We start from the raw sequence: 288,358 nt of genomic DNA, 5'->3' as shown, positions 1-288,358 counted from the left end.
GAAATGTAACTATGGAGCTGAAATATTCAAGTCTAATCAAAATGACCAGGTGAGAAAAAAGAGTCCTCAGATGGCATAGAGTAAAAGCCAAGACCAAATCAAAATAATCCCAAAGAGGCAAATCTGAAAGAAGAAGTAATTTAGTACAAAGATCATAGTCTACACGGAGCTGAAAAAAGTGGGAGGGCTGGATGGGGCAGTGAAACTGTGAATGTCACTGTCATCGCTCAGAAGACAGAGTGCTAATCATTTGACAAGAATATCTTGATGTGCTTGACAAGTATGATTTTGCCTGGGTGAAATCTATAAGATGGGGTCATAATAATTTAGATCTCTCGGAGTGTTCGTTAACTGAAATAATTGTGATGTGCTTAACACAGTGTCTGGTCCATATTATGTGCTCATTAAATGCTAACTTCTAGAGACAGATAGAGACAGAGATACAAACATAGATTTAGATGTAGATATAGATACATTTTCCCCAGGATCTGAGATCTGGACCCCATAAGACTGAGCCTCAGTCCTGACCTGACCCTGGTGATGCCTTCTGTCACAACACAGCTTGGCCTGGAGGCCTGAAAATCTATATTGTGCCTTGACATTTGCAAAGATCATTCTTATCCATTTTTTCCCCATTTAATCCTTACAAGTGCAAGAAGTACCAGGTCCCATGGCTTGTAAGTGGCAAAGCCAAACTCCAATGCTAACTTCATCTGAGGTCTTTGGGCTCCAAATTCCATTCTCTTTCTCCAAGGAATTCCTGCCTGAAGCAGAGTTCTTGCCACATCCTTTGATCTCTCCCTCTCTCTTCATCTCTCTCCCTTCTCACCCTCTCTCTCTGCCATAGTTACTCCAAAGGGACAATATTTGAAAAATAATGATACTCAGCCACCCTATTTTTCATTCAGTGTGTGAATCTCCCTCTCAACTCTCCAGTGCATCTGACCAAAGATGTGACTGACTTTGGGTGGTGTGGGTCCCTGTTCTGGGCTCCATATGCCCTGGCACAGAAGGCCGGGCCTTCTTCTCATTGTAACAAAGTTGCACTAATTAGCTGCATTTGATTTTGCATATGGAGAGCGGATGCAAATGAATGCAAAGCAGTATGCAAATCAGCAGCATCCTGGCTCCTCAAGAGAAAGAGCCGGCAATGCTGATGTCATGAGGATGCTTATTAATAGTCTGTCCCAGCAAGGCATGCTATTTTTTCAAAACAGGCAGGCATTTGGGTTTTTATTCTTGGGCTGGGGAACGGGGGAATTAGTAGTGACTTTATATGGAATTCTAAGTTTCTGATCCCTGATAAGAAGTCTGTTGGCCACAATGCTATGTTCTCTATAGAAGATTCTCGTAGGTAATGGGGTTGGCTGCAAAGAGGCACAGGCTGGGGATCTGAGCCACCTGGACTGGGATTCAGAGTCCTGTCCTTTGCCTGGGCTGAGACCTGAGACTTAACGTTCCCAGCTGTCAATGGGGTTAACCATCCTCCCGCCTACGGAGCTGTTGGTGAGGACAGAATGAGGCAACAGGTGCCTGACACACAGAAGGTGCTCAGTAATGCTCACCCCATCCTCCACACTCACTCTTTCCTCCCTGGGGAGTCCAAATAGGCAGACAGAGGAGGCAGTTCTTGCTAATCCTTGCTGGCCCTGCCCTGCTCACCACCCCACTTCATCATCTTTCGGGCACAAAGCTGGATCACAGCCCAGTCATTTTTTTTAAATAATTTTATTTATTTATTTTTTGGCCGTGCTGGGTCTTTGTTGCTATGTGGGCATTTCTCTAGCTGCAGTGAAAAGGGGCTACTCTCTAGCCGCAGTGTGTGGGCTTCTCATTGCGGTGGCTTCTCTTGTTGCAAAGCACAAGCTCTAGGGGTCGTTGGCTTCGGCAATAGCGGCTCACAGGCTCTAGAGCACAGGCTCGGCACTTGTGGTGCATGAGCTCAGATGGTCTGCAGCATGTGGGATCTTCCCAGATCAGTGATCAAACCGTGTCTCCTACATCAGCAGACAGACTCTTTACCACTGAGCCACCGGGGAAGCCTCAGACCAGTCACTTTTAATAAAGATCCTATGACCTCTTAGAATCCTCCAAACATGAGTAGATGACTATCCTATGCCCCAAAATACCATCTCCTAAAAAAAGAAAAAGGCAGCCACTATCCTGACAAAGCTGGTGAATTTCTCGACTTTTAAGACTCAGTTCAAGCATCACTATATCCTGGAAGGCTTTCATGGGGCCCCTGAGACTAGGGGCTCCCCTCTTTGCCCCCAGAATGTGCTGTGTCGCCTCCACCACTGTGTTCAGTTACTGCAGCTTGCTTTATCTTTTCCCCAAAATACACTGGCTGTTTCTCACTGATGGGGACTATTTCTGAATCATCCTTGCATCCTTAGCCCATGGCACAGGGCCTGGCAAAGAGAAGATGCACAGTGTGTGTGAGAGGGATGGAGGGAAGGAGGGGAGGAGGAGGGATAAAAGGAAAGAAGCATCAGCACAAACTTACCGGGAGCCAAGCGCACACACACAGTTACCCACAGTGAAATCCTGGTTAAAATCAGACAAATTCTGGAAATGCATGATCACTTGAGTTTGAATTTCCGGCCACCAGGTCCCATCTCAGAGCAGAAGGAGGCCACAGGGACACAAAGCTGCTCGCAGGCAAAGACCTCACTGTCACACTGGCAGTAAGTGGATAGAGGGGCTTCTGTTCAAGGCACCAAGCTGCCGAGACCAGCCTCATCCACTCAGCTGAACATCTGAACATTCTGACCATATGCTAAGGATTCACATTCTGTAACTGGACCCTCTAGCTGGATGCAAAATAAGTGGTGGCTGTTGTTCAAACTGCCTACCGCCCACCCAGGGGGAAGGTGCACATGTACACACTCATACACACACACGATTGCCATGTGCACATGCAGGCGTGCTTATGTGCACACAGACCTACCTACCATATACATGTACGTGCACACAGACGCTCATGTGTATACACAGACTCATCTTCATACTATCCAGTCACAGACACAGAGACACATGAGTGTGTACGTGTGCACAGACCCACCTTCACATTATACAAACACACTCAGAGGCACCCATTCAGAGCTCCTCACAGGCAACAGACACACACCGGAGACTAGCTTTAGCTTCCCCTTTGGTTTAAGCACCCAGGCACCGCTCTCGACGGGTATTGGCATTTCTGAAAACTCCCCAGCCAGAAATGGTAAAGACAGCGCCGCAGGGCCCCGCCCGCTCCACCTGCCCGAGCCCACGGCTCTCGGCGGGCCTTAGGGCTCCACTTCGATGGCTGTTAATGCACTTCAGGGCCGAATGGCAGAGGTGTCAGCTGAGAGACCTGGATGACCAGCGGGAAGGAATCTCTCTACCACCCTCACCAGCGTCTTTTCATCACGGCTCTGGGGAGACTGATTCTCACTCTGCAAGTGAAGAAACTGAGATGAAGTGAGATGCCCAGGGACCATGCAGCTACAAGGCCCAGAACCGGAACCGAGCCCAAGACCGGCAACAACCGGGCCCTGGGGCTGGCCTTGCTCCCCTGCTCTGAGCTCCTTGCCAGATAAGCTGGTAGGAAGACAACAGTCCAAAGACCTAGGGTGAAACTTCTCAGCAGCACCCCGCCCCGCCCCGCAGAGGCTTCTGAGGACCCCGCCCCAGGGGCGGACACTCACTGCCCTTCCCCTGGGAGAGCAGACTCTGGTTCTGCTCGCTGCTGGCAGGAAGCTGGGTGGAAGGAGGAGAAGGCAGAGGAATCTGAGGAGTCGATGAAGGAAAAAGAGAAGGAGAGAGAGAAAGAGATAGGAGAGAGGAAAGGCAGGCAATTTACCTTTGCGAAGAGTGTGTTCTCCATGGAAACAAAAGTGCCTGTTTGTCTTAAGATGCCACTAAAGAGGAAAATTGTAAATCACTTTCCACCCAGGAGACAGAGATGATTGGCTGGCTTTGACAGCTGAATTTGGAAAACATTCCTATCCATCACCCCAGTGCTGGCTCCCACCTCGGCCAGGTGCTATGGGGCCTATTTTTAAAATGGCAGGCCTCTCACACCCTATTTTATCTTAAACCTTTCTTTTAGACAAATAATATTCTGGGATCATTTGATCACTTCTTCCATCTTCAACTGCAAAGAAAAAGAAGGGAGAAACAGAGGGAAGGACCTAATAGAGAGATGTGGGCAAAATGCATGTACTTGCCATGTCACTGGGAAGTCTTTCATCCAGACAAAGGTGAAGAGGTTGGACAGACTTGAATCCGAAACTCAACAGCCCCTGTGCCAAGCAACAGGGCCTGAGGCCGCTCCTCAACCTCTGACTCTCTTATCTGGGAAGAAGAGGTAATTGACTCCTAAGCTCTGGTGGGAGGGACTCTCCACTTAGTTTATACATGGCTGGGGCTTCCCTGGTGGCTCAGATGGTAAAGAAATCCACTTGCAATGCAGGAGACCTGCATTTGATCCATGGGTTGGGAAAAATCCCCTGGAGGAGGGAATGGCAACCCATTCCAGTATCCTTGCCTGGAGAATCCTGTGGACAGAGGAGCCTGGCAGGCCACAATCCATGGGGTCGCAAAGGGTCAGACACAAGTAGGCGACTAACATTTTCACTTTTTCTTTCTGTGAAAGAATGTGGTGGAGGGTCAGGAGCAGTGAGACTGCCCCAAAATGCCTTTCCTTTCTTCCCACATGCAGGATATATGGAAACATGCTTGTGAAATGTGTTCCACCTTCTTTAAGCTAGAAACCCTCTTCTCTAGAGAATCTATGCTGATGAGCAGGTTCTCTTTCCCTTCAATGTTCTTACAGTCTGCTGTTCAGAAACAATGCGTGTCCTAGTTATTCTCCGTTTGCCTCAGACCCACCCAGATTCTCTGTGCCCAAGGAGGCTGACCTCCACCCCCGGCTCCAAAATAACATCTCCTGGTCTCCCTTGCTTCCTGGTTTCTGGCTAGGCTCAGCCAAAAAGAAGGCCTGGAAGGAAACTGGAGGGAAGAAGAGAGAGAGATTGGAGGACTTCCTTCTCCCCACTATTCGGTCTCAGCTGCAGTTCTGTGGTTTGGGGGTTCTGGGGCAGCCCCCTCTGAGGCCCCAGCCCCCACGGGGTTCCTGTAACAACACTGCCGCTCTGCTTCGGGAACTCCCACCTTGCTAGTTCCTGGAGGTCTCGGTACTTCTTGGTTCTTCAACTCCTTTAGGTTAATTGTATACTCATAAGAAACCACACTAGGGGCTTCCCTGGTGGTCCAGTGGTGAAGAATCCTCCTGCCAATGCAGGACACAGGGGTTCAGTCCCTGGTCCAGGAGGATCCCATGGGGCAGCTGAGCCTGTGTGCCACTACTACTGTGCCCATGCTCTAGAGCCTGTGCTCCGCCGCAAGAGAATCCACCGCAATGAGAAGCCTGCACACCGCAACGAAGAGTAGCCCCTGCTCGCCACAACTAGAGAAAAGCCTGCATCGCAGCAGTGAAGACCCAGCGCAGCCAAAAATAAATAAATAAGTAATTTTTCCATAAAAAAGGTTTAAAAAAGAAACTACTCTAAAGTTTAATGGCTTGAAACCATTTTTTTGGTTTTGGCTTGAAACCATTAACCAGTTTTTATAAAATTCATAATTCTGTGGGTTGGTAATTTGAGCAGGGCTCAGCTAGGAAGTTCTTCTGCTCAAAGTGGTCATGGCTAGACTCACTCACTATACATTTATAACCAACTGGTGGTCAGTTAGAGGCCAGCTGGTCCCAGATGGCCTCACCCATGTGTCTGGTGGTGGGTGTTGGCTGGTGGTCGGGCCTTTCTTTCCATGAGGCCTCCAGCAGCCTTCTGTACGTGATATCAGAAGCATTCCAAAAGGGTGAAGGCAGAAATTTCAAGGCCTCTGGAAATTACTCCAAGTCACTTTCACCACAATCTACTCATTCAAACAAGTCACAAAATCAGCCCCGATGAAAAGGGAAGGAAAAATAATTCCACCTCTGGAAGAAAGGAGCAACAAAGGGAGAATACCTAATGGAATGGGAGGAATCTGTGGCCACGAAACAATCTATCACACCTGCCACCCCTGTGAACAGCACGTTCCTTTCCTGCTCTTTAGAATTCCAAGCGTGCCTTTTGTTTCCTGCTGGAACCCTGACTGGCACAACATATTATTTATGACATCATACTCTACCCTACCCTTCTTCAAAGGGCTTTTTCTGCTGAGCATTATGTTTTTGAGCTTCATCTGTATTTGCTACACGGAGCTCTAGTTCATTTATTTTCACTCCTCCATCATACTGTTTGTATGAGTTTATTTTGTCCATCCTCCTGTGGATGGACATTTAGCTTAGCAGTTCTTTTTTTTTTTTTTTTGCATTACAAATAGTTCATTTCTCTTTCGCACATGAGAGTTCTCCGGGGAGTATAATTAGGAGTAAAGTTGCTCTAGTGTAAGACTGCCAAATTACTCTCCAAAGTCAATATGGTCTTTAATAGAACAAATAGAATCTGAGAGCTGAACGTAGTTGAAAAACTGGGTTCATTTTACATTATGCAATTAGCTGTATTTTGAAGAACCATAGCAATGGCTGGTTGGAATGAGCTTCCCACCCAATATAAGAATCCTTTCAACCGTGTTCCTGGGAGATGGTCAAACAATCCTTGCTTGAACTCTTGAGAATACACAGGGGAAGCTTGTTACTTTCACTGTGATTCTCTCTGCAAAGCAAGAATAATTTTGGGTAAAGAATAATCCCTTTCCTCTTGCAGTGTGGCTGAAGCTCAGGGAACATGGCCTAAAGGTGAAAGAGCAAGAGAGGATGAAGGAAGGAGAGGAAGCTGGGGGAGGCCACAGGGGGACAGTTCTGCCCTGGCATGGAGGGTGTACATATCCTGGGGGCAGTGGGGAGTCAGGGGAGGAGGCTGGGCAGGAAAGAAGCAGGTTCAGATTTGGTTTTTCAAAAGTCAGCCTATCTGCAGTGTCCAGAATGGAAAGAATGGAGGCAGAGGGCCAAAGAGAGAATAGTAACGGTGACCCCAAGAGGAAATGATGATGCTCAAGTGAAGAGGTATTAAGGATGGGGAGAGGAACTGGTTCCCAGTGGTTGAAACTGAAATCTGGCATGAAACTCCCTATGGTATTTACATACATTGCTTACTTCCTTGGACATTTGCTTCTTTATCTGTAAAACAAGGATAATAATAGTACCTATTTCATAGGGCTGGTGTGATGATAAAACAGGATCTTACATTTAAAAAGCTTAGTGTCTGCCTCATAGTGTATGCTCAATAAATGTTGGCTGTTCTTATCATTGAAGAGCCATCGACAAGACCACAGTAAGGGTAGACTAAATGGCTATCACTGAGGGACCCAGAAATGCATAGGATTATGGGAGGGAGGCTCAAGAGGGAGGGGACATATGTATATACCTATGGCTAATTCATGTTGATGTGCGGCAGAAACCAACACAACATTGTGAAGTAATAATCCTCCAATTAAGGAACAAATAAAATTTTTAAAAACTACAGTTCATTTCTTATTCCCATGACAGTCTAAGGAGAGCATCTCTGATGGGGAGACAGCTCTCCCCGGGTGTGATTTAGGGCCCCAGGTGGTTCTGCTGTCACCTGGGGCCTTGTTCTCTTCCTTCAACGTACAGAAGCAGAAAGAGGTGTATGCACTTATTAAAAGCCCTGCACCTGGGTGTGGGCACTGCACTCCTGTTCACACTCCATTGGCAAGAACCAGTCACATGACCACAGCCAGCTGCACAGAAAGCTGGGACACACAGTCACTGGCTGAGAAGTCCCTTCTGTGTCCACCTCAGCACGGTTGGCATTGGAGGCTGGGTGAGTCCTTGAGGTGGGGCTGCCCTGTGCCCAGTAGGATGTCACGTAACATCCTTGGCTTCTACCTCCTACATGCTAGTAACACACACACACCCAGCTCATGGCAAACAAAGCTATCTCCAGACATTGTCAAACGTTTTCTGAGAGCAAAATCACCCCCTAGTTGAGAACTGCTACTCTATCACAGAAGAGGAAAATTCTGGGGTGCTGCTGGCCAACTCTGTAAGTGAGAGAAAATTCAAACTAATGGCTCAGTTCCTAGTCCCCACTAGGCGGTGAGCTCCCTCGAGGCAGGAGTCTCCTGGATTTTGTTTGCTGCAGAACTCTCACCCTCATCCTCTGCACCCAGAGCAACACCTGACCCCTAGAAGGCACTTAGTACATAACTATTAACTAACCAGATGTGCTCTATCAACTAACCAGACTGGACCAACATTCACCATTCAAACATTTTCTGGGTGCTTTCCATGAAGCAAGCCCTGTGCTCATAAAGGATGGCCACTCTCCTTGCATCAGGAAATGTTATAAATAATAATATTAATCACCACTTTAAAAGCTCAGACCCACTGGAAGCAGAATATCACATGGGACCTGCCCACTCCCACCCCACCTCTGCAGATATTGAGCCCCTGGTACTCAAGGTAGAGAGATCCCAGCTCAGGCTGCTCCTCCATGGTGGCTGATTTCATCTCTTTGAAGGACCTCCTGGTGCAAATCCCCCTGCCACGCCTAATGTCAAGCTATTGCCTTCTCTGAAGGAGGACCTGATTATGCCGGAGGCAGCCACCTGCAATTTCCCGTCTGCTAAGTGAGGCTCCATGGGGTTTTAATTCTCTTGTTCACTTCAGAGGCCCTCATTCCTTCTTTTAAGTACCACCCCTCCTCCCAGCTCTGAATCTCTGTCAACATCAGCAGACAGGGGCAGGAGAGGCACGACAACAGTGTGGTTGCCAAGATTTAACTGAATGGCTATATTAATTTCTTGGTTACATCTGCTCCAAAAGAGCCATAGAGAATCAGCCCTTCAGGGTCTGGAAAGATTTTAAAAAAAAAAACCTAAGTGTACATTTTCCTTTCCTTCTGGGATATAATAACTACAAACAAATTAGTGTTCGAGCCCAGTGTTTGGAAGCATTTACTACAGCGGACCATGAAACAAAAGCTCTGCAGTCTAGGCACATCATGTGTGATATCAAAGAAACCAAAGGCCCAAATAGCCTGAAAAGGAACCTGCAAGTAGATACAAGGCAGGATGATAAAGGGGCAGACAGATGATATGTGTAATGAAAACACACTTACCGGCTCCGTGAAATTAAAATCTCTGAGCCACAATTCCCTCACCTGTAACCTGGAGATAATATCTACCTTGCAGGATTATCATGAAGAATAAATGAGGCAACAGGTGTGAAAATAGCAAAAAAAAAAATTCTGACACATACTAAAATCTTAATATTATGTTTGCTTCATAGAGGGGAAGAAAAGTGAATATCCAGAAAATATCCCTGGCTTTAGGAAGGACAATTGTTAGGAAGAAGTAAAAGTTGTGTCATCAAAACAACCTTCCATAAATAGTATTAGAGACAAAAGAAAACTGTCCATAAAATGATATACAATTCCTCCACAACATAAACAGGCAGCAGCTCATGCGTCCCTGTGAAGGGACCACATGGGATGGAAGCCAGACTCGGTCCATTCAGTCCCCAAGCCCCACCACCAGCACAAGAAGTTCTATCCTGGACCACCCTGGGGGAGTCAACCTCCCATCCTGCTACCCCAAGAGGCCAACGAACCAAGCAATTACAGAGGGTAAGATAGAAAGAAGGCAGACTGAGGTCTAGAGCAGCCTTGCAAAGCGAGACTGGACCTCAGCTGCCAAGAAAATACAATTCATGAAAGAAAGGCCTGAAGGACTGTTTGGGCAGAATATCGCTACCCACACCATTAGACTAGAAACACTATCATTTTGCCTCCAAACCTTATCTCTCATATGTAGCCAGTGGCGAAGGCACTCCGCCTTCCTCCCATCCTTCCTTCCCTCCTTCCTCTTTCTCTCTCTCCCTCCCTCCTTGATTTCCAGGCCCTGGGTTCTAGAAGACCTTGAGATAAATGCTCTGATGTGGGTCAGCAAGCATGGTAGTTGAGAAGTGTCTCATGAGTCTGGCGATGGTCCAAGAAACACAAGTGCAAATGACATCCTCTTGCACTTTTCAGAAGAGAGCCCAACCGATCATTTTAAACTTGGTCAAGCAGTACCAGGGAAAGCTTTCTGGATCGGAAAAAAAGTGAAAATTCCAGATATGCTGATTAAAAGTGACTCTCCTCCACTGGGAATTTTTGGTGATATGAATACAGAGTGATTTGGTTTCCTGCGAGAGAAAGCGAACCTGGATGAGTACCTACAACATCCTAGGCACTGAGGCCAGATTTGGAGATGAGTAACATTTGTGCATTTGTTCAACAAATATTTCTTAAGCTCCTACTACATGTCATGTATGATATTAGTTTAGTCACTAAGTCATGTCTGACTCTTTGTGACCCCATGGGCTGTAGCCTGCCAGGCAAAGATACTGGAGTGAGTTGCTATTTCCTTCTCCAGGTGATCTTCCCCATTAGGAACTGGATTCAGAGCAGTTAAATCCAGTGGGGGAAAGTCATGTTTTTCTGCTCTCAAGTTGGTCACAGAGATACAGAGAAAGAAAATGGACTGCAAAACAGGAATGGTGAATCCAGTGGGGCTGGCCAGGAAGGGCTGACTGAGATGAGTCTCCGGTGTGAGTAGTTGGGAGCTCAGCAGAAACTTTGTTAAGCGAACAAATGAAAGGGTGAGAATAGGGACCTACACCACCAAGTGCAAAAGCAAGCACGGGGACATGCAAAATCACCAAGACTGTCAGCAAGGAAGTCAGTTGGTGTGGTCAGTGTGTGCCAAGGTTGAGAGGTAGTAACAAGAGTAGTGATGATAACAGAAAGATGCTTGGCATTTCTTGACTGTTTTCCATGCCCCTGGAACTGTTCAGAGGGCTTTAGATACATTATTTCATTGAATTCATATAACATGAATAGCCCATCTGTACAGATGGGAAAACTGCAGTCTAGCAAAGCTAAGAATTTGCCCAGACTTGCACAAGTAGCAGAGCTGGGACTCTAACCCATGCCGGAGTCTTCACTCTTCACCTCTGGGGAGGGTTTTGTATTTCACAGGAATGTTCTGTGAAACACTCACAAGTCTTCTGACCTTAGTGCTGCAGGTAATGAAGAAGACAGTAAAGGAGGCCATGTGGTCCTTGCTCTTAAGCATCTCTTGTTCTTCAAGAAGAAACAGGCATGGGCAGGAGCCTTTAGAGTCTACACAGGCCCTGACAAACACCAGACCACAGGCAGAGACCCATCTCTGCCTCTGCTCCAAAGTGTGAGCAAGTTGAATGTTCATTTGACTAAGTGAAGAAGGCTTCAGGGAGCTGGTGTCACTTGAATCTGGAGGGAAGAGAGGGCATTCAGGCAGATACCACAGTGTATACAAAGGCTATGACTGCAGCCATGAAATTAAAAGATGCTTGCTCCTTGGAAGAAAAGTTATGACCAATATAGACAGCATATTAAGAAGCAGAGACATTACTTGAACAACAAAGGTCTGTCTAGTCAAGACTATGATTTTTCCAATAGTCATGTACGGATGTGACAGTTGGACTCTAAAGAAAGCTGAGTGCTGAAGAATTGATGCTTTAGCACTGTGGTATTGGAGAAGACTCTTGAGAGTCCCTTGGACTACAAGGAGATCCAACCAGTCAATCCTAAAGGAAATCAGTCCTGAATATACATTGGAAGGACTGATGCTGAAGCTGAAACTCCAATTCTTTGGCCACCTGATGTGAATAACTGACTTGTTGAAAAAGACCCTGATGCTGGGAAAGATTGAAGGCAGGAGGAGAAGGGGATGACAGAGGATGAAATGGTTGGATGGCATCACCAATTCAATGGACATGAGTTTGAGTAAACTCCAGGAGTTGGTGATGGACAGGGAGGCCTGGTATTCTGCAGTCCATGGGGTCGCAAAGAGTTGGACATGACTGAGCGACTGAACAGAACTGAACTGAACAAAGGCTTGAGAGCTAGAAACAGCAGATCCTGGAGGCAGCTGCCTTTGGAAAGTCTGGAGAGGGGGTTGAAGTGAAGCAGAAGCAGTAGGCTTTCCACCTGGAGCTTGTCTATGGACCCCGAGTCCAGGCTTTAGGCCATGAAGAAGCATAGCCAGGGATCTCCTCCAACATTGGAGGGGCCGGCCCTGTGTTGCTTAAGATGGTGGAAATGAAATTCGTGCAAGAAACCCCTACAGGCTTTCAATGTGCTTGGCAGCTGTTAAGCTGAGCACCTGGGCCCCTCAGAAAATGCTGTTGGCAAGAGAATGCTCTGAAAGACCCAAGAAATTGTTCTTTCCTCTTCTCTTTTTTCAATTTTTACAGGAAAAAAAGCCCCTTGACTCTGGCTGATGTGAGAAAGCCCACTGAAAGCACTTGAACCAGGGAAAAAGCAATAGATAAAAGGGGAAACCACCTGAGGTCAAGCCCTAGCCTGGCTCTGATCAGCTGTGTGCTCATCACAGCATAGCCTCTTCCTGAGGAAGACTACATTTCCCAGCCTCCCTTGCAGTTGCTTGGTGCCACGTGACTGAGTGTTGGCCAATGGAGTGTGAGCAAAAGGCAGGAAATCCACTTCCAGACCTTGCCCTTTACTCCACAAGACCCTCTTGAGCTCTTTTTTCTTCCATGGTGACTTTGGGGAACCATGCGCTCCAAATAGAGTCAACTAAAACCAACAAGACTGAGACTTGGGCGTAAAATACATTTGATCTGTTAATCCCCAGGGCTTCCCAAGTGGCTCAGATGGTAAAGAATCTGCCTGCAATGCAGGAGACCTGGGTTCAATCCCTGGATTGAGATGATCCCCTGGAGAAGGGCATAGCAACCCACTCCAGTATTCTTGCCTGGAAAATCCTATGGACAATGGAACTGGACTGGCTACAGTCCATAGGGTCACAAAGTGTCAGACATGACTGAAGTGACTTAGCATGCACACACGCTGTTAATCCAGTAACATTTCAGGCTTCTACTGTCCCTGCAACATTGGTTCTCCAGTGGTTCTAAAAGCAAGGTCCACAGACCTGGAGCATCAACTTCACCTGAGAACTTCTTGGAAATGCAAATTCTCCAGCCCCACACTAGACCTATTGAATCAAAAAAATTCTGTGCATGGGGCCTAGAAACTCTCTTTGGGGAATTTTTGATGCAACCAAAGTCAAGAACCACTGGTTTATTCTAATATGCTACCGTGTGGCCTTCATCTTTTAAGGCTCAGTAACCCCCTCTGTCAAATGAGGGTGAGAACACCTCCCCTTACTGAGTTCAGGTGAGGGGTAAATGTTACAACATGGTGTGATGTGTATAAAGAGTCTGGCTCAGGAGCCCACATGTCCTACCTGCAATCCAGAGCCAGATGACTTGGGAGAGTCAGAGAAATAGCAGCTGGGAGTCCTGCCATCAGGCACAGTAGGGGGCAGCCTCTACCATGGCCCCCGTGATCTCACCTCTCAGTATCCAAGCCCTTGAGTAATCCCCTCCAGGGTCTGGGCTGGACCTGGTGAGTCAGATCTGATGAACAGAATGCACAAGAGCAATGCTCCTTTCAAGGCTCAAGAGGAGAACTCTTTGCCTCTTGCAGTGTCTGAGAGCTCCAAGCATCCCTTGGCCTGTGGCTATACAACTCATATCTGCCTCTATCCTCACATGGCCTTCTTCTATTCTGTCTTCCCTTATGTTTCTTGTAAGGACAGTTCATGGATTTAGGGCCACCCAGGTTACCCAGGAGCTTCCCTGTTGGCTCAAGTGGTAAAGAATCCACCTGCAATGTAGGAGACTCAGTAGACACAAGTTTGATCCCTGATTGGGAGGATCTCCTGGAGAAGGAAACGGAAACCCACTCCAGTTTTCTTGCCTGGAGAATCCCATGGACAAGGGACCCTGGTCGGCCACAGTCCACAGGGTCGTAAAGAGCCAGACATGACTGAGCACGCATGCACAAGTAACCCGAGATGATCTCAAGAGCCTTAACTACATTACAAAAGCCCTCTTGTCAAACGAGCTCATGTTCCTAAGTTCTGGGATGTGGATATATCTTTCAGTGGGGAGGTTACCATTCACCCCACCACGTGGCCCAAAGACAGGGATGAGTCTTGTTCAACATTATATTCCCCTAGTCTAGGCACTTCATGCAGTGCTTGACACAAGTGAGAATTTGACACAAGTTTGTGAACAGAAAGGCATCAGAGCATTTAAGTGACTGGGCTTTAGAATCAGCTAAACCTCTATTCAAACCTCAGCCACTTACAAATGATGTGACGTTAGGCAAATTACTTAACCTCTCTGAACCTCAGTTTCCTCCTGTGGGCATTTTACTAGTATTGATCTCATGGAGTTACTATGAGCATTAAGTTAGTAAGTACAAGCCACACCCACACCATATGTAGCATCTAATAGGGATGCCAAATGCAGGCACAGTGCCTGGCACACAGGGATCCTCAATTAAGGCTTCTTATTCTGACTAGCATATTGATGGTTGGTGTGGCTGTGGTTCCCACTCTCACAAACCTCCCAGCCTTTCACTCTGACTACCTTGGAGGCCCCTTCTGCTCAGAGTCCCTCAGGGCACCCAGCAGCCCTTCTTGGAGGCAGCTGTGGATGAATATCTGAGCCCCAACCTTCTACTCCCAGGCTGCCTTCCCTTCCCACTGCCTGGCGGGCCTCCTCCAGAGATGCCTCCCAGAGCAGGGCTGGCAGCAAGCTTGCCTGGGCCCCTCATTGTTATTTCTGGCAGGAGGTAATCCTGCCAGCACCCTCAGAGGCCTGTAAAAATACCCGCAGTTTGTCTTGCATGGGAGCAGCTCAAAGCCTCGTGGCATTCTCCCGAAAAGACGGTGCTCCCGACTGGGTTCTAGGAGCCGGCTACTTCCCAGGATGGTCTGGTATTTGCAAGGCAGAGGGAGCAAGTATGAACTGAAATAACCCAGTCCGGGCACTGATGTAGCCAGGCTGCCAGGGAGATACAAGTCTTTGTGTATGGAGAGATTCTCCCTGGAATTTTCTGGATGTCAAAGCTCTGAGTCACACACCAGTGGGTCTGCATTCCCACTCTGCTATTGAGTAGCTGTGTGACGTTGGGCATTTTCTCAGCCTCTCTGTGCTTCAGTTTCTGCCTCTCTGAAGCAAAGTGGAGATGATATCCACTTCCTAGGATTCCTGTAAGTATTAAAGGGGATAGCATAGACACAGATAGAAGAGATTTGCAGCACGTATATCTGACAAAGGGCTTGTATCTAGAATCTGTTAACAACTTTTGTAACATAATAAGACAAACAAGCCCCTTCCTCCAATGTGGGTAAGATTTAAACAGAAGATATTTGTGATATATACATGAAAAGATGTGAAGGTCTCTATAATCATCAGTGAAATGCAAATCACAGTGACAAGACACCATTTCACACCCACTAGAGTGGCCAAAATGAAAAAGAATGTCAATATCAAGTGCTGGTGAAGATGTGAAGCAATTGGGACTCTTACACACTCATGGTGGGAGTGAAAAACTAATATGACCACTTGGAAAAACAGTTTGGTGGTTGCTTCTAAAGTTAAAAATACACTTAACATATGACCCAACGATTCCACTCCTAGGTATTTCCCCAAGACACACGTCTATAAAAAGGCTTGTATGTGAAAACACACAGGAGACATTCATAATGACCAAAAAACTGAAATGAATGCCCGACAGTGGATCAAAGGATAAACAGAATATTAGATAGCAATAGAAAGAAACAATCACCAGTATACACGATGAACACCGTAAACACTACGTGGAGTCAAAGAAGGGAGACATGGGGGACTTGGGCAAACCTATGACTGATTCATGTTGGTGTTTGGTAGAAACCAACACAGCACTGTAAAGCAGTTATCCTTCATTTAAAAATAAATAAATGTAAGAAAATAATAATTAAAAAAGAAGAGAGACACGGAAGAGCACAACTTCCGTCGAAAGTTCCAGAAGAGAGAAACAATCTGTGGAGGCAGAAGTCAGAGCAGTGGTTGCCTTTGTGTGTGGGTGGGGAGGGAGGACGAATGGAAACAGGGACAGAAAGCGTTCTGGGGTAGTAGAAACGCCCTGCATTCCTGTACTGGGGTGATGGGCACATGGGTGTACGCATCCAGCAAAACTCACCAAAATCTGTACTTCATGTTACTTGCACTTGGCTGTATGTAAATTAAATCTCAATACAAAAGGTTAGAAAGGGACCATGCATGTTGAAAGCTCAGCAAGGGGGCCAAGGTGGTAGACAGAACTCAGTAAAGGTCAATGACTATTAGAAAACAGTAAAAAAATAAATAAATAAATAAAGTAAGAAGCATTTCAATTATTCAACTGTAGGCTCGGAGTTCAACATGCTAATCTGGATTCTGACCTTAGAACCCTGTCTGAGATGTGGCAAAGCCCACCTAAAAGCACTAAGTCTTTTGTGCCCACCTCCCCACTCTTCCTAGCCTTCCTGCTGTGGATGGAGAAGCAGGAGAGGAGTGCTTTGCTGCCTGAAGATGCCGTTCTTACGAGCAGTGGGGCGGAGGGAAAGGATACCTTTGGGGGAGGGCTGGAAACAGGCTGACTAACAACAAAGCTGCGCAGAGGCCTCCGTGGGCCCAGGGCGCCCCCCTCCGCACTGCTACATCCGGGGTTTCAAGATGCCAGCTCGGAAAGGAGACCGACCCAGCTGCTTAGGCATCAGGCTCCTGAAGACAGGATGGAGTCCAAAGTCAGGCAACTGGTTGAGGCCCGGCTGTCCCCCAAACTCCCGTGCAATCCCAGGCCAACTGTCCCCGTGACTGGTCTCCCCTGGCAGGATCCTCTGTGTCCCTCACTCTCTCTGGACTCTCCATCCTCATGATGTCATGGATGTGGCGGCCTGCACCCAGGCAAGGAGACACCGCTCCCACGCGAGCGCATCGGCCGTCGTACTCTTATCTGAGGCCTCTCACTGGCCACCTGTCTCCAGTGGCCCTGCAATCTCCGGCAGTTGCTTTTGGCTAGGCCCCAGTGGTCTTCATCTCTTAGACGTGAGACTGACCAGGAGCCACCCCTCCCCATCGCTCTGAGATCCCTCCCTCTTCTGGCACTGTGGCCTGAGTCATCTCCCAGGCGCCCTGAGGGCGGCATCGAGAGCTGCGAGCCCAACAGCAGGGCCTCCCTGCCCAGCCCACACAGTCCACCTTCCAGACCTCGGAGGCCTGACTCCAGCCTGGCGAGATACAGAGAGGCCCATATTTGCATAAAGTAGTCACCCACAGCATCTTTTAAAGAGAACACTCTTCACTGGGGATTACAGCCACAGAAGGAGGGAAAAAAAAAAAACAACAACAAGATTTCTCCATCTTCCCACTACCAAACAGGGCTCCTGGCTGGGAAACAGCACATACTGAAGATGCAAATCATATAAGGACTTAGGAAGCTTCGGGGAAGCCATCATCATGGGAAGTGGCAAGCAGGCCCCACTCTCGAGGCCTTTATCAAAAGACTTTGTCTCTCCCTGCGGATCAGAAGTTAAGAACAGACTGCCCTGAATGACTGAACCTGGCATGTGCATTTGCTGTTGTTGTTGTTTTTAAGGAAAAATGAGCTACCATTTCATTTCCGCCCATGACTTGCTATGTGCCCAGGACCACCTGCATAACTAGCAAGGCCCATCCAGTGCAAAATGAAAATGTAAAGCGTCTTGTTCAAAGAGAAAAAGAAAAGCTCTTTACTTTACTCTGCGCCCTCTGTCTTAATCGCCAGTGGGGTTTTAATTTGCTAGTTCATGTCGTGTGCCCTCCAGCTCGGGATACTTGAAGGCTGGGCGAAGCTGCTCACAGATGCCCTCGGCTTTGCCTCTCCCTGCTCCCGGGTCCCCACCAGAAGCAGAGGGCAGCTGCTGGGTGTGGCGAAGTCAGGGGATGAGACAGCCAGGAACCCATCTGGGGTGGTGAGAAGGTAACCAGGAGAGGAAGCATAAATTCAAAGATAAAATTATTAAGAATTTCAAGATGGCTATGTGCTGCTCAGATGCTCAGCCGTGTCTGACTCTCTGTGACCTCATGGACTATAGCCCGCCAGACTCCTCTGTCCATAGTATTCTCCAGGCTAGAATACTGGAGTAGGTTGCCATGCCCTCCTTCAGAGGATCTCCCCAACCCAGGGATCGAACCCACCTCTCTTATGTATCCTGCATTGGCAAGCGGGTTCTTTACCACTAGCACCTCTTGGGAAGTCCCAGATGGCTATGGCAGACCTTTAAACCCCAAGAGTGGACCTCCCCCATCTCTGCCAGTCATTATAGCTTAAGATTAAGACCCTGACAGCCAGCATGAAGGGAGATGTGTGCTCTTCCCCCTTTAAAAAATAAGGATCATAACAGGACCCCCTACATTCAGCTGATTTGAGAATTAGACGACCTAATAAGAATTTTTGGCTCTTATATAGCACACTATTTTATGTGCTCTATAGATAGGAACTTTCTTAACCCTCATAAAAAGCTGATGGGTAGGTTGGTACCATTTACACTTTACAAAAGATGAAACTGGGACACAGAGAAGTAAAGCAACTTGCCCAAACCCACTCGGCTGGTAAGCAGGTAAATCTTGGCTGTAAGAGTTGCAGCCAAGATTTGAACACATCTGCAGAGCTCCAGAGTCTGGGTCAAGACTGCATAGTTCAAGGCCCCTGGAAAGTAACAATGGTTACTGTTCCATTTCATGTAATCCTCACAATGAGCCAATGAGGTGGGGTTTTATACTCATTAGAGATCATTTCAGAGTGGACACAGAACCTCAGAGAGGTAAAGACACTTACCCTAGGGCCCCAACAGGATTAACTCCAGGAGAGGAGAGGGGTGAGCTAAAGGAATGAGGAGAGATGGTGAGAGCAGGGCGTCTGGCAGAAGGGACTTGCCCAGGTGCCTTGAAAGTTTTGGTGTGGGGTACTCTTTCTACCCCTTTCTGATGTCTATGTCAGAAGCTTTCTCTATCTCCTTTATACTTCAATGAAACTTTATTGCACAAAAGCTCTGAGTGATCCAGCCTCATCTCTGGCCCCGGATTGAATTCTTCTCCTCTGGAGGCCAAGAACCCCAGTGTCTTTGCGTGATTCAGAAACAACCTTTCATCCTGGGGGCTCATCCAGAATCCTTCAGGATAAGACTTTGTACTTTTCAGATGGGCCTGATAATCTATGTGAGCCTACTTATGCTGACTCCAAAAATCCTGAGTCTGCCATTTGATCCTCAAGACAATGCCTTCCTGTCCTGGGCTCACTCCTACACTGCATTCCACAATTGGTCTAACTGCTGGGTCTGTGGACCACTCCCTTCTTCGTCCGTGGAAGACTTCCCATGGTGAACATCTCCACTTCAAGGAAAGGACTTTCTCCAAGTCTGCAAATACCTTCAACAATCGCATGTGATGCCTCTTCTTAAACTGATGACATCTAACAACCCTAAAATGGACTGATGTAACTATGGACATAATGTGACTTTTCATTTTGATGACTATTTTGCCTTACATTTGTAACTGTATAATGGGGTTTTCTAACTGTCTAAAAGCTTTTAATTTACAAAAAAAAGAAAGAGAGAGAGAGAAAGTTTTGTTGTGAACTGTGGGCTCTAGATATAATTGAAAGGTTTGAGCTTGAGAGGTATGGAACAACAGGGTATTGTAGCCTCAGAATGCTAAAACCCTAGATCATCAGGGCAGGAGAACAGTGTAAAGATCATTGAATCTGCATCCTGATTTTGTGACTGGGGACAGTGAGGCTGGAAAACAGATGTAGCTCACCTGATGTCCCAGAGTCAGAAATCACAGTCCCAGGAGCAGATGACTTCCAGCCAGTGTTTGCCAGGTCTGTAGAGTGGCCTGAGCTCATACCAAGTGTCCTGAGTTCATAAACCCGAGAGTCAAAACTGCCCCCAAGAGGCTACTGCTTGATAACCACTGACACAGTGAAATTCTTATAGAATAAAGCCCCTTGCTACTAAATAGGCAATTTCTAGTTAGGGTTGCTTTGATCAGTTGTAAAATTTAGCTTAAAAGCCCCACTACTTGTGAAGTCAGACAGACTAGATTTGAAAGGGCTCTGCCACATGTAGCTGTGTGACCTCAGGCAAATTGCTTACCCTCTCTGAGTTTCAGTGCTCTCATCAGTAATATGTCTCCAAAAGGAGATCATTTTGTACTGAACATGAATTTCTGGAACAGATTCAATGAAAAAAATACCTACAGAGTGTAAACTTGCCTAGTGTGAAAGCTGGCACATATTAGGTACTCAATAAAGGCCATCCTGAATCCATCAAAGGCCAAAGCTACATACCACGTGACAGACAAGTCTCAGGGGAGATGTCAATTCTAAAAGGACTAAAAAGTCTATGGGTGCCACTTTTTTTCCCAACAGCATTTGCTCACTTCTTGCCCCTGTGTCACGTTTTGGTACTCATACTTCTTGCAATATTTCAAACTTCATTATTATTGTATTTGGTATGGTGATCGGTGATCAATGATCTTTGATGCTTTTATTGTAGTTGTTTGGGAATTTCAATTTTTTTGGCAGTGAGGTTGTTTTAAGATTTATTTATTTATTTGTTTGTTTATTGGCTCTGATGGGTCTTCGCTGCGACAAGCGGGTTTTTTCTAGTCGCGGGGAGCAGGGGCTACTCCTCACTGCGGTGGCCTCTCTTATTGTGGAGCATGGGCTCTAGGCACACAGGCTTCAGCAGCTGCAGCTCAAGGGCTCTCGAGCATGGGCTCAGTAGTTCTGGCACATGGGCTTACCTGCTCCACAGCATGTGGGATCATCCCAGACCCATTTCCCCTGCATTGGCAGGTGGATTCTTAACCACTAGACCACCAGGGAAGCCCAGTGAGATGTTTTTGAATTAAGATCTATGCATTTTGGAGGCAAAGAATACTTTTGCACACTTGGTAGACTACAGTACACTGTGAGAAAAACTTTTACAAACCCTCGGGAAAAACGAATGAATAAATAAAAGGACTTAAAAGCATCTACCAGACATCCCCATCTGCACACCCCAGGAGGGAAAACAGGCGAATTTGGAGAAGTCCACCATTCATCATGACCCAGGAGCCAAGCCCGGGAGGTCCTGGTGGATGGGAGGTGGGGAGGGGAAGTTTGAGGGGGGAGGGCAGTGTGAGAGAACCGACAGTTTTGGAGTTTCTTTTCTATTTAAGGTTTGGCTAACCCTTTGGTAAAACTCATTTCTGGTTCATGCTCTTAGCAGGAAAATACATTCACGCTAAACAGTAAGAATGGACCCTGGCTTGGAAAGTTCTCAAAGGTTTTCACATCTCTCTTGTGTTTCCTGCAACTGAGGGGTGACATGAGTTATGACTCGATTTGAATAATTGTACGCTGACGATTTACAGGGGAAACACCCAGGGCAACTTTCTGACCGGGGGTCTTATGACAGGATGGATTTAAATAAAGAAAATCTGTGTCTGTAAGTGAGGAAGACTCTCCCTGGATGCAAAGACTGGGAACACACAGTGAACAACAGGGGTGCCCCAGAGCATGGACATTATCAGAAGGAGCATCTAAAAGAGAATGGCACAGGGTCATAAGCACCAGGTAGAGAAAAAGTAAAATGTGTGGCATGTATGTAACTAGAGCTGGGGCTGGGAGTTCAGGCGAAGTCTTCCAAAAGGTAACATTTCAGGCAAGAAGCAAAGGCTGTGGATGAGCTTCCCAGGGCTGTTGTCACAAAGTATCATGCACTGGGTGGCTTAAAACAACAGAAATAAACTCTCACAGTTTTGGAGGGGAGAAGTCTAAAATTAAGGGTACACCAGGGCCACACTCACTCTAAAACCTGTAGGGTAAGATCCTTCCTAGGACTTCCCTGGTGGCTCAGCGGTAAAGAATCCACCTGCAATGCAGAAGATGCAGGTTCGATCCCTGGGTCAGGAAGATACCCTGGGGGATAAAATGGCAACCCACTGCAGTATTCTTGCCTGGAGAATTCCATGGACAGAGGAGCCTGGTGGGCTACAGTCCATGGGGTTGCGAAGAGTCAGACACTACTTAGGGACTAAATCACAACAAGAAGATCCTTCCGTGCCTCTTCCAGCCTCTAGTGGTCCTGCCGGCAATCCTTGGCATTCTGTGGCTTGTAGCAGCATCACTCCAATCTCCGCCTCCATCTTCAAGTGGCCTTCTTCCCTCTGCATCTGTGCCTTTCTTATAAGGACTCACAGTCATTGGTTAGGGGCCACCCCAACCCCTGTCCAACCTCATCTGAACTGGATCACATCTGCAAAGATTCTGTTTCCAAATAAGGTGGCATTTACAGATGCCGCGGGCTAGGACCTGAATCTGGTGTGTGTGTGTGTGTGTGTGTGTGTGTATGTGTGTGTGTGTGGACAGGGGAGACCCATTCTATGGAGTTCAGGGAGCAACACAGTTGCATGAGCAGCTGCCCAAACCCTGAACTAGAGCTGGAAGGGTGGGAGATGGCGCCTCTGGGGACGTGAAGAAGCCAGCGTGCCTGGAGCACAGTGAGTGGAGGGAAAGCCAGCTTCCACGGTCCTGGGGGACAGGGAGGATCTAGGTGGATTCAGCACTCTCTGAGAAAGGCACGCCTTTTCCAGCTCATGCCAAAGCGGACTGAAAGAGGCTGACGCAGGCAGCAGTGGGGGGGAGGCAGGCAGGGAGTCACGGCCACTGGTGCTTTCATAGTCGGATGCACCGCACCTGCGCCCAGCCTGCCGCTCTGGAGAAGTGGACGTGAGGCAGAAGCCTCCTGGCAGGGGTGTGTTCTCTGCTCTGGAAAACCAGAGGCTAAAATTGTCCCCTTTACCACACAGTTGCTGCCTGAGTGCATCCTGACAGGCAGCCGGGGAAACCAGAAAATGTTTTCCTGTGCAAAAATTATGGTCCCTTGGCTATATATAACAAATGTATTTTGGTCTTTGAGATATATATATAATGTATATCTTGATAGATATGCTATATATATACATATAGCAATATTGAAAGTTTCAAGCATATATTAATATATAAAACACATGTATCTTATCACTTTATATATGTATCATGTAGACCAAAAAGTTTATGCTTAAAATAAAAGTTTATGTTCTGTGCAGGCTGTCTTTGGTATTTATTCCACAAGCATTTACTGAGTGCCTACCACATCATACATGCTGTTCCAGGCAGGGGCTGAGATGAAAACTCCTGCCCTCTTGGAGCTGACTTTCTAGTGGGATTGCGGAAACTAATGGATCACCCAAAACAATAGTAAAGCACGTTAAAAGGCACCAAGGGCCACAGAGGAACATCCAGACAGGAAAGGAAAGAATGGGCAGCCTGGAGTGTGGTTGAGTTTGCGTGTTAAATACACTGGCCATGCTGGCCTTGCTGATGGAGATGTCAGAGCAAAGATGTGAAGGAGGTAAGGAAGTGGGAGGTGAGGGCCAGGAGGAGACCGCGGGTGCAGAATCCCAAGGCAGAGCTCACAGGGAGTCTGCAGTATAACCCGGCAGGAGGGCAGGGTGGGATGTGTTCAATGGAAAGAACTAGAACATGATGGGGGCAGCAGAGTCCTGTCCTGTCCCTTCCCTGAACAGGATGGGAACCTGTGGGGGTGGGGGGTTGAAGCAGAGAGGTTTGATGCTCTGGCTTCCATTTCAAAGAGTCACCCAGGCTGTCTTGAGAGGAGATTGTAGAGGGGCAAGGGCAGAGGCAGGAAGGATAAAGAGCTGTCATAATAATGCAGGCAAGAAATACAACGCTGGCACCAAGGCAGGCGCAATGGGGAGTGGGAGGAGTTAATAATCCGGGTATACGTTACCGACCACCTGGAAGTGATGGGTGAGTGAAAGGAGTCGAAGGTTGACTGACACCAAGGCTGCATATAGCCTGAGCAGCTGAAAGATGGCGTTGCCATTACTGGTGATGGAGAGGACCACACATGAGGAGCTGGGAGGAAGATAGGAAGTTTGCGATGACGGTTAGACACCCAGGTGGAGACGTGAGGGAGGCAGCTGAAAGCCCCCAGGCTGGAGGGGGACGGAGCATTTGGAAGATGTCTGAGTAAGGAGGACAAGATATCCCTGAGACCAACGGAGCTCTCCAAGGACTTGTGCATAGATATTGGTTAGCCAAAAATTTGTTTGGATTTTTCCATAGGATGTTATGGAATAGAAAGTAGAATATATTTTAGAAAACAGAGATAAATTAGAAAAGAAAGGCAACCAAGAATCAAGGCCTCAAGGCAACAGTTGTGATTCTCTAAGACATAGGTTCAGGAAAAGAAGGAAAAATGGGCTAAGGGACCTGGGAGGAGCACCTGGGGGCGAGGAGGCAATCCAGGAAGGCAGACGAGGGAGCTGCTTCAAGGAGGGTTTACTGACTGCGTCAAAGACAGTTGACTGTCAAGTAAAACAAGACTGGGAACAAACACTGGCGAGTACACTTAGATTTTGGAAATGAGGACAAGACGCCTCCTGGCACACGTGGATTTTCTGTTCTTACTTCTTGCTCCAGACACAATAATAACTAGGTTATCTTAAGTCTGAGTACAATCTTAGTTTCTGTCAATCCTTCCTGCCAGAAGTCCATTCACTTCTAGCATTATAACACTCCTGGTGTTATAGGCTGCATTGTGTTCCTCCGTATTCACATGCTGAAGTCCTCACTTCCAGTATTTCTGGATGTGACTTTATTTGGAAGTTGCGTATGTGCTCAGTCGCTAAGCCATACCCAACTCTTTGCGACCTCATGGACTGCAGCCTCCTCTGTCCCTGGGACTTCCCAGGCAAGAATACTGGAGTGCATTGCCTTTTCTTCTCCAGGGACTCTTCCAGACCCAGGGATCAAACCCAAGTCTCCTGCATTGGCAGGTGGGTTCTTTACCACCGAGTCACCAGGGAAGCCCCTTTCTTTGTAAACAAGATCTTTAAAGAGGTGAGTAAGTTAAAATGAAGCCATTTAGGGTGAGATCATAATCCATAAGAGAGACACTGGAGATTCACACAGAGAAAAGGCCATGTGAGGACACAGAGAATGGCTGCCTGCAAGCCAAGGAGAGAGGCCTCAGAAGAAACCAAGTCCTCTGACACCTCTCTTGGACTTCTAGGCTCCAGAACTGTGAGAAAATAAATTTCTCTTTAAGCCTCTCAGTCTGCGACATTTTGTTACAGCATCTCTAGCAAACAAATCCAACTGAAAAATAGGAAATTATTCTTCATCTTTGCATCTCTTACACCTAACAAAATCATGGCTCCTATGATCATAAAGCAGATGATTATTGAATAAAAGGGCAAGAGGGCTTTTGATTTCCAACATACAGCAATGTGATTGGCTGTATTCCTTAAAATAAGGTTTGACTATCAAACAAGATGAAATGTACTTTCTCTTAATATACATGAAGTCAAGAGGGAGGGAGCTCAGGACTAGCAAAGGACTTCCTAGTTTTGGAGACTCTTTAATACTGTTATATTACATTCTACCTCATGGTTCAATATAGCTGCTTAAGTGCCAACAATTACTGCTACATTCTAATGAGCTGGAAAAAAGAAGGGGTGCTCCCTCTTTCTTTCCCATTAGGAAATCTTCAAAAGACACATTCAAGAAGGATACTTGTGTTTCTATCCTAGTGATGAGAAACTAGTCATGTGACCACACCTTGCAGCAAGGGAGGCTGGGAAGTTTAGCCTTTATTCTGGGCAACCAAGTGCACAGCTGAAAGACAGAGATTCTATTATTAATATGAGAGGAAAGTGTGACCCTTCTGGGCACTACTCTTCCATGAGTTCTCCCAGTAGAATTCTGCAACCAGCGCAGCAGCCCAACCAACCTTCCCAGCGGGGCCTCTCTGCATAGCATCCTAGGGAGCAGGCTGGAAACCAAGTCTAGATCAACAGAGAGAGAATCTCCTCTGCAAACAGGACGTGCCACCTCTAGAGGTCCTCACTGGGATCCAGTGGTGGAAAAGAGGAAATGGCAGAATACAAATGATATGTGCAAGACTTAGAAAATGAACTTATGGTTGTCAGGGAGAGAGAAGGATGGGGATGGAATAGTTTGGGACTTTGGGAAGGTCATGGACATACTGGTATATTTAAAAATGGATAACCAACAAAGGCCTACTGTATAGCACATGGAACTCTACCCAATGTTATGTGCCAGCCTGGATGGGAAGGGGTTTGTGGGAAAATGGATACATGCGTATGTAAGACTGAGCCCCTTTGCTGCTCACCTGAAACTATCACAACATTATCAATCATCTTTATTCCAATACAAAATAAAAAGTTAGAAGAATGATCTGTGCAGACTCCCTGAGGGGCTATCTGGGGCAGGGAGTACAAAAGAGTGTGTGTTGGGGGTTGAGGGGACATGGATAACCAGCCTCCCCTGTCCCAGAGATGAGATGTGATGGAACCTGTCCTGGAGTCAATGAGCCACGTCACCAACCTGGATGCAGAAGCAGGAAGAGATGATGAGGGAGGCAGAGGGAAGCCCCCTCCAGTTCTGGACATGTCCCCCGAGAGATCTGCCTGCCTCCTTAAGTGTGTCTAGGTGCCAACCATCAGAAGGCAGCACTGCTGTACCTCTGCAGGTCCAATGAGGGGTCAGCTGGCACATCAGCCATGGAGGGCCTGGAAGTCATGCCTCCTTGAACTTGGACAGGAGTCTGTCAGGGCCACCGGAGAATCGCTATGAAAGTACTCCTGGGGCAGCTGACAGCTCCTCGCAGAAACTACAGAGCACACTCTTAACAGGTGAGGTTAAACACAGCATCCTACTAGGAGAGCCCAGGGTGGGAACAGGCTGGAAAGAAGACTCAAGGAGCTCTGATGCAGGGGACCTGCCTCCTTTCAAATTCTGGTCCGCCACTTGCCAGCGAGGTGACCTTGGGCAGGACACCTCCCTTTGTTGAGGCTCAGTCTCTGAAGCTAAAAGTGACAAGACTGAATCAAATCATGCCTGGGCTTCCAGTCAGCTCTGGAATTTCAACTTTGGCTCTGTGTGATTCTGCGTTACAACCACGGCAGTTGTTGTTCAATGGCTAAGTCATGTCCAACTCTGTGATCCCATTGACTGCAGCACGCCAGGCTCCTCTGTCCTCCACAGAAGGTGGGAACAAGAGGAACACACCTGTGAGTTCTTCCTGGAATCCCTAGCCCTCCATATTATTTTTCGCTGCCCCATTTTCCAGGGTCTTTGGCTTGTAGCTCCTTCAATGATCCAAAATAAAATTTGTCTTCTTATATTTTCCAAGTCCCAGAGGCTTCATTTATTCCCTCCCCAATCAAAGATCAATTTCCACACGGCAGCTAGAGTGACCCTAAAATGCAAATTACCCACAGAAAATCCCTTGCTGACTGTCCACTGCTCTTAGTGTAAAGCCAGTCTCCATACTAGGACCTACAAGCCCAGCATCGCTTGGCTCCTGCCCACCCCCCAGCCTCCCAACAGACATCTTGCTCCCACCTTGTTACCCAAGGCCACACCGTCTCTTCAGTTTCTCAGCGCTGCCAAAGTGTCTCCCATCTCAGGACCTTCGCCTGAACATCTTCCCCATTCCCTGTAGCTGATCCTTCAGGTTTTGGCTTCAAGCTCACCTCTGCAGAGAGGGCTTCACTGGGCCCCCATCTCATCTCGTGTGTTCCCTGTTTCATCTTTCTCAGCCCAGTGTTTACTCCTGGTGTATTTAAACTGCTTTAGTGATCTATTTACTTTTCCTTTATTGATTTAATTTGGGTTGGCACACCCAGGGGAGCAGGGATCTGGTCTATAAATATGTATAATACTATATGCTAAGGGCTAAGTGATGGAGGCAGTCACAGGATATTGAAATAAATGTGTGTTTGCATAAATATCTAAAACATTTAACAATGCATATGTTGAAGAAAGGACAGAGAGAGGAAGAGAGGATGGGAGGGAAGGGGAAAGAGAGGAAGGAAGGATGCAAAATCTGGGATTTTTCGAAACTGAAATCTAGGTCTGTCTACCTCAAATCCCACTTACTTCCCATGCCCTGCTTTGTCATCAATCAATGAACAAACCATCCTGAGGCTGGCACCAAGCTGGGGAATATGGATAATTAAGGTGCTTACAATGTAATTGAGGAAGCAAAACTACCACACATATAACAGGACAGTGGACGTGAAAAACAAAAAGAAGCCATTAGCAAAGTTTTTTGTAGAAGCATATTAATTATGGAGAATGATACTTAGGACACATTTTTAACTAAAAGCAAATTAGAAAGCAGCATGTTTTCTATGTGTGTATATACACATATAGACAAAGAAAAACGTTCTGGATGATTACACACCAAATTGTCAACCGACTGTATTCAAATGAGGTGATTACTTGTATTAATTTGTTTATTGCTGTTGATTTAAATTTTATGTAGCTATTATCATTTTTTTCTTGGAACAAGCAAATTGTAGTCAAAGTTACTTTTTATATAACAAGTTACTTTTAAACACACATGTAAGTCCATAGGAAGCTGCAATGGTCCACTGTGATTCCCATAGGAAGGGTAGGCCAATGGTCAAGAGTGGCTTCTAGAAGGAGGGGACGCCATGAACTGAAGTGGTTCAGGCAGGAAGGGAGGACATTTCCTGCTGTCATTTGTTCACAATGACCCTGGCAGCGGTGCCTGACCCCTCACCAGGGCTCTGCTTCTTCAGGCCTTAAAGCAGAAGTGTGGCATGTTGGCTGGGCCCTTGAGAGGCCTCTCTGGTCTGACCTTGACCTAGAATCCTTCTACACACCCTCAAATCCAAAGTGTCTTGATAGCATCCTTTCCTGGAAAAGCTCATGATTTTGTATTACCCAGGAAGAAGGAGCGAGTGAACCAGGTGGCGCCCTACGCAATGACGTGGAGAGAGGGAATTGAGTGAAGTGGCCTTGGTGGGTGACCAGCTCCCCATCGGTCAGCTGGCTGACCCTGGGCAAGTCACTTAATCTTGGAGCTTCCGGTAACTCATCTGTAAAATGGCACAATGGCTCTCTCACGGGGCTCTTACAGGGGCCAAGTGGGACAAGTTCTGTGAAATGAATGAGAAAAGGGTAGAAACAGTTGCTTTCTAAGCAATAACTGTTCACACATGCTGCTGCTGCTGCTACTGCTAAGTCACTTCAGTCGTGTCTGACTCTGTGCGACCCCATCCCTGGGATTCTCCAGGCAAGAACACTGGAGTAGGTTGCCATTTCCTTCTCCAATGCATAAAAGTGAAAAGTGAAAGTGAAGTCACTCAGTCATGTCCGACTCTTTGCGACCCCATGGACTGCAGCCTACCAGGCTCCTCCGTCGGTGGGATTTTCCAGGCAAGAGTACTGGAGTGGGGTGCCATTGCCTTCTCCAGTCCACACATGCTAGCAAGTAATTATCCTACGGAAATTCACCAGGAGGAGCAGCAGCACACCTCTGTTGAATAACCAAGAAGGTACATTCAACGGAAGGTACATCACAGTCCCTGCCCGTTCTGACCTCTGACCTCTGGAGATTGAGATGTCTGGGCAGATGGCCATAGAGGGAATACCCATAGAATGTGCCCAGGAGGAAATTAGGTGCTGCCGGTTTGCTGGTCAGAAAGGAAACCTCTCCAAAGAAGGGGTTGGTGGATGAAGAGGAGCCTTGCAGAAAACATTTTCCTACTGAGCACCTACTGTGTGCCAGGAACTGGATTCTCTCTAATATAAGACCCTACCAGGAGTTGGCTTCCCAGGCGGTGCTAGTGGTGAAGAATCTGCCTGCCAGTGCTGGAGACATAAGAGATGCGGGTTCAATCCCTGGGTCAGGAAGATCCTCTGGAGGAGGGCATGGCAACCCACTCCAGTACTCTTGCCTGGAGAATCCCATGGACAGAGGAGTCTGGTGGGCTACAGTCCATAGGGTCACAAAGAGTCGGGCCAGACTGAAGCGACTTAGTATGCACCAGGTAGTTATCATCACCACCATTTGAAAAAAGAGGAAAGCGAGGTGCAGAGCATGCGGATCACGCAGCCAGAAAACGGCCTCTCTGCTTTCACTCTGCTCACAGCGATCAGTCTCCACCGGAGCGGAGGGGCCACCACCGGAAGTGCGGGTGTTGTCGAAAGACTGATGGTGCGGTGAAGAGGGGACAGGGGTGACTTGAGAAGCTCTCTGTTTCCCTCGGCAGCTGTTTTTCCATTCTCACCTGTGCCCTGCATTGACCCTGTTGATTGCAGAGTCACCATCCCACCATCAGCTTTGAAAGTGCACAGTTCCCCTGGTGTTCAAAGCTTCCTGCGCTCTTCTTTGTGAGGTTCTAAACCCTGGGGCTTTTCTCTCTCTCCCCAGAATGTGAGGGTCTCAGCCACAGCCCTGGGGCTACAGAAGGGCCAAGGCTCAGGAGCAGGAGTCAGCCACACCTCACCATCTTCACCTTTGTCCTCTCTTTGGGGTTAAGAGTGTCTGTTGTCCTGACCTTCTGGAGGAAAAAGGAAGAAAAAGATCTGCTGAGTATGAAGTGGTAGCAAAACAAGGACGTAGCCCGCATCTCTCAGCTGGCACAATGGGCAGGAATCCTTTCAAGTAAAGACTGCAGAGTGCTCGATAAATGCCACGCAACCTAGAAAGATCCCCATCACCACATCACAAAATCAAGATCCTGAGAGGTTTCTAACTGTGGGTCTTGACTCTCAAGAGGAAAGACAACATATAACACAGATCTTTGACGATCTCTCTCCCAAACCAGCAAATATATGACTTACTGTGTTATAAAAATAGCTGGCTAGTTACAATGTTTTGGGCACCTGATACACTAGCTGATTTAATATCCACAGCCACCCAACTTGGTAAGTATCACTGTTACCACTTTACAGACTGGAATATTGAGGCTAAGCAAGGCTAACTACAGTGTCCTAGGTCATTCCAGTGATAACAATGGGAGAGTGAATCAGAAACCTGAGTACTTTGTGCCCTGGACAGAGTGGATCCCTTCTGCTCCCTGTCAACATCCTATCCATGGGTACCATGTAGTCAGCTGTATCTAGTGGGTCATCCCTTTTTATCTTGACTCATCTCCTGTGTGGTTCCTTAAGCCTGGACTTGGTGCAGGACACAAGACCAATCCCTAATGAGTCTGTGAACAACTCACTAGTGGCTTGAGTTTCTTTTCACACAGAAATGAAAGTAACACCGTCTTAAAAGGAGAGTAGGAAAGCACAGAAAAGTCAGTTCTGCCCATGCCGGAATAATGTGGTAGAATTAGAGCGTCAAAGGAAAAATTAATCGTCTTAGAGAGGGCAGTGAGAATACGTGCTAGCTGCTTGTTTTCAGTTGGTAACTGCCCACACACCTGCAATCAGGGGAAAATGAAATCTGTGGTCACCTACAGACAGGGTGCCCTTGACATTCAGAGTCAGAGCCACAAAGATTTGCTATTGAGTCTGATAGTATATATTTGAGGCTTTGTAGGTCATACGTTTCTCTCAAAACTACTCAACTCCATCCCTGTGGCAGAAAAGCAGCCCTAGACAATATATAAACGAATGGGCAAAGCTGTGTTCCAATAAAGCTTTATTAACAAGATCAAGCAATGGGCCATTCTTGGTGTGTGAGCCATAGTTTGCTGATTCCTGGCTTAGAACAGACACAACAATAGACTATTTAATGAGAATTGGTAGTATGGTAGGCACTCCGCATATTTGATAGGTGCACTTCACACAAAGTGTGAATAGACAGGTGCACTTCACACAAAGACATTGTGGGTTCAGTGCCAGACCACTGCAAAACGGCAAATATCACAATAAAGTGAGTCACATGCAGTTTTTATTTTCTCAGTTCACATAAAAGTTGCATTTGCACTATGCTGTATGTAGTATGTTAACTGTGCAACAGCAGTATGTTTAAAACACAAGGCTCAGGACTTCCTTGGTAGCACAATGGATAAGAATCCACCTGCTAACGCAGGGGACTGCGTTCAATCCCTGGTCCAGGAAGACTCCACGTGACTCGGAACAACTAAGTCCAAGAACCGCAACTGCTGAGGCCTGCGCACCTAGTGCCTATGCTCGGCAACCAGAGAAGCCGCTGCAATGAGAAGCCCACACACCTCAACAAAGAGTAGCCCTGCTCTCTGCAACTAGAGGAAGCTTACGCAGCAATGAAGATCCAGTGCAGCCAAAAATAAAGAAATAAAATTATTTTTTAAAAAGTGTATATGACTTGATTAAAACATACTTTACTGCTATGGATGATGAGGGTTGTACGACAATGTGACTGTACTTAGTACTCTGAACTGCACTGTTAAATATGGTTAAAATAGCATGTTTTATATTATGAGACTTTTACCACAATTTTAAAAAAAAATTTAAACTTTATTGCTAAAAAATTGCCAAACCTGAAAATGCAAAGCTGCCACAAATCTTTAATTTGTAAAAAAATGCAGTATCTGCAAAGCATAATAAAACCAGGCACGCCTGTATCTCCTTCCACTAATAGGTGTTTGCTGTGTGCTTACCACAGGCCAGGCACTATTCTAGGCACAGGACTTCAGTTCGGTAAAAGACAAAACCCAGCTCCCCAAGCTTACCTGACACGGAAGCCTGTCTCCACCCCTCCCCAGGAGAAACCATCACCCCCGCTTTCCAGATGCAGGAAAGAGGTTCAGAGAGGAAACATCTCAGAGCCCATGAGGAGCAGAGCTAGGATGCCAGGCTAGATCCCATATCTCAGTTCTTGGTACCACTTCATGCCATCCTTCACGTTAGAATCAAGACCCTCGACTCACCCTCCATGCCAGCCCCGGGTCTCACTCTTCCAAGCTGTCAACCCTGCACTGAGCTAACCTGCAGCTGTGGGAAACTTCAGTACAGTGTAAGCCTCCATTTCAAAACCTAAGGCAAGAGAGGATGCAGTGGAAACCACCGACCTCTAAGAAATCCAGAGCCGCAGCCTCATCCATGTCTGGGATGCAGACATTTCCACCACCGCCCCAGCCTCTCCCACAGGGTCCCACAGACCTCGGCCTCAGGGAGGGCCCGGAGCAGGAGGAGGAGCTAAGAGACACAGCCCTGCTGTCTGAAGGCCACTGTGCGGGGCCCTGTTCCCCATCGGGTCGGCCATCCTCTTCTGGTTTAGTGTGTGTGTGTGTGTGGCTTGGATCTCCAAATAAAAGAGCTCTCTGTGGGAGGGAATTAAGACAGGAAGGGAAAGAGAGGGGAAGAATGGACTTTTCTTGAGCTTCTACTTGATGCTCATTCTTTAAGAGCCATTCCATCCCCAGACAAGGGGCTGGGTACATGCCGCTGCTCTCATTTCATAGACCAGGGATTGGTAGACTTTTTTTGTAAAAGGCCAGGTAGTAAATATTTTTGATTTTGTGAGCCACGCAGCCTCTCTCAAAGCTACTCAACTACGCCTTTATTGTGTGAAAGCTCTTCACACATTGTTACTGTGTAGACAGTACATACATGAAGAAGCATGGCTGTTTATCAATAAAACTTTATTTATAGACACCAAAGTCTGATTTTCCTCTAATTTCCAAGTATTATGAAATAGTCTTCTTTTTTTTTTCAATTCAAAAGATGTAAAGATGTTTACGTTTCCATTTAACTTAATTCGCTTTTAAAATGTACATTCAGAGACATAACATTTTAAAGGTAAAAATCATTTAAAATGCAGCGCCCATTCTTAGTTCATGGGCTTCCTACAAAGGTGTAATGGGTTGGATGTCGTCCAGAGGTCACAGTTTGCTGACCTCTGTCCTAGATGATGTCACTGCTATGCAGGAATGTTGGGCTTATGCCTTAATCACGTGGTATAAAAGTCTAACCCAGAACCTAAGCTTGCAAGTTATTGTTTTTGTTCAGTCCCTAAGTCGTGTCCAACTCTTTTGCGACCCCATGGACTGTAGCCTGCCAGGCTGCTCTGTCCATGGGATTTCCCAAGCAAGAATACTGGAGTGGGTTGCCATTTCCTTCTCCAGGGGATCTTCCTGACCCAAGGATGGAATTCGAGTCTCCTGCCTGGCAGGCGATTCTTTACCACTGAGTCACCAGGGAAGCCCTAAGTTTGCAGATTACTGGTGTAGAATTCCTAGGGTTTTAGCAAAAGCTTATCTGTCTTTGACAATTGCGGGTAAAACAGTAAAGGCTTTCACTCATTCATTCATTCATTGATCCTTTAAAATGTGCAGATCTAAGAGGTGGAAAGTATTCATGTCAAGAGCCCCTTTTAAGCCTTAAAACAATTCTTGAGACAGTTGGTTATTTACCACATTTATCTCCATTTTTCCAGATGAGAGCACAGAGGTATAGAGAAAAGCCGTGTTCTTTCCATTTTCTCAGCTGCTTAGTCATTGTGGGGGTGAGATGTTTTCCTTAAGGTGCTAAAGCATAACTGAAATACGCAAAATCAGAAGAACAGAAAAGAGAGAGAGATTTGAAAGTTTAAAAATACATACAGCTGGAGCCAATGGGAAGATTTCAGGGGAGGATGGATTTGGACTGAGCGATATTTCAACCATCAGAGATGGAGTACCCTGGGCAACAAGGAGCAGAAACAACAAGGTCCCAGAGAGGGGATGGAAGGCTGTATGGAGAGCAAGGGATTTACTAGGCTGTGCAAAAGTTACGAAAGACCCTGGGGAGGTGGGCTGGGCTGGCCTGAGGAAGACCTGAGACTCCTGCCTGGGGGAGGGGATGAGCTTCAGGGAGCTGGAAATTCCTGGGGGCCAAGTGCCTTAGTTTAGGAGTGTGACTGATTTCAGAAGGTGCTAGAAGAGGGTGTTGAAAGGGGGTAGGGGAGAAAATTCCACACAGGAGAGGGGCTGACCACCAGCTGGACATTCTCGGCCAGAGAGTTTGCAGCCCTCGTGGCGCTGGGAGGGTTTGCTGAGCCCACCTTCTTACCTTAACAGGTGAGCTGGTGAAAATGGAGGTAGCTGGCTCTTCCAGGTTGAAGCTCAGGCACCTGGCACACAGACAGGAGCAGAGCTCCGTCCAATTCTTGATCCTGGGAAAGCCCAGCTTCTTCACCCCCTTTTATATCCTGATATTCACACTAGGGCGGCCATCAGCAGTCCGGCTTGAGGTTGTGAAACTGAGACCCTGAGGTCACAAAGTCTTGATTGAAGATACATCCTAAGTTTTCCCTATGACTGCAAATAATGATCGCATTTGGAGATCAAACCAGTCAATCCTAAAGGAAATCAACCCTGGATATTACCAGAAAGACTGATGCTGAAGCTCCAATACTTTGGCCACCTGATACAAAGAGCCGACTCATTGGAAAAGACCCTGATGCTGGGAAAGATTGAAGGCAACAGGAGAAGGGGGCTACAGAGGATGAGATGGCCGGATGGCATCACCGACTCAACACATACGAGTTTGAGCAAGCTCCGGAGATAGTTAAGGACAGGGAAGCCTGATGTGCTGCCATTCATGGGGTCGCAAAGAATCATACAAGAGTGAACAACAAATAACAAATAATGGTTAGCATCGAGTGCTGGTGGCATGTTTTCACAGGCTATCCTATTTAACTATTTAATCTTTATAACCTGATGAGAAGTTATTATATATATATATTATATATATGTCATATTACATGATATGCCACCAAAGAATCTTAAGTGTAAGCAGTCGCTCCGTACCATGCTGAGTCCACAGCTAGTATTAAACCCAGGCTGTTGGATGCTACAACCTTTGTCTTTCAAAACCTTTTCACATCTTTATGATCCCCATCTAGTGTACGAGACACACCCCAGGGGATATTCAGTAGAAGAGAGAAAGAGATGAAGGAAGAATCTGAGTCTGGGGGACACCGGAGTCCCTGCTGTCTCCCCGGATGACAAGAGCACGTGCGTGCAGGGGAGGAGCGGGTAAACAAGCTGACGTGGGCATTGGAAGGCGATTCTGAGTAAAGGTCAAGCTTTCCAAAGCGAGAGAGCAGGCAGAAGGGTAGTGACTCTATCCAAGCGGCACTGGCTTAGCAGGCTGCCAAGGAGAGTACTGAACGTGGCCTGGCACCTATCGTTGTATAATCATCTCAGCCTTGCCAGGTCACTCCAGAACACCAGGGCAAACTTCGTACCAGAAAAACAAGCTCACGAATGCCTGCCAGTTAGGACAGTCAGAGGAGTAAACACAGGAGGAGTCACACACCTGGGACCCCCGAGCTGCCCCCCTGCCCCACTGGGCTGATAATAATCACATTCCAGCATTTACGGAGCACGTGCATGACCAGCTTGGGAGGTCTCAGAAGCTGCATATGCACTGTCTCTGAGACATCGAGAGAAGTCTTTGGCACTTCCCTGGCAGTCTAGTGGTTAGGACTCTGCACTTCTATAGCAGCGCGGGGCGGGGACTGGGTAATAGGTTGGGAAACTAAAATCCCACATGCACCGCAACATGGCAAAGAAAAAAAAAAAAGAGTATAAAAATAAAAGTCCATAAAGAAAGTACTAAAATCATCCCATTTTACAGATGAGGGTCAAGAATTTGCCATGGATCCTTGAGCTATTCAACAGTGGAGCTGGAATTTGACCCCAGGCAACCTGATCCCAGCAGGTACACCCAAGGCCTCTGTGCTAAAAAGGGGCAACTGGGCACAGGGTCATGGAAACAAAGATCCCAGATTCTGGGACTGTGTGGAATCTGATCTCAGCTCTACTGCTTCTAGCTAGAGTTGGGTGACCTTGGATTAACTATGCTCAGTGTCTGTTAGTTAATGGATAAAACACAGATACCTGGGTTCTAGGGTAGTGGTGAGAATGAGATATATAAGCAAAGTAGCTGCCAATAGTTCCTTCCTAACTGGTGTCTGGTTCTCACGAGGCACACTGCCTCTGCCACCTACCAGAGTACAGCATGGGTCTTCTCTGAACCTCAGGTTTCTTTTCAGCTCCCATCAGGAGTCACCTCCCCCAAATGAAATAAAATGAATAATAAAGAGTCATTCCACTCTCCTGGGCTGCACTTTCTGTTTAGTGAACACCCAGCTAGAGTGGCATCAGGTGACCCCAAAGGCTACCCCCAAAACATGTTCTCTGATCATCCAGCCCCAGGTCTTCCTCCATCCCAGCACAGTCAGCCTTTAACCCCACCCATTCATTCTGTTCTGAAAGAGATGGGAATACCAGACCACCTGACCTGCCTCTTGACAAACCTATATGCAGGTCAGGAAACAACAGTTAGAACTGGACATGGAACAACACACTGGTTCCAAATAGGAAAAGGAGTGCGTCAAGGCTGTATATTGTCACCCTGCTTATTTAACTTATATGCAGAGTACATCATGAGAAACGCTGGGCTGGAAGAAGCATAAGCTGTAATCAAGATTGCCGGGAGAAATATCAATAACCTCAGATATACAGATGGCACCACCCTTATGGCAGAAAGTGAAGAGGAACTAAAAAGCCTCTTGATGAAAGTGAAAGAGGAGAGTGAAAAAGTTGGCTTAAAGCTCAACATTCAGAAAACTAAGATCATGGCATCTGGTCCAATCACCTCATGGCAAATAGATGGGGAGACAGTGGAAGCAGTGTCAGACTTTTTTGGGGGGAGCTCCAAAATCACTGCAAATGGTGATTGCAGCCATGAAATTAAAAGACGCTTACTCCTTGGAAGGAAAGTTATGACCAACCTAGATAGCATATTAAAAAGCAGAAACATTACTTTGCCAACAAAGGTCCATCTAGTCAAGGCTATGGTTTTTCCAGTGGTCATCTGTGGATGTGAAAGTTGGACTGTGAGGAAAGCTGAGCGCCAAAAAATTGATGCTTTTGAACTATGTATGGTGTTGGAGAAGACTCTTGAGAGTCCCTTGGACTGCAAGGAGAGCCAACCAGTCCATCCTGAAGGAGATCAGTCTTGGGTGTTCATTGGAAGGACTGATGTTGAAGCTGAAACTCCAGTACTTTGGCCACTTCATTAGAAGAATTGACTCATTGGAAAAGACCCTGATGCTGGGAGGGGTTGGGGGCAGGAGGCGAAGGGGACGACAGAGGATGAGATGGTTGGATGGCATCACCGACTTGATGGACATGGGTTTGAGTAGACTCCGGGAGTTGGTGATGAACAGGGAGGCCTGGCGTGCTGCGATTCATGGGGTCGCAAAGAGTCAGACACGACTGAGCGACTGAACTGAACTGATTCATTCTCTTGCCAGTTCATTACCCTCCCTCCACTCAGGGAATAACCAAGGAAATTTAAAAGGTAGCAAATTCAGCTGAGGCAATCTGGCTTATTTCTAGAAGTTAAGACACTCAGTCTAGAGTGCAAAAATTAGAAATCTTGAACTCACCAAAGGCAGGTGAAGACAGTCTTCTGTAAGGCTTCCCTGATAGCTCAGTCAGTAACGAATCCACCTGCAATACAAGAAACCCTGGTTCTATTCCTGGGTCGGGAAGATCCACTGGAGAAGGGATAGGCTGCCCACTCCAGTATTCTTGGGCTTCCCTGGTGGCTCAGCTGGTAAAGAATCTGCCTGCAATGCAGGAGACCCGGGTTTGATCCCTGGAGAAGGGAAAGGCTACCCCCGCCAGTATTTCCCAAACCTATTTGGAAGCAAAACCTCCCATCCTGCCTGCCTCAGAGGTAATCAGTTCCATAAACATAGAATTACCAACCTCGGGAGACATTATATTTCCTCATCAACCAAGAATCCTGCCACCCCTTCCTAAAAGCCAGGGCCCCCTCTCCTGGGGAGGGGCAGGGAGGTCCATGCATTGAACTGTGTTTTGACATAATTGCTGTCCTTTGTAATCCTGAGTGTTCTATAATATGCATTTTAATATACATTTTAAAAGCATTATTCTGAAAAGGCAAAAGGGTCCAAGGCACCAAAAAAAAAAAAAAAAAAATCCAAAACTCTCTGAACCTGGAAGGACCAGACCTTAGGAATGCATGAGTCCCTTGTGCTTCAAGAGATAATTCCCTGAAGGTTTCTAATAGGTTTCCAGATAGCAGCACGTTGCCCCACCTTTCAGCTTCCTGGTGGAAACCCTCCTCCTTTGCCTGTGGATGTGCACAACCAAGAGGAGAGACCAACAAAGCAAGAATGACTCTATTCCGATATGCACATCCTTTCTCATGATGCCTCTTGCCCTGCTAGGCATCACTGCACGTATTCCTCACAGCCTGCAAATGCGGAGAGGGTGGGGGCCAGGCTGAATCTTACAGATCAGTACCGGTATCTGCACCTAGGAAGAGCAAGTCTCTGATAAGTGTTTGCTGAATACACAGGAGAGCAGGCGGGGAGAGTGAGAGTCCATGGGGAGATTGCCCTTCCCTCCAGCAAATTCCTGAGATGTTTTCTCTAGGCCTCAGAGGTCTGTTAAGAATTGTGGCCTTTTCTTCTCAATTAGGCTACGCGTATGACGGGTTGGCGTATGACGCGTATGACGGAATGGCATAAGGTCTGCCTCCTGGGGTCAGGGGCTGAGCGTGTCCCCTCACCCACATAGACAGCCGGTCCCTCATCCCCCCCCCCCCCCCCGAGGACCATGCAGTGTGATGACATTTGTCCATCAGTCAGACAACGGGGCCTTGCACAGTTACCATCCTAGGAACACCCCCACCCCAAACCTGGAGGGTATGCCTTCAAGTGCATGGGCAACATTCCTTAAGGCCAACCATATGCTGAGCCATAAAATATGTCTCAATGCATTTCAAAGGACTAAAATTATGCAGAACACCTCTGAGCACAATGGGAAAAAAATAAAAGTTAGCAAGAGTAGATATGGAGAAAATCTCCAACTGTTTGGAAGAACGTTCTTAATGCTGGACACAGAGTAGGTCCTCAAGCATTTCCCCCCAGTGTCTTTCTCCATTATGTCTATGATCCTTCCATGGCTGCTAGAGTGAAGGTTGACTGCCAGCTAAGCACACAGCTGCACCCTAACACGGCACTCGCTGCCCTGTCTGTGCAGTGAGCTGGGGCAATGTGCTTATTTGGGGCCCCCTCTGAGCCCCTCAACTTTCACCAGGTGCACAATGAGACAGGAGGCCACCATGCTGCCAAAAAGGGGTCCCTCCCCACTCTCCACTCTTAGGGCCCCCAAGCTTCTCTAGGGGGTGCCCAGGTGTGGGGCAAGAGTTTCACTTGGCAATGCCTTTTACTCTATTTACTCAGAATGTTCTCTGGCAAATAGAATCTAATTCATTTTGTTGAGGGAGTTTAATTAACATTTCTTGAGGAAGAAGTATGCAGGTCAAGAGACATATGCAGGAAGAAGTATGCAGGTCTGAGAAATCTGTATGCAAGTCAAGAAGCAATAGTTAGAAATGGACATGGAACAACACACTGTTTCCAAGTCAGGAAAGGAGTACATCAAGGCTGTATATTGTCACCCTGCTTATTTAATTTATATGCAGAGTATGTCATGAGAAATGCTGGGCTGGATGAAGCACAAGCTGGAATCAAGATTGCTGGGAGAAATATCAATAACCTCAGATACGCAGATGATTCCAGTCTTACGGCAGAAAGTGAAGAACTATAGAGCCTCTTGATAAAATTGAAGGAGGAGAGTGAAAAAGTTGGCTTAAAACTAAACTTTCAGAAAACTAAGATCATGGTATCCAGTCCCATCATTCACGGCAAATAGGTGGGGAACAGTGGAAACAGTGACAGACTTTATTTCGGGGGCTCCAAAATCACTGCAGATGGTGACTGCAGCCATGAAATTAAAAGACGCTTGCTCCTTGGAAGAAAAGTTATGACCAACCTAGACAGCATATTAAAAAGCAGAGACATTACTTTGACAACAGAAGTCTGTCTAATCAAGGCTGCAGTTTTTCCAGTAGCCATGTATGGATGTGAGAGTTGGACTATAAAGAAAGCTGAGCGCCGAAGAATTGATGCTTTAGAACTGTGGTGTTGGAGAAGACTCTTGAGAGTCCCTTGGACTGCAAGGAGATCTCACCAGTCCATTCTAAAGGAAATCAGTCCTGAATATTCATTAGAAGGACTGATGCTGAAGCTGAAATTCCAATACTTTGGCCACCTGATAAGAAGAGCTGACTCATAGGAAAAGATCCTGATGCTGGGAAAGATTGAAGGCAGGAGGAGAAGGGGACAACAGAGGATGAATTGGTTGGATGGCATCACCGACTGGATGGACATGAGTTTGAGTAAGTTCCAGGAGTTGGTGATGAACAGGGAGGCCTGGCGTGCTGCAGTCCATGGGGTCGCAAAGAGTTGGTCATGACCGAGTGACTGAACTGAACTGAACTGCAGAGGTTGGTACATGATAAAACCTCCTCAGAATTCATTCCATGGAAGATTTCTAGTGGGATTCCATTGACAGAGGAGTTCACAAAGATAAGAATAATGTTCTGTCTTATTCTAGCTGTGAGGCTGTGAGCAAATGACTTCATCCCAGTTTCTTCATCTGTAAAATGGGGTTGGTGGTAAAAGCACCTGCTAGGCTGGTTATGAGAACTAAATAAGTGGATCCATAAAGATAATTCCCAAGTTTCTCTGTATAATAACAAGCAATACCAAGCCCTTACCATCAACCTAACCAAACACACTTCATCTTCAGGACAGTCCTGGAAAGTAGATACTCAGGTTATTCCCATTTCAAAGATTTAACAACATTAAAGCCCAGGAAGGCTAAGAAACACGCCCAAAGACACACGTTATAAATCACAGAGGTAGGATTCAAATTCAGTCTAAGCGCAGAGCCTCAAGAAACTTCCAGTCTAATAAAAGCCACCGACACCTGGAGGACTGCCAAGCTTGTCCCAAGAACAATTAACTCGGATCCAAGGGCAGCCAGGAATCTCCCTGTGGGAACAAGAGTTCAGTTGCCCTATTAAAGCTGGGCCTTGAAAGATGCTTTATTTTCATAGGAAGAGGGGGAGTCAAGAAAAGCCTCATAGGTGGAAAACTCACATTGGCAAAGGCAAGGTGGGTGTTAAAATGAATTCCCTGTTTAGGCAAGGCTGTAGAGACAGCTGGGCCAACAGACCTGGGCTTCCTGGAGTCTCCTTTGAATTCATTTCCATGTCTTTGCATTCTGACCAGCACAGCACTGTGGGTGAGAGCACAGGCTCTGTGTCTGATGGACGAAGAGGACGTCATGAAGCTGTGTCACTCTGAGCAAGAGACTTAACCCATCTTGTCCTGAAGGGGGCTCACCTTTCAAATGAGGGCCAACCACTAACTCTGGGCAGCTTACTGACTTCCTCCTGGTGCCTGCTAGCACTCATGATTCTTTGCATCTCTGCTCTAGTTGACACGGCTTGAGTCTCCTCTGTCTTTCTGTTCAGACCGCTTCTACTCCTTGGCTGACATCTCTTAGGAAACAACTACATCAAGTCCTAAAAAAGAAGAGACTCCCAAATGAAAGAGAAATGGGGCTTGGTCTAGTACCATTACTAGAGAAGAGTTTCCACTGAAAAGAACTTGTCTACTCACAGCCAGATTTGGGGATCTGACTTCATCCCTCTTGCAAAATACACTTCTGCTAAATAACTGTGATGCAATGTTACCTGAATTGTAACCATCTGACAGCTGCCCAAGGAAGGCACTTTCTGCCTGGACCACAGGTTGTCTCCACTAATCTTTGTTTATAGTGCATAGAATGGAATGGCTAATTAGAGACTTTCATACAAAGATGCATTTGCTTTAATATCTCCTCTTGGTCCTCAAACCTCAAATTTGGTGGGGTGGGTCTTGTTCTGTGTCCAGGCTTAACTAGGTGTTTATGTTATTCACTCCTTAAATCAAAGGTCCTAAGATATACATCTTTTCAAATTTCAACATCTCCAGAAATGGTATGTGCCCTACAATCAATGGCATTTAGAAGTCTATTTGGGCTTCCCTGGTGGCTGAGCGATAAAAGAATCCACCTGCCAATGCAGCAGATGCAGATTCAATCTCTGGGTTGGGTAGATCCCCTGGAGAAGGGAAGGGCAACCCACTCCAGCGTTCTTGTCTAGAGAATCCCAGGGACGGGAGAGCCTGGTGGGCTGCCGTCTATGGGGTCGCACAGGGTCGGAGATGACTGAAGTGACTTAGCAGCAGCAGCAGCCAGTGTTCTTGCCTGGGAAATCCCATGAACCAAGGAGCCTGGTTGGCTATAGTCCATAGGGTCGCAAAGAGTTGGACATGACTGAGCATGCACACACATCTCTTGTAGTTCACAAATTAATCATGAGGTGTATAACTGATAGCATCTTAAGTTTGAGGCAATAGAGTATATGCTGGGAACCATGCGAGGTTTAAAACAAACCTTGCTTTTCCTCTAAGCAACCACCACATAAACATACTGTCACTCCTCACTTACATATGAGATCTGATGTCCAGAATATTTAAGAAAATCTTACTTATGACTGCCTTGTATGAGGGAGAAAGAGGGTGGACTTCTAGTTCCTATTGCTGAGTGCAAATGACTGCGAAACTTAGCCTTGTAAAACAACAATCACTTTATGTTACTCATGCACTTTTGATGGAGAATCTGGGAAGGGCTAGGCTGGGTGGTTCTCACTGGGGTTTCCCATGCCCTTGTAGTCAGATATCAGGCTGTGGTCATTTGAAAGTACAGATGGTCTAAACATCCAAAATGACAGTTTGCATGGCTATCAGCCAACCCTGGGGTGCTGGCTGGGAGCTCAGCTGAGAGCACAGACCAGAGCACCTCCATGCAGCTTCTTCAGCAAGGCAGTCTCTGTGACTCCCCAGACTGAGTGCCTAAGGAAGCCTGAAGATGCTGCATGACCATCGCCACTTGAACAATCACTGAGACTCAAGTAAATGATATAAATCCCATCTTTCAATAGGGAGAATATCAAGGAATGGGGCTGTTTTGTTTTTAAACCATCACAGATGAGAGCCCTAATCTCAGTTATGCAAAGACACCATGTGTGGGACTGCTTGTCTGGTACCCAGGTTCAAAGGAAGGGAACAAAAGAATTAAATGTGATGTAGATGATTATAAAACAAATGCAGGAGGAAGCATTCAGTCACCTATATGTTCACTTCCAAAGTATTCACTTTGGATTTTTTAAAACCTTGGTCCGGTGTTGCTTTTGTTGTTCAGAATGTATCCTGAGTTTTCTGGGAAGTAGAATCAGGGCCAACTTAACAGGATCACAAGAGACATCAGGCTTAAAACTTTGTCAGACACCGTTTATCACTAACCAGACACACATTATGTTATCTAACTTAGTATTTACTGAGCATCAGTTACACAATGTTCTGGGTTCTGTGGACACCTGAATGGACAAAACCATGCCTCCTTCCTTTCAGGGCTGATATTCTTATGGGCAATATAAAAAGTCACCAAGGGACTTCCCCAGTGGTCCAGTGGTTAAGATTTCGTGCTTCTATTTCAGGGGTGCTGGGTTTGATCCCTGGTCAGGGAACTAAGATCCCACACGCCACTTGGTGTGGCCAAAAATAGTTAATTAAAAATAAATAAATAAAAAGTCACCAAATCTGTAATAATATCAGCGAGTCCTAAGAATTATGGCTAATAACAGAAAATGAGAAGTGAAGGAAGCTAAGTTCCAGGGGATGGTCAGAGAAGGCCTCTGTGAGAGCTGACATCTTAGCAGACACCTGAATGAAATGAGGAAATGAGCCGGGCAGGAAATACAAGGAACAGAGTCCCAGAGAAGGGAACCATAATGTGCAAACCTGAGGCCTACCTGCACTCAGGTATGTCTGGCCTATGGCACGAAGGCCAGTGTGGACAGTAGGGTCAGCAATGGGGAAAGTTCCAGAGAGGGTGTTGTGAGTCATACTAAGAACCTCGGATTTCATTCCAAGTGAGATAGGATTCCACTGGAAAGTTTGAGCAGGTGAGTGCCATGATTTGGTTTACCTTTTTATTTTTTTATAGTTTTTTTTTCGTGTGTGTGTGTGTGCCTGCATGCCTGTGGCATGTGGGATTTTAGTTCCTCTACTAGGGATTGAACCCATAGCCCCTGGAAGGTGAAATCCTAACCATTGGACCACCAGGGAAATCTGGTTTACCCTTTTAAAAGAATCCCCCTGGCTGTTGAGAGAAAAGGTGGGGTAGGTAGGGTAGAAACAGAAAGGCTAGGTAGGACACAGGCTTCTGCATGAATCCAGGCAGAAGGTAGTGGTGGCTTGGTCTGGACTGTCATCGGTAGAAAGTAGAGGCCTGGGATGAGTATGGAGTCTGAAGATTCCACAGGATTTGATAACGGACACACCTCCCGATTGATTCTTAACCCTCATGAACAAGCTAGGTTTCCAAAAGCGCTTAGTCATTGCCCAAATTCAAATCTGATCTCTATGGAGGGTCACCATGTGGGTCGTAGAAAGTGGGAAAGACCCGGGTGAAACCTGCCCCCTTCCATGCTGGCCAGGGGGTCGTCCCTCCTGGCACAGAAGGGTCTGGACCTCTGGCATCACCCCTCCCTCTCTATCCTCAGCCTCCCAACCACTGGCAAGAAAGATGCAAGGAGATGCAAAAGAACAAGCCACTGGCTGGAAAGACCCTTTCAAAAACAAGTTCAAAAATGTCTAGAGTCTTCTAAAAGGGCCGCCAGGGGAGACCCACACCCATTTGCATGGTCGAGTCTGGGTATTTTGGTCTTTCACTTCATGACACGACTTGGTAGTCACAGCCCCTCCTTCTTTACAAGTCAGTGTTCTCCCAGGAGCATTTTCTGTCAAAAAGAAACCACTACTGTTGCTGGTTTGAGACTGACTTTAGGGGCATTTTCATGCTCCATGAATTTCAGTGGCAACATGGTCAATGTTCTGCTTAAATACCGCAAGAGCCCTGATGGTCAGATCAAGACTTTGATAGTGGCTAATTTTTCTCTCAATTTTTCTTTCTTGACAAACATGTGTATAGCCACTTACTATGTGTCAGGCAATGTTTTAACCACTTTATAAAACATTTAGTCATTTAATGCTCCTAACAACAATACAAGGCATGCACTGGTATTGTCCTTCATACAAAACTCAACACACTTTTAGTGAGGATTTTATCGACAAGGCCAGCAAGCCACAGAGAAGCTGGGTGACTTGCCAGGCCATGCAGCTTGTTAGTGGCAGAGCTTAGATCAAAACCCAGAAACTCTGGCTCTACTACTTGGGTTTTTGAGCACCATATGAAACTCCCTAACCCTGTGCTCTGGTGGAAATCTGTATATCCATTAGAAGAGCTTTCAGATGCAGATAAAAGAAACTCTGCTTAGAGTGACCTGTGTGTGTGTATGTGTGCGCGTGCTTAGTTACTTAGTTGGGTCTAACTCTTTGCGACCCCTAGACTGTAGCTTGCCGGGCTCCTTTGTTCATGTGATTCTCTAGGCAAGAGTACCGGAATGGGTAGCCATTCCTTTCTCCAGGGGATCATCTTGACCCAGGGATCAAACCTGGGTGTCTTGCATTGCAGGAGGATTCTTCACTGTCTGAGCCACCAGGGAAGCCCTTAGAGTGGCATAAACCAGTAAGAACTGTTTTAATAAGTCTAAATGTAGTCTTCTGTCTCAGGCTGATGGAACGACTCAACAAGGCAATAAAAGATCCAGACTCTTTCTTTCTTTTCTGCTCCCCTGTCTCTGTCTGTTGGCTTGTCACCTCATGGTTGCAATATGGCTGCTGCACCTCCAGGTATTGCATCCAAGATCCATGCAGAAAAAAAGATAAGAATGACCCCTCCCAGTGTGTGTGTGTGTATGTGTGCTTCGTCTCCCTAGCATGCTTCCCCTAACAAAACTAGATAACATACCTGCCATTACCATTTTTATCTGGTTTAAACCAATCTTGATTCATCTCATGAGTCTGGGATTGGGGCTTTTCTTCCTTGAGATCCAGGACCTCCTTCTGAGGAGACCTGAGCCTATAAAGTTTCTGTGCAGTGCAGAGGCAATGGTTACTGAGGAGAAAGCAGAAAGCATTTGCCACAGGTAATTATTACTATCCCCATTTTATAGATGGAGATTCATTGCAATTAGAAACCACAAGGTCAAGGTCACATGGCTGGCAAAATGTTTAGCCTGAGAATATTAATCCAGGTCCGTCTGACTCCTCATCTCATGTTCTTATTGTGCGGTAGTAGATTGTTGAGTGTACTCAAGACTGGTTGGTCATTTGGCTTTCCACTAAGAGTTGTGGAGCCTTGAGCAAGCTATTCAACTTCCTTGAGGCTCACACTTCTTACCTCTAAATTGTTGTTCATTAGGGAACTCCCCAGTGGCTCAGCAGAAAGAATCCACCTGCAATGCAGGAGCTGCAGGAGATGTGGGTTTGATCCTTGGATCGGGAAGATCCCCTGGAGGAGGGCATGTGACAATCCACTGTAGTGTTTTATTAATCACATTTCAATAGTTCAGTTCAGTTCAGTCTCTAAGTCATATCCGACTCTTTGCGACCCCATGGACCTTTCAATAAATTGTCGCTAATTTAGTTGTGCCTAACCAGAGAGTAGCTGTGATGTTGAAATGAAATAATACATGTAAAGAGCCTGACAACACTTAAGTAACCAGTAATTCTTGACTTTTTTTATTGTTGTCACTATTATCGCTGTTGTTACCTTTGCTTGCTATGAGACTTTGTAGCCACAATGTACTCTATCCACTTGAACACACCTCTTCCGGCTCTCAGGGAGACATGGTAGTGGGTGGGATTGCAAGTGAGGAGAGGGTGTTTGTTACAACAGTAAGTACGCATTCCTGAGTCCTGAAGCTTGATTTGCTTGAATTTAGTGATCCAGAGGGGCTTCCCAGGTGGTGCTAGTGGTAAAGAACCTGCCTGCCAATGCAGGAGACATTAGAGATGTGTGCTCCATCCCTATTTCAAGAAGATCCCCTGGAGGAGGGCATGGCAATCCACTCCAGTATTCTTGTCTGGAGAATCCCACGGACAGAGGAGCCTGGTGGGCAGTTAGACATGACTGAAGTGACTTAGCATGCACAGTGATCAAGAGTCTGGTCACTCAAAATGTTGGTCCAAAAATTGACAAAGTGTGAGTTATCTCCTAGCATTGCTTCTGCCTTGAGTAAAATGATGTTTGGCCAGAAGCACTTTGCTTTCCTTTTTTGGATCTCTATGTTTTTATTTGTGCAGTGAGGTGGTGCTTCGGTGTGTAATGAACATTAATCGAACACCTATTGCATGCACTATGCCATGGAGGCCTTGGAGGTGACCCCAGAGGCAGATTTTGCTCTCAGGAAGCTAAGAGGTTTAAAGATCTTTTCAGCAATAAATCCTGAAAACATTAATCAGAAGGTGAAATTAATAACTTCCAACCCAGAGGTTATTTTGACGATTAACCATGTTAGTGGTATTATAACTAAAATTGCTTAATAAATGTTCAAAATATAAAGCTTTGATAACTGCTTACAAAGCAAAAGTAGTCTTACCACGTGATGAGATTTACCCAAATGGGTTAAAATTTTATGTCCACTCAAAAACTTGCACACAAATGCTTATAGCAGCTTTATTTAAAATTGCCAAACTTGGAAACAACAAAGATGTCCTTCAGTAGGTGAACTGATAATTAAACTACACTACAGCCAGACAATAGGAATTATTCAGTACTAAAAAGAAATGAGCTATCAAGCCACGAAAAGACATGAAGGAATCTTAAACACATATTACTAAGTGAAAGAAGTCAAACAAAAGAGGCTGCATGCTGTATAATTCTAACTACGTGATGTTCTGGATAAAGCAAAACTATGAAAAAGTAAAAGCTCAGCGGTAGTCATGGGTTTGGGAGGATGGGGAGAGAGATTAATAGGTGAAGTCCAGAGCATTTTTAGAGCAGTGAAAATTGCATATGCATTACAAATACAAAGAGTGATATGCAATACATATGCAATACAAAGAGTGAACCCTATATGTAAACCAGTCTTTAGTCCATCATAATATATCAATATTGGTAAGTAAATTACAACAAATGTGCCACACTAATACAAAATGTTAAAAATATGCAGAATTGCGGGGGACTAGCATCTGGTTCCATCACTTCATGGGAAATAGATGGGGAGACAGTGGAAGCAGTGTCAGACTTTATTTTGGGGGGCTCCAAAATCACTGCAGATGGTGACTGCAGCCATGAAATTAAAAGACACTTACTCCTTGGAAGGAAAGTTATGACCAACCTAGATAGTATATTAAAAAGCAGAGACATTGCTTTGCCAACAAAGGTCCGTCTAGTCAAGGCTACGGTTTTTCCAGTGGTCATGTATGGGTGTGAGAGTTGGACTATGAAGAAAGCTGAGCATTGAAAAATTGATGCTTTTGAACTGTGGTGTTGGAGAAGACTCTTGAGAGTCCCTTGGATTGCAAGGAAATCCTACCAGTCCATCCTAAAGGAGATCAATCCTGGGTGTTCATTGGAAGGACTGATGCTGGAGCTGAAACTCCAATAATTTGGCCACCTGATGCGAAGAGTTGACTCATTGGAAAAGACCCTGATGCTGGGAGGGATTGGGGGCAGGAGGAGAAGGGGACAAAAGAGGATGAGATGGCTGGATGGCATCACCAACTTGATGGACATGAGTTTGAGTAAACTCCGGGAGTTGGTGATGGACAGCGGGGCCTGGTGTGCTGTAATTCATGGGGTCGCAAAGAGTCAGACATGACTGAGCAACTGAACTGAACTGAATTGAGTAAATGGGAGCTCTCTGTAGCTTCTTGTAAACCTAAAACTTCTCTAACAGTCTATTTTTTAAAATACAGATATAGATAGATTTTGACAACATTTGTATCTTTTAATTCAGCGATTTTACTTCTGAGAATCTCTTGAAATGTAGGGCATAGCAGAAGGAAAATTTCATTCACAGAAAGGAAAATGGAAGCAATATATAGTTACCAATAACCACGTGGACAAAAGCAAATTAGAAAGTTGTAGCAGAAAAGATTGTGAAATAACATGAACAATGCTTGCAGAAAAAGGCAAATGGAAACAACAACAACAAATGGAATGCTCCTAAAGATAACCACTATGGAAAAACTTGGCGTAAAACACCACTGACGGCTTATAGTACATTGATAACGATAACTGCTACTGTGCTACCAAAGATCATGATGGTACAGTTAGCTTTTTTAGTCTTTGCCCAATTTCTTATGAGATTTTGATATTATTTTCTTTAAAAAAAAAAAAAAAGGTCTATGAATCTTCTAACTAGGAAAAGATAAGACAGAAACAGGTGGCAATGCTAGTCACATAATAACTATAGCACCATCTCCGCCTTCCTGCCATTTCCTAGGAGCTTACTGCCTCCGCAAGCCACTGTTCTTGGTACTCTGATACGCTGTAACTCATCTGGATAACTCACTGAAAGTCACAGAGCTGCATGGGCAAGTTGTGTACATGGAACCAAATCAATTACCATCTGAAGCTCAGGCTTAGTCAAAAGATACTATTGAGAACAAGAATCAGTAGTTACCCTAGGCATACAAAGATAGATGAGAAACAAATTCAGAGACCAAGAGAGGCGGTGAAGAATTTACTCATGCACCCAACTCAGCAAGCCTGTATTTACTGGGGATGTACTTATGAATAAAATGAAACCTCTGACTTTCAGAATTCCTAATCTAGTCTCCCCAGAATCCTATATTCTGGTGTGTAGAAAGACAGGTTATCTGAGCAAAAAAAAGGTTGCACTAGGAGGCATAAACTGGAACTCTTCTAGCAGCCCTGGGCATGTGGTCACCTTGAGTTTCCCCCACTGTCCAATGCATTGCAGATCCTGGAAGGCAGGAAGAAACCCCACAAACCACAAGATGATAACTGCCCCCCACCACACCCCCATGCAACTTCACTGAAGCTGAATTTGGTTTCTGGTTCTACTTCCCACCCTGGCCCCACACAACATCAAGCATTTCAGATCGAGGATATGTGAATCATATGTCAGACTGACTCATGTCCTCAAGTTTCCAGGTTGGGAACTTACAACACTATCGATAGGTTAAAGGAGGGTCAAATTAAGGAGAGACACTATAACTTGCTCTGCATTTCTCTGCAACGATGTAAAATAGATTCACTCCTATTTCATCCGAACACAGTGGCAGGGCATGGAGGCAGTTTGGGAAAACGGCGTGGTGGGCAGCTGTTGAAAAATTTGCAGTGTGCTATGGTAAATGGAAATGATTCATTATTCTTTTTTTTTTTAACTGGTTTAAGATATGTACCATATTAATGATGTTCTTTCCATTCATTGTGCTCTTCCTTTTATTTTGGTTCATGTGGAAGATGTTTATGGTAGGCTTTTGGAAGCTCGGTGACAAATTCAGAGCCTATAAAGTCCACGCTCTTCCATTTAAGAAAGGGAAAAGGGAAGGAAGGTAACGAGGGTTGAGCACCTGAGTGAAGTCTTCTCAGAGAAAACCCAAGAGGGCAGGAAGCAGAGGTGTACAGGTGAAGTCGCCGACCCCAGGGGCTCTCAGAAGAGCATCAGACTGGCCTCTCTCGCACAGAGACCTGCTCAATCAGGGAGCACTTAGCCCGAGGGGTGTTCATAAACAGAAGCTCACAGAAGGGGTGCAAAAGCATTCTGGGAACAGGAAAACCAACCCTCTCGAGAACTTGTGGGCTCAGCTCCCATTCAGCTTTCACACCCATTCACCTGACCTTTCACCTGCAGAAGCCCTGTTCTCTCCAGACCAACATGTAATGCCAACACAAGAGGCCAGACCTCTGGCCCCACATGAGAAACCTTACTGAGACCCCCAGGGAAGTATGCCCGAGGGTGATTCAGCCCCTGTGACCACTGTGGCATCTCCAAGTAGGGTAACACACACTATCAATCTAGCCTTGGGTTTCAGGGGGAAACTCTACCAATGAATCATGGCAGCTCAGAACCTTCTGGGGGCCCCCCTGGGAACCCACTGAAAGATGATGCGTCACCAGGAGCCAGGGCAGTTGCACGATTCTCATGTGAAGTGAGCCCACTGCATGAGTTTTGGTGGTCTCTTAGGATGTCTCATCAGTTCGCGAGATGACCTATCTGCAGGTGATAGGGCTCAGAAATGTCAGGTCAAACATTCTCAAGTCGGTGTGGTTTTCAACTTTTTGTCAAGTGGATACCTGGCTAACTTGGACTCATACTATCAACAGATGGAAACTCAGAGAAGGTGAGGGACTTGTCCAAGGACACACAGCTGTAACTTAGACAAACCTGGAGGTGGAATTCTGGGGTCCATAGTCCCCTTGCCCAACACCAACCTGGCTTGTTTAGAATGAAAAGACCACACAAAGCAAAGGAAACAAACATATACACTTTAATTGGATAATAAAGTAACAAGAAAGAAGAGTAAGACCCAAAGGCGATACATTCTTGGACAATCACAGACTGTTTGTGACATTTAAGGGCTCTGGAACAGATCTCTATTTTAAAATTTTATACTATCTTTAAATTAAAATATAATAAAATCTAGTTAATTAAAACGAGCATTTAAATATAGTTTTAAATATCCCCTTTCCCACTCTGACACAAAACAGCATGTAAGCTAATATATTCTTTATGTCCATCTGGTGGCACCACTATCTGGTGCCCTGTTATTCAGACTCTAAGAGCTGAAAGACACTCACTGAGCCCACTATACAGATGAGAAAAGTAAGGTACAGTGAGAGGAAATGACCTGCCCAAGGGAACTCAAGCAGCTCAGGGCAGAGGCGACACTGGCTCTAACATCACCTCCTATCCAGTCCTGTGGAATTCTGAGGGCCAAATGCACATCCCGAGCTTCTACGGACACAGACGTTCAGTTTCCTCTGGCAATCCTTAGCATCTCATGTGATTCTGTCCACAGGTCTGGCATAATCTCAGAGGCAGGTGGCTGATTCTCTTGAAATGTGTTGTAGCTACCAAGAGACAGGAGTGAACATGGTTAGTCTGTCAATGTGTATGGGAGAAGGGACTCTGAACAGCAATGAGCATGAAAGCAGATAATGAGCGTATTCTCTTGGTCCAAATAAAAGGTATTATATCCACACAAATGTAATAAAACTATGGAGCAAGTGCCAAGAATAAGGTAGTTGACATGGACAGCACTCTTTGATACATGGCTGAGTAGGAGAAAGCAAGCTGAAAAAAAAATCTGTTTATCAAAAACAGTACTCGTGTGTGTGTGTGTGTGTGTGCCTGTGTGTGTGTATGCGTGTGTAAATGCACTGGAAAGCTCTGCAAGGATGTGTTCCAAACTGATAACCTAAGCAGAGAGGAGGCAGAAACAAGAATTAGGGCTGTGATCAAGAAAAAACATTAGCCTTATCTGGACAGCCTTTTTGTCCCAAGCTAAAAAACATTCAGTTACTATTTATGTAATAAGTGATTGATTTGAAAAAAAAAAGAGAGAGAGAGAAATGGAAATAGAATAGTATTCATTCATCTACCATCTGTTCGGGCTTCCCCAGTGGCTCAGCAGTAAAGAATCTGCCTGCCAATGTAGAAGCTGCAGGAGACCTGGGTTCCATTCCTGGGTTGGGAAGATCCCCTGGAGGAGGGCATGGCAACCCACTCCAGTATTCTTGCCTGGAGAATGCCATGGACAGAGGAGCCTGGCAGTCTACAGTCCACAGGGTCAAAAAGAGTCGGACATGACTGAAGCGAATCAGCACGTCATCTGTTCACTCAATTCTCTGAACGGTAACCCTGTGCCAGGAACAGAACAAAATGAAAAACACAGCCCCTGCCCACGAGGCGCTTACACTGTAGCAGGTGAAGGGGGAGGTCTGCCTGCTTGGTGTACATATTCAGGGATGCTCTTTGTACTCTGGTGAAAGAAGGAAACAGAGCAGAGTGGGGAAATAAAGTGATTTCCATGTTTCAAGGCAGATCCAGCAGCTGAAGCAAAGTCCTCAAGTAAATTTTGCCAAGACCCGCCATCTTAGAGCTAAACAATCAGGACAACACATTGCAAATGGACAAAGTTTTGATAACGGTAAAGGAATCTCAGCTGTCTTTTTCACTTCTTGGCCACACCCCATGGGATGCAGGATCTGAGTGCCTAACCAGGGATGGAACCTTCATCCTCTGCACTGGAAGGCAGAGTCTTAATCATTGGGTCACTGGGGAAGTCCCTCAACTGAATTCACAAAGGAATATGACAGCACCAAGGACAGTTTGCAGTTACCGCCAAATTTAACCTTCACGGAGGAAGATGGCTCAGAAGCCTTTTAAAGGCACTGAGTCTTTGGCTGTCTTTATCAGTACATATGGTCTACTCTGCTCGACTAAAGCATCGCTTCGCTCTCCCATTCGCCAGAATTGCTGTTTTGATTTGAACCTCCAAAAATAACTCATGAGAAGCCTGCTGTGTGAGAGGAAGATGGTTGCACATAGCTCCAGGGAGGAAAGGAGAAAGCATTTGATCTGAATCACCTAAGAGCTGAAATTGAATGCAAACATCTCCTGTAGCAACTGCTATATAATTAGCCATCCTTATGGAATCCTTTCAAAACCAAGGCAGTTCAACAAGGAAGTTTAATTGGAAAGAAAACCAGACCAACTATTCTGTCAAAACCACATTAAATGAGGATAGTTCAGCAGTGACCATGGGCTTCCCAAGTGGTTCAGATGATAAAGAATACATCTGCCAATGCAGGAGACAGGGGTTCAATCCCTGGGTCGGGAAGATCCCCTGGAGAAGGAAATGGCAACCTACTCCAGTATTCTTGCCTGGAGAATCCCATGGACTGAGCTTGGTGGGCTACAGTCCATGGGGTCACAAAGAGTCAGACACGACTGAGCGACTAAGCACGCATGCACAGCAATGACCGTATGACCACTAAAGGCTATTAGGTGCTTTGGAAGAGAGGATGAAAGGGAAGGTGTGTTCTCCTATGTGAGTTAAATGTAATATTCTAGGTTCCTTTTTCCAGTTTCATATGTCTTCTAGTCACCAGGCAAAAGGATTCACTTCTCTCTGGGTCAGTGTTGCTGTGGGGACCACCCACCATGTGAAGTGTCTCCTAGTCTCCTGGAAAGAAGAAGCCAGAATCAAAATCTCGGAGATAAAGAAGGGGAGAGAAAAGAAACTGACAGTCACCATCCAAACCTGTTCATTAAGTACAGACTGTCCCATTCTAGGAGGACCACATTCATATCTATGGGCTCATGAGGGACTGCAGTGACTGGGAACGACCTTCACCCTCAAGTGTCTTTGTCACTTACTAGCTGTGTGACCTCTGCCAAGTTGTTTAACATCTCTGAGGAGCAGTTTTCTCATCTAAAAACTGAAAAAAAAAAAAAAAAGGATTATGCTCGTGCACCTCACTGGATGGTGAGGAAGACAGACTGCTGTCAACGTACATTTAACTGCTGATGGGTGATGGAGCCGGAATCCGTGAGTAGGTGACCTAGCGCTCCATAGACGGGGAGTGTGCAGTGTGGAGAAAGGTGGGAAGGAGCATCCGGTGTTTCCTTGCTACTTAGAATGGGTCAGCCGTGGTCCAGCAGCATCACTATTACCTGGGAGTTCATCACTGGTGCAGAATATCAGCTCCACTTGGCTTAAGTGCATAGCACCTGCATTTAACAAGGAATCCTGGAAGTTTATGCATGGCTCACATTCGAGAAACAATGCCCTCAGCCTCCTCTCAGGTGTGTGATTCTGCACTCAGTGACCTGAGTCAAGACAAAGTGCCCTTTCATGGGGAGGAGTGGATTCCCCAGAGGATCACCTGCAGTGGGAACCGTTTCCAGATCCTGTCCTGGATTGCCGTCCAGTCTTCCTGCTTCCTGTCTGCAGGGGGGAAATCGGGGCAGATCCCAGGCCCTCCTGAAACCAAGGCATTCTCCATCAGCCTGTCTGGGCCACTCCGGGGTCCAGAGCCGTGTCATCACAAATGTCCCCGTGTCATCACACACACCTGGAAATAGACCTTGAGCATGGAAAGGAAGATGAAAACAGTTGGTAATAAGCAAATGGGAGTGGAGGCCTTGAGAGGGCGGAATGAACCACAGATCATGGGGCCTCTGTTATAAGACACAGCCACATCCAGTCAGGAAGGAAGCCCTATACACGCTCAGATCGTGCCTGTATGTGCACAGACCATCTCCAGAATGACAGGCGAGAATCTTCTGGGAGTGACTGCCTCCCAGGAGGAAGACTTGTTATCTGGAGAAGTGGAACCTGCAGTGGACACTTTACTTTCACCGCATGTCTTTCTAGACCATCTGGATTTTCACTGGTGTGAATGTATTCCAAGAAAGGGATGGAGAGAGGGAGGGAAGGGAAGAGAGAAGGAAAAAAAGGAAAGGGAGGAGGGACATTCAATTTAAAAAAAAAAGAGATAACTGAGTCACTTGTTATACAGGGTTAAGTTTAAAAGTCCTCCCAGGAAAATTCAGGCCACTAAGCCATTTTTTTTTTTTTTTGCTTAAAGTCATATCACTTAGCCTGTGATCCTTCATTTAGGCTGAGCACTTGGTCCCAGCATACCGTATGTCTGAAAATGCTCAGAAATCTGGAGAAATTCAATCAGGGAACGTCCCATGTGGCAGAGCACTACCTTGTTTATTTGTCCCCAGGCTCACAGATACTAGAGACACCCTCCTCTCTAAAAATGCCAGAGGGTCCTGACTCTAGCCCACTTAGCTCAGTGAGGCAAGGTAAGATCTCTCCCAGAAGATGCATAAGTCCTGGTTTCCAGAGATTTCCAGGGACTCAAATGGAATCAGGGGATGCAGTGCTTATACTTTGTGTGAATGTGTAAGTGTGAACTGAGATAAGAAACAAAATGTAAGGTAACATGGAAAATCCTAGTTGCAGAATAAGCAGTACTGGCCGTGCTCAACTTATAAGGTGCTTCCTAAGTCCTTACTGGGAGGAACAATTGAAACCTGAAGCTAAAGATGAGGACTGAGGCCCCAGTGAGGTCAGTGGCAAGATCGGGAATTAAATGCTGTACCTTTGCCGTCCCCGGGCACACGCTTTCTTTCATGTCCCAGGGTCCCAGCCACCTTCAGAAAAGATCCACACATCTCCTGGTGCTGAACACGTGACACTATGTCTTTATGGTTGGTGGCTGGAAACTATTTCTTCATAAAAAGTATTACTGAGTCTTCAACTGAGCATTTATTCTACTGATAAGGACAGCAAGGATGGTGTTGTTCCCTTGAGGCACGTGGCTACTACTGATGATGTCTAGCTGATTGGATGAGAGGCTGGCTCTCGCATCACGAACTCTTGGGTTGCGTCCCTGTTACTTGCAGCTGTCGACGTTTGGTAAGTGGATCTCTTGAGCCTCTGGTTTCTTCATTTTTTAAAAATGGCAACAACAACAACTAGTATTTATCAAGTGTGAACTATATGTGTACTCTGAGCCAGCGTTATTCTACTCACTGAACACTCGTAACATACCATTATGGTTCTTGGCGTACACAGGAGAAAGCTGAGGCCCAGAAACGTTAAGTAATCTCCCCAAGTTCACACAGCTATTAAACGTCAGTCCTGGGATTCCATGGGCGGTCTGACGGGAGCCTGTGCTTCAACCATCACACACAAATGCTGTCACGAGGCTGTCAGATGTTATGAGATTATAAAAAATAACATGCTTACTGGGCTGCCTGGCACAGAGTAAGGGCTGAGTAGGTTACAGAAGTTAATGATTAGAAGTTAATTTCTTTGGTTAGGCAAAAACACAGGATTACTATAGCAGGCACGTGGTTGATGGCGGCAGGGGGTGGGGCGCTGCTGCCTGCTATGGTGCTATTCCCACCTGTCCCCAGCTGGCATTCTGCCTGGAAGTCTCAGCACAGGCAGGAACAGGGGCACTGTGCCCTTGAATCTCTGCACTGACCTCTCCCGTGGGGAGCTCACATGGAGATCTACGTAGGGGCAGCCTGGGGCGGGGGCCGGGGGGAACAGGTCTGAGGTTCACCTGGTGGGAAGAACCATCAGATTCCAGAACCAACAGTTCTAACCTCAAGGCAACAGACATGTGCTTCTGAGGTTCTCCACAAACGGTTCATCACACAGATTTGGGGGGATGGGGCGGGAAGATCTCTCATACGGAAGAGGCAGAGTGATCTCAAAACACTGCTACAATTAGAGCCCAGGCGTGGCAGCCTCTATGGGCAGCGGGTGACTGTCCGCTGCTCTCTCCATCCTCGGGCGGACACGCTCTGTTCTGTTCGGGTCCCGGGCAGGCAGCAACACCCACAGAAGGGGCCATCCTCTGTGGCCCATCCAGAAGGCTGGCTTCGGAGGACAAAGTGGCCCCAGCTGGCCAATAAGACACAAGGGGAAGTAGACTGGGGATTTCTGGGGAATTTTTTTCCCCTAACAGAAAACAGATAGTTGCTCCAAGAAGATCCCCCTCTTCCTGCCTGCCTGGTTCCTGCTCTGGATGCTGTCATGACCAGGTGCTGACTGCAGCAGAAAAGGGCGGCTCAGAGAAGCGAATCCGGTGCCCTGATGAGCCCGAGCTATCAAATGCCTCCTTTTTGACACACCTGACCACACCAGGTGCTGGGGGCAGGCGGGAGTGGGACTGGGGGCGGGGGGGACGTGGGGAAACAGAAACCTCTGTGCACCGGCAGTGGGAGCACAAACAGGTAGTCATTCTGGAAAACAATCTGGCGGTACTTATGAAATGAAGCTTGAGTGGCACAGTGACTCACCCCCACCCCTCCCAGCCCTGGATCCGTATCAGAGAGATTCTCCCACAGGCCACGCGGGGACAGAACTTGGCAGGGCCTCTCCCTGAAGTATGTCAGCGGGGATGAAGGAGTAAACAAGACACGGCCTGCAGTCAGGGGAGGTGGACACTGCCCCTCACACGAGCTCAGCACGCGCAGGCCAGCAGGATGGAGCTAAAAAAAGAAGACGGCTCTGAGTAAAAAGGAAAACAGAGGGAGATCTCTAACAGAATCCTGTTTCTCAAAATGAGAAACAGATACCTATCAGAACAGAACAGGAGGCACCACATGGGGCCTGTGGCAAACACACTACGGGGAGTGGGAGTCTGAGAATCTCCTAGTGAAGAGCTCCTCTCTTCCGTAACTTCCCCAATCCCAGGAAAGACACGATGCTGTGACTGTCACATCTCAGACTGCCGTTGCTGTCCTTAAGGTGGTCCCCTCTTCTCCATGGTGATCCCTCAGACCTCTGGGAAAGATCTGGTGGCCCAGAAATATCATGTGCCCCCCCCCAGCACCATTTTGTTTCCAGTTTTGCCCCTAAGTGCGTCTGGCTGTAAAAAATCCCGTCCTGCACATCACCGCCTTCTCTCCTTCTGGAACATGTCTTTGAAATACATTCCCCAAATTGGGAGACAAGGTTGAAGTGATGCTTTGATAACTCCTGGCAACTGGTTTTCCCCAAAGAACAATATAAGCTGCTGTAAGCCACGGAAGCGCATGCCAGGCTCCCCCAAAATTCTTAGAATAAATTTCAAATCCTGTTAGTCTAACTCTTGGTGACTTACTTTTGAACTGTGGTGTTGGAGAAGACTCTTGAGAGTCCCTTGGACTGTAAGGAGATCCAACCAGCCAATCCTAAAGGAAATCAGTCCTGAATGTTCATTGGAAGGACTGATGCTGAAGCTGAAACTCTAATACTTTGGCCACCTGATGTGAAGAACTGACCCATTTGAAAAGACCCTGATGCTGGGAAAGATTGAAGGCGGGAGGAGAAGGGGATGACAGAGGATGAGATGGTTGGATGGCATCACCGACTCAATGGACATGGGTTTGAGTAAGCTCCAGGAGTTGGTGATGGATAGGGAGGCCTGGTATTCTGCAGTCCATGGGGTCGCAAAGAGTCGGACACGACTGGGCAACTGAACTAACTGACTGACTGGTGACTTACAGGTGGTGGGTCACCACGGTCACACTGTTCTGGTGAGCCTTACTTTCCCTCCCAGCTTCACTGATGCTCTGTATTTCCTTTTATGAGATCTGTCTGCCTTAGGAGATCTGTCTCCACATAAAGGGACTACCCTCACTCGGGTGGGCTGAGGGTATGGTGTGAAAGTTGGGGCGGAGGAGCGGCAGCCTGAGGTCCCCCAGGAAAGAAGGAAAAACAGAGGGATACAAATGGAAACGTTTGCATGAAAAACTGCACTTTAAAGAGTCCTACATCTGGGATTTCCACGGTGGTCCAATGGCTGACACTTCACCCTCCAAGGCAGTGGAGGGGGTGTGCGTTTGATCCCTGGTCGGGGAGTTAAGATCCCACATGCATCCTGGCTAAAAAAACCCAAAAAAATTAAAAATTAAAAAGTAAGCAATACTGTGGCAAATTCAATAAAGATTTTAAAAACGGTCCACATTTTTAAAAACCTTAAAAAATAAAAGTCCTACATCACTGAGAATGTGCCTCCATCATAAAATGTCTGCACACACTGGAGGGATGGAGGGAACTTGCAGGAATGACCGTAGGAGCTGGAGTGCTGTGGATTCTGGCTCTGGGGTTCTGGGCATTCTTTAGAATTTTTTTAGCCTCCGTGGTGGCTCCTGCTCACCCCTGACTCCATCTCCCCAGCCAGCACGCAGGCTTCTCTGCAGACTGGGAAGTCCATGGAGCGCTCCTCTGCCCTCGGATCAGGCTAATTCCCACACTTCCTTCCTGGCCCAGCTTCATCATCAGTTCCCCTGGGAAGAATCCCCCTGCCTCTGAGAGCTGATTTGATGCCTGTTCCCACCCTGCCCAGACATCCTGTGCTTCTCTGGTCCCAGAGTCTATAACAGCGATGGCTTGAGCTGGACTGCTTTGAAAATGACCTTTCAGTTAAAAGCTTAGCATTTCAGGGAGTGGACAGAAACACATGGACTGTGCCAGCCACAGCAGGAGAGTCTGGTCTGGGAGAGGTGAGAGCGAGGACAGAGGGAGAGGTCCTTAGCTGGTCTTGCTCTGGCTTCCCCCCTTCTACTCCCGACCCCTGCACCACCAATCCAACCAATTCTTCAAGCACTTATTTCTCAGGTGCTTGTTATTGCCAAGACACTGGATGAGGAGCTGCAACACCAAGGCCATTCTTTGAGTGTTGAACGTAGGTAGGGAGTCAAAGCTCTGACATGAGGAATGTCAGATAACCATGGAGGAAGGGCGTGAGAGATAACAAGACGAGACAGAGGAAGATGGATGATGTGTGGGTACTGTATGGCCTGGGTGCAAGAAGGCAGGTCCCTGTGGGCTGCAAGGGGAAGTCCTCTGGGAACCCAGATGGGAAGGAGGGTCACAGGGCAGGGAGTGGGGGAGGGGCTGGATGGGGGAGGGGCGCTGCATATTAGGGGCCTGTGAGGAGCCCATGGAGGCTGGAACAGAAAGAAAAGGTCAGGGAGTCCTGGGAGGGTGTGTTGGGGCCAGAATTTTTGCAGACCTTGAAAGCCAGGCAGAGGAATCAGTGCTGGGAAGGAGCGGGTGAGGACCATGTATCACCATGTAGCTGATGAGAAAAGTTTCTGGGAAGACGGGTCTGGGGTAGCCCTCAGGGAGGACAAGGGAAAGAACCCAGTTATTTAGAGTAACTCCCGCAGAAGTCACAGCAGGGACTGAGACACAAGGGACCCGACCTTCCCTTCCCATCTGCCAGCACGGCTGCCGTCACCACCCGTCACAGCACACTGTCGCCGTGACCCCAGGTGGGATCGCAGAATTTTCTGCCAATTGAGGCTCCTGGCAGCCCCCTACTGATCCATCCAGGGCGACAGGAGCTGTGAGGCAGAGATCTGACCTGTCACCCCCTTCTCATTAGCTTCTTTTATTAGTTTTCTAAAGGAAAATGTCTTGCTGAAATGTTTGGCGTGTATATGGATCCACCACCTGGCTAACTGCCTGTCTCTCCAACTAGGATGGAAGCTCCACATCCGCCTTGTTCAGACTGCCAGGCACCGAGCAGCGTGCTCAGCAGGGTATCTGGGGAATGAATGGATGAAGGAATAAACGGAAGTCCCCTGAGGGCTGGGTCAGGTTTATACAGCTGCCCCCATTGCATAGGATACCCAGCACAGAGTCACTTATGCAGGTTCAGGGAAGTCTGCAGCTCTTCCTCATGCCTCAGCTTCAGGGAGTGATAAAGCCCTTCTTCCTCTGTGGGGATTATGCTGAAGACTGGCTTGCCATGTGCAATGTCTGTTGTTAGCAGCTACAGCCTTGAGACCCTCACTCCCTTCCTCTCCTCCCTCAGGGCTTGGGACTGGGCATCAGACTGGTCTGAGGACAAGAATGAAGGGAAGAGAGGCCACAGTGAGAGAGACAGGAGGAAGAGACCCCTGGGAGATGTCACAAGTTCATGCACACTTGTGCACACGCACGTGAGTTGTGAAGGCTGGCTCTGGTTTGGATAATTCAAGAAACTTGCTACGTGACCATGGCTGAGTCATTCTTCCTCTAGGCTTCAGTCTCCCTGGTGATAAAACCTGACCAGTGAACACAAACATTTCTAAGGGTCCTTCAAGAAAGAAAATGCTAGGAATAAGAAATCACCTAGGGTTACACTTCGGAGGGCGAGGTCAATGGGACTGGAGCTTTTTCATGGCTTTTGAGGGCCTAGCATACAGGATGCCAAATATATTAAACCTACCCAGATCCCCCTGAAAAAAAAACTCCTATGTAACTGCAAAAGCTGAGTGGAACTTGATAAGCTGCTATAAAGCTACATATAAACACATAATGTTATTTCCATTTTGCAGTTTTCATTTTCATATTTTGAGACTAGTCATTGTATCAACATATAAGTTTTCTAACGTGCTTGTGGGGCCCCAGAATACTGAGATGTCCCAGGCGCTCTGCTGGTAGAGCTTTACTAGTCAAAAGGACCTCTCTGGGGTGTTTGGTGAAAACGCCCGTTTCCGGGCATTACCTCCCTCTTCCCCCTACCAGCCACTGAACCAGAAACTAGGGTGGAGGAGCCTAGGAATCTGCATTTTTAGCAAGATTCTCAGGTGATCATTTGCAAACTAAAGTTTGAAAACCACTGCCATAAAAAGCAGCTGAGGAAAGAACCTAGGGTAGGCAATTCTTGAGGACGAAGCAGGGTTAAAAAGGGGACCGAAGAAAGAGAGGTGAAACAGAGATGACAGCGTAGAGGGTCCTGCTTTGCATGTGTACACACTGCTTCTGCCCACGTGCGTCCTGCGTGTAAACACTCTGCAAGACCCTGACTCACCCGGTGCCGAGCCCCTCCCCAACGGGGCTACTCACACTCACACGGCCTGGGTCTACATCCGCTTTCGTGATTTGCGGGAAGAGAACATTTCCAACATATGGAGTGCAAGGCTTGAAGACCGAAACCACCGCTACCAGGGCCTGGAACTGCAGAAGGATATATAAATAGTGCTGTCACCCAGATGTTTGCCGCAATCGGTGCTGCCTGTGATCGGTGACAGATACTAGCTCCAGCAGCGAGCAGTCTTAGCTCATCCATGGAGAGGGAGGTTTTGTTTAATGTCAAGCCATGCGCACCGGTTTTTACATATGTGCTTGCATGTGTGCATGAACATGTTGTTGTTGTTTAGTTGCTAAGTCATGTCTGACTCTTTTGTGACCCCGTGGACTATGCAGCCCGCCAGGCTCCTCTGTCCATGGGATTTTCCAGGCAAGAATACTAGAATGGGTTGCCATGTCCTTCTCCAGGGTCGATCTTTCTGACCCAAGGATCGAACCTGTGTATCCTGCATTGAACCACCAGGGAAGCCCATCCATGAACATATACACACCCCAAATGTTATTTGCAGGTGTCTGCCAAGTTTCTGCAGTAATTAGAGATGTAGCCCAGTTGTCAGAGGTCATCTGGATCATAATGCTGAATGATAGTTTCCAAGGTATCAGGAAGATGCTAGGCTATCAAGGGTTGGCAAAGGAGTGAACAGATAGGAAGGACCAAGTACCATGATGGCATTTTCCCATGTATGTTTCACATCAATTAACCGGGGAGAGTATTATCAGTTCCATTCTCGTGATGAGCAAAACCAAGACACAGAAAAGATCTGTGACTTAGCCACCATCCTGTAAGACTGAACTCTGACCTGGCTCACCCCAGAGTTCACGTTCAATGCTTTATGCAGTGCTGCCTTAAAATTCTTAAGTTGTAAACATGGTGGAGAGGGAAAAAGAGGATCTATTCCAGAGAGAGGAAACTGATCTCTCTAGTCAGTGAGAAAACTAAAAGTAATTCCATAACAATTTAATTCACAAACAATACGTGGTCACTGGGAAAAATAATTAACAGATAAGCAATTAAAAAAAAAGCAAAAAGCACGTAATCACATCTCTTCCCCCAAATAACAGTGGTGTTTGTTTATACTTCTAGTTTTTTCTTTCCATCAAATACATATTTTTTTCTAGCCTACAAATAAAATGATACGATTTTTGCAATTTTATCGGCAGTGTTATAATGCTGATTTTTTCCATGGGTAATTAGTGATGCCTATCCAATCCTAATCTTCTGTGCTTTTAAGTCAATCCATATTTCTTTGCAGATTCTAAGAGGGAGAGATAAAACCTTTCACTTCTCTGTTGTTTGCTTCCTGTTGTCTGTTCATCAGCCACGAATGCATTTAGGAAGGATTAAAGAGTGTTCTGTATAAATCCTTTGTTCCTCTGAATGATGCAGCCTTAGAAAACATACTAAAAAGAAACAAACAAAAACAACAACAAAACAAACCCAGCAGATTAGGTTGACTTCTTCTGCCCTGTGGATGGAAATGGAGCATAGGTTTTTGCAGCAACCAAGAAAATGATCCAAAAAACTAAAAGTATCTTAACGCCAAAGGGGAATTGCAGCTGTATTACCCAGAAGAGCTTGAGTCAGGCTCTCTTGCTGCCCCCTTCACCTACTGCAGGGAACAGCCCTCCAAATGCCACTCCCCCACTCACTTCCTGCCGTCCCCTAGTTGGGAGAGTGAAAAATAACCTCCCATCACCCACCCTGGCCGATGTTAACGAGGCTCCCTATTGAGACATAGTTAATCACATCAATTAGGAGTCCTTTACACTTGGCCTTGCCTGCCAGGCATAGACCCTCTGTCCAGGAAAAGGTGGGTAAGATAAGTCAGGTCATGAGATAATTTGTGTATTTTTTTCTTTTTCCCCCTCCACCTAGTTGGGTTCCCCCCTCCGACGCCATTTTTAGGGTTGTTTTTTTTTTTTTTTCCTTCAGTTTAGGGATAATTAACACTCAGTGAAATGTCCAGATCTAAAAGGAACAGTTTGATGAGTTCTGACAAATGCACATACCAAACACACTAAACCACCAAGACACAAAACATTTCCCTCACCCAGAAAACACCCTCTGCCCTGTTCCCAGAGGCAACTATGGCACTGATTTCTAGCACTACTGATTAACTTTGTGTGCTCCAAAAATTCATATGAAAGAAATCATACTTTGTTTAAAGATGAGCATGAATGATGAGCAAGAACAGGCAGGTCTAGTGGGAAAGAAAAACAGTTGTATACAGGTGCTTCAGAAAACAATCTGGCAGTTCCTCAAAAGGTTACCCAGACACCATATGACCCAGCAACTCCCCTCATAGGTGTACAAACTCAAGAAAGATGAACACCTACATCCACACCAAACCTTGTACATCTGAGCAGCATTATTCATAATAACTCCAAAATGGACAAACTCAGTGTCCATCAACTGACCAATGAACAAAATGTTTATATATATCCACACAATGGAACACTGTCTGGGCATCACAAGGAATTACGTACAGATACAAGAGATGAGACGACGTGGATGAACCTTGAGACCATCATGCCAAGTGAAAGAACCGGTCACAAAAGACCCCATACTAAGCTACACACCGTATCTCATTTAAACCTCACCATCTTTGTGCGAGGTGGGTCACGTGGTAACTCAGCTGAGACTGAAGATTTTGCTGAGCAAAACAGCAGGGTCACAGTAAAACCAGGTCTTTCTGGCTCGAGCCCTTGCTTCTGACCATAATAAAACATCGTGCCGGCTGCCAGGACACAACAGGGAACCAGATCCACGCAGGCTCAGCTCCAAACGCCACAAATCATGATTTCATTGATTGGAGACGTGTGCTGCAGAAACCACTGGCTGGAGGGAGGAAGAGCATGGTGCAGTCCACGGGGAGGGCAGGCCTCTGAGAAAGGGGCACGTGGGCTGGGCCAGGTGAATGGTGCTGTGCCAAATGCCGAGAGAAGGTCCTGCTGTGGACGGCTCAGCATACGGCGGCATCACGCATGGGGGCCGAAGGATAAATGCCCAAACTTCCTGAAGGAGAACGTGGCGAGTTAAACAACCTCAAGAGTCCTTGTTTCAGATTTTCTATCTTATGGGAATAAATCTTAATAAAATAGGAAAATGTAGTTGCAAAGATTTAACAACGAGAATATTCAGTGAAGCACCGTTTGTGTGTGCGTGCTAAGTCATATCAGTCACGTCCGACTCTGCGACGCTATGGATTGTAGCCGGCCAGACTCTTCTGTCCATGAGATTCTCCAGTCAAAAATATCGGAGTGGGTTGCCATGCTCTCCTCCAGGGGATCTTCCCAACCCAGGGGTCGAACTCACGTCTGCTGTGGTTCCCGCATTGCAGGTGAATTCTTTACCGCTGAGCCTCCGGGGAAGCCCAAAGCACTGTTCACAGCAGGGCAAAAGTTGAATTCGTGTGTCTGTCCCAGATGCTTAAGAAACACTGGAGGGGCTTTGCCACTTATGTCTGAATAACACGTGAAGCTGGGTGTCCCAAGAGTCAGTGATGAAGTGGAAGTGCACGTGTGGGAAGATATTTATCATGTATTTAGTAAAACAGCTATTTATGAGCTGATGTGTAGACTGCCGTACTATTACAAGTTTCTGTGTATATATATATAGACATACATATATACATGTATATATATATACACACACACACACACATATGCATGTGTTTTAATTCATTTAATTAGTCACCTTTGAGTGACAACAAGTATTCTTAGCTTCTCCCCTATGTTTGTCTGGGTTTGTGGATTTTTCTGGAGAAGATATTTTGTGCTTTGTAATAAGAAATGAAGGACAGCTGGTGCCAGACAGGAGTGCAATTCTCCCAAAGTGGTTTGATTGGTAAGAATCACTCTTCATTTATCTGGTGCATCCTCAGGAAGAGTCCACCATGAGCCTGGGTTATGCACTGGGAGATGGAGGGAGATGAGGCAGACAGAGCTCCTGTTTCATGAGGAAGCTAGTTAGGTAAACACATCAGTGCAGTCTATGATATTTGCAGAGAGGCCTCCAGCTTATGAAAACGGGAATGATCTTTTCCCATACTTTGAATGCAGACTCAATTACACCTCACAAACTCAGCCCTAAAGATCTAGTAAACTGAAAAAGTCCCAATAGCTGTGATAAGACTAGCATTTTGACTTTAAACTACCCTGATGTCTCTACCATGTGGGCCTCTGTTTTCCTCATCTGCAAAGTGGGTGACCTCTCCAGGTGGCCACAAAGATCAGCTAAGGGCTCCACAATAACACAGCCCTGTACACAGGCTGGACGGGGCTTAATGCCAAGATCTGAACCTCTCCCTACAAGGACTGACAACCTAGAATTTAAATCGTGATGGATGCCAATGTGTGGGGAAGAAAACAAGTTTACGACTGAAAGACTGAACAGAGCAAGGCAGTGAGCAGCCTGATTCCAAGTCAGCGGCCCCAGCCAGCTCACGCCTAATGTGCCTTCCAACTCGGGCAGCGCCTGACTTTTGGAATGTGTTTGGAATCCCAAGGACAGTCTGTGCATGTTAAATTAGGAGAAAAAAAAAATTATCTGCGAGGTTTTGTTCACATGTTAAAGGGAAGTATTTAGGACCTATTGCCTTGAAAATAAATCTTCTGTAACTCACCTCTGGGATAGTGAAAAAAAGGCCTTTCCAGTTAGGTGAACAGGGTTTTGAACGTGGGCTCTGTGCCCTTTTGTAGATTATTTATCTTCTAGCTTCAGGATAATACTATCTTTCCCGCAGGGTAATTATTTAGAGCAATGCATTTAGATAGCATAGATGCTCAATAAATAGCAGTTGTTTTTTAATTTGGGGGGAGACTCAGAAAGCAAGGGGGTCTCATCACCCAGAAGGAAATCAGCTCATCATGAAAGGGAAGGAGGCCCGGGGTGGTCTGGCCACCCAGAGCTAAGGCTGACCTCAGCTCAGCCTGGGAAAGGTGAGGCCAGGATAGCGTGTCTCTGTCAGTGATGTGGGAAAGCTAAATTAGACTGCAAATCCAAATTTGAGGCTGGCCCTGTGCTCTGCGTCCCTCTGAGAGCCTTGTTGTGCATGAGCAGAATGCACTAGGTGTTTCTCAGGGGAGGGGAAGGGACACGTCTTCACTGGAGAGTGAAGATGGCTACATCAGAGGTGGCACGGGGCAGCTGGGAGTCCAGCCAGGAGCAGAGTGCATATGGTGGGGTTCCATCAAAGTCACCAAGTGCTACTGGTTAAATATTCCCAGTCTGGGTCTACTTCCTGGTCTCCAAGGCCTGGGCTGGAGTCTGTGAATAATCTGTATTTTACCAGGCCCCATGGATACTTCTGACACTTTCCAAGGGCAGGCTTGGGAATCGCTCCCACAGTAGAGAAGAGCCAGGTGTTGGCCTCAAAAGGCCTTGGTTCAAGACCCAGCTGGGCACCAGCTTTCAGGACCAGTTTTAAAATTCTGGGACTGGACCCAGGGCAAGGCAGGCTGGGACGTCTCTGCAGGCTACAAACATAAACAGGGAAATAGTCATATTAACTCTGCACTGTTATATGTATATGTGTGTGTATGTATATATGTATATTTATATATATATGTATATGTGCATATATGGTTTCATATATATACATACACACATAACCATATATACACACATACCTACACACAATATGTTTTCATATATACATATACATGTATACATGCATAAAACCACATTATCTGTGTACATATACATGTATATGAGTTTCCCAGGTGGCACTGGTGGAAAGAACCTTCCTGCCAACGCAGGAGACATGAGAGATGTGACTTCAATCCCTAGGTCGGGAAGATCCACTGGAGGAGGGCATGACAACCCACTCCAGTACTCTTGCCTGGAGAATCCCATGGAGAGAGGAGCTTGGTGGGCTACAGTCCATGGGGTCACAAACAGCTGGACAGGCCTGAAGCAACTTAGCACAGTACATGCATGTATACATGCATAAAAGCACATATGTGTCTTCACATATGTGTATGTATATACATAAAGTCATGTGTGTATACACACACTCACACTTACATGTGCAAGTGGATACACACATGTGTATACATACATGCATGCATACACAGGTACAGGCACACACACATTATGTGTTTGTGTTTGAGGATTAGTATTTCAGTTGATCCTCAAACATCTCTACTCGAGCACTAATAGCCCGTTTTCCTGATGAAGAGTCTGAGGCATGGAGAGAATATGAAACCTGCCTAAGATTACAGGACCAGTCAGTGGTAGAGGCAGGACTTGAAACAAAGCAGACTGACTCCAGAGCTCCCGTGTGCCCTCAGTGCAGCAGGACAGAAAACTAAGAGGCTAAGCAGAGGGGAGACTGAAACAGGCAGCCTGCTCCCAGGTGGAGACTGTGACCACTGACGTCTGCCCCGAATTCCTCTCATTTCTGTACTTGTGTGTTGCTTCTCCATTGAGAGCTGGAGTCAATGTCTCCTGCCTGTGTACACACACACACACACACACACACACACACACCAAAGCCTAGCCAAGCTGACACAGAAAGGAACGCTCAAATTGCATCTTTCCCACTCCGTATCAGTTCGTCCTGCAAACACGAACCCAACTTTCCTAGCCCACAGTCATGATTTATCATCATGAATCTCACAGTCAGCAGAAAGAATGACACTAGCAGTTAGAGCCCATCAAATTAAACCATGGGGTGCCTAAAGCAAGAAGGTACCAGCCCCACCAAAGCCACTGGCTGGCAAATAAGACTAGAGTATAAGGTCAGCAGGCATGGCTGAAATGGACCATCTGCTTCACTCAACAAGTAACAGGAACAAAGATGGCAGCATGAACGTCCACTCACAAGGAGGGAGGAAACCATGGTTGGTTCCAGGGCCTGGCTTTGCTCGCTACTGACTGTGTGATCTCAGGCCACTCTTCACCTCTCTAGCCTCATTTCCCCAGGTAAGCTTGGTGATGTCCAAAGAACTATCAAGCTCTTCTCATGATTCTCTTTAGCTTCATCTTAAGCACTGGTCATTGCCATAGCATTTACTTTCGACTTGGGGGGAGACCCTAAAGCTGGGAAAGATTGAGGGCAGGAGGAGAAGGAGACAACAGAGGATGAGATGGTTGGATGGCATCACTGACTTGATGGACATGGGTTTGGGTAGACTCCGGGAGTTGGTGATGGACAGGGAGGCCTGGCGTGCTGCGGTTCATGGGGGTCACAAAGAGTCGGACACGACTGAGCAACTGAACTGAACTGAACTGAACTGGGGGTAGAAATCCAGCAAACTCCACTCTACCACTGTAAACAAACGAGGGGACAGAGGGTGTCGCTGACCTTATAGTAACACAGAAAGTCACTGATGAAACCTCCAAACCCCAGGAATTCCCAAACCCAGGCTCTTTCCCTCCTACTTGTTAATACCGCTCTGCTCCCATGCTGGATTCTAACTCACCTTTGCAGGAATTCACACCCTCCCACATTACTGGGCATGTCTTACAGTCACTCAGCAGTTCCTCAGTTAACGCAGAACTGGTGAGAAGTTATCAATGTCACTGGAATTTGTTTCCCTGCCCCCACCAAAGGCAGCTGCTTCCTTCACATCGGTATCAATCGGGCCAGGAAGTTTCTTTTTCCCTGCAATCTATTGTATGCAGCAAGATCAGAGGGATCTGTCAAATGAAGGATGGAACAAGCCGGTCACATGGAGATACCGGCTGGCCCCTCTGGATTGGCCCATCCCAGCCCTGTTGGCCGGTTGGTCAGTCCCCTGTGCTAGGGGGTTCCTCTGTCTGATAGTAAGAACAAAAGGAGAGTCATTACGATAATTAATCAGAAGCACTGTCATCATGCTAAAGAACTTTTGGTCTGTTCCAAAGCCAGCTAGGAAACTGACCTCACCCCCTTCCTATAAACTCATGGCCTCCAGTCCATCCAAGACTGAGGGATGAAATGCGTCTCCTGGAGGCAATGTGTCCAGGAAAACAAAGATTTTCTGAGGATCTGTGTAGACATCAGATGGGATGTCTACTCATCTCACAGCTGAGAAAGCTAAGGCTGATCAATACCAATGTGTATACAAGTATACAGTGTGTGCAAGACTCTATTCTCTATTCTCAGATGTGCTCTGATAGGCAGAATAGCAGTCCTCCAAAGATGCCCATGCCCGAATCCCTGAAATTTGTGACTATATTGGGTCACATGGCAAAGGGGAATTCAGGATGCAGAGGGAAATGAATGGCTAAAGTGCTCACCTTAAGACAGTGAGATCATCCTGGATTGTTTCTGTGGGCCCAATATAATTGGCAGTGTCCTTAAAAATGGAAGAGAGAGGCAGAAGGGAAAGATGAGAGAAAGGAAGAAAGGCATGGAAAGAGGACATGAAGCTGGCTTCATAGATGGATGAAGGGGCCACAAGCCTAGGGATGCAGGCAACCTTTAGAAACTGGAGGAGCCCACAAGAGGAACCAGCACTGTGTTCCCTGATTTTAGCGAGACCCGCCTTGGATTCTAACCTATAGAGCTGTCAGATAATTAAATGTGTTGCTTTAAGCCACTAAATTAAAAGGCAGACACATCACTTTCTCCACAAAGGGCTGTAGAGTCAAAACTGTGGTTTTCCAAAAGTCATGTACGGATATGAGAGTTGGACCATAAAGAAGGCTGAACATCAAAGAATTGATGCTTTTGAACTGTGGTGCTGGAGAAGACTCCTGAGAGTCCCTTGGACTACAAGGAGAGCAAACCAGTCAATCCTAAAGGAAATCAACCCTGAATATTCATTGGAAGGATTGGTGCTGAAGCTGAAGCTCCAATACTTTGGCCACCTGATACAAAAAACTAACTTATTGGAAAAGATATTGATGCTGGGAAAGATTGAGGGCAGGAGGAGAAGAGGGCAAAAGGATGAAATGGTTGGATGGTATCATAGACTCAATGGATATGAATTTGAGCAAACTCCACAAAATAGTGAAGGACAGGGAAGCTTGGCATACTGCAGTCCATGGGGTCGCAAAGAGTAGGACACAACTGAGTGACTGAACACCACCACCATACCATAAACCATATACCAACCGAACTACATTCAATGAGAGAACAGATGACTCTCTTCCATTCCCTTGGTGCCAACTTCTCAATCACTAAATCACTGATTCCCATGGCCAAGCCAAAACCATAACCACCAGTCAATGCCCTAAAGGAGTCCACATCATGCCAGGAAGTCAGACATGGGTAGAAAGAGAAGAGGTCTGTTCCTGTTCTCCAGACAAGAGGAGGTCAGAGACCTTCCAACAGAGGAAGATGACTCCCAGGTGGAAGAGCCCAGAGTGAAGGCTAAAGATGGGATGGAACTTGAGCTCAGGTGTATCAGGATAGAGTAGGACAGGCCGTTAGAGAGCAGGACAGGCCATTAGAGAGTGGGGAGTCCCCACTTACTGAGGACCTGCCATGAGCCAGACCCCAGCAGACACCTTCAGACAGGTTCTTCTCACGAGAGCCCTGGCACAGGAATGAGATGCCCATGTCATAGCTGAGGACGCTGAGGCTCAGGGTGGTGAAGTGACTTGCTCACAGCCCCAGAGCCAGCCTCTGGTAAAGCTAGGGTTGAACCCAGCCCTCTCGCTGGCCAGATCCCACGAACCCCTCAGGCTTCCAAAGAAGAAAGGCCACAAACAAGTCATAAAAGTCAAAGAAAGGCATTGGCAAGTTCGAAAGACAAGGATGAGGCCTTGCTTATTGTGACTGACGCCCCACACAAGGGTGACCGTGATCAAAGCACAGGGGTGGAGTGACAATCAGTTGGGCCTTAAATATCACGCTGAGAGGTCAGGCTATTTTTACAAGTGGAGAGGGACAGGGTCGGAACTGTGCTTTCAGAATTTGGACTTGGCCATGGGGAGGAGCATGGAAAACAGCACAGATGACATGAGACCCGGGGCAGGAGGCGGGGCGGGGGTGCGAGGCGACGGAAGGAAATAGGAAGCAAGCAGAGGCAGGACTGCTGGCTGGAGAGGGGGCCAGGGAGAGGGAGAAACCACTTCTCCTTCCCTTTCTGATGAGGATAAGATTATGCCTTGAGAACAGGGCTTCCCAAAAAAACAGGAGAGGAAGAACCCTGGGCACATGTCCCCTACATAGGCTGCAGTACTCAAATCATGTGGTCGCCCGGACTGCCTGCATCCACGCAGGAGCTCCGTCCATTGGGCGCTCTGGCCTCAGGCCCTGGGTGACCCTGCGGTGCCCCTGCCCCTGGTACCTCAGAGCCAAACCCAGGCACAGAGATCAACGGAACCCAAAGGCAAGTGATGAAAGAGGGCAAGAAAATGATGAAGAGACCGAGGCGCAGCGAAGTAAACAACTCGCCCAATATACAGCAAATGCGTCCCAGAGTCAGGATGCTAACGCAGGCCCTTCTGTGCAGACCCTGCCTGTACTACTCAGGGACCCAGCAGGGGAGAAGCGAAGGAACAAACACTCTGATCTCGCTCCCTTCCTACCGTCGGGCCTGCCAGTTTCTCTGCAACAGAAGCCCGAGGGCACAGGAGCCCCATGCAGCACCCCACCTATTGCATCCACACAGGTCAGCCTTCAGGTGGGGACACGGAGGTTACCCAGGACCTCATCACTCCCACAGCCAAGATCCACAGCAGGAGGCCACCTGCCTCTCTGTACAAGGGCAGGATGGCACATATGCCTCCACCCCAAGCTGGTCCAGCAGCAGCATGCCTCTCCTTCCTTCCTTCCTCATTCCCACTCCGGGCCCTGCCCTGCTCCTATCACATGCAGAAATCTCATGTGGCCTTCTTTAGTCAAGGCAGGCCATTGGGAGTGGCTGTCTCGAGAGAACAGGGGCAGCTGATGCCACTTCCGGCCAAGCTGCCCACCTCCCGGGCCCTTGCCCGCCCCGGGACCCTCCCTGCCAGCCCTGCACACGAAGGCCTGGCTGCCAGTAAAAAGAAAGGGCTCCTATCTCTGATTCAACAGGGCTCCTGATAAGAAATGTCATCCCTTGCTGTGTAATATTACCCGGCCGGATAAGAATCTCTATCAAGCTCAAACACATGGCTGGCCACAGAACACAGAGCCCTCTGGAGCAGGATCATTTATTTGCTTAAGCTGAAAGCCCTGGGCAGCCGAGAGGAGCGCAGTGAATAAGAGACTAAGAGCCAAATTAGAATCCATCTGACTGGGGGAGTAGGGATTCTTTTCCTCCGGAAGGATGAGGCCCCAGAGGACACCAGCAGGCCCGCCTCACTTCTCTCCTGACTCAGTAGGCGCCTTCACCTTCTTCTTTCCTCAAAGGGCACTTTCACTTATGTGATCGCATTTAATCCTCATGACAACCCCAAGGGAAGAGTTTTCAGCCTCCACTTACAGGTCAGGAAATTGAGATTCAGCAAGGTTAAGCAAAATGGCCAAGGTCACACAGGCAGCCATGCCAGCTCACGGAATCAGACCCATCCAGTCTGACTCACCAACCTGCTGTCAGATCAGCTGCTGGGTCACTCGGCTGTTACAGCTAAATTAATCAATTAAGTCACATCAGCCCGATGGACAGAGTCAGCTACACAGTATCCTCTGGAAGGTCCATTTCAAGCTGCTCTCCCATCTCCTTCGAGTCTCTGTAACCTGGGGAATAAAGAAGCCTGGCAGAGCATCGAAACTCGAGGCAGGGAAAGGGAGGCCAGGGATGGTACCCAGGAGAGGGAGGAGGGACACCCAGCGCTTCCACTTCTGCCGGTGTATTTGAGGAGTAGGAGACAGAGAGCATTGTGGAAAGAAAACTTCCCCTGCATTCATCATTCAGGTGTTCACAGATACTAAGGGAAAGGCTACTGTATGCTGGGATCTGGGCTTGGTCCAGGCAATAATTATCATTGCAAATGAACAGATCCTGCCCTCAAGGAGGGGTCTGTCTTCTGGGACTCACAGATCAGCAGAGTTGGGAACCACAGATTGTAAATGCAGACGCAGGAAGTCTAGGCAGCTGATTTGGGAGTGGTGGATGTGGACCATCGGAGCCATCAGCACAGTCTGCACGCTGTGCCATGTCCTCCTTTTTCCATTTTTTTAAGTCAACTTTGTTAACTGGATGTGAGGGGAGTCTGGGGGAGAGAGAACGGTTGCATATCTATGTGTGACTAAGTCTGCTTTGCTGTGCATCTGAAACTAACAGAACATTGTTAATTGGCTATACTCCAATATAAAAACAAAACAGTAAAAAACAAAATAAAAAATAAATTTAAAAAATCCACATGGTTAAGGCCAACAGCAGTTAGTACAACCTCAAGACTGTTCCATTTCACTACATAAAGCCACCCTTCCTTTTAAGAGCTGTATGAAAGCGACAGTGAAGTCGCTCAGTCCCGTTGGACTCTGGGCCAGGCTCCTCCATCCATGGGATTTCCCAGGCAAGAAGACTGGAGCAGTATTCCATTCTATGGAGGCACTGTGATTCAGTCAAGCAATACCCAACTAAGGAACAGGTAAATTGTGTCTCACTGTGGGAGATGAATAGGTGAAGCACAGGCGACTGTTAGGGAAGTGAAAATATGCCATATGATACCACCATGGTGGATACATGGCATTACACAGTTGTTAAAAAATGCTCAACCCCAGAGTGAATCCTAATACAAACTATGAACTTGGGTGATAATGATGTCAGTGAAGAATCCTAACACAAACTATGAACTTGGGTGATAACAATGTCAGTGAATGTCAGATTTGTCAACTGTAATAAATATACCATTCTGGTGCAGGATGTTGCTGGTAAGGAGGTTGTACGTGGGGACAGAGGATATACGGGAACTCTGTACTTTCTACTCAACTTTTCTGTAAACCTAATAATAATGATAATGATAATAATAAAATAAATTGATCAGGCAAGTGTAAGTTTAGCTCAAAATTCTCAGTTCCATTTGCTTTCTATTGACAATTTTTTTCCCCCTAAATTTGGGTCATAGTCTTCTGTTTCTTCACATAGCCAGTAATCTGATTAAAAACCAGGCATTGAAGATAGGGTTAGGAGATTAAGAGGTATAAACTACTAAGTATAAAATAATTGATGCGCCTATAGGGAACAGAGCTAACATTTTATAATTACTGTAAATGGAGCATAATCTATAAAAATTTTGAATCACTATGCTGTAAACCTGAAACTAATAGTAGTATAATCAACTATACTTTTATTTTAAAAATAAAATAAAAACTAAGCATTGCATGTCAGTAAATAAATAAGTAAATAAAAACAGCTTCACTGTTGGCTATTTCAAGCAACGTTGAGATGAAGACCCTATTCACATCACCCGCACCTATGAATGTGTTTGTGCAGAATAAGTTCCAAGAACTCAGCCAGCATCTCTAAGCCTGACTTTTCCTGCCCCCGTCACAGTAGGCATAAGAAAGCCTCACTCTTTGCCTTGGCAGCTGATGGCTCCTGGTGCACCTGCCCTGTTCAGACACTGGCAGGGACTCCCTGAAAAGCGCTTTCCTACTCCGTGTTGAGCAACTGCTGACTTTCTCACAACAGCACATGAGCAAACAAATATGCACCTCTTGGGTCGCCAAGACACTATTTCTTCTGCCTCTGCCTTAACTGGCTCACGGTGATTGAATTCAGGAATCAAACTGAACACAAAACAAGACACCTACCTCTCTTCATCCAAACTGCTCCTAGAACTGGTAGGCTTTCTTCTTTTTCTTCTGGACCCTGAGGTGCTCAAGAAGGCAGAGAACCCAAGGCTGGAGAGAGGCAGACCTTCCACGGGACCTCAGAACTCTTCCGAAATCACTGCTCAGCCTAAGAAAACACAGTAAATCAGTGTCAGTTATGCAACGTGGAACCCGAGGCACCCTGGAGGAAAGCATCTGTTACAAACAGAAAAATCTTCTAATATCCAGAAGGCAAAGAGAATACGTCTTCATGGCTGAAATAAAGTGGAGGCTAAGGTAAAGGAGATCATCCTACATGTGGGAGGCTGGCCACCCACTGGTAGATGCTGAGGGAAGAACAACCATGAGCAGAGCCCAAGACAGAGCCGCATTCCTCTGGGAGCTCTGAGGGCACTGAGGAAAACGCTGCGGGCCACGTGGTCCTGGATGGAGGGACCAAGAGCTCTGGGAGCAGAGGAAGGCATCACTGACTCGTCCTGCATAGATGAGAGAAGAGGATATTTGAGCGAGGTATTGAAGAGCAGAAATTCACCAGGCAGGGGAAAGTGGGGAAACTTGCAGATGGTATTAACAGCACATGTGACATGAAGTCTGAAAGAACAGTCTGCCAGTACTCAGGCTGTAAAGGGGATCCCTCGCAGGCTGTGCTAAGAGTTTGCTGCTGCCCACCACCTGCCCCCTCACCCCCGTGACAGATGACCAGATACTATGGAGACTCATGGAGGCTCCTGAGCAACAGAGTGACAGATCAGATCTAGGTCTCAGCATCACCATGAAGGATGAGCTGCTGCTGCTGCTGCTAAGTCCCTTTAGTCGTGTCCAACTCTGTGCGATCCCATAGACAGCAGCCCACCAGGCTCCCCCGTCCCTGAGATTCTCCAGGCAAGAACACTGGAGTGGGTTGCCATTTCCTTCTCCAATGCATGAAAGTGAAAAGTGAAATTGAAGTCACTCAGTCATGTCCGACTCTTAGCAACTTCATGGACTGCAGCCCACCAGGCTCCTCCATCCATAGGATTTTCCAGGTAAGAGTACTGGAGTGGGATGCCATTGCCTTCTCTGGAAGGATGAGCTGGTGAGTGCCAATTCTCAGCCACGTGGGAACCAGTAAGCCATCCTGCAGAACAACGGACAAAGTGGCTACCACAGTGGCCTCTGGAGCCAGCTCTCTGTCTTCAAATCTCAGCTCTGCCCCTACCAGCTTGAGCAAGTTACTTACCTACTCCATGTGCAGCCTTCTCACCCGTGAAATGAGGCAACATCAGCAGTGCCCTCTTAGTGCTAGTACCTGGGTTGCGAGTTAGATGAGTTCATATACATAAGGTGCTTAGCACAGGGCTCAGGACACAATAAGGGCCCAAGACATGACAACTTTGGGACAACTCTATCTCCCGGGTTCCCCTACAATCTTCTTTCAGCACTGACAGTTCATTTGAAACACAAGTGGTCATGAATCTGAGCAAAACAACATGGTTTGCTTTAGGAGGGCTGGAACCCTGGTCTGAAATAGAGTTTGGGAATTTGCCAGCATCTTTTCAGATTTCCCTACATTGCTGTAAGAGGATGACCTGAGACAGTGGTTCTCGATGCTGCTGCACCATAGAATCACAGGGGAGATGTCAGAACGCTGCTTCCCTGGGCTCTGTGCCTAAGTCAGGATCTTTGGGGGTTGGGTCCTGGCAGCAAGATTTTAAATCTTGCAGTTAATTCCAAAGGAAACCCTGTTTGAGAACAACTGACCTATGAGCTTCCCTCATGGCTCAAACAATAAAGAATCTGCCTGCAACGCAGAAGACCCAGGTTCAGTCCCTGGGTAGGGAAGATCCCCTGGAGAAAGGAATGGAAACCCACTCCAGTGTTCTTGCCTGGAGAATCCCATGGACAGAGGATCCTGGAGGGCTACAGTCCATGGGGTCACAAGGAGTCGGACACGACTGAGTGACTAACACACACCCATGACCTATGAGTCAAATTTAGCAGGAAAGGGAAACTGGGCAAAAGGGAAAGTGCACCCTTGGAGCTGTGTCACCCCCAGAAGGCACTCAGCCCTCCGGGCTTCTGTTTTCTCCCCCAAAGGGCAGGTGCGATGATGCCTGGACCCAATACACCTCACAGGGCAGTGGGAGGCGACCTTGGGCTAACAGACTGAGAGAGCCTGGGTCACTAACACTGTGACACACCCCTCAAAGCTCTTCTGGGAACAGAGGAGGGTACCGCACCCCGGTGATGAAACCAGGAAGGCAACTAGTGGCGAAAGCACTGGTGAAATGCAGAGAGCTAGTAATGGTCCTAAGCCCTCTCACTAACCAGCTGGGTTACCAGCAGTCCCACCTTTTTGAGGTTCAGTTTCTTCAGCAGTTGACTAGGGATAGCTGGATAACTAGATTGACCTGACCTACCATTTAGACAAGGGGAGGATGAGGGGCAAGACATGAACATGCAGGTTGAGCTATGAAGAGTCAGGCTCATGCAGAACATTTAAAAAAAAAAGTTTGACATTCTGACTGTACTAGGTCTTTGTTGCAGCACGTGGTTCTTTGTGGCAGTGTTCGGACTTTAGTTGCAGCATGTGGGATGTGGCATCTTAGTTTTCCAACCAGGGATCAAACCTGCATTCCCCTCCATTGGAAGGCAGACTCTTATCCACTGGACCATCAGAAGTTCCCATGCAGAACATTTTGACTGAGCATTTTCCATATCTTCCCTGGAAAGTAAAAGGTTCTGGAGGAAGAAATGGCCCCTTTGACAATAGTTGTGACTGAGAGGCTGCGAGTAGTTCATGAAAGTTTTCATCTGGGCAGGCTGGGAGGGAGCCTGCCGGGGTCCAAGTGGGGTGGGTGATAGGCCAGCAGGGCAGGGTGTGGCCCAGGGCTGCCCCGGCCAAGACGTTAAGATAGGAAGTGCTATCTAGGAACAATGGAACCACAACACCGTTGTCCTAGCCTGAATCTGACAAGAGGGGATAAGACTCCAGGAAACAGTCCTCCAACAGCTGGCCAGAGCGGCTCTGACAACCCGTGAGCTGCTTTATTTGTTCATTCATTCATTCACTCATGTGCCCTGCAACAGTGCACATCAACCACATACCAAGAACTGTGTTAGATGGTGGGGATGCTGAGGTGAATAAGGTTCAGTCTGCATCCTTAGGAACCACAAAGATAAGTAAGGCAAAGAAAGAAGCAACATTTAAGTATAACACTATGTGCTAAAATACAACAATAATAATATTGATGGCCAACTCTACACCAGGAGACATGCTTGACATTTTGTATTTAACACCTCAAATCCTCAATGTCCTCTCCAAGTCAGAGTCCATGTTCCATTTTACAAATATGGAAACTGAGGCTCAGAGAGGCTGATGACTCGACACAGATCACACAGCAACTTAGAGGCTGGGCTCGTATCTGAACTCAGGGCAGCGGTGCGCTGACACTTGAGCTCCTTCTCCACAGCTCATTGCTATAATTCAGAGAATCACATAGAATGAGACAGAGGACCCTCCCCCATGTACCTCCCACAAGCACTGTCCTCCTCACTTCAACAAAACAGTTTAAAAACCATAACAAGCAAACAAGGGGAAAAAAAAATGATGCTTGGCACCCAGCCTGGGCTCATCATTCAATACATGCTGACAGGCCAGGATCCAACTCTCACAGCGTCTGAGCAGAGGAGCAGAGGTGGGAGGTATTCGGGAAGTAGCAGGCTTGGGGTTTAATCCCGGCTTCAGAATTTATACCTCCCTGAACCTCAGTTTCCTCATCCGAAAAACGGGAGCAATAAAATCCACCTGAGAAAACTGGGACAAGATCCAGGACACAGAGACAAGTTCCTGACCTTTAAAGTTCCTGCAAAATGCCCCCCAACAGATCTCAGGGGAAAGAAAACAGCAAATGAAAGTACAACTAGGAGAGACACTGGCACATTTTAAGAGCTCCCACCGAGTCTGGAAACAGACACCACATGGGAAACGTGGTGTCTTCTACAGAGTGCTGGTTCCCTCCCTCAGACAAGGCTTTGAGAAGGGGCAGGAGCTGGCTTCAACCCTGGTGCCACACCTGCCCACCTACCTGGGCACCACCCCCTTAACCCTCTCAGGATGGCAGCCAGTGCCCAACCCGCTCAGAAAGCCGGGGTACAACCAAACAGGGGTGCCCTGGGGCAGCTGCTGCAGGAACGATGATCACTGCTACCTTCATTGAACATCTACTGAATCCTGACTTTGTTGCAGTCACTACGCTTAGTTTTTCTTTTTTTGTTGTTTTACCAGCAGGAAGGGGTTCATGGTTTAAATCAGAATTTAAAGCATCAGACTTAAATGACTCCAGATTCCTCAACTTGCTCAGCCTTCAGCCAGTCACTTTACCTCTCTGTGCCTGAGTCTGGGCCTGCAGGTCATCTCTAAAATACACACTCCTGGGGGACTTCCATGGTGGTCCAGTGGGTAAGACTCTGTCCTACAGGGCGCGCAGGTGTGATCCCAGGTCAAGGAACTAAGATCCTGCATGTTGTGCAATGCAGCCAAAAATTTAAAAATAAAATTGACACTCTTCCATTTAGCCCATATTTACCACTATTTAAATAGTAGGGAATGTGAGTCCCTACTCACATTCCAGGGACTAAAGCATTAAGTACAACTAACAGGGACTTCCCTGGTGGTCCAGTGGCTAAGACGTCCTTCACCTTCCAATGCAGGGGGTGCAGGTTTAATCACTGGTCAGAGAGCTAAGAACCCATACATCTTATGGCCAAAAACCCAAAACATAATGATGGAAGCAATAAGGTAACAAGTTCAATAAAGACCTTTAAAAAATAAATTATAAAAAGAATTAAATACAAGTAACAGCGATCTCAGTCAGCATTTGCAGGGAGCGAGAGGGGATAGGGTTAGGGAAGATAGTCAAGTAAGTAACTACATAGAGGGTCAGATTAACAGAGATCAACAGAGGAAGGCAGGCAGAGAGAGATGGGGGTGAGGTAGGTACTGTTTATAAAAGAGTGGCCAGAAACATCTCTCAGGTAAGGAGACATTTGTGCACGTGTGTGTGTGTGTGTGTGCATGTGCACGTATGTGATATTTGTTGAGCATTTACCATACTCCAGGTAGCCATTCCAGGCTTCGGTTAGGTTTCTCATGTACAATAACTCATGTACCTTGCTGACATCCCTAGAAAGAAGACAGTGATAGGTTCCCCACTTTACGCAGGACAAAAGTGAGACACAGATTGCTTAAATGACTTGTTCAGATGACCGAGGTGATGAAAAGCAGAGTAGGCTGCGGGCCTCTGAACCGCACACATTAATTCTTCCATTCCTAGAACCCTGTTTGCCAACGAGTGAGGTTCTGTGGATCGTTACTGGGATCACTGTCAAGAGGCTCGTAAGAAAGGGAGCAAAAAAGGCAGAGGATGAAAGAAGAGGGAAGCACAGAAGACTTACAGCACAAAACACACGTTTGAAATCCATCTGGAGAATAGAGGGGTGGAGACTAGGCTCTGGGCCCTCTGTCTCTGAGATGCTCCACCTTCACTGACTTTTTATTCATCTTAATTTCCTCTGAAGGAAGAAGACCTGAGTTTCCCCGTCCATTTCATGCTGACTTCTGGTTTGCAGCTTTGTTCAAAGTCCTCCTGGCTCTCACACCAAAGGAAAAAGCCCAGAACAGCTCCTGCCCTTCTCAGGGCCATCACTCCAGAGCCAACACTGGCGCTTTTCTGCTCAAAGTGTAGCTTCCGGCATGGGAAGAAGGGAAGGCTGGGCGGCCCAGGATGGTCCTGCAAGGTCCCAGGAAGCAGACGACGTAACACAGCAGGCCCGAAAATTGACTCCTCCTTTGAAAAACGGGCACCTGCCTCAGAGACGCATACTCCAAAAGGCTCCTTTGTAAAGACTCGAAGAACTTGCTTCCAGTAAGTCTCCACAATGTGCTTTTTCTCTGATTTCCCTGCGGACTGGAGCTCCTGGAGGCAAGGCTTCAGGGTTTTGCCCTGTACATCTCACATCTGTAGGGAGAGTGTGCCTGACCAGTGGATCCAGAGATGGATGGATGCAAGGGAAGAAGAAAAGGGAAAGGGAGAGAGGGAAGGAAGGAAGGAAAGAGGTGTGCAGGAGGGTGAGAAAAAAAAAATCTGTGACATGACATCAGCGGAAGAAGGAATAAAAGCGGAAAACAGATAAAAGCAAAGTATTACCATCGCTATGCGTGCATACTAAGTTGCTTCAGCTGTGTCCGACTCTGTGACCCTATGGACTGTAGCCCACCAGGTTCCTCTGTCCTGGGATTCTCCAGGCAAGAATACTGGAGTGGGTTGCCATTTCCTCCTCCAGGAGATCTTCCTGATTGAACCTGCATCTCTTGTGTCTCCTGAGTTGGCAAGTGGGTTCTTTACCACTAGTGCCACCTGGGAAGCCCGTCCATTAGTATGGAAGAGTTGTTGGGGGGCGGGGGGGGGGGAGGGTGGGAAACATGGAATACTACACAGCAGTTAAAAGGGAATAAGGTGTGTATGCACACAAAGAAGAGCTACAACATACATTGCTGAGTGAATACTGAACACACTGAAATATCTGATCTCCTCCAGCTCTGAACGCCACAGAGTCCATGGGATCAGGGACAAGGCTGGTGGCTGGACCTGGGGTTAAGTCCTAAGGAGATCAGCTGACAGAGTTTGCTGCCTTGCAAACACTCACACCCATGAGAAAAGGAGGGTCACGCTTCCCTCTAGGCCTCCAGGCAGCATCCATCTTATGACCCGGTTTCCAGTCTGACTTTGTGCCCACAGTACCTTGAAAATACTTGTACTGGTTTCAAGACAAAAAACATCAAATGTGCATTCCTCAGCTGGATTCCTCATCCAGCCCCCAGCCTGTGATAACCCAGTAAGAACAGTGCATATGTGTACAGAGTTACAAGCTGAAAAACTATGGGCTCTTTCTGGCTACAAGTTTCACCCACAGGATGCTTAAAATACTTCTGAATTCACTGCTTACATCTAAAAATCCAGGAAATTTCCTTACAAAGTCCAAAAATGTATTTGGCAGCACTGGTCCCACACAATACAACACCTGGCAGGATTGCTGAGGGTGGGGTGGTCCTTTATTTAAGGTATGTGCCCTCCCAGAGGATGAGATGGTTAGAGAGCATCACCGACTCAATGGACATGTATTTGAGCAAACTTTGGTAGATAGTGGAGGACAGAGGAGGCTGCAGACTGCAGTTTCTGGGGTTGCATAGAATTGGACACAACTTAGTGACTGAACAAAAACCCTCCCGGGATGGCTGGAGTCCAATTCCTCAGAGAAAACCAAGCCCAAACTCAATGCAGATGAAGACGTCACTGCGCAGAGAGGTGAGGAAACCTGCCCGAGGTCACACAGCAAGCTAGTGGCAGGATGGGAACCAGGACTCGGCATTCCTTACATAAAGGCCTGTGTCCCTTCCACCTGCCAGGCTGCACTTCCTCTCATTCAGAACCAGTCACGGCCTTAGAAAGTAGACGGTCCACGTGACAAGGAGCCTGGGATCACCCTGAGTCCAGAGCAAAATCCAACTCAGGCAGAAGTGACGCCTCGGACGACACAGGGGCCCAAGCACACAGCACCATAATTAGCCCAGACCTGGTCATCGGAACACCTCTTGCACAATGTTATTCTTTGCTTCATGGTTTCCACATCCAGAAGACCAATACTTCCCTAAAAATCAATTGTCCCCAGCAACCCACCTACACAGTTCTTGGAAAATATGGGTTAAGCATTCTGCCTCACACACACTAAAAAAAAAAAAAAAAAAAAAAGGAACAACAAAGAACAAAGAGGGCGGGAGAAACTCATCACCACAGTCCTGTGTACTTTTCATTATTTGCCCCAAAGGTTTTTCGAGTCACCAAGTTCAAATGACCCTGTTCCTTGGGGTTGCAGAACTAGTTTTACCAACCCTTGCTAGAAAGGAGGCTTCACGGGTTTTAATAAATGCTATTACTGGCTGTCAAGAGACAGTACATGGCTTCAAGAGGCTGGAGGTTTAGGGAACTGAAGGTGGCCTGGCAGGAAGACGAGGCTGGGATAATCTGTTCCTGATGCAGGGAAGAACAGCTGATTCCATTCTAATGCCCAGAGGAGGTGAGACATAGGAATTGCAAAACATCAGTCAGATAAACAAGTGGCTCCATTGGAATCATTTCCCAACCTTCCAGAACAAACAAGGAGATAGATGGGTCTGGCTTTAAGAAGAGGCAGCATCCAGTGATGGGGAATGCCCAGCACATGGTAAAGGCTCCATAAATATTACACACACACACACACACACACACACACACACACACACACACACACACACACACGGGTTCTGAATCTCTCGACTTCGGATGGTGAGCCCAGTAGACCAACTCTCTCTGTCCATATGTGCTCTCTTGCTGCCCATGCCCAGTCTCAAAGCTTAAATAACATGACTCCCAAATAGGTACCTACATATGTATCCCTTTACTCCATGTCCTACCCCATGTTCTCAGGGTTCTCCAGAGAAACAGGCAAAGAAATAACGGGAGAGAAATGACAGATTTCCGTTGTCACTCAGTCCTGTCCAACTCTTTGCAACCCCATGCACTGCAGCACGCCAGGCCTCCCTGTCCATTACCAGCTCCCAGAGCTTACCCAAACTCAATTCCATTCAGTCTGTGATGCCAATCAATCATCTCATCCTCTGTCATCCCCTTCTCCTCCCACTGTCAATCTTTCCCAGCATCAGGGTCTTTTCCAATGAGTCAGTTCTTTGCATCAGGTGGCCAGAGTATTAGAGTTTCAGCTTCAGCATCAGTCCTTCCAGTGAATACTTAGGATTGATCTCCTGTAGGATGGACTGGTTGGATCTCCTTTGGATATTTTAAGGAATTGGCTTAAACATTCATTGTGGAGGCTGGCAAATCCAAAATTTGTAGGGTAGGCCAGCAGGATGGAGACCCAGGGAAGAGGAGATGCTGCAGCTCATGTCTGAAGGCTGTCTGGGGGCCGAATCCCCGCTTCCTTAGAGGTTTTCAGTCTTTTTCCCTTGGGGCTATCAACTGATTAGATGTGGCCCACCCACACCAGGGAGGGTAAGCTGCTTCCCTCAGAGTCTACTGATATAGATGTTAATGCCATCCAAAAGACACCTTCACAGTGACATCTAAACTGGTGTCTGACAAAACTTCTGGATACCTAGTTAAGCTGACGTGAAATTAACCTTCACATTGCGGATTCATTCAACCAGCTGCTTCCTGAATATCTCCACCTGTATGTCTAATGTCCAACTAACATCTCAAGCATGATTCCATCCCTACCCACCACACTTGCTCACTGATCCTCCCTATGAATAAATGGAAACTTCATTCTCTCCTTGTTCAAGGGGAAATCTTAGGATCACCCTTTATCTGATACCCCATATCCAACCCACCAGCAAATTCCACCTTCGCAATATAGTCATTTCTGATCCCTTCTCACAGCATCCTCTGTGACCACAGTCACTGTCATCCTGCCCCTGGATTTCTGTGGTAGCCTCTTAACTGGTTCATCTGCTTCTGTCTTTGCCATTTTCAGTCCATTGCCAGCACAGAAGCTAGAAGGATTTAGTTAAAACACAAGTCAGATCTGCTCTGAAGCCTCCAACGGCCCTATCTTGATAGAGCAAGAGCCAACATCCCTTCTATGACCCCTTCAGCACTATTTCATCTTTGAATCTTTCCTGATCTTTGTGGCTGGACCACATTTCTCCCCAGGGTGGGGGTGGGGGCCTGCCCAACTCTAAGTACCCCGAAAGGTCATTTCCTGAAGCCCAGCCAGCACCCACCAGGGCCTTAGAAGCCAAGTAATGACCCTGAAGCTGAAGACATTGGGGTATTAACCTGAGGACAGTACTGGGAGGCTGCCTGGGGAGCCGAAGGATATTAACTAAAATAGAGGAGGGCGCAGGCTTGGGTGTGCATCTTTGAAAGACCTCCTAAGGCAGCTGGCGTGGGTTATTCTCTGTATCATGTTGTAAAAGAAGAATTAGTTGGCGGCCAGGTAAGAAGAGGCGGGGGGTGGGTGCGGGGTGAGAACTCATGCAGGTGCGCGGCATCTTCTAAGAGCACACTGCCAAGTGGCTACCATTTCACACATCCGCAGCCGCGGCCAGAGGAAGCCAGAGAACAAAGACAGAAAGATGTGGTATCTGACCATGGCCAGGAAGAAGAAAGCCTCCCGAAGGGCCAGAGTGGGGGCAGGGCATTGTGCCAAGTGGACGGCAGGGCCAGGGAACTTGTTCTCCCTCCCCACCCTCCTGAGTCCCTCTCCCTCTGAGCCCTTGTCTGAAGACTCTGGGGGAGGGAGAGAGCAACTGCCATCCTTCGTCCTCTAGAACTTGGGCGGACCTCCAAGGACCTGCCTAGATACTGCAGGTGTTTCATCAGCTAGGCCAGGTTCCAGGTCCTTGTAGGGCCTTTCCCCCACTGCGCCCAGGGAGACTCTCAGTGAGTGGGACACAGCCTGCCCCAGAGCTTGTTCTAAACAATAAAGGACTTAGCCCCCAACAAGGCAACTGATGGGAACTGTTCATGAATACAAGGAATGATCCTGAGAGGGGCTGAACCAGGACTGAGCAGGAGGGCAGGGCTGGTGAGAGGGTGTCTTGATTACTAACAGGGCCCTATAATTCCAGAGACCATCACCCTTGAGCCCAGGAATTGGGCTGCACCCCTTCTCAGCAGGTACCACCACCAGTAGTAATTCTCCGATTTCTTTCCCAGCCTCCTGTTTATCATTGGCATGTTCCACATGATCACAGGCCCTCCCTGTAGCATCTTCGTGCCCAGGGGAGCACCGGGTGTGTGGAAAGTGCTAAATGAGTAAGTGTTGAGCAGTAACACTGCTCAAGGCTGCTCAAGGAAGGAGTCTCCTGGAGAACCCTGGAGCTCAAAGGAAACTTCTTCCATGGTGCATGCTGAGTCACGTCTGACTTTTTGCGACCCCATGGACTGTAGCCCACCAGGCTTCTCTGTCTGTGGGATCCTCCAGGCAAGAATACTGGAGTGGGTTGCCATGCCCTCCTCCAGGGGATCTTCCCAGCCCAGGGATCGAATCCACGTTTCCTGCATCTCCTGTATTGACAGGTGGATTCTTTATATACCACTGAGCTACCTGGCAAACTCCCACCAGAGATTCTAGTGCCAGAGTCTGAGTGAGGTCAACAGTCACCGAAAGTTAATGAATATGCAATCCGAATGGAGTAAGCACTCAGTAAACACCACTGGATGACTGAGGGACCCACCAATTAGCGAGATGACTGAGCCCGGTGAAAACACTCCAAGTTAATTAGCTGTCACCTTCCCGTTGACGGTCAGCAGGGATTTTCAGATGGACATGGAAGAGCCCTGACCGCACCATGCACCTGTGGCAGCCGCTCATCCCTTCTCCATCCAGAGAGCATGAGGGCAGCGGCAGGGCCCCTCTGAGTGCCAGGGGCCGAGGTGTCATGGTGCAGGAGGGTGGGGAGAAGCTAGCTCGGGAACACAGTACAGGGTGCTCTCCCCTGCATGAGCCATCCTTATTTCATCTAATTAGAGAAAGACAGAGGGGCCGGTACCATGATCACCTATTCAGCTTGAAGGAACTGCTCGGAGAGGTTCAGAGATTGCTCACATCCTGTAGTGGGTAAAGGGGAGTGTCCGCTTCAAAACCGAGTCTTCCTACTCCCCGTGGATGAACCTCTTCTCCCGGACTGCACCAAGCACATGGGCCGCAGGACGGCGGCTGCCTCCCTGGTGACAGAGATGGCAGGACCGCCACATGGAGGAAAATAAAGCAGGAGGAGCAGATCTCACCCGCCTCTCCCAACGTGCAGGCAGAAAAACGTGAAATTCCCAGCGCTGCCTTCTGGAAGTCATCTGTATGCACGCACGCTTTCATTTTTACATCGTGCGCATACGAGATGATGTGCTTTGCCTGCATCACTCAGCATGTTATTTCAAGGATCTAAAAATGCTCAGGTGGCATTTAGTCAACCAATTTTATTTTGCACCTGCTATGAACCAGGCACCCTGCCGGGCAGTCAAGAAAAAAGTGGTGAGCAAAATGGGCACTGTCCCCATCAAATGAATTGGGGAAACAGACAATAATTCGATAATCAGGTAATTAAATGAGTATGAAGCATGGCAAGTGATATAAAGGGAAAGTATGGAGTCCTAAGACAGTTTGTAATGGGAACTTCAAAAATGATCATTTTAAAGATCTCATAACATTATGCTAGGTAGATAATCATAGTGGATTTAACCATTCTCCATTTAATTGTTTGGTTTCAACTTTTTATTAGCCTAAACTGAAGTTACCTGAGATATATGGAAGTGAGATATCATGATGTCTATAATTTACTTTAAAATATATTAGGAAAAGATGAAGTAAATAAAAACAAATGTTTATAATTGTTAAATAGGTAAATGGGTGCTCATTATACTATTCTCTCTAAGTTCCTGGATGTCTGAAATTATCTATAATCCAAAGTAAAAAAAAAAAAATCATGGTTTAATGGACATTTTCACAAATGAGTGCTTTTTTTTTTCTTCTTTCTTTGGATTATCCCCTTAGGATAAAACTGAGAAATGAGGTAACAGAATGAAAATACACAGACACCATCAAGGCCATTTGTGAACACTGCTAAGAAAACCCACTCTGGCGTTCTACCAACTGCCATGGCAGCACAAACATGTACCTGCTCTCCTCCAGCCTCATCACAGGAAAGGATGCCGATGTTTAAATTGTTTCCTCATTTAATTAGTGTAAATAGGCAAGGTCCCCTGTACTTCACATTCCTTCTGTTTTCCTCTAAGCATCTGAACTGCCTCTTGTAACCCCAGCAAGCTGCCCTGAGGACGGGGCAGAGTGCAGAAAGGGGGAGGATGCGGGGGGGGGGAACCCCACTGGAATCCTGGCCCCACTGCTGTTTATCTGGGTAAATGTTTGGACAAATGTTTTACATTCTAGACTCTTACAGCTCTGAAGGTCAGAAGTCCAGAAGAAGTCTTCAAGTGCTAAAATCAAGGTGTCAGCAGGGCTGGTTCCTCCTGGAGAAAATGAAAGTGAAGGTTGCTCAGTTGTGTCCAGGTCTCCCGCATTGCAGGTGGATTCTTTACCAGCTGAGCCACAAGGGAAGCCCAAGAATACTGGAGTGGGTAGCCTATCCCATCTCCAGTGGATCTTCCCGACCCAGGAATCAAACCAGGGTCTCCTGCATTGCAGGCGGATTCTTTACCAACTGGGCTCCTGGAGATCCCAAGGCAAAACACGTTCCCTACCTCTTCCACGTCTGGAGGCTGTGGGCATTCCTCAGTTCCTGGCAGCATCACTCCAATACCTGCTTCCATGGTCATAATACCTTGTCCTTTTGTGTTGCCAAATCTCCCTCTCACAAAGATGCTTGTGATAACAATGGGTCCACCCAGGCAATCCAAGATAGTCTTGCCATGTCAAGATCCTTAACCATATTGCCAAGTCCCCTTGGCCACGGAAGGTGACAGTCATCTGGGAGGCGGCTCTAGGATTTGGATATCTTTGCGGGGGGGAGGGCTGTTACCGAACCAACCACGTGCGTGGTCTTGTCTTTCTTCTGCAGCATGTGTCAGTCATCATCATGTTCCCAGCACACAGCATGGTGCCTGCCATACAGTGAGTGCCCAGTAAATGCAGGAAGAGGGAAGGATGGGAAGAAAAAGGGAGGGTCCAGGGAAGGAACACAATCCTACCAACCCCACATCATCCCTGAGTCCCAAGCGCAAGCAGGAGAAAGTTCTACTAGGAGATCTGCATCTACGAGGAACAAAGTGTAAGGTGTTGGCATGTTGCTGGAAGAAGTCCCTGATGGCTAACATTTGTCCCCCTGTCTCTGTGTGTTCCCACAGCAGGCCAGCAAGCAACAGGTGGCTCTTACCCTGCCCACTTCCTGGGAACCCAGGCAGGGCTGGTTTAGCCAGCAGGCTTACTGCTGTATGCTCATGAAGGCACCTTTCCCACAAGAAACAAACCCAGGGCTTGCGTGCATGCTCAGCTGTGTCCGACTCTTTGTGATACTATAGACTGCAGCCCGCCAGGCTCCTCCGTCCACGGGATTCTCCAGGCAGGAATACTGCAGTGGGTTGTCCCGCCCTTCTCCAGCTGATCTGCCTGATCCAGGGATCAAACCTGCATTTCTTTTTTATCTCCTGCATTGGCAGGTGGGTTCTTTACTGTTAGCGCCACCTGGGAAGCCCAAAACAAACCCAGAGAAGCCTCAAATATTGTCTCCTTGCCACAAATGCTTTTGTTGTCCCTCCTCTCACCCCCAAGAGATACTAAGAATGGCTCCTTTTCAGAGAAAAGTGAAGTCGCTCAGTCATGTCCAACTCTTTGCAACCCCATAGACTGTAGCCCACCAGGCTCCTCCATCCACGGGATTCTCCAGGCAAGAACACTGGAATGGGTTGCCATTTCCTTCTCCAGGGGATCTTCCCAACCCAGGGATCAAACCCAGGTCTCCCGCATTGCCGGCAGACGCTTTAACCTCTGAGCCACCAGAGAAGCCCTAAAGACGACCACAATGATAGTTACTGCTAACACCAGGGCAATGCAAACATCATCTCTATTCTATTCAACAAATCAGGCAAAATAAACCTTTGTACAGCCATCTTACAGGTGGAGAAATGGAGGCACGGGGCAGAAGTAACTTACTCCAAATCACCAGCTGAGATAAGCAGAAAGAAGGAGTCTGTCAAGTTCTAAGGCTGGGCTCTTTCCACTCCAACACAAATTTGCCAAGAACGACGGTCGAACTACAGGCATGGAGAGTCGGTCATTCCAGCCTCCACTCCAGAGCTAAGTGATCTGAAGCCCCAGCCCAGTTGAGTGAAGGTGTCCCTGCTCACACAGTCCCACTCTGAACACACAGGTCTACACCATGTGTGCTCGGCGCTGTGGCACTGGGGATGCTGAGTTAAATAAAGAAGTCGCCATTGCTGCTTTCAAAGGGCAGGGTGGACACACACAAAGATAAACCCGAACAGTGTAGGAAGTACCACCTGGGCTAGAACAGAGCCCAGAGGGCTGGTGGACCTACGTGGAGAGGCAGCAACTTGAGCCAGAGGACAGGAAAGCCTCATGGAGAAGGGGGCTCTGTAGCTGGGTATAGTAGGATGAATAGTTTTTCTAGGAGGAAGAGAAGGCTCATTCTGGCAGGGGAAAGAGCATCCTCTTTATAAACCTCTAGTTCACTTGAAAAAGTAAATAAATACCTGGGTTGATGTTTGGCACAGAGTAGGTGCGAAGGGGAGGCAGGGAGGAGAGAGAGGGGGTATCTTTGGTTTCTGTCTCCCCCATTCAAGGCTCTGCACTCTGCTTTTATTAGGCCAAAGTCGGGGCAAAAGAGGTGCAGATGATACCACTGTCAAGCTCACAGCTCAGCAGAGGTGTGGAGGTGGGCCTGCAAAGCGGATGGCTGCCCAGCCTTCCAAATCCGGCCACCCAGCCATCACCCTCACCCGTGTCTTCTTGGCCTGGGACAGCAAGCACAAGCGTGCACAGAGGCCCGAAGCAAGTGAGCTGAGAACAGTGCTCTTAGGGACCAGCCTCCGAGTTGGAGGTCAGAGACTGATTTTGGCATTTTTTATTCCTTGGGGCTCCGCCCTGGGTGAAGCAGGGCAGGGCAGGAGGAGAAAGAGCTCCAACCCTACAAGGAGGATCTACTTGCTTAGAGGCCATTTTTGAAGTCAGAGCCCCAACTGAGTTTCCATCCTCCAGGCTGGAAATGTAACCAGAGAGGCCCCAGTCTGCGTGCTGTGCTCAATCAATGGCTTGAAGGGCTTTATTCCCCCAAGACAGGGACATTTCAGCAGCTCCTTTTCCAAAGGTTCCCAGAGTTACGAGAGGAACCCTCTGCTGTATTCTATCCTAGATGTGGGGGGAGGTTGGCCCAGAGGGAAATTTGAGGGATACTGGTGTCTCTCTGCACCCCTGGGAAGAAGAGGACACTGCTTTTCTGCCCTGCAGCTTCTTTCCTCCCAGCCTCTAATCCTCACAAGAACATAGAGTTTGGTCTTATTAAACCCATCTGACACACGAGAGAGCCAATGAACAGAGCAGGGGAGGGGTGCTAGCTTTGAGGTTAACGCCGCATCACGCCTGTGCAAGGTGCAGGCCAGAATGAAGGCCAGAATTGCTCCCCTGGCCTCCCCACTCCAACAACAAAACCCAGGAAACAGGCTGATAAGCTCCCTGGCAGTGTCTGGGTCGTTTTCAAGTTATTTGTGCTGCTTTTTTTGCAGCTTTTGTCTTCCACAAATGCACTCGGCGGGGCAGGCGGCCCTGGAGGGCATCAAAGGCCCCGCTGGCCGCAGACACAAGAGTGCAGCGGTGCCAAGGCATCTCCCCTGCCAGCTACCCGCCACCCGCCATGCAGCCTGGGAGAGTCACGTAGAGGAGGTGCCTGGTCTTACAACCGTTCCAGGTGTGACTTCACCCTCAGCCGCGAGCTCTGTTCCAAACCAGTCCAGGTGTACGCCAAGCCCAGGTGGGGTGGCCAGGGGCTGAGGTCCAAGCTGCCTCTGGACCAGTGATGGTTGGAAGATCGCCGGCAATTCGATAGGCCTGGGGAACTTGACCGCCGCCTGTGATGAAATAGGGCAAAATAGGTTTGTGGCAAGGGCACTGCCTCAAATCCACGGGGGAGAGACCCTTGCTTCTGCAACCCACTGTTCATTTACTGAGCACCTGCTCCAGGCCTGGCCTTGGAGATGGGCAGAGGGAAATGTTCGCTTGTTGACATTCCCCTGGAACGAATGACAAGGCCCTGGGCTGAGGAGTAGATAAGCCAGTGAGGGCGGCCACGTGGAAAGACCCCTTAAACCTGAGAAATGGAGCCACAGAGGAAGCGGGCTTTGTTCATTCACTCCGTGACCGCCAACAGAGGCCCACCTTGCAGCAGGTGCTGGGAGATGCTTTCAAAATTACAGAGTAAGAGCAGAGGACCCCTCACTGTCCCCTGGGTGTGCAGGGATGAGGCCAGGTCCCCGGAGGCCACGGCCTCCTGCTCTTCCCGGGCTGGGACGCTGGCATCCGCCACAGTGACCATCACCATCGAGTGAGAACGTGCTCCAGCAACTAGCGAGCAGACATTCACGACGGGCTAACAACAGGACGGCTTTCCTCCTCCCTGGACATCTGTGAACTAGAATGTTCTATTCTTCTCTCTTACAGAGGGGGGGCACTAAGGCACGAGGCAGGTGAGTCCCACGGCTGGGGACGGCAGAGAGCGGCGCTCAACGCAGGCCCGGGGCCAAGGCCCGTGGTCCGCCCGCTACTCCGTCCTGCCTTTCCTTAGAGAGCTCGGAACCCGGCCAGGCTGCCCCTGTTCCTCGGTGGGGCCCCGGGGCCCGGGGTGGGGTTGAGAGTCTCACTACGGAGGAGGCCTGGGAACTGGACCCAGAGCCCATCCGGAAGCCCCGGAAGAAGGCGCAGGCGAACATCCGGGCATTTCTTGTTCCCGAGCGCGGGGCCTCGGCGCGGCCAGCTCCAGGGAGCCAGCTAGGCGGGAAGGGGCTGCCAGGGCCCTGGCACCGGCCCCGGGCCCTGTGCGCTCGGCCAGCTCCGTTGGCTGCCCGTCAAGGCTTCAAAGGGGTGGGTGAAGCGAGCCGGGGGGCCGGGCTGGCCGGGTCTGCCCGAAACCGAGACGGGAGAACAAAAGGAGGCCGTTGTGGCCTGGTTGGGCGGGAGCCCTGGCGGGAAGGAGGGCGGCAACCAGGAGGCCCCGAGGTGCAGGCGGCCCCGGGCGGTAGGCAGGGGCGTCCAGGCATGGCTGCTGCGCTGCGGGAACCCAGGCCCACGAAAGGCACCTTGGCAGGTGGCAGTGGCCAGCGTCAGAGCCACATGCTGCGTCTGTCAGGGATCTGTAGGACTTGGGGGCTGTGCCTTGCAGAGAATTCACTCATCTCTCCCCTAGGCCAATACTCCCGCCCAGCCACCAGGAGCCAGACAGTCTTGTGTCGCTGAACGCCAGCCGTGAGCCAGAACAACAGGAGCCCTGCCTTGGCTGGTTTGCGCAGGTACAATCCCAGGGCCTCTCCAAGATGAAGACAGGGCAGAAGCCACAGAAGTCTGGGACCTGACATGGGGCCTGGAGACAGACACCTGGGCTCCCCTCTTGACTCCATCACCAGCTGTGACCTTGGACAAGTGACTGACCTCCCAAGCCTTAGTACCGGGCACACAATATGTGCTCAATAAACGTCCCAGGCTGGGAGTACATTAGCACATTGGAAGGTGGGGGTAAGCCCTCAATGGAGGACTCCTCTCCCCAACAAGACGTTCCTCTAACTGCACCTTGCCAGATCCCAGGAAACCACTGCCACGGCCCGGGGGGGGGGGGGGGGGGGGGGGGGGGGGGGCGAGACAGCCTGACACATTCTAAGAACCCAATCATGGGAAATTGTAGTCATTGTTGCAGGAGAATACAATGGGGGTGGGGGGCAGTCACTACAGAGACAACAGGCAGCTTGCCCTCGGGCACACAGGCTGAGCAGGAACCTCCGACTCACAGCCCCAGTTCCAAAGATACAGTCGCACCTGGCCCCCGCCTCTGAGGTCCTGGTGTTCTTCCTGGAGCTGATGATCAAGCATAAATGGAACTAGGGGTACCACACACATCAGTGTGTGGTTAAGGGTCCTAACAGGTGACTCTTCAGGAGAACACGAGGGATCAGAGGAAGCAGAGACGGAGAGACCAGGAGGAGAAAGGATCTCAGAGCACACACAGACCCAGGAGGCAGAGGGGTCTCGGATTCCACCCCAAGGTCTACCATCCCTTCCATGGGATGCAGGCAGTCCCATCCCCCCCGCCCCCAGGGTGTCTTCTTGGTTGGTAAGTGAGGGCCTGGAGCAGGGGACCTACAAGGTCTGGCCTTGCGCATCACAGATTCACGAGGCTGGACCGGAGGGCGGCAGGGAGGCTATATGAGAAGGCTGGTGCCAGAGCTTTACCTGCGCAAGGACCAGCAGAGCATCCGCAGCTCTGGGTGCGGACCCAGCCCTGCCAGGAGGTAGCGTTCTCGCCCCACTGGCTGGCCCCGGCACATCCGTCTCAGCAGACAGGCATGTGGCCTGTGGAGAGGAAGGGTGAGGCACCGGAGGCTGAGACCTGGGCCCAATTTCTGCCCCCATGTCCACAGTAATCGGCACTTGGGGGAAGACGTATCGCCTCTGGGGGCCCTGGCTTCTCGGGTGTGACATGAAGGTAAATACCTGCCTCCAGAGACTATATGGGACAACGGACACCACGAACTGTTGTCGAGTCGCTCAGTCGTATCTGACTCTTGTGACCCATGGACTGTAGCCCAACAGGCTTCTCTGTCTATGGGATTTCCCTGGCAAGAATACGGGAGGGGGTTGCCATTTCCTCGGGATCTTACTGACCCAGGGATCGAACCTGCATCTCTGTGTCTCCTGTGTTGCAGGCAGATTCTTTACTGCTGAGACACTGGGGAAACCCTGACACCACATGTGGTAGAGTCTAAACAAAAAAGCAACTCAGGGAAATGTTCATTCCTTTCTCTCTGCTTGACTTTACTGGGGTGCAAACCCCCTGGATGGAAAACCCATGTCTTCTTTAATGTCCCCTAATACTAGAGGGTGAATTAGAAGGCTGGATTTTTAGGGCAAGACTTAGCTTCCAGTTTCTGCCGTGGTGTTATTTCTTCTACTTGTAAGGCACTGAGTAAGTTACCTAAGCCCTTTTGGCCTCAGTTGCCTCACCTGTAAAATGGGGCTATTAAGAATCCTTCATTCACAGGGTGTGGAAGACTCGAGGTGAGGTCAAGTATGAGAAAGTGCTTATCAAGGCAAAAACCCTCTTGTTAGAAGAAGTGGCCTCGGAACCAACCTCACTCGTGGTTCTACCAGGTAGGGAGTCGTCCTGAGACTCTGGATGAACTGAAATTGCTCCTGATGTCTAATCCAAGGCCGGCAGTGTGTCAGCGAAGGTTCTTGCCAGAACTCCAGCAAACACTCGCTGACGTGGCACAAAACGGGCTGGGAATGGCACGAAGTGGGCCATTTGGAGGGGCCTGGGGTACTGCCCCACCAGAGGGGGACCTCTCTTCCTCTGGGGCTGAACGGGCCTAATGCCAAGCTCCCGGGCACCCTGCCAGTGCTCCTTCTGTGCACGCTACCCAGGTCTCCTGCCATCTCCCCAGGGTGACGTTAGGTGCTGGTCAGATTATCACCTGCTTGTCAGGTAGTTGAGAGAGGGAGGTACAGAAAGGGCAAGAGACAGCTCTTCAGAGAAGGTGCCAGCCCCAGCAGCTGGCCCCCGGGGCCCGGAACGCCCAGGGCCCAACGGAAAGCATCCTGCTTCCTCTCCCGACCCGCTGAACAAACACACAAGGATGGCAGGTGCCCGGGGCGGCTGGCCAAGCAGGGCCTATGCCCGCTGTTCCCTCCGCCTCCCGCCCAGCCAGCACCAGCCTGAGCCAAGGCCCATGACCTCCCTGGCGCCTGCCCCGCTCTCTCTCTCAGAGCTGGCAGACAGGAGGATGGACGAGCCAGTGCCTGGATGGGGGGCTCCTCGGGCAGCCCCTTGGTGGGGTGGAAACAGCACACAGACAGCGTTCTTTACTGTTCTATGTGCTATGCTTAGGTGCTCAGTTGCATACGACTCTTGGTGACCCCATGGACTGTAGCCCACCAGGCTCCTCTGTCCATGGGATTCTCCAGGCAAGGCTACTGGAGTGGGTTGCCATGCCCTCCTCCAGGGGATCTTTCCAACCCAGGGATCAAACCCTGCACTGCAGGAGGATTCTTTACCATATGAGGCACCAGGGAAGCCCATAGGGTTCCATACTGTGCATTTAAAGGTGCTGATGTGAAGCGCAGAAAAATGACAATGCCTTCATGGGAAACATACCAAGGCACTTCCATGATACCCACTGACCAATGAGATCTCAACCCTGAGGGCCCTAGAAGGGGTGTCAGGTAACCTGATCAGAATTTAGAACCTTAGGCAAGCCACGCCCCCTCTCCAGGTGAGGTTTCCTGTTCCAGGTGATGAACGGACTGGCCTGGAGAACGGCTAAGGTCCCTGCAGAGTGCCATGGGGTTTAAAAGAGGCTGTTGTGCAGTCAGGCAGCCCTTGTTCAGCCGTTCAATGTGTCCGACTCTTTGCGGAGCCCATGGACTGCAGCACGCCGGGCTTGCCTGTCCTTCACTATCTCCCTGGACTTTTGTAAAAGTTCACTCTGCCACCTTCTTAGCTGTGTGCCCCTGGTCATTCATTTGATGTCTGTGAGTTTCTTCATCTTAAAATAGGAAAGGCAATTCCTCCCTGCAGAGCCTTGTGAAAAATCAAACCAGAATGGCTAAAAAGGGCCTGCTGGGGAGCAAGTGCCCAAAATATGGGAGTGGCCATTTCTCTAACTCATCCATGGTAGGTTCTTAAACTAATAGCTGTGTCAAATCATGTTCCCCCTGAGGAATAAAACAGGAATTCCCTGGGGTCTGGGGCCCAAAGGACCCAGCAGATCAGCTGAGGCTTACCCTTTAGCTTTTGCAAACTAAGACCATGGCTACCCTATTTCCCAACACACACACACACACACACACACACACACACACACACACACACACTCCCTCTTTCTCTCCCCCCTTACTCTATTAATATCCACTAATGGCACCTCTGCTCCTATACGAAACCAAGTGAATAGCGAAATGGCAGTGATCCCAGTCCATTAGAGATGCTCTGTGTAGAGGGAACAGCAAGTGCTTGTCATGTTCACAGAGGGGATACCTGATTTATCCTCATGAGATCTGTCAATCAGTCAGTCATATGTCAGATGTATCAGTTAATGCATATGGTACTAGACAACCCCTGCCCTTACAGAATTCAACTCATCTAACAGTCATTAAGGACTTCCCATTCTATCTATCACCAAAGATTATCACATAATCTCAGCGGCATAAGCACTAAGTGTCCATGCTCCTGGGTGGTCAGGCAGGCAGTTCTGATGATCTTGGCTGGGCTTAGTCAGGGGTTTGGGAGCTGACTGGTTGTCAGCTGGTCTAGGCTGGTCTTAATTAGGATGATGAAAGCACCTTGGTTATGTTCTATATGTGTCTCTCATCCTTCTCCTGGAACCAGAAGGCCAGTCTGGAAATGTCCTTCCTGTGGTGATGACAGAGGTTCAACAGCACAAATGGAAATGCTTTTTCAAAGCTCTCCTTGCAGTGTACCTGTTAACACTTCACTGGACAAAACCAGTCACACGATGGAGTCCAGCATCAGAAATACAGGGAACGGGTTATGCGTTGGACCATTCACGAAGTCAGTTCACCGCATTGTTTATTAGAGAGAAAAGGCAGGGTGCATAGAATTAAATAAAGTCACTAAGCTAACGGGGAGTCCCTGGCGGCTCAGTGATAAAGAGCCCACCTACCAATGTAGGAGACGTGGGTTCCATCCCTGAGTCGAGAAGATCTCCTGGAGGAGAAAATAGCAACCCACTCCAGTATGCCTGCCTGGAGGATCCCATGGACAGAGGAGCCTGGCGGGCTACAGTCCATAGGGTCGCAAAAGAGTCAGACACGACTCAGCAAGTAAACGGCAGCAACTGAGCTAAGCAGTCCGGTCAGGATTGGAACCCAGTGCCAAGTCCTAAGCCATTCCACGGGAGCGCAGGCAAAGAGGAGAGGTAGTGACAACTGGGGACCCTGCCCGAGAAGGGACCTGCAGGCTGAGAACACACACAGGTTCTGGTCACTGAATGTCTTCCTCCCCCCAGTACCGGATGAGAGCAACTAGCTGTGAGTCAAATAGTTGGAATCAACCAGCAGCCCTACTTGAGTACGTGGGTAAGAAGGAAGCAATTCCACAGAAAGGAATGCAGTCTTCCCTGCATTTCCAAGCTCCATAAATCTAGGATCAAGGGCAAGCAAAGGTTCCATGTTCCTTGATCCACCTCCTCCTGTCTCCACCCCACCACGCCCTGGTTTTACTGGAGATGAGAAGAGGGGCAGCGAACCCCGCTTTGCAAGGGGTCTGCAGCTCTCCTGCCTCTGCTGGGTTGAGACTAGAAAGAAAAGGGCAGACAGGGATCCCAGCTCATGCCCAGCACCTGATCCGGTGGTGCTGGGTCAGGGCCCAGGAGACAGCATTTTCCATCAACTCCAGCACAGGGATTCCTCAGCTCACATTTTGACCCCCTTCTCCCCAAGACAGGCAAAGAAATGTAGCTAGCCAATCACTCCACGCCTCACTGAGTTGGTTATGTGCTCCAGGCTCTAAAGCATTCACATTCTAGTGGGAAACAGACATAAATAAACCCATGTGCAAGCGCGTGCACAATCACCCACCCTCCCAGGTGTACACACAAAGAAAGCTGTGATAATGGTGAAAGCAAGCACACACACTTCACACAGCAGGCAGCATTTTAAACCTGGGCTTACATTATCACATCTAAGCCTCGCAGTAACTCTGTGAGGTGGGGCTATTTTTAGCGCCATTTTTCAGGTGAGAAAAAGAAAGACACGGAGAAGTTCAAGCGTCCAAAGGCCCCAAGCCGGTAAACGTGGAGTCAGCGGGGCCAGGTCTGACCCCAGGGCTGCAGAGATGGGGAAGCATTAACTCTGCCTGGTGTTGCTGACCGCCACCAGAAACTCCAGCCTGTCCTTCAGCGCCATTAAACACAGGAGAATAAAGTTCTTGAACTTGGCTTGTAGCCCCAGAGCCTTAGAGCAAAACTGTGGTCATGAACTACCTTCTGTAATACTTTTTCAGTGGGAAACAGCTTCATCACATTACGTGTCACGTTCTGCCCACCTCCTCACGCCGGCTTCCTCCACCCTTTCTGGGGAGCCATCATCCAAAGAGGGGGTGCCATGAGGAAGGTGGTTACCCCTGGGCCCGCTGTGTGTGCACCCAGGTGAGGAACACGACTTTATCAATAGACTTGCTGGGACCAAAATCTCCCCTTTGGCAAACACGGAACTGCCTCAGAGAGGTTAAAGAACTTGCCCAGGGCCACACAGCCAGACCAAGGCCCAGCCCCGTATTTGAACTTTAGTCTCATCTGATCTAGATCCAGAGCTCTCAGCTCCTCTAAAATGTGATTCACACGCTTGTGTCAAGGGGCTGGGGGATTTGATGAAAACATCAGTAGGTATGCTAAAAAGTGTGATGACCATCTTTCCTGGAGGGAGAGAAACTTCCTGCATGGTTATTAAAAGTAATGAAGAGGGCGGGGCAAGACTGGGAATAGGAAGTCTTCAGCTTCCCAGCAGAGCCGGCGTTCTGGAGCCAAGAAGATGCTATGCTCTGGAGGGCACATTCCAAGACAGGGTCGGGCTGCCTGCAGCCATCGATGCACAGGGCTGCGTGGAGGTCCCCGGGGCCAGGCGCCGGCTAAAGCTCCAGGAGCGGACGTGGCTTCTGAGGACGGGCATGGGCTTCAAGCCAGCAGCCGGCAGGATGGGCTCTTTGGCAGGCTTCCCTAGGATGGAATATGGAAAGATGTTTCGCCTCCTTACTTCATGTTTCCTCAGCTTGGGAAAAAAGAAAAGAAAGAAAAAAAAATATGGACCTCCCTATCCCAACAGAGGATAAGAACTCATAAATGGAAAATCCACAGACCAGAAATGAAATTCTAAAGAAAACATCATCATTTCCAGTTCAGGCTGGTGCGGATACTTGTCGTGGATTCTACTACTGTCTGCCTGGTGTGGGAACAGCAGCGTTTAAAGTGGGGTGGGGCGGGCCGGGTCAGGGGTCCTCCCTGTGGAAGAAGAGATTCCAGCCTGGGGTCAAGGAGTCCTGGGGCATAAGTCCTTGGTACGCAGTGGGGTTCAGTGGGATTGCGACCTTGGACTTGAGCATTTCACGTGGGACACATCTATGAAGTGGGAATCATTTTGCTGCTTGCACCAGCCTCACATCCCAGTGAAGGGCTCAAAATAGCAACAACCAACCAGCTACAGGGACAATGTTAATGATGTTCGCCCAAGGGGCACAGAATCGTTTCTCCTCTGAGTGTGCTGGTCGCTCAGTCGTGTCCGACTCTCTGCGACCCCATGGACTGTAGCCCACCAGGCTCCTCTGTCCATGGGATTCTCCAGGCAAGACTACTGGAGTGGGTTGCCATCCCTTTCTGATGAGCGGGACAAAACGGTGGCTGTAGAGAGAGGCACAATGCGGCTGCAAAGTTCTCAAGACAAACTAGGCGGGAAATTGTGCTCTACTGCTGTGTGACCTCAGGTAAGTCACTCAACCCCTCTGTGCTCTAGTTTCCTCATCCATATAGTCCAACCTCAGTGTACTGTGAAAAGATTTAATGACCTGAGGATTAATGATGATCAATATGTGTTACTGATTCTCATAAAATTGGTGATAGTCATACATAGTAAAATATTACTCATCAATGTTCGGGCCATCTTTGAACTCAGTATAAGCTGCTCCTACAGAGTAGTTGTTGCCAGGAGAGGGAGATACAAATGCTTCATGTTTCAGGATCTTACAGGCATCCATTTTAAGATGATACAACATGAATCCATGGAATACTCATTTAAGGGGTATTTTAATGAGCAACTGCAGGCCTAACAGGGGAGACAGACCCTCAGTGTGCTGTCGCTTCCCTCTGTCATTCCGGAACCCCCTTGACCAGGTAGTAAGCAAGGGTGATGGGTGTCATTATGTCTCCAGCACTGCAGGAGGTACTGGGGGAGGACAGGGGAGAACGGTCCTTTGAAAGCACGGACCATCCAAGAGGGAGATGTAGCTGGTGCCTCATGCATCTAAGTGGCTGCACCTCTAGGGATTCCAAAAGGGGAGCAAGGCTGAGATGGCATGGGAACAGGGAGAGGCCTGGTGGACCCATGGGGCATGGGGCTGGGAACATGTGGGCTTGCTGGGGGATAAGAGCAGGTTGCAAATGCACAGTCCTGCAAATGCAGGACCTGGGAGGCCAGGCTGCAGAGGCACGCGTCTGTTGTAAGGACTGTGAATTCTATACCTCGGGGTCAGCAAGAACAGGAAAATCACACATGCCTTCACTGGGAAGGGACAGATGTAAGCCAAGCTGGGCTTCTGGAAGATGCCATGGGCAGTGTGGAGGGTGGGTGGGAAGACAGTGGCTGGGAGGAGGCAAGGCCTGGAGTTGGAGGCTACTGCAGCATCTGTGACATTGGGAGCTGACCCCCAAGTTGTGATGGTAAAATCCACTGAGGAGTGACAAGTGGATGGCGGGAGAGATAAACTGGTGGCATCGCCTGATTCAGGAGAGCTGGAAGCCGGGCTGGGACACGGTGCAAGGGAGATGCCAGGACCTAAGGGTCTCTGGAAGAGGAACAAACATTCTGGAAGTCAGAAAAGAGGAGCCTAAAACTTGTGTTCCCAACCACTGTGATTCTGTATTAGTTTTCTACAGCTGCCAGAGTGAATCAGCACAAACTTAGCAGTTTAAAATAAGATTTGGGAGCAACCCATGTGTCCATCAACAATGAATGGATAAAGATGTGATACACACAGACGGACAGACAGACAGACAGACAGACACACACACACACACACACACACACAGGAATATTACTCAGCCACGAAAAGAATGAAATTTAGCCATTTGCAACAACATGGATGAACCCAGAAGGCATTATGCTTAGTGAAATAGATCAGAAAAGAGAAAGACAAATACTGCATGTTTTCACTTACATGTGAAACCTAAAAAAATAAAACAATATAACAAAACAGAAACAGACTCACAATACAGAGAGCAAACTACTGTTTATCAGTGGGGAAAGGATTAGGCGAGGAACAAGACAGGGGAAGGGGATTAAGAGGTATAAACTACTAGGTATAAAAAAATAAGATAGAGGATGTGATGTACAGCACAGGGAATATAGCTTTTATTTCATAACGACTTTATATGGTGCATGATCTATAAAAATATTGAATCACCATGTCATACACCTGATACTAATACTATGTTGCAAGTCAACTATACTTCCATAAAATAAAGTTTTTGGTCAAATTCAGTTTGTAGGGCTGAGGCCCCATTACCTTGCTGGAAGTTGACTGAGGCCACTCCTAGCAACTAGAGGCCACCACTCTCTTTGCAGGTAGGACCCTACTCTAGTGCTTTCCAGGTGCCACTAGTGGTAAAGAACATGCCTGCCAGTGTAGGACACGTAAAAGACGTGGGTTCCATGAGTGGGTTGAATAGATTCCCTGGAGAAGGAAATGGCAACCCACTCCAGTATTCTTGCCTGGAGAATCCCAATGACAGAGGAACCTGGCAGGCTACAGTCCACGGGGTCACAAAAATTCAGACAGGACTTGGCAAGCATGTACCCTACTTATAAGTCAGCAGCAGCCCACCAAACCCTTCTCACACTTGGATTCTCTCCGACTCCTCTTTGCAGGTATCTCTGCAGTCCCATTCAGAGATGATTCTCTGCACAATCCAGGATAACCCCGCTGCACTGGCCCCCTGATTGCTAACATTGATTACATCTGCAAAGTCCCTTGTGCCACGTGAAGTGCCACACTCACAGGCATAACACCAGGGGTTAGAATATGGAGCTGTTCTGCCTACCCGGCTTCCTTGCTTCTCAATAGGAAACTGGTAAACATCATACAATAAACTATAAGCTATGGTGAGCATGATCACAGATGATAGCCCTGGGTTCTAAGGAATCCTGGAGAAGCAGCACTTTGCCACCTTGAAGATCAGGAAGTAGGGGAATATCAGGACATGCTGGGCTTCTCCTGTGGCTCAGTGGTAAAGAATCTACCTGCCAATGCAGGAGACTCAAGCTCCATCTCTGGGTCAGGAAAAGCTCCTAGAGAAGAAAATGGCAACCCACTCCAGTTTTCCTGCCTGGGAAATCCCATGGACAGAGCAGCCTGGCGGGCTACAGTCCATGGGGTCACAAAAGAGTCAGGTGTGACTGAGCAACTAAACAACAGGAAAGGCTTCCTGGAAGAAAAATGAGATTACCTAATGGAATCTATGGGTGAACAGGAGTGAAGGGAAGTGTCACCCCCAGACTTGATTAGCCTATGGATTATTAGAATACATGTTTACAAGAGGCCAGAAGCTGAACTCCAAGGGAACACCCTGGGTCGGAGATGTGGACAATGTCACAGGAGCCAGCCCCCCTGCAGGCTAAGAGATGCTGTCCCTCTCTCCACTCCTGTTCGGGAGGCTCTGCCTTTCTAAGAATCTTCCAGAAGTAACACAGTGCACCTTCATGGAAACCCCACTCCATGAAGGAAAGGATCTAAGTAAGTAGGCACTGCAGGTGCTGCTCTGGACAGAAGCCTGTGATACCGGAAATACAAATGATATGCAGATCAGTGTGCAGGACAGATTTCCAATTTCCCAAAGGAAAGAAGAAAGTGATCACTTGTGAGTATGCAGGGCCTTGGGGAAGTCAACTGTCAACTATTCAAAATTTTTGCAAAATGGTTTTTAAACCTTTGGTAGCCTGAAAAAGGCCGTGGCGGGATTTCCCCACAGAAATCAACAGCTTGGTGCATGTCGTGTCGAAGTTGACACTGGGAAATGAGAGCACAGAGACCAAGCTCATATCTACAGGTGACAGGACTGACTGAGGCTGGCTGCCAGTGTAAATAGGGTGTGGGTGCCCAGGAGGAGGTAGCTAACACACTTCATACTTGATCATGAACTAAACAGCAGGCGTTTTGGGGTATCATGCACCTACTCATTGTTGGCTATCCTATCACTGCTCTGGAACGCACTGAGAAGGTCCCCTGGACATGGTCCAGGAGAGGTCCATACACAGTGTTCAGAAGAACAGCACTCAGGGAGCTTGATACAGGTCAGGAAGCTCAACTCACCTGGACACCTGGATCTGAGGCCAGCCAGGTTTGCACTCACCTTTCTTAAGTCCTTCAACCTCTCTGAGTCTCTGTTTTTCCATCTATAGGTGGATGGGTCGGAGATGATGTCTGAGATCCTTTATCTGATGCTCTATGAGCCTCAGCAACCCAAGAGAAGGCAGCTGCTGGCCCCGGAAAGGCAGGAGCCAGGTGTCCACACTTAGACCAGGATCGTGTGCACTCCCAACCTCCACAACACTGGATCGCTGATTCGGAGAACCACCACTGTCTGTGCAGGGTAACTACCCCATGTCACCTGAGTGGTTTGTGGAATTGTAATTATCCTGAGGGCAGAATATGTATGGGACTCACCTCTGCTTCCCTTGTGATCCTAGCTGAGTGGTAAGTGTGTATGAGAATTCATGCTATATCCTTTGTAATAGCAAATTTAAAAAATAATCTAAAAGACACCAGCAAAGAATGAGTTAACATAAATCATGATCCCGATGCGGAAGATAACAGTTAGCTATCACCCTTACGATGAAGATCTAGCCTTACTAACACAGAAAGATGCTCACGACATATTCTCCAGGCATAAATTCATTACAGGCCCACAGGAATGGTCCTGGTCAACTATGTGTGCCATGTATGGAAATCCATGGGTCTTGGGATTTTAGATGAATTGTTCAACTTTATCCTTTGTCTTCTTCTGAATTATTTCACTTTTTTCATAGTTACTAAGTATTCCTTTCTAGCAATGTCTAAGGCAGGAGCTGGCAAACTTTGGTCTTCAGGCCAAATCTGGCTACCATCTGCTTTTTTCAGCTAAGAATGGTTTTTACATTTTTAAATGATTGGAGTAAAACTCAGAAGAACAGAGTTTTGTGACATGAAAATTATGTGAAATTCACTTCAGTGTGCAAAAATAAAGGTTTATTGAGCACTTCCATGCCCATTTGTTCTGTACTGTCCACAGCTGCTTTTGTGTTACACTAGTAACACAGAGATGGTGTGGCCTGCCCATCCTGAAATATTCACTCCCTTAACCTCTGCACAGAAAGTCTTCCAACCCTGGCTTTCTGGAAATCTTTCCAGAAAAAATTCTTGAAACTTACTCTAGAATTCCAGCTCACTGGGGTCCTAAGTCTCACATTTGATTATGACATATTTAGTCAATCCTCACTATTTGTAGATTCTGTATCTGTGAATTTGTGCACAGTCACTCACTTGTGTCCAGTTTTCTGCGACCCTTTGAACTGTAGCCCCCCCAGGCTCCTTTGTCCGTGGGATGATCCCGGCAAGAATACTGGAGTGGGTTGCCATTCATCCACTTGCTAAAATTCTTCTGTAGCCCCAAAGTCTCAGCACTTTCACAGTCATTCACCAACATTCCCGAGAGGCACAGATAAACAAACAAAAAAAAAACTAGGGCACCTATCACTGAGGTCCCAGCTGAAGTCCACCAAGGAGACTCTGCTTCTTGCAAAAAAAGGGACTGTGTGCCACTTTCAGGACAAGGTGTCTAAGCATCTCTACCTTCCCTTTTCCCCTCTGCCAGCTTGATGGATGTCAAAGTCCTTGAAGGATGGTGGACCAACAACCTGGAAGAGACCTGGATCTTCCAATCAGTGTCTGAAGAGACACCACCCACTGACGAGGAACATCCTCCTTGGGCTATTTTTAGGGTGAGAAATAGACATCTTTTGTGCTGAGCTACTAAGATGTTGAGGCTTATTTGCTACAGCATCTAGAGTTACTCAAACGAAATGTTCTCATCTTTTTTTCCCCTTGAATGAGGAAACTGAGGCTCAAAGTGGTAAATTAAACTTGACAAGATTACACAGCTGGAAAAGTGTTGATTTTCTTGAGTTCCATGGAAAGTTTATAAAGATAATGCTTTTTATTTTTATTTTTTCCCCTTTGCAGTGCCTTGCCGCATGCAGGATCTTAGTTCCTTGACAGATCAGGGATTGAACCTATGCCCCCAGCAGTGAAAATGCAGAGGCTTAACCACTGGACCATCAGGGAAGTCCCAATGTTCTTTCCGTAACACCCAGCTACTGACGTGCTAAGAGCTCTTTAAGTGCTCTGAGAGTCTGAATGAAAAAGAGTTCAGGGGGGACATACTCTAAAAAGTACAAGGCACTCTAGAAATAACCAAGTCGCATTTATCATCAGCTTTCCTGTCCACCTTCTCTTTTTCTGGTCAAATTCACTCCATCCAAAATTTCATTTTCAATGGAAACAGAGAAAGCGAATGTGGTAGCAGGCATCACCAGCCATTCTCAAAGCCTTTTTGAAAAAAAAAAAAAAAAAGCCTTTTTGTTACTTTGAAATGGGCTAAAAAAGCCATCTTCTCCACCTACTGGGGCCCCACCTCCCCACCCCCTAGCCTGTCCTAGTGAGAGGTTCACTGTGAGCACCGCCCACAGCCAGGCATGACCAGGCGGCTTCACAGAAGCCAAAGAAGTTATCAGAAATGAAGACTGGATCCGACAGTGAGGCCAGCTGTGCAGACAGGGGCATTTTGTGGCCCTTACTTCCCCGCTCATAATTAGTCAGCTTCTAGCAATGATGAGAATCTGGGGCTGTCGCCTAGTAGTGACCTTCTCGGTCACTGCAGTGAGGAAAGAGCATATCAGCCTCCACCACAGGACTCTCAAATGTGAACGCTGATGGAGAGCTTCACAACATTAGCTGACCTTCAGCTTAGAGATGAGGACAAACTCCTGGAGAAAAGATATTTAGTCTGTCCAGCGACTCACCGTGCATTCGATGTGCGCCTACTATGGACGTGTCAGGCTGCGAGCAAAACCCGTGGGAGACACGGTTCCTCACCTTGAAAACCCAGGGTGCAATGAGAGACACAGACATGTTTGCTTCAGGTCTACATATTTTCAAGGGCCCACTCCTTTTGGGTCCACATTCTCCACTGGACCAACAGCAATCATAGCAGCCATGATGGTCCAAACCTATGTGCACTTACACGTCTGTCTTCCCCATAAGATTATGAGGATTTCTGTGAAGTTCTTTTCATCTGCGTGACCCGAGCATCTAACACAGATCCTCACAATGTGTGGTGTGGGCTGAACTGAGTCGAATGAATGAATGAGTGAACCACGCTGGGAGTACAAAAGAGAACAAAAACACATTTCTGAAGCCCAAGGCAGTGAGAATAGATTAATATTGAGGATGCATAGGTAAATAATTACAGTAAATCCAAGAACATCAGACACGTAAAGAAACAAGGCAGGAGAAGTTGTCAGTTCTGGTAGGAGGAGTCAGCCTATGGTGTGTGTGGCCACATGCTCAGTCATATCCAACTTTTTGTGACCCTATGGCCCATAGCCCACCAGGCTTCTCTGTCCAAGGGATTCTCCAGGCAAGGATACTGGAGTGGGTCGCCACTTCCTACTCCGTGGGATCTTCCTGACCCAGGGATCGAACCTGAGCCTCTTATATTGCAGGTGGATTTCTTACCCACTGAGCCATCAGAGAAGCCCCTCCCCCCATGGTAACTAGGAACAAATTAGGACCATTGGTTAGCAGTTCTATGGCTTCCTGACCTGCCCCCACAGAGCATCCGCTTTGTTGTTCAGTTGCTAAGTTGTGTCTGACTCTTTGTGACCCCATGGACTGCAGCACACTAGGCTTCCCTGTCCTTCACTATTTCCCAGAGTTTGCTCAAATTCATGTCCACTGAGTCGGTGATGCCATTCAACCGTCTCATTCTCTGCCACCCTCTCCTCCTTTGGCCTTCAGTCCTTCCTAGCATTAGGTCAGCATTCACTGCATACTATTAAAACCTCTTGCTCATCATCTGTCCCCTTCAAAGACGAAATTCCTCTAGGAGTAGAGACAGCTCCTCTCCTGTCCATTCCCCAGCACTCAGCAGTGCTCATGATCATTTTTGGAATGGATATTCCAAGTTAGAGACACAAAGGCACATTCCAAGTCCATAATGGATATAAGTATCTGTCTTATCTACCGACAGTGCTGATATGAGAAGCAGTGGCTGACTCTGCCATGAAGGAAACATAAAGGGTATTATATAAACATACATAACATGTGGTTACCACAATGATAATCACAACCCATCCTTATGGAGCCCCAGCTGTTCACTGGGCGTGGTCCCCCAACGTAAAGCTCACAACAGCCTCAGGAGGAGATCGGCAGTATTATTCTCATGGTTCAGAGGAGGAGATGGAGGCAGAAGCACAGAGAAGTGAAGATGGTTTCCCAAGGTCACACAGCTAGCAAGGACAAGAGTTATGGTGTGCCTGCATGGTATCCTGTGAAAGCATGACCTCAAATCAGGAGAACTAGAGAGAAGGAGAAATGAAATCACTTGAGCACAGCAAAAAGCATCCAGCACAGAACTAGACAGACCCTGGGAACAAGGCAGACCATGGCCTTCACACCTCATCACAACAACCTGCATGCACAGATCTGCCCACAAATATCAATTTGGTGATTCTCAACCATCTGAAGAGATTTTTTTCACAAACCCTGAGGCCCAGATCCCTCCATAGGCCAACTAAACCCCAGGTAGTGCAGTGCCAGGGCTTCCCTGGTAGCTTAATAGGTAAAGAATCTGCCTGTAGTGCAGGAGACCTGGGTTTGTTCCCTGGTTTGGGAAGATCCCTGGAGAAGGGAATGGCAAACCACTCCAGTATCCTTGCCTGAAAACTGCTATGGACAGAGGAGTGCAGTGGTAAAGAACCTGCCTGATGGTGCAGGAGACACAAAAGACTTGAGTTCGACCCCGGGGTCAGGAAGATCTTTTGAAGTAGGAAATGGCAACCTGCTCCATTATTCTTGCCTGGGAAATCCCATAGAGGAGCCCAGCAGGCTACAGTCTCTCGGGGTGGCAGAGTCAGACAGGACTGAGGGTGCAGCGTGCATGTGCTAAGAGGGCTGGCGAAAGGAATCTGGTCCTGATGTTCTCTGCAAGCTCCCAGGTGACTATGTTTTGCATCCAGGGCTGAGAAACTCCAGTCTTCCCAGGAGCACAGAGCAGGACTCTGGCAGGAGGAACTGCAGACAGATAGCTGAGAATCAGGTGTGAGTACAAGAAGAAGAAAATGACTTCACTGCTGGACTACTGTTTCCCTAGACTAGTTACTCAGTTTACCTACAGCTATAACCTGAAACAGGCTCTGCATCATCTCGGCTTGTGGCCAAGAACTTTGTGCATGCCCACCAGTGCCAAGATGATGGGCTTGCATTTGCTTGGAGAGAATGCCCACGGCCCCCAAACCTAAGGCTCTGCCCCATAGGAGCTGGAGACCCTGGCAAAAGTCCCCTTACTCTCTGAGCATCAATTTTCTCATCTGCAAAATAAGAATAATCATACCTGTTTCAGAGGGCTACCATGAGGGTTGAAGGTGATATAGATGCTGAAGGATTTACTAAAATGAAAAACAAAAACAGAAAAGTACCACTCTGAGAGAAAGTGTTATCATTGCCAACTTGGAGGAAGTTGAGGAGAGATTGGTGTTCAAGCCAGACTTAGCCTTTACCTTTGAGGCAAAATATCACTCTGCCTCTTCTGTCATCCACAGTATAGCAGTGGACCCCCTATTCATCCTCCCACTCAGCAGACTTGGACTGGGCATCAACCATCATGTCGTTCTATGGATCAAATTAGATAGTCCATATGAACTGCTTTGGAAGTTGCAATGTGTTCTACAAATGAGAGGAGATGGTTCTTGCTTGTAATGATTAATTATGGGCTCATGGAACCTTAGGGTCAATGGGGACCTTAGAGGATCATATACAGTGTGATGTTGGATCCCTCTCAGTCCCAGTGTAGTCTCTAAGTGGACACCTCCAGCCATGATGCCCTGACCACTGTCTGAGACAACCCATTCATCCACAAGGCTCCGTTTCCTTTTCTTTGGTTGCTACCTGTCTGCTTGTCCTATTCTCTTTCCCATCTTAGTTCTGATCTCTGGGGCCATAAAAGACAAGTCTGACCTACTGCCTTCCTCTCAGTCTTTCATTATTTGGAGACAACCATCATGGAAGTCCACCTCCATTGCTCAATGTCCCTCCAGTCTTGTCTATGTGATGCTAAGGCAGCCCCAGACCCTGTGTCTCAGCTGGCTTAGGCTGCCATAATAAAATATCATAGACTGGGTGGCTTAAGCAGAAATCCTTTCTCAGAAGTGTGGAAACTGAAGTCCAAGGTCAAGGTGTAGGCAGGTCCAGTATCTTTCAAGGCCTCTTTGGGTTGCACCATGGCCACTTTCTCTCTGTGTGCACATATAGTGGGGAAAGAGAGAGAAATTAAGCTCTCTCCACTTCTTCTTATTCAGGGCACTAATCCCATCACAGGGCACCACTCTCATCACCTCACCTAACCCTAAGCAGCCCCAAAGGCACCATCTCCAAACACTACCCCCTTGGGGGTTAGCACTTCCACGAATGAATTTGGGGGGAACACAACTCAGTCCATAGCACACCCCCCCCAGAAGGTTCTCTTGCTAAGCAAAAGCAACTGTTACTCAGACACTGACCTGGTGTGCACAACGTCTGCTAAGCACTGGTTGTACATGCCAAGGAAACAGATAAGCATTACTTGCCCTTAAGACGCAAAGAGGTTCACTGTCAACATGCAAGAGGTCTCTGGATTCTAAGAAAGACTGGGCCACAAACGGGGAGAGGAAGTTCACAAAGTATCAAAGAGCTGACAGCAGGAAGGCAGCACAGCCCTGCCCTTTGATTAGCTTTTATTATAGAGGGGATGACTGCTGAGCTGAAATCAGGAAATCCTTATCCATCCATATGGACAGAGTGCCGTCTATACCAGACCCCGGGCTCTAAAACTGCAGGCACACCTTTTTGGGGTCAGTTTTGTCACTGATAAATTCAAAGGATGTTACCTAGTACAGTTCTCCCTTAGTATCCATGGAGGAATGGTTCCAGGCCCTCTACATATAGTGGTATGTGAGGATGCTCAAGTTCCTGGTATAAAATGGTATAGTGGCCACCACTTAACCCTGGTGATCCAGTAGTTAAGAGTCTATGCTTCCACTGCAGAAAGTGTGGGTTCAATCCCTGGTGGGGAACTAAGATTTCACATGCCGCACAGCACGCCCCTTCCCCCCAAAAAGAAAAAAAAAGGGCTCATTTCAGAATGAGTCATTCTTATTTTTTAAAAATGGTGTAGCATTTGCATATAACCTACACACATCCCCTGTATACTTTAAATCACCTTTAGATTGCATATAATACCTGATACGATGCAAATACTATGTAAATAGTAGCCAGCATGCAGCAAATTCAAGTTTTGCTTTTTGGAACTTTCTGGAATTTTTTTGCAAATATTTGCAATCTGTGGTTGGTTGATTCCACAGATGCAGAGCCCAAGAATACAGAGGTTGGACTGTAGAGAGGAGGTTCTATCAACATTGGTAACAGCTCACAACACATAGTAGGCTCTCAAGATGTGTTATTTTTGCCGTTGCTTCTCCCTTCTTGAATCAAGGAACATCTGCTCTGAGATGGGAAAACAAACCTATCCAAATAAATTTAAGTGAAATTTTACATGAACTACAAAAGCCTAGTGATCAATAAAAATTCCTGGGAGAAACTGACGGCGGTACACTAATTAATCAGCTTTATAGACATCCAGCATCACTTCACGAATCCTTGCTCCTTAGAGGAGCAAATATTAGGACTGTCATTTGGCAGATTTCTAATTTACACACCTCTGGGGAGACCGGAAGGATACTCACTTAGGAATAAAGTTCTCCCTAAAGTGTTCGAGAGTGAACAGTCGCCAGCTTCATAGGATAAAGATGAGGTAGCTGTCATTACTATCAAGCAGCGTGGTCTGCAGCCTACCTTTGTGTCCACAACCAGCAGGCTTTGCTGAGGATGTGAGAAAGCAGATCATGAAGCAAAACATGGGTGAGTGTCCTTGAGGTAAGACTTGTTGTTGCAGGGCGTTCATAGTGTGTGGAAGAAAATGCAATAGAAATTGAGTTGGATGGAAGACATTAAACCAGACATACACGTGCAAAAGCGCACCCCACTCCCCACAAACCACATGCTTATCACTTTCCCATTACAGTATTAAAGTATGCTCTTTGTTTAAAAAAAAAAAAAAATTCACTGAGTAAAAGTTCCCAGTTTCTCACACCTTCCAATTACATTTCCCGGAAATGTCTGTCAACAGGAAGCTCATACCCTTCTCAGAATTTCTCTCATGTGCAAACATGCATGTGTACTATTTTGCGCTGTCTTGTTTTGACAAGGGTGGGCTAATTTTACACCAAAAAGACTACAACTTTTCTTATTCAAATAACTGATTATGAATACCTTTCCATACTAGTATATATAAATGCATCTATTTAAATTGTTTTTACTTTCACTTTGAAATAATTTCACACTGACAAAGAGCTTAAAAACAGAATGAACGTCTACAACCTTGCAGATCCTCATATTTATATCTTATAGAACCACATTATAATGATCAAGTTGTATCAGGAAATTAACACTAAACTACTCCTATCACTTAGCCCAGAGACATGACTCAAATTTTACCAATAATGTCTTTTTCTGACCCAGAAGCCAACCCAGGGTCACACACTGCCTTTAGTCATCACGCCCCTTAGTTTTCTTGAAACTGGCATCATTCCTCAGCCTTGCTTTGTCTTTCATTTTTAAAAAATACTGGCCAGTGACTTGCAGAATGTCCCTCAGTTTGGGTTTGTATGGTATTTCCTCATGATTAAATCCAGGTTATGCACTTCTGGCGAGAACAGCACAGAAGCAATGACTGACTCCAGGGCTGGGGCAAGGAGAGCACGGCATCAGCCTGGAATATCTCCTGGTGCTAGAAAGTAAAGCAGAGCTCAAAAAATGATCCGGAGATGTCAAAAGGACATAGAACCCAACTTGAAGGGCATCCCAGTGGTCAAACCTGGGAAAACTTGAGGGAAAAAAATGTAATCGTGCATTGTAACCAGTTAAGAATTTATGAGTTCATGCATCTTGCATGCGTGTGTTCTCAGTCATATCCGACTCTTCGCAACCCCATGGACTGTAGCCCGTCAGGCTCCTTGGTCCATGGGATTTTCCAGGCAAGAATACTGGAGTGGGTTGCCATTTCCTCCTCCAAGGAATCTTCCCAACACAGGAATTGAACTCGAGTCTCTGGGGTCTCCTCCATTGCAGGCGGATTCTTTACAATAGAATATTTGTAAAGAAAGGAAAGTTCTTCCTTACATTAGAATTCCAACTGATAATGTAGAAGTGATGATGGAAACAGATGCTGTTTAGCAATACCAGTAATAATAGTTTCAGGCAAGAATTATCAATGGAGGCTAAGATTAGTTAAGTAAAAGTATGCTGAGAAACATGATATTTACATACTAATTAAAGTATCTCTTGATAAGATACTTACTGATTACAAAAGGAGAAATAGTAACTTGATGGTGGAAAAATCTGGCAGATACCACTTTCATCAAGAGATCAAGGTAAACATCATCAGTCCTGGGACAAGCCAGCACCAAGGACCTCCAGATCTACCCTAGAGAAGGTCACAAGACCTCATTCTTCTCTGTGACTAAGGAGTATGACATGGTTACTCGGTGAAGCTGTCCCCCAGCCTCTGCTGCTTTATCAATGCTGTGACACAAACATCTCTTGAAATGTGCTTTACTATCCCTAGAGGACAGATTCATTGGCGGGGGTTGGGGGCTTCCAGGTCAAAGGGAGCACACACGGTAAACTATGAGCTGTTGCTCCTGTGGTTGTTCAGCTGCTAAGTCGTGTCTGACTCTTTTCAACCCCCAGGGAAGCACGCCAGGCTTCCCTGTCCTTCACTATCTCCCAGAGTTTGCTCAAATTCACATCCACTGAGTTGGTGATGCTATCAAACCATTTCATCCTCTGCCCACCCACTTCTCCTTTTGCCTTCAGTCTTTCCCAGAATCAGGGTCTTTTCCAGTGAGTCGGCTCTTCACCTTAGGTGGCCAAAGTATTGGAGCTTTAGCAACAATCCTTCCAATGAATACTCAGGGTTGATTTCCGTTAGGATTGACTGGTTTGATCTTACAGTCCAAGGGACTCTCAAGAATCTTCTCCAACACCACAGTTTGAAAGCATTCATTTTCTGATGCTCAGCCTCCTTTAGCATCCAACTCTCACATCCATACATGACTACTGGAAAAACCACAGCTTTGACTATATGGACCTTTGTCAGCAAATTGATGTCTCTGCTTTATAATTAAAAACAACAACTTTGAGAGGTTCTGCCAAATCCCCCTTCAATGAGGCTGGTCCAACTCATCACCACCCAGCAGTGCCTAAGACCCATTTTCCTTTGCCAACAACATTCATCACTACAAGCTGCCAGAAGAACTCAGAGCAGCCCCCTTTACGGAGGTGACTGAGGTTAAATGAGGTCATAAGAATGAAGCCCTGATCCACAGAATTAGTGTACTTATAAGAAGAGACACCAGGAAGCTAGTGCCTCCCCTCCCCCACTCCCTTCTGTGAAGACACAGCCGGAAAGTAGCAGAACCAGGAAGAGAGCTCTCACCAAAAACTGAATCTGCTGCACCTTGATCTCAGACTTCCCAGCTTCCAGAACTGGGAGAAAATAAATTTCTTGTTGTTGAAGGCACCCAATTTACGGTTTTGTGTTATGGCAGCACAGGTTGACAAAGAACCGAGCCCTCTGTTAACCAGACCAGTGGCCTGATTGATTTTTTTGTTTGTTTGTTTGTTTTTTGTTTTTAAATGATGTCCTCATCACTCACCGAGCATCGCCCCCAGCATCTGCATGTGTGTGTGCATGCTCAGTCATGTCCAACTTTTTGTGACCCCATGGGCTAGAGCCCGCCAGGCTCCTCTGTCCATGGGATTCTCCAGTCAAGAATACTGGAATGGGTTGCCACGCCCTGCTCCAGGGGATCTTCCCAACCCAAGAATTGAACCCACATCTCTTACATCTCCTGCATTGGCAGGTGGATTCTTTACCATTAGCACCACCTGGAAAGCCCAATATCTGCAGAAGTATTTATAACTTACACACAGAAATGCCTATATTACTATAAAATGTATAACATTTTATAGGAAAGAAACAAAAATAGTTGTAATTTTTTCTTCACATCATTGATGCAGGGTGAACTATGTCCACCACCGCCCCCCCTGCCCCCCCCTGCCAAAGTTAGGCTGATGTTCTAAGTTCCAGACTGGTGAGTGTGACCTTATTTGGAAATAGAATCTTGGCAAAAGTTATCAAGTTAAGATGAGGTCAGATTAGGGTGGACCTAACTCAGAAGAAAAGGGCAATTCGGATCAGATGCATGGGAGAGGAATCCAGGCAGGTGAGGATGGAAGCAGAAACTACAGTGATGCACTACCAGCTAAGGACAGTCAAGGCTTACCAACAACCACCAGGGAAAGATTGAAGGCAGGAGGAGAAGGGGCAACAGAGGATGAGATGCTTGGGTGGCATCACCGACTCAATGGACATGAGTTTGAACAAACTCTGGGAGACAGCGAAGGACAGGGAAGCCTGGCGTGCTAGAGTGCATGGGGTCACAAAGAGTCAGACATGACTTGGCAACTGAACAACAAGGAGAGAGGAAAGGAAAGATTCTTCCTTAGAACCTTTGGACGGGAGGCAGTCCTGCTACCCCATGATATCAGGCTTCTAGCCTGGAGAAACAAGAGAGCATATATTTCTGTTGTTTTGGGCCAGCTAATGTGTGCCATTTTGTTACAGCAGCCCAAGCAAACTAATAACACCCCAGTGAGTCCTCCCAGTTCACAAAGGCCAACACTGGATACAGCTGAGCATTACAATAATTGCGACCAACTGGGAGCTCGTGAGGACTAGCATGATTTATAATCAATCACATCGCACCCTGAAAAACATAAAGTTTCAGCATCAGGGTGACAAAAGGACCATCGGTGTGTCAGCTCAGGATGGTGAGTGCAGAGCCAAGGGGAAAACTGTGCGGAAAAGCTGGTTTGAAGGCACGCTGTTGAGTGAGTGGCTCTAACGCGGGAAGGGAGCAAGAGATTCTCAGTCTGACAGGGCTGTGGGGGAGTCAGGGGTCCAGCAAGCCTGGCAGAGGCAGCCTTGCGCAGGGCACTGGCATGGAGGAAACCCCCCAAGAATCACCCAGCCCACGTTTTCTCCTCAGGCCAGCCTCACTTCCCCCGTCAGCACAGCCCCAGCTTATTTTGACAAGGCTGTTTCCACTGAGCACAGGCGCATGCCCCTGGAGACTCAGAGAAGCCCCGCGCACCCTGGGGACCGGCGGGTGCTCATCATGGAAAACCCAAAGCATCACCTCCAGGCGCAGCAGGCTGTGGAAAGGGGGCACCAGCAAGCCCCCCGGGAATGGCCGTGGTTGTGGGCAAGCAGTGAGCATCAGACACAGGGCTTCCGGGCACGGGGCTGCAGGTGGGCGGTGGGTGGGGGGGTGGGGGTGGCGGCAGTCTGGGCCTCAAAGCGACAGGCTCGGAAATACAGAAATACACCTTGCGTATTCATCAAGGCTCCGCAAGAGAAGAGGAAACACACCCGCTGAATTTCAGGTAAAGGATGGACCATTTACTGCAAAGAGGGAGACTCCGAGGTATCTGAGAAGTAGGGGCTGCAGAGAGAGCAAGCACACCTTTTTAGGGATGGGGCCTGGGGTAGAGTTAATCAGAACTGAGAAGTCTGGGGAGCCCGGGGGAGCCCCAGCTGGGGGTGTCATCTCTAGAGCAGTCAGTGAGGCTGGTTCCGGGAGTGGGGGCAAAAAAAAAAAAATCCCTGTAAACTGGAAGCAATTATTGCTCTTGGGACCAGTGCTACTATCAGGGGAAGAAGTTTTGCTACCATGAAAATCAGGAACGGACAGCAGTGACCAGAAAGGGGCAAGACTCTCCCATCTGCCCCGCTTCCAGTCTCCCTGGAATAGTCAGATCTGGCCACACTGGGCCAGCAGTTGTCCAGGACCACGAACAGCAGCCATGGACTAGGCACCAACCCCTTTACTGGGCAGGCATAGGGATGATGGTCAAAAAACTTAGGAACAATTGGTCAGGCACAGACCCCAGCCCACCAGGCAAGATGCTGAACTGAGGCGGGTGGCCAGGCCAGGGTGTCACAACACACATCCTGGCTCTTCATCGGCCATTCACGCCTTCCAGTTGCCCTCCAATCCCCATTGACTGCCCACCAGGCCCACATCATTATTTATATCACCTGCCCGGCCCCTGTAGACAGCTCCTTGAGACCCTGACCCCAGCCAAAAGGTAAACGAGGTAGGGGGTTCTGTATTGTATGAGGATTCCTTCATTGCCATTTGGTGTCTATCAGGGCCACACGACTTTGGCCGCCTGATGCGAACAGCTGATCTCTGGAAAAGACTCGGATGCTGGGAAAGATTGAGGGCAGGAAGAGAATGGGGCAACAGAGGATCAGATGGTTAGATAGCACCACCGACTCAATGGACATGAATTTGAGCAAACTCTGGCAGGTGGAGGACAGAAGAGCCTAGCATGCTGCGGTCCATGGGGTCACAGGGAGTTGGACATGACTTAGGGACTCAACAACAACAACAACACCTTCCACAAGGCGAGGGCGTGTGTCTCATCCACTGCTTTATTCCCCCAACCAGCTTCACAACTGAACTCTGCTTTGGTTTGGGGGGATTGTGCAAGGGACTGCCTGGGAGACCTAGTGCTCCCCTCAAGGGTGTGGTCTACTTGGGAGCAGTGGACAGGTAGAGGGCTTTATAAAGTGGGTCCTTTTCTGATGGGGTAAGCCCTGGGTACTCTGGACGTGTGTGGGGGGTGAGGGTATGTGTTGGGGGAAATATGGGAGGGGAGGGAGAACAGTGAAGGCTTCCCAGAAGGACAGAAAGCCCAGAGACCAGGAAGGGCACCCAGCGGCCTGGTGTGCGAGCATTCTGGGCAGCTTTCTGAGTGTTGGTCCAGGTACATCCAACTCTTGACTTCTGTTCACGAGACCACGCTGCCCCAAAAGGAAAAGTCCAATGTTCTCAGGGCACTGCCCTGTGCCCAGGTGGACTTGCAGAATTCACTCTTCAGTACTGCCTCTTGCCAGCCAATGCAGGCAAAAATAAATTTGTCCAAAAGTGTATGGAGTGGTTATGAAGTCGAGTTGGAACATCAGTTTGAATTCATGGTTAGCTTAACATGGAGACAATGGGTATCTATGGAAATATTTACACATGTGTGCATACATGTGGGTTAGGACGTTCACACGTATCTCCTTGCTCCGTCGGCTGAGCGGGCCTAGAAGCAGTGACACCCCAGCAGCAATGAGCACATCTCGAACCCATCTGTTGACTTCTAACACCACGCCCCAATAAGCAAACCAGGTTGCTGCTCAGTCGCCCAGTCGTGTCCAACTCCTTGTGTGCTGCAGTCCATGGGGTTGCAAAGGGTTGGACACGACTGGGCGACTGAACAACACCACCACCATGTTCTGATAAAGCAAACCAGGGCTCCTTAGGGAGGGGCTGATCCTCGACCTGGTGCAGGAAACACACAAAATGAACCTGGAGCATCCTGTAGTGCCAGAAAGTAAGGGAATGCACACAAAAACACAAAAAGCCAAAAACAAATCTGCTTACAATGATGGGGATATATCAGAAGGACCCAGGAGCTAGCTGAAGAAATTACCAAAGGCCAAAGCTGATAAACATTGAGCAACAACATAAAGTTGTATTGAATTAGAATCCAAAATCTATTAAACAAACAAACAAACAAACCACCAGTCCATATGGATATAAATAAATGGGGAGAAGAGAAAAATCTCCCACGGAGAATTCCAGACAATTTTTGTAAATACTCCACCACTGAGGTGAAGCAAAATGTCCCATTCCAGAGGTGTGACATAATTCTGAGCATGGTGGGAAATTGGAGTGGGGGTGTGTAATTTTATGGTGGAGAAATCTAATGAACAGCACCATAGCCAGGTGATCAAGGTTACTTTACCCCTGTGGTCTTCCTCCCCAAACCCATCATCTCAGACTAATAATGAGAAAACCATAGGACAGATCCTAAGAGAGACAATCTATAAAATACCTGACCTGTACTCCCCAAAACTATCAAGGTCATCAAAAACAAGAAAAGTTTGGAAAAACCTTTTCAAAGCAGGAGCCTATGGAGCCATAATGGGTGTGTGCATGCTAAGTAGCTTCAGTCACGTTTGACCCCGTGAGACCCTACGGATTGTAACCCGCCAGGCTCCTCCGTCCATGGGATTCTCCAGGCAAGAATACTGGAGTGGGTTGCCATGCCCTCCTCCAGGGGATCTTCCAGACCCAGCGATTGAACCTGCATCTCACATCTCCTGCATTGGCAAGGCGGGTTCTTTACCACTTTCCCAGCACCACCTGGGAAGCCCAAGGAAACAATAACTAAATGTAATATAGGATCCCAGATGGGATGCTGGAATAGAAAAAGGACTTCAGGTAAAAATTAATGAAACCTAAACAAAGGTGTGGTCTGTATAGACTGTCAGTTCAGTTCAGTTCAGTTCAGTTCAGTCGCTCAGTCGTGTCTGACTCTTTGCGACACCATGGACTACATCACGCCAGGCCTCCCTGACCATCACCAACTCCCAGAGTTTACTCAAATTCGTGTATAGACTGTAGTTTAAAAAAATTTATCAGTCTTTAAAGGGAACTGGCGTGAAAGTGAAATGTGTAAGCTGGGAGGGACCGACTGGCTAGGGCAACTGTCCAGTCCTCTGCTTTCAATTAATGGTGAGGAAAGTGAAGTTCAAAGACCCAAAGCAAACAGCCAATGAATTCCTCAGCACAGTGCCTGTGGGTGGAGCATCTTCAGTGACTTAGACAAGTCACAGACGATCATGTCATTTGGTCCTCAGAACAGGAAACCAAGGCTCAGAAGCGCCTAAAGCCTTCATCCCAGCCCAGGGCTGGCAAGTGGCAAAGCAGAGAGACCTAGGCTCCCATCTCCTCTACTGTTTTCTATGCAGTGCCCTTCCCCCACCTCCACAACCCACCCCCACCCCACCCCACCATGGCCAGTCACTTTCCCAATTCCCTCCAGCTCCAGCAGGGGTAGGGCTGATACTCAGCGAAGAAGCCAGCTCAGAGAGGGTGACGCTTAGATTGGTTTTCCTTTTTTTCCTCTTATTTCTATTTTCATGAAACTTTTCCTTAACCCAGCATTTTTTTGTAAGTCCCCTTTCTGATTTCCCGGGCTTCCCTGGTGGCTCAGATAGTAGAGTCCACCTGCAATGTGGGAGACCTGAGTTCGATCCCCTGGAGTAGGGCATGGCATCCCACTCCAGTATTCCTGCCTGGAGAATCCCATGTACAGAGGAGCCTGGTGGGCAACAGTTCATGGGGTTGCAAAGAGTCGGACACAACTAAGCGACTAAGCATTTTTCATTTCCCACAGGAATGAAGCCAGGTGTCTCTGCTTTTCAACAGCAGGAAAATGCCCCTCTGAGTCCTTGTGGCCAAACATTGTATGATGCTGGGACAGGTGGATCCCCTTAGTCATACGGTTGCCACCTTTGGAGAGGAAAAAATATCCACTGGATGGCTTCCATCCAACAATGTTACCCACTTCTTAAAGGTACCCATTACAACTAGCTGCAGAAGAGAGATAAGACTGGGGAGAAAACAGCTAGGGGCCAAAGAATGTGAATTTCCAGCAGACCGGGCAATAATACCAAGAGCAACAACAAGAGCCCAGAGCTGTGGCAGTTCAGGGTTTCTGAAAGCCACCTGCACCCCAGAACCAGTTAGGGAGCTAGACAGTCGTGTACCTTGTGGGGCTCTGACATTCACTCCATTACAAACCAAGGATAAAACCTGCTGGACCTGACTCTGCTCAGTTCCACCGGGTATCCCTAGGTCCCACGGGAGCAGAAAGTGATGGGTGAGTCCTGGAGAAAACCAGGAGCCGAAGCTGGGAGGCCCCTGAGGGAACGGGTGGTATGTGGGGACACGGTCAGAGGCACAGGGAGACACACCGGAATGGGGTTACTGGTGATGTGTAGGACTTGTATCAGTTTAGCTGACGGTCTTCTCGTTAGTAAAAGCTTCTAAGCATTAGCCTCAAGTTTAAAAAGGAAAAGAGCTTGAGACTGTGCAAAAGCACATAGCCCACGCATGCTGATGTGTGCTTCTCATCCGTTCCATGGGGAGATGCTTTCATCTGCTGTCTTCGGCACGTTAGTTAATCCCCATTTCCTTGTACGCTCTGAAGAGCAGATGAGATAATACATGTAAAGTGCTGGGAACACTGTGAATAATAATACATTTGAGCTATTATTATTTTTTACTATTATTGCTGGTAGTATTAGTAGCAGTACCTTCATCATACTATATACACTACTCTCACTCCTGTAAAGACAGGACCTTATTAGTGGTGCCTAATAGGAGCTGTTAGAATAACTACTACTTAGCTCTTCAGAGGCAAATTAGTTGCATGTACCAATGACTAACGAAATGAACAATCTTCTATGATATGGGGAGAGCACCTTAAAAGGGAGGCAGCCCAGTGGATTGCAAAAAGCAAGACCAGGTGCCCAGAGCTGCCTCTGCGTCCAGGAACCTGGTGCTGTGACCACAGGAGAGTTCAGTGTATTTACCTGATTATGTCTGAGCAAGGAAGAAGGGAGAAAACAAAGACTTCAGCCCAACTCAGGGAAACCTTGAACGTCAGGATACAGACAGAGCAAGCAGGACACGAACTCGGTTTGGGCTCCTAGTTTTAAACACTAGGAGCTGGGAAGGTTCAAAGGCAACAGCCTCATCTCAACACCAGAGACTGTGGAGTCAAGGCAATCAAACCAGCTTGCAGCCTATGACCCGAGACATGGATCCACCTCATGGCTTGGTCAGCCCAGACTGCCCTAACAAAACACCAGAGGCTTTGTGGCACACACAACAGCTCTGGAGAAGTCCAAGATCAAGGCTCTGGCTGATCTGGCGTCTGGTGAGCACCCTCGCCCTGGCTTGCAAACAGTGGCCTTCAGGCCCTGTCCTCACATGACAGAGAGGGAGAGGAGGTCTTTGGTGTCTCTTTTTACAAAGACACTAATCCTATCAGAACAGGGCCCCACCCTGATGACCTTATTTAACCTTAATTACTCCCTTAATTCCAGTACAGCTGCATTCAAGGCTAGGGCTTCAGTCTATGAATCTGGAGGTCTGGAGGATAACAAATAGTCCACAAGGCTGTGCAAACAGGGGTTTGAATACGCTGTGTCTCCCCAGGACATTTTTTACCTCCTCTGCTGTCTCCCATAGATGAGTGCAAAGCCTGGCTCACAGCAGGAAAGTGGAGGAGGGCAGGAGGGAAGGAGGACGTTGCTACATCACGCCAGTCACCACAGTAGGTAGATTCGCCAAGACAGACACCACCCCAGGCAGAGCACGAACACAGCCCTGTTATCACAGGTCCCTTTCACCAAAAAAAAAGGTCATATATATAGAGAAAGATCCTTTTCTTCAGAAGGAAAAGAGCCGGAAGAAGGGAAAAGGGAGACAGCAGAGAAAAGGAGGGGAGGGGAGGAGAGGAGAGGAAAGAGGATGGAAAGACAGATGGAGCAGTGAGAAGCAGCAAAGAGAAAGCCCAGACATGACAGCAGATCGGGGTGGGAGATGGTGGTGGGAGGCGAGCAGGTTCAGGGGCCTGGATTCAGAAGATCCACGCGCTTCTGTGGGACCCATCACCAACCAGCAGGGCGCTCACAGCAGCACAGCTGCTCTGAGTCTCCAATTCACTCATCTGTGAAATACAGGTGGCTCGTCTGCTCAGGCTGTGACCAAGAGATCACAGTCGGGGTGGCTGAAAACAATGGAAATTGATTCCTCACAGTTCTGGAGGCTGGAAGTCCAAGACCAAGGTGCAGCCCGCTCAGTTCCTGGTTGGCGGAAGTCTGTCTTCTGGCTATGTCCGCCTAGCTCAGATAGCAGAGAGAGACAGGACTCTCCCATGCCTCTTCTTATAAGAGCATTAATCTCATTGTAAGGGCTCCACCCTTAGGACCCAGCCACCTCCCCAAAGCCCCACCTCCTGACACCATCACACTGGGGATTAGGGTTTGACATCTGAATTGGACAGGATGGACATTAACGCACGGTCGAGAACAACGGGAATCCATAAAGCCAGCCTCCGTCTCTGCATTTCCTTCAGAGCAAGAATGGTGATTTCTGTCCCTTATTGCAGGCACTCTGCACAGTGGCGCACTGCAGATTCTCAGAGAACAGTTATGGGATCGAAGAAAGAAAGAACTTCTATCAACTGCAAAGTCCTAAGCAAGCGGACCTTAGTTCCCTCCCAGATCCTAGAGCAGACTGGGCAGCCCGTGAAGGAAGAGCACTCTGTGCCTGATATCTGACATTCTAACCCCAACTTGGTGTCCAAAAACACGGGAAATCTAAGAGGACATTCCCCGAGCATGTCACCGTGCCAAAAGCTGCAGCCAAAGAGGGAGCAAGACCCGGGCTTTGTTCTCAAAACACTCATGATCTGGGGAGACGAGCTGATGTTCAAGGAAGTTGGATGCTGCTTCTGGAGACAGAAGGAAACCAAACCCATGGGCGAGATGATAACACCTCCCTGACAGTCTAGGGGTCAAGATCCCACCTTCTAATGCAGGGGGTGAGGGTTTGACCCCTGGTTGGGGAGCTAAGTGGGCTTCCCTGGTGGCTCAGATGGTAAAGAATCTGCCTGTGATATGGGAGACACAGGTTCGACCCCTTGGTTGGGAAGATCTCCTGGAAAAGGGCATGGCAACCCACTCTGGTATTCTTACCTGGAGAATTCCGTGAACAGAGGAGCCTGGTGGGCTACAGTCCATGGGGTCACAAACAGCAACCAAGCAACTAACACTTTTTTGGGGAGCTAAGATCTCACATGCCAAAAAACCCAAAATAGAAAACAGAAGCAACACAAATTCGATAAAGACTTTAAAAGTGGCCCACATTAAAAAAAAAAAAAATCTTATAAAAAAAGAACTGAAGGTTCCAAAGGCTGGCCTTTACTCCAATATTAATTATAATAATCATCACTCGTAATGATAATTGTGGTCAGTACTCAGCTTTGCGGCCAGCTGCTGGATAAACCGGAGTGAAACAGACCCAGAAATGCTTTCGTTTTCGGGGGTGGCTTGGACTCGCTGCCTCTGCAAAGCCCATCACAGGCTGAGCCGAGGAAGCTCAGCGTCTGCTGGTGTGACAGATGTTATCAGAAGAAACAAAATTAGGCACATTTTCCCCTAGACTTACGAATCCCTCCTCTGCATTTGCCCTCACGTTTTGACATTAATTGAACTCTGTCTTCACGACTAAAAATAAATACCAGGTCAAATGCAATGAGCCAAAAACCTCACTATGAAACCACAAGAAACAGCAATAGTAAAACGGGCCAGCAGCAGAGGTGTTTTGCGAATCTGTTTCTGTTTCGAGGGGAGAGTTCCGAGTGGGTCAGGAGTTCTTTTGATACCGTGGACACTGAATAAAGGAAGCGATCTTGACACATGTACCCTACGGCTAAAGCCCAGGGCTGGCTGGCGTCCAAGGACAGGCAGGAAGGTGTCCTCGAACGCCCTCTCACCCATGGCCAGAGAGGGCTGGTTTGGGAGGATCCATCAGGAGCCAAGAGATGTTTCCAGAGGGAGGCAGGGGTGGGAGAGGAGTCCAAAAAAGCATGGTCAGAGGGAAAAAGGCAACCCCATGCACAGGCGCGAGGAGGGGCTGGGATGAGACGGAATAATGTGGCTGGGAGCCAAACAGGTTAGGGAGGTGGGGGAGAGGCAGACAGCAAGGACACCTTCTCACTGACCATTTCCTTGGACCGGATTCAGCAGCTGAGGCAGAGGAGCATGGCAAGCTGTAAGGACTTGCCCAGAGTCACAGCGGGGTGGGAGGGGAACTGGGGTAGAATCCGGGTTATTGGTACTTCTGTTCCATGGCAGGAACAGTGCAAGGAGCCCCACGGATGTGGATGCCCGCGCTGGCGTGCAGCCCAGGTAAGCTGACTTCTAGGCAAGGAGGCGGGCAGACGGGCTCCCCGGAGGAGAGCAGCGTCTTCAGAACACCTAGGACCGCAGGCACAAGCACAGAGCTTGGGCTCTTTTCGGAGGTCTGCCCGGGGACGCCTTCAGGACCGCGCGTCTTGAATTCTCTGCAACCACTCCTGCTCTGTCTGCTCCCAGCTGCTGAATTCTAGGGAAATTCCTCTCCCATTACCCCCAGACAAACCTGCCAAGCCTTTCCTCTGTCAATAGAACAGTTCTTCCAGCTTCCAGATCGTCCGCCCCAGTGCCTGAACTCCCATCGGCCATTCCCCTGGACACGGGAACAGCGCGCCCCTGCCCTGCAGGTGCTACAGGGAGCGGGGAGGATGCTGAGCGAGGCGGCTGCGTGTCCGCGGACACTCCTGCTCCCCGAGCTGACGGCCTGGACCGGGAGCATGGGCTTCTGAAACAAAGCTTCAGGACTGGTCGTGTGCTCGAGGGCCCAGAAGAGGCGTGCAGCACTTTCACAGGAAGGCCTGTGAGCTGTACCTTCCGCCCCGGCCTTCTGACACCAGGATGAGCACTTTGATGATGAAATAAAAGTGAACTGGGGAAGAGCTTCCCTGGTGGTCCAGTGGCTAAGACTCTATGCTCCCAAGTGTAGGGGCCCTGGGTTCGAGCCCTGGTCAGGGAACTATTAATAGATCCCACACGCTGCAACGGAGATCCAATGTGACACAACCAAGACGGCTGCAGCCAGATACAGTTTTAAAAAATGGAATGGGGGAGGTGAGTGCGCCGGGCTGTGGAGCACCTGAAGGGGAAAAGGCTTCTCTAGCGCCCAGCAGCTCAGCTCCAGGTAGCTCTTATTCACATGCATCATCCAAGAGTCTCAAGAGGCAGCAAGCCTCTCAGAATGAACAAGGGCCCCTCCCCAGGCCTCCCAGACATCTGTGAATCTGCAGCGTGTGCATGCTCAGTGGCTCAATCGGGTCTGACTTTTTGAGACTCCATGGATTGTAGCCTGCCAGGCTCCTCTGTCCATGGGATTCTCCAGGCAGGAATACTGGAGTGGGTTGCCATGCCCTCCTCCAGGGGATCTTCCCAACCCAGGGATCGAACCTACGTCTCTTGTCTCTCCTGCACTGGCAGGTGGGTTCTTACCACTGCGCCAGGGCAGTGCCTTTGTGCGTCAGGGCTCCCACCTTGACCGAAGGGCAGAGCCTCGTGTTCTTCATCCCTGCTGAGGGTCACAGGCTCCTCGACACCACAGGAGGTCAGAGATCCAAACGCACTTTGAAGAGACGTGAAATACAGGAGGCAAGATGACAAGAGGAGTCCCTCAGCACGACCCTAACCAGTTCCTCCTCAGTCCACACTTTGTCACCCAGCTCTCCACCCTTGCAGAGCTTTGCAGTGTGTAGGGAGACTCATTTTTCCTTTTTCCATCATGCTATTTATTCCTTACAGTACCTCGTTGAAGAAAAAAATGACAACGGACCTCACACTTCGCTCTAAATCTTGAAAAGCTTTCTCCTTCCAGTTCCCAGTCTGGCTTTTCCTCTCTAAACCCTCCTCCTCAATAATTCATTCATTTGTTCTGTCAGCGTCCACCACGGGAGGCTCAAGCCTGGGGCGTCAGGATGTGTAAGGCAGTTCAAGCTCGCCAGTGACCGCAGGGACTCCCAGAGGGACAGGGAGGGATGGGGAAATCACACGGCTTCCTAAAGGCATGCCTTCAACTGCCGGCTCCAGTCCAGTGGAGGGAGAAATCGACTTTGCTCGGGGCAAGGGGCTATGCACGCGCAACCAGCCCTTTCCCAGGCAGACTTGGTGGCAGGTGAAAGGCAGAGAGAGTCACAGACCAAGGACTTGGAAACAGCCTGCTGCCTGGCAGGGCCTTGAAATGGTGTCATTAATGAATTGAAAACAAACCCAAGAAAGAACCTTCTTCCGTTTCGGAGCATTTCCTCCTAAATGAAAGGCAGCAGGGTAAACTTTATCTCCCCATATCACTCAGCACCTATATCCTCCCAGGGCACTAATAGGATGCTGATTTTATAAATGAGGAAATCAAGGCTTGGGGAAGCTGAGAAAGGTGAGAAGCAAAACCAGGTAAACAGAGGTTTGCCTGAAGGTGTCAGTTTTAACCTCTTACCCTCGCCCTGTAGGCAGCCTGAGACTTGGAAGCTGGCACAGGCAGTCCGAGGAGGCGGGGACAGGAAGAGATTACATCCGGATACCCAGGAAGATCTACTGACCTGATCACATAATCCCACCAAACCTGCCCAGTCTCTCCCTGCTGCCGGCTCCACGCACCTCAGCAGGATGGCCCGATCATCCTCTCCTTTCACCAGAATAAAAAGGGTATCCACCAGGAGACTGTGAACCCCTCCCTCAGTTGGGGACAGAGGGATTGCCCCCAGGCACGAGGTCCAGGCAAACAAACCCTGAGAACTGGGTCTTGTGTACCAGGGCGGCCTTACAGGAAGCAGTCAGAAACCACCCCCCAACCTGTGTTGCAAGAGATCACCAATTCCAATGGCCATCATTGGTTCCAAAAGGCTCAGGAGGAGAAAATTTCTTACCTTGATTCTTTAAATCCAATGATATTCCAGCTTTAGTTTACAGAAGAGCAGTTTTCAAGTCCTTTTGGATTATTGAGTGAATATGTACTCTTTCTCAGATTAAAGGCACCAAAATCCCAGGTGTAACAAGATTCTAGAAATAAACAAGAAGAGGGAACTATTAGTGTCAATGCTCACATGAATGAATTTGGTAATGAGACATCTCATTCATTGAAAAAAATAAGAAGTGCATCTTTACTATGTGCTAAATGAGAAGCATCAGAAGAGCAGGCATTTATCGAGTAGCTACTATGTGCCAAGGTGTCCCTGGTGGTTCAGTGGCAAAGAATCTACCTGCCAACGTAGGAGAGGCAGGTTTAGTCCCTGGGTCGGGAAGATCCCCTGGAGGAGGAAATGGCAACCCACTCCAGTATTCTTGCCTGGAGAATCCCATGGACAGAGGAGCCTGGTGAGCTACATGGGGTCACAAAGAGTCAGACATGACGTAGTGATTAAAACAACAACAGTTATGTGCCAAGCACTGTTGGACATTTGAATGCATGAAGCCATTTGATCCTATGACATTGGTCTTGGTAGTGGCAGTTTCAGACATCACGTAAGCACCCAGATCACAGTCAGGTTAGGTTTTCCTGACTTCCAAGCCTCCATCTACTGATTGCAGTCCCATGCCTTCCCCGCTTAAGCTTTTTCATTCATCTGATTCCAGGAATTCTGGGCAGAAGGGAAGGAGAAACATACCCAACAACTTCATTCTGAGAACGGCCAGTCCCTGGAAGCCCAACCCATTCCACGGATGGTGGGGAGTTTGTGAACCACAGAACAACATCAGATTAACTCGGCTGCAGCTTTATCTGCACCCAACACTGTCATGTTGTCACATGTGACCAGTGGACATTGTGCATTGCTCAGGGAACCCAAACTGCAGCCGGGCCAGAGATTCTTATCCTAACTGCTGATGCAGGCGGCTTACAAGAAGAGGCCTAAAGCCTGGGGCAGGGTGAGGGACAACTCACAACCAGGGGCTATCCCTGGTTCACCAGCTCTGGGAGGACCTCCTAAGTTCCCTGGAATCAGGGCTGAATGCCCAGCTGGGGGGAGGCGGGCACCGACACGGACCCTGTCCTCTCCTTCAAGGGGTAGTGTGGCACCCACTGTCACGTTGACAACAGAGTGATCCTTTCCCCTTCCAGACCGCCTTCCTGTCCTGCCCCCACAAAAACTCCCAGCATCCTGGCAGCCAGATCATCAAGGAGATGGGGCTCAATGAGCCCACATTCAGGAGAAAAAAGGCTGACAAGTTCCGAAGGGGAATTCGCCCTGGAGTCTAGAAAGCTGGAGCAGCTCAGGACGCTGCTGTCCCAGCCGAGAGAAGAGGCCAGGCGGCTTGGATGCCCCACCATCAAGTCCCTCTCTCTCTTCTATGAAACCTTGGACCCAGGTTGCCTCTCTGAGGCCCACCGGTTGTCACACGCCTCCTCCGGATGTGTTAGCATCACGGACCAACCTACAACAGCTCTGCAAGCCCCAGAGAGTTCCTGTTTCCTCCCACCGAGTGCCAGTTTAATCCATCTGAGTCCCAGTTCCCAGCAGGAGAGGGTGAATCTCCCGCTCCCTCGGAGAGGCCCCCTTGACTAGCCATGTGCCCAGAAAGACGCCCTCCTCAGCACATCCACGCTGAGCCGTGGGCAGCCTCCCACGCTGCTCTGGCATTTTGACCAGGAAAGCACTTTGTGCCTCATTGTCAAAGTGCACTCGCTTCATTGCCTACAAAAGGCAGCAGCCCGGCTTCCTGGTTGACTGTGGGCTCTTGTCAGGGTGCCTGGGTTGGCATCTCGCTTCTATGCCTGAAAAAGTCCTATGAGAAGCCTGAGCGAGTGACCAGTTCTCTGCGCCTCCGTTTCTCATCCTCAAGGTTTGTTCTTCGTGTTGAGTGAGAATCTTTGCAGAACTCAGCACCTGACCTGGCACGTTATGCACGCTATGAACCTGAGAAACGTCAGTCATTGTTAGTACTGAACTTAAGCCAATGCCTGGGCCCTAACTTCTCAGTCTCCTCCCAATAAGAGGGGAAAACAAGGTCTCCTCTCTTCCTATCTCACCACCGTGACTTGCTCAGTGCGGGGGCTCAGGGAACAAGTGAAGCCAAGGCAAGTCATGCGAAAAGCTGAGGTTTGAGTCAAAGCCACTCCTCTCCAGACCTGGCTGTGAATCTTGGGTCTCAGTTTCTTCATCTGTGAAATGGAACAGATTATGACACTTAGCCCACCTCCCCATTATGCTGCCAGGATTAAACGAGAGTTCATGCAAAGGGGCTCTGGAAAACCACAAGTATTAAGGATGTAATTCATGAAATTCATCATAATGGTGTCATTTACAAGCACACTTGGTAAGGGACCCTTTGCTAAGGAATATTCCCCCAGACCTCACTGAGCACCTACCAGGACCCCAGGAGGTCTGGCCACAGGTACAACCATCATCCCCACTTTACAGATGTGGAAACTAAAGCTCAGCTAAGCAGGCTGCCCAACACCAACCAGCAAATCTGCGGCTGAAGAGTCGGTCTGCGTGTTCCCCCCACCCTGTCCTGGAAAGGAACCTGTGGGAACAAGAACATCAGCTCCTACATTAAAAGAACCTCTTTCCGAGGCAGCCAAACTGATTAATGTTTTTAATTAATGTTTTAAACCACACACATGGAGCAGTGTTCTGTGGAAATTAAGGAACTAAAATATCTAACTTTGTCCCCAAATATCAGCTCAGCCAGAGCAGGGTGGGAGGCGGCCTGGGTGGCCGGGGGCCAGACTGGGCGGGTCACAACCTCAGCACCCAGAGCCAGCAGGCAGGGCAGTCACAGAGAGACAAGCCGGGGGAGAGGAGACCGGCCTGGCCCAGGGTGACAGCGTGTGCAGACCACTTCTCCCAGGGATCCGGCAAGCTCAGCAGAAGAGGGGGCGGGGGGCTGGGGTGGGGGAGAGGCCGGGAGCCTGGGCCTGAAGGGTGAGGGGGCTGCTGCTCTAGGACCCTCCTGCCTGACACGCTGTCCGGAGGACAGACATTCACCTGCACTGTGGCTCATGGAGATGCTCTGCGATTGAGCCTGAACCAGGGGACCACGGGCTTCCATGGGGATGCCAACAGTACTTCCCTGATGTCACTCGGGATGGAGGAACATCACTGCTGGGTCCAGCACTGGGCCCTGATGGATGGGGAGCCTGAGTGCCCGTGCCAGGCAGACCCACTACCCACCAAGGTCCTGAGAAAGCGAGAGACAGATGGGGGCCCAGACCCCAGCCACTCGAGGGGGACATTCCTTGCTCTGCATCACAGCTCCAGAGTGTCTACTCTTATCCACTGCCTGAGAAAAGGAACCATACCGTCATCCTTTCTCCAGCGAGAAGGCAAGGGGCACACAGTGTGACAAGCAGCGCTGGATAATTAATCACGAGCTCCGCTGCGAGCAAGGCCACTTTGTCATCGGGCAGCCGGCCCCAATGCCACCTGGAAGCTGCCTGGGCAACAAGGTCACCTGGGCACACTGATGGCAGCCAGGACCAGCCACCCCACAGGCAGAGCCCTGCGCTGCTTGGCAGGAGACAGTAAGCCGGCCATGAAGTGAGCAACTGCATGGGGACTCCTGACCTGGAAACCATCCTTGTAATTTTTCCTGCCGTTCTGAAATCATGCTCGAATCAAAGATGACCAAGAGCTGAGGAGCAGGAAGGCGGGAACAGGCCTAAAGGTCTAGTAGAGACCAACTGTGCAGGCCCAAAACACAAGGTTTTCCCACCAAAACCAGATGTAAAAGTGTTACAATTCACTGTATAGTGGTTTAGTTGCTCAGTCGTGTCCAGTTCTTTGTGATCCCATGGGCTGTAGCTCAGCAGGCTCATCTGTCCATGAGATTCTCCAGGCAAGAACACTGGAGTGGGTTGCCATTCTCTTCTCCAGGGGGTCTTCCCCACCTAAGGATCGAACCCACGTCTCCTGCATTGCAGGCAGGCTCTTTACCATCTGAGCCACCAGGGTACTACAAAGGAACCAACACCACTACCGCCAAGAAAAAGAAAGACAGCTGAGTGGCTACTTTTCTTGCCATGCCCCAGGGCCAGGCTTGGAGGGCCCACATCCTTGCCATCCAGCAGCGATTCAGGAGAGGGGCAGGGTGAGGAGGAAGGCAGCGGCAGCAGGGACCAGTGCAGCCAAGGCTGACTTTTGCTATGTGCCAGGCAGCGCTGTGAGAGTGGTCTGCATCTTGAGTCATCTGATCCCCATAAGAACCCTTCAGGCAAATTCTACTGTTATTCCCCTTCCAGGAGCCATGTATGGACGTGAGAACTGGACCATAAAGAAGGCTGAGGGCTAAAGAAGCGATGCTTTCCAACTGTGGTGCTGGGGAAGAATCTTGAGAGTCCCTTGGACAGCAGGGAGATCAAATCAGTCAATACTAAAGGACATCAGTCCGGAATACTCATTGGAAGGACTGATGCTGAAGCTCCAATAATTTGGCCACTTGATGGCAAGAGCCGACTCACTGGAAAAGACCCTGATGCTGGGCAAGACTGAGGACAGGAGAAGGGGGCGAAAAAGGATGAGATGGTTGGATGGCATTGTTGACTCAATGGACATGAGTTTTAGCAAACCCTGGGTGATAGTGAAGGACTGGGAAGCCTGGTGTGCTGCAGTCCATGGGTCGCAAAGAGTTGGACAGGAGTGAGTGAGAGACTTGAGCAACAAGAACATTCTCCTTCCACACTGTGGGAAAATGAGGCTGGAGGAAGGCTACTGTCCAGGTTTTAATCTGGAGCATGAGTGAGCTGGGAGGAGCCCAGGTTGCATCCATGGGATTTCCACAGGCAGGAGGGAGGCTGGCACTCCAGGCCAAGGAGCAGCCTGCACCGAGTCCATCCTGCCCCTGAAGCCGAGGGACCAGCCCCTCACCACGTGGTTGCAGTCCCAGTGCAGCTACAAGGGGCCTGAGATCCAGGCTGCCTACCCTGTGTTCTCCCACCAGGGCCGCTCTGCACTATATACACTCGATGCCCAACCCCTGTTTGGAGATGTGGTCACAGAAACACATCTTCCTTTTCAAGGAGTTTCAGCAACATCCAGATGATCTCTGGGGGATCCAGCGAACTGGGGACATCAGTGTCATCAGTGAGGAGAAAAAAGGGTCTGGGCACAGGATAGGTAGGGGTCCTAATCGAAAACACTTTTATCCCTTCTGTGTTTTGTCCTGTGAATGACTTATCTCTTCAAAAAGGTTTGCTTGATGTTGTTTTTAATAGGGAGAAAAAGAAATTGACCTAGTTCCGGTGAGAGTCTGCTCTGAGGATCTACCCTTCTGTGCTTGCTTGACAATGCTTTGGCCCCATCCACAGCTGTCACTCACCGACATCCTCCTGTTTTCAGAGGTGCAGGGACCAGAATGATTAAAGACCCAGAAGGAGCAGCAACATCCATTATATCTGAGGATGCTGAGATCTGGTCACCAAGAAACCAGCCCGTAGGTCCCTGGAACTGCAGAGCTGCTGTGAGAGCAAGGTGGGAACATCACCTGAACTAATCCCCCCGAGTTCTCTAACTCCAGGGCCAGGAACCAGGCAGAGCCCTCAGCCAGAGGTGACTCTTAGGTTGCCCATTTTACAGCTCAAGAAACAAAGGCACAGGGTGCTTGAAAACCATGCTCAAGACCTCTGCAAGGCTGGAGAGGCTGGTGGGGAGCACAGAAACAGCTAAGCCCTATGCTTCCCCCAGGAAGGAGAGTGAGAACCCACCCTGTCCCTGTCCCAAGAAGAAAGGAACTGAAGTCAGAGATGCCTGGGTTCCCAGGCAAGCTCCCCCCAAATGGTGCAAAAGTGTAGGGGCAGACAGAATTTGAAAGCACTGCCCCATGTGTCAATGGAAGCAGGTATCTGAGAAAATGCTTTGTAAACTGTAAAGTACCGTGCAAATCCTCCCATCAAAACAGAGGGTGTGGTGGCGGCTGGGGGAGGAAGAACCTTCTGGAGGGTCACCCTTTACTGGGCTGCTTTCCCTGGAGCCCTACAGCATTTTACTTCCTAACTCTCCAACCCAAACTCGCTTTTTCATAGCTGCACTTGCATTCAACTTTCTCTCACCACCCCTCCCACCCCAAAGATGTAAAATTATTAAATCAACCCCAAGGTAAATAGTTTTCGATTCTCCAAACGCCCAAAACCTCCCTTCCTGCCACGGTACTTGGGTCTTGTCACCCAGAATATCAAAGCTATCGCTTTCGGTAACAGCCTCTCAGATCACTTGGTGACGATGCGTGCAGATAAAAACAACCTGCTGTGGGCCAGGCTGTGGAGTGCATCTTGGTGCCCCGTGGGGCAGTGAGTGGACTGGGAAGAAATGACCAAATACACCAGCCAGTGCCTTACAGGGAGTCAAACACCTTGCCCCTCTCTCCAAGACCACTAGGTGACCTTGTCAGTCCCTTCCCCACTGGGGGCCTCTTGCAAAGGAAGAGGTTGGACCGCACAACCTCTAGGTTGCTTTCAGATCTAAAATTCACTGATTCCATCTCGCCCTCCTTGCTCAGAGTCTCAACTTCCTGAACTGTAATGACAGCTGATTTACATATAGGAAAAAAAAAAAAGCAACTACCCAGGGCTGTAGTTTTTGGTGACTCACAAAGAAGAAAATATATGTTTCCACTCAGCTTAAAACAGTGGTCCCTCTGCTCTCCAATTACTCAAAAGTCACTGGGCCAATGGGACCCCTGGGGAAGTTCCAGGCTCCTGGGAGATCAAACGTCAGTGGACGCAAGCCGAGCAGGGAATTTCCCACAGCGGACAGGTACCCCGACAGGTGGGCTGGGTGGAGAGTCCCCTCCCTCCCTGAGAAAAACATCCCTTACCCATTCACTCTCCATCTCAAAAAGTCATCTCCTAGGGAGCCAGGGAAACACTGGGTCCAACACTGGGTCCAACACTTGGCCAGGGCCCACCTTCCAGGAAGTCACACCCCTAGACTGAATGTCACCTCTTCCAGGAAGCCCAGTTGAACCACCACCCACCCCAAACCCCCTAGATTATAAACTCCAAAAGCACGATAATAGTGCCTGGTATATAACAGATGCTCAAAAATTATTGCTAAAATAGTCAATACTTGCTGGATGTGTTAATCATGCTGTATATAAAGTTCATGTAATTCCAGCCCCCAAAATGCTGAGTGTCAGCAGTGTGCTGGGCCGTTGCTGTGACTGTTGTTCTGTCCATCAGCTGTGTCCGGCTGCTTGTGACCCCATGAACTGTAGCACGCCAGCTCCCCTGTTACTATCTCCTGGAGTTCGCTCAAATTCATATCTATTGAGTCGGTGATGCTATCTAACTATCTCATCTTCTGTCGTCCCCTTCTCCTTTGGCCTTCAATCTTTCCCAGCATCAGGGTCTTTTCTAATGAGCTGGCTCTTCACATCAAGTTGCCAAAGTATTGGAGCTTCAGCTTTAGCCTCAGTTGTTCTAATGAATATTCAGGGTTGATTTCCTTTAGGATTGACTGGTTTGATCTCCTTGCAGTCCAAAGGACTCTCAAGAGTCTTCTCCAGCACCACAGTTCAAAAGCATCAATTCTTCAATACTCAGCCTTCTTTATGGCCCAACTCTCACATCCATACATGACTACTGGAAAAACTATAGCTTTGACTATACGGACCTGCGTCGGCAAAGTGATGTCTTTACTTTTTAATATGCTGTCTAGGTTTGTTATAGCTTTCTTTCCAAGGAGCAAGCATCTTTTACTTTCATGGCTGCAGTCACCATCCACAGTAATTTTGGAGCCCAGGAAAATAATTCTGTCACTGCTGGGTATGAGGAATAAAATGGTGAACAAAGCAGACATCAATCCATCCAGCCATCACCAAAGCAACTTATGAACATGCTGGCAGAAGATGGCCTCAGCTCTTGGCTCTCTTTGGAGACCATCCTGGCTGAAGACACTGCCTTGCTAAGGTGGCACCCCCTTCCAAGGGAGCCCTCAATGACTGACCAATCCTCATCTCGATTCTGGACAATTCTGAAAGGCCATTCTAGCACCAGGGCTCCTAGGGGGTTGACTGGGGTCTTGGTTAGTCATTCTCCCTGCTTAACTTCTCCCTCTGCTCCATCTTGATTTCTTCTCCATCAGTTTCATAGTTGTTGACCCCAAAGGCACCCCGTAGTAAACACCACATCTCAGAGGATGAGAACGTTAGATAGTATCATCAACTCAAAGGACATGAATCTTAGCAAAGTCTGGGAGATAGTGAAGGACAGGGAAGCCTGGCCTGCTGCAGTCCCTGGGGTCACAGAGTAAGACATGATTTAGCAAATGAACAACAAGAACAACCTTAGCATCTGCTTCCCAGGAAACCCAACTACAGCAAGATGGTTCTCATGAATGATGATCAGGCCCTGTGCCACCAGGATGAAGGCTTCAGGACCAGGCAAGTGAACAGACCATCCCTGATGGGGAACAGCTTCCTTAGAGTGCTTACTGACAAGGATGCCAAGACCAGGCTCAGGGCTAAGCCTGATAGAGGAGAGCTGTGAATTAGCAAACATCTGTAGTTGTTTTAATGTGTGATGAGTCCCAGATCCTTAAGGAAGAGACATACTCTTCATCTATGTTCCCTAGCACCTAAAACAGGAAAAGAGCTCTTCTGACTGATTCAATGATGGTGGAATGGATCAGTGGATATATATTGGGTTGAAGAAGGCAGTCACACTTAAGCAGTTAGACAACAAATGAAAGATAATGACTAGGAATAGGTTAAATTATGTAATCTGTGTAAGCATTTACCATGGTCCTTGAGAAACAGTCACACGATGAAGGTGACAAGTAAGCCACTCACAGAGAACTCCCTAGAGAGAAGGTGACCTGTGATCAATAGCTTTAAAGAAGTGAGAGATTTAAGAAGGCACATGAAACAAGAGAAATGAGCCGCTAACATCAGCCAACTGGGATCTGACTGCTTGTCAGATACCCAGTACATAACCATTCTCTCACCAGGCTGCTGGGACAGCCCGGGACATAGGGTAGGGGAAGCCTTCCATAACCATAGCATCCACAAGCATGAATGTGGGCTGTGACTTCCCAGCACCAGGGCGAGTAACACTGATGGAAGGTCCTGCACCCTGAAGTTTGGAGACTTACTCCTATAGCCCTAGGAAGCCATCAAGGTCATGAAACCGAGGTGATTGCAACCAAAGCTTCAGAACTGATGCTAGATCTCTTAAGTCATCCATCCTTCAGGCTGTAGGCAGTTGCTCAGGATACCTAGTAGTTGGGGACCTGGGAGACGCTCCGTTCTGAGAAAATAGCCTCTGAGGCAGAATCAACACGGGAGAATCCCAGATGCCAGACTCAGTCCTCCTAGGAAATATACAGATCCTGGGGGTCATCTTCACCCAGGCACCCACCTCACCCAGCGAGAGTCCTCCTTTCTGAGGATGATGCTTGGGGAAACAGATCGAAGTGCCAAGGGAAATGGAATAAATGGGAGCCTGGTGTTTGTGTAAACAAGAGGACAATGGGGAAGGGATAAAGTTTATTCGGGAAAATTACGAACTGAGTGATGTCACAGAAGCTATCTGTTATGCAGTACAGTATACTCAAGAAAACACAGATGACTTTGGCCTATGACTCATCACTGAACTGGGAGCTCAAGGTTGGGGCCATCACAGGTGGAAGGCAGAGGAGACATACCTCCAGGGGAATGCTGAGTGCCAGGGTGAAGGTACAGGTCACAGGGAGGCAGTAAAGCTCAAGTTCAGGCAGACGGTCCATCCTGTTCAGTGATCTGGGCTCTACCACTTCCTTCCTGCACAACCTGGGCTAAGAAGAACCCACCTCCCAGGTGAGAGTCGTGCTCCAGAGAAGGACAGGAGGTTTCTTTTCACCCTAAGATGCTCTAAGTCTAAACGGAAATTCCAATTCCCATCCAATTATTCCCCCTAAGTTGAATGCAGGCTCTCCTACCAGTGTAAGCCTTGCTCTTCATTAGGGACAACAAGGCTCTTTAACATCCATCCTGGTGTCTCCCAACTGGCTTCAGCCATCCCAGGGAGGAAGGTTCCAGCTAGGGAGCCAGGCGAGGACGCCAGGCACCAATGACAGACAGGCAGAGCTAAACAGGGCTTGGAGGAGCCTCCCAGCCCCACAGGATGTGGCAAGGTGAAGAAGTAAGAAAATCAGAGAAAGCTATCTAGAAACGCAAACAGCACCACAAATAAAGCGACTTAACAGGAAACAGACTTTTCTTCATTTTTTTTTTTTTTTAAAGCTAGGAAGCCCAAAAATAGTTGAAAGACTATGTTGCAAAGCTTTCCGAAGACAAATCTTGTCTTGCTCCAAAGACAAATCTAGGGGAACAAGTCTGATGTCTGAAGTCATGAAGACTACAGGGGCAAGTTCAGATTGCAAGCAGAACTCCACGACACACGGGAGGAGCAGGGGGTTTCAGCCCAGCGTCCAAACCCAGAAGCCTGTGTGCTGATCAGCAGTTCACACAAAGGCTCGATTTTGAAGCTCACTCATTTTCAGTAAAGACTGAGTTGCAGCTGGCTCAACTTGAAGGCGTTCACATGGAAAGTCATGAATTTGGCTGCATGAGGAGCCAACATCAGCATTCCCCAAGAGAGTTGGTAAACAAGCAGATGAAAAAATAATTGGCCTCATTAAGGATAAAAAAGTATAAATGTAATGAGAGAACTGTTCTCCAATGATTGAATTATAATTTTTTTTCAGCTAATAATACCCAGTGTTGATGAGGCTATGGTGAATCGGCAGGTCCACACATTGATGGGAAGAGTGTCAAAAAACCTTATTTGAGAGTAATTTGGCAGTGTTCATCAAACTCATAAAACGGTGCCTTTGACTCAATAATCCTTCTGCTGAGAATGTGTCCAAAGGATTTTCCAAGAAGAGAAGAGTTATATGCACAAAGCGTCTCAGAGCACCCTTAAGTATTACAGCAAACTCCTAGGAACCTTCATTTTTAACAACACAGCACTGGTTTAGAACATGATGAACTTTTTAAAAAATGATCATTAGTAAGGTGCTTGAACAAAATGCTTAGGATATAATGTCAGATTACAGAATATTCCCTACACCTATGTCTATATCAAGGCACTGTATAGGCACCTATGCTTATATCCCAGGTGGCTCATGGTAAAGAATCCACTTGCAATGCAGGAGATGTGGGTTTGATCCCTGGGTTGGGAAGATCCCCTGGAGAAGGAAATGGCAACCTCAGTATTTTTGCCTGGAAAATCCCATGAACAGAGGAGCCTGGCAGGCTGCAGTCCACGGGGTCCCGAAAAAGTCGAACATGACTTAGCGGCTAAACAACAGATTGTTACTATATGGACAGACATATCAGATGTCTGAAAACAATCTGATTGGTTAAGTGGTTAGTGATTTCCTTTTCTAATACATTTCTGTTATTTGCAATCATAACATTATCTGTGCAACAAATGACAACAATAATGATGATTTTCACTGATAAAACTTCACTAATGTATGGAAAAGGAGTGAGCAGAACTCCAGGGCATTAGAAATAGCACTCAAGGTATGAGAAATGATCAAACCCAGAGGCATCTGAAGATCAACACAAAGAAGCTGTGATCTCTAAGCAGAGCATGGAAAATACAGGCAGCCATGGTGCCACGTATCAGCAACGTCACCTTCCAGCCCCCAGAGAGCATCCGGTGGTATCTGATCATCTGAGCTTTCTGAGAGTCAGTCTTCCTCCTCTCCGCCATGCCCACACACTCAAACAGGAATAGAAACCCCTGGATCTGTGTATATGTAAATATCTACCCTCCTAAAGCATAAAACTCTACTCAGAAACCTAGACATCATTTAAATACTGAATTTCCTCAATGAGGTATTTCTCAAAAAGGCAACCTCAACCAGTTTCTACACATGGTGCTCAAGGTCACATGGAACTTTCATTTTCTATAGGGTCGGACCCAGATGAGATTTCCAGAGTGCAGAGCAATCTCAGTGAACAGCTGTCCCCGCCGATCCCAATCTGGGCAGGGGCAGTCAAGTCAGCGGTCAGCACTGTGAAGTCACAGTTGGACAAGCCCAACTCCAACCCTACTAGTCCTGCACCTTTGGATATGTATTTCACCCTCGTGACCTCAGTTTCTGCATCCATAAAATGGGGATTTTCCAGAACATTCTTCAGACAGGCATGATGAAGACCGAGAGCAGTACACACAGCACAGTGCCTGGTGCCTGCGGGCACTCACTCGCCCCTTGCTTTCACCATCAGTCTTATTCTGGAGTCTCCTGTCTAGCAGATTTGTGGGAGGTCTTCATCAACCACACGCGCCTATGTGGTGAGGGAGGGCACGCTTGTAAGTGACCCCCTGCAGCTCAACCTGGGCTGACATTCGAATTACCTGGTTGCTTCAAAAAGCACAAATGCCCCAGTTCCTTCCGGCACAATTACATCTGATTCCCTGTGGGCAGGGCCCTTGGCACAGCTGTTTTCTAAAGCTGAATCCACCATGCCACTGGCCTGGGGCACATCTAATTTGGGTGGGAGTGACCAGTGATTTCCCTTCCAGATCCCTGAGCCTCAGAAAGCAGGAGGCAGGAGTCTTTCTTCATTGATTCAGGCCATAGTTCAGCAGCTCCTTTCAGAGAATCAAGCACTTTCTGAGTGATGGGCAGATGGCAGGGGTTCCCCTTGCTTTTACTGCCCTCCTGCTCAACCTGGTGATTTCCTGCAAGGCAGTGGGGTGGACCAGCTGAGCGCCCTGCCCCACAGTGACCACTAGGAAGCACCTGACCACTGCAGACAGCGACAGCGACGGGCCGGGAGTGGTTACAAATCCCCCGGCCACCCATGGCCTCCTTCCCCACGTCAGCAGACTCGCGGAGCATCCCTGCTGCAGGGACAGCAGGCAGGCCTCCGGGAGGGGCACTGACTTCAGATGGGGTGAGCCCAGCATCTCTGGAGGAGGCAGGTGTCTTGTGCAGGGGGACCACACCAGACCCCCATCTGAGAAATGGGCACAGCCTTCCCCGCAGGGGGCCTGGGAGAGTGCTCCAGGCCAGGCTCTTGATCAATGTGGTGGGAGCTGCGGTTGGTGTGAAATGCCACTGAAGGGAGATACTGCGACCTTTTCTTCCCGTGTGAAACATGATGTTCCTCCCCCAGCACGCAGGCTTCCAGGCCTTGCAGCCTCCGGCGGCACAATGAGAGATGCCGATGAGTCTGCAAGACGGCCCTGGGACCAGAACGCCTTCCCTCCCTCCCTCCCCAGGGCAGGGAGCCGCACCAGGGCGCGTGGCCTGGCCATGCCTGAAAAAAAGAGACATTTGTAGACCATCTGCCACACTCTGACCTGCCCGGAGGTCTCGCTGCTTGGCTGTTCAAAGGCCAGGAAGCTGCTCTTCCGTCTCCATTCCTAAAGCAGCCTCAACAGACGCTATCTGAGCTTCCATCCAAGAGTCTCTGTTTCCATCACACCGACGACTGGCTAAGAACCTCCTGTGCACTCCCCCCAGTAACGCCCGGAATGCTCAGAGCAGACTTTGGGGGTTGGTGCTATTGTTATTCCCATTTTACAGATGAGGATGGTGAGGCACAGTGGGGCAGCTACTCTGCCCAAGGTCATGCGACAGAGCTGGATCTTGGAGTCTCAGGGGTTCCAGGAGCCAGGCTCTGTTGTGCGACACCACGGAGGCCTGGCTCCACGGCTGCTCCTCCTCTGAGTCTTCCCTTCGGTCGCCTGCATCACCGGGCTCCTGCTGTCTGCCAGCCCGGGGCGGCGGGCCAGAGACTCTCCACAGGTAAAGATACAATCACCCTCTCAAGAGCTCACCTAATCAGATATTCCTAAATCCCTGATAAACAACCCTAGACAGATCAAGTACCCATAAAAACCTCTCTAAGCCGTGAGGACTGGGGCCACCTCCCACAGGGGCTGGGCACAGGGTGAGGGCCATAGGAATGGGCTTCAGGGAGCAGCCTGTGAGTTCCAGACCTGGGTATGAAAGCCATCTGCTTGCATACATGCTATGACCCCAGCTGACCCCTCTCTGGCCCTCCTCTGCAGGGCAGGGCTGATAACAGGACCCCCTTCCAGAGCTGCCGTGAGGAGTCAATGAGAAAGCGTCTGCAGGGTGCTCACTGTCAGCCAGGAGACATGTCTGCAAGACCGATGCCAGGCTGAGAACCAGAGCCACAGGTGGTCCAACTCAGAGGACTGCTGGGCTTCAAAGTGGGGGTAGGGAGCCTTGAGAGGTCTCAGAAGGTATCTTGGGAGGGGCCTGCCCCTGAGATGGATTCGGAGGTTTCAGGTAGATCAGGGAAGCCAAGGAGGAAGGCATGAATCAGAAGAGACCCAGAGGATGGGGCCACCACCTGGTTGAAGCAAATGATAGGCTGAGATTTGGAGAGTAGGACAAGGAAGAAGAGCTTTGAGCAGATTTCAAGACAGATCCCATGACACTCTAACTGCCCAACAATAATGAGTGAATAAGTGAGGGAATGCCAAATCTAACAGCAGAGGCACGTAGGAAAGTGCACTCACTAACTTACAACTGCAGACTCTAAATGGGGTCTGGGAAAGCCCTCGCCTGGGGACAGGATGGGATTCCCTTCTGTGCTCGGCTCCTAGAGCTCTGTAAGAAGTGACCACAAAGCAGGTGGCTTAAAACAACAAACTCAATTCTCTCACGGTTCCGGAGGGCGGAGGCCCAAAATCAAGGTGTCAGCAGGGCCATGCTCTCTCAGAAGGCACTAGAGCAGCATCCTTGCCAGCCTCTTCCAGCTTCTGGTTTGCTGGCAATTCTTGGTGCTCCTTGGCTGGGAGACACAAGGTCTAATCTGCTTCTGTCCTCACATGGCCTTTGTCCCCATGTGTGTGTGTGTCTGTCTGTCCTTTCTCTTCAAAAGCACCATGGACTGGACTTAGGGCTCACCCTACTCCAACATGACCTCATCTGAACTCAGTGACATCTGCAAAGACTCTACTTCCGAATAAGGTCACATTCACAAATACTGAGGGTTAGGATTTGAAAACGTCTTTACGGGGTACACATCCCACCCACTCTACCCCTTTACCACTTCCTCCCATTCACATCCTCCCCTGGTCTGCTTTCACTAAAACCATCGCCCGGGTTAGCTGTGACCTCCCAGTGTCTTCAGTTAATGGGGACACGCGGAATCCCTAACACGGAATGAATCCTGACCAAGCAAAGATGCACAGTATGTTTGTAAGACCACCGGGGCTGCATGTATCGGCCTGGCGCTCAGCTCTGGAGCACTGAACTGCTGTATTCACAGCAACGCACAAGCGTTTCTGGAGCTAAGCCACTCACGAGACAAAACAGAGAAGAGGGTGAAGGAGTCTTCAGTGAAGACCCCCCCATTCTGTCCCCAGATCCATTTTCCTCTTCCTAATGGTGTTTTTGAAAGGGGGCCACCCCCACCCCACTGTACAATGGGTCGAGAGTTCTGTGCTCAAGAGACACCCAGATCCAGGACCATAGAGGTCTCTGTACCTGTTGGAAAGAAAAGCCGAGCACGGAGCCTGTTCCTTCAGAGGCCAGGCGGGCAGGTATCCCTGGAAAGGTGTATGTGCTCCTGGGTGTCTGCAGGAGGCTCCGCCCGGCTCTGAAAGATCCCCAGCTTCTCCCCAGCTGCCATCTGGAGAACCGTGAAATCCGTGGGTCCAATCAGCCAGGCAGTCCTTCCACAAACGCTTCTCAAGCCCCACTCTCCTGGCTGGGCAGACACGTGAACAGAGGAGAGCACGGAGGCCAAGGGATGGCAGGCCTGCGAAGCCCCTCTCAAGGAAGCGCCCGAGCATGACCACAGGCATCAGCAAATGTTAGGTGTGGTAAGCCGGGCACACAGACTTCTCTGTCCATAAACGAGGCTGCGTGCGCTCACAGACCTCCCAACCACCCTGCTGAGCGAGTTCAGAAGCCCCGTGTGTCAGCCCCTCTCCTCGCCCAGATGCGTGCGCCTGAGATTGAGTGGGGTCCTCCAGCATGTGGCACTCTTCCGTCTTGTCATTATGGAAGGGGCAGTAGTGACCGCGGAAGCTGTCCCTCCTTAGGAGACATCTCAGGGGAGGCAGGGAAAAGCCAGTGTGAACGAAGTGGCCTCGTTCTCGGACCACGGAGCACGCTCCAGACCCAGCCAGATGCAGCTGTCTGGTGGGAGCTGGACAGGGCCACATGCGGACCCTGCAGTTTGGTCCAGAACACACACCTGATGGTGAGCATCCCTCTTTGTCGGGACGGCCCCCACCTGAGTCTCTCCCTTCCACCCACAGAGTGTTTCCAGCCTACTTTGTGCCCCAGCTCGGGAGATGAGGGGAGAGGGGAGGAGACAGAGACCCAGGCTTCATGGACTAATGCCTGGGTCCTCTCCTCTCCCACCCCTCCTCCAAGCCCAGCGGATGCTGAACTCCCTGCCTCTCGATTCATGACCAGTTCACTCCTGATCTCCCACTGGGGGCCTCAGATCTGGTTTTCCATTGGAGGAAAGGCCCTGCCCTCCTTGTGACCTCTCCCTCCGTCACAGTGGGTGGATGCCCATCCTGAAAGCCATACAACCTACAATCAGCCAGGGTGATGTCCCAGGAGCCTCCAGAAAAAAACACTCATTACCCGAGGGGCTGTCAGGCAGTTCACCCTCCTGTGAGCCTTCCAGGGCAGCATCATCAGCCTAGCGATGCGGGGGGGGGGGGGGGGGGGGAGGTCCCTTCTAGGGGTAAGGGGGTCTGGGACTCAGCTGGCTCAGGTGACTGCATACCTGCCGTGGCTCAGGGAACCATGTGATGGAGGGAAAGGAGCCTGAGCACATCTGAGGGGCAGGAACAACACTCTGATGTCCCCACAAGCAGGGTTCACCTGCTATGGAGGTAGAAGAAACAGAGTCAAATTCAACAGACAAGGGGTTTCCACGGAAGTCCTTCCTACACCCCACTATGGCCTGAACTTGACTTTCACATCCCACCAGAACCAGAACTCAGAGCTCAGAAAAGAGCAATAAGCAGGTACTGCCCTAGCTCCACCTGCAAGCGCTCAGAATTGCCAGCCAGCCTTAACCAGCTGGAAGACAGAGCGGACAGTGGAGTGATGATGCGGCCACAAGCCAAGGAATGCCTGCAGCCACTGGAAGAGACAGAGATGCTTCCCTAGAGCCTTTGGAGAGGGCACGACCTTGCCAACACCTTGATTTCAAAGTTCTGACCTCCAGAAGTATGAGAATACATTTCTATGCTTTTAGACCATTGAGTTTATAGTCATTTGGGCAGTCACAGAAAATTTATATGGCACCTTTTGCCTCCAGCATAGGAAGGAAGCAGATATGACTCGGGACGGAGGTCTGAAGCCCAAAGGGGTCGAGAGCATCCTGCGAACCTCCATCATCTGATTCCAGAACCGTCAGTGCCTTGGGTGGTCAGCAGCTGTACCGGGAGCTGAGAATGAGGCAGAAGAGGTATGACCACTCCTGGATGAACTAACTGCTGCCCTCCACTCTGACCTTGGGAAGCAGGCCCACAGCAGGGACAAGGCCCCCGAGTCTGGAAGGATAACCGGAGAAAAGGGCTCCTGGCAGGTACTGCTGTCCTTGGACCTGGTGTAAGCACACCTTTCTCCACCCCCCTTCCTCACCCTGACTGCAGTCCTGTAGCCCAGCTGGTCCCGCCCCACGGTCCCCTACACCTGTGCTCTCTTCCCTGACTCTGGCAGGGTTTCCCCTCCACTGGCCAAGAACTCCCTGATGGTGGAGATGCCTCCATTCCCCTGTCCCCAGCCCTCGATGAGCATTGCTGGATGAATCAATAATTCCAGAACTGGAAAGAAACCCTGAAGACATATTTAATCTACCTGCTCACTCCACATACGTGCACACCAAGGGCCCGAGAAGTGGAGGGATTGGACAGCATGGGGTCCCAGAACACCCAGGCTCCAGGCCTTGCCGCCTCTGCTTCTGGCCAACCAGACTTCTTGTAGCATCAGCCTCCTGCTCAACAGACCGCTCCCTGAAGTGTTCCGAGTACTAAGAATGTCTGGCACATAGTAGGTGCATGGAATGTATCTGTTGAATAAGCAGTCATTAAATGAACACAGAACTGGGCAGAAGAGGGGAAAGGGTATGAAAAACTGACCTTAATATTGGAAATGCTGCTCAAAACACGGGGACAGATTTCTGAGTGGGAAAATAAAAATAAGAACTAAGCGCACTAATTCCCTCTGGGTTCATACTTCTGGGAACTGCTTGCTGTGCCACGCTTTCCTCCGAGAAGGCAGGAAAGGGTGAGAGGAGGACTGAACGCTGTCCAATAACAACTAATGAAAATCACTGCCTTCACTTATTCACCACGCAGCCACCATGGCTCACTAGGGCCCGAGACCGAGAGAGACCTGAGGGGCCTGAAGACTGCAAATCCCCAGCTGCTGGCAAAGAACGCACAACTGGAGGAAGGAGCAGACATTTACCAAAGGGACAGTGAATGATGGAGGGGAGTCTGGGGCCCCAGGACAAGAGAAGGGGCAGCCGGGGGCAGGGGGAGGAGAAGGCTGCCTAGAGGTGGTGACGGATCTCCGAACTTGAGAGACACCTTCATGAAGAAGATGGAGCCTCCAGGCCAGGTGAGATCCCGATTTCAAAAGAGACAGATAGGAACAAGGACCTGGGTCAGACCTAGATCCCACAGGGTGAAGGTCCACACTCTCCCCTGACTCCCCCAGTGGGGATCTGATGCCAGTCACCCAGCTGTAAGTTTCAGCCCGTTCCTCTGCAGGAGTGGGAACACTAAAACTCCCAGAACACAGGGGAAAAAAGTCCAACTGGAGCAGAGGAGACGCAGGTCTGAGCCCCTGGGCTTCGCTAGTGCTTGGTGGTGAAGAGTCCACCTGTGATGCAGGAGACACAGCTTCGATCCCTGAGTTGAGAAGATCCCTTGGAGAAGCAAATGGCAACCTGCTCCAATATTCTTGCCTGGGCAATACACTGGATAGAGGAGCCTGGCAGGCTACCACCCATGGGGTTACCAAGAGTCGGACAGGACTGAAGAGACAGAGCACCCAACACAAGTCCAAGCCCCTCAGAGAGGCTTTGATCCTAAGCCCTCATATCAACAGAGAAAGGTCAGAGCAGAACTGGATGAGCTTCAGTGATGCAGCGGAAGTTAAAAAAAAAAAAATCAGCAAGTTAAAGACACCTGTCTCAAAGCACTGGGTTAAGGATGAAGAAGGAAAGTAAGTGTTAAAAATCCATCAAGCTAGAAAGCAGTGTAACGCGGGGTATGTGGGGAGGGACAACCTCCTAAAGGCATGGCAGGCGCTACACTCGGAGTCCCCCGGCCATACAACCAAACTGTAAGACGCAGAGCTGCTATGATCATACCCATTTCACTAGAACGTGAGGTTATACTGCTAGTCACCACCAAAGCCAGGAGACAGGCCCAGGCAGAGGGACCCTGGAGCTCCATCACTCCCTCCTGCAGACTAGACAAGAAAACTCAAGAGAAACATGGCAGGCAAATTGCTTTTCTGTTTTGCAAAACACTCCTTCATGCTATTCAATGGTTTGGGGGAAGAGAAATGTATGCTGGGGGAGGGGCCCAAGGCTCCCCCCAGGTGGCACCACCAAGGTGGCAGGTCTTGTCTCAGGAGCTTTCAATGCAACTGCTGGGAAGAACCTAGCCTTGGCTGGTGCCCTGGGTCCTGGGCAGGGGTCTCACCAGCCCTCAGCAGCTCGCCTACCACTGCACTGGGGGGCCTCCCAGATCCACCAGCTCATCTCACACACCCCCCACCCCCTGCCACACACACACACCAGCATGTCCCAGAGCAGTGTGTAGCATCAAATTCATGCAGGTGCTTAAGCCAGACAGGTGGCAACACACTTAATTCTGCCTCCCGTAAACCCCCGAGCTCATCACACGCCACCTTCAGGGGATTTTGTCCCTCTTGGGCCTTTCCCAACCACTCCCGTCTCAACAGGGCATGCCCCCATCAGCACTCACTGCTACTTTGAGCCCCTGCTCTGATCCCGTCTCACTGATCAGTCAGGGTAATGAGCTTTCTGAAATGCCAGCTTCATCCTCTTATGCCAGCACTTAAACCTCCGGTAGCCTTCTCCTCTCCACTGCCCTCGGCACAAAGGCAAGATGAACTTTCCTTTCCAGGATCGGGTCTCTGCTTGCCAAATCCCTCTTCTCTCCCCTCTAACCTGAAGAGCTCCCGCCCGCCTCCCCCATGAGCCACCTCCTTGCTTTCCTGACCACTCCGGGTCCACACTGTGAGACAGTCTGTGTGCTTAGGGCAACCAGGAGCCACAGCACTGCCCTCCAGCCTTCTGCTGTGGTTGTCTGATTTCTTAACTAAAGCCACCCTGCCAGGTTCAGAGGAGAAGGGATGCACGTATATGTATGGCTAAGCACCTTCGCTGTTCGCCTGAAACCATCACAACGCTGTTAATCGGCTATACGCCAATATAAAATAAACAGTTTAAATAAACAAACAAAACTCCCCTGCCAGGAGAACCAAAGTTCCCTAGAGGAAAAGAGAGGGTCCTACATATTTCCATATTCCAAGAAAGCAGCACACCCGGGGCCTGTAGTATACGCTCAGCTAAACTGTTGCCTAATGAGAAGCATGGGCTTCCCTGGTGGCTCAGAGGTTAAAGCGTCTGCCTGCAATGCAGGAGACCTGGGTTCAATCCCTGGGTTGGGAAGATCCCCTGGAGAAGGAAATGGCAACCCACTCCAATAATCTTGCCTGGAGAATCCCACGGAGAGAGGAGCCTGGCAGGCTACAGTCCACAAGGTCGCAAAGAGTCAGACATGACTGAGCGACTTCAGTTTAATGAGAAGCATTGAGCATTCTGAGGAGTCCCAGGATTTGAAACAATGACATCTCCATCAGGATTAAAAAAAAAAAAAAACAGAAGCATTATCTATGCCTCAGTTTTTGCATTTGCAAAGTGGAGACAGATTCCAGAAGTCGGTGGGCAGGAAGGAAGTACCTCAAAGCAAACCCTGCAGACGCCTCCCTTGATAAGAGTTCTCTCTGCCTATCATGAGCTTGCTGATTTCCCTATCGGGGTGCATCCATCCACAAGGCTCACGGGTGACAGGCTCTGCCACACAGATCCCACCTCCTGCCAACCGAACTTCAAAAGCATCCTTATCTGGAGGACCGACCTCAAGGAAGGTCCATTCCTAACTTCTCTCCGTAATCCTTTTATTCTGGGCCTGCAAGGCACACCCACTCAGCCTTATCTGCCAAGTCCCCAAACTGTTGTCCTTCCAGGAAGGGTGTCTCTTATCTACAGACCTCCAGGAGGCGAGAGACCAGGGAGGCAAATGGTAGGGAGCCGCGCCGAGGCCAGATCCTGGTTCCTGCTGCAGGCTGCCTCTCCAGCTGTGTGACCTGGATCAGCCCATCTCTCGGGGGCTCGTGATCCCCCGTTTTCTCCTTTGGATAAGGAATGGGGTGCGACCAAGGCCCCTCCCACTTGGCAACTGCAATAATAATCATCATTTCAGGGGGCCACGCTGGACAGGTGGAACTGACATCATGACTGCCTCTGTCAATTCCTCCCAGCAGAAAAGAACTGTTTGGCAGAAGGAAATCAGGGATTTTTCCAGGAATTCTGTTATCCTGGGTTGCTGCAGATGACAGCATCCCTGTGTGCAGAAATGTCCAAACAAGAATCATCTGCTGCATCTGGGAAAGACCAGGGCAAGTACAGACGCACCAGAGAAAGCCTCCATTTAGGGACAATTACATGAATGCCATCTCCCAGAAACTGAGTTCAACCCAGTAAGAATTCCTCTGGGGCTTCTGTTTCCTGGTCTTTGGGTGGCGAAGAAGGGCTGGTAGAGAAGCAGGAACACAGGCTCCTGAGGGGCCCGCTGACCCGGGTCCTAACCCCCTCCTGCCATTTCCCACCTGACTTGTTCTCAGATGCTGAGCAATACAAGGGAGAATGTCTGTAATGTCCTAAAGCAGCACCCGGCATAGAACCCATGTTGTCTTCCTGCCTCCTCTCCCTAAGGAGGAAGAGCTCCTTTGAGTGCAGAAACGGAGCCTTATACCTTCTGCAGCTTCAGAATCTAGCAATATTTGGAAGACGGAGGTCGCTTAATGTGTATGTGTGTGTTCAGTCCTGTCTCTTTGCAACCCCACGGACGGTAGCCAGCCAGGCTCCTCTGTCCATGGGATTTTGCAGGGAAGAATACTGGAGTGGGTGACCATTTCCTACACCAGGGATCGAATCCGCATCTCCAGCATCTCCTCCACTGGCAGGTGGATTCTTTTTACCACTGCGCCACCCATTGCTTAATACACGCTCAGTAAAAACATGAACAAGATGAAAACACAGACAGGAAGTCACCTGAGGAATGGTGTCAAATGCACTCCGTGGCTGAGTGCTCAGCAGACACCCCCACCCCTTCCTGCCCTTCCTCTTGTACAGACTCAGCGGTGCCCCCGCCCCACTCCACTGAACACTTGGCCTTCAGAGCCACTGCAGGGTGGCAGCAAGAGCGTAAGGACCCAAGCCAATGGCTGGGCTCCGTTCTTGATCCTGCCAATGACAAGCTGTGTGACCGGGGACAACTTTCTGAGCCTCAATGGCCCCATTTCGATAGGGCCAGCTTCACAGAAGGTTATGAGGGCCCCATGAGTCAATACACGCAAAATGCTCAGAACTGGGCCTGGCACACACGGTACCCGTGCCGGGGGCTACATAATTATCATGCTTACTGCTGTTACACAGTGAGGCGGCAGGCAGGCATAGTTTGAGAGTCGCTGAGCGACAGAAGGCACACATCTCCTAAGTCTACATCTCAGAGGTCAAGACACATTTCTGCTTTGAACCTGGATCCTAAATCCTTGGTTCAAATCCTGCCTTTCCCCAATAAAGCCTCTGGGATATTATTTTCCCCCCTCTGGACCTCAGTTTCCTCATCTGGAAAACAGATCTATAAACCTTCTCTGTCTTCCCCAAAGGGAGGATCAAATAGAACAGAAAGCATAAAGCTTTCTAAAGTGGGTACTGAAGGTGTTAAGTAACTATATTTACTTAAATGAATGAATTACAACCTCACCCATGCTTAGACCACTCAGCCAACCAACCACTCTGTCCGTTCCTGCTTGATTCCTTGCCCATCACCCCCCTCCCCAACCCGAGTCATCCCCATTTGTCCCCGCATCTTTTCTTTTAGGTGCAGCCTGCTTTGATCACTCAGTTGAACTTTTGATGCCAGGGAATTGGAAACCGCAGCCAAGATGTGAGAACAGGCTGAGCCCACGGGTTGCACTGCTGCTCCCACCTCCCGGCCTTACCCGACGGGACAAGAAGCCGCAGGGAAGCTGGGAATGACACCCCTCACCCTCTGTCCCCGTCCTGCAGGAAACACTCTCTGCCTGTGAACCACACTGGTCATCACAGCAGATCATGGCACAACCCACGCTGCCACCCCTGGAACAAGATGAGCTCTGGCCCAGCTGCAGGCTGCAGCACCAGCAATGAAGCCAGGCCGCCTCAGGCTGATTCCTCCTGCTGTGTAAACGCTGTGTGGCCTTGAACAAATGAGTTGGCCTCTCTGGGTCTCTGTCTCCTTTAGCTATAACATGGGGATGCTAAATAGCACCTTCCTCTGAGGGCTTCTGTGAAAACTGGCCCATTTCTGGACAGGGCTGGCATCTAGGAAGGTGGCCGCCCTGTGGCCACGGCTGATGAGCTACATAAATGCTTAGATCAAAAGGTGGTAAAATGTGGAAGACAAAGAGCATGGGGGTTTGCTCTCCTCGGGGCGTCCTCGCCCAGGCTCTGGAAGGGGAGATGTGCTGGGTGCTGGAGAGAAGCAGCTGAGACGCTGGGCAGAGAAGAAGGGAGGAAGGAAGCCTGGAAGAGAAGGCGGATTGCCGGGCCTGCACGGTAGGCACCATTCCCAACGTTACCCCCGCCATATAAATACGACAGCAAATGGTTATCCCGTTATCCCTATCTTATAGACGCAGCTCAGGGAGGCTGGATACCTGGCCCGAAGCAACCAGAAGACTGCGGATGGGAACTGAGCTTGAGGCAGGCTCCCCCTGTCAGGGAGGGGGAAGCTGCAAATGCTCTTTGAAAAGCATTGAGGGGGAGGGAGGTGGAGAGCAGAGGTTGATTCAGGATGGAGGAGACACATGTATATCTACGGCTGATTCATATTGACGTATGGCAAAAACAACCACAATACTATAAAGTAATTATCCTTCAATTAAAATAAATAAATTAATTAAAAAAAAAACACACAGCACCATGCAAGAGAATTGCCTGGTGGTCTAGACGCGCTTTCCGTGCCAGAGCCCAGGTTGAATCCCTAGTCAGGTAACTAAGATCCCACAAGCCTCAAGGCATGACCAGAAAAAAAAAAAAAGACACAAGCAACCAGGCCAGTATTGCTGGCTAATTTCTACAGAAAGAAAAAAATAATAATGATGGTGATAATGATAATACCAACAGTACCCATCATAAAAGTGAAGCCTATGAAATGAAAGTTCTTTTAAGAAAGTCAAAACTATTTTTTTCATTGACGTATAGTTGATTTATAAGTTGTTTTATTAGTTTCAAGATCCAGCAAAGTGATTAAGTTATAGATGTAGATATGTATATATATATTTCAGATTCTTTTCCATTCTAGATTATTACAAGATGTTGAATATAGTTCCTTGTGCTCCACAGCAAATTCTGTTGCTTATCTATTTTCTATATATGGTAGGATGCACCTGTTAATCTCAAGTTCCGCATCTTTCCCTTCCCCTGCACCTTTTCCTCTTTGGCAGCCATAAGTTTGTTTTCCTTGTCTGTGGGCCTGTTTCTCTCTTATAAATAAATTCAGTTGTATTTGTTTTGTAGATTCCATATATAAGTGATATCATATAATATTTATCTTTCTCTGCCAGTCTTACTTAGTATGATAATTTCTAGGTTCATCCTTGAAGCTGCAAATGGCAGTATTTCATTCCTTTTGATAGCTGAGTAGTATTTCATTGCATATATTTACCACATCTTCTTAAACCAATCATCATGGGCACTTGGACTGTTTCCATGTCTTGGCTGTTAGAAATAGTGCTGCTATGAACACTGGAAGGCAAGTATCTTTTTGGATTAGAATTGAAATGACTATTCTTTAAAAAAAAAAAAAAATCAGATACACAACGAGGAGCCTCTACAGAAAGAGGTGGGTTCCAGCTTAGGTTTAAAGCAGACTGTGTCTTCATTCTTTCGCAGAGACACATAGGACTTAAGGACAACAAAGCTACACTGAAGGGCCGTGTCTTCCCTCTCGCAGAGAAGATGGCAAAGACGTGGCTGGGCTTTCCCCTGCCATAGCTCCCTGCCTGTCCCCACACAGTCTGGAAAGACAAAGCAGGCTCTATCCAGAGCAAACACGGTGGGCTGCGGCTCCGGCCACACCGGCCAAGAAACAGCCTTTGATGGCGCTAGGCAGGGGAGCGGCGGCTCATCTGCGGCCAGGCTCCCACCCCAGCCCCACCAGCCTGGCTCAGCACGGTCCTCCCTGGGGCACAAGTCCTAGCACTCAGCCTGGAGCAGCTGAGTGCTGGGGCCAAAGCCGGGGCTCTGCCCACTTCAACATGAGTCCCAGACATCCTTCTCGTATTCCATTCTAACTACACTGCAATTGCTGACTCACTTATCTACCCCGGAAGCTCCTCTAAGCCACCATCCCAGGCAATCTCTGTCAAGAGGTGGTCGAGTGCTCCAGAGTGTCTGTAAATTCACAGCTCTGGAGCCCAACTACCTAGGTTCAAATCCAGCTCTCACACTAACTAAGGTGGTGCCTTGGGTAAGTTATTAAGCCTCTGTAAGCTTGGACCTTCGCCTGCAAAACAGTAACTATGACTAATACAGCCTCGTGCACAATTCCCAGATCTAAGATGCTGTCAAGATCCACATTCGATCGTTTAAGTTTTGAACAATGAACTAACATGAGGCAGCTTACTGATTTTATTTTTTTTCACTTAATATGAAAATGAATATGTTTAACTATAGCACACTTAGCTTGGTTGATGGCATGGCCCCAGATACACAATATATCAGATACCATAGACTGGGGGTTTTGCACAATAGAAATTAACTTCTTCATAGTCCTGGAGGTTAGAAGTCCAAGATCAAGGTGTGGGCGGGGCTGGATTCTCCTGAGGTCTCTCTCCTCAGCTTTTAGACGGCCCCCTCCTCACTGTGGCCTCCCAAGGCCATTCCTGTGTGTGCACGCCACTAGTATCTCTCTGCGTGTCCAAATTTTCTCGTAAGGACACAGACGGATTGGATCAGGACCCACCCTAATGGCCTCATTTTAACTTTGCTGTTGCTGTTCGGTCACTAAGTCATGTCTAACTCTGTGATCCCATGGACTGTAGCACACCAGGCTCCCCTGTCCTTCACTATTTCCTATTGACTCGGTGATACTATCTAACCATCTTAGCCCCTAATTACTTCTTTAAATGCCCTAACTTCAAAGACAGCCACATTCTGGGTTATTGGGGTATGGGGCTTCAACAGATAATGGTGGCAGGACACAGTTCAGCCCATAGAGCATAGTATGATACACGCCTGAGGTGCTCTTCTCAAATCTCAAACCATCACAGATTCAGACAGACGGTCCACCCCGCACGATGTGAGTGAGAGACGGAGAACTCTGAGAACTCCATCTGAGGGGTCATGCTCCAGGAGGTACCCTGGTCCAGGCCATGCCCGCCACGCTGCCCCCTGGGGAGGGCTCTGTGCAGGACACAACACCCGTACAAGTGGCAGCACGCTGAGTCTAAGTCACAAGGAACACACTGCAACTGGATACGAGCTCATCAAAAAAACATCTCTATGGGCATTGCCAGGCCTCTCTTGCCTCTAATAATGATTCTCTAAGAATATTCTGAGACCAAAAGGAAGGCCAAGAGTGACAAAGGGTCAGCTTGACCTCCCTGGCAAGACTTCTCTTAGTTCCTTGCCAAAGTAAGGACAAAAGCCCGTGATTCTGCTTCCATATTTGCACAAGTTTGTGGCCTCTTTGCCAGTAACTAACAGTTATTCAAGATCAGTACTATTTGAAATTTGGTGGCTGTTTTCTCCAAAGCCCGGAAGCCAGCTCCCTTAGCCAAGTTTTGTCTTTATCTATGCATCTTTTGTAGATAAAATTCCACCAGGAAGGAGAAAGAGTGTGCCAGACGGCTTCTGACCACCTATCTGGGCTATCGTCCAAAAACAGAGAGGAAGGTAGGGAGAGAGACAGAGAGTTCAAGCTGTCTAGGAAATCCACACAGAAAGGGTCTCACAATATGACACTTGGGGAACATTTCAACCCTGAAGTCAGGCAATCTGCATTTCAGCCCCAATTTTGCAGCTCTAGCCTCAGCTTCCTTATCTGTAAAATGGGAGCAAATGACCTGCTAAACCTATGGTAAGATGGGAAGGGTGTGACCAGGGCTGTTCCTGGCAAACCAAACACGAGGACAGCGTCTGGAAGACTGGTTGTCTTTTACTGAACACTCGACCAATTTTAGTTATTGTTAACTATTCCTCCTCTCATCTCCACAGCCAACCTCTGATCAAGATATTTATTACAAACAGCCTGATTTTTGCCCATGGAGACAGCAGTGGAGGGGCCGGATCAGGTTCCCAGGGCAAGTCACAGCCTGGCGTCTCCAACCTCAGGGTCCCCCTTTCTGTCCATCTCATGCAGAGAGTCAAGCAAAGGCGTTCCTGCACCAGGGTGGGTGGGGAGGGGTGTGCAGTGGGGTGACCGCCTAACAAATCAGGGCCAAGATTCTTTAGAACAAAAAGGACAGACATGGTCCAGCCTACCCTTAGCAGCAAAAATGACTCATATACCGTAAGCATCATCTCAGGGCCCAATTTGAGGACGGTCCTTCTTTCCTCCAGTTAAGGCAAGCAGCACAAGCATGACTTTGGCAAGGCAGGAGCCGGAAAATACACAACCTGGAAAGGGACCCTGTCTGTCTTTCTAGGCCTTGGGACCTTGCTGACCTCCCCAATTTGAACTTCTTCTGCCTCGCCTGAAAATGGGAATACACAGAGCTTCGTAGGATGGCTGTAAGGGTCAAAGGAGTCAATGAATAAAAAAAGGTTCAGCACGAAATTAGCACCCACAGTATGCCTCTAGCACAGCAGGTGAACCAGGAAATGGGCAGGTCTTCAAGATGCAAAGGAAGCATCAAAGAAAATGCGTAAGGAAGCAAAGGGGTTGGAAGGAGGGAATGGGCTTTGCAGCCTGGGGACATTTTTGCTGAGTAAGCAATAAAAGCAGCGTGCGTTAATACAGCCTCTGAGCTCAAGGGCTCAAAGGGCTTTAACAGACATGATCTCACTGGGATTTTTTTTTTTTTATTAGCTTCTAAGGCAGGTTAACAGGTTCCTCCATCTCTGCTGAAACAGTGAAACTGCCGGCTTCCCAGCCTCCCCTGACACGGGTGGGGGCGGCGCCTTTCTGAGCCTGTCTGAGTGGCAAAGACCCAAGATCTGCCTTCTGATCTACGATCTGTCACGAGCCAGGCATCAGAGAAGGAAATTAATTTCTTAAAAACTGAATTTACTAGAGCGACATGAAAGAAATTCTGGTTTTGTTTTTCTAAAGAGCAGAGCAGGGAGGGAAGAAGGGAGGTTTGGGGTCAGCCCCCCTAGGTTAATCCTGGATGCAATTCCCAGTCTGCAAAATGGGGCAAATAGCCCTCCCCTTGTGGGGGGCTGTGCGGAGGACCCACACAGCGAGGGGAGTCCAGGCACATGGCCCCCCAGGGGTGGCACTGTTGCTATCCCACCGCTCTGTTCCACGCCTCTTCATTTCTCCTCCTGGAAGTCTTCATTCAGCTCTAGTTTCAAGACCACTCTGTGGCCTCCGGAGGTTCCTGAGACACAAGTCCCACACGGTGAGGCAATCTTCCTTCTGCTCATACTAAGACTGCATCAACTCCACCCAATGGCCTTGCCTGGGCTTCCCGCTCCAGAGGCCACTGCTGGGACTTGGGTAGAATGACGACCACAGCCCTGGACAGCGCAGTTCACAGTCACGGGATTGTGTCTGACTCTTTGAGACCCCATGGACTGTAGCCGGCCAGGCTCCTCTGTCCATGGGATTCTCCAAGCAAGAATACTGGAGTGGGTTGCCATTTCCTCCTCCAGATCTTCCTGACCCAGGGATTGATCCTGTGTCTCTTGCGTCTGCTGCATTGGCAGGCAGGTTCTTTACCCCTGTGCCAACCTGGGAAGTCTGTGCGGGGAACCCCTTGCCTTGGGATGACTGAGCAGCCCCGTGGGGTGGAAAAAGCAGGAGCTCTCTCTGCAGAAGCCATGGGACCCCCTTCGGTAGACAGGGGCTTGAATCCCCACGTGACTGCTGAATGGGATGAGATCACATCTGTGAAATACTTCATAAACTGGAAAATTGCTGAGCGGGCAAGGGCTGTGTCAGCCACCCTCCCACCCCACTTCCCCGCGGGAGATGCTCCTCTTGGTCACTGGGGAAGTGAGGTGGGAGGGAGAGAGTGTGGGCTGCAAGGAGTCCGTGGACCAGACCTGGTCCCATGGCTGCAGCCCAAACCTGGGCTGGATGCAAACAGGAAGCAGGGGGCCCAGGCCCCCTTGAATGGAAGGTCAGTCCTCCCCTGGTCAATCTGTAGTAGTCTCTCCCCTAAGTGGCTCCCCGCCACATCCTCAACCTCTGGCCTGCTCTTCTCCCAAGAGTCCCTTGAGCAAATCTGCTGAGTGTGCTGGGCAACCACACAGCCCTCTCCCTGACGCCCATCTGGGAAAGTGGGAAACTTTGCCCAGCCCTAGGTCCATCCCCTGGAGGCAGCGTGGAGCAGGAGGGAGAGTCCAGGCTCTGGAGTCAGGGTACCAGCCAGGCCTGCTCACTTGGGAAACTCTGTTTGCATTTTCTCTCATTACAGCACAGCCCTGCAGCTGAGCGATCAACAGGCAAACTACACACATGAGCCAGGGGACCCAGACACGCTCGGGTCTCAGTGTCCCCGTCTGTGAAATGGGCATAATCTTAATAGCAACAGCATGCCTTTGCGGGGTTCCTGGGAGTTAAGCCAGGTACCTGGCACACAGTAGCACTTAATAAAGGTGAGACACTTTCTATTGTTAGTATTCACCTGGCTGAGCTGGTATTTCCATCAGTGAAAAGGAGATTAAAGGCACACCTGCCACGGGAGATTATTAAGAGGATTAAATGAGCAGATGCCCATAAAGGGCTTAGTGCAGTCTCTGACACTTAATAAGTGTTCAACAAATGAGAGCTCTAATGATTCAAGTAGGAGGAGAAGTCCACGTCCCACGGATGAAGTTTTTCCAGGAACCCGGGCAGTGGGAGGAGGGGCTGGACTCAGCCTGAACAGGGAGAGTCTCCAGCCAGTGACTAAGGCTCGGGGGCAGGATCCAGCTGCTCGGCAGGCAGGGCGGAGTTGGGCTGATGCCTCAGCTGGCCCGCGTTCAGGGTGATGCGTTTTTACCGTAAGGCCGGGGGAACTCCAGAGCCAGCGCCGGCCTCCGGGTCCCTGGGGCCCGACACTCAGAGGCCAGCAATGAGCGATGCTTCGTAAAAGAGGCTGAAACTCCACAGCCCTCAACGCTGCAAATGATGAGAAAAATGAGGACGGAGCCGGCGAGGAGGGGACAGACTCGCGGGTGCGTGGCATTCAATAAATGCCACCCTCTGTTTGTTTAACCATCTGAGGTGCTACGATAGCACAGCAGGTCTGGGTGCCAGGCTGCGGTCTGGGACGGGAGCCAAAGTCAATTAAGACCAGCGATGGGGGCGGGGGAGGGCAGAATAAATAGGGAGAAGAGGTTGATGGGGGTAACAGTGAGGGAGGAACTGGGACCCAAAAAGGGAGGGGAGAAAAGAGAGAAAGATCACACACACACACACACACACACGGCTCCAGCCCTCTCTGCACCTAAATGGTAGAGAAAACTGCTTAGCAGCGGGTCCAAAACAGATGCTTATTGGCAACAAAACTGAACTGGGAAGGGGAACCGTTTCAGATAAGCAATGAATGAGTCCCACCCATCTTCCTGGGAGTCAGGGGGTGGGGTGGGCAGGTGGGCTGGAAGGATGCAGGTGGCCTCTGGAGCCCTTCTCCACTGGGTCAGTGCACAAGGACAGGCAGTCCGCCTCCTGGTCGTCCAGGAAACAACCAGAAACTGCGGCTCACCGATGAGACTGGCATGATGGCAAAAATCTAATGTAGCAAAGGTGGGTGACAAAGTAGGGAAAACAGGGCTCTGGGGCACAGCGGGTGGGAATGTAAATTGGAGGGGTTATTCTCGAAAGCAATTCGGTACCATCTGCAACATGGAGAACGTCCCACAGGCAGCAGTGTCAACTCTGGGTGTAAACCCTAGGTGCGCTCACACGTGCCCCAGGGAACTCAAGGAGGGCCCCCCCCTCCCCGCACACACAGCGGGGGGGAGCAGAAAAGGCATCACACACAGCATCTCTCAACAGGAGGACAGCCAGTGCTTGAGGAGCACTCCTCAACTAGTCAGCCTTCATCCTCTTCACACCGACCCCCTTCCCGCTCACTGGCCCACTCCAGGTTCATTTTTATCAGTCTACTGCCCTGCCCTCCAGGGGAAAGCAGAATTCACATGTGAAAACAGAGCGCCAGACTCCCCGGAAAGCTTTTCAGTGTCTTTTCCCCAGGAGAGGTTCCCGTTACAATGGGGTTTGGACCTCAGCCACAAGCCCAGAGAGGGGGAAAAGCCAATTTCATTCCACTTAACCCAATTTGCAGGGCCCAGAAGACAGCTAATGAGCCCGCGCCCTGAAGTCACTGATACCCCTTTCCAAATCAAGTTACCAAATTGGTCTTAAAATCGCTTCAAAGGGGCCTGGCTGACTGCTCCCAAACAGGCACCCCGCCGGCCATATGGCCACGATTCCTGAGGCTGGCATCTTCCTCCTGGGTACCAGCAGTGAAGGGGACAAGTTGGTTGCCTTTGTCTCCATGTGGGGGCCATCCTTCCTCCGGAAACCTGTTCCACCAGAATGGAACTCACTAGGGTCCCCATAAAAAACACAGAACAGCTGTGGCAGAGACACCCATCAAGGAGGACGCATGCAGATCTCCAGCTCCCCCAGGAACTGAAGGTTCCCTCCTCAACACTGGCATTTGGATGCATTTGAACCAGGAATGACAGGCATAGGTAAGAACCAGGCCTCTAAGTCACTAGGACTTGGTATGACCTCAGAGCAACCCTGGACACTCTCAGGGCCCTGGTTCCACTTGCAGAATTGGGGAGCACACCCCAACGGGTGCGGTGATGGGTTGAGAAGGTGGTGTCACCAGCTTCAGGGCACAGAGCCGGAGTTCAGCCAAGTTCCCTCCACCGGCCGGGGGGGTCACACGCAGAAGAGGAAGCATTAATGAGAGGCGGCTACAGGACAGTGAAAAAAAACCGCGTCTGAATCCTTTCCTAGGCCACAGCTGGACAATCTGGGTGTAGATGCCGGCTCGACCCCTCTAGGCAAGTGGCATGGATTCTCAGAGATCAGCTGAATCCGTAACAGGCGAGACCTCGCGACCACTAGGAGCTGTCCGGTGCCAGGGTCCACCCTCAAAACGTCCATGAACCACACACAGGGCATCACAGAACTGGAGACACACATCCACACTCCCAGGCGACCAAAAGTCTGTGGGGGTGGGTGCCTGGGACTCAGGTGGCCCATGCAAAGAGAGTCACAGTGTTACTGACCCTGAACGTGGGCCCATAACAGTGGCAGCTCCATGCCCGGTTCAGAAAGCCAAAGGCCCAGAGGAAGGGAAAGGGTTCAGTCCCCAGAAGAACAAGAGGATGAACCTCCCACAGGAGGAGGGTCCTGGCCCACGTCCACATTCCAGAGCCAGGCCGGTGCTGGACAAGGGGCCAGGCAAAAAAAAGGGATCCTTCCAGGCCAGCAGAAGTGGGCGCAGGGCTGTGAGCTGAGCATGGGGTGGTAAAGAAGGATGGCAAAGAGGAAACAGGCACTCCCCAGATGAGCTGTCCCTAATTTGTGAAAGACATGATAATGGAGATGTGTCAGGATGTGCACATCAACATTACCGTACCAAAATAATAACAACTCACTTGAGAAAGGACTGCATGACCATAGGAAACCAGAACAGCAGCAAACTGGTTAAATAAAGCATGACATTTCCACCACTAGAATAATGACAGATATAATTAGATTGACTTCTTGTAGGGAACAGTTGAATTGGAGCAATTTCATAGGATTTAACCTAATACTTTAAGCACTTTTCATGTATCAATTAACTTAATTCTCACAGCAAGTTTTATGAAGTATGGTGGGCAGAATAATTGCCCCTGCCTTCCAAAAACAGAGAGGTTCACATTCTCAGGGCTGAGGACAAAGACTGCAGCCATGCAACTAAAAGACACTTGCTCCTTGGAAGAAAAGCTATGACAATAGCCTACCGTGGTGTGAAGGTTCACAACCATCTGGATGTTAAGGCTCTGTTGGAAGAGTCTCGCTGCCAGGGTTCCACTATTCCTGTCTCCTGGAATGGTGTAAACAATGATTCATACCACGGTAGGCTGTTGTCTGGATTTTAAAAGCAGAGACATCACTTTGCTGACAAAGATCCATACAGTCAAAGCTATGGTTTTCCCAGTAGTCATAGTACAGATGTGAGAGTTGGACCATAAAGAAGGCTGAGTGCCGAAGAATTGATGTTTTCAAATTGTGGTGCTGAAGAAGACTCTTGAGAGTCCCTTGGACAGCAAGGAGATCAAACCTGTCAATCCAAAAGGAAATCAACCCTGAATACTCATTGGAAGGACTGATGCTGAAGCTGAAGCTCCAGTACTTTGGCCGCCTGATGTGAAGAGCTGACTCACTGGAAAAGACCCTGATACTGGGAAAGATTGAAGGCAGGAGGAGAAGGGAGCAGCAGCGGATGAGATGGTTAGACAGCATCACCAATTCAATGGACACGAATCTGGGCAAACTTCAGGAGATAGTGAAGGACAGGCAAGCCTGGAACAGGGAAGCTTGGGGTGCTGCAGTCCATGAGGTCCCAAAGAGTCAGACGTGACTTTATCGACTGAACAATAACAAAATATGGACGCTACCTCCTATGATAAAGAGAACTTTACAGATGTGATTCAGGTTAAGTGCCTTGTGCCTTGAGGTAGGGATTATTCCAGATTATTAGGAGGACAGGGAACTAATCTAATCATAACAGTCCCTAAGATCAAAGAAACTTTCCCTGCTGGGATCAGAGAGATGAGAAGCAACAAGAAGAATAGATTGGAAGTGTGAGAGGGACTGGACCCACCACTGCTAGGTCTCACCATGGAGAAGGAGGTCACCAGCCAAGGAGCGTGGGCAGCTCCTAAAAACAGTGCTTTGTAGACACAGTGCTCAACTGACAGGCAGCAAGACAACAGGGGATCTCAGTCCTACAACTGCAAGGAACTGAATTCTGCCACAGCCAAACAGAGTAAGGAAATCCACCCTCCTCTACAGCCTCCAGAAAGGAACACACACCTTAATCTCAGCCCGGTGAGACCTGAGTCAGACTTCTGAGCTATGCTGAATGCATGACAATGAATCTGTGTTGCATTGGTTACAGCAGCCATAGAAAACTAATACAATGCATTCACAGCCATGAATGCAGATGAGCAGATGAATCACAGCGCCTCAGGTCACACAGCCCGGAGGTGGAGAGCCAGGACCCAGGGTGGCAGACAGGCTCCAGAGACCTCTGGCCTCCTCAACCCTACTCTACAGTCTCACAGGAGAATGATTTCAAATCAAGTCCCCGAGAGCGATGCATTTTGGACTTACTCTTATCTGCAGTCTGTTTTTTAAAAAAATATATAGTTATTACTTTAAAAGACTGAAATTGAGAAAAAGAATACTAATACAAAGTAGTACAATTGCAACTTGCCTCAGGAAAACGAAGGGGAAGATTCTATCTTGCCTCTGCCTGGAAGATGGTTAATAAAATGTGCCCAGGGAGACCAGGCCCAGTGTCCTTCAGGAAATCACCCACCATGCAGTCAAGTTAAAATAACAGAGAAGTGTTCACAGCAGTGGATAAAAAGCAGCTTCCCAAGAGGACAGCTCCTGTTCTACCAGCTGGACCTGTCTCCTGGGCCACATCCCCCTACCCCTGCGTGTGTCCTCAGTTGCTCAGTCGCGTCTGACTCTTTGCAACCTCATGGACCATAGCCCGCCAGGCTCCTCTGTCCATGGAAATTTCCAGGCAAGAATAATGGAGTGGGTAGCCACTTCCTCCTCCAGGGGATCTTTCTGTACCAGGGATCGAACTTGCATCTCCTGCATCTACTGCATTGGCAGACTCTTTACCACTGAACCACCTGGGAAGTCTCCCTACCACCCCCTCGACCGCCACAAAGTGCAGGGTTCACGCCTGGCAGAGCTGGGAGAGTCCTGGACCCTGGCACCCGTGCATCCTGATTGCAAATACGTGAATATTTTGAACATCACCCCCAGAGAGACTGAGAGAAAGGTAAAAAACACCAGTTCCAGCAGAGAGATGGCCTCCTTCCTGAAAGGGAGGAAAAGCTTCCATTCTTCGGGGCCTCAGAGGGTCTGAGAAGTATGAGGAAGACACACAGACCCCTTGATTTGGCCCTGAGCCTGACTCTATCATCGCCAATGAGCACGTGGCCTCGGGGATGCCATTTCACTTCTCCAAATCTCAGTGTCCCCCATGGCAAAATGCAGAACCCAAGAGGGCCACCTGCTGTGCAGTTCAAAGTGGAGATGCTATGGATTCAACCCCTACCCAATAAGAACCACCGTGATGGGTGGTATGTGCCAAGGCCACACGGGCACCTCAGAACATGGCTTTGGGAAGTGGGGTAACTGCAGAAACAAAAGCAAACCAAAGGCAAGCTTCACAGAGCGGCACACCCAGGGACTCGGGGCTTTGGAAGACCCCCCCCCCACTTGGCTCAGCCACAAGCATCCTCGTCCACCTGTGCCCCTTCTTCCGTCTCCTCTGTCCATGAACTATGGTTCATCTCCATTCCCAGCTTAGAATTCAGAGTTGCAGAGCTGGAGGGCAGGGCTCCAGCCCAGCCTCTGCAGTGGGGGACTCCTAACACATGTTGGTTAAAGAGAAGGAAGGTGGGAGAGAAGAACCTCTGAGCAGGTGGAACACATGCAGCTCTTTCCTTCTCAATAACCACAGAGCTTTGGCACCAACAAAGATGAAACAAGAAGACCCCCCTGGTCCCTAGAGTCCAATCTAACCTCATCAGGAGAGGAATCATACACCAGAAAAGAGAAGGAAGGGGCTTCCAAGACATCACACAGCCCCAGATCACTCAATCCCACCTGGCCTCAGCTTGCTCATCTATCAAATGGGCGCGATGTCTGCCCTGTGTACCTCACCGGGGGGAGGGGCTGCTCCAGAGAGAGTCACACGGGAATACTCTTAGTGACCTGCCAGGGGTGTCCTACCACGTGATGACAGCAGCCTCAACAGAGACCACACACCTGCTGAATGCAGCCCCCAGGACAAAGTCACAAATGTGCAATTAGCCCAGGGTGTTGCCCATTTGCACAAACAGCCTGCAATTTTCGTTCGTTCTCAGGGAGGCTTCCATCTTTCTCAGTTTTGCAGCCCTGAGAACAAATGGGTTTTGCTTTTTAAAGGTGTCATTTTTTTTTCTTTAAACACATTTTAAGAAATATCAGAACCCCAAAGGAATCATACATTTAACCTCTGTGTAATCTGTATCACTGGGGGCTTTCAAACATATACTTTTTTGGAGCCACAGGGTAAGACCTTTCCTTCCCATCACAAGTCTCTCAAAACTCTGGGGGCATCTCATCTTCATCCTGAACAGCTGCCCTTGAGGAGCAGGCAAGGGATATGGACGTTTGAAATGAAGAAGGCTCATCTCTGGCCAAGAAGAAATACAATGCGATTCAGGCTTCTTCTCTCCAGGATGAAAACTCCTCGGGGTGGGGGTGGGGACTTCCAGGGACCTCAGCCTAGAGTGAAAGAGTGGAAGATGCAGGACAAGAGCCAAGAATGGAAGAACCAACAGAGACTGGGGTTCTTTATCATCCATCTCCAAATGGGCTAGGAACCAGACAGGACGTGGGAAAGGTCATGGTTTGGGGTGACAGAAATGCCTGGGTTCAAACCCCAGCTCTGTCACTTTCCCAATGAGTAACACCAGAAGTGTCTTACTTCTCTGACCTTCAAGGTTGGAACCCCACTTAACAACAACCTGGTCTGATGCTCAGAAAGATTACATGAGATGATGTGGCTGAGCGTCTTAAGATCTGCCCTTGAGACATGTCAGTGCCTTGTCCCTGCTGTCACTGCGCTCACGGTTTACTTGGAGAAGAGGAGTGGTAACAAGGTGCCTGTAACAAAGTGACTAACCAGGTAACTGAAGGTTACCACCTGGCCAGTGACGCTGACGCCAGGCCCACACAGGTCAGCGACTTCAGTCTGGACTTGAAGGTGGGGATGGGGAGTAGGATGACAGTGGTCATCTCCAAATTAATTTTTTGTGCAAAACCTGCCCGAGGGGCGTGTATGCATGCACACAGGGCAAGGCTTAGCTGGCCCTGTTCTTCTGGAGCATCCAAGCAAAGGTAACCAAGGTATTTAAGGAGGAAGAGGCTCTTTGGTGGGGCAGATGGCCTGCAGGGGTGGGAGCTAAGCCAGGTCACAAAGAAGGGTATGTTCCCAGGCAAGGCTGTGGTACGAAGACCTGCTCTGGCTCCCTTCTGGGTGAGGTCCTCCTGGAAAGGCCTCAAGCCACCCAGTCACCCAGAAGCTAGAGAGGAGGCAGCCTTGCCCTGCAGACTGCAGGCAGGCCAACAGCGCTCACCTCACTCCCTTGTGTAGTTTTGAGGCTGGATACCCATGGAGGAGGGCAGTGATGCCACCCAGACCACAGCCGGGGGACCTGGCCTATGCCAAAGGCCGGGACAAGGCGCTGAAGCAACGGCACACCAAATTCAGAGCGCGGCTAGCATCAGGGCAGCCATAGGAATCAGAGGCCAACCCCAGTGGCCCAGCCTTCCTCCTTTCTGAGGAAGACCATCAAAGCAGAACGAAAGCTGCTGGCAGGGTGGGGAGCTCCAAGCCACAGAGGAGAGCTCCCGCCTGGGCCAGGCAGGGCTTCAGTCCTGCTGGAGAGGGCCGTGTCTTCCCCGTGCTCATTCCAAGACTGCTGCTCCCTCGGACCCCTAACCCCTCTACCTTCCATTAGCCATCTGGCCTCCCTAGATAAAACCCTGCTTCCTGGGTCCACTGTTCCCACCGACACCTTTCAGAATTATCTGGTGCCAGGCAGTCGTCACAGCTCCTGTCAAATTCACCTGAACCAGCGTGATTGCAAGAGCTGAAATTGTCAGAGCACACACCGCCTGCTGGGCACGGTCCGGTGCTCCCTATGGACGACCTGACCTCAGTGGATGCTCACAGTGACTCTCTGGGGCAAGTGCTATACTCTCCCAATTTACAGGGAAGAACACTGAGGTTCTCCGAGGTTCAGGAACCTGTCCCGGTCATGCGCCCAAAGTGCATACCGCTGGGCTGTGCCCACGTGACCGTCCCCTGCCCTGTGCACCAGACCCCTGGGTTAAGGGAGACTCCGACGCCGAGAGACCTCGGACAAGACCCTCCACCTCTCTCTGGAGCGGCCCCTCCTCCTCTAAAACAGGAGATCATCACAGCACCTGCGCCGCACCCTGCCTGCCTCACTGCTGATGAATGAAGACACCCACAGCACCCGGCAGACGCTAAAAATGGCGGCTGTTTGGTGAGCGTGCAGGAGAGGGGAGAGAGAGACAGACATAACACAGACAGACAGACGGACAGGCAGGCAGACTGAGCTGACCTCTCGAAAAAGGCAAACGAGCTAAACTTCAGAAGGGAATTGTGCGTGCATGCTCAGTCGTGTGCGACTCTTTGCAACCCCATGGTCTGCAGCCCGCCAAGCTCCTCTGCTCATGGAATTTTCCAGGCAAGAATAATGGAGTCGGTTGCCATTTCTTACTCTAGGGGATCGTCCCCACCCAAGGATCGAACCAGCACCTCCTGCATCTCCTTCATCGCCAGGCAGATGGATTCATTACCACTGCGCCACCTGGGAGGCCCCCTCAGAAAGGAATAGCAGCCCACAGACACCCGAAGACACCCAATGCCTGGGGAGCCAGTTAGCACACTGATTATGCCATTTTCTTCCTTCCCAAGAGAAGAGAGGCCAAAAAAGAAGAGACAATTCAGGAAGATGTGGATGGATTGCATATTCGAGCATCTGGGTGCATCAATGAAGATAAAACAAAACCCAATACTATCCAATGTTATTTTTACCCAACCCCACCCAAACCCAAGGCAACCAAAGTGGAGAATGCCTAAACAACGAGCAATCCCACCCCAGCGCCAGGTTCTCTGATAAACTGCTGACAAGGAAACATCTGGAAGGAGCTTCTCAACCTCCCCGGCACCTTGAGGTGGATCTATATACCCTGAAGAATGAAGTCCTAGCCCTGTTTGAAAACTATGAAGGAGACCTGCAGACACACTGCAGAGATAAGGGAGGCTGGGCTGCAGGAAGGAGGCAGTCAGGATCCATCCAGAGTTCAGACCTTCCTGGAGAGCAGGAGGCACAGAGGCAATGGGTTTAGTGGCCCAGGGCACCCACCCCCCCAAGCCCCCACCAGCCTGGTGGCTTAATGCAGATGAAGATGGGGCTGTCTTATTTACTGCACTTTGCCAAGATGGGTACCTGGGAAAAGCAAGTCTCCAATAAATTTCTGTTAAATAATTGAATAAACAAGATCCTGGCCCCTAAAAGCTACCCAGTTGGTAAAGAATCTGCCTGCAATGCAGGAAACCTAGGTTTGATCCCTGGGTGGGAAAGATCTCCTGAAGAAAGGAATGGCAGCCCACTCCAGTATTCTTGCCTAGAGAATTCCATGGACAGAGGAACCTGGCGGGCTATGGCCCATGGGATCACAGAGTCGGACACGACTGAGCAACTTAACTCACTTTCATATTCTTCACTGCCACCCAGGGAAATGCCTCCGTGAGATGAAGGCTGCTCCATCCTTTGGCAAACGTGAAGGACGCATTCCCAGTTGCATTCAGCAGATAGCCAAGACTGAGCAAAGGAGACCCGTCAAAATGCCATGAAATGCACGTCATACTCTGGAGCGGAGGAACCTGAGCCTGCTGACTTCAAATGCTGACCTGAGGAAAACAGCAGCTCCAGGGCACTGTGGCCAACAGAGCCCGAGCTCGGCCCGGACTTGGAGGGGCCAGACGAGGGGGGCTGAGTCACTCGTCCAGAGAGCGGAGGAGGCAGCAGTCGCACCCAGCCCTGCCTGTCTCTTACTTGGCTTTAGGAAGCATGGTCACACCCAGAGGAAGCAGAAAGCAAGTGAAAAGAGAGCCCCAGCAGGCTCAAGGTGACCACATGCTGGGCAGGGGTCACAAGGGTTGGCCCCCTACCAAGCCCAGGAAGACCTCTTAGCCTGACAGCATCAGCTCCTCATTTGTCTCCCGTGTCCCACTCAACCCCACACACAGAGCCCCCAGCCCTGTTGGAGAGCTCCCTGCATGAGACAGTGGTCACAGAGCTGGCGTCTCTCCTGGGAAAGCAGGGCGCAGGGCTGAGTCCTCTTTCTACGCCCAGGACCTACATGTGCCCAGCACACAAGAGGCACTTAAGAAAAATCAGTGACACTGAGTCACAGAATGGATCTCAAGTCCCGTCTGTCACATGGGAAGAATAAGTATCACCTCCAAGGCTGATGAAAAGGTAAAATAACCCAGGAAAAGAACTTTTAGCTAAGGTCCTGGTTGGTATCATAAATACATCCTTAATTCCTGACAAACTTTACAGTTGGTCAACACAAAGAAAAATTCACTTCAGTTCAGTTCAGTCACTCAGTCGTGTCCAACTCTTTGTGACCCCATGTACTGCAGCACGCCAGGCCTCCCTGTCCATCACCAACTCCCAGAGCTTACTCAAACTCATGTCCATATGTCCATTGAGTCGGTGATGCCATCCAACCATGTCATCCTCTACCGTCCCCTTCTCCTCCTGCCTTCAATTTTTCCCAGCATCAGGGTCTTTTCCGATGAGTCAGTTCTTCGCATCAGGTGGCCAAAGTACTGGAGTTTCAGTTTCAGCATCAGTCCTTCCAATGAGTATTCAGGACTGATTTCCTCTAGGATGGACAAGGGACTCTCAAGAGTCTTCTCCAACACCACAGTAAAATTAAGTATGGCGATAACTTAGCACAATACCCTCGCACACATGGGGGGTAAACAAACATATATACATGCGTTCGAGTGCATGTGTGTGTGTGGCATATATGTGCATGTATGCACATTCCTATCAAGACAGAATTGTGTGTATGTGGTTGTTTTTAACTGATGATGGAAGAAGTGCCGAAGATGCAGCTAGCAAAGCTGTACTCCGTACTCACCAGGGAAACTAACCCCAAACATCACATCTGCACGGAGTTAATAGGAATCCACTGACCTGCCTGCAGAAGGCTAGGACTCCACCACTTCTGCGGGAGTTTGGTGAAGCCACTGCTAGGAGAGAAGTGAACAGGGCTGAAGGCCTTCAGGACTCACCTTTGAAGTTGTGCAAACGGGATGGAAAGAAAACTCACACAACAAAAGTGTTTTTACATGCCCTACACTGTTCGTGAAAGAAAGACAGAGCTAAGTCATGTTCGACTCCTGTGACCCCACGGACTGTAGCCCACCAATTTCCTCTGCCCGTGGGATTCTCCAGGCAAGAATACTGGAGTGGGTTGCCATTTCCTTCTCCAGGAGATCGTCCCAACCCAGAGATCGGACCCAGGTCTCCCGCAGTGCAAGCAGATTCTTTACCGACTGAGCTACACAGGAAGCCCCAGTGTTCATGACCACCTGAGAAAATCCATCCTGAACTGCTCCTCTGCCATCCCTTCCTCCATCCCTGGGCCAGGAGAGGGGCAGAGAAGGAGGAGGGGTCTCGATTCAGTGCACACCTGTCAGGGATGGGAGGAGCTGACACCTGGCGAGCTGCTCCCCCGAACCCCCGCCCTGCACCCTGAAGTCTCTGCACCCTAGTGGCTGGACTCCCACTTGCCACCAACACTGGAATTTCGGGAGGTGGGCTGTGAGTACACACCGACCCTAGCAACGATGCAGGCTCTGCTCCTCACACCCCCTCCCATCCACAGCGCAGGCCCTCTGTGGGGGTGTTCTCAGGGATCTGGGGCCCGTTCAACAGAGGAAGCCCCGGGATGTGGCAGGAGGAGGAAACGGGGCACAGTGGCCCTGCCAATTTTTCCAGAGGAAATGAGTAACCCGTTGTTAGGCAGTTACACATCGCCAAGCGAGGAAGTGGCATTGTCTGGGGACCAGCCGAGGGCCTTACATAACAGGCAACCCCCCCCCCGCCTTGCATTCTGGCCATGGCCGTATTTGGGGATTGGCAAAAGCATTTGATGAGCACCTCTACCCCGTGTAAACACTGGCTTTATTAGGGTGGTGGAGAGAGGTCTGGACCGGAGTCCTGCTTGGCTCAGTGCTAGGAGTGAAACTGACTCAGTCTCAGCAGCCTCGTTCCGACAGCTCATCCGCCGAGTGCCCATGCAGACCCGGTGGGTAAGTCTGGGCTCAGGGGCCCAGGCTGCCAGTCTCCTCCTCCACCATCTGCCAGCGATGTGATTTGGACAAGTTGCTCAACTGCTCTGTGCCTCAGTCGCCTGGAGCAGGGAAATCCTTGCACCTGAATCCCAGGGCTGCTGAGGTTGAACTGGGATCAAACGCACTCCGTGCTCAGAGTGATTCATCGCACAAAACAAGCTTCTGATGATGTTCCGAGTGGGGTCCCAGCGATAAAGGTCATGCAGCCCCCACCTCTGAGGACAGATAACAAAATACAAAGTAAAATGAAGGGTCTTAGGGTCTGTGCAGACTGGACAGGGACTAGGGGCTGCACATGGAGAAGGAGAAGGGTCATTTCCGCTGGGCACTTTGGAAAAGAAAATGGTCAAGGACCTTTCTGAAGCAGCCGGCAGAGGAGGGAGGCACAGAAATAAACATTAAGTTCTTCCCGGAGACATCGGACGATGAGAGGCGCATTTAACAAAATCTTAAAATTCACTCCAAATCAACTGGCAGTTGGGCATGATCATGATGCCATGACTGAGGTGGGCAGAAGGTGCCCAAAGGGAGTCAGTTCTCCAGGGAGCCTGTAAATCCACCCACTTTTCAGTACATACACGATACACGTCCTGGAGAATGGAGAGACCCACGATGCCATTTGTGCACATTCACTGTGTCATTTCCTACTCACCACCACCCCGTCAGGGACATACTATCTCACACACACATGAGCACACACACACACACACACACACACACACACACCCTTTATTTTGAAAGATGAGGAAATTGAGGCACATGGAGTTTAAGTTAAGCTTAAAGGTTCAGAATTCAAATCCAGATTTGCTTCATTGTCCACTAAAGGGATTTTTTTCCTCCTCTGCTGGTTGGTTAAATTATTATTATTATTGCTATTATTTTGTTTAGAGTTTCTTTTTTATTGAGACATAAATGACATATATTAGTCAAAATTATATCAGCTTCAAACAGTGATTCGCTAGGTGCAAATATTGTGAAATGATCACAGTACGTCTAGTCAGAATCCACCAGCACACGTAATAACCAGTATTCTTACAAACAGTCACAGGACTTCCCTGGTGGTCCAGTGGCGAAGAATCCGTCTGCCAAGGCAGGGGACATGGGCTCAGTCCCTGGTTCAGAAAGAGTCCACGTGGAGCGGGGCAACTAAGCTCGCGTGCCACAAAGACAGCCTACGGGCCGAAACTACTGAAGCCCGTGCTCTGAAACAAGACGGCGCCGCAGTGAGAAGCCCGTGCACTGCAACTAGGGTAGCTCCCGCTCACGGCAACTAGACAAAGTGCCTGTGCAGCCAACATAAATAACCACAAACGGAGAGAAAGGTTGGGAGTAGAGTGCAAATCCTTTTTCTTTACACAGGGAGCAAGTGACTGTCTGACACCCCATCACCCCAGAACCATGTTTATTTCCTGAAGCCAGGACATTCTCCCCAGCACCACGTTTCCCCAGCAAAATTGGGAAGCTGACACTGATACATAGCTAACATCCAGTTCTCATACCCGACTCAAACGTCACCAACTGTCTCCAATCAAGTGTCACATCCAGTTGTCACACCTCTTCAGTCTCCTTCAATCTGGAACTCTTCCTGTCTTTCCCTAACTCTCATGACCTTGATACTTGACAGATAAGGCATTTCTTTAGTTTGAAGCATGTCCCCCACATGGATGGCATCACTGACTCAATGGACATGCATTTGAGTAAACTCCAGGAGACGGTGAAGGTCAGGGAAGCCTGGCGTGCTGTAGTCCACAGGGTCGCAAAGAGTTGGACATGACTGAGCAACTGAACAACAATGTCCCTCTACTTAGGTTTATCAGATATTTTCCCTGATTAATTCATGGTCTGTATCTTCATTAACTTTTTTTTTTTTTTTTTTGCATAATTGCAAAGTAAGAGTTGGAAGGAAGATTTACTGGATGAAAGTAAATCCTCTAAGTTGACTGTGATCCTGACGACAACCTTCACCCCATCATTTTTCACCAGTCAGGGGGAAAACAGTGAAGGGTCATCTGACTCAGGAAGGAGTGGACAGTCTGCAGCCTGGAGAGAAACGATGGTTTCCACACAGCCGAGGAGATGCTGGCATCATTCACGCATGCCAGCTTTGCTTACAGATAAAAAAGAAAGAGAAAAAAAAGAGAAACCTCAGAGTTCGGCCTAAAAAGATCTTTCAGACAGTGCCAGTTCGCTCCCTTTCCGAGGCCCCGCCTCTGTTGCAAAGTACAATACGTATGTTTATCTTGCTTCTAAGAAGGGGGATATTAAAATACTTGAGGATTTTCCCCTCCTCGCCCTGGCATGCTGACTCCCAGCGGCTGCACGGCCACATATAATGAAGTGCAAAAGCAACAGTCAATTATGGCTTTCGCAAACACAGGGACCTTTCCTGAGGTTGGAAGTCTCATCACTTGAAAGGCTGACTTTCTTCAAACTTCCAGGAACTGAGTGGCCCAGAGCCCGTCTATTTAAAGGTCAACCCAGCCCTGCTGTATTTGGAGGGCTGCCGCCAACACGAGCTTATTCTCGGCCCCTCTCCGCAGCCACCGCAGTGGGCTGTGAGCAGCACTGGGTTCCTTTCAAAGGGAGGCGAGGGGCGCCCAAGACAGAGGTGGGGTCAGAGAGAGAGGGGAGATGAGAAGTGACTCACCGCCCTCCTGTTTCATGGGGACAACCTTGGGGGCTGGTGGTTAAGACAATGAACTCCTCCATGGCCGACCTCTGAAAGCAATGACCACATCTCAGAATCTAGCCTCGTTTCCAATTTCCAGGGACATCATGGTCCTTTTTGTCCCCCTCTTAGCTCAGCTCTCTGGGCCTGAGTGTTGGAGGAAAAGATGGAGCACAGGTAGCAGGAGACAACCCCCCTAGGCCCCCTTATAAGGTGACCAGAGGGACCATCTCACCCACCACTGACATACAAAACCTTTTGAAAATGTTTAACCCCTAGCTTGGTGTTAAGCTCACACAGCTCTGCATTTACTTAACCTCACTGCTTGCTAAGGCAGTAAAGAATCCGTCTGCAATACAGGAGACCCGAGTTTAATCCCTGGGTCGGGAAGATCCCCTGCAGAAGGAAATGGTAACCCACTCCAGTATTCTTGCCTGGAGAATCCCATGGACAGAGGAGCCTGGCGGGCTACAGTCCATAGGGTTGCAAAGAGTCAGACACGAGTGGACGACTAACACACTGCTTGTTCTTCACTTACTCGTCCCACCAACTGCAGGCTGATTCGGAGGTGACAGGTATGGAGAAATCACTGCTGACACAGCATCTATAATGTGCACAGGGTCTGAGTGGGTGGTGGGTACAGCCGACCAGCCCCAAGTCACCCAGCTAGTGACAGACAGGGTCAGAATTCCAATGCCTACCTGTCTGACTCCAGAACACACTCTCCTATTTCGTCATTATCCTCCACACAAACCCTTTGTTCAGGAAGTCAGGTAGTGCTTTGCTGGAACGTATTGATTCCACATGCCAGGTACCTGAGGGCTTCAGGGAGGAGGTGGCATTTGAATGTTGCCTTCAATGGGGCTCAGAGAAAAAAGGAAAAGGGGCCCAGGAAGAAAGCACAATGTGAGCAAGAGCCTGAATAGACAGATAACAACTGGTTGCCAAGGGTGAAGCCCGGAGTATCCAGGGCATCCAGTATTAGGGCATCCAGGAGTCCTTTGGGACACTTTCCTAATCCTCCAAGCTGAACTCAGACTCTGCCAGTCACTGCACTGTGCCACCCCCCTGGGTCATCCTGATCCTCATGACAATGCTGAGAAATAGAGATTACCGAGGATTAGAGGAGTGTCCACTACTGACTGCCTGGTTACAGGGAGGCAGGGCTTACACCAGACCCAGGGCCATTGGGTACCAAGGCTAATGAGCTATCCACATGCCTTCTCAAGTTTTTTTTTTTTTCCTTTCTGCTGAGGTCATTGTGGACACAGGAAAGGATGCTCATGGGGAATGAAAGGAAGAAGAGAAAGAAAGGAAATACAGAGGGAGGGGAGGAAGGAGGGAAAACATGCCAGGACTGTGATTCAGTGCAGACCTTTCCGAGGGTCCGATTAGCCTGAAAAGACTTTGAAACCCGAACCAACAAAACCAAACACTCAGGGAGCCAAGCCAGGAAGCTTGGGCAGAGAATCTCCAAGACCAAACGTCATCAGAAGCGACTCTGGAAGGGACTCTGTTCCGAGGTCAGGTCTCAGGCTGCACTCCCCAGGAACAGAGATGAGGATTCCTTTGTGCGAGCTCGCTGGGGAATGTACTCGCGAGAAAGGAAGCGAGGGCTGCAGGACCCGCAGGCTGGGGGTGGCCTGGACTCCAGCCTCAGCCTGAGCTCACCGGCAGCTCTGGTAGTAAATGGGACCACAGGGCTCACTGCCACTTCGAAGCAGGGGGGCTGGCCTTTTGTACCCCTGAGTCAGCAGAGACTGGGGGTGGTGGGGGGTGAGCAACTTCCTGGATGAGGCAGCAGATCTCCAGAGAAGCGGACGCCAGACAGTGAACTTGGACAGCTGGGGGGTGAGTGTGCCGGTCCCGTAAAGGGGGCCCGGGTGGGACATCAACAGCATCTATTACCATTAGTCATAATTAAATGACTGGGAGATGACCAGGAAGGACAACAGGTCCCGTTTTTTTAACATTTCCTGCAGAGTCGGGCTGCCTAAGCCAGAGCCTGGGTGGGGGCTGAATCTGCCCCCCAAGTGAGCGTGGAAACATCTGGGAAAGTGACAGACACCGAGAGTGAGCACAGCCCCGGGGGACGATGGCCAGACGGAGACGTGCGTCTGCAGGGCGTGAGACACCAAGGCCGGTTGGAGGTCATCTCTCTTCTCTGCTTCTCCCTCCCAGGGAGGGCCAGCATGTGAAATCAAAGACAATAGGCCAAGAACACAGACTTAACTCTCCCACCTAAAAAAACCTAGCAGGATGGTCTATGATAAGCGTATAGATCTGTGCAAGAGATTCTATGATCAGATATTTCTAACGAATTACCAGATGGGTTTATGCCTGTATGTCTGGCATACAGCTAGAGCTAAATAAAAGCTGAGTGGCTTGTCAGCTGTACAGATTGTAACCTCCACCTCAGGCTTAACAACTACCTCCTAAGCTTTTCCCAGAAGGCTGGAAAGATTTGGAAATGAGGTGGAGAGTCTCATTCGTGCATGAGTTTTGCCATCGTTGGATGGTTCTCAATCAGCCTCCTGATTTTTTTCAGCTGAAGAGTTCTGTTGTCTCCACACATCCAGCAACAGATGAGAATAAACAAAAGATCCCTCCCCATACAATGGAATATTATTCAGCCATGAAAAAGAATTAAGCATTGATAGATGCTACAACTTCCAAGGATGAATCTTGGAAACACTGTGCTAAAGGAAACAAGCTAGTATGTGTCCGTGTGTATGAGATGTCAGAATAGACAAATCCACAGAAGCGGAAGGCAGATTGGTGGTTTCCTAGGACTGGAGGTGGGGGAGGCTTAGGGGGTGACTGCTAATGAAGACAATCTTTGGGGGTGATAAAATATTCTAAAATGGACTGCAGTGATAGTATCACAGTTCCACTAGTACGCTAAAACCTCTTACTGTACACTTTTAATGGGTGACTTGTGGGGTATGTCATTAAAGCTGTTACTTAAAAAAAAAAGTTCTGCTGTCATAGGAAGGAATGACAACACCACCAATGATGGGTTCCATTCGCTGGACAGAAATGTTAGTTGGGGGACTTCTCAATGCAGGGGGCCCAGGTTCAATCCCTGGTCAGGGAACTAGATCCCACATGCCGCAACTAAGGCCACAATTAAGAGCTGACACAGCTGAATAAATAAATAAATATTAAAAAGGAAAGAAAGAAATGTTAGCTGGAATACAGCGTGCTAGGCCTGAACAGTCCCCAAACCATATCCTCCCACCCAAAAGAGAGAGACGACACCACCATTGGAAAGCCTTTGGACAAAAGGCTTCCAGAATACAGTTGCCCTTCCACCTCCAAAACACCCTGATCTTCACAATCCAAAGCCACTAAAGAGGGGCCACGCAGCAGCCCGCCAGGAACTCTTATTTTGTCTCCTGCCCCAGGCAATTCCTAAACAGTGGGAGTTAAATATTTATAAAGCAGTCACTGTTTGTTTAATGTTCGATCTGTACTTGCGAAGCACGGTGCGGGGAAATGCTGAAGTGACAGCTGATTATACAACCCAGGGAAGCCCTGCGCCGGGGAGCCTGACACTTACCAGGAGTCCAGCCTCACCTTCCAGCCCAGCCGGCCGCCCCTGCCTCCTCCTCAAAGCGCGCCCGCAGGTTGGGAGGGGTCTCCAGTGTTTAGTCTCCTCGTCCCCAGCGCCCGCCGAATAAGACAAAATAGTCCTTTCCTCCAAAAGCCACAGGGCACATGGCTCTTACTGGGATAAAGCAGTTTCAGTGAAAGAAGGGTGCTGCAGGGTCACGGTCTGCCTTCCATAGACCCCACCACACAGAAAGGGTGGGGGGCTCCAGGCCAGAACGGCAAGGTGCACATAAAGACCAGGAACGCCTTCTGAGGCCTCCCCGAGGTCATCCCCCTTGTGCTTGTCTGATACCTGATGTCAGGCAGCCCCAACCTGAACACCAGACAACAAGGGTGAATGTTCGGATACAACTCCCAGGCCTCACATCTGCTTCAACCTGATGCATCTCAGTTATCCCCACTGCAAAAGATGCGGGAAAGCCCCACCTGCTTCCCAGAGTTACTCCTGAGCTTTAATAAAATGATCCTTTATGGCAGGGGTCCCCAACTTTCGGGGTCTAATGCCTGATGATCTGAGATGAAACTGATGAATAATAATAGAAATAAAGTGCACAATAAATGTAATGCACTTGAATCATCCCCAAACCATCTCTCCCACCCCCCGCCCCAGGCCATGGAAAAAACTGTCTTCCATGAAACTGGTCCCTGGTGCCAAAAAGGTTGGGAACCGCTGCTTTAAGGCATCATTGCTGTGTTGAGGAGGGCGACCACCACCACCTGCTTCCGATTCCTGGCTCAGCCCTCACCTGGCTGTGACCTCTGGCGATTCCGGTCACTGTCCCAGCCTTCTGCAATGGCTAATCAGCATATGAGCACAAACCAGACAGAGGGAGGAAATGTTCCCTGTGGAGTACCAAACACTGCCCAAAACACACGTCAGGCGCTCTCAGCGTTGCCGGGAAATTGCAGGGTGGGAAGGCAGCCATGAACGTTCCCCAGCTCCGGGACCCCTCGGCCCTCTGGGGCCTGGACATTCGGGAGAGCGGCTGATACGCGGAGATCACATTGCCTGTTAGGCTGGGGAAAGGCTCCACCAGAACCTTTAACCCGCCTTGGCCATTCATTCTGGGGATCCCCACCCATCCTGTTTTCCCCAGGTCTGTCCGGCAGTCAAGGCAGAAGGAGGGCCAGCCCGCCACCCTGTCCCTCTGGTGGCAGAGCTGAGCCAGGGGGACACGGGCGTACAGAGCTTCTCCCCTGCACGTGAGCCAGCTCACTGGGGGACCTCTGATGAACAGACTACAGGGGAAGAAGGAAGCTGAGAGGTGCAGATGGAGCAGGGAAGTGGGAAAAGCAAAGACTTGGGGAGCTGAGACTTCATGGAGAAGAGGGCCCAGAAAAAAGCCACTTGAAGTGAAGCCACCAAAAATAAGAGCCAGATATTTAGGGCATGTGTGTTTCGTGGGGAGGGAGGAACTTTATCTTGAAAACGCAAACTGCCACCATCTGCTTCGGATTCCCGTCTCTACCTCTGACTGTGATCCTGGGCCACTCCTGTCACTTGTCTTACAGCCTATTTAGGAGGCTATCTTGAAAAAGGAAACAGTTATAAATACAAAATATTCTATATCCATAAATTAAGCATTTATCTTTTACATATTGTAAGTGTATATCACTGATAACGAGTTCTAAACATAAAATGAGTCTTATATTAAACCTGAAGCTGTCATTTGAAAGTTTGCTCTGAGTGTTAGGTCCCCCAAAACAATGAATCAAATCGACTACATTTCCATTTTAAAAAAAAAGAATGAATGAATCTTACACTGAGCCTGTTGTAGCAAGTTTTTTCACAAAACACAGACTTCTTCACTCCTCATGATTAAAAGGATCATTTGCAAAAGACCTTTCAGAACTTCACTCATGTTCCTAAGACCTCTTTAAGTTTTTGGATTTTTCCATCACTTTCTTGTAATTTACCTAGAGGGTCACCATCATTTTCTAATCTCTTCTCCACAGTTAGCTGGCCTGATTCTGCCCGGGTCCCCGAGAACTTCCCCAGAGCAGGACTCAAGTCTCTTCCTGCTTCTCTTCCCCTGAGAGCAGGAGTCTCCAACCTTTTTGGCACCAAGGATGGGTTTCGTGGAAGAGAGTTCTCTGCGGGAAAACTGGGGAGGTGGGGAGGGGGGATGTTTTCGGGATGATTCAGGTGCATTACATTTACTGTGCCCTTTATTTCTATTATTATTACCTTAGCTCCACTTCAGATCATCAGGCATGAGATCCTGGAGGTTGGGAACCCCTGGTTTAGAGCAAGCAGCTGGAGCAAGTACCTGATACTTACCCTTTACTTCCGCCTACAGTTCCCCCCACCCCCACACACTGTGAGGTCCCAGGAGGGGAGGGACTTGTGTCCACTTTGTTGGCTACTCCCCATGGTCACCTCTGGTGTTATCTGACTCTGGATCAGTGCCTGGCTCAGAGGAGGCTCAGGGCAAGTGCAGGTAATTCAAGCGGTCTGCCCAAAGCACCTCTGTCTGCATGGGGAAACCCTGCAGTCTGGGCAAGAGGTGCAATTACTGGTCGTGGGCCTCCCTTGGACAGAACAAGTCCTGTCACCTGTTTCTCCCAGCACCATGCCACTGAACAAGTGGGCAACCATAAATAGGACTGACACGTAGATATTTTACTATAGCTGCACATTAATGAGCCAGTCAAAAAACAGCTTCTTTCTTTGGCCCATGGACCAAAGATGCAGATGGTCTTTCTTGCGAAACACATCCTCATGATTGTACAATTTCTGATTTCCCTTTCTTTAAAGCAGTGCAAAAGTTGAGTCATCAGCCAAACATATGGAATACAGCTTCCTTCGAGTTTTACCATTTTTTCTTCCTATTTTTTTTTACAGCTGTTCTGTCTCTCAATGATTTGGTGACATGTTTTTAGCAAATCAACGTTATCCGTGCCTCCCAAAGTGCTCAACCTCGTTTTTCATGCAACAGCTCCGTTCTCATTGGTTTATATAATACGTAATTACCAACACAACTTGCTTTTGGCCAGTACATGAGTCAAGGGGCAGTAAAAAGCTTTGCGGGCATACCAGTTTCAATAGCTAACATTTAATGGGTGTTTACCCTGCTCCAAGAAACGCTGTCCTAAGCCTTCACATGTATTAACTCATTTAATGCCATAGTCACCCTGGCAGGTAGGAACTAGTATCAGTCTGATTTTACAGACAAAGCATACAAGCGCAGAGAGGTTATTTAACTTGCCCAGGGTCACAAAGCTGGGAGGGCAGGACAAAACTCTGAATTGGGAAAACTGGACTTGTGAGGCTTCAGTGGGCCTGGAGCCTTGCTTGGTTTGCAGTGCAGAGGGAATGGGCAGCGAGGAAGCCAAACGGAGGTCACTTAAGGGTTTCTGCTATCCTCGCCCTGGACTGACAGATGTTTACAATGTCTGGCAATCAGTAAATGACTGATTATCTTCAGATGTGGGTGGGCTGGACGTGAGCAGGGAGTTTGTGAGTGCATAGTTTTGTGTTATGATGACTTCTGCTTCCCTGTGCAATCTGTCTGCAGGAACACAGATAGGGGGGACCCCTCAATTTCGGTGTGGCTGGAACGGGAACTGCTAGCGGGAAGAGGGGGGCAAGAGAGAAGGCTGGGTTTGGAGTTAAGGGCAGACGTGGCAGGCCAAGGGGTTTGGATCCAACCCTGTCTAGAGAGACTGGCCAGAGAGTGCTCCCAGCCGGCGGAAGCGCCTAGCATATGGCCTGAGAATCAGAGACCCACTGCCCCCCAACTGCTGGCACGCAGGCAGTACAAGAGAAAGAGGAGAGAAACCTGAAAGCGGAATGGGGAGCTTATAGGTGAGGCCTTGGGGCTTTCTTTCCACTTTCTGACCTTCTCAGCGACCCCTCCAGGGCACCCACACTGCTGGGCTCGGAAAGGCTGACCGTCCACAGCTTGAACAGGTGAGGCCTTTTAGACAATGAAAACCTTGCACAGAGACTCTTCCAGGAGGAGCAGAGACAAGGTGCCTAGTCCCCAGACTCTCACTTTCACGTCCTTTCCACTGCCCTGGGAAAAAGGAAGGAGGAACGCTCAGTCTTCAAGGGCCACCTCCTTGAAACCCAGACAGACTGACTTAGTGTCACTAAATAAGTCACTTTCCTTCCAGACCAGAGAGTTAAGAAGGGGAAGAGACTTTGCCACCTGATTCCCTTCCGTGTGGTAGAAGAAGTCAGCTCTCTCTGTATATCTTGAAATCATCAGCACCAAAGAGCAGCTCGGGGACCTTCAGCTCCTCGGCCGGCTGAACGGGCGCCCCCAGCACATCCTGTGAGCTGGGTGTGGGTGATGCGTCACTTAGCTTCGGCCTTAAACAGTGCTCAAGGGCTGGGGAGCCAGAGATACAAGGTCAAGGGACATAAGCCACACCGCATGAGCCACGCCACCCAGCTCAGTAGGCGGTCAACCCAATGGAGAAGACCCCGAAAGGACGCAGCATCGGCCTTCATCAACTAGAAAATTCTCTGTGAGAGGGGGCCTGTTGCACTGGAGGGCCCCAAGGAACTGAACCCGAAAAGCTAGCCTTTGGGAAGGGCTCACAAGCCTCGGGAGAGGGAGAACCAGCTGGACTGTCAACACCATCTTTCAGGGGCAGTGATCACTCCATCGGGGGAGGTATTCAAGGGCTGATGGGAGAGGTGGGAAGCCAGGCTGCTACAACCAGGGATTCAACTTATCTCAGAAGTGGTTAGATGGGAGTGCAGCAGGGTTTCTGTGAATGCATCATCTTCAGCTTTTGCTCCCTAGATCAGGAATACTCATGGGTAAGGTCATATGACCTAGCGTGTTTCAGAGACTTGAGTTACATGGCCTAACTCTTGGTTGGTTTATACACACACACACACACACACACACGGGTAAGGTCATATGACCTAGCGTATTTCAGAGACTTGAGTTACATGGCCTAACTCTTGGTTGGTTTATACACACACACACACACACACACACGGGTAAGGTCATATGACCTAGCGTATTTCAGAGACTTGAGTTACATGGCCTAACTCTTGGTTGGTTTATACACACACACACACATGCTCCCTCTCTCGCTCTCTCTCTCTCCCTCCTTTTTTCCCCGCTCCACACCCTGCAAAGCCAGAACAGGTGTATGGGTGGCATAAGCAAAGATTCCTTTCTTCATGGAGCCATCTGCCATTCACTCACAGAGGCCTGACTACATGGCAGGCAGTGTATGGACAAGGCAGAGAATAATGCATGTCCCAGATCCAGTCATCTAATGCCTATAGCATGTGTCAAGTTCATCAATTAGGGTGGAAGCTAATGAACACTTCTGAGAGTCTCCTGGGCTTCAGATGGTACACAGCATGAGCTGTGAAGACCACTAGAGTCGGTGATCACATTATTCCTTCTGACACAGATCAGAGAGGGTAAACTTCCTACCTTCACTCTGCGAGTAAGCAGAGAATCCAGCATTCAAATCCAGCCAGTCCTACCCAACTCCAAAAGGCACGCTCTTTTCAAAGGGCCCCACTGGGGACGGTCATACACAACCTGCTACCGATGGGGAACCACCCCCCCACCTCCAACCAGGAGAGTCAGAACTTGCCGCGAGGCCGCCACTAAACCATCCATCGCAAGGGTCACTTTACTGTTTCTTTTATATTTTACCATTCAGTTCAGTTCAGTCGCTCAGTCATGTCTGACTCTTCCCAACCCCATGGACTACAGCACATCAGGCCTCCCTGTCCATCACCAACTCCTGGAGTTTACTCAAACTCATGTCCATCCAGTCGGTGATGCCATCCAACCATCTCATCCTCCGTCGTCCCCTTCTCCTCCCACCTTCAATCTTTCCCAGAATCAGGGTCTTTTCAAATGAGTCAGCTCTTCGCATCAGGTGGCCAAAGTACTGGAATTTCAGCTTCAACATCAGTCCCTCCAATGAACACCCAGGACTGATCTCCTTTAGGATGGACTGGTTGGATCTCTTTGCAGTCCAAGGGACTCTCAAGAGTCTTCTCCAACACCACAGTTCAAAAGCATCAATTCTCCGGCGCTCAACTTTCTTCACAGTCCAACTCTCACATCCATACATGACCACTGGAAAAACCATAGCCTTGACTAGACGGACTTTTGTTGGCAAAGTATTGTCTCTGCCCAACTCAATTCCGGTGGCACTGCCCGCCCCGGATGCGGGCCAATACGAGCTGGGCTTTGATAGCAGAGATGAAAGGAAAGGGCTGCAGCGTGCAGAGGGCTGAACAAATGTCAGCTGCTTTCATCAGGAAAACCCCAAATTACCCACTCTCACACACAGTCTTTCATCTCCTACTGGGCAAGCAGAGGCTGCTTATTAGAAAAGCTGCCTTGTCCACAACCTCCCTTGTGGGGGATCGGGTTGAGGGGCAAATGCCAGCGTCACCCTCAAAATTGCTGCATCCTGAGAAGCACTCTGCGGGGCAGCCGGGCTGTTGGAAACTCAGGCTCCCCTCTGCCCTTGGCCACAGGGTGCTGACACAGGGCCCAGAGAGGAGGCCTGTCTGGGCTAGCCGTCACCGCTGCGTGGGGCAGGTGCTGTCCCCAGGGACAGACGGCCGCCCCTGGGGCCAGTCAGGCCACCACGCCTCCCACACACACAGCCCACAGCCCCAGGAAATGGAGGTCTGGTCCCACGAATAGAAATGCGCAGGAGGGCCGGCCTGCCCCTCTTTCTCCCTTCTTTCTTTCTCTCCCTCTTCTCCAGCAAAGGCGGCAACTGAGCATTCCACATCAAAGATTCCTGTGGCCGAAAGGGGCCACTTGAGGTCATCATCGACATTGCGCCCCCCCCCCCCCCCCAGCAAGACAAGCCCGTCCAGGAGCTGCCGCAGGAGGCGGCCCAAGTCCCTGATCAAGGATCTTTAAGGAGTGGCTGCAGGCCTCCTTTGTGGCTACCAGTCTCCCCTTTCTGGACCACAGTGCTCACTCCATTTGACGGTCCTCTTTTCTTCAAATATTTCTGTCCCACCGTGACTGTGAGCGTGTCAGGCCAGGGAGCCTGTTTGAATCTCTGCATCTTCAGGACTTGGCATAAGGCCAGGTCCAGAGGGGCTGCTGAGTAAAAGGGGGTGGGTGGAAGGATAAGCAGAGGGAAGGATGGGGGTACAGGCAACAAAGGGTAAGACAGAGAAGAGGGCCACAGGACGCACCCACTGAGGCCTGAGAGCATCATGAACTCTGGGGCCAAAAGGGACCTGACAGATGTTCCAAGCCTCACGCCCACTCCTCAAGTGGCAGACATGAATACTAAGACTCCAACACCACATGCGACCTTGCCGAGGTCAGGTGGCCAAGGCTGAGCAAATCCACAGGAACACCCAGGGCCCCTGGGCAGCCTCAGTCAGCAAGGAGAGACGGCCAGCCATCCTGCTGGCGAAGCCGGGGTGACCCTCACGCTCCCCTGACTTGTGCGTGGAGAGACACCGCCACTGCCTCCACCAAGTCAAGCTTCCTGCTCCTAAAAGCCTGATAGAATTGATAGAATCTGGGCAGAAGAAATGCAGGTCTCCCACCGCCGTTACAACATCAGCCCAAGGTGACAGGCTAACAACGGCCCACCAGGAACGGCAGTCCTGCTTCTGCCTTCTTCGGGGTGAGAGGGGATCGGAGCAGAGTCCTCCGATCTTCCTCCAACCTATCTCCCTGTAATAACTCCCGCTATGAAAGGAAAAGCGGCCCAGATCCAGGGACCAGAGGAAACCGTCCACCTCCATCACACCTCAGAGATAGTGCAGTTTTGGTTCCAGATCACGGAAATAAAGTGGCATGGCAACAAAGTGGGTCCCGTGAATTTTTTTGGTTTCTCAGTGCACATAAAAGTTATCCTGTGTATTAGGGCATATTTATGGAACCTAGAAAACCAGCCCTGATGAACCTATCCACAGGGCAGCAACAGAGATGCAGATGTAGAGACCGAACTTGTGGACACTGGTGGGGAAGGAGAGGGTGGTACAAACCTCGAGATTAGCATTGACAAATATCCAGTACCGTGTGTAAAACAGATAGCTGGTAGGACGCCGCGGTGTGGCGCGGGGAGCTCAGCTCACTGCTCTGTGATGACCTGGTGGGGGGATGGGGGTGAGAGCGAGACGCCAGAGGAAGGGGACACGTGTATACTTAGAGGTGATTCACGCCATTGAACACCGGAAACTAAATCAACATTGTAAAGCAATCATCCTCTAATTGAAAAATAAATTTAAAGAAACCTTTTTAAAAAGTTATGTTTACACCGTGGTGAATGTAGCCTGCCTATTAAGCATCCAATAGCATTATTTCCAATGTACATACCTTAATTTAAAAATATAAAACCAAGCGATTACAACACTAACCACCAAAGATCACAGATCATCGTAACAAATACAATAGCAATGAAAAAGTTTGAAATATTTCAAGAACTACCAAAACGTGACATAAAGACACAAAGTGAGAAAATGCTGTTGGAAAAATGGCACCAACAGACTTGCTCGACGCAGGTTGCCTCAGACCTTCTATTTGTAAACGACGCAACACCTACAAAGTGCAATGGAACGAGGCACGCCTGTACAGACAGACCAGCTCACAACTATTTCCTGACGACCTACGGTGCTTTCAGAGCACAGACAAAGGACAAATCTCAAATCTAACTCCTGGACCAAGCCTACAGTTGAGATCCCTGACTGCCTATGCGGCTCATTCATTGAATTGTTCGTGCAACAAATCCCTGCCGAGTGCCAGCCATGCTGCAGCCAACGGTGCTACAGTTTGGAGTTTACGTCTGTCCTCTGCTGAATGTGCAAGAAGCTTGAACTTGACCCAGAGTGACCATTCCCATCACTCGCGTCCATATGATGTTTTCCATGCTCAGAGCACTTACCCTGCACGGATGACCCAGGAAGGATGAGGTGGGTGTTCTTACGATCTCCCATTGCATGTTCAGGGAAACAGAGGTCCTGAGAGTCTGAGAGACACAACCCTGATCACAAAGCAGAACCATGACTCAAAGCCCCATCTTCTATCTCCTCCGGCTACAAATCTTTGCCTCCCTGTAGGACATGTGAGGAGTCCGTATTAGAAAAAGACCGCTGTAGATGAGCGGCCAGAGTGGGCTGGACCTCAAAGGACCCATGGGAAGAAAAGAGCAGGCATCTCACAAATGAACCTAGAACTGATATCCTCAGGGTCAGCACAGTCATCCACAGAGCTTAGTATCTAAAATAAACAAAGCAACACTAAAGTCTCTCTGTGTTGCGGGCAAGGAGTATAGAAGAATGGTCAGAGGCAGGTCAGAGGCAGACAAGCTCTGGCTCGCTTGTGTCTGGGTCACTATAAACGGAGTGCCCCAGACGAGCCTCTACTTTCTTATCTGGAAAATGGGAATACAAGGGCCCAACCCTACGCTATGGAACTCAGTGAATCCGGTGTCAGACACACCTGATTTGGCATGAATCGAGTGTCCCACATTTCCTCTTTTTACTACCTAAGAGGACCATCAATGCTACCATGTTTGTTTGTCTGAACTGAGGTGAAACCCACATGAAGTAAAATTAATTGTTTTAAAGTATATAATTCAGGGGTGTTTAGTACATTTTACAATCTCATACAATCATCACGTTTAGTTCCAAAACATTTTCATTGCCCTAAAATAAAACTTGACACCCACTAAGTTATTCCCCATTGTCTCCTACCCCCAGTCATCACCATCTGCATTCTGTCTTTATGGATCTACCTACTCTGGGTATTTCATATAACTGGAATCACATAATATATGACCCTCTGTGTCTGGCTTCTTTTACCTAGCATTATGTTTTCCAAGTTCATCCATGTTGTAGCTCTCCTTATGGCTGAATTAGATTTAATTGTGCGTCCATATGCATGTATATAGATAGGCAATGGGCTATATATTCATATATATATATATTCCATTGTGCGTGTGCGTGTATATATAGATGTATACACACACACATTTATACATTCATTTCATCCACTGATGGACATTTGCGTTGCTTCCACCTTCTGCTGTGAACAGTGCTGCTATAAACATTCGGGTGCGGTTTTTTGCGTGGGCACATGTTTTCAACTCCCCGGGGTAATACCTAAGAATGGAATTGCTGGGCCATATGGTAACTCTATGTTTCACTTAACTGTCTTCCACAATGGCTGCGCAATTTTACATCCACACCAGCAACACACAAGGGTTCCAATTTCTCCATATCCTCACCAACGTTTGTTTGTTGCTCTTGTTTATCAAAGCCATCCTAGGAGGTATTAAGAAGGCTTTGCTTTGCATTTCTCTCATTTCCTGTGCTTGCTGGTCATCTGCAAATCTCCGGAGAACTATCTATCCAAGTCCTTCGCTCATTTTTAACTTGGGTTCTTAATCTTTGCGGTTGAGTCTTCGGTTGTCTTTGACCAAAGGAGAAGCCAACTCCTAAGCTGCCCCAGGACTAGAGATTTGGTGGGGATGGGCCCCACAGACAGGCAGGAGGACGCAGCTGCTGGAGGCTCTGGAGAAGACCCCAGGAGAGCAGAGACATGGCTAAAATGGCCTGGGGAGCAGGACCTGGGAGGAAGTATTAGAGAAGGACAAGAGAAGGAAGCCTGGGAATGGCTTATGCCATTTCGGGGCTTATTCTACTTGGAGAGGCTGAGGAGGTGATTTCAAGGAATCCTGGCCAGCTGGTTCCCATTTCCGCGGCAGAGAAGGAAATGTGCACAGCGGGGAGTGGGTTAGGCCGAGCAGAAGGGAAATGCTTCCGGGCTGCAGAGCTTTGCGAGGCCCCTGAACGGGCAGAGTCTGCTAACACCTGGCACAGAGCAAAGACCACCCACAGGGGAGACAGGACCCACTCAAGCAGCAGTGCCCTGACGCACTCTCTCAAGCCACCAGACCCCATGGAAACAGTCACCGAAGGGGTGGAAGTGGCCACGGTCACACGCGACCCGGTATTCATCTCAACACCGCGTGGCTTCTAGGTACCAAAGCGCACACATTGGGCCCAGCTGAGTGGACCACGTTTTCTGATCACCCTACGTGCGGAGGGAGCTCTGGCTCGCCTGTGAGGTGCCGGGGGAGCAGAAGCAAAGCAGACACTGTGCTTGACCCCAAGGGACCGACATGGAGGCCACTGGGGAAACCTCCCGCTCCAAACCAGCAAAGAACAGGCACCTCACAGAGAGGCCAGCTGGACAAACGTGAGATGAGCCTCCAAGTTAGCAAGAAAGGGAGGAAACAATGTAAGAGGGACCCAAAGGACTTCCCTGGTGGTCCAGTGGCTAAGACTCCGCACTCCCAATGCAGGGGGCCCAGGTTCGATCCCTGGTCAGGAAACTAGATCCCACATGCTGCAACTGAGAGTTCACATGCCACAACTAAAGACCCGGCATGCCACAACTAAAAAAATAAATCCCACATGCCGCAACAAAGATCGAAGATCCCACTTGCTCCAGCTAAGTCAAATAAATAAATTAGTTTAAAAAAAAGAGTGACTCTATATTTGGAGTCAGTGGACCTGGGTTCAATCTTAATACTGCTATTTACAACCTGTTGAATACTGGCAAATTCCTTAACTACTCGGAGCCATCTTTTTCCTCATCTCTCAAAATGGGGATAAACCAGCTTCTCTGGTAATGTGGGGCAAAGGCAGCTCCGGACGGCTGGACCCTCCCCGAGTGCAGCTCCATAAGCCAGGAGAGTGTCGCCTGCATGACTGTGCGGCCTCTCCCTGGGTTCACTCGGCCACTTGGCTGCTCCCTGGCCGAGGGATCTCTGGAGCAGGTTACCTAAACTCCCCCAAGTCTTGGTATTTTCATCTGTAAAATGGGAATGGTGATAATAACGTCTGTCTTTCAGAGCAGTTCGTTGCAGTGGGTTTCATCAATTGACATGTGTAAAGATGCCTGGGAAGTACTCAAAAATTTAGCTCTTATGATCACAGCCTTCAGTGAGACAGACAATCCTTCTTCCTAATCTGTCTGCTGATGTGTTTAGTACAGATTTCTGAACAGCAAGCTGAGTCCCAGCTCCAAATGCTCCAACTGTGGGATCACAGAACTGAAAAACGGACTCTCCCTTCAAGGCAGTAAAGAGATGGCCCAGGGCCCAAGGCTCACCCCACTGGGGGCGCTCAAATCCAAGTCTCTGCCAAAGGCCGGTCGCAGCCCTGCCCACCCCCATCGGCCAACATCCCGCACTGAGCCGCACCCATTCCTTATCCATCCTGAAACCAGCACCACCCAGGACCTGCGGAGAGGTTCAGTTAAAACAGTTTATAGGAAGGAAAGCTGCACTTTCTGCCTTCGCCTGAGATAAGAGGAATCTGAGGCCTGGAAGGAGCCAGGACGTCCCCTGCAGCCCTGACCTCCAGTCACACCAGACACACTCGATTTCCCAGACCAGGACGAGCAGGACGGGCCGCAGATACAGCTGGGCTGGCCTCGGTTCTGGGGCTGTACCCTCGGGCGATTTCCTTAACCTCCCTGGGTGGGCCTCAGTCTCTCGTCTGTAAAACAGAGACTATGCGGGGATTGTAGGGATGACAAGAAATATGGAGTCCCAGGCAGGGCCCTTATATATACTTACATATTGTATTTACTTATATACACAATACTTTGGCCACCTGATGCAAAGAGCAGACTCACTGGGAAAAGACCCTGATGCTGGGAAACACTGAGGGCAAGAGGAGAAGGGGGCGACAGAGGATGAGATGGTTGGGTGGCATCACCGACTCAATCGACACGAGTTTGAGCAAGCTCCAGGGGTGGTGATGGACAGGGAAGCCTGGCGTGCTGCAGTCCCTGGGGTCGCAAAGAGTGGGACACGACTGACCGACCGAACAATGGCAACAACACAGTAGTGCCCGGCTCACCTGAAGCAGCGCCTGGGTAACCACGTTCACGGTCCATGGCCCCAGGGCTGGCTCTCCACGTTCAGGATCCAAGACCCCAGGGCTGGGCTCTGTGGAGCCTCTGCTAGGCCAGGGGGCTAGACTTGGGAGCTGGGAGCATGGCCACAGTGCTCTGCTGTGGGGGTCCAGGGCACTCCAGCAGGAAGCAGCACGCCTGGTGGGGGGTCCTCAATTACAGGTGCACTTGGATCCACTCAACTAACACAGATCCAAAAAAGTAACGTCTGGAACAAAGGACCCCGGCTGTCAACCAGAAGGAGAAGTTCCTTAGAGGAGCTGGGCAGAAGTGGAGACCAGGGAGGGAGGTCAGATGGTTCAGGCCTCCTCTGCATCCCGCGTGGTAAAGAGCAGGTGGAGAAGCGGGTGGGTGTCCATAGGCCCGGCCTCCCCCAGAGCCTCCCAACACAGGTCCTGAGACTGACAAACTATTGGGTAAAGCCCACATCCCCAGCCCTTCCAGAACCATCTTCTGTGGTTTCTTTGTCAGAGATTCTGCAAGCAAGCCTGGCCCACTAATATCTTAACATAGGAATACCTTACAATGACGTCTACTGCCCTCCTCCACAAACACACACACACGAGTTCCTCCCTCCTCCTGGAAGGCTAAGTACAGTGGTTACTAGCACAAGCTCTGGAACCAGACTGCTGCGGCTGGGATACCAATGCAGCCACTTTTTAGCTGCGTGCCTTCAGACACTGTACTCAACCTCTCTGAGCCTCAGTTTTAGTCATCTGTAAAGAGGGGCCAATTATGGCACTATAATCCTGGAATGATGGCAGGAATTAAATCATATAACAGATGAGATCTGCTTCACATTGCCCAGGACTTCATAAACACTGGATGAACATCAGCTCTGATCAGGAAGTCATTCAATGTTGCTGATCTGACTGGTACGGGCTTCATGGAGTGTCAAGCGACTGAGAAGAGTTAAGAAAAGAGGGAGGGATCAGCTGGTTTCCTACATTCCATCCCATTTCAGGTCAGGATTTCCCACTTACCCACAAAACGGAGCTCCCCACCGTCAGTCTGAAGATCAGGACGCCAAAGCTCAGAGGGGCCCAGACAACAGAGCAGGAAATGGGCTAAGAAACAGACAAGCTTTCCAAAGCGCCACCCTGCCAAGCACATCCTCATCACTCCACACCATTCACCCACCCCCTGCCGGCCCCCATCCCCCCAATCCTTCTCCCCCCGCCCCCGACACCCCTCCACACAGCTGGGACACCCGTACCTGTTCCTCTGACCCCAGTGGAGCAGAGCCAACCTGAAGCTGGACATGATGCGTGGAGCCCTCGGGGCTGAGCGCCCCTGCACCTCCCCGCCCTCCCCCCAGTGAGGAAGACTCCCCACATACTCTTGCACTGCAGGCACACAGAGAATCCCACCCTCGAGGACCACCGTGGCCCCTGCAGGTCTGATGTGCCAGCAATCTTCTGTCTGCTTCCAAAATCCTCTGGCCAAACAGCTCCTCAGAATCCTCCACTTCACGTGGCTGGTCACTGCCTCAGGAGGGCAGCCCCCGTGTCTCTGCAGGGGCTGCCCACTGCCCGGCTTTCCAACATGCAGGCCTCCGCACTCCCAGGTCCCTATACCTGCCCAGCACACCAGGCCCCCTAGCAAAGCCCTGGTGGTTCTGAAAGGTCCATCCCACCCACTGAGCTCATATATGAAAAAAAGTGTCCAGGGGTCACTTTCCAGAGAGCTCCCTCCTTGTACTAAACATGCATGTGCCAGCTCAGGAAGCCATCCTCCAAGTGTGTGTGTGTGTGTTGGGGGTGTGGCAGTGCGGGGTGGGGGAAGAGTAGCTCTAATACTGCTCCCATTTTGCAGGTGGGGAAACTGAGGCTTGGAGAAATGCTCAGTCTAGGGTCACCTACTCATAAGTAACAATGCAGGCCTCCTCACTCTAAGTCACATCATTTTATTAAACACCTTTTATACTATTTTCAAGGGGCTTCCCAGGTGGCTCAAGTGGTAAAGAATCTCCCTGCCAATGCAGGAGACACAAGAGACCCGGGTTCTATCCCTGGGTCAGGAAGATCCCCTGGAGTAGGATATGGCAACCCACTCCAGTATTCTTGCCTGGAAAATCCCACGAACAGAGGACCTTGGCAGGCTACAGTTAGTTCATGGGGTCGCAAAGAGCTGAACACAACTGAGCGCGCGCGCACACACACACACACACACACACACACACACACTGCTTTCCTGTTGCTTCCTCTGATTTAGTGAAGGGGAGGCATGTCTTTCTAGGATTGACCCTGAGAACACAGCAGATACCCACTTTTAACCAGTGATTATCTGCCCAGGGCACATAGGGAAATGTGCAGGATCCCATCCCCTTTAATTTGAAAAAGTCGCAGCTGGGTCTGGAGAGGTTGGCATTCATCAGCAAACATGAACCAGCCAGACGTGGAGGGCTTTGAATACTAGGTGAGCCAAAGCCTTGTCCTCCCACCAGCAATGCTCCTGGGCTCCCAGCAGAGAGGGACCCATGCGGCAGAAGCACCCCAGACTACAGAGCACAGAGACTCAGACCACAGAGGACAGAGCCCCCTGGCTCTGCCGGGAAAGCCAGGAGGCTTTGCAGAGCCCCCAGCAGGGTGAAGAGCCAAGACCAGTGGGGGTGGGGAGAGGTGCCGACCGTCTTTAACACAAGAAGCCCAGGTCACCCGAAAGCAACTGTGTGTGGAAGACGGAAATCTGGTGGGGCTTTGTGGAATTATAGTCCACATAACCTCAGCGTATTACCCAGAAAAAGAAACCAAAGAGGCAAATGCCAAAAAGATGAGGCAGTCACAAAGCGACGATAGAGAATGGCCTGGGGATGCAGGGCCCGCGGGATAAGTGGAATGGCATTTCCTCCTTAGTCACTGGAAGGCATGGGCTCAACTCCAGGCCAGTGAGGCCACTGGAGCCACGTGAATTGGCCTCTTGTTCCTGGGAGAGAAACTGAATCGGGAAGGAACTGGACGGGGAATGTGACCATTCCAGCCCCATCTTCCTCTTCCCCTTCTTCGGTCTGTACCCCTCCCCTGCCCTGCCCCATCCTGCCTCCTCGCATTCTCCATAAACCCCTGCCTTAGAAAACCCCAAAGCCAGGATCCCCAGGGTGATAACGCAGAAAACAAAATCCTTTAAAAGGGCAAGAACTCCCGGAAAAAATCCACAAAGATTTCACATTATCTTTCTGCAGCCCAGGCTTCCTGACCCCAGTCTGGTCATTGAGTCATCTCACAACAATCCAGGGGTCTGTCCACTGCACGACCTAAATTGTTTGCTTGCTGTAGATTTTTTGTTTTTTTTTTTCCCCTCCCCACCCATCCTGCCCACTCCGCCCCCTCCCTTGTGGTAGCCGGGCTGACAGGCACCCGGCAGGCAGACCAGCAGAGCTGGGTACAGCTTCCTGTGCTGTCCTCCCCGAGTGCCGGCCGGCCGGTGGGTCATGACTTCCGGAGACACGGTAGTGGGGAGAACCTGGGATTGCAAATAGAGCAGGCAAGTGTCACTTCCATCAGGCACAGAGAGCCAGGCCCCCCGCAGGGCCCCCTCTGTCCATCTGGGACCTGAGTCCTGACTTTTCCCGCAATGCAATCTGACATTTCTGGGGCAGGGAGCAGGCAGCCTAGGGAACAGGATCCGGGGAAAACTTAGAATCCCAGCTGCAGCCTTACTCGCTGGGTGTCTGAACACCAGCCTCCACGCTCACACCTATAATGTGAGACTCAGAAAGCATTTCTACCTTCTGGGTGTGGGAGGATTATTTCAGTCTTGGCACATGGTGACAATAAAGGGTAACGAACATGCAAGCACTGTTCCATCAATGTCTACACACGGACACCCGCTATGCCTACCAAGCCAGATCTAACCACTTGACAGAACTGTTTGGGAACAAGACCCACACACTGAACCACAGGAGCATCAGGAAAACTCCGTCTTCTGCAAACTGCAGCCATCACACCCTACTTTTAAGCCACTTCCACGAGAATTTCAAATATACAAAATGTGCCTCCAAATGCCCTCCAAATAGGTTTGTAATCCAAGTATAAGAAGGTGATAGAGGAGGGCATGGCAACCCACTCCAGTATTCTTGCCTGGAGAAGCCCACAGACAGAGAAGCCTGGTGGGCTACAGTCCACGGGGTCCCAAAGAGTCAGATACAACTAAGATGACCAAGCACGCATGCACAAGAAGGTGACCTATCATAGCCCAAGTTCAGAAGAGTAGGACTTCTATGAAGGGAAGGAAACAGAACGGAAGAAGAGTCCCCACCAACATCCACTTTATCTCTAGTTTTCTCTTAATATCTACAAAAGCAAGGATTCAAAGCAAACATGCCTCCTTGTTTACCACTGGTTAATCCTGGGGGTGGGGACAGGGCCATGATGCAGCGGTCCTTTGTGGCTTCTCCTTTTGCGTTTCAGACCTGGATGATTCACGTGATACAAAGAAACCCCCAAACTCAGCAGATTCTGAAGTCCAGCAAGTCCCTGAGAAGGACGGAGGAGAGTGGGAGCTGGAGGCACCCACAGGACCCCCAGGGCTCCGCTACTTTAAAGGGAGGCGGGGCTGCCTGTGTCCTGAGCACACGGTGGTCCAGAGCTGCCTGGCCTGAGCCCTAAGGAAGGTGCTGGACCCAGTCACCTCCGCCCCCGCCACGCTCCTTCCCAGGGGAGCCGGCATGAAAAGCACAGCCAGACACAGCCAGGCTGCCCAGCTCTCGGGCACCTTCCCAGAGGTGACTCATGGGTCCTCTCGACAAGCGCGCAAGGGGCACAGAGCAAGGAACGCCCCCTCATTGAAAGATGAGGAGCTGGAGCCTCAGAGAAGTCCCAAGAATGGCACGGAAAACAGGGCAGTCTCAAAAGCCTCGCAAAGCTGTCGTATGTCCAGGATTTTCTCTGTGTGGGAATCTGAGGTCGGGGCAGGGGACTAACCCCCGGCCAGGTTTTACAACTCAGGTCATCTCATTTTCATGATAACCAGCTTCCCAGAGGAGGCGAGGAAGGCACAGAGAGGCAGAGCATCCTACCCAAGGCCACACAGCCAGCAAACGCCAGGTTCTCTAACATGCCCCCATCATTCCCCTGGAGCATGTCTCCATCAGGGCCATTCTCATATTCCCCGGACATGCAACAAGAAGCTTCCAGGGCCCCTGACTGAGCAGAGGCCTGGAAGCTTGTCCTGGCTAATGTTTATTTGTTTATGTCCTCGACTACCTGCTAAACCCAGTCTTGAAACTCAGAGTGACTCAGAGACCTCACCGGGAGCAGCTGCTCTGGGCTGTAGCCAGATAAGCCTCCACAGCGGCAGGAGGGGAGGGTCAGGGCAGTTCCTGGTAGTTAGGTGGAGCCGAGCCCCTCTCCCCAGAAAGGCCGAGCCCATGCGGAGTCATGGAGAGTAGCAGACAGGTAGACGGGAGGGAAAGACCCACTGCACAACCAGCTATTAGCATGGCTGACACTTTTACAAGACCAAGCAGGGGGACCAAGCTTTCCCCACCACCATGAGTGCCAGCAAGGCAACAGGTGGGAAGAAAGGACACCCGGGGATGGGAAAACAAGTGCACAGCCAAGACCCTGAAGATCCTGCGGGCCCACAGCAGTCACCCAAGTCCCGGGGCTGCAGACGCAGGCAGAGCGGGACTCTGGCCTCTGACACCTAAGCTATGGCACATCACTGCCCAGCTCCGGCCTCTGAAGCCTTTTCTCAGAAAGTTCTCAAAAGCAGAAGTAGAGAACAGCTCCCGAAACTGCAACTACCCACAGAAGCCTGTTCTTTTACTCATGGGGAAGGGATAGTTGGGGGGCATTTGGGGAGAATGAATACATGTATATATGTATGGCTGGGGCCCTTCGCTGTCCAGTTGAAACTATCACAATATTGTTAATTATCTATACTCCAATATAAAATTTTTTAAATACATTTTTTATTAAAAAAAAATAAATAAAATAAAATTTAAAAAAAACCCTGTTCTCTTTATCCTACCCCAGTAGTCCTAAGTGAATAGACTGCATGGGTTCTAATGTCAGAATAATGAAAAATAAAGCTCCGCTTTTTATTTTAAGGTTCCCCCTTTGGAGAAATTAAATATCATTCCTGAACTTTTTCAAATCTGCCCCTCTTCCCCCTCACCATGGCCTTTCTTGCCCTGTTGGGTTACTCCCAAAGCCTTTCTCATTAACCAGGTTAACCAGGGAAGAGGCTCAAACTCACACGCCCTGACCCTGCTTTCCAGGGGCCAAGGCCACAGTCCTGCCCCACGGCGTGAGAGCTCTTTTGTGCAGCGGCTATAAACCTTCCATTGCCTCTGAACGCACTCAGGGATAACAGGGTGTTGGGGAAAGGGTGAGAGGTCAAACAGAGACCCTCCTGGAATCTGCCCCCTTCATTAACTTCGGAATTCTGCAGGCCAGTGTTTTCTCAAGCCTTTTTACACTAAACACTCACCCAGGAGGAGGGCATGGCCATTCTCACACCCCAGGCTCCAGCTGAAAAAGCCAGGAGCCGGTTTCCTGGGAGGAGAGAGGGGTGAGGCCAGCAGCCTCTGTCCTCCCACGGGGAAGAACTGACACTGAAAGAGCAAAAACTCTGGAAAGAAGTAGAGATTCTGAGGCGTGATGGTTCTGACTTTGCGGATGACGAAAGAGAGACTCAGAGAGGCTTAGGAGCCACAGCAAGGTCACACAGCTGTGAAACAGCAAAGCTTCACAACCTGGCTGTGTTTTGCTCCAAAACCATAGTCTTCCAAAAACTGCAGTGCATAGCCAAAAGAGGGCAAGAATGTCCCAGCTGCTCCCTGCCACCCTAAGAAGCAGGAACCTGGGGGCTGGGCCTGCCACTCAAATTAGCATTGAGGACCGTGTGGAATTCCAGGATTGGACAGGGCATCCAACACTGAAAACACTCCTCTGAAATGACACCCTATTCATGATACCTGACTTTTGTACAGCTTTGATGTTTTCCAGAACAAAGCATTAAAGAGCTCATGGGAAAAAAAAAAAAGACATCCGAAAGAGCCACCAAGATGGTCCCTTGCTAACACAGCACTCCCTACCAAAATGCACGTGTCTGTGGGTTTTATTATGGGTCAGCCTCAGAGGCTGGGACACAGTAAGCCCTCAACAAACATCTGCTATCCACACAGGAGGAGAACCCAGAATGTGAAGTTCTTTCGTATCTTCCCTACAACCCCAGTGAAAACCCCATCATCCATATGCTGCTTAACAAGCCTCATACAAAGACTACATCTTGTAACAACATTTTCTCAGTGTTTATGATCCAAGAGGAGTCTCTCCTTTTCAAAAACAAACAAGTTTCTTTCACTGAGACCAAGGGGCAAACTATAGCCTGCAGGCGCATTGCCAGTTCTTATAAATAAAGTTTTATGGGGACACAGCCATGCCCCTTCATTTACATACTATGGCTGCTTTCCAGACACAAAGGCAGAACTGACTAGCAATGACAGAACCATACGGCCCACAAAGCCTAAAATATTTACTACCCAGCCCTTGGAACAAAGATTTGCCAAACCCTGATTTAGACTCTGTATGTTGCGCTAACCAGGAAGTCAGAACTAAATGTAATGTTCAACGTTAGTAACTCATGAATCCTCAATGGTCTTTATTTCCATAGGTCTGTATGTTTTGATCTTCTAATTCCATTTTAACACTTGGTTTAAAAATAACTAAGAACCCCTGAGTGCTGATCATACGTCAGGCACTGAAGTAATCCCTTCAATATAGTCTCTTATTTAATTCTCACAATAAACCCACAGGGTAGGTTATACTATCCCCTATTTACTGAGGAGAAATGAATGGGGAAAAAAAAATGAATGAATGAATCATCGACTGATTTGCATGTAGCAATATTTACTATTTCATAATCCAATCCCGGAAAGTAATACAGGAGCTGATCTGCAAACTTTGGTGCTCAATAAGTAGAATACAGTTGGCAGAGACGTCAATTCAAGCAGAATTATAGGATTCTACAGCACTATCATTCAAGATTCCTTTTGTTTTCAGTCTAGCTTCAGACTGAGCTGTGCAATCACTTCATCATGAATCTTCTGGATTTAGGGAGGATCACGGTGGACTGAACATCAGAGCTGGCATGAGGTGGGACACAGAGCCACTCGATCAGTCTGGGGGACCCCTCATCTCCCGTGACGTGGTCGGAGTCACACAGCCCAAGTGCCACCGGTGGAAGCAAGGACGTGTGCTCCGAACCGAGCCCCCTGCAGGAGGGCCGCATCCAGGTGTTGCCACCTTTTTGCCAAACCGACCTTTTTCCAACTTCCCTAACTATTAATACGTCTTAAGCAGTAATATCTGCAAAATCACAGGCATGTTCTTTTTCTAATTCAAATGAAAATAAACATAAAACGGTTTTTCTAAAAGTCTGCCCCCCATGTAAGCTAGAGGCATCTTGTACACTTCACTGCATGCATGAGAACCACCAGCCTAGCAGAAGCAGGAAGGCGGAAAGCTGACATATCAGAGGGTGCACACCAGCTTCTCCACTCTCCTGAGACAAGCTTGGCAGTTCTCTGGGTCTCTCTGAACCTCAGTTTCTTCACGTGTAAAGGTGGGGTGCCACCCACTTCCCCGGGTTGGAAGACTGATCAGGCGTTGATGAACACTAAGCAACCCCATGGCTGTTCACTGGGACTGGTCTACACTCAGCTTGTGCAGACCCCAGGGGCCCAGGCCAGCCCTGCTATGGGGGAGCAGGTGCAGGTCACTAAGCCATGTCCAGGAATGCCGGCTGGGGTGTCTGTGGATGTAGGGGGCAGCGCTGTATCCCCTAGACCCTCTCCCTCGACTCCAATCCTCACAGGGGCCTATCAGTTAAGTAAATTTGAAAAAAAAAAAAAAGTCAGGCCTGCTCTAGCAGCAGCCTGGGGTAAGAGGGCTCAAACAGAAACGGGTTCTTCCAAGCAGCGAAAGACAGACTGTGCGATGAGGAGACTGTGCGCATGCAAGCCAAGTCTCTTCAGTCGTGTCCGACTCTTTGCGACCCTATGGACCGTAGCCTGCCAGGCTCCTCTGTCCATGGGATTCTCCAGGCAACAATACTGGAGTGTGTTGCCATGCCCTCCTCCAGGGGATCTAGATCAGGCCAAGCAGAAACACGAAGCGGCCACTCGATCGCAAAGGAGAAACTGGACGAGTCGACGTGGACCCGGAAATGGCAGCTCTGGAGGCAGCAGCAGCACCACCACCGCTGCCGGGCCCACCAGCCCCTCCACCGCGTGCCTGGTGCTCCGGGCCCACGGCGGCTGGCCCGCCCAGCAGCCTCCCGGCTGACTCCTGTCATCCCAGACTAAGTGCCGCTGCCTTTGCGCTCAGGCTAGAAGAGAAATCAGACCTTTCCCTACCCACGAGGGCAGCAAGGCCCAGAGAAGAGAGGGGATCTGCCCGAGGTCACACGGTCGCTGGCAGGGGGGCCCAGAAGGGAGCAGGAGCTGTGTCGCTCAGTCCCAAGCAGACGGCCCCGAGGCTCCGCCATCAGTGACAACTGTGTTCTGGGGCCGCCTGTGGAGCCTGGGGAGAACCTCCTTCGCTAGTCTGGGCCCCCAGCTACTCGGGTACCAAAATCAACCGCTGCGGTGCCAACCCCGCGGGTCTGGTCTGGGGCTGGAATGGAGTAAGGTCTGCCACGTGCCCTGCACAGGACATGTCTTGTGATTATTCGGACATCCGTGCCCATGGCGTGCAACAATCCTGCAGACACGGGGCATCTGCTCAGAGTAGCCAGAGGGGAGGGGAATGGGCACCTTACTTCTCGCTGCGACCGTTCCGAGCCTTCGGGTGCCTGAGCCCACCCACCCCCTCCTGGGAGGAGCCTGAGATAACCCCAGACCACCACAATGGGGTTGTTCTAGGGAGCCGCTGATAAAAGGAGAAAGAAGCAGGGCTGCGGGCCGTGTGATAAGAGAGGGCGCTGCTCTGCAGCGGGAGAGCGGGGGGAGATGGCCGCAGAGACGCGAGGAGGTGTGCGGGTGGAAGCGGAAGGGCCAGGGTTGTGCCTTGGTGTCCACATTCACCTCGCATCCCCCGGGCAGCTCTGATGGCCACTGCGAGACCAGCCAAGTCTCCCAAGCCTCCAAGGCCCCCTAGGCCCTCAAGAGCCCCCTCCCAGGGTGACACCTCCCCCTGCAACCCCTGGCCATGGGCAGCAGTGAGCAGAGCACCTGTCAGGCTGTGTTGTCCTTTCCTCCCAGCAGACCTCCGGGGCTGCACTGAGTTCCCACCACACCTAGTCCCAGGGGACCAGGAGCCTCCTCCCTGGGGGGCACAGAGTTCATACTTATAGTCTGGCTCTCCAGATGACAAAGAGGACCTAGGGACCCCAAGAGTATTCCATCGCAGGCAATGCCACACGCACACACACCCTCCTCCTCTGCTTTCTCTGGAATAAATAACCTTGGGCAAAGTTCTAAGCTGTGAACTGGGCACATCACTGCCCACCCAGTGGAACTGTTGGGCTGGTTAAGTTCTGCAGATGCTCAAAAACCGTGTCTCCCTTCCGTCTGTCCTTTTCACAGAAGCTGAAAGCAAAGCACCGAGACAGATCTGATCCAATCAACTCCGACGCAGTGAATAAGGGGCCCGCGTGTGTTTAGCTGTGAGCAAGGTACACATGCCTCTCGACCTCGGACAACTTCCGAGGATGGGAGAAGGACAAGAAATCAAACACCTTGCATAGACGGATATAATATTTCGACACAGGGAGGAGCTGTGGGCCGGGACAGTGGGCAGTGACCAGAGGGACGTCATTTCCATGAGAAGGTCAGGGAAAGCTGAGAAGTGCCGCAGGGCGTGAGCAGAACCGGGAACCCAACCAAAACGGAACCCCCGGCCCCGCCCCACATGCCTTCTCTGCAGGCAAGTGCCAGGCGGCCCCAGGTGACCTGAGCACACGGGACACTGGCTGTTAGAGCTGCCACTCTCCTCTGGGCAGCCCAACGCTTGGGCAACATCCCTTGGAGTCATCAACGTCACAGCTGCCCGGTCCGGACAGCCTGTCAGCTGCAGAACCACCCAGAACCCTGTGTTGTCTGGTCCGCCTCCCTCACACGGACACAAGGCTCCCTTCCCTCGCCTGCTGCCAGCCGGGCACTCAGCCCTCCCACAGGCTCTGGGGACTGGGACCTTTGATCAACTGTCCACGCCAGCCAGCAGTGCCTAGTTAAAAGGCCAGCACGGCCACCCCCCAGCCGTGATCAGAAAGGTTTCCAAAGCCTGAGCAACAACCTCTTTCCAACCACGAGGAACACTCCCACTGCGGGCTGGGCATCAGCTGTGTGCCGGGCACGATGCTGGCTAGCCACACACACACAAGTGTTCTGGGATCCTCAACACCGATCCTACGAAGGACGATGACATGTCACCCCCCCTGAGGAGAGGGGAGCAAGGAACCCAGCAGTCACTGTGTCCCCGAGTCACTGGGTGGATGTGGGTTACGGATCCCAGCCCAGGATCCTCTGGCTCCAAGGCACCCAGCTGACACATGGCTCCTGGTTCCCGGCTATAAGAATAGAGCCGGCTGCATGATGGTGACCTCTCCCGCCAGCCAGGCGGCGGCACCGGAAGCCCAGGTGGGTGCTGGACTGAACACGCGGAAGATGCCTACACAAGGAGGAGGTGGGTCTTACGTTTCAGAGGCAGCCCCTGGGGGAGCTGGCAGAGCTCCAACCGAACATCCCCGTCAGTGAGAAAGGCAGGAAGTGTCGGTCCTCTGTCTCCCATCTTCATCCAGGCTGCAGGAATCCACAAGGTGCTCAGCCAGGGCCCTCCTAAAACCACCATGAGCATCCAGAAATGTGGCCGGTGTGTGTCCCTGGAGAGCCTGCTTCCACCAGCATCAGTCCCCATGCAGGTGGCTGAGTATCGCTGTATATCCACAAGACTCAGTTCAGTTCAGTTCAGTCACTCAGTCGTGTCCTACTCTTTGCGACCCCATGGACTGCAGCACGCCAGGCCTCCCTGTCCATCACCAACTCCTCGAGTTTACCCACAAGACTCAGAAGATCCTTAAAGGAAGCTCCTTGCAGCTGACAGATGCAGCCATCATGAGGGACCTTCTTTTTAATTCCTTTCTGGTCAAAAGATCAGGCCTGGGGATGAGAAGAAGAAAAACAAATCTTGTTACAATCATGCACCCAGAGCAGCAATTGTTCTTCCTTCCTGATGTTTGACCAAATGGACAGAGAGGAAGGGCTTCCTTGGTGGCTCAGACAGTAAAGAATCTGCCTGCAGGGTTCGATCTCTGGGTTGGGAAGATCCCCTGGTGAAGGGAATGGCAATCCACTGTGATATTCTTGCCTGGAGAATCCCATGGACAGAGGAGCCTGGTGAGCTACAGCCCACTGGGTCACAAAGAGTCAGAAACGACTGAGCAACTAACATACACACACGTGCACAGAGAAGGAAACTCACTAAAAATAATGCCCTGTAGCTCTGACACTTAAATACGGGTGAGGGCGGGGAGTGTCACCTCCCACCAGCACCAAAGCCCTCTCGCAAAGGGAACGGGGTTTCACTGCTTAGGGTTCCTCCTTAGGAACTACCCAAGGATAGCAGGGGGGCTGAGGTATGCCCACTATAAAGAGGAGGACAATAAATACCAGAAGGGTTAGGTAGCCCGCTTGGGGACTTACCAGCAGGGGCAGGCCTGGCACACAGCCCTGGGCTCCCCTGCAGGGCCCAGAGGTCCCAGCTGAGGGGGTGTGGGGTCAGCTGGTAGGAAGTAGTTCTCTGTTTTGTTTCATTTTAAAGATAACCACAAAGCCCTGACATCCTTCCAGGCCTTGTCCTGCACTGTGAGCCTCTTCAGAGCAGAGCTTGGGGCCTCTTCTTTTTTTTTTTCATTCATTCAGCAACTACCGAGCACCTACTAGGTACCCAGTACTGTTCTAGCTATAAGGGGAGACCAAGAGGACTTCAACCCAGCATATTCAAATTACTCTAAAGATAACTGATAGACAGATCCACAATGCTTAGGGTTTGGGGCCCAAAAGCCAGCAGCCCACCGATGATAACAATAACTGCCCTTGTGGAAGAGCAGTTAATCACCTTGCTTCAAGCTCTGGCCCCCATCTAATACAATCCCCAACCTCCCTGGGACTCCTGCCTTTATTTTCCAGATGAGGAAACAGGGTCATAAACACCTAGAAAGAGTAGAACCTGAATCTGAGGCCAGACAATCTGTCTTCCTAACCTGCACCCTGACCCACGGGTAAAGCCTATTTCCAGGCAATTCACATGCATTGCTGTTGTTGTCATCGAGTCACTAAGTCGTGTCCGACTCTTTTGCACCCCACGGACTGGAGCCCGCCAGGCTCCTCTTGTCTGTGGAATTCTCCAGGCAAGAACACTGGAGTGGATTGCTATTTCCTTCTCCAGGGGATCTTGCTGACCCAGGGATCCACCCACATCTCCTGCACTGGCAGGCGGGTTCTCTACCACTGAGCCACCAGCGAAGCTCTTCATATGCATGGAATTCCCATTTAATCCTCACCATCACACCATGTGTTATAGAACACTCTTATCTGACTTTAAAGATGAAAACGCTGAGGCCCAGCCAGACAGCTTAAGCCACTTGCCCAAGGTCACACAGCTAGAAAAATCACAAAACAAGGATCTGAAGTCAGGCAGCCTGACTCCAAAGCCCATGAGCTTGACCATTACACCAATTATGATCAACAGCAATGACTGCTGTAATTCAGACTTTCCATTACTTAGTGGTGTGAAACAACACAATCCATGAGCTAACAGTTCTGGAGGCCAAAAGCCCAACACAGGTCTCACTAAGATAAAAATGAAGGTGCTGGTACCTTATGTTCCTTTCTGAAGGTTCTAAGAAGAATCTGTTTCCTTGTCTTTTTCAGCTTCTAAAGGACGCCCACGTTCCTCAGCTAGTGGCCCCTTCCTCCATCTGCCTCCATCACAGCATCTCTCGGACCCTGTTTCCATCATCTCATCTCCTCTGACTCTTCTGCCTCCCTCCTCCACTTTTAAGGAGATTACACTAGGTCCTTTCAGATGATCCAAGATAATCTGTCTCAGGGCCCTGAGCCTTAATCTTATGTGCAAAGTCCCTTGTGACATGTAAGTAACACAATCACAGGTTCTGGAGACTAGGACATGATGGGCATCTTTAAGGGTCATTTTTCCATCTGTCGTCATGACCATGACAAAGGGCATCCACGCTCAGCCTTAAGCCGTCCCCAGTGACCAGGAGTCAGAGTGAGCTCCTCTTGTTCCATGTAAACCTACCTGACACAACTTTTAGACCCAAGAGAAAGATGGACTCAAAAGGAAGCTGACAGGTCTAAATATCAGCCCCTATGACAAAACTTAAGTGGCTTCCCAGGTGGCTCAGTGGTAAAGAATCCATCTGCCAATGCAAGAGATGTGGGTTCAATCCCTAGGTCAGGAAGATCCCCTGGTGGAGGAAATGGCAACCTGCTACAGTATCCTTGCCTGGGAAATCCATGGACAGAGGAGCCTGGTGGGCTACAGTTCATGGGGTTGCACAGAGGGACACGACTTAGCAGCTTAGCACACACAGCACAAAAGTACAGGAGAGAGGTTTAAACATTAGAGTTTGAGGTCAAGTTACCAAACTTACTAGCTGTGTTATTCTGGGGAAATATTTTTAACCTTTGGTTTCCTCCTCTGTAAAATGGGAATAAACCACAACTACTTACTTCATGAAAATTTTGTGATGCTGACATGAAAGAATCAACACAAATCAGCATGTTTGCAGGCACACACAAACAGCTCAAGGTCAGCCCTTATATCATGCATCAAAGGGAGTGGCCACCGTCAAGCCAAGGCCGGTCTGTCACAGGACCCCTCCCACTCACCCATCTTTCCTCCTCGGTTTCCACAGCAAAACTACCAAGAGCTGCCAGCCCAGGAGTGGCATTGCACCAGAAAGTCAGGACCGGAGTCTCATCAGCTAACGGGCTGCTTATGGCAGGAAGGGAAACAGGGATTTACGGCACTAGCCCCAGTTAATGGCAGGCAAGAAAAGGGGGGGACACAGTCTGTTAAATATTTACTGAGGCCCACAGGCAAATCTGAAGCCAAGTTTGTTTTGTTGGGGTCAGGTGCATTAGAGCTCTGTCACCTGGGGAAGAGTTATGCATGGTCTGCTGGGTATTACTGCAGCCGAGCTGTGGTCCCTGACATGGGGCAGGGGCAACACTGATGTTCTCGTGAGAAGAGAGCCCCACCAGCCTCCACGGGCAAGACTGCAGGATGTGGGGTGCTGCATACCCTGGCTTCTAAGACCATCACACACAGCAGCCCTCCTCTCCCGGTGAGCATTTGCATTTCCTCTGCCAGGTGAGTCCTTGCAGGTCATTTCCTCTTTTTGTAACAGACTGGCCAAAATAAAAGAGACAGGTAATACCCAGGATTGGCCTTAATGAGGAAGTGGAATTTTCATACAAGCTGGTGCACAGACATTCTGAAGAAAGACAGACAACCACTTTGGGAAGCTGTCTTGCATAATCCACTAGAGCTGAGTATATGCTTTACATATTCCATGCTTAAGCATAAACTCACAGAAATGGGTACGTGTTCACCGAAAGATAAGCCGTCAGATATCATGGCAGTACCGCTCAGAACAGCCATGCACACTGGAAACTACCCAAATGCCTGCCACTAGGCAAATGGATTCTAAACACACACGCACGCACACGTACACACACATGCACATGCACACACACACACACGCATGTATACACACAGAGGAATATTACAAAGTCATGAGAATGATCTACAACCACACACAGCCTGTGAATACATCTCACAAATGTAATTTTGAGTGAAAGAATCCAGACACAAGGGAATGCATTGTGATGTTATCTATATTAAAACCATAAACATGTCAACCTAATCGACGCTGCTAGAAGTGAGGACAAAGTCTACCTGAGTGAGGGGGAAAGGGACCGTCAGTGATGGGAAGTGGTCAGGAGGGGGCTTCTCAGTAATGCCCACTGCATGTCTTATCAAGCTGTTTTATATACTTACGATACGTGTGCTTTTTAATGCATGCAGCCTCAATAAAGAGTTTACTAGCGGACTTCCCTGATGGTCCAGTGGCTAAGACTCTGAGCTCCCGATGCAAGGGGCCCAGGTCCCATCCCTGGTCAGGGACCTAGACCCCACATACCACAACTAAGACCTGGCACAGCCAAATAAATAAGTTTTTAAAAAGTTAACCAACACCTTTTTTAATGCTTCCTGTGAAAGCACGTTTGCTCGAATACTGAAGACATAGAACCAGCCCCTCAGGCCTGGGAACGGACCCTTCCAGGTTTCCCTGCCGTGTCTTTTCATGCCTTGCTGCCTTCCAGCTGACCCTGCCCCAGGGAGGGCGCTCAGGAGAACACTTCACAAATAATCCCCTCTGGCCGGGTGACATGGAATTTGACACGGAATTGCCCCCACAAGAAAACAGCCCCCGGCCCAATTCTCTTGCCGCCTGAGTCTCTCTCCTCTCAGCCTCTGCCTCCATCAGGCCCAGATAGGTCATATGGTCCTTGACAACCCCTCCCCACTAGGTATTTCCAACAGCCAACCCACCTGGTAGGGAACACGCTGAAGAAAACTGAGACACAGCCTGCCTCGATGTCCTATCCAACACCAAGAGAGCATCTTTCTAAAACCCCAGCCTCACGAGGAGCTCTGCGCAGTGCTACAGGGCAGCCTGGATGGGACGGGAGGTGGAGGAGAATGGGTCCAAGTACATCCCTTCGCTGCTCACCTGAAACTATCACAGCATGGTTAGTCGGCTATCCCCCAACACAAAAATGGGCTTCCCCAGTGGCTCAGATGGTGAGGGATCCGCCTGCAGTGCAGGAGACCCAGGTTCGATCCCTGGGTCAGGAAGATCCCCTGGAGAAGGGAACGGCAACCCACTCCAGTGTTCTTATCTGGAGAATCCCACGGACAGAGGAGCCTGGTGGGCAACAGCCCACGGGGCTGCAAAGAGTCGGGCATGACTGAGCGACTAACCCTTTCACTTTTCGGTACAAAATAAAAAGTTTAAAAAAATAATAATAAATCAGTAAAATAAAAAAAAATAAAGCTAAAAAAGCATCATCCTCGAAATATAGGGTGTGCAGAGGGGTGCTCTGGGAACAGGAAGACTTCAGGGATCGGGGTTGGCAGAGACGGGAATGCGCAAAGCTGGGTCAGGCAGTCCCTGGCAATAGCGATCAGGGAGCAGCACAGTCCACGGTGGGAGCCAGAGCGAGCATCTCTGGTGCGTGTCTGGCTGGGCATCACACCCTCTCTCTGCTTCTGCGCCTGTGTGTGTGTATGTTCTCTCTCTGTCCTCCCCTCTCTTGCAGCAGTGATCCGTCACAGGCTTGATTTTAGCAGGACCAAGAGTCAGCAGAGGCCGAGGGGGTGGCTGTGGGGAGGAGGGACCAGGTCCCCAGGGGAGGAGCCAGTCAGTGAAGCTCCCACCCTCTTAGCTGGCCTCCATTCCTCTCCCTCCGCAGGCCTCAACACCGATGCTACCAAGCAGGTGTCTGCCTCATCTTTCTCTGAGGAAGGGAGAGCTGACAATTTCTCCAGCTATGTCCACGTCATTTCTCGGTGATATCCTGAGAGCTGGAGCCTGCCCAAGCCTGGGCAGATAAATCAAGGAGGTTTGTTCCCAGGGCAAGTGACAGCTGTCCCACTGCTGACAGACTCTATCTTTGCTTCATTTCGGTTTCTCTCCAATGTGTGCTGGGGTGACACGGATCAGCTGCCTTGGAATTCCCAAGCCTTCCAGCACGTGATCCCCTGCCCGCCTCCACCCCCTGGCATGCATTCACCTGATTCCTCATTCAGAGGATGGGGGTTCGGGGCCCAGATAAACCAGGGTGTGAGTCCCAGTGCGGTCAGCTGTTCAATAGCCACGGGCACAGCCCTTAGGCTCTTTGGAAGTACTTCCTCATCTGTTGAATGAAAACGGGGAATTGAAACGCATGTCCTCTGGGCTTCATATGTGGAGGAGAGACTGTATATAAAATGCCTGGTGCCCAGACCTGCCCACGGGGGCTCCCTACTCAGCAGAAGGCCAGCATCACCCTCAACAGCCCTGATCAGCTACTATGGTTGCTCGGGAGGTGCAGATCGCACCCCAACCCACTCACTAAAGTGAGGGAGGGTCTTACTTCCTCTGCATCACACTTTGTAAGGCCAAGTGTTAATACTTCTAACTTCCCAGGTGGCACTAGTGGTAAAGAACCCGCCTGCCAATACAGGAGACATAAAAGATGCAGACTTGATCCCTGGGTTGGGAAGATCCCCTGGAGAAGGAAATGGCAACCCACTCCAGTATTCTTGCCTGGAGAATCCCATGGACAGAGGAGCCTAGAAGGCTACAGTCTATAGGGTCACAAAGAGTCAGACACAACTGAAGCGACTTAGCACGCCCACATTAATACTTCCACCTATGTTGATTACAGCCATTCTTTAAAAATTCTGACACTGGGTTCGGCCAGGTTTGCAGAGACCTCCACAGCCCTGGAGAACTCAGTGGAGGCTCAGTAAATGTTGGCTGGAATAGTAAGTGATTAATTATAACCGTACACTGAATGCTCATGATGTCAGGCATGGTGCTAGGAGCTGGAAATCACATCAACCAAGAAAGACAGAATTCCTGCCTTCAGGCAGCTTCCAGGCTACACACCAAGGGATCCAGAGATGCGAATAAGCAGAGACGGTGCATGGCCGTAACTGGGTATGTGGGTGACGTCCGAGTTCCCCTGGCAGGGTAGTAGTGGGTGCTGGGCAGAGAAGGAGAGGCTGGACCAGTGAAGGGGAGAGGCTCCAGTATGTCAGAGCCTATGAAACCTTGGCAATAATCTGTCCTCACTGAACAGCTGAGAACCAAGGCCCAGAGAGGTCAAGTGACTTGCCCAAGGTGCCCAGCTAAGACCTGTGGGATGCAGAGTAAGAAGCAAATCTCAACCGAGAGGGGGGCGCTGGGCATAGCAGGAGCTGCTCCTGAAGTCGTGAGGTTCGAGGCCTCGGTCAGAGCGCCTCGTGACTGGAGGCCCGAGGGGCAGGTAATAACCCAATCTCCTGCGTGCTCACTCCAAAAGCGCTGGTTGTGCTATGTCATATAAAGCCAACAGTGCCGTGAGGGAGGAACTCATTTCCAAACGAGGACGCTGGCACACAGCAAGTCACTCACCCAAAGTCATGCGGGGAGTCAGAGACCCTGAGATGGGAGCCCAGGCACTCAGCGCCCAAGGCCTTTTTGCCTAACCACGAGGCTGTCCTGCCATAGAAGGCTTATATGGTGGGAAAGATTGGGGGCAGGGTGACAGGTTCTGGAAGACAAAGTTGGGGATGGTGGGAGTTTGATCACTAGACAAGGCAACTGAGACTTCGGAGGCATCAATATCCATTGACCAGAACGCCCCCGCCCAATGACCTGTCAGTGGGTCTCGCTCCTTTCCCGAGGTACGGGTCTCTTGTGTCATCCACGACACGATCCTCAGGAGGCTCCTCGTCAGAGCTGGACGTCTGTCCATCACGTTGTTCCCACCAGGCTCAGGGATGACAGGGTGGCAGTGGGGAGGTGGGTCTCCCCCCAAACCACTGACCCCTGACTGCTTCTCCCCACCTGCAGATGAGAAGACAGATGATCCCGGAGAAACCGGGGGCAGCGCTCGCCCAGGTGGAATGTGGACACTGGTCACAGGCTGCCCTATGACACAGCCACCAGCTTTGGGGGTAGAGGTGTCCTGATTACACATCTCCGGGATTACTTCACAACAGCCTTCTTTCTCACTTACTAGACCAGACCAGATGCTTCCCTGGTGGCTCAGTGGTAAAGAATCCACCTGCCAATGTAGGAGACTTGGGTTCGATCCAAATTCCTTCTCCAGGGGAAGGAAATGGCAACCCACTCCAGTATTCTTGCCTGGGAAATCCACGGACAGAGGAGCCTGGTGGGCTCCAGTGCTTACCAAACAGCTGTGAAACCTTGAACATCGGTTCTCTGAATCCACATGCCTCCCTGCAAAACAGGTCCTGCCCTGCACAATTAGGGGAAGAATTAGAATTAATCTACTCAAGCCTCTACACGTAGTAGGCTTTCATTCAATCAAAGAAAACCTTTCATTTAATCAGCTCACCTCCATGCTCCTTTACAGCCTGAAGGCGATTAAGATACTGAAATGAGCTGAGAAAGTCAGGAACACTTTCCTTGTACAAATGACAAACCTTCAAAGTTCTTTTAAAAGTTCCTTTTGTTTGCTTTTGCCCACAAAGAACCTCAGGGAAAGGTCAGCAAAGGCCCAGCTGTCAATCAAATCCCATGAACAACGGGGGCAAAGTGCCACAGAACTGAACCACCCAATAGCGACTAAAGACAGAGTTCTCTATAGGACAGTGGGATCCACCCTTAAAAACTACAAATAGAGAAGATCTAGGGGGCATGTGTTCTCCATGAAAGTAACTTTCAAGATCTCACGTGGGGCCCTGTCTGCAAAGAGCTTCAAATCTCATTAAAGCAACGGGGCTATGAGAAATAAACAGTCCAATGAAGGACGGAGCCCACAAGCTGCAGTCGACGCGCTCCAGGACCTTGGGGAGCTCCATGCCGGACTGGAGCTGTCTTCATGGATGGATCACATGCAGCCTGAGAGGTGAGTGAGTTGGGAAGAAGCAAAAAAGATATTCAGGGTAGGTGGAAGAGTGATGCTCCATTAAGGAGGAAGACGAGACTGGCATTTATTGATCGCCTTTCTAATTCTCCCATTTAATCCCCACTAATGTTCACATCCCAGGCCTCAAATCCCCAAATTACAGACACATCAGCATGGTTTCACCGATTCAACGGACATGAACTTAGGCAAACTCCAGGAGGTGCTGAGGGATAGGGAAGCCTGGTATGCTGCAGTCCACGGGGTGGCGAAGAGTAGGACACAGCTTGGCAACTGAACAACAAACAGGTAGGCATCTTGCCTGATGCTACTCAGCTATCGAGGGGTGGAACTGAACTCAAAACCATTGGACTACAAGCCTCCTCCAGATCCATCATCACGGCAAACCCTGGCCTCGCTTTAGGACTTGGGTCCTGGACTCTCAGGGCTGGGGACTACCTTCCTCAAGACAGAGCTTTCAACCCAGCAGGCCTGCCGCACCTGCCCTCCCCCACATCCTACCGTACACAGCCCTCAATCATCACCTTTGTTCCAATTCCCCTTAATACTTGGATTAGCTGGGCTTCCGGAGAGGTCACGCTTGTGACTCCGGAATGCACTTCTGACTTTCACAGAAAAGGTCTTTCCTTCAAGTCACAGGGGCACATGTCACTATGTAAACCCGGGCGGCGAGCTGCCTGCCCACAGGGCACTGGGAAAGTCCAAAGTGGAGGCAGAGGGGCAAGGGGAAGAGGTGACAGAGCAAGAATGCAGACAGGGAGGCATCACCCGCATGCACCAGTGCTCTGCGGAGGAGGGGAGGGGTTCACAGCACCCAGCGAGTGATTCGGCCAGGCGAGCAGCGTAGAGCCCTCCTCCCCCTTCCCCTGATCGCTGCAGGCAAACCCCACTCACACCCCAGCATCCAGCGTCAGGAGACAGAGTGCACGGGGAACATGAACATGACTGAGGAAAAGAAAGGAGAAGAAAGGAAGGAAGGTAGCAAAAGGAGGAAAAATGAGCAGCAGACATTCAAACGCGTTAAAAACACATCAGAATCACAGTCCAGATAAAAACCCTGACTTCGGGAACTTCAGTCTCCAGAACTCCGTGGGAACTGAATGGTATTACAGCATTCATGGCAAGCCAATTGTGACATCACACACACACTACGCACACAATCACACACACACACCACACATACACAACATACGCACATCACAGACGCAGTACACACACATCACACACAGAATACACAACACACACAACACACACAACACGTACACATCACACACAATACACACACATCACACACAGAATACACACACAACACGTACACATCACACACAATACACACACATCACACACAGAATATACAACACACACAACACGTACATATCACACACACAATACACACACATCACACACAGAAGAGATATACATCACACACAACATCACACAACACACAACACACATATCACACACACAACACGTAATACATACACCTCATACACAGCACAACACACACATCACACACAACACATACACACACACTGCTTTTGGGGATGGTGTATGTGAATCCCTCCACATTTACCAAATGCCTTCACCGTGTAAATTTCAGTACTAGGCTCACAAAAGATTTCTCTGGACCAGTGGGTCTGACACCTGACTGGGCCTAAGAATCACCTAGGGTCTTATCACAATACAGACCTCCAAGGTCCACTACAGCAATTCTGTCCAGTAGAGCTGCGGTGGGGTGTACTCTACAGGTCCCTCGGGTGGCAGACATGTAAGATGATAGTGAGGCAGGGTCATGGTAATGCAGAGTCATGCAATGATGCAGGGCTGTGGTGGTGAAGGATGAGATGCAGAGTGATGCGGGGTGATGCAGTGTTGCAGAGTGAGGCAGTGTTGCAGAGTGATGCAGAGATGCAGGGTGATGCAGTGATGTGGGGCCAGGGTGATGCCAGGATGCCACAGGACTCACTGGAAAAGCACTGTTCCTGGGGGCTGACTGCTCTCTCTTCAATGTGAGGCCTTTGAGATAAAGTGATGAGCGTATGAGTGGTTGCTGCTGGGAATGGAGTAAGGGGGCTACCCTTAGCAAGCACCCTTCCGGGCTTATTGTGGTAATACCTTATTGTGATAAGAGCAAGCTGAGCTTCTAACGCTCAGGGTCTCGCTTCCTGCCCACCCACCCCTCGGAAGCAGTTACTGATACCTCTTACAGATGAGGAGCTAAGGCTCACCAGGGTGGCTTGCCCACGGTCACCTAACTAGAAATTAGCGGAACTGGAAACTTTCTCTTGACTCAGAGGGAAAAGATAAAAAGGAAGAGTACACTCTAAATCCTGAAGTGGCTTCGAGGAGAGGAAGGAACTGGAAGAGGAAAAAGGGAAAGGAGAACAGGAGCTTGAGTACTTTTTCCTTGCTCGCCTGGCCAGCCCTGCTAATCCTTCAGACGGGCATCCAGGAGCATGCGGCTCCCGCGGGCCCCCGGTTCCCACAAACTGTAACGACGGGAGAAGAAACGGGTCTCAGATGGTGCAGGAGGGGATGAGGTGCTACTTCCACAGTCACAGGGAAGAGGTGACTAAAACACCCTGATTTCTCCCCTAGTCACCTAGGGGAGTGACATTCAACACAGCTCACACAACACATCTCATCACTTCCTGCTTCCTTGTACACACAGGCCCCCAGCGTTTCACATCCAAAGAAACCGGCACATTGAGAGCACCGCGGCACGGCGGCACAAGCCTTGAGGAGGGTGAGGACCTTCCTTTGGAGGATGAACAGGGTCACGTGACACACCTCATCCTTCTCGGTCTCAAATCTGCAGGATTACAGTCCACTGCTTCACAGTCGGGCTGAAGGGAATGCCCACGGCTGATATTTATGGACTGTCCTCTAGCTCAGAGGCAGCACACACCTCAGATGGGTGTATTGACAAAACCACAAAATCCATAAAACAGGTAATAATAAGCTGAACTGGGATTGACGGCCCAGGGTCCAAGCTCTTAAATTTGCAGCTTCAGCTACAGCCACCCTGCGTCAGGCACATAGGACATGTCACTCACTGACCCTCTCCTGGGCCTCTGCTCCTGCCATCCCTCCAGCTGTTCAGTCTTCTTGATGAGCTTCTATTCATCCTGCAAAGCCTTCTCTGTTGCTGTGCAACCTTCTCCAACCTTCTCATCACCCCCCTGGGACTCTCAGCTAAATCTGCTGCTGCCCCCTCCCCAGTGCATTCACAGCATAAACACAGACACCGTTTTTGATTCAAATCCCAAGCCTGTCATCTGTGGCCCACTCGCTCTCGGCACAGTGACCCAAATGGAGACCTGGCATGCTCTAAAAGCACACAGGCCTTATTCTCACCAAGGCCCGAGTCCCGCCTGGAGCATCCATCCGTCATTTGCACCTGGGCTTTCTCCACGACAAAGCTGTGAGTGAACAGCTTGAGGATAGCAATTATGTTATCCCTAAATTCTGTGTTTTCCAGAACCCACCCCCACTGCGGTCTGGCAGCTAGTAGGTACTCAATTAACATCCACGCTGGCTACTCATCCACTGGACATTTACTGCAAACCTATTGTGTTAGTCACTGTGTTCGGCCAGAATGATGGAAACCACTTCTAGTGGAGAGAAGGCTGAAAGTCTCCAAAGGAAAAGTGAATGACGCTGAATCACCGATTCACAGAAGGAGTGGAGTAGAGAGATGCACAGAGATTCTAGAAGGGAAATTCCCCTTGAAGACCCGGGCTCTGGAATCACACCAGCCCTCCCATATCGTGCCACTTTGCTTACTGTGTACACCAGGCAGCTCCTTTAGCAAGTTGAAGCTTCCCCTTCAGAAATCAACACCTGTCCTTACTTAATAAAGCCCTGGTGGCTCAGTTGGTAAAGAATCTGCCTGCAATGCAAAAGACCTAGGTTCGATTCCTGGGTCAGAAAATCCCCTGAAGAGACAAGCAACCCACTCCAGTATTACCGCCTGGAGAATTCCATAGACAGAGGAGCCTGGTGGGCTACAGTCCATGGGGCCGCAAAGAGTCACACACGACTGAGCGACTAACTTTCTTTCTTCACTTACTTAATAAGGCTGCTGGGAGGATAAAATGTAATGATCCAAGCAAAGCCCATGGAAGGTCCCTCACACACAGAAAGCACCCAATAAATATTAGCTATTACTACCACCCCCAGCATCTCAGTAACTGAAAGTTAACCAAAATGATTTCTCAGCAGCCAAGAACACACCTGAACGATGGACATGTTGCTCACACTTCCAGAAATACCAAGGGATTTCCCTTCCATTCATTTTCCAAATTAGCTAAGGATGAGAAAGTGTTGTCCTTCAGGTAATTCAACGTGTGCCAAGCACACACAGGTCACGGGGCCCTTCGAGAGGAGTGTGCCTTTGATTTGAATCTGCCCGGACCCCCCTCTTAAACCCTCAGGAGGACATGCCTGGAACTGGAGGCAGGCCCAGGTCTTGTGACAGCGTAGCCAATCCAGGCCAGACGCTTTGCCTGACTGGAGTGGGAAAGCCAGAGCTGGCCAACCCAGCAAGCAAGTGGGCAGGGCTGGAGGGGAGAGGTGATCAGAGAATGGATGCTCTCAGGTGTCTGGGTTCCTAAAAGATCAAAAGCAAGGGGCAGGGATGGGGAAAAAGAACATGCATTGAACCCACAAAAGGACAAATGACAGCCTTGGACAGAATTTCATCAAACATCTCCTGTAACGCTCATGAAGGCCCTTGGGGGTGGTAGGAGGACTTTTCCCTCACATGAGACCTTTAAAAACCAAAATGGTCAAGGCAGGATTCCAAGCCAAGATTTTCTGACTCCTTCCATAAACGTCCTCTGCCAAAGGACAGGGGTGACCTTACACAGAAAGGTCACTTCCTCCTTGTTACATCTCTGTAGTCTGTGGAGGCCACTTTTCAACAAGCATATATTGACACAAGCAATTTTAAAAAAATTCCATTTTGTTGGTTTTGTTTCGAATCCATATCTGGCGTTAGAATCTGCAGATATTCTTCGGGAGTTAGAACAGTTCCTGGCTGTGTAGGTCCAAGGGCATCAAAGAAGTGCATCCACTTCTTTGCATGGCAGATGTCCCACCCAAGCTGAGAGGCAGTCACACCCCTCGCCTGATCTGAGGCACTCCGCCTCAGACAAAGAAAGCCTGGGGTCCCGGGCACCCAGAGTCTAACACATCCTGCCCTGCTCCCAGCAACAAGGCTGAAATCAGAGTCCACAATCAGCTTGGCCGACATCACACAAACCTACAGTGTGAAGCAGCAGGCAGCCAGGGCAGGGCTATCTGAATGTGCAGGGCCAGGCCATCAGCCCCCTGACCTCACGAGCCAGGACTGGGAGGAACAAGGGATGAGGGAGTGTGCAGGCTGCTCCGCAGCTCTGGGAAAAGGCCACGAAACCAAAATAACCTGAGACCACACTTCCTCATCTATTTCCTAATCTGTAAGACAGGATTGTTGCGGGGAATGGCAGGAGCTAGAATTTCAGTACTTCCCTAGAACTCTTGCACCCCAAGGAGGTGGGATGAGAGACTGGGTGAGAGAATTTCCCTCTGCTCCTTAATGTTTATTTGATTATGAACATTTTCATATCCACTGCCCCCGCCCCCCCCCCCCAATTTAGCCCGAGGTCGCCACCACCCGGGAGCAACTCCAGGGATCCTTGCAGCAGCAGGACAGCTGTCTGGTAAGGCGGGTCACAGTGCACACGGGCAGCATCTGCTCTGCACTGTCGGTTCCCAAACCCCACCTCCCTCGGGCTGGGCCTGAAGGAACCCCCGCGTCGAGCAATAACCATTCCTCTTCACTGCTTACTTCTGCTCTGCTCTTTTTTTTCCCCTTGTGAAGGACGTAGACAGGACATGGCTGCTCAACCCAGTGACAAGGGGATGTGGAAGGCAGTCTAAGAGGAGAGAAAGTGTCTCCCTGGGGGCTTCCTGCCTTCCCCTGTCCCTGGACAGAGGAGGAAGGGGAGGAGGTGGAGGACCAGGAGGAGAAAGTCATGAAGGAGATGTGACTCTGGTGGTTTCAGGCTTATCAGAGAATGGGGTATGCACAGCAACACTGCTCATCTTTGCCAATAACGGTAATAAATGCTAATGCTCTCAGGGTAATAACCATGCCCCCAGGCTCTATGATCATCATCATGTATAATCATCAGCATGACCCAGGACATGTTTGTACTTTTTACTAGTAAGGTCACCAAGATCTGAGGATCTTTTTGAAGCCACTTTTGAAGCCACTTTTTGAAGATCCCACAGCTACTAAGTGGGAGGATGAGGTTCCCTTAGTTATCCAAAAAGAGGTTATTTGTCTGGAAGGTTCAAAAGCCCCAAGAGCGGTGGCCAGGGCGTGAAGGATGAAATCACAAGGTTCACTGAATTCTCAGTCTTTCTTTCATTCAGCAAACATTTACTGAGTGCCTATACCTAAGAGGGGCTTCCCAAGTGGCCCAGTGGTAACAAACCTACCTGCCAAGTAGGATACACAGGTGATCCCTGGGTTGGGAAGATGCCCTGGAGGAGGAAATGGCAACACACTCCAGTACTCCTGCCTGGGAAATCCCATGGGCAGGAGAGTCTGGCGGATTACAGTCCACGGGATCACAAAGGGTCAGACAGAACTGAGCTCGCCACATGCTTACCTGAGGGAGAGCTGGCAGACCCTCCCTGGCACCTCGTCCTTTGCAAAGGGCGGTTGGTTCTGTGTTGGTGGCGTCTTAGGAATCCTCCCTCGCCTCTTCATTGCTTTCAGAGGCTCCAGGTAATGTTGGGTCTCCCAGGGCCTGTAGCTGCCCCTCTCACATCTCTGCTTCAGCTGTCACAAGGCCTTTCCCCGTGTCTCTCCAGAGTGTTCTGTTCCATGTCGTTCCATCTCAGTCCTCTCCCCTCCTCCAAGGACACCAGTCATTGGATTTAGGACCCATCTAATTCTGTGAGATTTCAACTGAGCTAATGACTTCTGCAAAGACCCTACACCGCAACGACAGCATCTGAGGTTCCGACAGACATAACCTGGGGAGAACATTACTCAACTCCAGTATGGCTGTCTACTCTGACCTTCCATTAGAAACTAAAATTTGACAAACATTCTCGAACTTTCGGGTAATGGAGTTACAAGGTACAGTAAGATAAAACCAGGCCCTCAAGCCCTCAGGAAACCAAGAGGGAAAAAATGCTAATGGAAAACAGCGGCCATTGCCTTACACCGGCTTTGTGCCTTGGCCTTTCCATGTTAGTCAAACACTACAAAGCATAATACTCAGTAATGAGACTTAAATAATTAATACTTGATAGCCTTAGCAACATCCTGTTATTTAATAATAAAGAATAATAATGTCAGCTTCATGATTTACTAATGACTGCTTAAATAATTAATTGCAAGATGTAATATGCAACCTACAAGTTTGTTAACTCAATCACTGGACTTCCTGGCCCCTAGACCTCTGGTCACTCCCATCACTGCTGTCAACCCTGCCCTAAGCTGCCAATCTCTGTCCACCAGAAGCAACTCCCGAATAGCAGAGTATGAGCTGAAGACACTGCATTGACGAGTGCCTATGGGCATGTCTGGGGGAATTTTAAGCTATTCTGAGAGTCTAGTATACTTTTCAAAAGTAAAGAGATGGCACTTAAAAAAGAAGTGAAGAAGAGAGACCAGGATACACAGGTATATATGCAAGAACTCTGTTTTTAAGTGACAGATTCAAATCATAGGAAATGAATCCTCCCCAGTGACTCAACTGTTAAAGAACCCACTCGCCAATGCAGGAGACACAAAAGATGAGGGTTTGATCCCCGAGTGGGGAAGATCCCCTGGAGAAGCAAAAGGCAACCCGCTCCAGTATTTTTGCCTGGGAAATCCCATGGACAGAGGAGCCTGGTAGGTGGGGTTACAAAGAGTCAGACATGCAATATGGTTAAAAAAACTAGGATACAGCTATACTATACCCCTAATTCTGGAAGTGGGATTAGTACTCAGAGCATTTATTTCTGGCTGGCAGAACTAACATTTTTAATTTTCTGCGTTTCAAAGAGAAGGCCACAGACCCTGGGGCAGTGCTCCTGGTCTTCCCCCAGCAGCGGCCGTGTGCCCTCAGTAGCATCACCTAACCTCCATTTCTTGCCCAGCACCACCTCCTAGGGCTGCCGTGGGGTTAAATTAAATGAGTTCATATTGATATTTGCCAAGGGCTTAGAAAGGTTGGCTAGTTCATAAGAAGTGCTACAAAATTCTTCGTCAAACAAAACAAAGCATTATTTTATAATAAGGAAAACATACTATTATTTTAAAAGTCAGGGAAAAAACTATCGGTGGGTGAAGACAGCATCACAGAAGCCCAAATGTAATGCCACCTGGACTCTGTTGTTGCTCTTTGCTTATATTTTCTTTTCATGAGGGTTTCCGGTGGACTTCCCACCTCAGTGAAGGCATAGTTCAGATCCACCGCTAAAGCAGCACAAGGTCATTTTCTCAGAGGGCGGAGGGTGGGTGACCTGGGACACTGACATCAAAGGAGATGCTCCCCCGCCGCCGAGGGGTGACAGCTTGGACCATCTCAGGACTTCCCAGGCCCAGCCTGTCTCCACTCTCCCCATGTGCCCCAATCCTCCTCCCACCCCAACACATCTGCATAAAAAATGAGACTGGACAGCCTCAAGGATGGATCTCCAGGTTCATCTCTCACCTGGAGCCAAGGCCAGCCCAGAGGGCATCTCCATTCCGATGGCCTGGCCTTTGTCAGAGAAGGAGAGGAGCACTGGCTGGAGAGGCAGAGAGGCAGAGAAGCTGGCTCAGCGGAGCCCTCCTCAAGGAGCATCTCCAGGACGGCTCATTGTCATTCCAGCCAGGTGTCTGCCCCTCATCCTCCAGCCCCAGGATGCAGGATGCAGCAGAGGAAGGTAGCGGCCAAGATCAGAGATAATGCCCCCCATGAAATTCCTCACCTCCCACCCTTCTAACTGGGGGAGGAGAGGATGGTAGCCATCCCGGCAGAGGAGCTGATAGATTGGGTTTGCATATAAAAGAGCTGCTAGCCAGCGGTCTTGGCCCCTCCTCCTCCCTCTCTGCAAGGCAGCTTCTCCTGCTTCATCTTGCCTGACAACTTGACTTTCAGTTCAGTTCAGTTCAGTCACTCAGCCGTGTCCCACTCTTTGCAACACCATGGACTCCATCACGCCAGGACTCCCTGTCCATCACCAACTCCTGGAGTTTACCCAAACTCATGTCCTTTGAGTCAGTGATGCCATCCAACCATCTCATCCTCTGTCATCCCCTTCTCCTCCCTCCTTCAATCTTTCCCAACATCAGGGTCTTTTCCAGAGAGTCAGTTCTTCGCATCAGGTGGCCAAAGTATTGGAGTTTCGGCTTCAGCATCAGTCCTTCCAATGAGTATGCATGACTGATTTCCTTCAGGAGGGATTGGTTGGATCTCCTTACGGTCCAAGGGACTCTCAACTTGACTTTGGCGGGGGCCAAACCCAAGCCTGGTAGCATCCCCATTTTCCTCCTGTTCTGAGTGACTGAGCCCCAGGAAGCCCCAGGCAGCTCTGGAGCAGGACAAGGGCCCCTGAGAGCAGCTGAGCCGGCCCTGGGTGAAAGCCACTTACTCGGGAGAGCCTCTCGGTCCGGGTGAGCAGCCCACACTCTGCCCTGATGCTTGCCAAGTTCAGGTGATGATGACAGGGCGCTGTCCTGCTTTGGCTTTAAGGAGGCATTTAAATGTCATCCTATGTTGTTGTTCAGTGGCTAAGTGGTGTTTGACTCTGCAACCCTAAGGGCTGTAGCCTGCCAGGCTCCTTGTCCACGGGATTTTCCAGGTAAGGATACTGGAGGGGGTTGCTATTCCCTACTTCAGGGCATCTTCCCGACCCAGGGATCGAACCTGTGTCTCCTGCATTGGCAGACAGATTCTTTACTGTCAGAGCCACCAAGGAAGCCCATGTCATCCATACATGGAACCCACGTCACACACACACACACACACAGTACTAGTGCAAAAGCCCTCACAGATACAGCATGCCTTCTTCTAAAATGGCCACACTGAGACAGGACCAGGGCCTGCATTCCAAGAGCGGGACAGCAAGGTCAAGGTCACCTCCGTCTGGCCCCCCTGCTGCCTGACAATCCATTCCTGCAGTAAAGTGGACAGGGGATGGGAGCAGGAGACGGGGGCAGGTGTTGACCTCCCTCCCCGCAGCGCAACTCAGGAGGGCCTGTCAGTAAAGACTGAGAAAGTGCCGGGCCCTGAGGCCAGGAGCAGCCAGTGTGCAGGAGGGACAGGCCATCGCTTGAAGCTCATGTGCGTACACCTGCCAAGCACTCCCAAGATGTTTGAAGAAATACCTCCAACAGACTGACAATTAAAACAGGAGGGCAAGACGGGAAGGGTGCCTCCCAGCACCTGAGGCACCATTACACTATTCTCCCCAGGCTACCAGAGCTGAAGGCTGGGCTGTCCGAGAGGTGATGGGCAGGCGGCATTTACACAAGGCCTTTATCACAGGATCTCAGCACACCTGCTTACCCCAGCCACCCCCGCCAGGTCACCAGGCAGGCCCCTGTGGACCCAGTTACCAGGGATCACACCCAAACACAGGGCTGTTGGCCACTTGCTGTTGCTCAGTCGCTCGGCTGTGTCCAGCTCTTTGCGACCCCGTGGGCTGCAGCACGCCAGGCTTTCCTGTCCTTCACTGTCTCCCGGAGTCTGCTCAAACTCATGTCCATTGAGTTGGTGATGCCATCCAACCATCTCATCTTCTGTCGCCAGTGCCAACCCCTGAAGGACATTCCCCTTTGCCGGTCCCCAGCTCCCACCCCTCCCGGTGCAGAAAACAAAGCGTGGCCATTAAATGCTTCCTCCATCGCATTAGACTCCTAGGGCTGTCAGAACAAAAGACCACAAGCTCTGGGCCTTAAATGCACACAAATTAACCAAAAACAGTTCTGAAGATGAAAAGTCCAAAAGAGGTCTCACGAGGTTGTCTAAAGGGTTGTCAGTGGGGCAACATTCCTTTCTGGAGGCTCCAAGGGGGATTCCCTGCCTGACAGCTCGTCCAGCATCTTCAAAGCAGTGACGTAACTTCTCACATGGCATCACTCTGACCTCCTCTTCTGCCTCCCTCCTCCATTTCTAAGGACCCTTGTGATGATACCAGACCCACAGCAAAAGCCTGGATAATCTCCCTTTGTTAAGGTCGTCCTTCCTTCCACCTGCAATCTTAATACACACGGAATATTCACAGGTTCCAGTGACTAGGATATGAAAATATTGGGGAAGCAGAGGTAATTACTGGATTATCCTGCCAACTACATCCGCATCTAAGCCAGGCCTTGAGCTGCTGTGTGTCTGCAAGGCCTCCAGAAAAGCCGCTCAGAAAGAAGCCCCCCAGTTTGCTGCCTGCCACCCCCCTCCATGAAAAAGCCTGGCCAGCCCTGATCCCAGCATCTCCCAGATGGCTTCAACCGCCTCCCCATCCCGAGGGTCTCCCTCCAACCTGTGGTGCAGGGACCCTCCTCTGCCCACTTCACGATAAGGGAAGAGTAACAAGACACCCACCCAGGGTCAGTCAGCTTCAAGTAGCAGGCCTGGGATTGGAACACGGGGTTCCAGCCTGCCCGCTCTCTGCCAACCCACACCAACCCCAAGGACTCAGACTGGTGCCAGTCTTGCGAGTTCAGCCTCCTGCCGGGGTCCCTCCCAGCACCGGGGCAGCCTTGCCACCCTCATCGGGGGCTCTGATGGCCCGGGGACCTGCGATGTGAATTCTCACTGACTCCGCTGACGAGTCCGTAAGGTGAGCAATTTTTTGCCAAAGGCAACGGTGACGGGAGGTGGGTGGGCAGAGCAAGCGTAAAGGCAGCATCCACCGGGTGCTTGCAAAGTGCCAGGGGCACCCGGCCGCTGCATCTGCCCACAAGCCTAGTTAGTTCCGTTCTCCCGGAGGGAGGCTGGGGCTGCCGGGGCTGGGTACCACGCCCACAGGGGGTTGGCAGCACCAGGATTCCAGCTGGGCAGGCGCTCTCTGCCCTCCATCCGGCCTTCCCCAGCCCTGCTCACTGGAGAGCCCAGCATTCCAGCCCTCGAGGAAGTTACCAGACCACCCGAAGATGTCCTCTCCCTCCTTCTGCTCCTCCCCCGCGCCAATCTGCACCCCACCCCAGGCTCCTCCGCCAGCAGGACAGGTCCCGGAGTGGTGGAACCGGAGTTCTCGGTTGGTTTCAAGCCTCGGCTTGTGACAGAGAAGCTTCTTTCTCCTTCCACAGCAGGCCTGCAGGAATCTCGCCAGGGGCCGGGCTTGGGTGCAGTCAAGCAGAGGGCACGGCTGGCTGTCACTGGGCACTCTCCGGGAGGCCAGTCCCAACCTTTCCCCTGGATCTCGGTCTGGCCTCGCTGAGCCAAGGTAACCCAGAGTGACGGATACCAGCGGGGCACGGGGACAAAGCCCTGCCACGCCAGCAGACCTTTGTTCCACTCACCCAGACACCAAAGCCAAGTGCTGGCTGGCCGCCGATGCAAAGGGTCCAGGGCGGACCCAGCTCAAAGGTGGGCTTACATGCCCAGTCAAGTTCTGGGTCAGCTGCATCCACGCAAGGCATTTTACCACTCTGGGCACCCACTCCAAGCCCCGCAGGAGGGGCTGAGGGAACACATACGATGCAGTAAGAGACAAGGTCCGAGCCTGGAGTCTACAGGGGAAGCAGATGGTCAACAAATGCTCCTACAAACCAATGTTGTGAAGGAGTTGCCAGCCCAACCTCCCCACTCCCAGCAGTTAATCTGGGGGTTCCAGGTGGAGATCTCTAAAGAGCTGACATTTACAATGACACCTGAAGGTTAGCAGGATTTTTTATTTTGCTTATGAGGAAAGGAAGGAAGAAAAAAAGGAGAAGCTCCCAGCAAATACCACTTAGGGAGGAATATTTAAAATGGGCAAGAGCCCGGGTTAAGGAGACAGGCGCCCCTGCATTCATTTGTAAAGCATGATCTCGCTCCCACAATCAGATGCAGATGGCATACCCCACAGAAACAGAGGAGGTGTCATTTCCTGGGACCTCATGCCTAACAAAGAGTCCAGTGGGACTCCCCTAGATCCCGCATCTGTAAAATCCACAATTTGGTCCAGACAGACCTTACCTCTTCATAGGCGGTGGGGGGGATGGAGGGGCGGGGGGAGGAATCTGCTAAACATGCCGAAGGAAATGACCGGTTGAGGATACACAAGTAGTTGAGACACATGAAAAGCTGGTCAAAGAAAAGTGGCAGGAACACGGCTTTGTTTTGGGTGTTTGCAGGTCACAGAGCTCCATGCCCGCTAAGGAGTTTGCTGCCTGAAGTAAGATGCTCACACACCAGGAGTTGCCCCAGTAACCTCCAGAACCAAGTGCAGCGGGGTGACCGGTGAATATACCTGGAGAGGTAGGACAGATTCTACCCAAATGCTGTAAAACTCCTTAGACCTTTCTGGGGGCTCTGCCAGGAAAACCGCCAGAGACATGTGGAAAGGTCCATGCGTTATAGCAGGCAAAGCAGCAGCAGATCTGAACGCCCGCATGTCCTAACTTGGCCGAGCTGACCAGGACAGTAATACTGGCAGCACCTGCGTTGTGCCATCCGAGGCGGGGCACTCGGACGGATCTTCCTCACCTCTCTCTCACATCAGCCCCACGGGGAGACGGCTGTGATTCTCCTGTTTTCACAGCAGGAACAAGTGGCAGCACCTTTCTCACGCAGGTGCGTGATGAAACATGGGAAAGGTGCTTAAGACAAGCTTTTAGAACTGAAAGACACTGGCGAACGGTCAGGGTGTAATGCTAAGTGAGCAGAGTAGAGATGCAAACCTATCGTAAGCAGGACAAGAGGGCTGAAAGGGAAGTGTTGCTATTCCAGAGGGTCAGGAATATAAGACGTCTGTATCGTCCGCTTCTACAAATATGCAAGCTTCAGTTCAGTTCAGTCACTCAATCAGGCCCGATTCTTTGAGATCCCATGGACTGCAGCACACCAGGCTTCCCTGCCCGTCACCAACTCCCAGAGCTTGCTCAAATTCATGTCCATCGAGTCAGTGATGCCATCCAACCATCTCACCCTCTGTTGGCCCCTTCTCCTCCTGCCCTCAATCTTTCCCAGCATCAGTGTCTTTTCCAATGAGTCAGTTCGTCGCATCAGGTGGCCAAACTACTGGCCACTAAGCAAGTTTGATGGGGGAAAAAAAAAAAAAGAAAAAAGATTTTCTTGCCTGTGCATCCCCCCACCCCACCCCCGATTCTGTGAGTGGGGCTTAAGTGAGGGTGGACTTGAAGGGGGAGATTCAGGGCTATTCCGCCAGGACACAGCCCACCTCAGCCCACTGGGACATGTGCTTCTCACAGCAGCTGCTAACTCACCAGGCCAGCAACTGGACAAGGGCATGGATGCAAAAGGAACTCACTTCTGGAAAGGACCATGAGGAGGTCCTTAGCAAAGGAAGTAACTAATGGCTACCAAGATCATACTGTGTGTTGGGCAACAAAGATCTAACCAACATTTACAGGTTGGCCTCTGGACCAAGTCCACCCATGCCTTCAAGCAAGGTCATGTCTGACTCTTGCAACCCCATGAACTGTAGCCCACCAGGCTCCTTTATCCATGGGATTTCCCAGGCAAGAATACTGGAGTGGGTTGCTATTTCCTTCTCCAAGGAAACTCCCCAACCCAGGGATCAAACTTGGGTCTCCTGCATTGGCAACAGGTTCTTTACCATCTGAGCCACCAAGGAGGGTTGGAAGAAAAAAAAGGATGGAAGGTTAGAATGAAGCATAAAAGAGAAGAGGGAACTGAAACCATCAGAAAGAGATGAAGACACTCCCAAGCAACTAGACCATGGCAGACAGAGGCAGCAAGGACAAAGATCTCCAGGGGCATCCCACGTCCTGCCTGTGGATCACCTCCAGCCATCAAATGTTTCGATGGGAAGGGCGCTCTGCAAGGAGCTCACCTGCTCTTGGGAAGGTCACATAGAAGGAGAGAGAGACACCAGCATACAGCCAAGTGATGAACTCGGCAGGAGAGTAAGAACTCACGCGCTAGCACAGGGAGGTTATCAACTCCTCTTCTTTCTAAGACCACACAGCAGGCGACCAACCCAGTGAGCTTTCCCGGGTACGCCCTTTCCCACTCCTAAGCCCCCAGAAATCTGTTCCCTAAACACCCCCAGCAGGGATGCCCAGCCCTCCCTGTGCCTTCCAAAGGTGCCTCTGGGGAGCAGCCGGTTCCTGGTCCAATACCGCACCCCAGCGCCTACAGCTGGGAACCCGCTGTGCCAGGAGGAGCCTGATCCTGCAGTACCACCTCCCCTGCCAAACCCTGGGCCTCCACTCTCCATCCAGCAGCCCTGCCCAGATTCCCACACACCGATCCCCACAGCCCCTGGGGCCCCACTAGTTCCCATCACCGCTGGCAGCTGCCAGCCAGTCACGGGGCCCCACGTGAAAGGAGGTGCTCACGGGTTTTATGTTACTGATCGGCTGGCAAGGCGGCTTTCATCCCAGGGCTCACCACACCCAGATAATACAAGCTTAAGGAGAGGGAGATGACACATTGAAGGAGGGGAGAGAAAGCCATCTCCCTTCAGGGACCTGTGACTCAGTGGCATTACTTGCAGGGACAAAGAAATGATGGCTGAGGGCCTCCCATGTACCAGATACTTCATCCCGGAGAGGCTCATCCTGACCACCTTGACCTAGATGCTAGCACATCCATTGCACAGATAAGGAAACTGAGGCTAAGGCAGGTTCAATAAATACCAGACCCAAAGGGACTTCCCTGGTGGTCCAGTGGCTAAGGCTCTAAGCTCCCAATACAAGGGGTGATCAAGGTTCAATCTCTGGTCAGGGAACTAGATCCCACATGGAACTAAACATCTGCAACTAAGACCTGCAACTAAGGCCTGGCACAGCCAAATGAATAAATATTAAAAAAAAAAAAAAAGACCCAAGACCAACCTCAGATGACACTCCAGCCTGGATCTGACTTTGCACCAGTGCCTGCAAGTTCAGCATCATGTGTCAACTCCATCCGGAGACAAAGCACAAAGATACCGAACAAGATGCAGTGAGGAATCAGAATTGTCCACAGGTGAGCTGTGGACATTTCTGCCCCAGCCTTGGGGCTTCTTAGGTACCACGGCCTGTGCTAGATCAGCCACTGAGTTATTCAGGAGAAGAACTCATCCAGGGCAGTGGGAGGAGAAAGCAAGCTCAAGAGACAGAGATGCTCAGTTTGACTCTGACTCTACCTGACCATGACCAAGCTATGCAACCTACAAGTCGGTCCTCAGAAAATAACCTGTACCACCTTGTGTGCATGGGTTGGGCATCCAGGAAATGTTGGTTCTTATTTCTCCTTCCACTTCCTAATAAGCTAAGGGCCCACACTTAGTTGTTCTGTATGTGCTAAGAATGTAAGAATACAGTTAAGGAGTTGAACAGCCAAGGCGTCACCTGAAACTGTCCAAAATAAGACAGTCAATTGCCAACAAGCCTGATAATACTGGGAGGAAATACTCAGTTTTCCTCTCATTTAAAAGTGCCATGAAAAACGAGTCTTCAGGTGTAGCAAGAGGAGAAAGAGGCAGGAGTGGGCTGGGGAAAGGCGTGGTGGTCCAAGGTCACAGAAATGCTCCACATCAGGCTTCACTCAAATTCATACGACATTGGCCACCTCATATGGGCCAGTCACAGTTCTGGAAGCTCATTATCACCACCATTCCCTTACAGAAGATGGCCCTGGGGTACTTCCCTGGTAGTCCTGTGGCTAACCAATGCAGGCGACTCCGGTTCGAACCCTGATTAAAGAACTAGATCCCACATGTCGCAACTAAAGATTTCACATGTCACAAGGAAGACAGAAGATCCATGTGCTGCAACTGAGACTCAGCCCAGCCAAATAAACAAATGTTTAAAAAAAAAAAGACCGCCCTGACACTTTTCAATCAAGACCAGAAGTCCCACGTCAACATCTGGCCTTTCTGCCAATACTTCTGTCTTCCAGCAGCATCCACTTCAATACCGCTCCCCATCTCACTCACACCTGCTGCTGGCGAGGACCTCAGGTTCATAGAGACCTGAGAGCCACTTGCTGGCCTGAGTCTCCTGGCGTTTTACCCTCTGAGGATAACACCTGAATTCAGAATCCCCAGGCCCGTACAGGCGGCTCCAGCAGGGGTGGCCTTCCAGCAGGGGGAACACAGGACCCCACCCAGCCACCCCAAGTGAAGCCAGAAGTCCCAGTTTTTATATGAAATAGATGGACAGCTGTAGTGAGAGATTTCAAATACAGACTCAACAACACCCCCTCTGTGCAGCCGGTCAGCCCTGAGCATCCTTGCTGGCTGAGACCACCAAGGGCCGGAAGACAGGGAGGTCCTACCTGCATCTCAGGGGCTGATCTAAGAGGGTTCCCTCACCTGGGAACTTGTTACAAATGCAGATTCCAACCCCCTCACCCTCTTGCAGATGCCCCACTCTCCTGTCCCTGGGGTAAAAGGAGGGGGGCTATACTTTAGGCTCCCTCATCTAGTCCAGCTTCCTCTGTGCAAAAGATAACTGAGAACAGCAGAAACAAAAAGACCCTCCCAAAGCCTTCTGACAAACAGGGGGTACATCTAGTACTTGAACCCCCGGGGGCTTCCCTAGCCTCAACACAGGTTTCCCCTCAGAGTCAGGGAGCTACCCCCATCTCCTTGCACTGGGCCGCGCCCCCTCCTCACCTCCCAGACAGAGCCCTGGGGATCCTCACTGTCAAGGAGTTACCCCCATCTCCTTGCACTGAGCCACAACCCCTCCCCACCTCCCAGACATAGACCCCTGGGGATCCTCACTGTCAAGGAGTTACCCCTGCATCTCCTTGCACTGGGCCACGTCCCCTCCCCACCTCCCAGACAGACCCCTGGGGGTCCTCACTGCCAAGGCCTCCAGGTTCTCTCTCCATCCCAGTGGATGGAGTCAATGCCCATTCGCCCCCAGGGCTCAGCCTGCAGGCTGAACCACGCTGACGACAGGACTCCAAACACCACTTTGGTCTCTCCTTACAGCGGCTTCCCCTTAACGCTGCTGACAGCTGCCTTCCGCGGGAAGGACTCCAGCAGCCAAGGGGCAAAGGAGAGAAGGAGAAAAAGGAAAAGGAGAGGATGAAATGAGCACAACCAACGAACTTGACTCGGGGAGTCTAACTATAGAACCGAGGTCTGGGCTCAAACTCCAGACACGCCACTTTCTAGCTCATGGACCCCAAGCAAGTGCCTTCTACTAAAGCCTCAGTTTCTGCCACCAGGAAATGGGTATAAGGACAGAGCCTGACATCTTTGGACAAGACTGAGCTGCACACAGCCCTCTTGGTTCTGATGTCACTGATGCAGTGCTCCCTCCCAGGGTGGGTTTTCAAGGTCATTGAAGACACACACAACATACGCAAGACAGTCAGTTTGTGTGCTCTCCCTGTGACTGATGGGACAGACGACCCAGCCCTCCCCACCTCCAGATCCTGCCTGGATGGCTCCCGCCCTGACTTGCTAACTTGCCCACGCTTCTTTCCCGTAACTCAGCTGCTGGCTGGAGTCAAACTCCGGGGCTCTGGATCTCAAAAGGACATAACTGATCCTACCAGGCGGACTTGGGCTGGGCCTGTAAGGTGATGGGGGTGGTGAGAGGGTGGGCAAGAGACCTTGGGAGGGTGGCCAGTGGCACAGAGGGTCCTGTGACCCTCGGGCCCGGGAGACTCCCACAAAGGACTCTCACAAAGTCTATGGAGAACAGGACTGCTGGGTGACTCAGAGGCCGCACTGCGGGCCGTGACTCAGCACTCCTGTGCAGAGCTGGGCCAGCCCAGCACCCTAGAGCTGCCTCCAGGAGCAGGGGGTCCCCTGCCAGGCAGGCTGGGACAGTCAGCCCCGAGGAATGCCCCCTCATTCACCAAACCCCCCCTCCCCGCCTGCCTGCCTGTGCCCACAGCCGGCGACTCACGCGGCTGGCATGCCAGGCGCCCCCACGTGACCTGATCGTCCTGTCGCTGCGCCAGGGTAAACAGGCCATGGGGGTGAGGTCACACCAGCACAGGGCGACCGAGATCAGAGGAGGGTGGGCAGCCCATGGGACTGGAAATGGCCAGGATGCCGCTCACTGGCTTCTGGGGCTCAGGAGTGAGGAGCCAGGGAGAGAAAGGACAGACGTGCAGGACAGAGGAGGGAGGGGACGGAGCACGCCCCTGGGACAGTGGCCACCAGCAATGTGAGCTACTCTGAGACCAACAACGACGTGAGCTACTCTGTACGCGGTTCAGAGGCATAACTAGCATCCTGCCCCTCACTCCTTCCCTCCCTGGATCCCTCTCTTTCGCCCCCTCCCTCTCCTGGGATTCTCTCCCTCCTCCCCCCCCGCCCCCCCCTGCCACCGACCTCTCACCCCTTTTCAGACAGTCTGGTCACAAGCATTTCCCCTACTGAAAGCCTCTGCTACTCACCCTGGGGCATCATCCCCAGCAGCCTCTTTGTAAACCTGAGCCTCTACCAGCAGAAGCCCCCACTCTCCATTCCCCACCCCACTCAAAACCCTAGGTCAATCCCAGGTCACCTCTTCCAGGCAGCCTGCCAGAGATCCAGCCCTTCCCTTTCCTTTTCTGGCCTCCCACTGGGACAACTCACCTTCTCACTCTCACTCATGCTCTGCATTTCCACGGCTGCTAGTTCTTTAGGAGATTCCATCTCCCTTCTCTCCTGGAGCCCAGGTTCCCCCCAAGACCCACTCTCCCCCCACTGTGTGCTTCTAGGCTCTTGCCCACAGTGGATGCTGAATAACCATATGCCCCCAAGCTTTCCAAATGGAAATCTGACAGCCACTGGACCAGGGAAGTCCTTCTGCTTCTCTTTAAATAATCTTAAATTTTTTAGAACGGTTCTAGATTTTATAGAAAAATCTGGAAATCTGAATATGGTACAGAGAGTTCACACACTCCACAACAAATTATATTATCATGTATCTCCATCCCTACTAACATCTCAATATTACTGTACTAGGCGCTCAGTTGTGTCTGATCTTTTGTGACCCCATGGACTGTAGCCCGCCGGGATCCTCTACCCATGGGATTCTCCAGGCAAGAATACTGGAGTGGGTTGCCAATCCCTTCTCCAGGGGATCTTGTGGACCCAGGGATAGAACCCAGGTCTCTTTATGTCTCCTGTGTTGGCAAGTAGGTTCGAGCCACCTGGGGACCCCACTCCTATCACACACTGTGAATAATCGTGTGCATTGTTCATTTTGCACAAACATCTGCAGGTACATCTCTGGGAAAAACATCCCCACGGGAGTTTGCTGGGTCAAAGGGCACCCGCACAGGCAGTTTGGTTAGGAAGAGCCACAGTGCCCGCCCCGTGGCTGGACCAATGCAATTCCCCCACACACACCCCAGCAATGGGAGCTCACAGAGTTGCTTCTTTGCAACTATCCAGGACACGACCACCTTGGGCAGTGTGCGATCTTCACAGGAAAAGGAGGCATTTTTCATTGCCATTTCCCTTTTTATGACTGGGTAGATGATCTTATGTTTAGGTGCCAATGGAGATGCCCTCCTATGAACTGTCTTCGGATCCAGGGCGGCCCCACGGCCACACGCCAGGCTCCGTGGGTGTTACATGTCACACAGGCTCAGCTCTGCACACAGCCTGAGGAAGCCCGCAGTGAGACTGCAAGGCCAAGAATCAGGACCATTCCGGAAAGGAAAAGCTCAGCGGTGGCTAGAGTCTCGAGGGAAGGTTTCACGTCTAGAAGGTGGTACATGGCCACTGCATCCAAGTTTCTTCTGTTCCTGAGAGAAACAGGCAGAAAAGAAAGGACCTCACTAGGATCAAGGCACCAGGGAGACCGAAGGTTACAGCAGACTCTGGGGCCTGTTTACTCCACTGTTTCTTAAATTGTTTTTATTGGAGTCGAGTTGCTTTACAACATCGTGTTCATTTCTGCTGTATAGCAAAGTGAATCAGCTAGACGTGTGTATATATATATCCCATCCTCACTGGATTTCCCTTTCATTTAGGTGACCACAGAGCACCGAGTCCTCGGGGCTATGCAGTAGGTTCTCATCGGTTATCTGTTTTACACTAAGTATCAACAGTGAATACACGTCAATCCCAATCTCCCAGTTCATCCTACCCCCGTTTTCCCCCCTTGGTATCTATACCTCTGTTCTCTACGTCTGCATCTTCATTTTTTTTTAATTAATTTTTATTGGACTCATTGGAAAAGACCCTGATTGCTGGGAAAGATTGAGGGTGGGAGGAGAAGGGGACGACAGAGGATGAGATGGTTGGATGGCATCACCAACTCAATGCACGTGAGTTTGAGCAAACTTGAGGATATGGTGAAGGACAGGGAAGCTTGGCGTGCTGCAGTCCATGGGGTCACAAAGAGTCAGATACGACTTAGCTACTGAATAATGACAGTTGCTTTATAATGCTGTACTACATTTCTGGGGTCTGTTTAGAGGGAGAGAAAGACCAAAGGCAGCACAGACGCCAGCCAAGGCCTTGAAGTTACACCAATCAAGTCACAGAACTGGGTCTCATGGTGCAAGTGGACAGGAATGCAAACGTCCTTTCTTCACACTCAATAGCTATTTTGAGGGCAGTGATTGTATTCACTTTTATGACTGGTTAGTTCAGAGGCTTTCAAAGTTTCAATTACCTGAAAGCCTTTAAAAGCACATCTTCCAGCCCTCAGTGGGGTATGGGGTGCATACTTGGGACAGGCCCCCAGGTGGGTGGACACCTCTGATAAAGGACCCCCTCTGGCCCCAAGGTTGACAAGCAGTGGGACAGCCCGACACGGGTCCCCAGGGACAACAGGAATTTTCAGGAGAGACAGTGGCTGGTGCGGAGGAGATGTCCATGTCAGAAATCTCTCTCGCACACAGGAATAGGGGCCATGCCTTGAGGCTGTGGACGGGAAACAGAACATTCAGTTTCGCAAATATCTCAGGTCTACTATGAATTCTCCCCAGACCAGAGACACCCTGGGCCGTTCATCTGCATATCAGATATATTATTTATGCTCCTGCCAGATCCCAGCGTGCGCGGGGTCATGTCACTTTCATAACCTCCTCCTGCAGACGGACAAATGGCAAGGTTGAGTCAGCTAGATGTGCGCTCAGGGTCAAGGGTGAGCGCTCTTCAATTTCCAGACTCAAATAATATCTCTGTCCCCTGATTCCTTCTCCCTCCCAGGACACTGGGTTGTCAAATGCATCTAGACCGCTTCTCAGGCTTTATCTTCACCCTCTCCTCCTCTCAGCTAGACTCAAGACCACACTCTTCACTCAGGCTGTTAATGCATCAGTAAGCCAGCCTTTTACTCTCTCCAAGCTCATCTCCACCAGCCCTTCTCAGACCACAAGCTCCAGAGAGAGGAGTCATCTCAGCACCCACAAGGGAGCCTCTGCTTCTGTCCTCCAGCGTCATTCCCCCTTCCCACACCCCCTCCCCGCACTCTTTAGACCCAGGGTCCCCAACCCCTGGGTGTGGACAGTGCCTCTTGTCAGAACAGCAGCAGCGTTAGACTAGAAATAAAGTGCACGGTAAATGTAATACACTTGGATCATCCCAAAACCATCCCTCCCTCCCAGTCCGTGAAAAAATTGTGTTCTACAAAACTGGTCCTTGGTGCCAAAAAGGCTGGGGACCAATCAATGCTTAAGACTATAGTGAAAGTCACTCAGTCATGACTCTCTGAGACCCCATGGACTGTACAGTCCGTGGAATTCTCCAGGCCAGACCAGAGTGGGGTAGCCGATCCCTTCTCCAGGGGATCTTTCCAACCCTGGGATCAAACCCAGGTCTCCCACATTGCAGGCAGATTCTTTACCAGCTGAACCACTAGGGAAACCCAAGAATACTGGAGTGGGTAGCCTATCCCTTCTCCAGAGGATCTTCCCAACTCAGAAATCAAACTGGGGTCTCCTGCATTGCAGGCGGATTCTTTACCAGCTGAGCTACCAGGGAATAATCTGCCTGCAACACAGAAGACCCAGGTTCAATCCCTGGGTCGGGAAGATCCCCTGGAGAAAGGAATGGCTACCCACTCCAGTATTCCATGGGGTCACAAAGAGTCGGATACGACTAAGTGAATAACACACAGCCAAATAAAGTTCACGTCTCAATTCAGCTTAAGAATATAGGAAGGGCTCAAATCCAATCCTACCTTCTTGAAGGAATCTTTCCCCACCACTGTAGTCAACACCCCATGAAGGGCACCTGCTAGGTGTCAGGTACCACTCCCAGGCAATGAGAGGCACATAAAACACAGGCTCATCCCCACGAAGTTGAGTCTAGTATATGAAACAGACATTCTGATGCAAGGTGGTGAGACGGTCTCTGTTCTCAGTTTATGCAGGTGGCTATCTTAAGTCTATCCTCAGGAAGGGAGAACTTCCTGGGGGAGGTGGCATCTGAGTTGCACCTTTAAGAAACCAAGAGGACTGCAGGTTGCAGGAGGGTTGCGTGGCTTACAGAAGCACGGGAGGAGAAGAGTGGACTTCCAAAGGCCCCGTGGGTAAGGGAAAGGACAGCAACAAGCTGTGTGTGCAGCTGGAGTGGAAACACCAAAGCATCCAGACTGGTCCACACTTATTCAGACCAGTCGTGAGGCTGCAATCAGGAATGGCTTCCCCAGGCAGCTTTCTTATTCACAGGGGCTCCAAATTCAGCTAACAAATGCAAATAGCGCCTTTTAATAATGCAGACATGCATCAATAATTCAGAAGCCCGGAGGCTCCCCCAAAGGAACCATGAAGAATATCAAGAATCCCCCGCCCGGGATTTAGCAGCTTCAGAAAGCATGGCCCTTGAGGCTGCACTCTGGAAAGAAAGAGCTTCTCTCAAGGAATTCATCCCAGGTTCCGCCTGAGGACCTCTAAGTCTGCCCAAGAAGATGATTCCGACCTAGTACACAAAAGTGAGCATCCTTCACAAGTGTGTGATTGATGGACTCCTGGCCCATTACAAACCTCTTCCAATCACATCCCCTGTTTCCACCCTCACCTGTGTGGTGGTAGGGTCCTGCCTCTGGCCTCTGCAGACCAGAAAGCTGGAGCTCTTACCTAAGGACTTGCTGGATGATATGACAGAAGGTTCCAGAGACAGGACTCTGACCCGGCCCTTGAGCCCTACTTGCTGTCCACTGGTGAATCCTACCTAGGACATCTGGAACTGGGCAGACCCCTGGAAAGCCACTTAGTCCAACTTCCCTTGGTACCCAGCAAAGGACTGGTGACCGAGCTGGGTCAAGATGCTGATGCTCTAAGGTTGATTAATTATCTGGGGGTGAACCAGGTCTTTTCTGAAGCAAGAGGGAGGGCTCATGCACACCAGTTACGAGGGGCCCCGTTGGGCCCCCTCAGGAAGGAAGACACAGATGACCTTTCAAGGAGCTGGGTCTGGGAGCAGAACAATGTAACACAGAGACATGGCCTTTTCAAGAAGAGTCCGGAATTGCTGCCCGGAACTGGGGCATCAACAAATCCAGTGTAAAGTCCATCAAAGGGCAAAACAGTTTTCCAGCTTTTATCTTACAAATCCAAAGTGGATAAGTGGTAATATAGGAGAGATGTAAAATTCCAATGATGTAAACATAAACCATACAACTTAAAAAAATAATAATAATAAAAAAATAAATGAATAAATAATAAGAAATAATAAAATAAATTATTTTCAGACGACAGAAAAATGCGCTAAATTGCCTTCACAAATAAAAATGCAGCTGTACATCTCCTTGGTCAGATGACAGGATTACAGAAATATTGCCGTGATGAGGAGCGCACAGGCTCTCGGGTCAAACCTGGATTCTACATGATCTCACTTCAGGCAGGGTACCCAGCCTCTTGCCTTCTCATCTGACTGCCTATCAAAGGGGCCAGCAGTACCTGCTGCCCCTTCCTCCTGGCCCTTGAGAGACAGAGAAAGATCTGACTCTGAGTTGAAAGGAAATTCATGGAGCACAAGTTTCTGCCAGACACCTTGCCTCCCTCCCAACATCCCTAGAGTATATCATCCCCATTTTACAGGGGTGTAGACTGAGACTCAAGGACCTTGAAGCACTTGGCCCCAAACCATCTGTCCCCAGGGCAAGCTCTAGGGGATAAAGAAAGATTCCAGTCAGCAAAAGGCTTCTGGTCTTCCTGGCCACAGCGGTAGAACTGGAAGCTGTTTGAGCCCCAGCCCCCGCCCCTCACTCGGAATCCCACTTGAGATGGACCCAAAACCCACGAGTGTGCCCTCCCACCCCCAGGCAGCCTGTCAGAACTAGCTGACCAAGAGCTGCCGTCTGGCCTGAGAAGACGCCAGGCAACGCTTGGTGCCTGGCCGGGCTGGACCCACCTCCCACGTGGGCAGGACCGCTTCGGGGAACTCGACCAAACAAGAAAGCCTCGGTGTGCCCAGTTCTGGGAGCAGGAGTGGCCGGGGCTGTCCCACCCAGGTGTGGTCGGCACAGTGAGTCCGTGACCTCTGCCCCTTCAGAGTCTCTCTACCAGCATCTGGTACTATTTTAAGACCTTCTGAGATCCAAACAGGATTCTGAGCTCGCCGGGGATAGTCTGTAAAAGTTTTCCACTGGCACAAAGATATTCAGTGCTGTAACTCAAAGCATGACTTTACAATGGGACCTGATTATCAAGAGTTCCAGAATATCCTCTCTCGAGCCGCTCTGCTCCTTTCTCTTTCCTGTCCTTTATGGGCTGGCGGGCACACAGCACGTAGACCGGGCAAATGCCTCACGCAGGGGTTTGCAGGAGGACTTTTTCTCTGGGGTCCCAGCCCTCCTGCTAGGGAGCTTCCATCCATGCCCACCACAGAGACGTTACCCTGAGAGTCGTGTTGATATTTAAGCACATCTGCTCCAATCCACTGACTTTGCACATCGCTCCTAATAAAGCCCGAAGGCTGCCAGTGGCACGGACCCCCATCTCCCTGATTCCCCCCAATCCCTCCCTCACCAGCTCATGCCTCTCCCCACGTGAACCTTCCTCACTCTCTGGCTTATTTTCCTGTTGCCCCCTCTGCCCAACTCCAGCCCAGGGCTTACTCTTCTTCACCCCACTCTGCACCTGGCAAGCCAAGGGCTCCATGCACCACCCCGGATGCGCCGGCTGTCAGCTGAGTCCAGCCAGTGGGAAGCACCAGCAGGAGGTTCGCGGGCGGATGGAGGAAGCGTTCAGGCTCCACACGGAGGAGCCTGGGTCCCCCCACACGACAGCCCTGCCGAGTGGTCCCTCCTCCGCCCCTCTCGCCGGGGCTGGGCCTGCATGGTGCCCCATGTTGGTCCCTAACCCTGCCCTGCCTCTGTCCACCGCCCTTCACTAAATCCTCCTCCGCTGAGCCCACTGGGACTCTGACTCATCCAAGCTCCTCCTGCCTGGTCTGGGGGTCTCCTGCGCCCTCTGCAGCCACCGTCTGGGAGCCCTCCACCTGCTGCAGCGGAAAGAAAAAGCATTGCGGGACTCTCAGAGCATCCATCAGGAAGGCACAGCTTTCTGCACACATCTGATCGGCCAGAGCATGTCCCATGACCAAGCTTCACTTCTAGGAGGAGGGATGTATCCCCACCCATCGAAAGGGCAGCAGTGACACGTGAGCCTGAACTGGGATACCATCTAAGCCAGGAATCTTTGCTTATGTCTTTCTAACCTGGCTCACCTCTCACAGTGCCCGACAACCTGTCAAGCCACTCAGAAAAGTCCCTTCAACAAACGAACAAAAGCTTCTTTGTGCTTAACCTTCAGAGCCTGTTCATGAGACCCACAAGAAAGGCAGGCCCATCGCTGGTCTATTAACCTCGGGGTTAACTTCTCAGTCTCCGGTGCCTCCCAGCCTGTGGGGCCTGGGTTCAAATTCCAGTTCCGCCTTTTATTATCTGGGTGACCGTGGACCAAATTAATAAACCTCTCTGTGCCTCAGCTTCTTCAAATGTAAGGTGGAGGTGGTGATAACGGTACTCAGAACATAGGATTGTTATGAGGATGAAACAAGTTACCCGACAGAGAGCACTTAGAATTGAACCTGATAGAACTTCCATGGCGGTCCAGGGGTTAAGACTTTGCCTTCCAGTGCAGGGGGTGTGGGGTTGATCCCTGGTCGGGGTGCTAAGATCCCACATGCCTGGCAGCCAAAAAACCAAAATGTAACACAGAAGCAATACTGTAACAAATTAAATAAAGACTTTACAAATGGTCCACATCAAAAAAATATTTTTAACAAAAGGAGTTTGCACCGGACACGTGGTAAACATGCTATAAATAAAAGCTATTATTAGTACTATTATCACTGGAGTCAGATTTTGTTTTGATCCCATACGCTTTGGACTAAGTCACTTGCTTTATTTCTCAACAGTCCTCCAAATGACAAATCTTCAAACTACGTGTTCCCAATACTTGTTGAGTGTAGACCCACTATTGACATCTACTTACAGCCCCTCAAGACAACTGCTTTGAAAAGGACCACTTTCAGTTTCCATGCAAACTGTGATGCAGTATGTAATTGTATACACATGATACGTGCATTTTGTTTTTCAGTCACTCGGTCGTGTCCAACTCTGCAACCCCGTGGACTGCAGCATGCCAGGCTCCCCTGTCCTTCACGATCTTGTGGAGTTTGCTCAAACTCATGTCCATTGAGTAGGTGATGCCATCCAACCATCTCATCCTCTGTCACCCCCTCCTCCTCCTGCCCTCAATCTTTCCCAGCATCAGGATCTTTTCCAATGAGTTGGCTCTTTGCATTAGTGGTAAAAGTATTGGAGCTTCAGCTTCAAAATCAGTCTTGTTAATATACTACATAGAGACAGATATGATACATAGACATAAATTATTTTATCTGATATCCACAATCCCACCCAAAACAAAGTCACGAGAGCAATACACGAACTTATCACCGCTGGCAGCTCCACACTTACAAAAGCTGGGGCCCAGTGTGAATCCTGGCTATGAGCAAGTCCCTCCCCACAGGGGCCACCCTCATCTGTAAAGCAGGGATACTCATTTCCCTGCCTCCCAGGATAACTCTGCAAAAGGCAAGACCAAAGTGAAAGGACCATTGTGCCCGGCACACAAGATGGGCTCAATCAATCTTAGTTCTCTGTCCCTCTGTAATAAAACTAAAATATTTGACATGGAAAACTGAGGAAATTTTTCAGGAATAATATAAAGTTATCCACAGCCTCCTAAAAGCCATCAGGGGAATTTTTCAGAAGTCCATCTTCCAAGAGCAACGGTTCATGAACTTCAGAATGGAGTTTCTAAATTTCCCCTTAATTTCTGGTATTCAGAAAAATATGTGCTTAAGTGATAAGATGTCAGTGGCAGCAGCTGAGGGGTCCACCCTGAACCTTTTTTGATTCTTTCCAGGTTAAAAGTATTGCTGGAAGCCCACAGTCGTTCTCCAGCAAGTCCTGGACCACACAGAAGGTGAGTCCACAGCCTCTTCTCCCCAACCTGGTGGCCCCAGCCAGACACCATCTCCTTAGTCAGGTCAGCCGTGGCTTGCCTGTGGGCACCGGGTGGTAATTCCAGCTGCCCTGGGGAAGGGGGCACCTGTCGGTCATGCAGTGGAACAGGACTTCAAAGAACTCTGGCATTTGCTGGGAAAATAATAACTCAGCCTTGGGAGCCCTGGCTTCTGGCCCCATGAACGTGAGTCCATATTCTCCAGCAAGACACAGGCTAGTGAAAGCTAATTGTAACCAGAACCAGCCACGTCCACCTACCCTCCAACTAGAGGACTTCACTGAATCACCTGTCACGGAAGCTTTGTAAAAACAGAGTAGATGAGAGGACCATCTCCTCTCTCTCCTCTTCCTCATCACAGCCTCCTTAAATGTGATATGTCAACCCTGCAGCTGTGGTACTCGGATTTGAAGCCAGGCTCCCCTGCTTACTGTCTGGAAAACATGTTTCTTAAGGGAAACTTAATAAACATAAAGCAGTGCCTGACACAGTACAAGCACTGAGCTGTTGTTGTTGTTCAGTTGCTCAGTTGTGTCCGACTCTTTTGCGACGCCACAGATTGCAGCCTGCCAGGCTCCTCTGTTCATAGGATTTCCCAAGCAAGAATACTTGAGTAGGTTGTCATTTTCTTCTCCAGGGGATCTTCCTGACCCATGGATCAAACTTGCGTCTCTTGCATTGCAGGCAAATTCTTTCCCACTGAGCCACCAGAGAAGCCCGCAAGCACCAAATTCTTATTTTATGATTAGCAATTAGCATTTTCCTACCACACCTAGCCTCTGGAACTGTCTAGTTCTGGTCATCTCGCCAATGGGGACATCCCATTTCCTTCCACAGTGAAAAGCTTTCACTGCAGTCCCTTGAAAGTCAGATAACATGGTTTAGCCTCCACCTGATTCTCTACAGTCTGCATTCATTCATTTTTCATTCATTCATTGAAGAATATTTATTAACCTCTCGCTAAGCACTGAACATGGAGAACAAGAAGGACCCAGTCACGGCTTCTACCCTCTCATGGAGGAAACATATCAAAAACAAGAAGCAAAATGAATCAACGAAGATTGTTTGAAGACAGTGATTGGTGTCACGAGGAACATCAAGAGTACTTGGTGATTCAGATTAACAGAGGTTTGGGGAAGGGGCCTATGAGACCGAGCGGTCTGAGCAGGGAGAACGGACTCTGCTACTCAAACTGGGAGATGAGATCCTTAACTCTGGTGCCACCTGTGAGCTTGTCAGAATTCTGATGTTCCGGCCTCACCCTAGAGCCCTGGGTGTGGGGTCCCACCACCTGGGCTGTAACAAGCCCTCCAGGCGGTTCTGACGTTCACTCAAGTGCTTGAGAAGCACTGGACAGGAAGACTGATGACATTAACAAATATGCAGGCATGTCCCCGGGGGGGGGGGAACATTCTTTGCCCTTAGGACCAGACAAACTCCAAGCCCCAACACCAAGATACCGAGATCCTCGAGGTTGGTTTCTGGAAAATAACTGTCCATGGGGTCGATGTCTACCTGCCCCAGCTGGGGCCAGCTGGAGGAAGTGGGAGGGACTGGGCCAAGCAAGCAGAACCGGCATGACCCGATCAGCAGCAGCAGAGCAGAGGGCAGGTGGACCAGGAAAGGTTCCAACTGCCCTGGAGCTGCCGTCATGGTGGCCACATTCCAGTGCCCTGAGAGGAATGCGGACAATGTCTCAGAGTCCTGGGCAGCACCGTCCTGAGGTACAAAGGACGCTAGGATGCCTGCTGGTTGACCAGAAGTGGCCTATGGAATCTGGCCGAATCCCTGGCATGTCTTGTAGCCCTTGCCCACTTACTCCCCTTGACCACCTGCTCCCTGGGGCTCAGCAGGGCCCAGGGGATGATGAGCAACTAGCAGGTAACAGAGCCAGGACTCAGGCTCAGAGGCCATAAAAAGCAATTCCTTTCAAGGGCCCTTGGGGTCAGACTTGCTCTCATAGACTCTAAAGCATTCCATGCTCATCATCCAAGATAACACAGCAAGGCAGATTTCAGGGCCCAGAGTGGCCAAGAGAATCAATGGGGGAATCACAGAATCCAGAATGCACCATGTTCTCTCTCCACTTGCTTGGCCACCACCCCAACCAGGCCACCATCGCTCTCACCTGGAATGAAGCAAATGTGGCTTCCCCAGCTCCAGGGCCACCCCGTCCATGGAACCCGCCAGCTGCTTCATGCCATCCTGTCTCCTCTCTAATCACCAATCCAACCTCCCTCCCTTCATCGGCCTTGCTGTCTGGCAGTCCTTCTGTTCCCCAAATAGCCAGGCTGGCTCCCATATTATTTGAGAAATATCTATCCAAACCTCTGGACTTCCCCAGTGACTCAGCAGTAAAGAATCTGCCTGCAATGCAGGAGCCACAGAAGACACGGGTTCGATCCCTGGGTAGGGAAGATGCCCTGGAGGAGGAAATGGCAACCCACTCCAGCATTCTTGCCTGGGAAATCCCAGACAGAGGACCCTAGCAGGCTACAGTCCATAGGGTTGCAAAGAGTCAGACATGACTGAAGCAACTTAGCACATACGTATCCAGACCTCTGATAAGGATTAATCCTAAGAATACCCAATGCTGACATGTGGCAAGTTATCTGTCATAATGAGCAAGCCATCTCTACCAGGTTAAATAATGTACACCCCAAAATGCATGTGTCCCCAGAACCTCAGAAGGTGACCTTGTTTGGAAAGAGTCTTTGCAGAGTAATTTGTTAATGTGAGGTCATATTGAATTAGTGCTTGCATGCTTGCTAAGTCTCTCAGTCATGTCCGACTCTTTGCGACCCTTATTATCTACAACCTGCCAGGCTCCTCTGTCCATGGAATTCTCCTGGCAAAAATACCAGAGTGGGTTGCCATGCCCTCCTCCAGGGGATCTTCCTGACCCAGGAAGAATCCATGTTTCCTGAATTGGCAGGTGGGTTCTTTACCACTAGCGCCATCTGGGAAGCCCATATTGGATTAGGGTAGGCCCTAAATCCAGTGAGTGGAGTGCTTATAGGAAGAGAAAAGGACATAGAGACACACGCCAGGAGGAGGCCCTGTGAAGATGGGGGTGGTGGTTGGAGTGATGTAGTTACAAACCAAGGAACTCCAAGCATCTCCAGCAGTCACTGGAAGCTAAAGAGGCAGGGAAGATTCTCCCCTAGGGCCATCGGAGCGAGCACAGCCCTGCTCATTCCTTGATTTGGGGCCTCTGGCCTCCAGAACTGACAGAGAATAAATATCTGTTGATGGAAACCACCCAGTTTGTGGTCCGGCATTAAGGCAGCCCTGGGAAACCAATGGAGCACCTTATAAACACTCTCTCCAGTCCCGGCGCCAGCCCTGCACAGGCGGGGATCTCACTCTCCAGATGGGAAGCAGAGGACCTTCGGTTCAAGTTCACACAGCCAGTGAGTGGCAGAGCTGAGATCCAACTGAAGTCTGACTCCAGAAAACCAGTGCTTGACACTTGGGCAAAGCAGGGACCCTCTTTTTAGAGAATGGGTGCAAAAAAAAAGAAAAAAGGAGGCCTGTGAAGCAACACCTGAAGGAATGTCCTGCTTCCTTAATAGGCCTTGCGCAGCTCTTCTGTCAGAAAGGGTTTCTGGGAAGCTCTGGGTACCAGGGAGCGAGGAACTGCTTCTGAGAACCAAGGGGGCTTCCTGGTGGCCCAGTGGTAAAGAATCCACAGGAGACACGGATTCGATGTCTGGTTTGGGAAGATCCCACATAAAGTTGTACCAGGACAACTAAGCCCATGCCCCAAAACTACTGAGCCTGTGCTCTGGAGCCTGGGAACAGTCTATGCTCTGCAACAAGAAAAGGCACTGCGATGAAAAGCCCATGCACCACAACTAGAGAAAAGCCTGTGCAGCAGCAAAGGTCCACTGCAACCCAACATAAAAAAATAACAACAAAAATTAAAACAAACCAAGGCAGATAGAGGCTTCATTCTGATGTTGTAATATACATCTGTCACTGGGGCCATCCCATCTTGTATATATATATATATATGATATGGGTATGTGTGTGTACACACATATTTAAAAGGTTTCATAATATGCAATATGCAATAATTATTTTTCTGCTCATCCCAGAGTCCTCTGTAGCCCCTAACCTGAATCATTATTATTTTACTTGGCTCAGATGCTAACAAGCTTACCTTCTGAACAGGCCTCCTGGGCAAAAGATCCAAAAATCTTTAACGGGTTGAGGCGCAGAACTTGGAACAGCATCTGGCGTGTAATTATTTTTAACTGGAAAAAAAATAGCCCATCCCGTCAGCCTCCCATTTCGAGTGGAGACAAACTGGCCACAAGCACATACATGAAAGGGTGGGCCGGGTGGGCCACGCGCACATCATCCCAGTGCTAACGCTCGGCGCTTCATCCAGATGAATGCGGTCATTCACGCGCTCCAAGGACCAACTGTCCTCAATGTCCCTCTTGCCCCATACATCAAGGGAAACTTGGCCTATTGGCCTATCTGGGCTCCCAAAACCATGGTGAGAGGCTTCATGCAAGTTTCCTAAAGCTTCTGTGAAAACAGGGCTTGTTTGCTTTATCATTTAAGTTGCAAAGTACATCCCTGGCTGAGGAGAAACACAAATACCACACACGACAGAGGGGAAGCCGGAGCCCTCACTGTCCCAGCTGAAAAGTACAAGCCTTGCGCTTTGCAGAGGCTACTGCTACTCCTTATTGTTATTATTCTTGCTGTTACCGGGCTTCCCAGGCAGCTCAGTGGTAAAGAATCCTCCTGCCAATGCAGGAGGCCTGGGTTTGATCCCTGGGTCGGGAAGATCCCGTAGAGGAGGGCATGGCAACCCACTCCAGTATTCTTGCCTGGAGAATCCCATGGACAGAGGAGCCTGGAGAGCTGCAGTCCACGGGGGCGCAAAGGAGTCGGACATGACTGAGCAGCTGAGCACGCATGTTGTTGTTATCAATAATAATAATGTTTTACCGGGAATCTTACAAGAGTCTCTCCCTGGGGAATGCCACATCCACTCTGGACCTGTGTCCCTCATCTGTCCAGCAAGGAATTAGACCAACAGTCAGAAGCCCGTGGCCTGAAATCTACTCTGAGAAGAAAGAGCAGGAAAGGCTGGCCCCGCCCACGCTGCTGAAATGTGTCCAGGTATGAATGGCCAAAGAGCACTGGCCCTTCTTAAGAAGGGTCTTTCCTCCTAGGAAGTGGATAATCCAAGCAGTGAGAACATACACCACTGGCCTGATCCTGGATCTAACAGAGTAATTTTCAACATAGATGGAAAAACAAAAAGGGAGCCCATAAATGCCTTCATGTTTCCTGAATTGGTCATCGGGTAGGAAAAACTGGCTCACCATTGAACTAGATGACCTCCAAAGACAGTAAGGAGGCTAGTGACTCGGTTCAACAGATATGAAAACAAGGTTGGGGGAATGAGGGAGGGGACTTCGGGTCCGGGCCGGGAAGGGTTGGAGGGGGCGGGGTGGTGATCAAAGGCTTTTGGGAAGGAGGAAGACAGGGTTTTCAGCTTTCTTTCCCTGCCCCACTGATGCAGCAGAACAAGATGCTCCTTTGGGATTCAACTCAAATAACCCCTAGGATGCACGGTCCAGGGCAGGGCGGGGAATCCACTCTGTGTGCCAGAAAGAAAAGGGAAAGGAAACTTTCCCAGGGAGCTGCCAGCTCCATGCACGGGGCCTGAGGGAGCAGCTCAAGCCTGCTGTGCAGCCAGAACGGCCCCAAATTCTCGGAACGAGGCTCGGTTCAAAGGAGGCAAAGGAGGGTAAGGAACAGGCTGCACAGACTCCTTCTCCCGCGCTGGGAGGCCCGGAGACCAGGATGGGGCTGTGAGAGGGAAGCCAAGACTTCCAACCTCAGGCCAGCTCGGTCAGGCCCAGAGCTGCCCACACAGGCCACCCCAGAGGGTGGGACAGAGGGGTGGTCAGCTGCTTGGGGGCCGAGGGTATCTAGGACTCAGGTTGGCAGATCCTAGAAGGTGAAGAGGGAGGCCAGCCGGGGGTAAGAGACCGTCTGTGTGAGTGGAAAAAAGCCCCCTGGTCTGGAGTTCAGGGAATGTGGGTTTAGACGGACAGCTGTAAAACAGACAAATTTTCAAAAACAGATTTTTTTTCTTAAGTGGCTCAATGGTAAAAGAAGCCACCTGCCATTGCAGGAGACGCAGGGGACCTCGCCTTCTCTGGAGCCCATTATACAGAGTGAAATAAGCCAGAAAAATAAAGACCAACACAGTATACTAACGCATATATATGGAGTTTAGAAAGATGGTAACGATAACCCTATATGCAAAACAGAAAAAGAGACACAGATGTACAGAAGCCCCAAGCTTTTGAGTATCACTAAAGCAGCCTGAAAACAGAATACGGTATGGCCCTTCTCAGCAGTCAGATTTACATTAGCTAGTTTTACCCTCCAGCAGGTGTCATAATCTATCCTTTACTGATGAGAAATCAAGGCTGATGGAAGCTGAGGGACCTTCCCAAGCTCTCTTAGGTGAGACTGACAACGATCGGTCATCAGGCTCAGGCCAGAAGTCTTTCACTCAGCCACAGGAAACGTCGGGGCATGACCTTCATGGCAGGCCCATGAAAACTGCTCCCACCTCTCAAGCAACAAAGGGGGCTACTTAAGGAAAATCCAAAATCGGAATGAGAAGCAATGACCAGTACTAAAGAGGCACTCCCCACCCCCACCAAGACCCACAACTGGCTCAGAAACCCAACTAAACAAGAAGGCAACTCTGTCAAGGGGCAACCATCTGACATCGTTTCGAAGCTGCAATTTGACATCATTTCGTAGCTGCAATTTGGCAAAACCAAATGGGAAAGCAACTTAGATTAGCATCAAGAACCTTTGAAACGCCTAGAAGCTTTGACTTCATAATTCTACTTCCAGAAATCTATCCTAAAGAAATCCGAAAGATGGAAATAGCTTCACTCGCACAGGTGCACACCTACATACACATACACGAACATGCATCTCAGCACCAGTTGTGAGGGAAAATTATGGGAAATATTCTTAATCCTCAAAATTACAGGTAAAATTGGGAAAATGACAAAATATCCTTGCAACAGGGATGTTACAATGTTATGTTGCCTGCAAAGTGATACTTAAAAGCCTGCTTTTAACACCATGTGGAAATACTTCTATTACATTAAGAGAAAAATCCAATGAAAGTGTCAACATGAAGAGATCTCACATTTAAAAGAAAAACACACAGAAAAAAGAAAGTGCAGCTAAACGTGTTAACGTTGTTTTCTCCTTTATCCTCTTAACATTTCCCCAGTTTTCTTTAAGACAGAGCATTCCTATAAAAATAAGCGTTACTTGAGAAAAGAAAAATAAGCATTATTTGAAAAAAAACAATGGCCCATGCTCCTGAATACAATGGGCAACAAGTGTAATTTAAGATGGTGAAAAGAACTTGCTTTCCTTTCCAGAGTATGCTCCTAACGAAGTACAAGATCCGGCAAAATAAGAGAGCCAACATAGAGACTGATGGGGGAGTCCGGTAACATGTGTCTCAAGTCCAGAAAAGCCATGGAGAGCAGAGGCGGGTGGTCCAGGAACTGTCTACCTCAAGGCAGGTCCATAGTAACGGAACCCTGGGGTGCCGGGGGCTGGGATGGCCCCAAGGGAGCAGCCTGAGAAACTGGGTGGGGCGGGGGTGTGTGAGGAAGCCCACTGAGAGTTCAAAACACAGCTGCTCTCAGGACATAGCCAAGTGGTTCAAGAAGGAGAAGCAATCTGAAACCCCAAAAAAGACAGTGGTCCAGGCAGAACACATGATCACCCACCACTTGGATGTACCAGGAAGGCCATTTAGAGGTGTGATCACACACTGTTTACCAGCACTGCCACTTTTAGAATGAATCCTGCAGATCAAGCACAGAAGGCTGAATCCTGGGTGTACACACAGCAGCCTGCCATCCGCGTCATAGTTTAGTTCGGTGCTGTCCAATAGAAACAATGCAAGACACGTAGGTAATTTAAAATTTTATAGCAGCCACGAATAAGAAATAAATCACAAAAAGAAAGAGGTGAAATTACTTTTAATCAGGTATTTTTACTTAACCTCGCTGGTAAGGAATCTGCCTGCAATGCAGGAGACCCTGGTTCGATTCCTGGGTCGGGAACTTCTGCTGAAGAAGGGATAGGCTGCCCACTCCAGAATTCTTGGGCTTCCCTAGTACCTCAGCTGGTAAAGAATCCACCTGCAATGCAGGAGACCTGGCTTCGATCCCTGGGTTGGGAAGATCCCCTGGAGAAGGGAACGGCAACCCACTCCGGTGTTCTGGCCTGGAGAATTACATGGACTATTCCATGGGGTCACAAAGAGTCGGACCCAACTAAGCAACTTTCACACACAATATATCTAAGTCTTATCATTTCAGCATGTCATCAAAAGGAATACTTATTAAAGATATTATACATTCTCTGTGTTGTACTAAGACTTAGAAATCTGGTGCACATTTGACCCTCACAGTACATTTCAATGCAGACTTCTCCACCTTTCAAGTGCTCACCAACCACATACTGGCTATCATACTGGCTAGCACAGGTCTAGCCATAATTTGAATAAGCCCAACCTCTCTGGCCACTATAGTCCTATGTTAAAAACAAGGATGGAGTTAATCTGTTTTCTTTCATCGTCAAATGCAGTTCAACAACCTTTCATTGACTGTAAGAGTTAGCATATACACAGCCCCTTTCGGATGGTACCAGCAACAGTGCTTCCTTTAGTTCCTAAAATGTGCTTCAGAAACCAGATGCTCAGAGTGGTTGTCTGCTCAGCAAAAAGTCACACAGCCAGCAGGACCCAGAACTCAGGCCTCCTGCCTACAAATTCAGTTCACTTTATCTTCACTTACTATTACCACACTAGCAAATGGGTCCCTTCTTCCTTCCCTCCCCTGGGGAATCACAGGCAAGTTGTTGAAATTTAATAAGCCATTCTATGCAGCAACATTTTATTAATTTTTATCAGACTGTAGTTGCTTTACAATGCTACACTGATTTCCACTGTAGAGCAAAGTGAATCAGCTGTACGTATATACATCCCCTCTTTGTTGTATTTCCTTCCCATTGAGGTCACTGCAGAGCACTGATTCCCTATGCTACACAGAAGGTTCTCATCACCTATCTATTTTATACATAGTATCAATAGTGTACATATGTCTATCCCAACCTCCCAATCCATCCCCTCCCTTCCCCCCACTTCCTGCAAGGAAATCAAACCAGTCAATCCTAAAGGAAATTAACTCTGATTAATCATTGAAAGGTCTGTTGCTAAAGCTGAAGTCCCAACACGCTGGTCACCTGATGTGAAGAGCCGACTCATTGGAAAAGACCCTGATGCTGGGCAAGATTGAGGGCAGGAGGAGAAGTGGGCAGCAGAGGATGGGATGGTTAGATAGCATCACTGACTCAACGGAATAAATTTGCACAAACTCCAGGAGATAGTGGAGGGCAGAGGAGCCTGGTGTGCTACAGTCCACGAGGTCAAACACAGCTCAGCAACTTAACAACAACAACCCCTTCCCCACCCCACCCTCATTATCCATACATTTGTTCTCTGCATCTGTGTCTCTATTTCTGCTTTGCAAATAAGTTCATCTGTATCATGTCTCTAGATTGCACATATAAGCGATACTACACGACATTTGTTTTTCTTTCTGATCTGCTTCACTCCGTATGGCAGTTTCTATGTCCATCCATGTCTCTGTGTGACAGCTTTTAAAGAGACCCCACCATGCACCCTTCTCTGCTTCCTCGGCAGAGGAACATCTAAAAATCTAAAACACGTAACAACTGAAAGACGTGCGCATCCTTGAGAAGCATAATTCATCACCCTAGCAATGAAAACCAGACTGTCTGCTGGGTGGGGTGTGACTTTACAGCTATCAGTTTCTTGGCTGCAAGGCAGAGTGCTTGCCTGGGTCGCCTGACCCACTGCAGTAAATGGAATGAGCCTGCCAGTAATCCTCTCGTGCTGATTAGGTCCCAAGAAGAGAGCGGAAGATGGAAGAGGACCTAAGGACCATCTGTCATCTGCTCCCATCTCTGCCACTTCAGCTTGCCTTGGGGGGCTTCACTCCACGCTCTGTGATCTGGAGGGCCAGGCAATAGGACCCATTAGTAAACTTCTCTCAGTGCCCCAAAGCTCCCTCATTTCATAATCAATGCCCTGGAGCCCTGAGCAAGAGATGAACTCAATGGGCAGGACAGCAAACCAGTTAGACCCCTCAGATCCTGCAAGCAGGTTGCCTGGCTTCAAATCCTGGTTCTGGTCCTGCAACTTAGTGGCTGTCCCCTTGGAGAGCCACTTCCCTTTCTGCCTCAGTTTTCCCATCTGTAAAATGGGGAGATTAATACTGACAGCACACACTGTTGTAAGGATTAAATACATAGATTAGATATAGAGGCAGAGTGCTCTCGGAGGCAGGCCCATAGGCAGAGCTATTTACTTGAGAGCCAACAAGAGTGTGCAGATCAGGGAATGAAGGAAGGAAATGATGAATGTCATGGACTGGACTCCAAAACTAGAAATTTAAGAAGCAAAGCAACAAGTATCAGTGGGCTTTTCAAACTGGAAAGTACACAACACCTTCGATCACTCGGCCCACAGTTTGTGAACCAACCCCTGGAGGCCAGAGACCCAGTACTCCTGTGCCCATTTGGGGCTCACAGGCCAACTGGATACTGATAATCAGATCTTCAGTTCAGTTCAGTTCAGTCGCTCAGTCGTGTCCAACTCTTTGCAACCCCATGAACCGCAGCACGCTAGGCCTCCCTGTCCATCACCAACTCCCGGAGTTAACCCAAACTCAAGTCCATTGAGTCGGTGATGCCATCCGGCCATCTCATCCTCTGTCGTCCTTTCTCCTCCTGCCTTCAATCTTTCCCAGCATCAGAGTCTTTTCAAATGAGTCAGCTCTTCGCATCAGGTGGCCAAAGTACTGGAGCTTCAGCTTCAACATCAGTCCTTCCAATGAACACCCAGGACTGATCTCCTTTAGGATGCACTGGTTAGATTTCCTTGCAGTCCAAGGGACTCTCAAGAGTCTTCAACACCACAGTTCAAAAGCCTCAATTCTTCAGTGTTCAGCTTTCTTTATAGTCCAACTCTCACATCCATACATGACTACTGGAAAAACCATAGCCTTGACTAGACAGACCTTTGTTGACAAAGTAATGTCTCTGCTTTTTAATATGCTGTCTATAAAAAAAAAAAGCAGAGACATTACTTTGTCAACAATCAGATCTTACCAAGCACCTAATACTCAACGGTGCTGGAGGAATCCGCTAATGTACAAAATCTTATTCAATGCTCACAATCAAGTATCTAGTTGGTAGTACTAACCACTTCATTTTACAGATGAGGAACGTAAGACTCAAGATGGGGAGATCTGAGACTTTTGAAAGCAGACATATCCATTAAGCTGTTTTCCTATACTTCTCAGGCAGGTGAGCGATTATTTCTGACTTTGGGTGGCCTCTGCTACGGAGTATCAGAATGATTCAAAATGCCAGGCAGAGGCCCCCAGTTGTAAAAAGCTCAGGCTCCAGGTCTCAGCCACAAATGAATGAATAAATCTTGCTGATGAAGCGGGTCCCTCTCCTGGAAGAGGGACTTGCCCGCCCTGCTCCCATGATTTAGGCTGGGCAAGGCAGGCAGCCACGGAGGGATGATGTGTAGTATTTTCCTCCTGGAGGCTTCCAAGCCAGGACAGGCCTCTCTGGGGAGCCTATTCTCTTAAGATGCTGCCAGTTTATCTGTCAGTTTATCTGTTTCGGAAAGGATTATCCTGGCTGGGGGTATCTAAGCTGAGGGCTATTGTAAACACTGGAGGAGGTGCCTGACATTCCTACATTCCATGCAGAAGAGCTTGGGAAGCATAGATGGAAAGAGGGGGAAATCCCACCTGGGGAGGTCAAGATCACCTGAGGGACCTGGAACTTGCCTGGAGTCCTGGGTCCACTTGGATGGGAACATAATCTGTACCAAGGGTTGTTTCAGGACCCTTCTGGGCATCAGTTTCTACCCCAGCATCAGCCTGGGGCAGGTATAAGAGGTCCTGAACCGCCCGCAGGAACAATGCTAACAGCAGGGGCTGCTTATTCAGTGCTTGTTATCACTCCAGCCCAGATGAGTTCATCACATTTTGTGTGCCATCTCATTTAAACTTTAAACTAATGTGGATCTTTTCAACTCAGTTCCCAGCTGAGGAATCAGGCAGAGGGAAGTTAAGTTCACTGCACGATGAACTAAGTAACAGAATGAGGCCAAGGCTAGAGGGAACCTGCAGCCATTCCGTTCCAGGAGCCACGTTCCTCACCATCACACCAACAGCATTTCTTTTTAGATCATTTAGATCTTTTCAGATCATGATGAGGGTCAACAGTCCATGGCTAACGACATCTCTTCCAATTTTGAAAGTCTATGGTCCCAGGAAAATCCAAAAGCAATTGTTTGCACCTGACACCAAAAGCACAAACAACAAAAGAAAAACTAGATAAATCAGAGTTCACCAAAATTTAAAACCCCTCTGCATCAAAGGACATCTTCAAAAGAGTCAAAAGACAACCCATAGAACAAGAGAAAATATTTGCAAATCATCTAAAAAGGGATTCACATCCAGAAAATAGGAAGAGCTCAACAATAACCAAAAAAATACATTTCTCCAAAGAAGATATACAACTAGCCAATAAGCATATACAAAGATGCTCAACATCACTAGTCACTAAGGAAATGCCAATCACCACCACTATGAGATGCTACTTACATACTTTTAGGATGGTTATTATAAATTTAAAAAAGAAGAACATAACAAGTCTTAAGGATGTGGAGATTTGGGAACCCTTGCTCACCCACGGCTGGTAGGGATAGAAAAGGGTGCAGTTTCTATAAAAACAGTATTCAGTTTCCTATCTATCCAACAGCTCACAATTCCCAATTCAGGTCTGTTGTCAGAAACTAAAATGCAAAGATCATTTGTATTCATTCACTCAGCCAATGATCTTTGGACTAGACATTGGGGAAAATGGAAGACAATAAAGTGAACAAAAATTTTGAGGCTTATTTTCTATTGGGGGCTTATTTTCTATTTGGGGGCTACAGAAAGCAGGCAAGACAGATAACTCAGACTGGACTTTACACGGTGGGAGGCAGTAAACAGGGAAACAAAGCAGCTCAGAGGAGCACGAAGTGTTGGCTGGATGAGTGACGCTGAAGGTGGAGAAGCCACAGGGAAACTGACAGGGCAGGGTGCGGGTGGGGCGGCAGACCGCTGCAGGTCCCAGAGCTGGACCGGGGCACAGGTCCAGCAGGCTGGGGCTCATCCCAGGGGAGTCCAAGGCTGAGGGGAGGGTTCTGAACAGGACTTACATGATGACCTAGGTTTCACCAAGACGACTCTGCTGCTGGAAGAACTTAAGGAGCCACAGGGAGCCACACCAATGATCATTTATAATGACACGATCTCCCCAAGAAAGCACAGATTGACACCGGAAAGTAAAATAAATAAATAAATAAATAACTGGGCAAAGTCAGGGGCTTTCTGTGTATTCACTCATTTAATCCTCTTAACCATCCCAGAACAGCAAGGCTGTTATTCCCATTTGACAGATGAAGAAACTGAGGCACAGAGATTTGAAGGCTACGCAATTCTCTAGTGATTGAGCTGAGGTTCCAACCAGACAGTCAAAGGTCAGAGTTTGAGGAGATAGAATCACCCATGCTGTCTGAAGCTTACATTATGATAATGAGCAGAGCAAAGCAAATGAAGAGAGTGCTGGTCTGGGTACCTAACAGTTTTCCTCCCCATCGGAGCTTCTTTGTCAGTCTATTGTCAATCTATCCTCCCCACCCCCACTCTTGCTCAACACCACCAATTTCTAGGTATAATTAAAATGGGTGTATGGCACAGAAAAAATAAAACCTGGAAGCCATTTTACTGTAACTCACACCACCTAGGACATCTGCCAGTTTCACTTTCCCCTTTTCCCTCTGAATCTCTATCCAGAGATCATCTAATTTAGCACCAGAGTTGTGGAGTTATCAGAGCTGAAATTTGCAGTCGAAACTGCCTACCCTTTTGAGGCATGAAGAAACAGGGAATGGGAAAGTGGGGCTGGAAATGAAGACAAACTTCCTCTAGGGAAAAGAATTCATATTTATACTTCCTGGGTATAGAGTTAATAGATAAGAGATTGGTTAATGGATTGATTCCAAATCCAATCTTCGCGTGCTGACCTGGGTTCCAACCTACCTTTTAACAGCTGTGTGAACCTGGGCAAATCAATTGATGTCTCTGAGTCTCAGTTTGTGCCATCTGAAAAATGGGGTTGATGATGGTTCCTATTCCATAAGGAGTTGCTGAGTATACATGGAATAATGAAAGGGAAGCCCTCGGCATTGTACCCATCACACAGTGGGCTCTCAGGATGCCAGCTGCTGTTATCAACCATACTATTATTTTTACTACAAATCCTCCCAACCCACCAGAGGCAGGAGATAGTGTTTCCATTCAGAAATAAGAAACAGAGACTGCAGCCCTTCTACAACAGGCATACCCATCTCCTTCTGCCACTCACCAATCCCATTGCTGGGCTCAGCTCCTCTAGAAGAAGCCTCCCAGACCAGCCGGACCTCAGTCATCCTGGCCTTGTGGGCCCATCTAAGGCATCTGCCATCTGAAGCCAAACCTGGTCCTCAACTACTTCAACCCCCAAGCACCAGCATCACTCTGTCCACTTCTGAGAACCAGACTTCACCCCAGTGTTGTCGCCATGCGCAAAAAGCATACATCTGTTTTCCTGCAGTGGACTGGGAGGGGGGGTTCTTAGAGGGATCCCCAAGTGTAGCTACATGTCCAGCACAGCGCCAGAGAGTAGCACGCAGTAAATACCAGGTGAGCGAATGGCACTGTTCCACTGTGAGTTTTCTGTGTAATTAGTTCAGAGTTATTACATGGATTAATACGGACAAGTTCTTAAGAACAGCACAGAGGCAGGGCTTAATAACTCTAAGAAGTCATGTTATTGTAGCTCCTAATAATGCTGAGTAAGGACTGTGATGCTCCACCATAACTGCACTAACGCCGAATCATCACTGTCGGTGGCTTTCCTCTGCCCGTCTGCATCTCTAAAGGCAAGGATACATCTACCAGACTATCAAACCCATGGTTCTTTTTTATTTCCCAAGAGCCTTGACCAGTTCCAGGCACATATTCAGCTCCTAGAGTTTCCAGATGAGTGTGCTCAGTCACTCAGTCGTGTCTGACTCTTTGCGACCCTTTGAACTGTAGCCCACCAGGCTCCTCTGTCCCTGGGATATTTCAGGCAAGAATATTGGCATGGGCTGTCATTTCCTCCTCCAGGGGATCTTCCCTACTCAGGGACCGAACGTGCATCTCCTGTACTGGCAGACGGATTATTTACTGCTAAACCACTGGGGAAGCTTAGAGCTCCCAGTCATATCCTTAATGAACTTTGCCTCCGTAATGTGAAGAAAGATGACAAGATGGAAACACTGCACAAGATCGGGGGAGGGCTTTACTTCCTCCTGGATAGGTTGTTTCTTTAAGTAACTTGGCCGCGATGGCTCACCTAAAGGAAGTGAAATCTGAAAAGCATGTATTTTCCCCTGATGGAAATCAGCAAAGGCTCACAGACTTCCAGGGCAAACATCAGTGAGCTGGCCGGAAACCACCACTGCCTAATAACAGCCGACCAACACTTTGGAGCCCAGCAGGATACAAAAGGTCTGGCTTCCTCCACAAGAAAAAAAAAAAAAGCTAACATGTGTTGAGGGGGTGGAGAGGGAAGGGAAAAGGAAAAAGGCAGTCAACATCTAGGAAATTATTACTTTTCCAGGACACACAGCCTATCACAAAAGCAATCAAGGAACTGAAGAAGCAACCTAGAATAGCATCATGTGCAAACAGCTCTAAAGGGAAGAAAGTGAATCACATGTATGCGAGAGGTGCTCTGCTGCAGTACCTTAGTCAATAAGGGTTTAAGCCCACCAAGCCGAACCTGCAGCCTGCGAGGCGCTGGGGGCACAGCAAACAGCCTGTCGGGTCTGGTGGAACCTGTGCAACGGGACGGGGAGAGCCATAAGCAGGGGTTGCAAACTGCTGGCCTGGGGGCCACAGCTGGCCAGCATGTGTTTTATCTGACCTGTGAGGGGGTCTTCAAAAATCTAAACTGAAATATTTGAAAATTAGAACTTTCCTTAAAAAAAAAAAAATTCCCTGGCTTCTCTTTCACAAGTAGAAAGTCTGGCAACACTGAATCTCCTCTGTGGCCTGGGGGAAACAGGGAGGTGGGAAAAGGGAGTTGGACTCAAAAAGCAGCTGCCGGGTTTAGAGTGGGGACCAGTTGTGGGCTAGTCCTCACACATCCTACTGTGCTCCTTTGGGTCCACACTGTGCATTACATCATCTGCTCATCTTCCTAAACAGCTGAGTCTGCATGGGAACCCATGGCCGCAACCCAGAACAATGGGGATGTGAGCTGCCATAACTCAAGGTGCGGGGAGGGGATGAAGGAAGGCTTCCTGGAGGGGATGAAGGCATGTTTCCAGGAGGAGGTGACCCCTAAGCTGAGTCAGAAAGCATCAGTAGGAGTTAGTTTGGAGACGAAGTTAGGAAAGGAACTGAAGCCTGTCCTGTTTCCCCAGCTGGATGAGACAGGGATGTCAGAAGTGAATCTGTAGGCACCTGTCCTCTAAAAGAATCCCATCATTCCAAACCTTCCTCAGGCAGAACCCACATTCCCCAGCTGCCTCTGATCAGGCAAGCCTTCCTTCTGCTCCAAGCAAAGGCAACCATCTGGCAGGAAGCACTCAGCCCGGAGGGTTGGCGAGGGCGGGGTCCTTAGCCCAGCTCCACGGGTCCACACCCCTCAGCAATTCAATCTATAGAGGGGCTATTACACAGCAGGTGCTCGAACTCATAATGCGAAGCCAGTAAAAGCTCAGGGTCTAGTTTGCCCTTTAGAAAGCCAGGAGGAAGGCAGGCAGGGAAGCAGGGAGACAGCTGGGGCCGATGACAGATGCTTTCCAGTGGCAGGAGGGTGCGTTCTGGAGCCAGCGATGTCACTGCTGGACCAAATTGGAGAGAGTGCGTAGTCACAGGTCAAAGGTGTCAGCAACTGCTCAGGTATAAAACACAAAGATCATAGGGTGCTGTCTAAGGTGTGGTTGCCAAGACCACCTCCACGCATTACCAGGACTGATACAGTGATCGCCCCCATCCTTTGGCATCCCTAAGTATGTGGGGAATGTCTGCAATCGAGAAAGCATGTATGGACTGTCCAGGCAAATGACAGGGAAGAGACACTGCCTGGGGCCACCCTTGAGGCAGGGGGAGAAGACAGCAAAAGCCAGGGGGCAGCCCTCCTACTTCGAAAGCTTTTTCTGGGAGACCGTCTCTCTCTACTGACCCCCCATACCTCCCTTTCCCCCCCTCCCCGCCTGCCCCCCGTGCTCTGAGGGGAAGGCGGCCCTGCAAGGCTGATGAGCAGGATACCATCCCCGCCAGAGGTGTCCTCTGAGTGTCAACCCAGCCGGGTCAGTCTGGCCTCACCTCACAGGTTTGTTTCTTGGACCAAATGCAAATGTCTGCTTCGTAAGAAGCAATACACGACAAGGACAGGAATGATCTTGCCACGAAATCTCTAAGTGAGATGATTGGCTGAATGATCCCAAGGCTACCCTGGCCCCCACTGAATGAATTATGACTTAAGTGGACTATGGGGTAATGCCTAGCCCTAGTGGCTCAGCAGTGAAGAAGAGCCTGCAATGCAGGACACACAGGAGACAGGGGTTCGAACCCTGGGTCAGGAAGATCCCCCGGAGGAGGAAATGGCAACCCACTCCAGTATTCTTGGCTGGAGAATTCCATGGACAGAGGAACCTGACAGGCTACAGTCCATGAGGTCTCTAGAGTCGGACATGACTTAGTGACTAAACAACAACAACAAAGAAGCTTGAATTTATGACCATGAGCACATGGTCATGGATGCACTCTGGCTGCTTTTCTTACTATATAGTTTCAAAATGCCTAAGTGATACATGTGTCTATAGTCTTCCTCTACAAAGCATACCACCTGCCTCATCTTCTCTCTCCCAGGAGGATGAGAGTGAGTCTGATCTACATCCTTCCATTTTTTTTAGACATTCACACCCACCTCTAAGTATCCTTAGAGGATACTTAGAGGATACACAGAACATGAGCTGTGAATTCCCAAATGTACCAAGGCGTGGGGCTGCACATGTGTTTTTTATTTCACTGCCAGCTGCCAGTTGGTCTTTCAAGTGACCTCACATTCACTAGCTGAGTCAGGGGACCCCAGGCCACACACAGCCTTCCCAAGACTTGAGTCAGACCTCCTATTTTGGGCACATTTTGAAATACGGGGAAAAATGTGCCCCAGAAACAACTCAAGTGCCCTTCCAGTGGAAGATGGGTCAAAAAACAGTGGCATATCCAGAGAACAGGACACTAATTGCAATCTAATCCACAGAACGACTGACATATACCACAAGGAAGATCTCACATGCATGAGAGAAAGCAGACTCAAAGAGCTACATCCTGGATGATCCCATTTACAAGCAAAAGACAAAACCATGAGGTCAGGAAACAAATTCGTGGTTGTCGGAAGCTGGGGACCAGGGAGGAGACTGACTACAAAGAAGTAGAGGGGATGTTTGGGGGGTGATGGAGATGTTCGCGATGTTGATGGTAATGATTCCAAGACTGTGTTACAGAGCTGTGTGCATTTATTGAATTGCCTACCACTACCTACTAAAAAAAAGCAGATTCTACTATCAACAGATCAGACCTCAACACATGCAGCTATATTAGGGAGATTCAGAATCTTTTCACGTGTATTATGCTTTTTTCTTTTGAGAACTATTTATTCATATCCTTTACTCACTTTGCTATGAGACTGTTTAGTTTGTTATTGACTTTGGGGAACTCTTCTTTATTATTAAAGCTTTTCCTTTTTTAACTTAAATATTCCTTTTTTTCTTTACTATTTTCATCTTTATCAATCTTCTCCTTTTCCTCTTTGCTCTTCTGCTTCTTTGGTTAACTTCCCCAAAATCTTCACTTTCACTCAAATGTAGCATTTCAGTGTGAATCCCTTCCTCTCATACAAACTCTCTTCTATATTATTCTATTTCCTACTCTTTCATATTCCTTATACTTCGGTGTATACTTGCTTGTCTCTCCACTAAGTAACAAGTTCCTTTAGAACTGGTACCGTCAATGCTGTCCTCACTGCTGAAGATCCAAAACCTTGAGTAGTGTCTGGTACACAACAGGCACCCCACAGATATCTGCTAAATAAATGGAAGTTAAGAAAAAGCTAGTACAGGTGCATATGACGTATACGCACATATGCACACAACGCACACTACACGTCATGGCTCATGACACTGCGAATCACGCATGGCAATAGACACCACATGTCTCAACAGATAAGAGCAAGTTTGGCTTCGGTACGGATCTCATGAGTTGCAATGTTTACCTCAAACTTTTAAAATACCGAGATGCTATGGTGCAATGTGCTTCCCTAGTGGCTCAGATGGTGAAGAACCTGCCTGCAATGCAAGAGACCAGACTTGATCCTTGGATCTCAAAGATCCCCTGAAGAAGGGAATGGCAACTCACTCCAGTATTCTTGCCTGGAGAATTCCACGGACAGAAAAGCCTAGTGGGCTTTGGTCCATGGGGTTGCAAAGGGTCGGACATGACTGAGTGACTAACACTATACTATACTCTGATGCAATAGTCCTAGGACTGAGGACTTATCCCAAAAAATTAAATGAAAAATATAAATATATATATTTATAAATATAATATTTTCTATTATATATGTTATTGTTATATATGTTATATATTATATTTTATAATTTATTTTGTGATATATCATTTTATAATGTATTATATAAAAATGCCATGGACAGAGATTTCCCCAGCAGTCCAGTGAGTAGGACTCTGAGCTTCCACTGCAGGAGGCACAGGTACAGTCCCTGGTCAGGGAACTAAGATCCTGAATCCCACATGCCGCATGACACCTTCACACCCCTCCCAAAAACCACTCGGACCAAAGCATATGTAATAATGTTCAGGAACGCTTACAACTTACAAGGTCAGACATAAACATACATACACAATTATAACTGTTTTTTTAAAAAACCACAGTAAAGACAAAATAGTGATTGCATTAACTTGAGAAACAACACTTATCTTTACAGACTTGTCCCCTCAGATGTTTAGAGATAGGCTTTTTTTTTTAATCTGTAAAAAAGATAATTCCAATTTCCCTAATTACAGTCTGTCCACCCAGGGCCATTTCAGGCACCTCCCTTCTAAGATCCACCCTCTATGGAGTTTGTTATCTCTCTAACTGTAAATTTGGGAAGTTTGTCCTCAGCTACGGCCCCAGGGTGGGCAGGACCCACTCAGATCACTCCTGCCTGGTCATTAAAGCCGCCCCCACAGCAGTGAGAAGCCCTTGCACCGCACCTGGAGAAAACGCCCTGGCACAGCAATGAAGACCCAGCACAGCCAAGATTAATTTTTTTTTTTCTTTTAAGAAAAAGCTAAAGCAGCGCAAATCAGCTTTCCATTTAAAACCATTCCATGGCTCCCCATTTTATTGTGTACAAGACAGCATCTTTCATCTTTTAGAAAGGCCTGGAGATACTACAAGCAACACCGCCAAAGAGCGGTTTCCCCGTCTACCTCTGTCCGCCTTGCTCACACCACTCCAATTCGTTCTTCATCTTGCTCCCCCATCTCACAGTCCAGCCTCTAACGTGGCTCCTTCCTGGGCTCAAACACCATCCTCTAAGACGAACCCCTTCACCTCCTTCAAGGCTGCTCCAATGTCAGCTTCTCAGCGGAGCCTGCCCTGAAGCCACCTTAACACTGACCTTAACCCTCCAGACCCTGACCCTTGTTCCCACAGGACACATTCCCCTCGAATACACTGCTAATATCCTCAGTTTACTGTGTCTGCTGCTCGGATGTCTATTCTAGCTATAATGCAAGCACTATTCATGCAACATCTCTTTTGCTCCTTCCTGCATTCCCAACACTGAGAACTCTGCTTGGCACAGAGCTGGTATGCAATGTATTGAATTAATGAAAATGAATTGGGACTTCCCTGGCTTCAACCTTCCCTGGGCTAACGGTTAAGACTCCGAGTTTTCAATGTTGGGGTCACAGGTTCGATCACTGTTTGGGAAACTAAGACCCCACATGCTGTGTAGTACAGAGGAATTTTTTAAGAAATGAATAAATGAAGCCATGAGCCCTACCAAGTTGACAATTTCTGGAGAGAAGACAGATACACAATATACCAGGTAATGATCAGTGCTGTCCCAGTTTGCTCCAGCTGCCATAACAAACCACTACAGACCAGGTAGCTTAAATGATTGAAACGTTATTTCTCAGTTTTGGAGGCTAAGAAGTTCAAGACTAAGGTTGTGGCCAATCTGATTTTGATGAGAGCTCTCTTTCCGGGTTGTAAACAGCTACTTTCCTCCTGGATCTTCACAGAGACAGAGAGAGGATGAAACCTCTCTGGTATTCTTCTGGTAACAGCACTAATCACCACATAAAGACCCCACCCTAATGACCTCATCTATCCATAATCCATAAAAAAAGAAGGGGACGACAGAGGACTGAAATGGTTGGATGGCATCACCGACTTGACGGACATGAGTTTGAGCAAGCTCTGGGAGTTGGTAATGGACAGGGAAGCCTGGCGTGCTGCAGTCCATGGGGTTGCAAAGAGTCAGACACGACTGAGCAACTGAGCTGAACTAATCCATAATTACCTCCCAAAGGCTCCACCTCCAAACACCATCACACTGGGAGTTAGTATTTCAACATATGTATTTTGCAGAAAGACATTCAGTCCACAAGTACCATAGACAATAGTAAGACTCAGGCATGGAAATGGGAGGAGGGGAGGTTGCTACTTTATGAGGCAGCCACCAAAGAAAAACAATAACAAATATAGCAACCACCACTTACATAGTCTCTACCACATCAGCTCTGTGCTAAGCACCTCACACCTCTTAATACAGTGGGGTCAGGAGTCGCTGTAGTATTTGCCTGTATTGCATCCATCTGTTCTCTGCCTCCTTGTGGGGACCACACTGTCCCTACTGTGTGACTTGAATAGAATGAAAACACCAGGAGAGCAAGGGTTTTTGTCTCTGCTTCTCTGCTGGACCTCCAGGAGCTAGAATAGTGCCTGCTGACAGGGCAACTGCCCAGTAAGTAAACAGCTCAGTCAGTCCATCTTAAACAGAGTAGCAAATGTTAAGGGCCAATGTACCAAGGAAAGGAGGACTTCCCTGTTGCTCAGTGGTAAAAGAATCCGCCTGCCAATGCAGGAGACACAGGCCCAATCCCTGAATCGGGAAGATCCCCTGGAGAAGGAAAAGGCAAACCCACTCCAGTATTCTTCCCTGGCAAATCCCATGAGCAGAGAGCCTGGCAGGCTACTGGCAAGCAATACAGTACACAGGGTGGCAGAGTCAGAGATGCCTTAGCAACTAAACAACAACAGCCAGGGAAAGACAGCCCTAAAGAATAACCAGTAAAAACAAGCGTTTTTCTGTCTTCCTCAAGAGCTTACTTCCTCTGTGCTAAGTGCAATTTTTTTTTTTTTTTTTGCATCATGCCTGAGAGGGAGACACTATTCCTCTCCCCGTGTAGCAGCTGAGAGCTGAAATAACCTGCAAAAGCAGGCTGCCAACTGAGGGGTACCCTCTGATTTCTGTCCTTTCTGAGACCTCTCCTGATTTCTTATCTTTCTTCTATTAGCCAGTGTTTCGTTCAGAGGCTTGCAAAGAACACTAGTAAAGTCACTGCACTTCATGATCTATGTAACCAGAATGTTACTGTTACACATTAAAATGTATTCAGAAACCACCAGCTCCAAGCAGCCACAGGAAGCAATAAAACCCAGTAATTGTCACAGTAATATTATCAGTTACCTTTTGCTGAGGGCTAAGCAGGAGCCCAGGAGCCCTGCTGAATGCCTGCCTGCTGGGCATCCTCTATTTCCTCCTCTCAGCCAGGGCAGAAGGTGGTGCTTTACCGTGCCCATCTTCCACGTGAGGAAACAGGCTCCCAGAGGTGACGTAACCTGCCCCACAGTAACCCAGGTCTGCACTACCCCTCAGCCATCCCAGCTGCCTTCCACTGCTTTCCAGCTTCCTTCCTTTCTTCAGAGTCTCCTCCCTCGGGGGGCAAACCCTTGGCCTCCCATCCTGATGGGCTGCTCCACATCTAAAGAAGACAATGACTTGAGGGATGGGCATGGCTTGTTTACTTAAAAATAAAGTAGTTCTTCGATAGCCACCTGCGAGCCAGTCTCAGGGCTGTGTGAGCCAGCAGATGAAACAGCGACCACCCCTCCCAGCCCATCCCTACTCCTTTGCTGCTCCCAAGAAGTTCATGGTCCAAGAGGGAGAAGAAACAGATAAACAGATATAACAGGGGCTCTGATTACCCACCGGGCACCAACTAAACAACACCACCCCTACTCCTTGCCTCCCCCCTTCAAAAAAAGGAAAAAAAAAAAGAGGAAGAGAAAATAAAAGAAAATTCAGAACTCTGAAATTAAAAAAATAACTGAGACCATTTGGGCCTCGTGACTGTGAATCTTGTGTTTATGGGCTGGCATTGTTTTTGTTTTTCAGGACACGGTTGGGACGATACAATCTTTGTGTTGTTAGGGTGGTTACAGGACCAAAACACACCCAAGAGAGAGGAAGGTACTCCGGATCGGTTGGTTGGGGGGCGGGGGTGGGGGGAGCAGGTCGTGGAGGTGGAGGGTCTGGATCATTTGCAGAAACAGCTCTATCTCCCATCTGCTGTGAATGTTGTTAGTAATAAATGCTGGTCACAGAGCCAGGCCGGACACCTGGATACAGCTTTCTGCAAAAGCCCATAGATTCTGAGCCAAGACGGAGGCTGTCCCCTGGCCCCAGAGGTCCCCAGACTCTCCAGTTTAGAATTTTCTGAGCACTGAAGCCCCATTCTCGTGGCTTCTTGACCCCAACCAGGCCAGCAGTCAGGGCAGGTGGGGTCTTCACACGAGGTGTGGGGTTTTCCTTTGTGCCTGGGCAAGGAGGGATGACTGGAGAATGAGCTTGACCTTCCCACTCCAGGCGGAGCAGCACCTTTGTCTGTCTTTAGTTTCATTGCCCTCTGACTTCTATGAGTGAGCCTGGGGAGTCAGATGGCCAGTGCAAATCCGGGTGTCTCTGCCACTCTGTGGCTGTATGACCTGAAGGTGCGGGGTGGGGTGGGGGGATCCTTAATCTGACCTGTGGGCTCCCCATCTGCAAAACAGTGATGACAACAATAATTCTACCTTCCCAGGTAGCTAGCCAGGTGGCCAATGCCGGGGACCCGGGTTCAATCCCTGGGTCCCTGAAGAAGGAAATGGCAACCCACTCCAGTGGGTTGAAATCCCATGGACAGAGGAGCCTGGCGGGCTAGAGTCCATGGGGTCGCAAAGACTTTCGACTTGGCAATTAAACAACAGCACAATAGCTGGGAGATTATATGAAATAACAAATATAAAGCATTTCAAGGCTGGCCCACAGTAAGAACTCCATCACTGCTGGACACTTTATTGTAACTGCCGTGGTGAGGCTATAGGAAGCATAAAATGGGAAGAACAGCTTGGCCTGATATAAGATTTCAGTGTTATTACAAAAACTACTACTATTATCAGGAATTCCCTGTCAGTACAGTGGTTCAGACTCCATGCTTCCACTGTAAGGGGCAAGGATTCCATCCCTGGTGGAGGAATTAAGATCCTGCATGCCACGTGGCATGGCAAAAAAAAAAAAACGGGGTGGGGAGGGGAAGAAAGAAACTACTACACTACCATTATGATCATTTACTATTATTGTTATTAGAGTCTTAGATTAGCTGGAACCCGAAAAATAGAAGAGACAGAGGCAGAGTCGATCAAAGGACCCATCTTGGTAGTGCCTCCTGTAAGGCCTCAAACCCCTGACGTTTTTTGGGAAAGGGTAGAAATGACCATCAACAGGGCTCATCCATGTTCAAAATTATCCCATTTTGGGTCAGGAGTCCCCCCACTGACCCAGGGTATGTGCAGGAACAATCCTGGTTTCTTAAAGAGATCACAAACCTGCATCCAGAGGTTTGTCTTTTTTTTTCTTTTTTTAAGGGGGCAGGTGGGGAGAACACCATGTCCACAGCCAAAGAGGACAGGAAATACTAAAGAAAAAGCTTGAGCATCCAGAGGCCATCTGACACCCAAAGCACAGAGGGAAGCGCAGCCATTAGCAGGCACAAGGCTACCTCGCCGAGGAACATGGACCAGCAACCATCCAAGGTCCTTGCTCCCACAGGAAAGGCTCAACCACCAGCCATGGGTATCACCACTTTCAGGGAAACTCACACAAAGAGGAGTAAATATCATCCCGGAGGCTCTTTCGTTGAGCAGAGAAAAAAACGTCCCTCCCAGTCAGGCAAAAAGCCCTGGGACACAGGCTCTGAAACCCAGCCTGCCTGCTTGCCTGCCATTTAGGAGGAAAAGAAAAAGCTAAAGCACAAGAGATCAGCTGAATGTGGCTGGTGAGAATTTACCCAGTTTTTAGATCAGCAAACTCACAAATCAGTTTCGGGGGATAGGGTCTGTCTGCTATTTCAGAATCGAGAAGAACTCCCTCTTTCCAGCCCAGAAAAGCTCTAGTCCCAAGCAGAAAGGGCAAGCCCAGACAGCATGCGCCCAGGGGTGGGAGGGAATCAATCAGAAAAAGAAACTGATTTCTTCTCCTTTTCAAGAGAAGCCTGGATGATGCAAAATTTTGCACTCAAAGTCAGTAAAGCAACAACAATAAAAAGTTACCCTTCACCAGGCAAAACAAAAATGACCGCAGAACAAATCCCGCCCCCTGCCTCGGGAATTCACTGGGGACAGCATTATGATCCGCCCAGGACCTTCTCGGCCTTGCCATCACCAGACCCATCCATGGAATCCCAGTCCTGCCGTACCAAGGCCTCAGACCACGAGGTACTCCTCACCTCCAGGATGTAATTGCTCCCAAAGAGTGGCGATCAGGCCAGGAGGCTCTTGCCCAGGCCAGCCACTCTGTGCTTGTTCTGCTGCTGCTTCCAGGAAGGTTTTTCTCCTAATAAATCTTTCAGGAAGTCCCACTGAGTGTTCAGAGGATCCATCCAACACCCTCCTTCATTGGTTAAAGCTTGAGACAGATTCGTTGTGATCACAGGACTGTGTCAGATGAACAAGCCTGAACTTGTCACTTCCAGTATGCAAAAGAGGGCTGCAACATCCTATAACAAACAGCGCAGCAGACACAGTCCCTACCTCCTCAGAGCCTCCGCGCACCCACCACACACAAACACACGTTTCTTCCCGCTTTGCTCCAACAACTACGCAGCTCCAGGCGCCAGGACGCAAAGTGGTGGGGGAGGGGAGGGGGGGATGCGAGAGGGGCCGCCAGCCTCCCTTTGGAAAACAGAAGACGGAAAAGAAACACCCAAATGTCCCCAAAACCCCTCACTTAGGGATTTCCTCTCTTCTCTCATCTTACAGACGGGCCTGAAGTCAGGGGCTCAAATGAACAGAATATTCCATGCCTGCCAACTCTCGGGAAAATACCTGCACACCAACCACATGCACCCTCATGGTCGCCCTTCCCGAAAGTCTAGGCTTGCTTGGACCACAAACGCTGGCATAAATAAAAGCACATTAGCCTCGGGAGGGTAAACCTAAATAAACCAACAATCCATACAAATAGAATTACCAGGATGAGGGGGGGGGGGGCACCCGGAAAATCAGTAAATGCAAGGCACAAGAAGAGAAAGTTTCCAAAACCAGAGTTGCTGAGTTTTCGGAAATCACCTTGTTGGGGAGTTGGGGCGGGGTGGGGCGGGGGGAGATGGGCAAAGAATGGAGGGTGTATCAAATGGTTCACAGGCTTCTCAATTAGCAAAGGGGCCTCCCGACCTTGTCTGCGAATCCTAATCAGTACTGATCGGAGGGGGTCTATATTTGGAGGTTATAATAAATACTTTTCATCAAGACCACAAATCCGGAATTATCTCTCTGCAAGGGCTATTTGATGTCACCCTCTTCCCCTCCCCCCGCCCCCAAACGCCCCAAACTCGCTGCCAGTCTAGAGTCTGGAGATGAGCAAAGTGCACGGTTAACAAACATATTGGGATCTGAAAGCTCTTTCCGTCGGTCCAGCTGCCCACCGCGCATCCCTCCCCGCAAGGCCAAGGCTGCCGACTCTCCCGAAAGGCGGAGGACAAAATTGTAACTTACTGAAAGGTGTCTCCCACCGTGTCTCCGCAGGTCACCGGGACCGCCAACATCCTTTCCGCGTGGAAATCCACTCGAGGGGGTCCGGGGCGGGGGCGTGCCGGGGCTCATCCTCGCTCGCGGCCCCTCGCCCTTCCCCCGGGCCCCGCCGCCCGGAGTCCGCCCGGCCCGCGGGCCCATGTGCTCGGCGGCCGCACGCGCTCTGCCCGCTGGAGCGCGGGGCTGGCGGGCGGCCCCTGACGTCACGGCGGCTCGCGCTCCGGGCCGCGGGGGAGGGGAAAGCGCGCGCCGCCCGGCCGGCCGCGTGCGTCCTCTGCCCCTGCTCGGCCGGCGCCCTCCGGCTCCCCGCCGCCTTGCCTGCAGCCCCGGGAGCCCCTCCGCCCGCGGGCGGAGCAGCCCCGGGCATCCAGCCGCGGAGGGCCGCGCGCGGAGGCGGGGAGGGCCTGGGCCGCCGGGGGCCCCGATGGCGCGGGGGAGGGCGCGCTGCGCACCGGGATGGGGGGTCCTGGGTGCGTTCGCACCGCGGCCCGGGGAGAGTCAGCTCGAACTCGATGATGGTGCCCATTCACTTGTGCGTGGCGGTTTCAGCTGCCCTCCTCCCCACACCTCCACACCCTCCCCCCCCCCGCTCCCGCCGGCGTCCTGGAGTCTTCCCACTTGCCAGATGTGGAAGGCGAGTTTAGGGAAATAAGATGGACCGAGATGCTCTAAGATGGGAGCTCTCCGCGCAGCAGACCCTGGCTTAGTTCCATCTCTAGAAACCCGAGCGCCTTCTTGGGTACCACCAGCATCTGCTGGCCTGGTAAGAGAGGCGCACACACCTTCTCACCCTTCTTACCTCCTTCGACGTCTCCAGCTGCCCCCGAGGGCTGAGGTTGGCACATCCGTGCAGAGGGCGTCTGTCTACACAGCTGCCTCCCCTCGGGTGTATTAAACTACCACCCCCCCCGTGAATGTCCAGTTCCCCGCCCCCTCCCCGCCTGAAGGAAAGAGAGAGCGCTGGCCTCCTGCAGGGAAAGCATTTATCTTGCTTTCTCTACAAAAGCCCTGGACTGGACCGAAGCGAGGAGCTGCCTCCAGTTCACTCCATCATCTCATGAGCCCTTAAGGGAAACAGGCGCCCTGCTAGGCGATTGGGAGGAGCGACTGAAAGACGAGTTAGATACAAACCCTAGAAGGAGGTCACAGCCCGGTGAAAAGATGGACACGCAAGTGGGTGATTTGAGAATTATGGAAGCGAAGACTGTCCCTTTCTCCCCGACCCAGTGCGCTACCCTCCCTTTCATTCCAGCCCACCCAGCAGCCTTCGACCCAACCTTCCCGCTCTGTTCTATTCAGTTTCTCCTATTCCAAGGGCTTCTTCCTGACTTGACTGGTTCCCCGCTCTTGGAAAAAAAAAAAAAGCAAAACTTCAGGTGATGCTCCTTGTACCATCTGAAACACAGATTCATTTATAATCACTGAACGCTTGTTTTGTGCCTGGTCTTGGAGTTCTGATGGTCAGACCTCAGCATCTGCATAAGGCACTGTCAGAACTGTGAGAACAGCCCGTTGGCTGCTTAAAGTTCTCCCTGGAACCGACCTCTGTCATCCCCAGGGAAGCTGGCCCGCCTCCTGTTCGGTATCTGGTATCTGCAGGCCAGGTGAGGCCAGGCTTCCAATGACAATTCCATTCTCTCAGACGGTAGGTTGGCTACTGTATCCTTCCTGTTGGCTGTCTGCCCTGGGGCCTCTCTGGGCTGAAAAGACACTTTGACCCAGGACTCACTAAACGTTGACCTTGACTTTGCTTGCTCTCTTTGGATCCCTGAAATATTCATCTTAAATTCACATTTTTCCGTTTTTTAAAATTCCTCTTTAAAATAAAAAAATTTTTTTTCAGAAGAAATGCAAAGAAAATATCTTACTATTCCTACCATCCAAAATTAACTAAAATGACATTTTGGTATACCTACTTCCAATTGTTTTTTAAAACTTGTTCTCTTCTTGCATAAGGGATACAGTACAAGTACATTGTAAAAAAATTAAAACTGCACAAGAAAGTATAGAAAATAAAGGGAAGTAAAAATTTTATCAGCCAGAAATACTTTCCATAAATATTCTATAAATCCAAGACATCTTTTTAGTCATACTTATTTATGTATCCAGGTAGATGGATAGCTAGATGCAGGATTGACAGACAGGAAAAAATATATTGATTTTGAAATCTTAATACTGTGTAGTTGCTATTTTTAAATTTAAGGCATTTCACTTTCTTTGAATAGAAGACAAGGAAGCCAACAAGAAGTTAAGGAATTGTTAAACTTTAAATCTTTCCTTACCATGTGAGAGATATCACTTCCTAAATAATTTGGCATGTGGTCAGATGAACAAAAGGAGAGTGAAGTCATGATGTTTTCTTTGTAGGTCTCTCCATATAATTATTTATGAGTAGGTATTTCTCCAAAGATGACATACAAATAGCCAACAGACATATTAAAAGATGTTGATTATAAATTTCTCTTAGCAGGCAATACCTTGCTCCCACCTGCCCTTACTTCACCTCTTTTATCTCTTAATTTTCTTAATGTTTTTAAATTGCCATGCTCCATTCCATAACTGAAATTCCCATGGTTAGTTAATACTGGGTCTATAATTACATAATTTCATGCTCATGGTCAGTTCTTCCCTTTTCCTTCTTTCTTTAAAAATTTTATTTATTTATTTATTTACTTATTGTTTTTTTGGCTGCATCTCTTGCATGCATAATCTTAAGTTTCCCAACCAGGGATTGAACTGGAGCCCACGGCATTAGACGGATGCAATCTTAACCACTGGACTGCCAGGAAAGTCCCAATCCTTCCCTTTACTACATCTGCTTCCTTATCTGCAAAATCCACCCATTCACTTATCACACATTTGGAACCCCAGTTGAGTATCAGGCACGAACTAGTCCCCTAGACTCTGTGGCAATAAGACAGACAAGAACCCTGTTCTTGAGCACCTTTCATTCTAGTGAGAAAGGCCAGACAAATAAGCCAACAGGCAAGTGAATTTCAACAGCAACACTACCAAGATGGGTAAATCTGGATGAAGAGCTAGAGTGGTTGGGGGCAGGCGAGCAACTGACTCCAGACAGTATCAGCAAGAAGGAGCCAGTTGTGCAGACTGACAAGAGAGTGTTCCAGGCCAACGGAACCACAAGGGTCAAGCCTGGAGGCACATGAAAGCAAGATCATCAATCATTCCACAAAGGCATATGGAGTCAGACCGGCAAACAGTTGCAGACATCATTTTCTTTTGGGGCAGGAATCACGTGCGTTCAGCTCCCCATTTCACCCCCAGCACCAATTCAGTGAATATACGTAGAAGCTATAAGTGAATGACTGAACGGACACCCTGGATCCTGTGGTAGCAGAATGAGGGTGGAAAAGTGCCAGGTGCAGTGGAAACACAGAGAAAGGCATCTGTTTGGCACAGGCCAAGAAGAATCCCCAGGGGAAGTGGAGACTGCAGCTTGAAAAATAGCTTGGACAGAGAGGAGAGTAGGGTGTTTGAGCAAAAGGAATGTGCATCCTTTTAGAGTCTGACAAACTTTGAGTGGTCTGGTATCGCTGGAGTATGAAATCACTGTTGGAAAAGTGAAGAAAGGGTAATTGGGTCAGAGGAAGGTAGATCAGATTCTGAGAGACCTTGAGGTCCAAGTATTCTCGCCTTTGGCTTAAAGAAAGGAAGATGCCACTCAGGACCTGGGTGAGAAACAGTGAGAGCCTGGACCAGAGGAAGGCTGCCTTAGGAAGGAGGAGAAACAGGTAAATGCTTAGGAAAACACATTCACCCAGTAAATCTGGGGAAGAGAGGGGAAGACGCAAGGGTAAGTGCCAGATTTGGGATTTCAGAAATGGTGGGTGGGCGAAGTGTCACTCTTTGGGTGGGAACTCACTGGAAGATGCAGGCCTGGGTGGGGGAAGGGATGCCTCCATTGTGGACTGCGAGGGTTTCACAAACCTTTGGTCCTTCCAGGTGAAGCCTGGGAGGCAGGTGGCTCTCAGTGCCCTATATTCATGGGTAGTGGATGCCCAGAGCAGGACTGAGCCCAGGCAGGAAATGTTAAGGGAGGGGCCAAGGGTCACACTCAGAGGAACGAACGTTTATGGGGCAGAAAGAGGAGGTGCTGGTGTTCAGTTGCTCTGTCGTGTCTGACTCTGCTATGGATTGTAGCCCACCAGACTCCTCTGTCCATAGGATTTTCCAGGCTAGAATATGGGAAAGGGTTGCCATTTCCTTCTCCAGGGGATCTTCCCAACCCAGGATTTGAATCTCAGTTTCCTGCACCTTTTGCCTTGGCAGACAGATTCTTTATCATTGAGCTGCTTGGGAAGCCCCAGAAAGAGAAGGAAGCTGCTTGTATTCAGAATGCTCTCTGTAAACCTATGGTCCTTTGCTTTCTGCCTGAACTCACAGGCCTGAATGGCAATGAGAACAGGCCCCATCACTTGCTGGGGTACGGAACCTCCATCTTCTCCTCTTCCCAAGGCTTATCAGGTGATTACAGCCTAGAGGTTCACCCACCCATCTTTCCTGATGCTCACAGCCATGGATATGGAAGAGGCTTCTATCTCTCCCTCTTGGATTCTGCAGCCTAGCCGGTCCCTCTGCCTTCCAATCGCTCCTCTCTGATAGCCTCTAAGTAGTCTCTCCAGGGAATACCCTGGCAGTCCAGTGATCAGAGCTCTGTATTCTTATTGCTGAGAGCCTGGTTTCAATTCTTGGTCAAGGAACTAAGATCCTGCAAGCCTCAAGGTGCAGCCAAAAAAAAAAAAAAAGGTAGTTTCTGCAGATTCACCTTAAGAAGAAGCAAGTTTCTTCCCTCCACTGTCCCCAGCCTGCTACCCCCCACCAGTCATCTATTCTCTAACTGTCTCATCTCCTTCGCTTTTGCTTTCTTCTAGAATATCTTTCATTAGGGGTCACCTGTGCTTTTTCGTGGATTGGTCCCAGCATCTCCTCTTCCACGAGCAATTCAGAGAATACCCGAGACTACACCTTCTTCTCCTGGTCAGACTCATGGTCACGTTCTCACCAGCCCTGCTTGGCAATCTCTAGGAGTTACTGAGTCCACCTCACCTCCCTCTTCAGCCTCTGAATAGCCCTTGGGCAGAGACTTTGCCACAACTCTCATTCATTGAGTCAGTCAGGCAAGCTGAGACCCAGAGAGCTCACTGGTCTTGACCAAGGTCAAGTCAAGCTTGTGGCTGCGCCAGGACCGGGACACCAAGTCAACTGGCCTAGGTGGCCAACAGCTCATCTGCCTCCAGGTGAAATGAAACCGGGTCAGGTTGTATTTTGGGCACAAAGAAAAGAGAAAGTGAGCTCTCAATGCATGGACACTTCTGGACCATACAGATCAGCCTGTCACCATCCCACCGAGGGCACTGGGAAAACATTGATGTCAGGAAGATCTGAATTTGAATCCAAAAGCTATCAGATGACTCTTAGTGAGTTACTTCATCAAAGTCTCAGATTTGAAAAGTTTGATTATTTTAATTGTGGTAAAGTAAACATAACATGCCTGCAATGCAGTAGACCAGGGTTTGATCCCTGGGTTGGAAAGATGCCCTGCAGAAGGAAAAGGCAACCTACTGTAGTATTCTTTCCTGGGAAATGCCATGGACAGAGGAGCCTGGCAGGTTACAGTACATGGGGTCTCAAGAGTCAGACACAACTTTGTGACTGAGTCACCACCAAACATGACATTAAAGCACCATTTTAACCATTTTAAAAATGTATAATTTACATTGACTTCCTGGTCCCCCCACCCCCAGTTCTATCCCCTGGCAACCACCATTCTACTTTTTATCTCTACATATTTGACTATACTGAGCATCTCAAATAAGTGGAATCATACAGTATTTTGGGCTTCCCTGATAGCTCAGCTGGTCAAGAATCTGCCTGCAATGCAGGAGACCCCAGTTCCATTCCTGGGTTGGAAAGATCCCCTGGAGAGGGGATAAGCTACCCACTCCAGTATTCTTGGGCTTCCCTTGTGACTCAGCTGGTAAAGAATCCGCCTGCAATGCAGGAGACCTGGGTTCAATCCCTGGGTTGGGAAGATCCCCTGGAGAAGGGAAAGGCTACCCACTCCAGTATTCTGACCTGGAGAATTCCATGGACTGTATAGTCCATTGGGTTACAAAGAGTAGGACTGAAGTGACTTTCACTTATGCAGTATTTATCCCTTGTGACTGGTTTATTTCATCTTAGCATAATGTCTCCAAGGTTCATCTATGTTGCAGCATGTTTCAGAATGTCCATCCTTTCTTAGGCTGAATTATATTCCATTCTCTGTATATGCCACATTTTGTCAAACCATCCATCAGTCTATGGACACGTGGCTTGCTTCCACCATTTGACAATTGTGAATAATGCTGCTATGAACATGAGTATATAAATAGTTCTTCAAGATCCTGCCTTCAATTATTTTGGGGATATACCCAGAAGTGGATTGCTATATCATATTGCAACTCTAGTTCTAAATGCTTTAGGACTCACCAGATGGTTCAGATGGTTTTTGTTTTTGTTTTTTGTTGTTGTTTTAAATTATTTGTTTGGCTGCACCGGGTCTTAGCTGTGGCACGCAGGCTCTTTGATCTTCGTTGCCCCATGTGGGATCTTTAGTTGTGGCATGAGAACTCTTAGTGCAGCATGTGGGATCTAGTTCCTGACCAAGGATGGAGCCTGGGCCCCCTGCATTGGGAGTGCAGAGTCTTTGCCACTAGACAATCAGGGAAGTCCCTGGTTCAGATGTTTTAAATAAGCTTTTTATTTTGGAATAACTTTAGATTTTCAGAAAAGTTGAAAGATAGTATAGAGCTTTCTCTTACATCTGTTACCCAAGTCTCATTTTTATTTGGCCACATTTAGTTCCCTGTCCTTGGCAGTGAAAGTACAGAGTCCTAACCACTGGACTGCCAGGGCATTCCCAGGCTCCATTATTATTAACATGTTACATTACCATGGTACACTAGTCAAAACTGAGAAACCAACCTCTGCACTGAGAAACCAAAACTGAGAAATGCCAGGATTTATGTAGGTTTCACCAGTTTTCCCATTAATATCCTTTTCTCATTCAAGGATCCCATCTACAATATAACATTATATTTAGTCAGTATGTCTCCTTAGTCTTTTCTGGTCTGATCCTTAGACTTTCCTTGTTACTCATGGATTTGTCAGTTTTGATAATTGGTCAGATATTGTATTCTTGCCTGGGAAATCTCACAGATAGAAGAGACTGACCGGGCTGCAGTCCAAGGGGTCACAAAAGAGTCAGACATGGCTTATTGCCTAAACATCAACAACATTATATGAAATATCTTTCATATGGAGTTTGTCTGATGTTTTTCTAATGATTAAGTCTTAGCATTAATACTTTCATCAGTTAAAAAAAAAAAAAGGACATAACTATTTCACAGGTTATATGTAATTAAATGAGCTATTGTAGTTTAAGATTTTGTCTCTCCAACATTGATTCCTGGATTGCCTGATATGCTAAGTCAAGCTATTTTTTGAGAATATTATGAACTTTGATCAAAACTGATCATTTAGTTGCATTTAAGTCAGTAGTTTAAAACCCTTCTTATCAGGGAAATGCAAATCAAAATCACAATGAGCTACCACCTCACACCTGTCAGAATGGCTATCGTAAAAAAGATAAGAAAAAAAAAAGATAACTGATAACAAATGCTGGGAAGGATGTGGAGAAAACAGAACCCTTATGCACTGTAATGCTAAGACTTAATTAAGCAAGCTCTGAGAGTTGGTGATGGACAGGGAAGCCTGGCACACTGCAGTCCACGGGGTTGCAAAGAACTGGACGTAACTGAGCAACTGAACTGAACTGAATGCACCGTTATAAAAACGTAAATTAGTTTGGCTATTAAGAAAAATAGTATAGAGTTTCCTCCAAAAAAATTAAAAATGGAAGTTCTGTATAACCCAAAAATCCCACTTCTGAGTATACATCCAAAGGAAATGAAAACAGGATGTTGAAAAGATATCTACGCTCTCATGTTCATAGCAGCATTGTTCACAATAGCCAAAATATGGAAACAACTTGTGTCCATCAAAGGACAAATGTATAAAGATGTAGATATACCCAATGGAATATTGTTCAATCATAAGAAAGAAAGAAACTCTGTTATTTGCAACAACATGCATGGACCTTAGAGGTGTTATGCTAAGTGAGGTGCATCAGATAGAAAAAGGCAACTGTTGTTACATTCATAGAATCTAAAAATATGAACTTATAGAATCTGGTGGTCCAATGGTACTTACTAGGGGCTGAGAGATGGGAGAATTGGGAAGATTTTGTCAAGGGATCAAAACTCAGCATTTAAAAGATGAATTAGTTCTGGAGATCTACCCACAGTATGGTAACTATAGTTAACAATACTGTACTGTGTGTTTGAAAGTTGCTAAGAGATAGATCTTAAATGTTCTAACCACTAAAAAGAGATGACAATAATTCGACGTGATACAGGTGTTAACCAACACTAGGGGGTAAGCATATCACAATATGTAACAAATCAGCACATTGTACACCTTGAACTTAGAAAACATTCTGTATCAATTTTATCTCAATTTTTTTAAAAAAGTGACTCTGGGAAAAAGAAAAAACTCTTCCTCTTTACTAAATTTTCACAGAGGACTTGTTTATATCACAACTGAATAGCTCAAACCCCAGGAGATTCTCTACCTGTGTCTTGAGATAATAGCTAATCAACAAAAGTAAGGAGCAAAAGAGGTGTATTTATTACTTTCCTTCTAAAGAAGCAGTGTCTTTCTAAGTCGGTTCAGAATATGGGCTCTGGGGACTTCCCTGGTAGTCCAGTGGCTAAGATTCTGTGCTCCCAATGCAGGGGGCCTGAGTTCAATCCCTGGTCCTGGAACTAGATCCCACGTGCTGCAACAAAGGTTGAAGATTCCATGTGCTACAACTAAGACGCTGCACAGCCAAATAAACAAGTATTAAAAAAAAAAAAAAAACAGGAGCAGAATATGGGCTCTGGAGTCAGGCAAACCTGAGCTTGAATCCATTTGCTGAGTGACTTTGGGCAAATCTCTTCAGCTGTTCGTGCCTCAGTTTCCTTATCTATAAAATCGGTTCCCAGTCCGAACTTATATCACAGAACGGTTGTGAGGATGAACTGAAACAAGTCACGTATAGCACAGTTCCTGGCATTTTATAGGCACCTAGAAGATATTAGTGCTTATGAATCTCAACAAGGCTTGTCACATAGGGCTCATTGGATATCTTTATAGTCTTTTTGGACTTTTTTCTGGTTAGTAATGTACAGAGGAATGTTTCTTATGCAAAATTTGAGAGTACAGAAATGTGAAGAACACCAGAATTATTTATAATCTCACTACCTGAGATAGCTATTATTAACATTTGACTCATACTATTTCAGTCTTTCTTGAAGGTATACTGAATAGGAGTACATGAATATAATTTTCTGTCTTTTCTTTGAAATTAGTATATCACATACACTTCTTTATAACCTGCTTTGCTTTAGCTCATCTTGAAACCCTGAATATTTCTCTATAGCATTAAACATCTGCAATTCAATATGCTTTCAAACACTTGCTTAATAATGTAGCATATGCATCCAGAGTAAGAGATTTAGCCCTTTCTCTCGCCCTGAACAAATTAGACTATTTCCAATCAGTCATTCTTCATGATGTAGAAAACTGGCATGGAAATTCAGGGCATGAGTCTTCCTGGGAACCTCTAATCTCTTCCATAGACTCCATGTTGTGAAATAGACTTGTTGGGTCCCTGTGAATGAAAATTTTTGAAACCTTGTCTATTGACAGATTTTTCATAGAAAAGTTTTTCCTGTGAGCTTGGGTGTTTCATTCCATCCCAGCCATGGCATTCTCTTTTCTTGTGGGAGAAACACTCCAGTTCAAAGGGCAGGAAAGAAAAAAAAAAAAAAAAAGGAAGGGAGGAAAAGAAAACCTTGCATGTCAGCTTCATTTTCCTTGCATGTTGGATCATTACCAAGAATGAAAACTCCCATATGTGATTTTTGGCTCGTTGCAGTTTTTTCATGAACCTATTTTGCTCAGACCCACTGCCCATTTTTCTGTGGAGGTGTTCTTTTACTTCTTGATATTTGTTCCCCAAATTAAATTACTTTTTATCCCCTTTTATTCTTTAAAAGGAGAGAGAGAGAGAGAAGCAGCTCATTATAAAAACAAATCAACAAATGTATCACCTACCAGAAATAGCTATTGTTAGCTTTGGGGTATGTATCCTAGATACTATGTACACACAGACACCCTTACTTCTTTCCTCAGGAAAATAGAATCACAGATACACATAATTTATACTCTATTTTTGTCACTTAATAATACATTGCAATGGTCTTTCCATGGCTATACATGTATTTCTACAACATTACTTTTTAATAGTCCTAAAGCATTCCATTGTAAGTTTGTATCATATTTTACTTAACTAGTACCTTATTGCTAGTAGTTCATCTCACTTGCAAATTTTCATTATTAAACACAGTACTGCTACAAACATCCTTGTGACTAAATCTTTGCATATGTCTTTAATGATTTCCTTCGGGTAAATTCTCATAAGCGATTTATGATGTATTAACACTTCATTTGCCATATAAATTGCAAGTATTTCTCCCTGATCTCTCATTTGCTTTTTCTTTTTGTTTGTAATGGGTCACTTATGAAGACTCTTTAATTTCGATAAGCTCACATCTACCAGTCCTTAAATGTGCCTTGTGTTCCTGTTGTTATTATGTTCAGAAAGTCCCTACCTAACCTGTGATCACATTTATCCACTTTCAAGCATGTTTTGGCTTATGCCTAAATAAATGTTTATTCCACTCAACAATCAGTGTAAATCTAGAATGTCATGCTGTCTCCCTTGGTAGTGATCAATTCAAGCATGGACTGGCTGATCCAATTCTAGACAACAGCATGTGAACAGAAGGCCAGGAGGGTATTGCTATGAAAACTTAAGCCTAAGGAAGAGAGGAAAGAAGGTATCATTTCTCTTCTTAGATTGAAAAAAAAAAAAAGAATACATTTCTTTGTTGCTTAAGACATTGGTTACCTTTAGGAGTGCTTTTGGCTGCAGGGAACAGAAGGAGTTTAAACAAATAAGGATTTGCATTTCATGCTAATCAGTAGTCTGGAGCCTACTTGGTATTAGTACAGTGGCTCATTTGTAGCTATCAGGTGGCTGTTGCATCCTTGGACATCACGTTTGTGGTTAAGGGAGAATAAAGTGAAATGAGCAGCGTCAGCCAAATCTGACCCTTTTACCAGAAAAAAAGCAAGTCTTCCCAGCAGCTGTTGGTAGACATCCAGTCTCATTGGCTGGAGCTGTCACATGGCCTCTGCTAGTTGCAAGTGAAGATACAGTAGAAATACTTGGTTCTTCCAAACTCTGCAGCAAAAGGAGCCATGTGGGAAGGGATTAATAATAGGGTGAGGAGCTTCCCTGGTGGTCCAGCGGTTAAGAATACACCTTGCAATGCAAGGGACACTGATGCAATCCCCAATCCGGGAAGATCCCACACGTCTCGGGGCAACTGAGTCCCGGTGCTGACAACTAATGAACCTGGAGCCCGGGAGCTGCAACTAATGAACCTGGAGCCCGGGAGCTGCGACTACTAAAATCCACATACCCCAGAGTTTGTGCTCCCAAACAAGAGAAGCCCTCACACCACAGCTGGAGCGTGGCCCCCACCAGCCACTTGCAGCAACAAAGACCCACCACAGACAAAAATTAAAATAATAAAACAAATGAATATTTTGAAAAAAAGGACAGGGTGTCTGCCTCGCTGGTTTCAGTTAGGTTTCTGTTGTTTGGAGAGAATCTTAAGTAAGAAGACCTGAATTTTTTTTTTCCCCTTCTAGTTGCTTTAATAGTTTTCTATTTAACTTCTTAACTTTTAAATCTGTCTTAAATTGAGCTTTCTTAGGGTATAGAATTCTGAAACTTTTCCATGCAGGAGAGAATAGGAACCCCACTAGTAACTTGAAATATAAAATTGCACTTGTCACAGAGAATCCTGCAAAATAGTCTGAATGCTGAAGTTCAGAGGTCTGTGAAAAAGCCATGTCTTCCATCTTACCTGCAAGGTCAGGACAACAGGGAGATCTGTCGTTGAATTTCATCCTGGACTGGGTGATTTAGCATCCTAGGTTACAGTCAATGCTCCTGAGTCTTACTTAAGTTGTAAGGTCCATTCCCTAGCTTCCAAGTTAGTTAATTCCAAGCACAGAGAAATTTTGTTTCGTTTTTTCTTTTTTGAGGTTGCCTCTACCCACAGAGAGTATCAGGTGCATTCCATACTGAGTGAGGTCTTTAAAAGAGTAGCTGGCTTTGATACATTGAAAATGATTCTAGTAGACAAGAACTGCAAGGGAAAAAATCAGCTACCATTTACCAAACATCTAATCCTAATCAGCTATGATATGTATCAATTGTATATATTGGCATACATATTTTCATTTTTTAAAAAAAACTCAATACAAGATACAGTGAAGCAAGGCATGATATTTATTTATTTATTTTTATTTATTTGACTGCATCAGGTCTTAGCTGAAGCACTAGGGATCTTCAGTCTTCATTGTAGCATATGGGATCGGCCTGTGAACTCTTGCTTGATACATGTGGGATCTAGTTCCCAGACTAGGGATTGAACCTGGGTCCCCTGCTTTGGGAGAGTGGGGTCCTAGCCACTGGACCACCAGGGAAGTCTCAAGGCATGGTCTTTGGACCAGAGAGGATTTGCAATGGGATCTGCAGTGAACTTTGACCAACTATCTACCTAATTTGGAGCAAGTGTGAATCTCAGTTCCTTATCGAAACAATGAAAATGATAATACCTACTCTTTAGCATGTTTGTGGAGATAAGATAAACTCCGGGAAGTGGGGTCTGTCTCCTCGTGTAATATAGCTTCCTACCCTGTATAAGGCACTTTTATCTTCTAGATAGCACATCTGGGTATACTTTTGCTAGCACTATTTGATATTTTCATATTTATTTATGGTTTCTTAGCATTCTTCATCCCCCCATCACAGGAATGTGAGCTTCAAGCAGAGACTTTGTCTGTCTGTTCATCTCTGTGTCCCCAGGGCTTAATGCAGAGCAAGTACTCAACAAAACTAGCTCAGTATTTGTAGACTGTGTTCAGACCCTAGGGTGGAGTCTCACACACAGTAAGTGCTTAGCAAATGATCGTTCCCTTCTATTCTTCCTCCAATACCAATGCAGGAGGCTGTTTTGAAACAAATGCCATGCTCAGCATCAAAAAGCAGGGTCCAACTTACAAGCTTGCTAGTGTAGACTTGCGTGACTTAAATAAATGGCTTTCCTTCTCTGCGCTTCTGTTCTATTCCTTCATCCGTATAATGAGAGGGCCCAAGGAGACGATCAATTCTAGCTCTTCTACAGGGTACAATTTTGTGATTCTGAATGAGTTGCAGCCTCTATATATAAGAGCACACACAAGGAGGGATCTTCCTGGTGCTCCAGTGGTTAAGACTCCACATTCTCATTGCAGGGGACAGGGGTTCAATCCCTGGTCAGGGAACTAAGATCCCTCAGGCCACGTTGTGCAGCCAACATAAATAAATAAATAAAAGAAAGACCACACATTTTATCTTACTTGTCCTGCCAGAGGAGAGAGAACACCTAACATAGATCTATGCTCCCATGGAAACTGGCCTAGATGAACAACTGCCAATGACCAGACTGGCATACCTTCAAGAGACCTTGGAAAATTCCCAAGCCAATCTCCTGTCTATGCTTGAGCTCTGAGAGGTGAAACTGACCTGCCCACAGTCACAGAGTTAGTTACAGGCCAAAACAGGATTATAGCTAAGTTTCTCTCAACATCCCTTTCCTCTGCTATATATATGTCTCTGGGGTACTATTTCATTGGCTGTACCTTGCCTTTTATCTGTCCACTGGGTTTCAACCCATTTGAATGCATAAGTATCATTTCTCTGTTTTGGGAGGAATTAGGGCCACTCCAATCCACACAAGGGAAGTCAGATGAATGAATGGTCTCCAGACCATTTGAATACATAGATATCATTTCTGTTTGGGGAGAAATTAGGGGTACTCCAATGTACACAGTTAAAGGAAGTTAGATGAATATTCTCATGTGACACTTAACGGCTTGATTCATAATTAAACATTTTGTTGTTCAGTCACTCAGTTGTGTCCAACGCTTTGCGACCCCATGGACTGCAACACGCCAGGCTTCCTTGTCCTTCACTATCTCCTGGAGCTTTTTCAACCTCATGTCCATTGAGTCAATGATGCCACCCAACCATCTCATCCTCTGTCAAACCCCTTCTCCTCTTGCCCTCCATTTAGCCAGTTCGTTGTAGGCAAGTGTTGTCGCTTCCCATCATGTTTCTTTGGGTACTGGTTCAGTCCTGATTCTTTAGTCACCATCTTTCTGTCGTTCTTAACTTCTCTACACTTTATCCAACATCCAGACTCAGTGGTCTTTCAGGTTCAAGGGTCCCTGCAGAAATAGAATCTTTTCCTTTCAACATTCTAGGTTTTTGTACTTGGGTCTCAGGTCAGAATGGGTTACCTGACATCTACATGTCTTTCCAAACTTGTAGGACACAAGAAATCAATGCTGTGTGTGGTCATGATGCTGAATTTGGAGCCAAAATGACCTGATTCCAATCTGCTTCTGCCAGTCTCCAGACACATGATAAAAAATGTCATTGACCACATAGATATTCAACCTGTATATGTATTATGTGTGTTTATATCTATATATTGAATAATAACATGTGATTCACAGACTCATACAATGGGGCTAAAAGAGACTTTGTGGGAGTAGGTTGTGGTACAGCGTTTGGCACATAGTAAACTCTTAATAGACATTGTTAAGAATTATCAGAACTTAAACCCTTGACCTGGACCTATTTGCGTCAGTATCTCTTAGGTTTCACTTTAAATGAATGGAACAAACTCAGTAGAGAAAATAGCAAAGATTTTGTCCTTGGCTAAACTCTAGCCAGGCCCAACTGAGCTCTCTTCTCTACTAGACCTTAACCTTGGACTGTAAAGGCTTAAAGAAACATGAACATAGTTTCTACAAGCTCAACATGGCACCCCTAGAAAGGCCCTAACCTGGCGAAAATATCAGTCTGAGAAAATTCAAGGCTGCCAAAGAAGGGACTGCTTGTTTCAGACAATGCCTGAAGATATATCCTTGTTTCCCAGTCTCTGCTGCGAGAGCAGGACCCCAATTTCAAAAAGCACTGGTTAGCAAGCCCAGATGGGTTTCACATGGACCACCACCCCTTCCACTTCTCGATTTTTGTAATTTTTCATTTTCCTGGTTCTACCAAGCCCCCACTCACTTCTCTACTGCCTCCTTCTCCCTTTAAAATACTCAGTCACCTGTGTGCCAGTCAGGATGGAGCTCAGTTCTTCCGCTCCTGTCAGTGGTTACTGAATAATACCTGTTTTCACTGCTTTAACTAATGTCTGCCTGGATTTCACTTTGACAGCCATTGATGTTTAGTCACGAAGTTGTGTCCAACTCTTTTGTGACCCCATGGACTGTAGCCTGCCAGGCTCCTCTGTCCATGGGGTTTCCCAGGCAAGAATATTGTAGTGGGTTGCCATTCCCTTCTCCAGGAGATCTTCCCGACCCAGGGATCGAACCTGCATCTCCTGCCCTGGCAGGCAGGTTCCTTACCACTGAGTCGCCAGGGAAGTCCTTGACAGTAGTAGTCCGCGACAGACGGCCAGGTGGAGAGGCAGCGTTGCCAGGAAGTCACTGGGGCTCTAGGCTGATAATAACTCTGCATCATTAATGTGCAACTTCCAAGTTGTCCTGGGGGTCGCCATTCTGGTTTTCCTGAGGCAGGAGTGAGCCTGGGCCAGACCACAAGTGGTTCCCATCACATCCATCCACATCCCTTGCACCAGAACTCAGTGACATACTGTGTGCCCCCCAAAAGAGGAGATGAATTTTCCCTACAACTGGTAGTCTCTGGACCACATTCCAACCAATTTCAGCGAACCCCTATTTCTTCAAACAACTCACGTGTTAGAGCCTCAATATCCTTAATGCAGTTCATCGCAAGTTCTCTGTTTTGTGTTTGGTATGCAAAAAGGGGGAAAGACTAGTTATTGAGCAGAAATTATGGGTCAGTATACTAGTCAGCTTTTGCCTAGCAACAAATATACCCCAAGTTTCAGCGGCTGACAATTCACTTTCTTGTTGATGTGTAGTTCTGTGTTCAACTTGGTTCAATGTTACCTGCTTGATCCTGGATCTGGACTGATGGACGAGCTCATATATGGGACAAATTGTTCTCACAGCAGAGTGTAAGAGCAGGGTGAAAGTGAAGTGAAAGAGTTAGTCGCTCAGCCATGTCTGACTCTGCGACCCCATGGACTGTAGCCTGCTAGGCTCCTCTGTCTATGGAATTCTCCAGGCAAGTGTACTGGAGTGGGTAGCCATTCCCTTCTCTAGGGCATCAAACCCAGGTCTCCTGCATTGCAGGCAGATTCTTTACCATCTGAGCCACCAGGGAAGCCCCTTCCAAGTTGCCCTTCTCTTAACAGAGTCAGATCACAAAAAGACTTATTCACTGCGTTGTGAGTTTGCTTCTTTTTCCAGAAACCAGAGCAAACATATGTTTGAGCATTATTGCATACTCACTCTCATTTCTCCTACCTTCCCACATGTGTCTGAGGTTCTCCAGTCCTCAACAAAGGCACCAAGATGCCATCATATGCTTAAGATGGCGGCCTCCTACATGAAGCCAGACCAGGTCTGGCTTGGGTTCCTTTCTGTGTCACGCGCATAGCAGTTCCCACATGCATTAGGATTGTGCATTAAATCTTCTGCTTTCTTTTACAAACAATGAAGATTCTTAGCCAGTTTTGAAAATCCTATTTTGGAGGTTGTCATGCATCCCTCTGAGCAATAATGAAGACTATGAGCCCTCCACCCCAGAGTCACATACCTGTGCCCCCAGTTCATGGGTCTGTGGGTTCTCAATGAATAATACCTGCCATGGGCTGCGGGCTGCAGGGGTGTAGGGATCACGTTTTTGCACTTTCATTTCCTCAGTGCCCAGAACAGAGCTTAGAACCCAAAACAGGTCCTTCATGCATGTTAATACATGGTTGAATAAATGTATGGGTGAGCCAAGGGACAAGCTATAGCAAAATTTAAGTAGAGCTTACCAGGTGTCAGACACTGTGCTCAGTGATTTTTGTGGGTTATCACATTGAAGTCTTACAACAACCTATGCTGTGCTGTTCTGTGCTTAGTCGTTCAGTCCTGTCTGACACTTTGTGACTCCAGGGTAGCCCGCCAGGCTCCTCTGTTCATGGGCATTCTCCAGGCAAGAATATTGGAATGGGTTGCCATACCCTCATCCAGGGGATCTTCCCAACCCAGGGATTGAACCCAGGTCTCCCACTTTGCAGACAGATTCTTTACCATCTGAGCTACCAGGGAAGCCCATGAATACTGGAATGAGTAACCCATCCCTTCTCCAGGGGATCTTTCCAACCCAGGGATCGAACCGGGGTCTCCTGCATTGCAGGCAGATTCTTTACCAACTGAGCTACCAGGGAAGTCCCAACAACCTATGAGGTCAAAACTATTAACATTATTATTCCCATTTTATAGAAGAGGAAACCAAGGCACCCAAAGCTTTAGTGGGTTTGATCAAGATTATTCAGCTGCACCTAGAGTCCATAATCATAATCACTAGATTTTGAAGAAAGAGGCAAAAACATTTTTAAATATTTTAGCTTGCTTCTTCTTCTTTTTTTTTTTTTTAACTTAGATTCAGCTAATATCTTTGGAGGGCTCACTTAGTGCCAGACATTATGCTGGGTGTTCCACCTCTGAAACATGTTTCCTTTCCTCCAACATCCCAGGAATACAAGCAAGGGGTAGAAGATCTTGTGAGTTTTTGCCCTACTGTGAGGTCCTGATTGAGCAATTCTTTGTCCAGAACCAGAAGCACAGGTTCTCTTAAACAGAAGCACTTCCTTATAAATGGCCAAGATTAATGGTGCTGGCTTATTGCCACTTGTAATGGATTGACATCATCCCCAAGTACCATAGGCTGGTTGGACTGGCCCATCAGGTGTGCTGTCTTTGATGTTTTGATCATCTCAGTTTATCTAGGGCAAACAGAGCCATGTGCCCATCTGTCATTGGCCAAACACAAAGAAGCTGATTGCTTTTAAATTGTCATCATGGAATTTCCTGGCTACTGGGAAAATTACATATAATAAAGACAGTGGTTGTGGTTAAAAGGCCAGGAAAGAGAACATTCTGCTCCTATTAATGTTATTGGATTAGACACTTGCTACCTCTGGGTCTCAGATTCTCATCAGTAAAATGGAAGAACTATACAGGATGATCACTAGGGATCTTTCAAGCTTTAATAGCCTGTGAGCATTTGGATTTATTTAGCATTGAGCCTCAGCAATGTGTCAAAAACTGTAAAGAGAGAGATGAAAAATTGACTCTTCTTTCTTTCTTTGTATTCATTCAGCAAATACATATTTTTTTAACTTTTTATTTTGTAATGAAGTATAGTTGATTAACAATGTTTCGATAGTTTCAGGTGTACAACAAAGTAATTCAATTATGCATATACAAGTAGCCTTTTTCAAATTCTTTTTTTAGGTTGTTACATAATAATGAGTGGCATACTCTGTGTTATACATTATGTCCTTGTTGGTTATCCATTTGAAATATAGCAGTGTGTACATGTCAATCCCATACCCCCTAACTATCCCTTCTCCTCCTCACCCTCCCTCCCTGGTAACCATAGATTCATTCTCTAAGTCTGTGAGTCTTGTTTCATTTGTATAATTTCATTTTAGTTTCTGTATATAAGCCATATCACACAGTACCTCTCTTTCTCTGTCTGACATATTTCACTCAGTATGACAGTCTCTAGGTCCAGCCATGTTGCTGCAAAAGGCCTTATTTTATTCTTTTCAACGGCTAAGTAATATTCCATTGTCTATATATACCACATCTTTTTATCCATTCACCTGTTTACTGACATTTATTCTGGAAAAGAATAAATTGGCTACTGTAAACAGTGTTGCAGTGAATATTGTGAGACATGTATCCTTTAGGACCATGTTTTTTTCTGGATATATGCCCAGGAGTGGGACTGCAGCCTCATACAATAGCCCTATTTTTAGTTTTTTAAGGAACCACCATCCTGTTCTCCATAGTGGCTCTAGCAATTTACATTCCCACAGTAGGGATGGTTCTCTCCACATCATCTCCAGCATTTGTTGTTTGTGAGTTTTTTTTTCCACAGTGACCATTTTGACTGGTGTGAGGTGATATCTCATTGTTATGAGGAGTGACTATGACTTAGCTTTTAAAAGGGTACCTCTGCCTGCTACATGAATGGCTGTCTGAAGTCAAAGGTGGAAGCAGTAACACAGACATCTTAGCTTGGACCAGGAAGGATGCAGGGGGAGATAATAAGAAGTAGTCAGGTTAAGGGGAGAAACAAATACACACAAACTCTCAGGAAAATATATGCCCTTATTTTACTCTTTGATCTGCAACCTATCTGATTTCACTAAATATACGCATATATAACACTCAGCAGTATATTTTGAAAAGCCATCCCTAGTAGGCATCTATTGATAGATCAACCTTATTCTTCTCTAGTCCCTTTCCCAATTCCAATCAAATAAAGATGGCCTATGCTTTCTGTTGTACTGCACAAAATTGACATTCTTAATAGTAAAAATACTAGCCACTTCAGATGGTTCAACCCCAAACCTCTTCCAGAGAGAATGGGAATGCTAAATGGCTCAAAGTGAAACTCTTACAATCTCAGTGGAATGCAAGCTTAAAATGCAAAGTATATTTTAGAAAAATAAAAGTTTCATTTCTGGCCTGGTGTGTTATTATTGGACCGAGACCTGCATTTCCACTCTTCAGGGTCTCATCTGCAGTGTTCAGCATCAGTGTGGCGGCTGCGCTTTGGTGCTGACGCCCAGCTTGAAATGAGAGTCAGTGAGTCATGAGAACTGGGGTCCCAGGAGAGGAACCCCTGACAGTTGTTACCAGGTCAGAATATTGTCACTTCTGTGAGCAGATTCAAGTGTATGTCTTGCTCTTGGTAACTGTTGCATGGTATCTACATCATGTAGAATGTCACAGTTTATCTATTGCTTAGGAAGGTTACTTCTGATTTTTTCATATTATACACAATGCTGCAGTGAATTTCTTTGTGCATATATGTGAGGGTGTTTTTCATAGACTTTTCAATTTTTTGCTTTTCCTTTTACCTTTGCATGTACTTATTTTCCCAACACTTTAAGTCAGAAAATGTTTCTAATATGCAGAAAGGTAAAAAAGAGTAATATAGCTCTATAATGTTGATTCATCAATGATTAACATTTTGACATATATCTCTACTTTTAATGGTTGATCCATTTCACAATGTTACAGATGTAACCTCTTTCACTCCTAAATATTTCAGCAAGCATCTCCCCCAAACAAGGACATTCACTTAATCACAATACCACATCCATCTAAAAAATTAGACAATAATTGAATATTCAAATTTCCCCTATTTTTCCTCAAATATCTTTCATAGCACTGTGTGTGTCTTTAACCAGATCTAATCAAGGACAAGGTAATGAGTCTTTTTATATCTTTAATAGTCATCTTCACC

The 288,358-nt window shown here is 49.0% G+C and overlaps 1 protein-coding gene, 1 long non-coding RNA gene and 1 other non-coding gene across 3 annotated transcripts; 1 reads left to right on the top strand and 2 right to left on the bottom strand.

The window, feature by feature from the left end:
- Positions 1-53,307: 53,307 nt before the first annotated feature.
- LOC122451512 lies at positions 53,308-202,645 on the bottom strand. Its single transcript, XR_006272422.1, has 6 exons — positions 202,251-202,645; positions 129,067-129,199; positions 76,620-76,767; positions 62,974-63,084; positions 55,134-55,705; positions 53,308-55,057 (listed from the first exon to the last, which is right to left on the bottom strand). It is a non-coding gene; the product is annotated as an uncharacterized LOC122451512 (long non-coding RNA).
- TRNAG-CCC lies at positions 189,343-189,415 on the top strand. Its single transcript has one exon. It is a non-coding gene; the product is annotated as a tRNA-Gly (tRNA).
- A 5,348-nt stretch (positions 202,646-207,993) lies between the features above and the next one.
- LOC122450922 (collagen alpha-1(III) chain-like) lies at positions 207,994-268,493 on the bottom strand. The gene is made up of 4 exons (XM_043483316.1): positions 268,372-268,493; positions 267,613-268,114; positions 210,989-211,057; positions 207,994-208,963 (listed from the first exon to the last, which is right to left on the bottom strand). The coding sequence occupies exons 1-4, from the start codon at positions 268,491-268,493 to the stop codon at positions 208,937-208,939; spliced, it is 720 nt and encodes a 239-aa protein (XP_043339251.1). The 3' UTR covers positions 207,994-208,936.
- Between the last annotated feature and the right edge of the window lie 19,865 nt (positions 268,494-288,358).

The sequence above is a fragment of the Cervus canadensis genome, chromosome 12, assembly GCF_019320065.1.
Source record: "Cervus canadensis isolate Bull #8, Minnesota chromosome 12, ASM1932006v1, whole genome shotgun sequence".
Classification (NCBI taxonomy): Eukaryota; Metazoa; Chordata; class Mammalia; order Artiodactyla; family Cervidae; genus Cervus; species Cervus canadensis.
The sequence above is the reverse complement of the archived record's forward strand: the minus strand, read 5'-3'. Positions and strand labels throughout refer to the sequence as shown.

What these genes read in the sequence shown, in the direction of transcription:
- LOC122450922 (XM_043483316.1), bottom strand. Translation starts at nt 268,493, where the DNA reads ATGTGCCAACCTCAGCCCTCGGGGGCAGCTGGAGACGTCGAAGGAGGT. An exon ending in GTACCCAAGAAGGCGCTCGG is followed by an intron (nt 268,115 to 268,371) that starts GTTTCTAGAGAT and finishes GAACGCACCCAG; the next exon opens with GACCCCCCATCCCGGTGCGC. An exon ending in ACGGTGGGAGACACCTTTCA is followed by an intron (nt 211,058 to 267,612) that starts GTAAGTTACAAT and finishes CTAATTGTGCAG; the next exon opens with GGCAGGACCTGTTTTGCAGG.